At 36.9% G+C, this 250,375-nt stretch overlaps 9 protein-coding genes across 13 annotated transcripts; 7 read left to right on the forward strand and 2 right to left on the reverse strand.

Annotated features, from left to right (window-relative positions):
* Positions 1-7,703: 7,703 nt before the first annotated feature.
* Positions 7,704-18,723, forward strand: LOC120416056 (steroidogenic acute regulatory protein-like). The gene is given in 12 exon segments (XM_039577718.1): positions 7,704-8,016; positions 12,763-13,017; positions 13,078-13,394; positions 13,484-13,537; positions 13,610-13,742; positions 13,803-13,951; positions 16,785-16,937; positions 16,997-17,101; positions 17,157-17,767; positions 17,829-17,914; positions 17,917-17,952; positions 18,018-18,723. Coding segments are annotated over 11 exon segments (2,067 nt in total). The 5' UTR covers positions 7,704-8,016; positions 12,763-12,848; the 3' UTR covers positions 18,272-18,723.
* A 3,599-nt stretch (positions 18,724-22,322) lies between these two features.
* LOC120416049 (SIFamide-related peptide) lies at positions 22,323-22,990 on the reverse strand. Its single transcript, XM_039577710.2, has 2 exons — positions 22,673-22,990; positions 22,323-22,615 (listed from the first exon to the last, which is right to left on the reverse strand). Exons 1-2 carry the CDS (start codon positions 22,809-22,811, stop codon positions 22,527-22,529), a joined length of 228 nt encoding a protein of 75 aa, XP_039433644.1. The 5' UTR covers positions 22,812-22,990; the 3' UTR covers positions 22,323-22,526.
* Positions 22,991-28,274: 5,284 nt separating this feature from the next.
* Positions 28,275-51,300, forward strand: LOC120416048 (protein I'm not dead yet-like). Its single transcript, XM_039577709.2, has 9 exons — positions 28,275-28,634; positions 43,528-43,660; positions 43,724-44,237; positions 44,294-44,379; positions 44,446-44,694; positions 44,756-44,962; positions 45,023-45,120; positions 49,868-50,148; positions 50,208-51,300. The coding sequence occupies exons 2-9, from the start codon at positions 43,620-43,622 to the stop codon at positions 50,481-50,483; spliced, it is 1,752 nt and encodes a 583-aa protein (XP_039433643.1). The 5' UTR covers positions 28,275-28,634; positions 43,528-43,619; the 3' UTR covers positions 50,484-51,300.
* Positions 51,301-64,060: 12,760 nt separating this feature from the next.
* On the forward strand, positions 64,061-69,173 carry LOC120416052 (protein I'm not dead yet-like). Its single transcript, XM_039577712.2, has 9 exons — positions 64,061-64,293; positions 64,357-64,879; positions 64,959-65,029; positions 65,093-65,160; positions 65,224-65,404; positions 67,919-68,116; positions 68,173-68,270; positions 68,496-68,776; positions 68,835-69,173. Exons 1-9 carry the CDS (start codon positions 64,247-64,249, stop codon positions 69,114-69,116), a joined length of 1,749 nt encoding a protein of 582 aa, XP_039433646.1. The 5' UTR covers positions 64,061-64,246; the 3' UTR covers positions 69,117-69,173.
* A 1,427-nt stretch (positions 69,174-70,600) lies between these two features.
* On the forward strand, positions 70,601-72,534 carry LOC120416063 (uncharacterized). Its single transcript, XM_039577729.2, has 8 exons — positions 70,601-70,877; positions 70,947-71,193; positions 71,258-71,399; positions 71,472-71,554; positions 71,610-71,807; positions 71,865-72,039; positions 72,098-72,183; positions 72,243-72,534. Exons 1-8 carry the CDS (start codon positions 70,752-70,754, stop codon positions 72,458-72,460), a joined length of 1,275 nt encoding a protein of 424 aa, XP_039433663.1. The 5' UTR covers positions 70,601-70,751; the 3' UTR covers positions 72,461-72,534.
* Positions 72,535-73,699: 1,165 nt separating this feature from the next.
* On the reverse strand, positions 73,700-75,781 carry LOC120416041 (uncharacterized). The gene has a single exon (XM_039577697.1). The coding sequence runs from the start codon at positions 75,779-75,781 to the stop codon at positions 73,700-73,702; it is 2,082 nt and encodes a 693-aa protein (XP_039433631.1).
* Positions 75,782-80,786: 5,005 nt separating this feature from the next.
* LOC120416066 (testis-expressed protein 9) lies at positions 80,787-87,947 on the forward strand. Its single transcript, XM_039577732.2, has 4 exons — positions 80,787-81,626; positions 81,690-81,900; positions 87,235-87,402; positions 87,547-87,947. Exons 1-4 carry the CDS (start codon positions 81,085-81,087, stop codon positions 87,772-87,774), a joined length of 1,149 nt encoding a protein of 382 aa, XP_039433666.1. The 5' UTR covers positions 80,787-81,084; the 3' UTR covers positions 87,775-87,947.
* A 6,198-nt stretch (positions 87,948-94,145) lies between these two features.
* On the forward strand, positions 94,146-213,468 carry LOC120416047 (cuticlin-4). 5 transcript variants are annotated; one of them, XM_039577705.2, is made up of 8 exons: positions 94,146-94,203; positions 94,598-94,833; positions 129,642-129,705; positions 157,608-157,653; positions 167,214-167,446; positions 211,129-211,749; positions 211,804-211,983; positions 212,043-213,468. In XM_039577705.2, the coding sequence occupies exons 3-8, from the start codon at positions 129,664-129,666 to the stop codon at positions 212,238-212,240; spliced, it is 1,320 nt and encodes a 439-aa protein (XP_039433639.1). In that variant the 5' UTR covers positions 94,146-94,203; positions 94,598-94,833; positions 129,642-129,663; the 3' UTR covers positions 212,241-213,468. The 5 variants fall into 5 exon arrangements, with proteins under 5 accessions (XP_039433639.1, XP_039433642.1, XP_039433640.1 ...); XM_039577708.2 differs by having other exon boundaries at positions 94,161-94,275; XM_039577706.2 differs by having other exon boundaries at positions 94,170-94,300.
* Positions 213,469-217,766: 4,298 nt separating this feature from the next.
* On the forward strand, positions 217,767-220,127 carry LOC120416051 (nucleolar GTP-binding protein 1). Its single transcript, XM_039577711.2, has 4 exons — positions 217,767-217,926; positions 218,016-218,290; positions 218,353-219,832; positions 219,897-220,127. The coding sequence occupies exons 1-4, from the start codon at positions 217,879-217,881 to the stop codon at positions 220,050-220,052; spliced, it is 1,959 nt and encodes a 652-aa protein (XP_039433645.1). The 5' UTR covers positions 217,767-217,878; the 3' UTR covers positions 220,053-220,127.
* Positions 220,128-250,375: the final 30,248 nt, after the last annotated feature.

Consider the following 250,375-nt stretch of genomic DNA (forward strand, 5'->3'; position numbering starts at 1 on the left):
GCAAGAGAACACGTTTTGGGGGTGAGATTTCCCGCTGGATGTATGGGGCTTGGTGTGTTATTATTGCTCGATGAAAGTAAAAATTGCGTTCATCTTTGGGATAACAATGTAATTATTTTTTGGTTAGTTGCACTAAATCCTGGAGCTATTAAATAATGTGATCCAATAAATTTTTTGGAACAAAAATTCAATATATTGATCTTCTTATTATTACCAAAACCCATCAAGGTTTCTATAAAATATGATTTTGGCCGCAATTTTGCCAACAATAAGATTATATTGCAAATAACATTTTGATAGGAAACAATAACAATGTGATTTCCATTTGATAAATATAAACCAACACTTCGAACTTTTTGAACTTTAGGACCATAAATCAAAGAAAAGATGGTAAATTTCCGAAAAAAAAAAACTAAAAGTTTCCAGATTTTTTCATGAAATTAATCATTTTTTTCCAATGTATGGTCTCAAAATTCACGAAGCTTTAAATGTTCGTTCATTTTACCATAATTTTTGCACTTTGTGATATCTTAAACATTTTTCAAGACGTACTTACATTATGTAGGAAAATTGATTTGAAAATTTTAGTTACTATTTTTCAAGAAAAAAACCACAATTATTACGAAAATTAATTTCCTAGAGCTTAGAATGAAAGTAATATCTTAAATTACTGCTGTTTCAGTATCTGCTTGAAACATTTTTTGTCATAAATCTTTTTAATTATAGAATAAAACAAAGGATGAGATCTTTCGCTTCCAGACACGTCATATTTTATAGGCATTAGTCAGAAGAAACATTTTTCCTTGCTGCAGGGTCTAGTTCAGTGGAGCGATGTTAAAAACGGTTGTTCTAAACAAAAAACGCAATAAAAAATCCCATATCAGTAAGCTGAACTAACAAAGGAGAAACCCCGCAAACGGTAGAGAGGGAAACGCCTCCAACTTCAAATCTTCCAAGAACATGGAATGCCCCGAAGGAAAACGGAATATTTCAAGATTTGCCATCCAGAAATCACATTCAAAATCTCAGAAAAAAATATCACGCAGTGGCACCAGAAGCGGCCTGCTACCAGCTTCATTTTTGAGACTTTTCTTTTTCATTTCTTGGGATCTTGGCGTTTTGGCGTCATTTTGGCAGCTTTTGGGCAGCGGTACCGCCCGCTTCTGGAAAAAAAACCGAGTCCGCACACAGAAAAGAAGAAAATCAGAGGCAAAACTTTCGACCCCAAATTCGGCGAACAGAATTGCCCCCGAGTGGCATCAGCAATGATTTAAATCTGATTGTTCCACCGACAGCTTTTGCTTCTGTGAGAAAACTGCATCCTGGCCGGCGTGGAATAACCTTGGACTGTGATGGTGGATGTCCTTTATTAGACCTAATGGTTTGCACTGATGGCATCAAGTATTTTGATTTTTTTTTCTCTATATGGGAACATAAAAATGAATTGAAAACTGAATTATGTGAATCTTACACAGTTAATACTTTCAACTTTGTGTCCAGTTCCAAAAAATATCCATACAAATTCAGTAAATTTCCTGGGTTGACGGGTTTTTCAATCTTTTCGAAATTATCACTTTATCTTCTTTGGTGCTTCACTTAACCATCATAAAATATTCCATTTTATTCGGAACAAAAGAAGCTTTTGTAATAGACTTATATTTTTTGTGGAATCTCAGAAAGTTTGGTAAAACATATCGGAAGAGGTTGATGGTTCCATGTTTCCGAAGATTATCGGAGGAGTGTTGCTTACAAAGTTAAACGCCTTTTTAATTTTTGTTTTTGATGAACTATTTTAAAGAATGAAACGGAATAAGTTCACCCTCTACTGCCCATTTTTTTCGAAAATGCTTATTTTTCCCGTATTCAGGAGGCCATTTTGAGCAACTTTAATTCTACAAAAAACTTTACATATCTTGTTTAATGTTTTTCTGGTTTGCATTTATCTTGTTTAGTTTATTTATGTTTTTGGAAATATTGGTCCTATTCTACTACCTCCAATCATTAAATTTTACCTTTCTAATTTTTTCATGATTTACAGTCACTTTTTTGATTATGTTTCACATTTCTGCTCTAGAATGGCACCATTATCTTTTAAATTGTGAAAAAATGCGTAGAGGCATAGTCTGGGACACTGAAAAAATACTGCATACTTCTTTTTACTTAAAATATAGGAAATGGTAGTTTTAAACACAGCCAAACTTGACCCAAAAAAATGACATTTTAAAATATTGGCAGAGTCACATAAAACAAGTCAAATTTCCGACCCTTAAATTTTATAAAATTTTAAGAGTTCTTCTTTCCAATGCTTTTTTAAGATCAAAAATTTGGTAAAAAATGGATTTTTAGCGATTGTTTAGATCGAAGCCCGTCTAGAGGGTTAAAAGCTGCAGGTGCGTGAGATTTAGAAGAAAAAATTGTTTTTCTGTTCGAAATCGTTGTTTGGTGATATTAGTGCAAATAAGAAAACCATCAAAACAGAGCGAACTCAGATAAGGAAAAACGATAGTAGAATACTAAACCTCCAGTTACGGTACTATAACTGCCCGTCCTCAATTTTGATATCATTTTTAATATTTCAGCAAGGTATCAAGGTAAATTATTATATGACAAATGATATTTTTTTAAATATTGTGAACCAGGCCTGCCCAACGTACGGCCCGCGGGCCGGATCCGGCCCGTGAAGCTATTTCATCCGGCCCGCGACGGCATTTCAAAATAGTTCCATCAATGGCCCTTAAGGCAGTTAATGAAATATTCGATAAATAAATTAAGAGTCAAGATTTTAAAAAAATACTTGTGATCAAATTTTCACATAATTTCACAAAAATTGAATTGAGAAAATTTAGCTGTTATTTTATGCTTTAGCAATGTTTTAGTTCAAATTCAAACATTCTTTATGTTTGAATTTAATTTTTACCATTTTATCATATTGATGTTTTCAGAATCAAAAATTAAACTGAAAACTAGGAAAAGAAAAAATAATTCACAATTTCGTTAAATTGAGAAATAAACGATTACAAACTTGGATTGTTGTACAGAATAATTCTTATATTGAATTTCTTACAATTTTGAATATTTTTACTTCAAATTTTAGTTTTTCTGTTCTGCGCCATTTTATTCAAATTGATTTTTATTTAAAATGAGTTAGAAAAAAATGATGAGTTTTTAGAAAACTTTTAAGTAACAGAAATATTGCCAAGAATAAGCTTAAAAAGCAAAATATATGTATAAATCACGAAGTTCGCTGCAAATATTTATGAAATATTAAAAAAATCTCAAAATAGCAAAACAAAATTCAATTGTTTGAATAAATTTTAAGAATAACTTTTTAAATTTTGTGTGTGTTTCAAATCATTTTATAATATTTTGTTAGATATTTGCATAAATGTGCACAATACCACAAAAAGTGTTTTTTGAAGATTTGAATCCAAATTTCGTTTAAATAAATTCTATTTATTATGAAATTTTAATTTTTAAAGGTATCTTTGTTTTTCTTTGTTGTAATCCAGTAATCCATCCATTTTCAACGTTTATCAAACATTAGTTCCGGCCCGCTACTGCTTCAGAAAAATCAGATCTGGCCCGCAGGGCCAAACGATTGGGCACCCCTGTTGTAAACGAAAAGTTATTACACTTCACTCACCCTACACAACACCAATGCAAACATAAATCTGAGCGTTTGGTACGGTGTGTCCACGCATCCGTCTTGCCCTGTAGATTCAGTGAAAAGTGATCCGTTCTCTGCGGTTTTTAAATCAAGACTGGCATTCTAAATGGGCGTTATATTCAATGTTTGGCCCTTTTAAAATGTTAGTCTTGATTTCAAAATATTTTTTTCAAAAAGATCGAAAAATTTCACGAATGTTTCATGATTTTACATTGAAAATTGAACCATTAGTTGCTGCGATATCGACATTAGAAAATGGTGGGCTGTTTGGGTGAGACTTTGAAAACTTCAATTTTGCTGTTTCTATTTATTTAAGCCGCTGTATCTCAGCAACCAGAGGTCAGATCTTCAATGTCTCTTAGACAATTTTATAACAAATTTTCAGAAATTTAAAAAAAATTAAAAATGTTAAAAAAACCTGCTAAAATGAAATTTTCCGTGGCTATGTCTTGAAAACAGAGCCTTTTATCAAAAAATCTGTTAAGTACTTTTCGATTGGAAATTCAATTTTACATTAATTTTTTTATTGCATGAAATTTCGTTTTTTTCCAAGACATACTATTTTTTCAAAAGTTCATAACTCGGCAGCAGATTTATTGACCATGTTTCTCTATAGCTCAAAAGTTGCGGATTTTTGTCCCCTAAAACATATACAAAAATCTCGAAAATATAAAAATACGTTTTTTGGGAAATTGAGTTTTTGAGAAAAAAAAATTGATTAAAAATCTGCAATTTTTTTCCGTGTACCTTTTTTCTCTCAATAGTCCTCAACAATACCAACAACATTGCCTAAGACACCAAATTGATCAGAAAATTCACTCAAAAGTTACAGCTGTTTGAATATTTACGTACCATTTTTGTATGGATAGCAGCCAAAATTGTATGGAGACTTGCATAGGTGAATCAATGACACAAAAAAGCTTCTTTGGTTATAGGGAAGGTCCCCACAAAGTTTGAGCCAAATAAAAAAAACCATTTCCAGTTTTGGTAGAGAATAGGTCAGCTGTAAAAAAATTTAGAACATTTCATTTTAAGGGAAATTTAATGTAATTTTTGAATCTGCATATTTAAAACAAAATGTCTTATTTTAAAATTTCTTGTTTTTTCTAACTTTTCAGGGTTATTTTTGAGAGTGTAATAATGTTCTACAAAGTTGTAGAATTGCCCCAATTTAAAACATTGTATTTAATGTATTTTAGCGTTAACAAATTTGCCACTTTTATATTTTTTTCCAGTTTTAGTTATGGAAGCACAGATTCAGGTTGAAAATCACTAATCCTACCAATGATGTCCAGTACCAACAAAGGCCACCCTACCTTCTGCCATGCTTTGCCCACATACGCAAATCAGAATCCTGCCACTAACAACACTCGTCCAAAAAAAGTTGCGCGCAAACAGTAGCGTCGTTTATAATGGCGAGACTAATTGCATCTTTTCATTGCAACGATTGCATCTTGTCTGCATGCTGCCGTGGCACACAGGGACTACACATTTCCAAAGGCTTGACAACTGCCTGGCCAGCAGCAGGGCAAGCAACAAGTGGTCAGCAAACATACAACAAAAAAATATAACAACAGCAGCTACCAAATTTGAATTTTTTCGAAAGGATGCTCCCAGGTCCTCGGGTGGGAAGGTCGTCGTCGTCGTACCTGAATTTACAAACCACGCACCTTCCTCGAGGGGAAATGTTTGAACGGGGCGTGTAGACATTGCTGCCTGCTGCTGCTGACTTCTAAGTTTCTGTTCTGTTGTCGTTGTCGGTGGAGATCAGGTGAGAGCCCAGAAGACAGGTTGCGTTTCTTAGATCGCGAAGTTTGGCCAACTGATAATTATAAATTTGAAATTATAATCATTTTCGAATCAGGTACGGCCTTCGATGTGCAAACTAAAAAGACCACATAAAGTTTGTTTGCTGATACGCGCGCATTGATAGTTTGTTGAACTTGATGCTTTTGCAAGGAATCTTTTTTTATTGGGAGTTCCAGTATGTAGAATTAACTATTCGAAATCTTTTAACTTAAAAGAATAATCTTATAATATTTAAAATTTTCCATATTTTTTATAGGTAACATGATTTTAAGATTGCATAAGAGCTATTCTCTGAGACTTATTTTATTTGGTCGAAATTTTGTGCGTATTTTTCTTATGACCAAAGAGTCATCCAATTTTACTTTTACTAACGTTATTTTGATGAACTAAAATTTTTTTTGTGTGATTTTTCATTCGGAAGCTGTATCTCAGCAAACCAGTCCAATCTTTAGTATCTTCGATATTTTTTTTATTAATCTTCTTGAAAAAAAAGATAAAAATTTTCTTATCAACAAAATATCGATTTTTAAGAAGATTATGCTTGAATACGACAAATAAAATAAAATTATTTACTGTTTTTTTCTATGCGTGAATAACTCGATCCAGCTATCATGCTCAAATTTCATAAATTTTATGGCAAACCAGTCAATAAGCATGCTATAATTTTATTGCGTGTGCTACATGTCAGTTTTCGCAACGAACGTTTTAACTTAGCATGCTATAATACTACTACCAAAGCAGCAAACGCATGGCGAGTGGTCAAACCATAAAATAAGGAATCGTTCACATATTACGTTGCTCACTCGGAGAACTTGACAAAATATAATACAAATTGTGGTTTTCTTGACTTAAATTTCAAGAGAAGCAGGAGTTTGAATATGGCAAGGGTTACATTACGTAATTTTTGAATGGTCCTTCCATTATTTTTTCTCCATCTCACCACAAACAGTGATGCTAGTTTGATCAATTTTATTCTTTGCAACATAAAATGATAAAGTTTTTTTTGTATTCACAAACAGAGTGTGATTAAAACAATTTAATTTAAATGTATTTCGGCAATTTCAAAAGGGAAATCCGTAAATTTTTCAAAATATGATCCCTCATTAACTTTAATTTTCTACACGTTTGCTTGAAATTTAAAGTTTTGCAATTGTTATTGAAATTAAGATGTATTTTAAATCTTAGACCAAAGATTTACTGAAATCAAACTGTATAATTATCAAATCATAAGTTTTGTTCAAAATTTACACCAGCCTTAAATACAAAAAAAATATATATTAATTGAAATTACAAACCAGAATTTCACAATTTCAATGAAAAAAAACCATTGGAAAATGCTTTACACACCCGAACAGTTGAGATGCAATCATTAGATTTAAAAAAAATGGAAAATCTGATGAAAAAAAATGTTTTGCGAAAAAAAAAAACTAAAGTGAAAATTGAACAAAATTCAAAAGATTTTTGAAATAATCCTAACATGCTGAGAATGATTCCAAACGCAGGGAATGCATTTTCAATTGATATCAGTTGATTGCACTTAAATTTCCATTTAAAATTAGAACTTTTTGAAAACGTATTTTTTTGGGACAGTTAATTTATTCTTTTTTTATATTTATCTGTTTCATACCATTTAAAAAGAATAAAAATTATAAATTAAATGATATGTTTGAACCACAGAGCAACTCTGTGAACCGTGTTGCCAGAATATTACATATTTCCATTACCTTCTGTTATAATCACCACAGCCGTTTCTGTTTTCGCTTCAAACTAAAACATTCTCGTGCTTCTGTCAGCTTGAGCCAACTGTCATAGTCTGGCAAAATAAAGAAAATTGTTTTGGCGTATCACTGAACGTTGTTAGCAAATAACTTGCCCAAAGCCGTGCGAAACAATCGAGTGAAAGAGTGAAATTCGATTCATGCCTTGCGGGAACCATTGGTCGCTACTTGAAGATGCTCTGAGTGTTGACAAATCCGGTTAGTTTCAAGATATTGTCGATTGAATGTGTAACTTTCGCCACAGACGGATAGTGCAATTACTGGTGACACATTGCAACAACAACAGCAACTACAATCAGGGTGCGGAACGAAAACCAAGCCTTGGAAGGTTCCTCCTTATCCGTAACATAACAAAGACGAAGAAAGGAAGCAAGTTGAAGTAAAAAAAAAGTCAAGTTATCAATCGTTAGAGGAAGATCAAAATGAAAACAGTCTGCCTGCAGGTCGTGAAGTGTTGCTTTTACTTGATTTTGCTGTTGATTTTTATACTGTTTAGTTTTGCATCGCGCGTTCTGTTCGTATGAAGTGTGGCGTCCCGGTGATCCAAGGGGAAGGACACTTCGGCCACGCCGAGGTCCGCCACTGGAACGGAGCGGAACCTTTCGAAATTACTAACCTAGTTCAATTTCCGACGTCATCAGTTTCATTTCTGCCATAAGTCACCATCAAGCAATTAGAAAGGTTTTGTGACCTCGGAAATGAATCCTCTGCTATAAGTTGTATCGAAATATGCACCGGGGAACAATCCATAGGACGATTCTGGTAATATTTGACCCGATTACGTTCACCCGCACAATTTTCGTCTGTTCTAGTCTGCTATGTTCGATGTCTTTTGCGTAGCTTATCCTATTAGTCATTCGTGTTTTTGTTTAGAAAACGGAAATAAGGGCACATTCAGCTTGCGTATAACGAGTGTAAATAGATTGTTTTAAGTGCTTTGTAAACATAACGTTAAGAAACCTTGTTATTCACGTTTATTTAAAAGCCAGCTTAGGCCAATATAAGTATTATTCTAAGTTATATCATTTTGTTCAAGTTCAAAAAAGTTATTTCATTGAAGTTTGTGTGCATTTTGTGCAATTGAAAACATTATAACACTCATACAAGAGCTGAAAATTTAAACTTTTCAGCAGCTGTTTCGAAAAGCAATATTTTTTGACACTCATTGGCAGCTTAATGATCGTCACCACAATTCAATGTTTTGAAAAGTTCATTAATACACCCATTTGAACTCTGAAAAGTTTAACATACAGATTTGAAGCATAGCAGTTTCATCCCGATCAGACGGAAATAGCCTGGGAATAACATTTTTAGATATTTGAAAATACCCAATAACATTTTATGTTATTTATAACAGGATTTGTTATTCGTCGTTATAATTTTTTTTTTGTTATTAGGTTGTCACATTTTTAATTATTCTTCGAACATATTTTTGTAATTATTTTTTGTTATTTTAAAATCTAATCCGTTCACCCAAATAACAATTGAAGTTATTCTTCCATAACAAAAAATGTTATTCCCAAGTTGTTTTGGCTTTCAACCAGTATCAGACCAATAACAAATTTTGTTATGATTACATAAACTGTTATTGTATTCTTATTCACAAATGGACTTGTTAAGAAGATTCCATAAAATTTTCTGTTATGTAAACAGTATTTCGTCAGCTGTGTGCTATCTTGTGACATAGACCATTTTGGTCGAACATGAGTTAATGATGACGTTTTGCTATACTTAACAAACACTACAAGATGATTTAACCCGATTTCGGAAACTCGTTTCTGTTTCCCGGATATCGCAATACACACTTGTGACATAGACCAATTTATCATCAAAATGATCGTGCACACTTGTGACACGTCATACATGTTGTTGGAAAATGTGGAAATTTTTTCTGGCTTTTCACAAATTTATATTGATACACATTTTCTGAAGGTAATGCAATCTTTTGTTTTTGAAAATATACTGATTTAGTCGGTTAAACTATTGATTTAAGCCTATTTTAGTTTGTATGATAATTCTGTGCACACTTGTGACACGTAGTACAATTATACTTTCGAAACAAACTTGTGACACGTGCTTTTCAGATTTTTGTTTACAGAATTTACTGTATCTTTTAATTGGTGTAACCAAATTAGTTGAAACTTGGAGCGTTTGTTAAGCGATAGTTTATGAACCGATTGCTTCAAAAGGTTTGGCTCTACCATTCATAGTTTTGAAAATATTTATCATCAAACTTTAAAAATCGATTTTCTCGAAAAGTGCTAAATGGTCGTTGTCACAAGATAGCACACAGCTGACGATTTTTTATTGAAATGGCATGAATTATGTTATTACCGTCTGCCGAGTTCGAGTTCGAGTTCTGCAACCCTATTTTAGTCGAATTTGAATAATTGATTGCTCGTTAAAAAAGAAAATGCATTTTGTTGGGGTACCACCCTATTCGCCTCCAACGTCAAGCTGTCATCGCGACAGCATCAACATCCGCGTGTGTGATCGCCACTCACTGCACGCGCGCCGGCTGAAGCAGACTTGTTTATTTGAGTAGTTAGTTCTGTATAATTAGTGTAATAAAACTATATTCTTTGTTACGTGAAACATTGTTGTTACTCACTCCCGGCATCGTAACAATTGGCGACGAGGATTGTGGCCGGTTCCTCGCGGAATTCGCCGCGATTCTCGCAGAAGAAACTTCCGCGCTCGGGTGAGGTTATGTTCGCCATGGAGGATTCGCTGTTCGAAACAGATCCGGTGGACGAGTGGACCATGCACCAGCTTCGTCAAATCCTGGATCAGCAACGAAACCTCATGGAGAAACTGAACGTTCCGCCGCTGCCCGTTGTCCAGCTGGTGGCACAAGAGGACGTTCCCGACACCTGTGCACACGTGGACTTTTCTGGCGAGGGCTCGTTCGGTGCGAAGAAAGCGAAGGAGATCCGGCAACCACGAAGGCACGCGGCCGTGCTTCCAGCCGAGGAGAAGCAAAATTCATCCATCTCAGCAATCATTCAGCCGGTTGCCACCAAAACCCTCGATCATCACAAGCTGCCCCCATCGGAGACCATCTTCAACAAGATGGCGGAGCGCAGCAGCACCACCCTGCCAGCCATCGGTCCGCAGCAGCCACCAATCATCACCACAACACACACCCCGGATAACACATCAGCACCGGAGGATCAGCAGCAGTTGGTGAACAACACGGTCGGCACTCTCAGCGGCACAAGGCACACCGATGACATCTTGGTTGGTGATCAATCGAAGGTTTGTCACGCAGCAGTAGTCCGTCCTGGAAGACACATCACAACGGGTATCGTCAAGCATTTCCCGTGGGTATCGCCCGCCAAGCCTGGCACGCGATCCATCCCAGTGCTCTTCCGCCAGTTCAACAAGGACGTTCATCCAGGTCGACCTACCGTCAGGTCCGACCGCAGCGGTTCCAGCTCAAACGGACCCGCGGAGTGTTTTGCGCTCACAGGCCAGCGATCACTCAAAACAACAACAACAGGGGGAGAGGCCCTCCGGGCGACTTTCACAACAATTCAACGATCGTCGTTACTCATCAACCAGAACAACAAGCAGCACAACACCAGAGCAAGGACTTCCAACACAGTTTATCTGCTCGTTGCCTGGCCATGGGACCCTGGTGGAAAGCTGCTACGTGTGTCTCCGGTGTGGCCACCAAACACAAACATACCTCCACCGTCTCTCGCGGGGAGTTCAAGAATTGGCCATCAAAAACAGCATCGTTTTCCAGCCCACTGTAGGTTTCGGTGTGCACTCAGTTGTACGAAGTCCACAGCAGCAGCAGGATTGCCGGAGAAAACAGAGGACGTGTGGACGTATTAAGGTGTGGAATTCTCAACTGTAACAACGCTTTCGACTTCAGGTGTGGAGTGGTGAAGCGCTTCTGCGAGGGTCGACAAGGATGGTTACCGAGGATGGCGCTGGTCCGCTACGGTCCGAACTTCTTCTAAAAAGGGGGAGGTGTTGGGGTACCACCCTATTCGCCTCCAACGTCAAGCTGTCATCGCGACAGCATCAACATCCGCGTGTGTGATCGCCACTCAGTGCACGCGCGCCGGCTGAAGCAGACTTGTTTATTTGAGTAGTTAGTTCTGTATAATTAGTGTAATAAAACTATATTCTTTGTTACGTGAAACATTGTTGTTACTCACTCCCGGCATCGTAACACATTTTTTCAATGCTTCGCTACCACCATATTGGCCGCCATCTTGGATTTAAAAATTTTAAATCAATTTAGCGTAGTTTAGTAGAGAGCCTATATGGAGAGGCGAAATGTCACTCTTAGGGTTCCAATCGAACTGTCAAATCGGGGTTCCAATCGAGCAACAAGATCGTGCAAGAACAAGGTTGGAATTAATTTAAAATAGTTTTGGCAAAAAAATGAGACTTATAACAATTACAAGTATTGTAAAACTGTTGTTGATAATAATCTGGTAGTTTTTGTTATGTTTGTAATTGTTCGGTATAAGAAAAGTGCCAGCTCGAAAGAAAAACTACAAGTTTTTCAACCTTAAATTTGAATGACTTTGGGTGAATGACTTTGGAAGTTTGAAATACCCGTATATTGAATTCCAATTGGAATATTAGTGAACACTTATAATGCTTATCTTGAAAGAACCTGAATATCCTGAGAAAATATAAAAATATAGCTCAAATCAGTTTTTCAAATGAACCAATGTCTACTTTTTTTTATAACGGGTAACATCTTCAAGAGTTTGGAAGAGTACTTGAAGAGAGTTTTATCCTACCACGGTCCAAACTTTTATGCTGTAGCTATCTTGAAGAGCTCTTGTAGAACTCCTGGAAAAAATGTTACTTGGGTCGTTATTGTTGTGTCAATAGATTTAAAGGAAATATTTTTAAATTAGAGCAAAATATATTCAATACTAACCACTATTACTAACTTTCTCTGCCTCAACCGTAAAAAGATAAAGTTTTAGAGTTGATTCATAAATGATGTAATTGTAATCCCAACACCTGGAGTGAATGGTTATTGTATTAAAAAAGGCAGTAGTTATCAGAGCACATATTGTATCCCAATTCACCCAGTTGATGTTTCCTCTATGTTCATTCTTTGTAAACCACACATCCTCAGCACATCAACATTCTCATAATCTTCAAACTTTGCTCGTTAATCGTTTAGCCTAGAAATTCGCAATCACTGCCAGTCTCGGCGAACCCAACACTCATTAGGGGAACTATACCCTTTGTCAGCCTATTTCTATTATCGGCCTATCAGCACTTTGATCATGAATTACAGCTTTCATAAAGTGTTTTTGACTGTTCCAAAGTAATAAATAGTTCAAATAAAAGTGAGCAAGCAACTCTCCATTGTTGAAACATCTCAAAATGTTGATTTAATAGCAGAAACGGTAAAAGTGATGAGAATTGGTCGAACGGCTTAGTGTGATTAAAATGGGTATATTTCCCCTATTTGCCGTTATCAATTTATTACTTTTACTTTTTTTCCCACCGAAAACAAAACAGACTCCACATAATTCTGCGTTTGAGCGTTTCACCACCACCAACTCCTTCCTCCCCGGAGGAAGAAGTGACCCCGCTTCTTCACCACAATGATGACCGATGACGATGACATCAGGTCAGCTGTACACTCGATGTACGCCCAAGCCCAGCACCAGCAGCAACAGCAGTATCAACAGTTCCAGTCGCAGCAGTTTGCCGGCTTTCCGGGCATTTCGGCTCCATCGTCGCTGCACAGCTTCGGCCCTGGACCGTCCGGATGTAAGTTTCTTGAGGGGTGTGACTTGATGATGATTTAATTCGGTTTTGATTTGTTTTCAGTGCCCCGTTCGCAGTCCCACATGGTGAACCTGCTGAGCGAGGACTTCATTGCCGGATACATGGACGAGGGTCGCATGTCGGTGGTTCGACGGTTCTTCTGCCTGTTCGTGACCTTCGATGTGGTGTTTATCTCGCTGCTGTGGATCATCTGCGTGATGATCACCGGTGACAACATCCGGCACGCCCTCGAGACGCAGGTGCTGCACTACACGATCGAAAAGTCGCTGTTCGATGTGGTCGTCATCGCGTTGATGCGGTTTATATTTTTAATCTTGTTCTACGGGCTGTGCCACTTGAATCACTGGATCGTTATCGCTGTGAGTAGATATTTTGCTACTGTTTCTAATATGTTTTTTGTTAGGATTGTCTATATTACATCACATCAACTATATTCTCTTTTCGGCAGCTTTCAACCACCGGGTCGTGCGCCTTTCTAATCTACAAAGTTTTTGCATACAGTGTAAGCATTTTTTTGACTTGATAAGCCACAGTCCAGAAGTTGACTAATTGAAATCCGATTCTTCTTTCACAGTGGACAGAAACGCCCCAACCTGTTTTCGAAGTGCTGCTAGTCGTAGTCTCGTTCGTTCTAGCCTGGGGCGAAGCTTGGTTCTTGGACTGCCGGGTGATCCCTCAGGAACGGTACGCCCGGAACTATTACGTTGGTAAGAGCATTTGATACACATTTGGTTCAATTATTTAAATCTAAAAACTGCTCATTTTAGCCCTCACAAACCCAGCAGCTGAAGTTCGAAGCCCCTTGCTGGCACCCTTCCTGAATTCAGCCCTATCAACCGGTCGAACGGAAAGCGTTGGCAACTTCTACTCACCGTACGACTCGATCCACAACAGCGAAGACGAGGAGGACGAACAGGTGAATATGTTGCGGGTCAAGTTGTGGAACCACCGTAGAAAGAACTACGCCACCTTCACCAAACCGGTGACCGTTGGTTGGTTGAATGTCTTCCGGAGAGGACCAGATCCGGAGGGAACATGAACAGAGTTATTATGTGGTCTTCTAATAAAGTTGCGCCCGGCAGCAAACTAAACCGATGCTGATGATGTTTGGCTTTCTGCACGCACAACCGCACGGCAATCATTCATTGGTGGCTAATTAGCTTTATCATGCACGCTGGGCTTCCACTAATTGATTGCTCATCAATAGTCATGTGGTTTATTCAATCAAAAGCAGTCGATCTTTGATCTGCTGTGCTAAGATGTCAGATTAGAAGAGCGATCTAGCTATCGCTCTGTCAGTAGTCAAAGTGAGTTCAGTTGAAATAGGCTTAAGTTGCAGCAAAACTTGAATTAAAAATGAGGAATTTGATACTGAAACTGTTGTTCAGAAGTGCCAAGAAGGAACCCGATACAATCAAGGAGCCACCTTATTGCAGTTTTCTTGGAGACATCGTTTTTCTTTCAACGGTGATTTTGCATTTTTTTTTTCATCTTTTCTAAAAACGCATGCAGAATTTCCTTCACAGTTTTCTCCAGGATATTTTAAAAATATTGAATGAATCTTGAAAATGTTTTAAAGGGATGCATGAGCCATAGGGTGAAAATTGAAGTTTGTATGGGAAAAACCGCAGAAAAGTATGGTGAAAAGCCAAAATTTCAATATTGAAACAAAAGGTGGCGTTAAATGTGTCGAATCCATGTCAAGTAATTAAAAATCTATGACAAAATACTTTGTCAAAGACGGCAAAAGGATCCGAGTTAGCCCTGACGGGTTAATACCGATTTAAAGAAGACGTTTTTGTATGAACAGATTTTTTTCACCAACTTTAACGATAAAAAAACGACCTTAACCGATTTCGCTCAAAATTTTCACATTTTCCAAACTTTGGAGAGAAACCATTCGGCTTTGTCTAATTATTTTTGAAAAATTTAAAGTGCACGTGTTTCTGAGGACTCCAAACTTCATGCCTCCCCTCGAGCTGATCCTGCGCAGTCATTTTGTTAAATTTTTGTTGTCAGTGTTATAAATGTGTAAACTTAAACTTTCATTAGGAGTTATTTCACTGTTATTAAGTTCTTCTCGGTTTAGTTATCAAAAAGCCGTAAGAGCCACCGTGACCTCTTAAACTAGTTTTCGTTTTTCTCCAAATTGAAACAAAATTTCATGTATTTTTAGTTTGGGTCACTTATTAATTATTAAATACACCAATTCGATAAAGTTTTTTGAATATAAAGACTCTGCTGATTTGTTTTTGTTTGTAAAATAGAATTTGCGATCAAAAACACTTGAATAAACTTTACGATCTCTAACAACAATAAGGCAATTTTTGTAAAAAAAAGTTTTTTTTTTAAATACTATCATCAGAAGTGACATTGGGTCTGGGGGGTGAAAACCGAAAACCGTCAAAATGATTTTTTATTTATGTATTTTTTAAACTTAAAAAAATTACAATTTTTTCAAAACAACATAACTTTCCTGAAATAAAAACTTCTGCCATGCACAATTGCTACAAAATTTTCATCTTTTTAAAAACACCAAAAGAGTAAAAATTATAAAAGTATTGAACGAATTGAAGTAATTTTTCCTACAAATACCTATTTGAAATATTTTATGATACCAGGGTAATTCTCCGCCAACTAACACAGCAGTTGCCCCGACCCCTCTTCGATTTGCGTGAAACTTTGTCATAAGGGGTAACTTTTGTCCCTGATCACGAATCCGAGGTCCATTTTTTGATATCTCGTGACGGAAAAATTGGTACCAAAAAGTTTAAAAAAAAACAAATGTTTACTTACTCTTGAATTTCATGAATTCCCGGGTAATTTCCAAATGCAAACGGGAAATATTTTTTAACAGGAAATCCCGGGATTTTTTTCCTGGGACGGGAAATTGGCTGCTTTCTTTAGTTGAAAAGATCTAATCAATCTACAACAATCCCTTCTGAAGATACAGATTTTTTACTATTTCCATAGCACTTTTTACATTTGTATGGAGAAATGATCCAAATAAAAAAAATAGAAGAATCCGACACAAATATTTTAGACAGGAAAAGGTCTTTGGTCCCGAGACCACTATTTTTCATTAAAACATATCTAATAACCATTCCAAGATAGCTGGTTCAGTTTAAATGGCGCGAAATTATGATTGAAAAAAAAGTGTTTTTGGTGAAAACCAACGAATATGACCATTTTCAAGGACCACCCTAACACGGCGTAGGGCCAAACAAAAAATATGGATCTTATTATTTTTTTACCTGAAAAATATGAGCCCTATCGAACAGCTTTGTTTTCGAATAAAGCTGTTTTAGCAACCCGTTTGCATAATCGACATATTTTAAATTTTTTGCAACCATCATTCGATATTTATTCACAATTCCACTATATTTCTGCGGATACTGTTTCAAAGTTAATACAGAAAATTAACTATTGAAAATAGCAAATTAATCTGTATTTGGAAGTTTTGAATTATCTAAAAGAATGATGTTGACTCTAAAGATTTCTTCACCCTTTCTCGTCTTCCGGTATACATAAGCGATCAACGCTGCGTTCTTCCAGACATTAGTCCATTTGCCTTTCAAATATTTTGAATTCCAAATCCACATTGCCTGGATCTTTCAACGACCGGTTGGGAGTTTCACTTTCGTTTCAGCTCTGGCATGTTGCACACCGTACCGGCTTACAGAATGGGAACAAAATCTCGAATTTGCTAAGTTTAATTTTTCATAAAACTTTTTCAATCTTGCTTGCAGGACGATGAATTCAAGCGGATGGGCATCGAGTGCGTTCGCAAGGCGTACGTTCTGCTGGAGTCCACGGACTGGAAGCTGGAGAAGGTCACATCCAAGGGCGATACGATCCAAAGCTGTACCAAGGATAAGGTTGGCAAGATCTACAAGCTGACGGTAGGGTTCAGTAATGGGTGAAATCGAACGTTAGATGAATAATTTGTTGATTTTTTTAGGGAAAAATTCACTACCCAGCAAAGAAGCTTCTCCAGGAGTTGTACTACAAAATTGAAGAAGTTCCCAGGTGGAATCCCACCTTGCTGGAGTCGAAAATTATTCGAGTGAGTTTGCAAATCAATTTTTATTTCTTCATTTTAAAACTGAAATTTTTTGCAGAAAATCGACAGCCACACGGACATTTCGTACCAGGCCACCATCGGCGGCGGTGGTGGCGTGGTCAAGTGTCGTGATTTCGTGAATCTTCGCTGCTGGCAGCTGTGCCGCGAGGGCCGCGTGATAGAAGGAGTCGATCTGCACCCGACGGATCTTCAGGCACCGGCGTTGCCTCCGGTCACGGAGGAAATGCCCGATGACGATGATGGGGACAGCGATGACGATGAGTGCATCTTGGCGGCCAAAGCTTCGCCTCAAATTACCAAATCGTTAAGTGAGTTTAAGCTAGGAGGTAGTAGCGTTAGTAGCAACGAGCAAAACACAAAGACGGCGTTTTCGACACTGAGCAAAAGCCTTGGGGCGCAGGATTTTGGTGCTGGAGGAGCCAACTCCGACCCGGAGGATGTGTTCTCGGACGCACTGACGGAACATCAAGCTGGCGGCAAGCAGCCGGCTCAGGTAGAGCAGGAGAAGAAACAAAAGTCTGAAGCTAAAGTTAGGGTTCGCAAGCCAAGGGCTGAAGAGTGTGAGGTGCAAAAGGGTGGGAACGTATACGTTAGTGCCGCGATCAGTATCGAGTATCCCGGAGCGCCGGTGACGACGAAGTACATAAGGTCAGTTCGGGTTAAATCAATTATTGTAGAATCTAATTATTGAACATTGCTATAATTACAGAGGGGAGAACAAAGTGTCCTGCTGGGCCATGCGTGAGATAGAGAACCAAAAAGACTACTGCATCTTCGAGTGGCTGCTCTGTTTAGACCTGAAAGGTTATATTCCACGCTATGTGCTAGATACTGTGAGTAGAAATGTTCAGCACTTTAGCAAACCATTTTACTTACTATCCCGTCTCAACCCCACCAGGCCTACACAACCCTAATGCAAGAATACATGACCCATCTCCGCAACTACGTGGTGGAACTCCGCAAACAAGGAAAAGTGCCTGCAACCAACAAATCTTTATCGTCTACGTCTACGTCAGCTGCATCTGCATCGACTGCAGCCCAGTACTCCACCGATTCTGCCAGCGGATCAAAATTTTCCTAGTTTGTTTGTTTTCTAATTTTAACCATAAGTTAGTCAATTGTTCATCACAAAGCGCAGTATATTTATTTTGATACGTTTCTGGTCGAGCCTTCGTCTATTTTAGAATCCCAGCCCAATCAAAAATTCGATTTAATTCCGAATCGCTTATCTTCCAGAGATTCTGTAACTTTTTCGTTGTGTTTTCTACATGGTACTGATTGTTGGAAAGGCTTACTAAAACTGAGGAAAAGATCCAGAATAGGGAGGAAAACAATCTGCACTGATTTGCCTTCGTAACCAATCACATGGTTCTAACTAGTGATAGAGAAAACTTTAGCGAAACTAAGCTGTTTTGTTACAAATACTAAGTCTGCAAAAATAGGTTGAACCTTGGATAAGTTAATCTTTGTATGAAAAAGAAAAAAATCGCTCCGACCAGTGTGGAACCGTAGCTCGTGTATGACAACATTCGCAATCAAGTGTTTTTTTTTACTCGTGTCGTATTTTGTATATTGTGATATAAATGAATTTAGTCTACTCTAAACAAATGTGTTTCATTACTAAATTTGAGAAAATTGCATCCCTGTTTTAGTTCCAACCATGAAAAAAATTGGATGGTCTTATTCGAATACTAGTCGGGGTCAAGAGGAGCAAATGTAAATCGATATCAATTCGATTACAAAATCTCTTCTCATGATTTAAGGTTATTTTTTTTGTTTTTATAATCGAATTGTATACCTTAATCTAAATATGGGTCTTCCGTGTCAACTGCAGTTTAAATCCCAAGTTTGGTGCCAATTGGACCATCTCTCTTTCATTGGCATCGCCATCTTTTTCAACGATTTTCTAAAATGCTTTTTTCTTTTACACGTAACTTTTCAGCCATAAGACCAAAAGACTTTCTTTTGGTTGCATTTTTAAGGAAATTTTCCAAGAAATTCATTAAAAATGAAATTTCAACCCTCAAATGCTTTCCATTGTTTTTTTTTTTCAGAGCAGATTATGGTTTGGACCGTGAATTTCACTCATTCTTTATATACAGCAATTCCCCACGAAAACAGCATGAAAAAAACAAAAGTGCTCGGATCGGGCTCAAATTTTTTTTTGGGGGTTCCCTGGCTGAAATAATTAGACCCGTATTTTTTTGTTTGGCCATTAGGGTGACCTACGCCGTGTTAGGGTGGTCTGAAAAATGGCAATTTTCGTCAATTTTCGCAAAAACCACTTTTTTCGAAAAATCATAACTCCTTACCATTTTAACCGATTTCAATTGTCTTATACGCAAATGAAAGGTGATAAGTTGGGCTTTCAAAGAAAAATAGTAAGAAGTTTCAAAAATCTAGGCTAACATATGAAAAGAGCGTTTGAAACTTTAAAATGCCGCTTTGACGGTGTCTGGACCAAAGAGCCTATGGCTGGAAATATTTTTATCGGATTCCCCGGACATTTTTACATAACATAATACAAAATTGGAGGAGTTCATGAACAGGATTCTGAGATATGATTTTTTGAAAATAAAATCCGTGTTTTTTGACGCGCCGCGCGCAAAAACCGGAGAATGACGAAATTGGCAAAAAATCAACATTTTTCACTAAAACTGCGATAACTTCAAAATTTCAGCGATGACCTATACATGTCTGGGTACCAAAAGTTGCGTCTCTTAATTACAAAAATGTTGGTACCCAAACATCTATAGGTCAATTGAAATCGGTTAAAATGGCGAGGAGTTATGATTTTTCGAAAAAAGTGGTTTTTGCGAAAATTCGACGAAAATGGCCATATTTCAGACCACCCTAACACGGCGTAGGTCACCCTAATGGCCAAACAAAAAAAATATGGGTCTTATTATTTCGGCCAGGGAACCCCCAAAAAATTTTTGAGCCCGATCCGAGCACTTTTGTTTTTTTTTTTCATGTTGTTTTCGTGGGGAATTGCTGTATATCTATATATTTTATTGTATCACCATGGTGTTTCCCGGACAATTTTACAAAAGAATCAATGCATCTCTCAAACTAACCAACCATTGCCGTGAAACAGCCTTAAAGGTAAAAAGTTGGATTTGCTATGCAAAATGATTTTCTGCCTTGATATTATTGCATCTTTTTAAATTTAATTAAATAAACTATCATAAAATGCTTCAAACATGATAATATTTACCATACAACCATATGGTTTGCAAATATCTGATAAAGTATGAAACAGCATTTCTTATTGAAATTTCATAAATTTGAAATGTCAAATGAAAAAAATAATGTTACAGAGCAGTTCTCTACAAAATCGGTCTTTTTTTTATGGCAGCTGTCCATACAAAAATGATGCATGAAAATTCAAAAATCTGTATCTTTCCAAGGAATTTTTGATCGATTTGGTGTCTTGGGCAAAGTTGTAGGTATGGATAAGGACTTCACTGAGAAAAAATGACATACGGTAAAACAAATTTGGTGATTTTTATTTTTTTCCAGGTTGTGCAAAAAATCTTTGACCGATTTTTCTACTTCATTTTTCGATGTAAAATCAAATTTTCAATCAAAAAGTACTTCAGTGAAATTTTTAAAAAAGTGCATTGTTTATTATAGCAATTTTTAGGTAACATTTTTTTTTAAACTAGTGCACATGTTTGCTGACTTTTTGAAAAAATATTGATGAAAAGCGTAATATTGAAAGTTTTGCCCTTTTGAAATGTTTCGAATTTTGAAAATATTGTTTTCGAAATGATCGGAAAATTTCACGAATGTTTCATATTTTAACATTGTAAATCGGACCATTAGTTTCTGAGATATCGACGTTAGAAAATTGTGGGTTGGTGGTTGCATGGCAATATCTCAGCCACTAAAGGTCGTATCAACAAAGTTCAGAAAAGGAAAATATAGAGAATTTTCTCAGCTTTTCAAAAATATTTGATTTTACATCGAAAAATGAAGCTGAAAAAATTTTGCGACCAATTTTCGGATTTTTTGAAAAAATCAATATTGATTCAAAAATTCATAACTCGGTCAAAGATTTTTTACACAACCTGGAAATTTCTGAAAAGTTGAGATTGTATGTCCCATTAAACACATAAAAAAAATAAAAACAGTGTTTTTTTTGCAAATCAAGTTTTAGTGACAAAAAGTTAAATTAAAAATCACCAAATTTGTTTTACCGTGTATCATTTTTCTCAGTGTAGTCCTTATCCATACTTACAACTTTGCCCAAGACATCAAATCGATCATGAAGGAATTTTCAAAAGATACAGATTTTGGAATTTTCACATATCATTTTTGTATGGACTGCTGCCAAATTTGTATGGAAATTTATATGAACAAACTAATGATGCAAAATGGCTTCTTTGGACATACCGAAGGCACCAAAAAAGTTTCAGCCGGATTAATAATTACAAAAAAATCGAATTACCGAAATCTGAGAGAATTGCTCACAACGTCATATTTTAAAAAGTTGATGAGTGATAGAAAAAACTTTCATTACACGATTCCTGCACCAAAATATAAGAGAGTAAAGCAACCGTTACTTTATCGTGTGTATTCGCGTTCTTTATTTCTTTCATTCATTCCTACTAAACACATTTCTAATCTGTCAGACAACCGCAATGAATGAACGCGAGAGGGGAATTTCGGAACGGACCACGTTACGTTGGACTGCGCTGGTGCAGTTAAATTTGGGACCGGTATTTTACGATGCTGAGAATAACAGGACGAAAAAAGGGGAATGATATTTGGGTAAATTATCTTCAGCTTTGATTACGCTGAGAATTGAGAGCTTGACATTATTCCAGTATCGACAAATTTGAAAAAAATAAATAAATATTTATTATAAGTGGTTTAATTAAACACACTTTATCACGTCAGTGGCATTCGTGTCGCACATATTTAATGATAAATTATATTCCATAAACTTATACAAATTTAACATAAAAACGATAAAAATAAACATTGTGTCATTAACAAATGAGATTCATTTGGATTTGAAAAACTTACACCTCATACGTGATTCAAGTTTGATTTTTAAAAAATACGTGAAGTTTTATTTAATAATAATGAAAATGGATTATTTTGATTTCAAGGAGCTTGTAAAGGAGTTGTGATATGTTATCCAAGGTATATAAACATTTTTTTTCTATGTTTACCTCGGGGCTATTGAGGTGACGAATTTGCGGTAGCTTTTTTATTTTTCTGCAGAGAACAATTTACAAATTCCACTTCCAAAGGTTAGTTTTTTTTGTTCACGACTGCTTTCAGTCACACTGTGTACACTGGTTTACACTAAGAGGGCTACATTACAAACAAATACAAAGTTTTTTTTTCACATGGTTATTGGGGGGTGTTCAGTCAGCTGTTTGATTCCGATGGATTACTTCTGTTCCTGGGCAAACCAGGACTGGCAAGCTTCCGCCGCAATTTCACACATGGCCGACAGCACCTTGGCATTTCCCTCGTATTCTGTTGGAGGGATTCAGAAACGATTAGAATTTGAACTGAATTGAAGATGGTTCTTACCAATGGAGTTTCCGTTGCGCTTGCCGAAGATGCTTCCGTTGAAGGGGGGCTTGCGGTATCCGGCCTCGGTGGTGGTGCTGATGGCCAGGACGATCAGCAGAACCAGCACGAGGGATCCAATCAGCTTGATGCAGGCCATTTCTAGACTTTGGTTTGGTTTGTTGAAGGACTGTGAAAGGATAGCTGAATGCTTACTGAGAAAGCTGAGAAGCTGAACTGATGCTGAGTGGATGTTTCGGACCGGGTTTTATACTAAACGACGGACTTCCTTTGGGTTCACAGCCAGGATGTCTAAGGACTCGGAACCCGTAATCAAAGCCGACATTGCGAGTCCCCACGCTATTACCGGCAAATCCCAAAACAATCCACCCGCGCTCACCCAAAAGACTGGCCGGAGCGCGTGCAATTAGCACGGCCGGGATTGGAGATTTATTTAATTAATTATCACGTTTGTGTCGAAGAATTGGAGCTGCGTGAAATATGCGGGTTGCAAACCCGGTTTTGTCTGTAAAGATATGGTGATGGTGGTGGGTTAGTTCAAAATTTAAAAGCAAATGTCCTAAATAAATATGGACTTCAAGGTCAAAAGACGTCACGAATATTAAAGGTCATGAACTTGAATAATTAGGGGGGAAACAATAAGACGTTTACACGTACACAATGCAACAAATTAATAATCAATGTTGATATGAAAGTGACGGATTACAAGTTACTAAACATTATGACTATGCGATCTTTCCCTGTTTGCGACAAAATAGCACACCCACGACTTAATGTTAAACTTCCTTACTTCTGATGTCGATTCGTCAATTTTCCAAAAAATGTATGTTATGGAAATCGGTTTTAATGGTCAATGTTCTAGCTCAATAATTATAATTAATTACGATACCATTAAGGATCCAAACATGGAGTGCTATTCCAAACTGAAAGCGAAAATATGTTTAAATGCCATTTAAAACTTTTAATCTTTTCGGTACCAAATAATATGTCAGCAAATATCGAGGCAATGTCAATGCTGCAAAATCATGTATCTTGCACTATCAAATTACACTGCTGTCCAATATCTAAAACACCACTATTATAAATCATGTGCTGTTCTGCCGCACCAGTTCCACTTCCAACAGAAACGTAATAATCACCAAGTGCCAATGAATCAAACTGACGCTTTTTTTTCTAACCTTTCCCAACACCACCACGTGGTGTGGCGTGGTGCGTTCCGTGGTGTGCCTGGAAGACAAGTCAATAATTGACGAAGATCAATGTCACGCGACGCGGCCTCCACTCTGAAGGCTGAAGGTAGAACGCTGGTAAAGGACACACATAACCAACGGTTGCGGCAATTCCCACAAGTATTCATTCAGCTCACCTGGAGAACTCCAGGAATAAATGTACTAAGTTCAGTTTGATAGTGACTTTCTACCGGCAAGGACATTTATCATTCGTGGTTCGACTTTCATTTTCACTTTTTCCAATACATAATGAAACCAATCAATATTACTTTCCTTCTGACATTCTGTGGGATGGCAAACACTGGCGTGACACGCTGCCGGAATAGCTAGATTACTATCTTGTCCTTCCGCTCCGGCAGTTGTTCCTCAAGCCGCAGCTCATCAGTCCCAAGCTGAAGCAGAAAGTAGACCAAATATATGAAATTATCATTAGCGCTGCATGCAACTCGTTTCCTGGCGGCTTGATTAATGTAAGCTCGGAGAAAACTATCGCTGGAAATAGTGTGTCCAGTAGTCATCGGCTGGGACAGCCAGTGACAGTTGAGCGGAATCATCCTCGCTGGAATAGTGTTCAAGAGTGCATCCCGGGCAAATTGACGTTAAAGTTTTGCGCGTGAAACGACGATTTGTTACAGCAACTTGCATCGCCAGCAGCAGGCCTCTTTGAGTGCAGTTAACGGATAGTACAATTTATAAGGTTCAATTGACTCTGGTTCATCAGAGACAAACGGCTTTTATCACTTCATCACTCCAGTGAGTCCGAGGGAGCAAGTGCCGGTGAATGTGTCGCAGTATTGTTTGATTAATGGTGATTGAAAAACTGTTGGAAGTGAAGCCGCAGTGAAAGAATTTCCCTAGAACGGGTGAGCGTTCATAATCGGCTACATTGGTTAATAAACTTTGAAAAATAATCATAATTCGTTGCAAAAGACTTTTCAGCAATTCTTCCTCCAATTTCAATAAAATTTCAATATTTTTTGTCTGTCTGAATCAGATGTTATGCACTCAGATTTGTCACCAAATTTCATAACTTCAAATCCCTAGGTGGTTTATAGGAGCAAGATAAGTTTGAGGCTCAGTCCTTCAAAAATGGTGCGTTCTAATTTTTGAATTAATTTTGGAATGGAATGCCTATATTTTTGATATCTTTACAGTTTTTCACTAAATTCAAATTAGCATTCTACTAAAAACGCTCAACCAAACCACACTTGAACTTAACCTTAATTTTCAAAAATTACTGTACAGATTGGTCAAAGGGCCACTTTATTGATCATTCGAAATGGGCCCACGGGCCACAAAAAATCACCTCGTGGGCCTCATTTGGCCATACTTTGGTCACCCCTGAGCTATGCAGAAGTAAACTCGTGGTTTTCCAATTAGCAAATACAATTTAGATTTTTGACTTCTCACGAATTTTTGTATACCAGTTTTAACATCATGTTTGGCTTTTGCTTTAAAATGAATCTGAATTTATGAAAACAAAGACGATTTGGAACGTAAATTTAACTAACACACTCAATGCAATAACGGTAATTTCTTGTAAATACAGTACCTAAAAAATTGCACGATTTATTTTGCTACCCGCATTCAGGTAGACTTAACTACATTACCTACCAGACTTTCATGAAAGACTTAGATTTTTGTTTGGAAAGCCCTGTTGAGAAATTCTATAACATACCGTAAATAAATATCCTGCGTTAGTTTTTAGAAGGTCCTTAGAGCCAGTTGTAAACAGAACCGTTTTTTATCAGTTCTCGTTGAATTTATGAATCATCAAATTTACAAAAAATGCTTCATATTATTAATCTGCACGTCCCATACATGTTCTTCACTGAAAAACAGTGGAAACAGAAATAATTATAATTGTCGGAGGTCTCGATGGCTCATACGAGGTGTTGGAAACTAATCAGAGATTTGTTTTTTTGTCTGTTTTTAGAGGCTTTTCTATTACCAAAGAAAACATTTTACATCATTGGTTCATACACATAAGTCTTAACACAATTTAGGAAGCAGTTCAAATAACAACTTGGAAAAGGATTTTCTGATCGATTTGGTGTCTGTTGTCAGTTGCAGGTGAAAAAAACAAAAAAAAAATCTAAAATAATCCTTTTAAGTTTCATCTTTTAAGCTAATAAAAAGTATTGTTCGAACTACTCAAAAGTACACAACGGCCTAAAACGCCATTGAAAAGAACAGTTTTAGCATGATGAAAGTTTATTTCTGGTGAAAATTGTCCATGGATTTTTGGTATTGTAACCGAGAAAATTCTTTTCTATTTTCATTAATACTTCTGTTTGGCTTAAAAAAAACTGGATCCCTGTTATAATGTTTGAGTGTAGCTATTGTTTTTGAATTGTTTAATTTATTTCCTTCGATTTGCCAAATACATCGGTTCACATCGGTTAGAAATTCCTGCTCAAGATACAGATTTACTTATATTTGCATACAGTTTTTGTATGTCCAGCTACTCAAATGAAAACTTGTGTGGATGAAATGGCTATTCAAACTTATAAAAACATTGAACCCATTTGAAAATCCTACATCAAAACCCAAAACTTTATTTAAAATATGCTCGCAATGTGAAATTCAAGTAAAGAGTGTTCATTTGTGCAATACACACTGAAACCTTTTTTTGATTGGAAAACGAGCCACACAGCAAAAAATAATGTAAATTTGGAAGCTGTAATTTTGGAAGGTTGAATATTACCTCTTTTATGATGTAATTTTACCTCAATTTTGACTGAAAAAGTGACATTACACCAGAAAAGTGGTAAAATTTCGCATTTCCAGAGGGAAAATTACAGCTTTTTTTCTGACATAAAAGATGTACCCCTTCCCAGATGTAATATTACCATGATTTTTTTTCTGTGCACGCCAATCGATTCGCAGTTTGAAAATTTAGGTTTTGAACACTTTTTGCATGTTAGGCGAAACTTTGATCCAATTTGGAGATCGAAAATATTGATTCTTGCCTTTTTTGATCGTATCAACAGGCCCAGTGGCCCACTCAACTTGCGCTTGATCAGAAAATATTGATTTTAAGTGTTGTGTACACAGAAAAAAAATTGTGGTAATATTACATCTAGGAAGGGGTACATATTTTATGTCATAAAAAAGGTGTAATTTTACCTCTGGAAATGTGTAATTTTACCACTTTTCTGGTGTAGTGTCACTTTTTCAGTCTAAAATGAGGTAAAATTACATCATTAAAGAGGACATATGCATCCTTCCAAAATTACAGCTTCCAAATTTACATTATTTTTTTCTGTGTATGTTTGAGGTGGAATGACATCGACCTTCGTCAAATCTGTTTAGTGACATTTGGTCCTGCCCGCGCTCGTGGCACCCTCATATTTTTCTTCGATTGTTGAAAAACCTCATTTTGTGTTTTTTCCTGAAAAAAAAACTTTCCTGAAAAAAAAAAAAAACAAAAAGTAAACTATTCGGTAAACAAATTTGAAGATTTTCTACATAATAATTAATGAGGATTTCAAAAAATCTCAAAAAAGACGGGCCACGGATTTTTTTACTGTGAATGTATACTTCTATATAATGAATTTAAACATAGTATTCATAAAATTGATAATTTTCCGTAATCAAAAGTCGTATTTAAAACGACCAAAGGTTCAATTTTTTTATTACAAAATTCCAACGATATTTTTTTAAAGAGCCCTTTTCTCCATTGAAAATATTATGTATTTCATTCAACGGCCTAACAGTGGATACCCGACTAAAATGATGTGACAAAACTCAAATTTGATGTTAAAAGTAAAAATTTTTGTTTGTTGATTCGATTATCCGAAGTTTCTTACAAAGCTTCGGATAATCTAAACTTCGGATAATTGATTCTCAAAAGAATTGTAAATAAATAGTTAAAATAAGTAGTAGAATAAGCCTAAAATATTTTTTTAATAAAAAATGACGTTTTGTGTAATGTGAAGTTAAAATAAGGATTTCGATTTTCAAGGTGAAAATCCGGGGAAAATGATTATTTTTCCGTGAAAATCCCGGAAAAATAAGATAATCACCAATTTTTGCGAAGACTTTTAAAAGAAACCAACTAATCAACCTTCTTCTCTCCTATCCCAAAATGCGCTCAAACGCTCAAATGTATTAGTAACGCCACAGCACGCCTCTCTTGCTCTCTGGCTCTCAGCTGCGGTGCGGTGTGTGCCCTACCGTAAGCCGGCCGCATGTTTTTCTTATCACATTGCGCCACACTGACAGCGAGTTGCGCGCTCCTACTCCGTGGGAGAGAGCGCAAAGCAAGTACAAAGAGATTGTGCAGTTGCTGCCCATGTGTTTTTCCTCCTGTACCTCTCGTACGCGCGTGTGTGTTCTAGAGGTTTGCAGCTCAGCACAAAAAAGAGCTAGTGGCGTGCTGCGGCTGCTAAGGAAGTGTCGTCGTTCCGATTCCCGATCCATTCCTCCTCGAAGTTCGCTCACCTAGTGCGAGGAGAGTTCAAAATTTGAATTTTCATACGCGGTTCAGTCCGGGTTCGATTACGGCGGCGAACAGACGCGCGCGACTTAGGCTCGAAAAATTTGCACTCCTCCACCTGGGAGTGCATGCGCGACTAAACACAGGCAGTGACTAAAAGTGCAGCGGATGCAGTTTATTCAGCAAAACAAAAAAAGCGAAAGTCTACGTTGGGTGTGATTGAGAAAATAATTGTGCTGGTTAGCAGAGTGACCTGCCCCCAATTCGTGGTGGATTACAGCTCGATCGACTAGTGAGTGTGACTTAATTTTAGTAGGTCGGTTTGGGTTCAGAATGTTTTGGTTTGGGGGGTTAACCCTCTTTTTGGTGGAAGTGAGCAAATCCAGTGTGCACTGTTGTATAACACCATATAGTTCAAACTCTCCATGGGCGACAATGTCTGCGACAAAGTTGTTAATGAGTTTGAATGTTTGATCAAGTGATTAAACAGAACCTGTGAGACTAGGTGGTGGATAGTGCATCGTGATGAAAGGAAAATATGCCAAGATCAATTAGCAATACCACGCAGAGTAAAGTTTACCCAACCTCTCGAACGCTTAGACGATTGGAACAGATGAGACCGAAGTAAAAATAAGTTAAAACCAGTAGAAAGTTTAAAAATAACTCCATCCGACATCGTACGGTCGGATGTCTGTAGTAAGCAAAGCCCCGCTGCTCAATGAATACAGAGATTTGAGTCTCGCTTGTTGTTGACCTACTGACTTTGGGCAAGAATAGTTTCGATTTTTGTTTGAAAGATCCCCAACAGATCACGCCACCGAGCTTCTAAAGCAATGTCAGAATGTCACTCGAATGAAATTTAATATCCCGCTTACGTAACGTTCCGAGTAATCACCAGAACCTGGTTCACGGGACGCTCAACCAGAACAAGAAACAGGATAGTGTTGTGTTCAAACAGAACACTTCACTTCAAGTCAACGCCTGCATCGTACGATTCATCAAGCAACGCAAATTGCTGAATCGGTCATCAATTTGCGCGAGCAGCACAAGAACACCTCCTCGATTGGTGTTCAAGACTCCCAGAATGCCATGAAAAAATCATGAACACTACTCGACAAAGTTGGTTCGATTGATAAAGTCCAAACATCGAAGTTTATATCAGAAAAAAATGATCTTAGAATAAACAGTATTCTATGTAATACACAAAATTAACATAAGTGACTGTTATAATTTGTGGATTTCATTAACCTAAATTTTGAACGCAATTCAATTACTAAGTTAAACCCCTTTAGAATCACTAAACATAGCAACATCGCAGTTGTTTTGTCGAGCAGTATTATTGGTTGATAGCGTGACATTAATTTCGTGGGGATCGTGTCGTCGATAAGAGACCTTTGGTCACCTTTTGGTTTTATGGCTTGGCGCACTGATTATGCTGTGTCGAATTTGGCTAGAATGTTTCTTTTTCAGTTGGCGACAAGAACAGTGATTGCTGCCTGTCTGTACGCGATTTTACGCAGTAAAAAAACATGAATGTTAGTTTACATGATTTTTTCAGTAAACGCTGACCTAGAACTAATCATTAAAACAAATATCAATAATATTCGATTTTTTAAGTTATTGATTCAACTCATTAAACAAAAAAAAAAACAATATATAATTTACTGTGCAGTTATGATGCAGATTGCGATGTGCAACGGGCTGGGACAATGCACATTCTGGGCGATGTTGCACAGTTCTGCTCCATGCAGTGAATCGTGGAACGTGCCCAGTTGTCGATGCTTCGTTCGATGTAAACGAATGGTATTTTTCCATTCTTTCGGTTTTCTGGCTCAGAATAAAGAAGAGAGATGCAGTTTTGCAATTGCATGCTAAAGTCTCGCGCCATTTTACCGTTTGGTAGTTGCTTCATGATGATGATGATGAAGAGGAATGTTATGAATTCGCATAATTGTACTGAACTATATACAAGGGGAAGGAAACATCATGCAGAGATCATATTTTTGTTGTTAATTGAACAGTGTACACAGACAAAAAGAAGAGCAATGTTTACAAAAATCAATCATTTCAATACAGTCGACTCTCTGGTTGTCAATATCCAAGGGACCGTCGAGGAAGAGAATCATCAGTTTACAGAACGATGCAAAATGAAGACTCGATTGAAAATATTTTTTTCTTGATACCCAGAGAATCATGGCAACGTCCATCAAACAAAAACAAACTAATGTCAAACACCCTTCAAAGCTTCGTTTCGTCAAGAAAAATGTCTATGCAAGCCATGAGAAAGTGAATTTATTGACAACCGGAAGAGATTTTTAAAGCAAACAGAATCCAAGGGACCGTCGAGGAAGAGATCCTTCAAGCAAGGGAAAATATCGAGGAATGAAGATTATTGAAGTATGCAGATTAAAGGGACTAAAGAATTCATCGATAGATGGAGAATTATTGATATCGAGAAGATCGACAGCCAGAGAGTCGACTGTATAACCATTTAAAATGTTTGCCATTTGAACTACGAAAAGACAATTGAATCATTCGAAACTTCAAATTCACTTTCAAGTATGCAATTCCTCACTGAGTTAAGACTGTTAAAATAAGCTTTTCGCAAAAAGCTCATAGACCCACCAATATGCATACATATCGATTCTGAATCGAAAAATTAACAAATGTTTGTCATGTATACTTTTTGGAAGCTGAATCTCTCTCATCTGTATGATTACTATGTCTGAAATCTATCTTCCAAACCTATCGTTGGATAGACAATTGATAGATCTTTCAAACGAGTTCAAAACATTGAAGATCTGGTGGCTCTGTCTTATGTTATGTGGACTTAAGTGATGTTTATGTACTTAGTTAAATCGGAATCTCAGTGACTTGACGATTTACTTGATGCTATACAAAAACCAAGTTTAATGTCATTTTTCGGATTTTTTGTATGAACCTATTTTGGTTAGGAATGAGGAAAGCAGGTGAAGGTGGGGCAAAACGAAAAATTTGTACAAATTTGATATTTCCAGTATGAGGAATTGTTGCTAGCAATGCAATTAGTTGATTGTACTTCCACGTAAGCGCCAATACGACGTAAACGCCACAGGACATAAAATTGAATGAAGTTTTTTCAAAACCTTTGTTTTCTTATAACATTTGGAAAGCTCAAAATATGGCTAAGAGTTTCTTTTTATGTTATTTATATCTGAAAGATTTTTTTTCTACTAGATAAGTAGTAGGATCTAACAAAAATGAATTTTTGGCGGGCATTCAAGGGTTTGTTCCGGTGGGCGTATTGAGCTCCAATCCAAAATATGAGCTTGATTGGACGTAACAGGAGCTGGCGCTTTGCATTTGAATTTTAAATGGGATTGAACCCATAAAAAAAGATTTTTTCAAAAATGTCACTTTTTGAGGCTTTTTGGCCACTGAAGCGTTTATTTTCAACATCATTGGCATGTAGGCTAGATCCTTGCGCATCTTTTGGTATATATAACATTGAAATTTGGAGCATCCTGGAGCTCGGTACAGACCTTCAAAGTTTAGCATGTTTTTTTTTCGAAAAATTGACCTCTGCAAAATGAAATAACTTCTAGGGCGACGCATATCTTTTTTGAAGAGGCCGATTTTTCGAAAAAATGCCAAAAACTTAGCTGTAAAATGTGCTGAAAACAATAATTTTCAAATCGATTTTTTTAAACTCCTTTTAAGAAAGTCATTGTCAAGATCAAAAATAAGATGATTATTAAAATATCTTACTGATTTTTACGTTTTTAATGGGTCTTAATGAGCGTTTTCTTAGCTTGTTACACTGCCTATAATTGAAAATTGGGCTATTATGCCAAATCAACTATTCCGAGCAAAACGCGTTTTAGTTACATAAGTGCCCAATTTCCAAATATGAGCTGTAACTGTCATTTGGGGAAAATAAAAAATGTTTAAGAGTTTGAAATTTTCTGTTTTCAATGATAGCATTCTCTTTGAGACATCACTTTAGCGCAAAATTAATTATTTTGTCAAAATTGATAAAAATTTTCCCATAGTTTCAGAGGACTTTGTTAAAACACTTTAATACCAAAAGAATATCACAATGTTGTGACCATTGACAAATTGTGTAATTTTGGAATATCAAAACAATACCTTTAATTGGTATGACGCCAAGTTTTGCTCTGATACCAAAGAAAGGTATTGTTACGCATTTTCCTTGTTATTTACCCATGCCTGGAAGAGGCCATTTAAAGGATTTTTGCTTAGAAAATCGTGATTAAGCCGTAAAACCGATCATGTTTGTACAGCGTTTTCATGACTTTGGCCATTCCTCAAAAATCAACTATTCAAATTTGATCTGCAGCCATCCAACATTTTCATATGATTATAAATCGGGAAATCTATAAGTTTACGACGTATAAGGTACTCTTGTAATCAATTTGTGGATGTAATTATGTCATACTTCCTTCATTGCATCATGTCAGAATGATTCTTCAATTTTGCTTTATCTGATGTCACCTACTCTACTCTAATAAATAAGATTGGGCAAAATGTACTTTAGTTTTTATTAAGGATTTGTTTTATAAATCATTTCATATTTTAGCAAAATGTAAATCATTCACTGACAATAGTGTTATTTTTTAAACGAATACATAATCTAACACTTATCACTTTTTTATTGTCACGATTTGCTGAATGAAATAATTACATCTTCATTGCTTTCGTCTAGCCAAAGCCAGACGTCACAGTTGGGCGAATCATCTACCCTGCTTGCAATTATCTCTCCACCTTACATCAGCGAACCCAATTTTACTCCGACAGCTGATTTCAGCGTTCATGACCTAGCGATACGCGAGAAAAGGCACAAATAATCAGGAGCTGTGAGAAGTGTTGCTTTATTGGCCGTTTTCAAATAATTCAAAATATTTTTTGTTTGCTTAAAACAATGTGACATTTCTTTAGATAATTTGAGTCGAAAAGTCCAAAAAGATACCATCTTCTCTAAATTTGGACAATGATTTCATGCGCTGCGTACGTGTGCCATGCTTGGCAGGTTCACTTTCTGCCTTTCGCCAAACCAGCGTGTGGCTACGTGATCAACGTCAGGCCAAGAACTTGACAGTGAGCGTCTGGGGGCCGTCGTTTGCTTCCTCTGTCGTCATGACATTTCGGCCATGTGACTTTCTTCGTGGCGATTTGTTTTTAATTATGATTCTTTGTTTTTTAATTTCAAGATTTTTATATATCAAATAGCACATTAAATTTATTCAGCTTAGCTTGAAACATGCCAAAGTTTTTTTGTCTTGTTGACGCTAATTCAATAATAAAATTATCATTTTATTACGATTTTAGCTTAAGTTCTGGTACAATCCTCGATGGATATTGGAAACAATTTATTTCTTTTTTCTATCACATAGTCATTACGATGAACTCATTGTTCAGATCATGAAGGAGCACTTCCTAGATTTCAGATTCATTAGGTATCACTTATAACCTATTCAAAGAAGTGAAAGTCTCTATTGCTTCCAGGTGACCTTCAATTAACAACCCTCGATAAAATTATAATTCAGTGCTTAGATACTAAACTGCGTTCCTTTAACGCACAATTTATTAGCCACATTACCCAGCGCACACGCCGTTGTAAACCACCCTGATACCCATCGCAAATTACATGCACTCGACGCGGGGGTGACTTTATTACCTAGATGCTGCTGCTACCTCTACTACCCGTTGATCCAGTCGATTATAAAAAGCTTTAGCTTAATTGCAGCTTGTGGCGGCGGCACCCACCGTCCAATAACGCGCCCGAGCTTTGCAAACTTAATTCTAGTGCAAATTTGCATACGGTGATAATCGTCATCTCCACATCGTACTCAACTTTGTACAAGGAGGCGACTTCCCTAATCTAAACAAAGAAAGGTTGTGGGATGAGGACAACAACAACAAAAGTTCTCACAATTGTTATCTACGGGTGATGCCGAAAAAAAAACAAAATGTTTTTACGTCTTTTGAAATCTGATCTCAGGAATGTTATGAGAGAACAGTAAGCAAAAGTACACCCTATCACGAGGCTTCCAACATTATCGCCGATTAGAGTTGCTGATAAGAAGAGTTCCTACTTTGAGGGTGTTACGTGGCGTAGCTATGTAGGTCACGACTAAATATAATCCAACGGTGGACTAACCAAAAAAAGTTTGGCATTTTATGGAATTTGTGGCTCATTCCCTACTAAACTTTATATTTGCTTGGAAATAGATGTTCTGGTGAGAATAAAATCTTGTCACTTAAAAAATATCATGCCAATGGTCACAACACTGGTTAAGAGCGTATCCCAGATCATATATCTTCCCAACTCCAAGCGAAACCTATTTGGGGATACCGTGGAGATTTTCCCTTATCCCCTTAAAAAAGTGGAGAATCACGAATCGGCCGCCAATGGACGACTGTCATGGTGGTAAAAATCTGGTTCAGGTGGAATTGGTTACTGTTATCAATTCCTAGGCAACTTGGGCATAGATCATCATCACACTACAAGTCGAAATCCAGTCTGCCATTTTGGATTGAATTTTCTCATTTTTGATTTGTCAAACTAAATTCTAAGAATACCATAATCTGGGGTGAATCGGGACTACAGTCTGAATAGGGACAGCAGTTTTTAGAGCACTTAAAGCTTTTAAATTTGGAAATGGATGTATACATTTTGTTGGCCTGAGTCTGTTCTAACCAAAACCAACCAGAAAAATCAAAATATTGTGCTCCAACATGGTTAAAACTGCTGTCCCAATTCGCCACATGTGTCCCGATTGACCCCAGTTTACGGCATTAGACAAAAAAAATCACATCACTGACAGAAGTTTTCCTGCCGGCCACTGAAATAACTTTTTACGAGACAATACCTGCCGGCTTTGACAAATCGTCGCCATCGTGCTAACTTGTCGTACGTGCATTTTGGGCCAAATTGAGTTAAGAACGCCATTTTGTGCAGCTCACAATGCCTCACCTTTTGACCTTCACAGATCCTCAAAATTCGATTTCAATCCTGAGATATTCAACAAAAACCGAAAAAACTCCGTGCATTTTTGTCACTTTACATACGAAGGTAGTTTCAATCTTGTCGTGCTATCTTGTCACTCCATAAAAATTGATGTAAGTGCGACAAAAGGCCAAAGGGATTTCAGACCAGGAAAGTCAGGATGCGTTTGTCGCACGTACAAGCTAGACTAGTAAACATTTGTAATTATAACTCGGGACTCCAGCAACCAACTTCAACCAAACTTTGGGACAATGCACAGAATGGTGAGCCAAACAAAACGTATTTGTTATTGTTTACATTGCGTGCTCTCGTTTTTGAATATTCAAGGTCAAGCATTAAAACGCGTTTTTCTCGGAACGTCAAAATGGCGGGTGCGACAAGATAGCACGACGACGTCGAAATGAAAGCGTAACGAACATTCGCACGTGATCAAACCAACGACTATGCGGTATCTCAGTGAGAGCCAACCCACGCAACGGAACTCACGCAGCGGGTGAAGAATTTCAGTTTGAACAAAAACTTCCAAAAATATCCACCCAATCATCCGCAGCTGACTTCCGGCAAGGTCGCGCAGCGACGGCAATGACCAAAATTAGATCAGTTTACGTGAACTTGAAGTAAATCTTCGCACCAGGTGAAGATCGTCATCATCGTTCCAGCCGCGGTGTAGTTGCAATTAATTTCATCAGACAATCACTGCTCACAGGTCACGAGTGCAGGTGTGTCTAACTGAACGTCTTGTTAGGAAGTTTCACCATCTTACATCAGACTCGGACGGACGAGTCGGCGGGCTGGGCACGCGCTCCCAAGACTTGGCGACTGACGCACTCAGCTGAGACGACGGCGGCCGGCTCGCGTAGAGGCCGGCTACATGTGTAGCGGGATTCCTTGGCGTTGCTACGTAGTTGCTCTAATTGCAGCTCGCCGCGGCTTAAAGATGAACGATGAACCTGAAGTTGAGATTCAAATCCCGCACCTTGACGTCAGAGGGAGGCGTGGGTGGGGTTTGGTTTATTTTTAACGACGCTCGTGTCACCTTAACGATTATCGACTTCAATGAGTATTGGATACCAAATATTGATTGAACCTCCAGAGATTACTTACTTTGTATTTCAGAGATTCGGTTGAAAGTGTTTAGAAATGGTTGAAATAAGATTAGGTTTGCAATACTTCCTGCTTTTACCTAATTACACGACATTGTTGCATATCTTTACTGAACCATACAATTAGGCCGTAATCAATTACAAGCAAAACACATCAGCTATCATTAGTCTTGAATTCAGATTTCCACCTACAAGTCAATTTGTATGCACTAATTGTAGTCCTACTGATCCAGAACCGGTCCAAAACCGCTGCCAGACTTCCAAGAATGTGTGAAACAGGTTATCTTAAACATGTGATTGCTCCCCAAGCTGTGAGATTCCAATAACAAAAATAAAAATGCAATGCATTCGCCGAGAAGTGATTTGATTATAATTTTGATTAAACGAGTTTACAGTCAAATAACTAAGTCTTCACATTCGTAATACTGACAAAAGTTCAGTTAAAGACCGCAATGCCGCACAAGCGATAAGAACCTGACAGCGCACAAACAACTCAGTTTCGTTCGGGTTGATAACGCGCAGTCTAATGTTGAGTTGTAAGTGACGTTTCATGTGATTCCGGGCGTCGTTGTTTGGAATAACATCAAATGACGCGTCTGCCGCAGGAATCACATGGCAGCACCCCCCGATTGAGAGGCAGGCCAATTTCCGCTGACTCTGACTAGCGCAGAAACCTAGTAGGCGTCTTCCACAAATGACGTAGTATTGTTAATCATCCTAAGCCCAAGTACCATTTTCCCAAACAATATCCAATAATTTTGTATGGATCGTCACACAACCCCAGACTTTCCTCGCCCCTGAAATGCTACGTCATTTTGGAATGGCAACTAGAGGAAAAGCACATATCTTCGTTCATTCAATAAGCAAACCCTGCAATCGCTGATACTCTTCAACATTCGGTCAAAGTTGGAAATACATGCTTGTCCATCGACGAATCAAAACAAATCTCTTCGTGAAAGGAGGCACGTTCCGCGGTTTGTTGTTAAGGCTCGGTTTGTTGCTTTGTCTACTGGTTCTTGTTCGCAGTCCCTCAATATTGTAGTATCTGGCAACTCGATAGATCAATCGATAACTAGTTGGATAGCAACAGCTCAATATTTTAGCAAGTTTGATTCCTTTGGGTGGTTCCAAGAAAGAAATATTAGGGAACAAATCGAAGAAAATATTTTCCCAGCTTACGACCCAATCTTGGCATTGAACCTTAAACCGCTAATAATGAGTTGTTAAAAATATTTGTACATCAATCTTTGTTGCGCAAATTGATGTTTACATCAAAACAAAGTAAAAATAATATTCAATTTTATATGCCACGCACCTCATGCCTTCCAGACAGTTTTGAAAATTAAATTGAATCTTTTGTATTGAGTAAAGCTTGTTAGGTGCAAAATAATCGGAACACGGAATAATCCAATTCTAGAATAACCTTTGTTAGAATATGCAATAAATGTCCCTTATTTTACTAAGAGTTTCGTCTTTCAATTACAAAAAAAAGTACATAAAAATACACGAGCGGTTATCTACGACTTCGTAATTTTTTTTCACGATTTTTTAATAATCATTTTTTTTATATTGATAAAACTTTGTCCCTGTCCATGTCCATCCCTAAGGTCAAAATAAGTAATTTTGCATCATTAGTTTTTTGTTCATACAAGTCTCCATACAATGGTCATACAAAATGGTTAAGTAAATGATTAAGATTTTCTGAACGATTTTGGTATCTTCGGCAAAGTTTAGGTTATGTTATGCGGAATTTTTCGAAAAAAGGCTGACGGAAGAATACAATTTTTGCCTTCCTCACGTTACTGAGGAAAGGCTATAAAATCACTCGAAAAATGAACTTCTCAATTAGACCTCCTAGACCCACCTTCATGTATACCTATCGACTCAGAATCAAATTCTGAGCAAATGTCTGTGTGTGTGGTGGGATGTTGATCAAAAAATTGTCACTCGATTATCTCGACATTGGCTGAACCGATTTTGTCCGTTTTGGCGTCATTCGATCCGTCTTAGGGTCCCATAAGTCGCTATTAAAAATGATAAAGTTGAGTTAAGTACTTCAAAAGTTATGCTTAAAAAACGAGTTTAACAAAAGTCCGGAAGATTGTTAAAAGGGTGGTTTTTGTAAGAAAACTTGTCATTCTATATATTTTTAGAAAGGTATTAAAAAGACCTTTCCAACGCGTCCAAGACATTGAAGATCTGACAAATATATCAAAAGTTTTAAGCACTTAAGTGTTATTTATACGCTTTTTGGAGGCCGGATCTCAGATATGTTGATGAAAACGTTGTCCGGAACTCTCATGCGACATATTGTTGGATAGGTATTCAAAAGAGCTTCCCAATGCGTCTAAAACATTGAAGATCTGACAACCCTATCGAAAGTTATAAGCACTTAAGTGTTATTTACGCACTTTTTCTAGGCCGGATCTAAGATATTTTGACGAAAATGCTGTTCGGATCTCTTATGCGACCAATCGTTGGATAGGTATTCAAACGACCTTTCCAACGCGTCCAAAACATTGAAGATCTGACAACCCTATCAAAAGCTATAAGCACTTCAGAGTTACTTATGCACTTTTTGGAGGCCGGATCTCAGATATTTTGATGGAAACGTTGTCCGGATCTCTCATGCGACCTATCGCAGGATGGGATTCAAAAGACCTTTCTAACGCGTCCAAAACATTGAAGATCTGACAACCCTATCAAAAGTTATAAGCACTTAAGTGTTATTTACGCACTTTTTGCATTTGGGATAGCACCCTTTAAATGTGAGGAAGGCGCCAACCACCTAAAGGTGGATTAAGTATCGTTTTTATTTAAATTTTATTACTTAAAGTTGAATTCCCAAAAAGATTTTTTTGATTTTCAAAATTTTGTGATATGTTTGGAGACTAAAAAAGAGAAAATTGAAAATATGGACAAAATAATAATTAAAAAAAAAATTAAAGCAAAATCATACTTGCAATAAAAACAGATTTTTTTTTGATAAAATGTACCACAGTATTTGAATGTACCGTTTTCAAGTTATATAATTTTTAGACAAAAATTTTCGATTTCTTCTGAGGGTGCTTTTCTTCAAAACATATTTTTTAAATTCAAAAAACCTAAGTAGGGATAACATACCATTTCTAATCAAACACCTATCTTCGTCATATGGAGAGTTTGATGCCCGATTGAAGATCCAAAAATACTATTTAGGCTATGAACTTACCAGCAAGAGCACCGCCTCGAGTAACCACGCAAATGTATGCCATTTACTGGCCAAATTTAATGCACTTTTTATCATAATTTCTGTTTTGCGAGACCATTTCTCATCATTTTGTTGGCACATCCACACGCAAGATGAGAGCCTAACTGCTTAAAGAAAGTCGCCATCAGTATCTTTTCACTTGCCCTAACGTTTTTAAAGCGCTTAAGATATGAAACTGCTTCCAACTACCGGCAACATGTTCTTTTGCACATTGGTTAGGCACTCACTTGAAAAATAATTCCGAAACATGTAAATAATTAACAAGCGCCATAAAAAAACAAACGCACCAAGTCTTTTGACGTTTGAATTTTGACGACCCATTCCAATCGAAGGCTGTAGAAAACCGAGCGAGAAGCAAAGGCAAATACAGAGCAAAGGGTGGCCATCAACACCAGGGCTGCGGAGTCGGGTCATATTTCAAACGACTCCGACTCCGACTCCGACTCCGGCTTTCTCAGATTAGCTGACTCCGACTCCGACTCCGGCTCCGGCTTTGAACAAATGGTTGGCTCCGACTCCGACTCCGACTCCGGCCTACCAACTCTAGCCGACTCCGACTCCGACTCCGACTCCGACTCCAGCTTTCAACAAATGGTTGGCTCCGACTCCGACTCCACATATTTTAAATGTTTCAAAAGTTAGTCAACTATTATTGGTTAATTATTTTTAAAACATTGATAAATAGGATTTTTTAAATTCTCTCTAAGCGTCATGTTTTTGTCAAGAAAAATAAGTAAAGTAAAAGTAAAGTAAAGCAAATAAACGGAAAAAAAGTTTCTAGGTTACAAGTTTTATACGTTATGGAAACAGAAATCAAAAAATATCTTCAGTTTTAGAGGCATTTTGAGAAGAACAGTTTTGTAAGTAAATTTGGATTTATTTGCTTAACCTCAAATTTGAAAATATTTTTTTTCAAAGCTAATAAATTTAAATATTAAATTGTTATTTTTGAATGAATAACTAAAAAAAAATCTGGTTTTAATGATCTATTGAACATTAAAATTTAATTTGCTGACTTTTAGGCTGATATTTGTAAGAAGCACAGTGACAGGCACCTTGTTTTTTAAATGGCAATTTTAAACGAAACACTTTTTTGTTTTTTTAAGAGGTACATAGACATCACGCCATGGCTGAAGGAGATTATTATTGCAAATCAATGTATCTAAACAATTTATTCGTGGAAAGGACGCTTAAGATGTCCTTTTCAAATATCTGTGACATGGAAAATATTTTAATCTGGAATTTTTAATTTATTTTAATTATAAAATGTTATATACTTTAAAAAGGAGGTGCACGATACTTCGTGAATCTTCATCTAAAACGAAGCTTTATCGATGATCTTTCGCCTCCATCAAAATATATGAAAAAACTTAAAACAAAATAAAAAACAAATATCCACAAGTAAAATATTTTCAAGGTCACAAATATTTAATTTTTTTATGGTACGTTGATTTGCAATGATTATCACTTTCCGTCATATTGGCGTGAGACATACAGTATGGGAAAATTTGAGATTTGTTCAACGATAATTTGCAACGATATCAAAATAGTTTACCTAAAATCAACATCAACATCAACAATCAATGATTATTTCAAATTTGTTGCAACTTCTTTTGACATTTTTTGTTAGTTTCAATTATTTTAAATGCAACACTTTGATTTCTTGTACTCAGTTATAAACAGTTATAATGCGCATGTTGAGTTTCAAGTAAGAGATTGTTATAATCGTTGATTATTTGTTACAAAAGTTAAACTGTCAGTGGCTCTTTTTCGATCTGCAAAAACAGTGATTACTATTTATAATCTTTTTATGTACCTCGTAATTTTTTCCTAAAAAATGATTTAACTTAAAACCTCTAAGACATTCGCTATCGGGGTAAAAGATGACTTTGTGTGTACTTTTTTCAGAAATAACTGGATGAAATTTGGTCAAATTTGAATTGAAAGGGTACATAATTGTAGTCTGACTACATAACCAATATTTTTTTATTATTTTTTGAATTATGATACTACATACTTGGGTAAGAGGTTATCATTTAGTGATTATAGTGTAATAACCCAATTAGAGTTTTTCAATCACAATAAAAATTCAAAATATAAGTTGTTTTGTAAATTAAGCTGTTATATAGGAAATACTGAACAATAAAAAAAACATATTTTTTCTTGAATCTAAGATAACTCCGGCTCCGACTCCGACTCCAGCTGTTCGAGTTTTGACGACTCCGACTCCGACTCCAGGTCCCCAAAAAGACCCGACTCCACCGACTCCGGCTCCGACTCCGACTCCGACTCCACAGCCCTGATCAACACAACCAGCAGCGCCAGTTGGAGTGAGCCAGTGATGCCGGGAAACTTTCTCTATAAATGCTACTTTTTGTGAGTGTTCACTTAAAAAACAAGCCAATTGGTGGCACTAAGCAGACCCAAAAGAGCGCTGGAAGAAAAAAGAACTAAGCTTAAAATAGCAAAATGGGCGTGGCCCAATGCATTCACGTCTGATTAGAATACATTTGGGAAATATATTTTGTATATGTTTGTAAAAGGATAGAATAACTTTAAGTAATTTTCAAGGAACACTTCAGATTATCCACCATCATTCAAACACGACCGCTTATTAGGCTTAAAATAAGTATATTTCCGCTATGTTTGGGTTTAAAAAAATGAAAGAAAAGCATTTTGTATTTTTTTTTTTTTGAAAACCTGAGAAGAATTCAAATAATTTTATTTCTGGAACTTTGAAAATCGGGCGAACAGTTCTGTGGTATCCTTATAAAGAATTGATCTGATTTTCAATTTTCAAATAGAAAGGTTTCGCGAAATTTTCTGATCTGTTATGTTGTTTTTTAGAAACTCCATCCCAAATTTGACCCCATCCGAGCACTATTGTGCTTCTTTCATATGGAGCTGCTGTATACAGACAGTGCTACAGAATTTGCAATCCTTGGAAATTCCTGTTGACTATTTAATCAGTGTTTCAAAAATGGTTTGAAATGTTTTCATTGAAACAAAAAAATGGCAGGACTTTTTTTATAAGGACTCCAAAGTGGGAGCAGGAAATATTGAATGTATCGTTTAGTTCTAAAATCTCTTAAATAACAGGCCAGAATATAACAAATAAATTTCACTTAGCAAATCTTGAGTTTTATGTGAAAAGGTCCTACAAACATATGGAATCCCGTTGCTTGAAAAAACTCTGGAAATTAAATATTATTATTATTTTTTTGACAAAATCATTAAATTATCTATAGGCAAAACAAATTTCATGGACATTGATATCCAAGTATGCCAACTTCAGCGTTTCCTGGACTAGTTTGTTGTCATTTTTGAACAACTACTTTTCATTCGAAATGACCCACTAGCTCTATTTATCACACGTGTTACATTCCGCCTTATCAGACTTACATGGCTTTCCGGCTCTCTAGTGCTTTCTTAAGTTTATTTCTGCCTCAAGTATAGAATCAATCACAAAGTTCCAAGAACTCCTTCGTAAGTGGCGCTATCAGTACAGAACTGATTCAACAAGTTCGATATTGCCTTCCTTGATGCCTGGTTCACGCTCAAAGGTCAAGCTGCGTACACCCTGTAGATAGATCGATTCTTAGCCAGCTTAGTGATACTCACGTTACCCAACCCGGCCGGCAGGTTCAGCCTTCGTTATCAACCTTGTCATCGTCAACCCACCAACCTTATCGCACTTCTTCCAACCCAAAACCCCTGCTGGGCTCTGTTATCGCCGCCGATAACTGCAACCACACGTATCACGTTGCGTTCAATTTTTGCCCTCCGAACCTGCTCACGACAGTTTGCTTTCTCACTTTTCCAGGACCGGATTCGTGATCGGATTGTCGGATGAGCCAACCGGACCGCAGCAGCCGGCAGAGTTGTTAGTTCCGGTGTAAGGTGTATGACGATAGGATGACGTCCAAAACTAACGGCGTCGAAGATGCGGTCGCTCGGTGAGTCTTTTTGGAGTGAGTTTGTGGTCAGTTGAGCTGATTTTGGGCGTTGTATTGTTTCAGGGAAGCGATCGCGGCCCCTCGGGTGGGTTGTTGCCGGCGAATAGCCAAGTTTATGGTAGTGTACTGGAGGGCGTTGGTGGTGTTCTTCGGTCCGTTCATAGCGGCCGGAGTGTTCACTCTGGACACAACGCCGGCCTACCGGTGTATGTTCGTAGTGCTGATCATGTCGATGTACTGGGTTACGGAGGCAATCCCCCTCCCGGTAACCTCCATGCTACCCATGGTCCTGTTCCCACTGCTGGGAATTTTGGACACCGACCGAACTTGTATGATGTACATGAAGGAAACGATGCTGATGTTCATCGGCGGTATCATCATCGCGCTGGCCGTCGAGTTCTGCAACCTGCACAAACGGGTAGCCCTGAAGGTTATCTCGCTGATCGGGTGCAGCCAGCGGAGGTTGAACTTTGGTCTGATCACCGTGACGATGTTCGTGTCGATGTGGATCTCGAACACGGCCGCCGTAGCCATGATGTGTCCGATTATGCAGGCCGTCCTGGAGGAGCTGGAATCGGTGAGTTGGGTTAGTGGGGTGGACAGTTCAGACTCTGACCTGGGATATCTTTTCAGCAAGGTCTGTGCACAATGTACGAGCGAAGGAAGAAAACTGGAGAAGAGGAAGGCATGCTGGGCAACGATAAGGAGGCATCTGACGAGTGAGTCGATCACGGTTTTAGATGGGTAATTCAAAATTAATTATAAACAATTCAATTCTCAAACAGACCTCTGAAGCCCTCAAAAACGACTATCTGCTACTTTGTGGGAGCTGCCTACGCGTCAACCCTGGGCGGTTGCGGAACCATCGTTGGATCTGGCACCAACTTGACCTTCAAGGGTATCTACGAGAGCCGTTTCCCCACCGCTCCGGGCATCGATTTCCCCAAATTTATGTTCTACAACGTGCCCGGTATGTTGATCTACACCTTCCTGACGTGGGTCTACCTGCAGTGGCTGTACATGGGCTTGTTCCGGTAGGTTTAAGGTCTCAAATTCCAGACCTCAAGCTCTAACAAGCTTTCATGCAACTTTCAGACCAAACAGCCCCGAAGCCAAGGCCGCTGAAATTGGACCGGAAGGTGAGGCTGTGGCGCGTCGCGTCATCGAAACCCGCTACAAGGAACTCGGCCCGATGACGTCCCACGAGAAGAGTGTGGCGTTCATTTTCGTCGTTGCCGTCGTGCTGTTCTTCACCCGCGAACCGGGCTTCATCACCGGCTGGGCCGATCTGCTGCCGGCAGTGTAAGATTGCTCAAATTCCTACAAAAATTCTAGAAATTTCAAACTGTTTATTATTTTTAGTAAAATTAAGGACGCCACCCCAGCGATGTTCTGCGTGATTCTGCTGTTCATGATTCCGGCCAACTGGCGATGCTTTAAATTCCTGAAGCCGAATCCCGGTAAGTTGTGCGAAGTTATCAAACAGGACGGACCAAAACAATGCCAGTGGTCGTAAACGTGATAACCTTTCCCGCCGGCCAATGTCCGGGGAGCCCAAAAATATCAGTAGTTCAATGGTGTTAAGCTCTTGTTTCACGCTTATCGCGCTGCTGCCGTTTTGGGACACACACTTTGTTTGTCAAACGAATTTGGGATGATTTTTGAGTTTAAGTTCATAGCGAAAGAATGTGATAAGCAAATACCGGTTAGCTTTGGTAAGCATGAGTTTTTTAAATGTATTTTGGGAATATGGTTTATTTAAACAGATAATATTTCCAAAAAGAAACATCTCGTGGCATTCCAAAGATATACGTTTGTCTTTGTTTTCAATATTTAAGAAAAAATTAAAACTCATTCCGAATATTATTTTTTGAATGTATTTTTTTTTTTTGATATACTAGTCAATTTCAAACCCCTTACGATTTTTCAGCTAATTCAATCGTCCTACTATTTTTACAATTAATTGTTTAGAAATGTGCCTTCAGGGCAGGTCTGCCCAATTTCCGTCCCGTGGGCAAGATCCAGCCCGCAAAACCATTTTATCAGACCCAAGGCAGCTCTTGAAAATTTGAGATCTAATTTAATCAAAATTTAATTAAAAACTTTTTTTAACAATGATTTATTTTTTTAAAGCTTTAATTAACCAACTTGCATTTGCATACGCGTACTTTGTACATACTTTGTGAGGTTTACTTTGATAGGTTAAATTCTGTGCTATTGTATATTTATGCAGTCTAGATTCGATTATCCGAAGTTTGGTTATCCAAAGGTTTGTATGGGAATTCTGACAATCGTATCACGAACAAAAAATGTTTTTAAAATCAAGTTCGACCCATTTTTTTCAAATTAGAATAGTTTATTAGTTTATTGCATATTAAATTATAACATGTTTATTTTTTGCCTTTCTTACTAAAGAAAGGTATAGGGTTTGCTTTTGGCTCCGACGCCAATTCAAGCTTCGTTCCCAAATCATTTCTCGAGAAATATTCATTCGAAAAATCTGCAAAAAATCATGGACGATCGATTTTCGACGCCCGATCGATTGACAATGACAGAATTGGTCTACCTCCAATATCCGAATTTTGGCGCTTGATTTACTGTAGAGCACGCGTGACGTCCGTGTGTGGTAAAAAAGTGCTCAATTTTGTGGTAGGGGGTTTCTCAGAGCCCACATTATGGATTTGAGCTCTCTTGGGCGCATTTGAAAGGGGATGTGCTGAACCTGAACCAGTTCCATACCAAATTTGAATTTATCCATTTTTTATGGGGACTCGGAGTGTGTTTTCACCAAATCAGGCGGTTTTCAAATGAAAATTCGGTCGAAAATTGAAGTATTGAAATCGTTTATTTGTCCAAAAAATTGCATTTTCCCAGCCCTACATCCTCCCAAATTTTCATCCATGTCGGTAATGTGGTTCTTGATTTACAGCTTGTGGACTAATTCACTGTGAGGGGGAAAAACCCCTAAAAAAGGTAAAAACCAATTTTCACCAAATGCCAAAACTATTCCTTTGGCATTTTATCTAATTTTTTTTCTCCACATCATAATCTAGACCATACTCGATGTTCTGCAACAAATTTGACCTCATTCGGATTTACCGTTCAGATTTTAGAAAATTTCCATTTTTGCCTTTCTTACTAAAGAAAGGTATAGGGTTTGCTTTTGGCTCCGACGCCAATTCAAGCTTCGTTCCCAAATCATTTCTCGAGAAATATTCATTCGAAAAATCTGCAAAAAATCATGGACGATCGATTTTCGTCGCCTCGTCGACAAGTTGTCAAGTTGAGCTTCACATGCAGACGCGAGCAATGCTGGCGCGTGATGCTGGCGCGTATAGAGTTTTGATACTAGATTACCCCCTTTTAGTGCAAGTTGCTTTATCGATTGCTCGTTCATCACACATCGCCTATCATTATTTTCTATGCTTAGCTTCAGTGAACGCAAACTTGACGCAAGCAGCTATCTGTTCTGAAGCCTCATGCTCATTCTTTTGCCTTTCTTTTTTGTTTTGCTCATTCTCTGATCGAACTCTGAGCGAACGAATTTCTGGGAAATGTCTGAGCTTCCCATGTGCCAGTGACAACGCACATCGCGGGTTTGGTTTTCTAGCTTCGGTACTAGCCTTTTTGTGTATTAGTATTTTTGTTCATCGTACCAGCGCACCAAGGTGGTTTATTCGGTACACAGAAAAAAATTGTGTAAATTTGGAAGCTTTAATTTTGGAAGGTTGAATATTACTCCTTTTATGATGTAATTTTACCTCAATTAAGATTGAAAAAGTGACATTACACCAGAAAAGTGATAAAAATACACATTTTCAGAGGTAAAATTACACATTTTTTCTGACATAAAAGATGTACCCCTTCCCAGATGTAATATTACCATGATTTTTTTTTCTGTGTACGTTTGCGTTTGTCGTAGTGAAGTCCCACCGAGCGCTCAGTCGATGTATGCTTCCCAATCCCAAAAACGCCTAAATGCTTGCTTATTGAAAGCTCACAATTTTGCCTAACGCCTAAATGACAGTTTAGTGAATTACAGTAGGCGTTTCAAAGCTTTCAAGAACATTTATGCGGCTTTACCGTTACATCGTTGTTTACAACACGGCAAATTCTCGGGTGTTGAAACACTTTCTGCCAGTCATTTTGTAACCACTTTAACGCATTGGAGCAAGACGGAATTATTTTGTTTTCTCGTTAATTTTAAATATTTTGAAAAGTGCAAAAAAACACTCAGAGAATACGAACAATTTAGCGATATGCAGAAAACATTACGAACATCGCAAATTGTGAGCTAATTCTCTGCCTCAAAAATAATTTGTTCTGATTTTAAAAATCGAAAATGCTTGTGTGCGAGCACAGCTTACAACCGGCCATGGCAAATGGGGCAAAAACCAGCGCTTTATAAGTTATGTGAAAAAATAAGGTTGAGTTTAGAATTGTATTATGAATGGACCATTCATTCTTTATTTTGCTATTTCTTTGAAAAAAAAAAATCAACTGCCGTTAACTTCCTTTTGTAAGAAAGGCTCTATCTCACCCCAGGTGGGATTAAATCGGGTTTTTTTAATACTAAATTACCGCCCGATTGGATTTTACAATTTTAATCATTTTAGCGTAGTTCAATTCGAAGAAAGATACACGCCACTTCCATGATATTTTTAAATTTTTATGTTTAAATGTTAAATTATAAGATGATGTCACAATGTATTTTTCGTTAATTTTTTTAAGGAAATAGCCTCAGATGTTACAAAAAGAATCACGAAAAATGCAGGAAAAAGGTTTTTTGGTGGTTTTGACAATTTCTTTATGACATTATGATTATGATATATGACATATGATTTTTCAGTCTCGTAAATATTTTAACAGGAAAGCTCGTCCAATTTCCTACTAGTTTGTCTTTGCTGAAATTGCTAAATAGTAAAAAAAAATCCAGAATAAATTTTAGGAAGAAAATCTAGCTTGACAAAAGGTTTAAATAATATAAGCGTATTCCTCATTTGAAAATAGTGAACATTGCAAATAATTTGAAAAAAAAAAACGATTAGGAATATCTCAAGAAATCAAAGAGCAAATATATTTTTATCAAACACATCCATTTAAAAAAAAAAAATCAGTGACAAAGTTTTTAAATATGTATCGATTTTTCTACATTGTTTAAATTTTTAATTTACTTGAAAACATTTTAAAATATTTTGTAAAATATTGTAATCCTAATTCCGCCCCGCAAAAAGTTTTTTTCTTCAAAAAAAAACATAATCTAAACTATGCTTCTATAAAAGTTCTGATTTAAAAACAGCAAGGAGCATGCTTTATTTAAATTTTGTTTTTTTATAGTTATGTTGGAGAATATAAAACCTTAAAAATATTTGCAACTCCAAAAAAAGATTTTAAATGCTTTTTTTTAAAGTATACTGATATCATGGAATTGGAAATTGGAAAGTACAACTACAATAAATTTTTATGTAAATAAAAAAAAATCAAATAAATCTAGTTTTAGATTCATTTTTTTCTTTCATAAAATGAAAATATAAAAATCTTACTGGCAACACTTGTTTAGCAGTATGAAATACAAGTTATTTTTTGATTTTTATCAAACATTATTTTGGGCCCACTAATTCTTAAAAAAAATCTGATTTGGTCCGCAGGGTCAATAGTCAATAGTCAATAGGTCACTTTTTATTAGGGATTATCCGAAGTAAAAGTTTTAGAAGGCCTTCAGATAATTGATTTGGATTGTACAGTGAAGGTGGGTTTGGGAGGTCTAAATGATATGTATTTTTCCAGTGGTTGTTTAGCTATTCCTTAGTGAGGAAAGGAAAAAGATATCAAAATCAAAAAAACAACCAAATTTTGCGTCATTAGTGGTTAACAATGGCAAAGTTATAGTTAAAATAATCAGTTTCATACAATATTTTCACGATGATTTTGAAAAAAACTAATAAATATGGATTCTTTGTGATGATTTCTCCAAATTGGGCTGTAGAGGGTTAAGACTCAATTTAGCATGCTATAAAAATAACTTGACTTGCTTGCATTATTGTAGTTTACTATAATAAGCTTTAGATTCATTAAGCTTTGGTTTGTTTTATAGCACAAGCCTTGATATTTATTATAGCATACTAAGGGTGCGTTTAGTGAAAAATTGGATGATAGTTCAAGATTGAATTTATATTTAATGTTTACCCTTTTTTATTTTCTCCCCAGGCCGTCTCCCCACCGAAGCCACCCCCGGTCTGATCACGTGGAAGTTCATCCAGCAGAAGGTCCCGTGGAGTTTGATCTTCCTGCTCGGCGGAGGCTTTGCGCTGGCCGAAGGTGGCCGCGTCTCCGGGATGTCCACGCTGCTGGGTCAGTCGCTGTCCGGCCTGAAGACGCTGCCCCCGCTGCTGTTGCTGTTCGTGGTTTGTCTCACGGCGCAAACGCTGACCGAGTTCACCTCCAACGTGGCCATCTGTAACATCATGTTGCCCGTGCTAGCCGAAATGGTAAGAAGACTGCGATTGAATGAAGAGTTCGCCTTTAACGATTTTATTTTATTATGCAGGCCATCGCGATCGAGATTCATCCGCTGTACCTGATGCTGCCGGCGGCACTTTCCTGCAGTATGGCCTTCCACATGCCGGTGGGAACGCCTCCGAACGCCATCGTGGCTGGAGTGGGAAACATTGCCATCAAGGATATGGCCGTGGCCGGTATTGGGCCAACGATCTTTACCTTGCTGGTGGTCTGGGGCAGCTTCCCCACGTGGGGTGTCATCGTGTATCCCGAGCTGAGCACGTTCCCCGATTGGGCTCGGCCAACGAATGTGACGGTGAATTAGGGACGGAATTAGAAGCTAGGCATTATATTGGGCCGTGAAAGTTGTTGTCAAGGAAGACAAAATGGGGTTGGAACCAAAATTTGTGCCAAAAAGTCGGTCTTGTAAGAGCGTTAATTTCGGTTAATTAGTTAGTAAATCTAATAAAAGAAAGGCTCAACGATTGTTGGATTGAGATATCAAAACGCATAGATACGTGAAATTTGATCCAGCAAAAATATTTGTTAGCAATCAATTGTTGGCAGCATAGCGATGGGAATAAATTAATTGATCACAACGAATAGAGTGAGTGAAATTTGCACAAAACAAAACTGGTTTCAGCTTCCAGCTGATTTATGTTGCAACGTTACACATTTCTTCGAAACAATCAACAGGCACTGACAATATCTAGAATAGACGGAAAGGCATTTGATCAACTGTATTTGGAAAAAAGCTTTACCATGCGATATATTGCACGATGCATTATGAACAAATAGTAATATATTTTGATACACCATAACTTTTACACCCGTCGATTACTTAACAGAGTGAATGCAGCAAACTTGATAGAAGAGAACACCGTAATGATGCGAAACTCGTCTTCCAGCGACTTAGAATGTACTCAGACCAGGGCGCATAGAAAAGGATGTGTCGAAAGTATATGAATTGCAAATTACCGAACCAGAACTACTTTGTGAATAGCAAAAGCAGCAGTAACAGCACAAACACGTTGCTCTATGTAAACTTAAAACGATTTAGATGACATTTGATTGTATAAATGTAGCTGTAGAAATTGAATATTTTTATTTTAAAAATAAAGAAAATTTTAACTGAATAAGAATGTATTATTTTTCTACAATACTATTACATGAATCCATGCAGTCCTTCAAAAACAGCTTTTTTAATAACTTTTTAAACGTGGTGGGAGATTTTTCTTATAAAAGTTGTGCTTTCCAAAAAAATACCTTTTTCTGTAAAATAAGGGTTCAAAGACCCTTAAATATTTTTTTGGATTTTATTTTTCTCGACAATGACCAAAGTCAAGGGAAAAGCCATGTTTTCAACATTTGGAGCATTTTTTTGGGTCATACCTAAACTCAACAACTCAAAATAAAGAAAACGAAAAAAATGTTGTTCGATTACCTGAAGATTAAAACAATTTTCCCCTTTCTTGTAATGTTATGAAAATCATTATTAATCAATGATTATCAACCAGAAAGTCAATGATCACTTCACTGCCCATAATTGAAAATTCGGCTATTATGCCAAATCAAGTATTCCGAGAAAAACGCGTTTTAGTGTTTGTCACAAAATCTCTGTCAAGGCAATTTCCCATAAGAGTGGCATATTAGCCGTTTGGTTTTTCGCATCGGCAGCCAAGTCTAAACACTATTTCAGTAAAATTCAAGTTCCAGAAGATGCGTTGGAACATCCTCCACTTGGTGCTAATATCTCGTTTTTGCCAAAAGTGGATATTAGCCGTTTTTTCAATGGTGGGCAGTTCACAAAATTATGTAACTTTTGAAACACGTTCGATTTAGATCGAAAAATCCTTTGAGGCCTTACAGAATCGTACATCCAGCTTATCGTCGCTGTTGTGCTATCTTGTCGCACTTGCATTATGGGCCAAATTGAGATAAAAATGCCATTTTATGTAGCACTCAATGCTCTCAATGATCCCCAAAATTCGATTTCAATCCTGAGAATAACCGAAAAAACTCCGTGCATTGTTGTCCCTTTTCATATGAAAAAAGATTCAACTTTGTCGTGCTATCTTGACACAACTGGCCAAAGGGATTTCAAGTCAGAACGCGTATTGCGTATGACACACGTACAAGTGCGACTACCGTAAACATTCAGTGTCTTGCGAACCTTCGTGGTGAACGGACACTAGAGCTGCGGTATTTTTTACTACCTAAGCTCAGAGTTATTTCAAAACAAAATTCACAGTCTTTTTAAAGACTACCTGAGTTATTTTCCAAAATTCTAAACAGTCTTTTCAAGACTAACACCACCTGAAATTTTGTTGTATTTTACAAACGAAGCCATCTTTTTAAGAGAACTTTGCTTGCAAAATGCGTCAAAACAAAGGTAAACGCAAATCTTCTGAAGATTTGATCGTTACGTCGGTAAAGCGTTTGAACGCTAAACCGGCTAACGGAAACAGAAAAAGAAAACAGCCTCTTCTGAGGTCTGATTCTGATTCTGAATGTGAGGTCAATCCTCCAATTCCATTGACAAACAGTTTCGGTGTTTTATCCGAAACTGATGACAAGGAACCTTCTCCTCGTACTGAGCCTTCTGCCGTCGAGAAACGAGTAAAGGCTCCGCCAATTGTAGTGACTTCCGTCTCCGATTTGGCCAGCTTTCGAACGCAACTGAAGAATTGCAAGGAAACTTGCAATTTGAAGGTTTCGTTCCAGCTTGGTCGAAGAGGAGAATGTCGCTTGTTGACGGAATCTTTACAAGATCACCAAACTTTTGTTGGTTATTTGAAAAACCACAAACACAATTTCTACACGTATGAGACCAAGAATGCTCGGCCATTCAAGGCGGTCTTGAAAGGTCTCTCCAACGACTTGTCGGTGGATGAGATCAAAAACGAACTTAAGGTGTTGCTTGGCTTTGCCCCATCCCAAGTAATACCAATGAAGAAAAAATCAAACGGGAATATTTCTCGCTTTGGTTTGACTTCACAATTTTATCTGATTCATTTCAACAGAAATGAAATCAACAATTTGAAACTTTTGGACAAAGTTCAGTTTTTGTTCCATGTACGGGTAAAGTGGGAGCATTTTAAGAAACATGGCGGTAATGGCCAGAATCTGACCCAGTGCCGGCGTTGCCAGGCATTCGGTCACGGTACTGATCATTGCGCCATGGTTCCAAAATGCATGGTTTGCGGGGATTCTTCTCACGACAAGGACAATTGTCCCGTGAAAGAAGTCACCCAATTTAAATGTGCAAATTGTGGTGGAAATCACAAATCAAATTTCTGGGATTGCCCCATCAGAAAAAAGGTTTTGGATTCTCGTGCTAAGCATCAGCCGAAATCCAAACCGAAATTTTCTCAAAGTCAGGTTGTACCTGCATCTTTAAATCAAACGTTCGTGCTGTCTCACTCGAACAATGCTAGAAATACCCCTACCGTGGAAAAGTTAGGTAACAACAATGGCATTTCTTATGCTAACGTCGTTTCGGGTTCATCCACGAATTTTAAATCCTCTACCAATCTTTCTGAAATTGGGCAGGTACCTCAAATCTCATTTGAAAATTTTTCTGCTGGCAACGCTTTGGGATCTTCTGATCTCGGCGATGTTACGTTTGAAAAAATGACTTTTTTGCAAAACTCACTGTTTGGTTTGATTCAAACAATGAGTAATGCTACATCCATGATGGAAGCAATCCAGATTGGATTAAAATTTGCGAATGATGTTGTTCTTACCCTGAAGTTTAATCATGGATCTAAGTAATTCCATCAATATTATGAATTTTAATGCTCGCTCTTTAAAAGCGAAAGAAAATGAATTTTTCAACTTTTTACGAGTTCATAACGTGCATGTTGCTGTTATAACCGAAACATTTTTAAAAACTGGCACTTATTTGAAAAGTGATCCAGATTATAAAGTTATAACTAATAACCGAATGAATCGAAATGGCGGTGGAGTTGCAATAGTTATCCACCGTAGTATGACTTATAGCACGTTACGTGACTTTAAGTTAAAAGTTATTGAAAGTTTGGGCATTGAACTTGAAACTTCTTTTGGGAAAATTATGATTGCAGCTGCATATTTGCCTTTTCAATGCACTGGGGAAAATAAAAATTATTTCAAAGGGGATTTGAATAAACTTACTCGGCATAGATCTCGATTTTTGATCATCGGTGATTTTAATGCCAAACACCAATCTTGGAATAATTCAAAAGTAAATTCCAATGGTAAAATTTTATTCAGAGATTGCACTTCTGGTCTTTATTCGGTTTTATACCCGAATGGGCCAACTTGCTTTTCTTCTGTTAGAAATCCATCAACAATTGATTTGGTGTTGACAAATCAAAGTCAGTATTGTGGTCCTTTAGTGACTCATGCTGATTTTGATTCTGATCATCTTCCAGTAACTTTTTCACTTTCTCATGAAGCAGTTACCAGACCCAATAGTTCTGTGTTTAATTACCACAAAGCTAATTGGGACAGGTATCAGCATCATATTGAGAATAATTTAAATCATGATTTTGTTTTAGAAACCAAAGCTGATATTGATTCAGCCTTGGAATCTTTAACTAATGCAATTTTGGATGCTAGGAATATTGCTATTCCTAAAGTCCAAGTCAAATTTGATTCTCCCATTATTGATGACGATCTTCAGCTTCTGATTCGTCTGAAAAATGTTCGCCGAAGACAGTATCAACGTTCTCGTGATCCTGCACTGAAGCGAATTCAAAAAGATTTGCAAAAGGTTATTGACCAAAGATTCACTCTCCTGCGAAATGAAAAGTTCGCAAGAGATGTCGAACAAATTAAACCTTATTCCAAACCTTTTTGGAAACTTTCAAAGGTTCTTAAGAAACCTCAAAAACCCATCCCTTCTTTAAAAGATGGTGATAATATTCTATTAACTAATGGGGAAAAAGCTCAAAAACTTGCTCAGCAGTTTGAGAGTGCTCATAATTTCAACTTGAATGTTTTGAGTCCTATTGAAAATCAAATTTCAATAGAATTTCAGAATATTGTTGAACAAGAATTTTCATCAGATGAAGTTTTTAATACGGATCTGAATGAAATAAAATCTATTATCAAAAAATTTAAAAATATGAAAGCCCCTGGTGAGGATGGCATTTTTTACATTTTAATTAAAAAATTACCAGAAGTAACTTTAAGTTGCTTGTTCAAAATTTTCAACAAATGTTTTGATTTGGCATATTTTCCCAGTAGTTGGAAAAATGCCAAAGTAATTCCGATTTTGAAACCGGATAAAAATCCTGCTGAAGCCTCAAGCTATCGGCCCATTAGTTTGCTTTCATCTATTAGTAAATTATTCGAAAGAATAATTCTTAATAGAATGATGACGCACATTAATGAAAATTCAATTTTCGCTGATGAGCAGTTTGGATTTCGCCTTGGGCATTCAACTACTCATCAGTTGTTGAGAGTTTCAAATTTAATTCGAAGCAACAAATCTGAGGGCTATTCTACTGGCGCTGCTCTTCTAGACATAGAAAAAGCATTTGACAGTGTTTGGCATAAAGGTTTGATTGCAAAATTGAAAAGGTTTAATTTTCCGATTTATATCGTGAAAATTATTCAAAATTATTTGACGGATCGTACTCTGCAGGTATGTTATCAGAATAGCAAATCTGATCAACTACCTGTACGTGCTGGCGTCCCTCAAGGAAGCATTTTGGGTCCAATTTTATACAATATTTTTACTTCTGACTTGCCTGATTTGCCCCCAGGATGTCAGAAATCACTTTTTGCTGATGACACAAGCATCTCCGCCAAAGGCAGAAGCCTTCGTGTCATCACAAGAAGATTACAAAAAAGCTTGGATATTTTCAATTCTTATTTGAAAGAATGGAAAATTACTCCAAATGCTGCAAAAACTCAACTTATTATTTTCCCTCACAAACCAAGGGCTGATTTTCTTAAACCAAAAAGTCATCACATTATAAAGATGAATGAGGTAAATTTAAAGTGGGAGGATCAAGTGAAATATCTTGGACTTGGTTTTGACAAAAACCTTACTTACAAGGATCACATTGAAAGTATCCAGGTTAAATGTAACAAATATATTAAATGTTTGTATCCACTTATAAACAGGAATTCTAGACTTTGTCTCAAGAATAAACTGTTAATTTATAAACAAATTTTCAGACCTGCCATGCTTTATGCTGTGCCGATCTGGACAAGCTGTTGCTTAACCAGGAAGAAAAAACTTCAGAGGATTCAGAACAAAATTCTGAAAATGATTCTGAAACTTCCTCCCTGGTTCAGCACCAGTGAACTTCATCAATTAGCCGAAGTTGACACTTTGGATGTTATGTCCAATAAGATAATTGATGCATTTCGACAAAAATCATTGCAGTCTTCAGCTGCATTGATCCGCTCTTTATATAGTTTATAAGTTAGTTTTAAGGTATCCCTTTTCCCTTTTGTACATGTAGGACCTCCTACATTTGAAATCACTGAATAGCGAAAGCTACAATATTTCATGAATAAATGAAAGTTGCTAGTATTTAAAATTGAGGTGAAAAGTCATCATTTGTGATTGGACACTCAATAATATTTTGACTGAATGAATGTACATGGAAAAGAAATTTGAATAAATATAAATTAAAAAAAAAAAAAAAAAAAAAAAAAAAAAAAAAAAAAAAAAAAAAAAAAAAATACCGTAAACATTTGTAATTATAACTCGGGACTCCGGCAACCAAATTCAACCAAACTTCGAGACAATGCGCAGAATGGTCAACCAAACAAAGTTTGTTCCCGAGCAGACGGATATAACTTGGGAAGGTCAGTTTTTGATATTGTGAGAAGATCGAAATATGTTATTGGGATGATCGGATTAGTTGTTAAAATAACAAAAATCAATAACAAAGATTTGTTCGAAGAATAACTAAAACTGTTATTATGTTGTTATTGCAATAACAAACCAATAACACAGAAGGAATCATGAAGGAATAACAAGATTCGTTATTTTGTGCGGAGAGGTCGAGCAGCATAAAAAATGTTATTGAACTGGTATGACTCCATAACAAAAAAGTTATTGTTTTGGTTTATTTGTAATTTGCAAATAAACCTGCAGTTGCCATAACTACCATACTAGTCAGGGCTGCAGAGTCGGGTACCTCCAAGCGACTTTGAATCCATACTTTAAAGACAACTCCGACTCTGGATGCAGGATATGACGTCAACGACGACTTCAGCTCTCTAAAAATACCCGACTTCACAGATTCCGACTCCAAGTAAAAGTTGCTGAAAATTTGCTGAATCTGATGCAGTCTCCGAGGTCTCACTCCAGCTCGAACTTCAACGTCAGCTCCGACTTCCTGGCTCTGTGAAAATAATAACAGTTTTTGTTATTCACACTTCAAAAATTCTCAATAAATAAATCAATTCCGTTAGGAAAAATAATAAAATTAAAAAAAATGGACTCTCAAAAGTTAATTTTATCGGATTAATTTTAGCTTGAAACCCCATTTCATGGTGAAATAAATGACCCCGATGAAATTGGTCAAAATTATTTCATATTTCTAGCCAATTTTAGTAAAATCCCTTAGGGGGTATATCAAATAATTAAAAAAAATCAACTTTCAAAATTTCTACTTTTTAGAATAATTTTAGCTTAAGGACCCCATTTCATGGCCAAAATAACGACCCTGACGAAATTGGTCAAAATTATTTCATAGTTCTAGCCAATTTTAGTAAAATCCCTTAGGGGGTATATCAAATAATTAAAAAAACCAACTTTCAAAATTTCAACTTTTCAGAATAATTTAAGCTTAAGGACCCCATTTCATGGCCAAAGTAATGATCCCGACGAAATTGGTCAAAATTATCCCATAGTTCTAACCATTTTAAACAAAGTCCTTTAGGGGGTATATCAAATAATTAAAAAAAATCAACTTTCAAATTTTCAACTTTTCAGAATAATTTAAGCTTAAGGAACCCATTTCATGGCCAAAATAATGATCCCAACGAAATTGGTCAAAATTATCCCATAGTTCTAACCATTTTTAACAAAGTCCTTTAGGGGGTATATCAAATAATTATAAAAATCAACTTTCAAAATTTCAACTTTTTAGAATAATTTTAGCTTAAGGACCCCATTTCATAGCCAAAATAATGACCCCGACGAAATTGGTCAAAATGATCCCATAGTTCTAACCATTTTAAACAAAGTCCCTTAGGGGGTATATCAAATAATTAAAAAAATCAACTTTCAAAATTTTAACTTTTCAGTATAATTTTAGCTTAAGGACCCTATTTCATGGCCAAAATAATGACCCTGACAAAATTGGTCAAAATTATCCCATAGTTCTAGCCAATTTTAGCAAAGTCCCTTAGGGGGTATATCAAATAATTAAAAAAAATCAACTTTCAAAATTTCTACTTTTTAGAATAATTTTAGCTTAAGGACCCCATTTCATGGCCAAAATAACGACCCTGACGAAATTGGTCAAAATTATTTCATAGTTCTAGCCAATTTTAGTAAAATCCCTTAGGGGGTATATCAAATAATTAAAAAAACCAACTTTCAAAATTTCAACTTTTCAGAATAATTTAAGCTTAAGGACCCCATTTCATGGCCAAAGTAATGATCCCGACGAAATTGGTCAAAATTATCCCATAGTTCTAGCCAATTTTAGCAAAATCCCTTAGGGGGTATATCAAATAATTTAAAAAATCAACATCCATAATTTTAACTTATTAGAATAATTTTAGCTTACGAACCCCATTTCATGGCCAAAATAATGACCCCGACGAAATTAGACAAAATTATCCCTAAGATTTAAACATATTTAACAAAAAAAATAACAGATTGTGTTATGGACACTTAGAAACTTTTCCATTTGTGCGATTTATGGTAATTTTATTTCTAAGTCAGTATACCGAACGAATAACAAATTTTGTTATTAGGAGAGTTTTTGAAATATATAACATTTCGTCTTATTAGCGTGTTATTAAACATTTTCAATATAATTTCACTTCAATACCAAATTTTGTTATTTTATCAGAAACTGTTATTACTTTTTCTTCTTGAAGTTGAACTTCAGGATTAAATAATAATACTTTTTGTTATTTTAACAGGATTTGTTATTGAAATATTATTAATTTTGTTATTACCGTCTGCCCGGGATGATTATCAACCAGAAAGTCAATGATCGCTTTCGATTTAGATCGAAAAATCCTTTGGGCCTTAAAGAATCGTTCATCCGGCATATCGTCGCTGTTGTGCTATCTTGTCGCACTTGCATTATGGGCCAAATTGAGATAAAAATGCCATTTTATGTAGCACTCAATGCTCTCGAAAACGAAACGAAACTATTGGCACTACGCCCCCCGGGGCATAGCCTTCCTCTAACGTGGGATTTCTGCTCCAGCGCCTCTGACGAGACAGGAGAAACCGGGACCGACGTTTTACTTCACCATCCGATAGAAGCTCAGTGGATAAGGCGGGAATCGAACCCGCGTCTCATAGCATCATCGGGATCGGCAGCCGAAGCCGCTACCCCTGCGCCACGAGACGCCACGAATGCTCTCAATGATCCCCAAAATTCGATTTCAATCCTGAGAATAACCGAAAAAACTCCGTGCATTGTTGTCCCTTTTCATATGAAAAAAGATTCAACCTTGTCTATCTTGACACAACTGGCCAAAGGGATTTCAAGTCAGAACGCGTATTGCGTATGACACACGTGCAAGTACGACTACCGTAAACATTTGTAATTATAAACCGGGACTCCGGCAACCAAATTCAACCAAACTTCGAGACAATGCGCAGAATGGTCAACCAAACAAAGTTTGTTTGTTATTGTTTACATTGCGTGCTCTATTTTTTGTTTAAAAAGTGCGACAACCATAGCACCACTGCGTCAATATGCTGATTCATTTTGGTGCTAAAAATCGTAAAAATTGGACTTAATACAAATCATTTTAGACTAATCATTGATATTTTTTTCATGATTGACGGCTTCACCTTATATCATTTCTATTTTTTTTTCTTTGTGGCAACTTCTGATAAACGAGTATACAATACTTAACATTAACAAAGTTTAAGTTATTCTGAACTGATCCAGCTTCAAAGTCCATAGCGAACGGATTATTCAATTGCGTCACAACCATTGTTGACAACGGAGATTAGTCAGTATAGTCTGACAGTCAGCATCATGTCACAGAATGGCCTATCTCCAGATGTGTGTCACGAGTTTTGAAGGTGTCAACAAAAATAAAATGGGTTGCCGGGATGAAAACAACAACAACAATGTAAATAAATTGTTGTGAATGAATAAATGTTTCTAGAGTTTTTTGTTATATCTGGACTTTTTTTCTACAAATTTTTACTCCTTTTGGCCTATCTACAATCACTTTACTTAGAAAATTGTGGAAATGAATCTGTTTGAAAAATTTCAAAATCTACCGTAAGTTGACGTTTCTATATCGAAGGCTAACAAACAATTGCATATCAACGTATATCAACCCAGCGAGTTTTCTAAGTTGAATGTAGATGACAGCCGTAAGTTGCGTATTTTTCTAATTAACTTATCTATTTTACTTCACTTAACAATTCCAAGCTAAGTGATTGTAGATAGGCCATAAACCTAATGTATCTTAAAATGTATATAATTTTATGATACAATCATTGAAGTTTAGTCATATCTTTTCAAATCGTCGTCAAAATAAATCACAACCTTTAGGATACTATTTTAAACATTCCTAAAATATTGTCAGAGAAGCAAAATTTATAGCATTGAACGACGAAGGGATCAACTCAAAGCGCAAATATATCTTTCTCGAGATTGTTTATATATTTCTATTATCATACAAATCTCAATATTTGCAGGGCCTTTAAAACCTATTATAATTTTTATATCTTCTTCTGAAAAATAGAATAGAAACACAAGTAATATTTTCTGATGTTGATCAGATTTTTACTGTCTTCAATGTTCAATGTTACAGAAAAAATAGTGTTTAACATTAATTTCACATTTCCTTCAATAACTTCGAATTATACCTTTCTTACCTGTTATTCAAATCAGCGCAGAACCATTACTTTTCAAGAATAATGGCCTCATTACAGTAAATCATCCCATCACTTTCACCACAGCTGCGAGAGCACTTCTGTAATAGCCGTTATAGATTCAACAATGCCAAGCCTCCACTTATTCTAAACGGTAGGTAAGTTTAGCTCTCATTGTGATTCACTTGTTGTGATTTCCCTTCGACAGACGAACTTATGACAATATTGCAGTGGTTGGTTCAAAAACTCCTGTGAATCTGTCTCACACTGAGAAAATTGCAGACTTATACAAAAGTACGTAAGTAATGTAGTTAAATTTGAATAACTTTTTATCAAGAATGCATTACAATGTATGAGTTATTTAAATTATTAAATTATCATCAGACTAACAACTGCATCAATAAACATACGAGGTTTTTTTATTTGTGCACTAGTCTTATGAAATTTTTGCACATTTCTTGCATTATCTATTCAAACAGTAAGATGGCCATTATAATGTATTATAGTGCATCTAAGAATGCACAAAAGCTTAGTGCATGAGAAACCATTAGGTAATGTCTATAAAATCTTGCCTGTGGAAGTTCCCCAAGGAAATAAAGTGACCTCATCTTCTCGCATAAATTTCTGTTCTACAAATAGAACCTCCTCACTTGCCAGATCACAAATCACAATATCACAAAAACAATTACCATTAACCGCTAACCTCTGAAAAAGTGGCATTATCACCCAAGTCCATGGTCTTAACGGATGGACACTTCGTCCACTCCGTCCAGCTCTGAGCTCAAGGCTATTTATGGTGACGACGTATTAAACACTTGACATTCAATTGCCTGTCCTAATCAGGTCATTGGCAGGCTTGCAATTAACCTATTGAGAAGTGAAGGATTGTTTACTCCCGTTTGAGAATAACTGTTTCAAGACGCTGGATCGGAAGGTTCTTCCGGTTCACGAAACGAAACAAAAAACTCTGTTACAGCTCGCGAAGCACCGACTCAGAACAATCGAGCGATCAAAATCTATCAAAACGAATTAGTTATCGCGTCAAGTCTCCAAATCAAGGATATCGCTAGCGACAAGTTCAACGGAACTTCCTCCGCTGCCGTAGCTGAGCTGCTACAGAGTAGTCGGAGGAGCTGAGGTGTGATGATTGACTTTGCGCAACAATCACGTCCAGCCGTAATCGAGAGTTTAACGACTCGTCAGTCGACAGTTTGTACCGGCGGCACGGTGGTTTAACTGATCGCACAGTGTAATAAATTTGAAAATTTAAGTTTAATTTAAAGTTCAAATTGAAATTATCATTTTTTGATCAAGCTTAAATTTGACTGAGCCGATAAAATCGGACAACACCCTCCTTTTTGTCACAATCCCAAAGTTTCGCTTTGTTCGTAAAAAAAATGTTTGAAAAAAAAACACTATTTTCAAATAACTCATATCTCTGGAACCCCAAATCGTACTTAGTCGAACCAGAACTAATTTTAAAGAAAATGACATTTTTACATGTAAAAGTTTTACAATCAATTTTGTACGCCTTGCGGATCCAGAGATATCGCAGTTTGGAGGTTCTGAACATTTTTTTTGAGACGAAATGTATAAGGGAAAATTCTCATTAAAAAAAAAAGATCGATTTCGTAGAGAAGTGCTCTTTCATTGAAATCGGAGAGGGTCGGGAACAAAAGTCCCAGAAAAATTCCTGATTTGAGTTGGAATTGCTCTAAGTCAAATATTCATGTATTTTGTCAATAAATTGTTTAAAACAAAACAATGTTGAAAAGTATTACTTTTCCAAACAAGTGCTGAAAAGTAGATTTTTTCATCATTTATTTTGAAAAGTGTTGCTATTCGATGCTGTCATATCTGGTACAGAAAAGTAGGCTATTTCGTCTTTCAAAAATGACAGGGAAAGTAAGTAGTTTCACGACGTCGTGAAGAAGCTTTGAAGAGAATTTTATCCTACCGCGGTCCAAACTGCTATGCTGTAGCTATCTTGAAGAGCTCTTGTAGAACTCTTGGAAAAAATGTTACTTTGGGACGGATTTACAAAAAAAATACATTATAAAATTATTTTTTGCTAAATAATTTCAATAATTATGTACCTCGCCAAAATTTTGTTTTATACATTCAAAAGTTTGATTTTTTTTTGTAGCCTTAACGGTTTCATTGAGTGCTAGGTTTAAGTCATCGCTCCTAACTCTATCCAATATCGATGCCGCCAAGATACTTGTCGTACGTCACTTTTTGACGTTACGAGAAAAGCGCGATTTGATGTTTGACCTTGGATAAATAATAAAATAGAGCACGCAACGTAAACAATAACAAACACTTTTTGTTTGGTTGACTATTATGTGCATTGTTCCGAAGTTTGGTTGAATTTGGTTATCGGAGTTCCTACATATAATTACAAATGTTTACGGTAGTCGGGCTGGTACGTGTGTCAGTCGCGTTCTGGCCTGAAGTCCCTTTGGCCCGTTGACGCACTTACATCAATTTCAGGCTGTGTCAAGATAGCACGACAAGATTGAAACTTCTTTCATATGAAAAGTGACAAAAAAGCACGGAGTTTTTACGGTTTTTATTGAAAATCTCAGGATTGAAATCAAGTTTTTGGGATCTGTGAAGGTCAAAAAGTAAGGCATTGTGAGCTGCACATAATGGCGTTCTTAATTCAATTTGGCCCAAAATCGACGTACGACAAGTTAGCCCGAGAGCGACGAATTGAGATGAATTGAGTTGTGTAAGGGGATGGATTTTTTTTTGTTGCACCATTTAGTAACGAACTAGAGATTTTTCTACAATAGAATTTTACTCCTAATCCAGTGTGGCGATACTCGTTGGTGGTTTCAGCTGACCAACTGCGTTCAGTCAATCAATGGGTGGCACGCGTCGTTGTCTCGTAGTGATGGGGATTTGTGTTCTATCCGTTCTCCCCTCGGCCAGTGAGTGGACGTATCACTCGGTGGCAAGACGTCGATCAGTGCAGATCTAAGCAGCACCGGAAGAATATATACACTGTGTTCAGAAAAAGTGTCTCACGTACTTATTCAGGGGGGATGAAAGCTGACAATGGAGCGAAAGGAGTTGCGATGACTGATTTTGGGCAAGTGAGCGAGTGTTTGAATCTGTGGCAATAGTGTTCTAATTCGGGTTAATTTGTGAACAGAACATCTGAGGTCCCGGCTGAGGAGGGCGAGTTGGGATGTTCCGGCCGGATGCGACAGTTTGTGAAGGTGTACTGGAAGTCGCTGTTTGTACTGCTGGTTCCAACTCTAACCGCCCTGATCTTCCTGGTCGACACCTCGCCGGCCTTTCGATGTTTGTACGTGGTGATTGTGATGTCCTTCCTATGGGTTACCGAGGCCCTGCCCTTACCCATCACTTCAATGCTACCGATAGTGCTGTTTCCGCTGATGGGAATCCTCAGCACAGGCCAGACCTGTATGGTTTACATGAAAGAACCGGCCATTATGTTCATCGGGGGGATCGTTCTGGCGCTGGCCATCGAGTACTGCAACTTGCACAAACGGGTCGCACTCAAAGTGATTGCACTGATTGGATGCAGCCAACGGCGGTTGCACTTTGGGTTGATCGTTGTCACCATGTTTATGTCGATGTGGATCTCGAACACGGCCGCCGTGGCCATGATGTGCCCCATCGTGCAGGCCGTGCTGCAGGAACTGGAATCGGTGAGCGAACTCTTCACGCGAGATGTGAACCGCCTTGAAGATCGGTGTGTTTTGAAAATGTCTCGTCTCTCGTTCGCAGCAAGGACTCTGCCAGATGTACGAAAGTACCGGTTCCGTTGAAGGTGCCGACGACGGAAAGCAGAAGGAAGAGTATACCAACACAGTGTGCGAATCTGCGACGCAGATTTAACATCCGAATTCTTTCGTTCACAGAAAGAGGAAACCTTCGCGAACAACATTGTGCTACTTCTTGGGGACGGCTTATGCGTCGAGCATTGGAGGTGATGCACGCGAATTCTTGATAAACCTTGAACATCAACTAACGTAACAACTTATTTTGTCAGGATGTGGCACCATCGTGGGGTCGGGGACGAATCTCACCTTCAAGGGAATCTACGAGAGCCGGTTCCGGAACGCGCCCGGAATAGACTTTCCCGACTTTATGTTCTTCAACGTGCCGCTGATGGTGGTGAACATGCTGCTCGTCTGGGTGTACCTGCAGTGGCACTTTATGGGATTGTTTAGGTAAGAATTGACTTTTTTATTTTTGTTGTATACTTTATTAATGTGTTAAAATGTCTCTGGTATAAAAAGTTTATTTTAAATATTATCTGGACATTAAAAAAAATTAAAAAAAAACAACGTAATCAACTGTTAGCAAATCATTTATATTTACTGAAAACAAAAAAAGAACTTATTTTGTAAATGCTCAGATAATGTTGACCATAGTATATTATATAATTCTCAGTCTAAATTTACATCCCGGAACTTTTTTTAAATTTCAGACCAGAAATTTTACCTAAAACCAGATAAAAAATATTGTGCTGATTTCTTTTAAAAATTAAAATGTAGATAGGAGACAAATTGAAGACAAATAAGGCGTCATCCATAAAGTTCGTACGCTCTTATGGGGGAAGGGGGGTTGGGAGACTTCGACGTCACGCTTGGTTTTTTTTATGAATGCATAATATTAATTCCAATTGTGTACAATTGAATGAGATGATTTCATTTCATTTTTTTTACTAATTTTTATTTAGAAGTATCACATTAAAATTGATTATACATATACAGCAATTCCCCACAAAACAGCATGAAAAAAAACAAAAGTCCTCGGATCGGGCTCAAAATTTGTCTGGGGGTTCCCTGGCCGAAATAATTAGACCCGTATTTTTTGTTTGGCCATTAGGGTGACCTACGCCGTGTTAGGGTGGTCTGAAAAATTGCCATTTTCGTCGATTTTCACAAAAACCACTTTTTTCAAAAAATCATATCTCCGCGTCATTTCATCCGATTTTAGCTGTCTTAGACGCAAAAGAAAGGCGATAAGTTGGTCTTTCAAAGAAAAATAATAAAAAGTTTCAAAAATCTAGCCTAACATTCGAAAAGGGCGTATGAAACATTAAAATGCCGGTTTGACGGTGTCTGGACCAAATAGCCTATGTCTGGAATTATTTTTATCGGATTCCCCGGACATTTTTACATAATATACTAAAAAATGGGAGGAGTTCATTAACAGGATTCCGAGATATGTTTTTTTGAAAATAAAATCCGTGTTTTTCGACGCGCCGCGCAAGAACCGGAAGAACCGGAAAATGACGAAATCGGCAAAAAATCAACTTTTTTCACTAAAACTGCGATAACTTTAAAATTTTAGCGATGACCTATACATGTCTGGGTACATGTCTATAGGTCATCGCTGAAATTTTAAAGTTATCGCAGTTTTAGTGAAAAAAGTTGATTTTTTGCAAATTTCGTCATTCGGTTTTTGCGCGCAGCTCGTCAAAAATACGGATTTTATTTTCAAAAAATCATATCTCGGAATCCTGTTAATGAACTCCTCCCATTTTTTAGTATGTTATGTAAAAATGTCCGGGGAATCCAATAAAAATATTTCCAGACATACGCTCTTGGTCCAGACACCGTCAAAACGGCATTTTAAAGTTTCATGCGCCCTTTTCATATGTTAGGCTAGATTTTTGAAACAACTTCTTACTATTTTTCTTTGAAAGGCCGACTTATCACCTTTCATTTGCGTATAAGACAATTGAAATCGGTTAAAATGGCGAGGAGTTATGATTTTCGAAAAAAGTGGTTTTTGCGAAAATCGACGAAAATGGCAATTGTTCAGACCACCCTAACACGACGTAGGTCACCCTAATGGCCAAACAAAAAAATACGGGTCTAATTATTTCGGCCAGGGAATTCCCAGACAAATTTTGAGCCCGATCCAAGGACTTTTGTTTTTTCCATGCTGTTTTCGTGGGGAATTGCTGTATAGTCACAATTTTATTTTTTATTCAGATAGAATTTTATTTTTTTGCGGATTCTGACTAGAAACAAATGTATTGGAAGCAACTGAATTGAAAAAAAAAATCCAAAATTATGAGTGTTTAAACTTTAACGAAATAAATTTAAAATAAGTGCTATAAAAAAAATCACATCGATACACAAAACACGTGTGACGTGCTTTTTGAGGGGGGGCGGGGGGTTTGACATTGCGTGACAAAGTGTAACATAGGGGGGAGGGGGCGTTATTTTTGGCCGATTTTTGCGTGACATACTTTATGGATGACGCCTAATTCAATAGTTACACTCCCCTCTCCATTAAAAAGTTTTTGCAAAAAATCAGGAGGCAATAACTGTACGCACTACAAAAATCGTCAAAAATCTTTTTTTTATATAAAATTATAAAAAATTTACTTGTTGGGAGTTTGACTAGTCAAATATAATACAAAAATAACTGCATATATATTATATTTATATATTATATTTTAACTGGTCAAAAACAGTCAAACAAGAATAAAACAAGCTGATGAGCATGCCTTTACTTAGGCAAACTTTATGGTTCATTGTTCTTTTTCCATTTCAATTACTACGATTGCGCGTACGACTGAAAGATGTTTGGTTGTTGTTTGCGGACTACGATTTATCATATGTAAAGACTGAGACTTGACCCAAGAACAGAACTGACTCAACAATGGCAGTTAGAGTGTCCATTTGGTGAGGTTTTCAACCAACTATTAATTCTCACAATTTCAGCCGCCAGTCCAAGGAATCGAAAATTGGCGCCGAAAGCGAAGCCATCGCCCGCCGCGTCATCGAGTCCCGCTACAAGGACATGGGCCCGATGACTTCACACGAGATCAGCGTGGCGATCCTGTTCGTCCTGTCGATCGTGCTGTTCTTCACCCGCAGTCCGGGCTTCATCCCTGGCTGGGTTGACCTGTTCCCGGGGGCGTGAGTTCCGATGATGTGCTTGGGGAAAATGTAAGCTGATTTTTCCATCTTTTCAGCAAAATCAAGGATGCAACCCCAGCCATCTTCATCGTGGTCGCACTGTTCGTAATACCAGCTGATTGGCAATGGCTCAACTACTTCAGGAGGAAATCGGGTTAGTAGGTCAAAGTCTCCATACGCCAGCTACTAGTTTGTGGTAATCTAAACTGCGTTGATTAGATTGGGTGCATCGTTCACGGTTAGTTAGCCTTGTTGTGCGTAGATATAATACTTTTTCAAGATCAGTTTTTGGTTGTAAGGGCTCACCGAATCTACATTTCCCGACATGTGGTAATACGTTTAACAAACAAAAATTCTTACGACAAATTCTATATTTTAGGTCCACTGCCCAAACAACCTTCATCCGCACTTATCACGTGGAAGTTCGTGAACCAGAAGGTTCACTGGAGTCTCATCTTCCTACTCGGTGGTGGCTTTGCCCTCGCCGAAGCAGGTCACGTTTCGGGCATGTCCGCACTGCTTGGACAATCCCTATCCGGGCTACAAAGTCTACCTCCGCTGGTACTGCTGCTCGTGGTTTGTCTAGCTGCCCAACTGCTCACCGAGTTCACCTCGAATGTTGCCATTTGCAACATTATACTCCCAGTGCTCGCTGAAATGGTTAGTACCTTTATCAACATCTTCAACGATTTTGAACACAAAATAACATTCGTTTCAGGCCATCGTGATCCGGACCCATCCACTCTACCTCATGCTGCCAGCGGCCATGTCCTGCAGCTACGCCTTTCACATGCCAGTGGGAACGCCCCCGAACGCGATTGTGGCCGGAGTGGGTCGAATTGCGATCAAGGATATGGCGGTGGCGGGTATTGGGCCCACGGTGATTACACTGCTCGTAATGTGGCTCGGATTTCCCACGTGGGGTGCGATCGTGTATCCGGAGGTGAACAGCTTCCCGGACTGGGCCATAGAGGGTGCGGTCAATGCTTCGGCGCATTGAGATTTTGGCGATGCTTAAGTTGTTACGAGTAAATACATATTTTTTGTTAAGTTAAAATTTGGAGATTGATTTTAATTTGTGTGTTTTTATACAAATGTTTCTATGTAAATGTTGAATCTTCATTTTTTTTTGTTCAAACACTTGGGATGCACGTTCGATATCTGTAAAAAATAATCCATTCCTTCCCTACGAATTTGACAATCATTCAAAAATGCTGTTAAAAATCATGATCTGTGCTTAAATGTTCACATTATATAAAAGATCAAAGCTGCTGTCCTATGTTCGAGTACCTAGAAATTCTTGAACTATTTTGAATACTTTGTGCTACGTTTAGTTTGCATTTTTAATCAAATTAAAAACCTTTAAAAAATTATCATGTTTTGAATTTTGAAACAGAAATCAGTATGATGCAAAGCATTCGAATACCAAATCATATCCTGAGAAAGAATTTATGATTATATTTTATGTTTTGGGCTACAAAATGCAATTTTACGCTATATTTATGAATTTCAATTTCGACGCGACACAAAATTTGACAAAATTTTACCACACACGAACATCACTCGATCTCTACGGAATTTATTTTCTCAAAATTCGAGGGTTGAAGATAGACGAGTTCTGTCCAGTTGAATCGATAGAGCGTCAAAAATCGATGCAGTGTGATGATCTTTTAGCGATTTTCCGATTAAAATTCATGCTGAATCGTCAAATTTACGAACATGAAAATGACGTCCAGCCATATAGTAAAACCTATACCATTCTTTAGTAAGAAAGGCAAAAAATAGAAATATAGCAGAATTTTTGTTTGACGTCTTATTTTTACCCTTTTTTTAAATTTATTTTTTGGTTTTATACAGAATTATATAACCGTGGTGTAGGGGTAAGCGTGATTGCCTCTCACCCAGTCGGCCTGGGTTCGATCCCAGAAGGTCCCGGTGGCAAATTTTGAGACGAGATTAGTCTGATCACGCCTTCCGTCGGACGGGAAGTAAATGTTGGCCCCGGACTAACCTAAAAAAAAGGTTAGGTCGTTAGCTCAGTCCAGGTGTAGGAGTCGTCTCCCTGGGTCCTGTCCTGGTGGAGTCGCTGGTAGGCAGTTGGACTAACAATCCAAAGGTCGTCAGTGCGAATCCCGTGGTGGATGGAAGCTAAGGATTAAAAAGAGGTTTGCAATTGCCTCAACAATCAAGCCTTCGGACACCTAGTTTCGAGTAGGAATCTCGCAATCGAGAACGCCAAGACAATGCTGTAGAGCGAATAATTTGATTTGAATGTTTGACCTTGAATAAACAAAAATAAAAGCACGCAATGTAAACAATAACAAACACGTTTTGTTTGGTTGACCATTCTGGCGACAAAATGTCGTTTTTTCAAGTTTAGATTATTTTTCCAACACAGCGCAAGACCCACCCTACCCATTGAAGAAAGTCTATCATTCTTATCGGTATGTTACCACGTCGCAGCGCTGATAACAACAGTCGTTACCTGTCGTTAATTGCCACAATTAGGGAGAGTGAAAATGATTTATTAGCTCATTGGTCTCGACTGCCACAAGTCGAGAACCGGTTTGTTTCCCCGTCACAGATCACGTCGAGTAAATTCAATTAATTGCACAAACATCCTCATCATCCCGGAATGGCGCTGCAAATTCGGCAACTCACTGCAAATATTGGCTGGATGCTGTTTTTGCTGAAATTTTCACGAGTGTTTGGCCAGTTGGGGATTCCTAACAATTTAATATGCACGGACGATTTCTGCGACGTAAGTACAGGGCAATTAGGGTGCAGCCCCCTCGTAGATAAGCAGTTAAACTTGTTGATTGTTTGCTAGAATTACCGCGAAGCCAACGAGTGCGAAGGATTACGAACGTCTTGCAAGGTCCAGAACGCCACCCACAATGGGATCGCGTTGCCATCGATGACACCGTGCTCGTGTTGCCAGATCTGCATCGATAACGTGAAGCTCGGGGAGGACTGCAGCGTTGGCGGGCTTGGTTCGCCCGTTCCGACGGGGATCTGCGGCCCGGGGCTGTACTGCATGGTGGTTGAAGGCGAAGAACATCCAACGTGTCAGCCTAGTGAGTGGGCGGGGTGAGTGTGGGTGGATTTGGTTCATGTTTATAGTCTTGTTTTGGTTTGTAGTGCACGCGTCTAGCCAGTGTTACAAGGAGCAGAAAATATTCGACGAGAAGCGCCAGAACGGAACTATCGGACACCTGGAACAAAGGCCGGCCTGTGACGCGGACGGTAACTTTGAGCCGGTTGTTTGCATTCCCGGACAAACGTGAGTATAGTGATGACTATATCAACTGATGGCTTTGAATGACGACAATGTTATTAAAAACTTTTGTTATAGTTGCTATTGTGTGGATGAAAATGGAAAAAGAATTTTTGGAGAAGACATTCACACGGCCAACATTCAAATTTCAATGAGATGTGGTAAAGTTTAAAATTTTAAATCAAAGTAGAACAACTTTAAATCTAATCTTCGTAGAATGTTCACGGTTGGCTGCCAAGGCCCAGAAGCTGCTCAACTCGAGATATCCGATATTCACGTCGCGATGCGATGCCAAGGGATCGTTCGATCAGCTGCAGTGCGTGGATGACATTTGCACGTGCGTCGACATGCACTCCGGGCAGCCAACGTCGGACAAGAAAAATATCACCCGTGGGTTGGCGGGACTTGCGTGCTGTAAGTGAGGGGGATCGGAATGCTTGCTGAAGTTTACATTAATTGTTTGTTTTGCAGATAATAAATACAACCACGAGAACACAACTTACCTACGTGACTGTGAATATGTCAAATTATCGCAGTTACGTGACATTCACGACTATGAACTACTGGGCTATAATGTTTTGGAGTTTGAAACGGACATCTGTCAACCCGATGGATGGTACAATCGAATTCAGTCAAATATTACTCAGTAAGTAATGATCAAAATAAGTCTCCCACGTGTAAACTGAATTGTTACCAAATTTCAGCAAATATTGCGTGTTCAAAAATGGGACCATAATCGAACCTTATGTAGTGTCGAAAGGTTCTGAGTTTGCCACCAAAATGAACTGCAGTAAGTTATATCCACTTAGAAATATTTATATTTAAAGTGACCTCACACTTACCCACCAGAGTGTGCCCGAGCGCGAACGCTGCTGATGGAGAAGACCACGTTGGAGGTGCCGGAATGCTGCCCCAATGGGAGCTACAAACCGCTGGTCTGCCGAAGGGGCCAGTGCTACTGCGTTGACGAGGACGGCAAGCAGATGGGAGTCGAGCGGCCCGCCAAGAACAAACAGGAGCTGGAGTGTTTTGACGCGGAAGATGTTTGCAAAAATATTTTGCGGTGATGATGGTTGAGCAAACATTTTATCCCGAAACATTGCTTTTTTAAGTATACTGAAGAACCAATTGACAAAAACGATGGAATTTTAGTTTTTTTTTAGTGCAGTTGCAATTTTCACATTTTTTATTTGGTTATTTTTCAAATTTTATTCAGTTTTTTTTATTTTTCTTATTCTTGCTATTGCTTAAGAAAATGAAATGATTGTTCCAAAATGGTTCCTAATGAAACACATAGCCTAAAGGATTTCAATAATTATGTTATTTTCTGCAAAAGAACATATTTTTTTCGATTATTTAAAACCGCATTGAATTGAATTGTAATCATTAATTTGTATGAAAATTTGCCAATTGCCTATCAAGTAAGCCATATACAGTATGCCAAAAAGTTTGTACACCCCTCGGGTACTATACACATTTTGTAATGGAACATGCAATTGAAAGTTTGACAAAAACCTAGTTAAACGTTTTGTTCAGAAATTCATGCCGAACATTATTTCACAAAGAGCTCATTAATAGTGTTACGAAGGGGTCGTCAAAACGCGGAATATCGGTGGCTAACGAACACTTCTTCGATAGAAGAGTCGAGAATAAAAAAAAAACGCGTGAGGCTGGTTTGAACTCTATATTTCAACTTAACTTGTGAGTGGCGATCACCACGAACTTGACCTTGTCGCAAAGTAGGTAGCCAAACTCTCTCGTGATCGGGCTCGCTGGCCGAGCGTTGTGATAATGTGATAGTGTGCTAATACTAATGTAACCGAATTCAAATTCTCTCTTATCTATTCGGGCTTCGTGTTTGGGCACTAGCGTGTCCCAACATGCCGGCCCCCGTTGAAAGGGTCAGCTTTCAACCAATACACGCGATCGCACCCTTCTGCCTCGTCGCAGAAGGCCAAGGTCAACTTTGTTGATGTTGTCCACAGCAGCTCTGCTTCGACTATCGACCGCTCTCCTCTCCTTACAAATTGCTGCTCCTGGTGACGTCACGGGAGTTCTCGGTTGATGCTTGGAGTTCTCGGTTGATGCTTGGTGATCGTCCACGTTGGGCGCGCTCATGGTTGTGGGTTGGAGTCGCCATCGATGAGCCAAAAACATGCCGGGGGACGAAAAATTCATGAGCTTTTTGCAAATTCAATATTAAAACAACTTACAGGGGTCGGAGGCCCGTAGGCCTCCCGGTGCGCAATGCCGTAGCGTTGCGATGGAAGGCTCAGTCCTTTGAGCTTAATTACGAATGACGACGATTATCGGGCAGCGCCTCCCTGTCCGATTGGGTCGAAATAACTGCTGGACACGCCACGACGCATAGCTACGTGGTGTCGCATGTCAGCGGCAGTGATCCACCTTGATGATTCGAGTTGTGTATTTTGCTGATGATAAGACACATGGGCAAGCTTCGGAGCCCTTTCCGGTCGGCCTGAACGGATTTTTCCTGATGCAACCCAACCGAAAACGGTGTTCTGAAGGATCGGCTTCTCAGATCCCAGTTTGATGAATCCATCAAGCAGTAGGTCGAAGTAGAGTTCCATGCCGATAAGTAGATCTACTGATCTGGGTTCAGCAAGCCTTGGGTCTGCTAAGTTGACGTTAGTTGGTAGTTTCCACGAAGAGGTGTCGATAATTCTAGATGGAAGATCTTGGGTGATCTTCTCCAGAATGTGGAAGGTTTGTACAGCCCTGAAGTTCGTGTTCGTGTAAGATCCCAGTGCAATGTGAACAGCGTGAGACGAAATGACGGTTGAGTTACCGACTCCACCAATCGGCTGGTGGCACGGGTAGCGGCGCAGCTTTAATTTCTGGACTAGATCTTCAGAAATCAGGTTTAATTGCGATGCTGGATCTAGGAGGGCTCGAGCCGACTGGTGTTGGGATCGAGAATTTAGCACCTTGACGATAGCCGTCTGCAGCAGCACAGTGGCAGGAAACTTCCGAGCTCCGACAACGTTGGTGGACACGAGGCTAGTGGCTAGTGGATGCTGGGACTCAGGCGGTGGCGGTGATGACGAGTAAGGTTGTGGGTAGGACTGGTGGGGCGAATTCGAGCGAGAATTTGCTGGGCTGGTTGGAGTGGACGATCGTTCGTTCGAAGATAGGTGGAGCATAGTGTGATGCATGCGGTGACATCCTTCGACCCTGCATGTACCGGAGGGACATTTACGCACCATGTGTTCTGGAGATAAGCAGTTTAGGCAGAGATTCCTCGTCCTCACCAAGTCAAGGCGTTGCGAAACTGACAAGCCTTGAAAGTAGTCACATTTGAAAGGCGAGTGGGATGGCTGCGAACAAAACGGACACAAGCTGGTCGCTGGACTAGTGACAGCGTAGGTGGTCTTTGGGGTCAGCGATCGGTGTTCGTGTTTGTGAGACTCCGATTTCGACGATGGCAATGACTGCAGGACGGAAAGTTGACCACGCAGGAACGCCATCAGGTCATTGTATTCCGGAACTTCAGTGGAACGATAGTGTGACTCCCACTGCTTCAATGTAGAATGATCAAGTCGACAGCATACCATGTGACCCAGAACCGCGCCCCAACCGTCCGTTGAGATGTCCAACTTCTTTATCATGTTCAGGTTACGCTCAAAGCCGTCGACTAGCTGCGCCAGGCACTCGTAACATTCCTTGCGCATCGGCTCGATCGCAAAGAGAGCATCCATGTACGCCTTAAAAATAAGCTTCTTGTTTTCAAACAACTCTTCCAGTGCCTGCCAGGCGATAGGATAGTTAGCAGCACTAACATCGATGTTGTCAATCCTCTCCCTCGCCTTCGGCGTCATCGATCCTATCAAATACATGAATTTGTCGAAAGGCGACAGCTCGACGTTAGAGTGAATCAGTGATTTGAATGAATCACGAAATGTGATCCATTCCAAGATCGAACCATCAAACATGGGAAGTGTGACGTCAGGAAGCTTGACTCGCGAGCGCCCAGGTGAGACAGGGTCGACGTTCGCTTGGGGGACTATGGTTTGTTTCTGGATCTCGTTGACCAGAAAGCTATACACAAGAACGTAGTCCAGTTCGAATTTCTTGCGTATAAGTCGATTGCTTTCTTCAGAAGCATCCTTGTCGGCTTCCTCTGTAGCTTGCGCAGCTGCATCATCGGTCTTCTTCGTCGCCTTGTCCGTATCATCGTCCAGCGACAGTTCGATGGCAAGACGGTTAGCATGGAATTTGTCATCAAGACCGTCGATTCGCTGCTTCCATCCCGCTAGTTGTCCACTATGCTGAGCCTCTTTGTAGGCCTCCACAAACTGCTTGGCGTTGGTAAGTGTGTCCAGATAAAACCGCTCTTGGTGGAACAACGCACGTAATCCAGGAGCCATGTCCCAAAGCGACCAGCAGTGCTCAACCAAGCCCAAAAAAATGCGGAAATTCCAACCACGCTGCACACACTACCAACCAGCCCGAGATTTGCAGTATTGACGATCGCACGCAAAGACCAATCCAGTTAAACCACCACAACACACATGTCGTACTCACGTGTGCAACGATGACCTTTGATCCAGTCCAGGCCCTTTGTCCTCCTCGCACAATACAGCCCAAGCCACGCCGTGCCACGCGGTGACCTCGCGGTGCTTGATGCGGTAGATCGAAGAAATTCGGCAGGCAATCAGCAGCAATTTTTGTAGCACTTATCACTGTTTATCGAGCATAGGGCACAAGTTTCTTCAGCGCATGGTTTGCCGCGACAGTACAGTCAGCGCAATATTATTTTTTTCACTTTTCACCCACTACACACGCGGCGTGGTGTTCGAGAGCCACACAATCCGAAAAGTCCACTTTTGACGCCAGCGACAAGTTCAGCGAGAAATGTCCGCGATTGTCCGTGATAAATCGCGCACATCCGGCAATCGAAGGACCAAATGTTACGAAGTGGGTAAAAAATAAAAAAAAATCAAGAAAATATCAAAATTTCAATAGAAATAGAAGTCTAATCAACTGAGAACTATCCCAAATGCCTTTTTCTGCATTGATGATCATATTTAACATGTTTGAACTCGTTTAAAAATATTTTGAACATTTATGAAATTACAATGTACAGCACCGCAAAAACTTTTTTTTCTCGCAAATATAAAATTTTTGTCAGTATTTAGAAATTTTGGAAATCAATGATTGCAAAACAACTGGACAGGTGTATGAAGCATTTTAAAACACTTTTTTCATTCAAATGTTGAAACCGTGGCCAGGAATTTCAATTATTACCTTTTTTTATTTTTTTGCCTCTCCCCCCTCGACTATGATCAGAGTCGAGGGACATAAACTTCAAAAAATATTTGCAACGGCCTAAATACGGCCTAAATAAAAAAACGATCAAAAAAATGTGTAAACCTATTGAAATATAAACGAAAATAAAGTTATTTGGTGATAAATCAACATTACTAACTACAAACAATTATCCTTGACAAATTTAGAACTGAACTATTGTATAAAGTTTACTAATCACTTAGTATGGAAGTTTAGTTTTATCGTAAAATCAATTGAAAACTTAACTCAATTAAAAAGTGCTAAAGAGTTCGATATAGAAATCATTTTAGTGCTGAAAAATTCAACATTTCAGCACTTGTATTAAAAAGTAATATTTTTCGACTCTGTTTAGTTTCTGAAATGATTTACCACACGGACGCCTATCTGAAGCGGGAAAACAAATGTTTCTCTGCAAAATCACTTTCATGAGTATTTTTCAGAATTTCAAACATTGTTGTATTTAACCCTCTACAACACTACCCAACCTCTATTCGGGCTTCGATCTTAAACTCGCCAAAAATCATTTTTTAAACTAATTTTTGATATTAAAAAAGCATTAGAAAGAAGATTTCATCAATTTTTAGAAAAAATTAGGGCTGGAAGTTTAACAATCACATAGACTTTGCCAACCTTAAAAAAAATTTTTTTTTTGTGGTGAAAGTTTTTGCAGAAATAATTGTACAGCAATGTTTGTAATATTTCATACTATGCATCTAGCAGAAAACGTGAAAAATAACCCAAAAATCAAAAAGTGGCTATAAAATCATTGAAAAAAAACTATAAAAAGGCAAAAGATAATGATAATAGGTCGTAGAATTAGACCAAAACTTTCAAATAAAAATATACACTTAACATCATAAATGCAAAAAAAAATACTAAAAATGAAACAAGAAAAATTATACATAAGAGAAGTAAAGTTTTTCGTAGAACAAAAGTTGCTCAAAATAACTATAATGAAAATACGGAAAAAATAAAAAAATGGCCTGTAGTGGGGGGTTACTTCATGCATAATTTCAATTTTCTAAGTGTATTTACATTTTTGAATTTCTCAACTCAATGTGAACAATTCAATGAAACCATCTTAAAATTTTATTACTTCTCGGAGAAATCTAGACTTTTTTCATTACATCAACCCAAAAAAAAGTTCTCCGATCGGGCTCAAAATTTTTCTGGAGATTCCTTGGTCAAAATTACTAGAAAAAAACACTTTTTTCAAAAAATCATAACTTAAATGAGATCCGTAAAAAAACAAGTACACACATGAAAAAATGAAATGAAACTTTTAAATTCCGTTTTGATGGTATCTGGACCAGCTTATGTCTGAAAATATATTTATCGATTTCCTTGAACAATTTTACGTAATATACTCAAAAAACGGAAGGTATTCATTAAAAGGTATCTGAGATATGATATTTTTTCTCCTCTTGGTACTCAAACATGTATAGGACATCACTGAAATTTTAGAGCTAGCGCAGTTTTAGTGAAATAAGTAGATTTTTTTTGTTTTGCCATGTTCTCGTTTTGGCGCGCAGAGCATCGATTTTCAAGAAAATTGCCCGAGAAATCCGATTGAAAATATTACTGCAATTCCGTTGTGAATCTACTCACGTTTCCTGTCATTCTTGAACGACGAAATAGCTTACTTTTCTGTACCTTAAATAACATTATCGAATAGTAACACTTTTCTAAATAAATGCTGAAAAGTTCTTTTTTTCAGCACTGAAAAAAGCACTTTTTTTATCGATTTATTGACAAAATGCATGAACATTTGACTTATAATTTCACTCAATGGGTGTTTTATCCAACTTGGTGAACCTCGTTGGACAAATATACGACTCGTGCTGAAAAAATCCTCTTTTTGCAACTTTTTGCATAAACTACTATTTCAGACACGGTCAAAACGCCATTATAAGTTTTCATACGACTTTTAAATTTTTTGGCTGGTTTTTTCGGATCTCAAATTATTTTTCCTCGAAAGGCAAACTAATCACCTTTGATTTGCGTTCAAGACAGCTAAACTGCCCCTGATCGCATAAATGTCCCATATGCACTTTCATCGAATTTGATTTATTGATGCAGATTGGTTCAAAATCGTCTGCTCTTTCAAACAAGCCTATAACATCCTGTACTTTGTTCTAGAAATAAGGACCCGGGCAGACGGTAATAACAAAATTAATAATATTTCAATAACAAATCCTGTTAAAATAACAGAAAATGTTATTATTTTATCATGAACTTCAACTTCAAGAAGAAAAAATAATAACAGTTTCTGATAAAATAACAAGATTCGGTATTGAAGTGATATTATATTAAAAATGTTTAATAACACGCTAATAAGAGGAAATGTTATACATTTCAAAAACTCTCCTAATAACAAGATTTGTTATTCGTTTGGTATTCTGACTTAGAATAATATTATCATAAATCGCACAAATGGAAAAGTTTCTAAGTGTCAATAACACAATCTGTTATTAGTTTTTCTTTTGTTAAATATGTTTAGATCTTTGGGATAATTTTGACCAATTTTGTCGGGGTCATTATTTTGGCCATAAAATGGAGTCCTTAAGCTTAAATGATTCCAAAAAGTTGATATTTTGAAAGTTGATTTTTTTAATTATTTAATATACCACCTAAGGGACTTTGCTAAAATTGACTATAAATTTGGAATAATTTTGACCATTTTCGTCAGGGTCATTATTTTTGCCATGAAATGGGGTCCTTAAGCTAAAATTATTCTAAAAAGTTAAAATTTTGAAAGTTGATTTTTTTTTAATTATTTGATATACCCCCTATGGGACTTTGCTAAAATTGGCTAGAACTATGGGATAACTTTGACCAATTTTGTCGGGGTCATTATTTTGGCCATAAAATGGAGTCCTTAAGCTTAAATGATTCCAAAAAGTTGATATTTTGAAAGTTGATTTTTTAATTATTTAATATACCACCTAAGGGACTTTGCTAAAATTGACTATAAATTTGGAATCATTTTGACCAACTTTATCGAGGTCATTTGAAATTTATTCGATAAAATTACCCTTTGAAATATTTTTTTTCAATTTTATTATATTCCGTGAGGGAATTGATTTATTTATTTTGAAATGTGAATAACAAAAACTGTTATTATTTTCACAGAGCCAGGAAGTCGGATCTGACGTTGAAGTTCGAGCTGAAGTGAGACCTCGGAGATGGCATCGGATTCAGCTAGTTTGCAACAACTTTTACTTGGAGACGGAATCTGTAATGTCGGGTATTTTTGGAGAGCTGAAGTCGGCGTATCCTGCTTCCAGAGTCGGAGTTGTCTACAAAGTATGGATTCAAAGTCGCTTGGAGGTACCCCGCAGCCTTGAATAGTACAGATAGTGGCAACTGCAGGTTTATTTGCAAATTACAAATAAACCAAAACAATAACTTTTTTTGTTATGGAGACATACCAGTTCAATAACATTTTTTGTTATTATGCTGCTCCACCTCTCCGCACAAAATAACAAATCTTGTTATTCCTTCATGATTCCTTCTGCGTTATTGATTTGTTATTGCAATAACAACATAATAACAGTTTAAGTTATTCTTCGAACAAATCTTTGTTATTGATTTTTGTTATTTTAACAACTAATCCGATCATCCCAATAACATATTCCGATCTTCTCACAATATCAAAAACTGACCTTCCTAAGTTATTTCCGTCTGCTCGGGGAGGAAATCCAGTTTTTTCGCGTTTATGGCCAGTTCACCCTTATGGCAAAAAAAAAAAAATACTGATACCGGAAAATGTTGAGCCAGACCGGAGAACAAAATTTAATTTAGCTTACTTTTTCAAAAGGTCATATGTACATAGGAAACCCATGGCGCATTGGTTGTTTTGAAAAAGTAATCTGTGAACGTAGAGTGTATCTTTTTGACACCTTATGTCAAAACATTTCTGAAAGTACTATTTAAAAAACATAAACTGGCCAAATACGTAATGATAGAAAATGATGAAACAAAAAAACAAAATAAGGCTTCAATTGATCAAGAAATAATTCATCAACCAACAGTTAAAAAAATAAAACAACGCTAAAACAAAAAACAAAAAACAAATTCTTAAAATTTCATAAAGCATAAACGTGAAGCATTATCGTTGTTAACTTTAAAAATAAGTCCAATCATACTTTTCATCACACTACACCCTAAACAAAACATAACTTTTTATGTAAACTCAAGCCACACAGGTTACCATGCGTACCAATTATGTTTGCGCACAGCATTGGGCAGCATAAAACATTGAACCACACGCCGCACCATTGCCAAAGGGTTCGCCACCCTAAGCAAACAAATTTCATTCCCCGTCGAGCTATTGAACCCTGAAGTAGCCCTGCCGCAGCCGAAGTTGAAGGTGACAAAAATGGATGCCGTCCTGTTGGAGCGCGAGCGGGTTCTGTTCCGGCTGAACGAGGAGATCAACGCCAAATCCCGCGGGCTGTTTGAGCTGAACGAGAACGCCACCTGGATGACCACCAAGAGGCGCATGAAGAACAACATCCGCAAGCTGGCCAACCCCCAGCAGCAGGTCGACGACTCCGGGAGCAACTCTGGCGATAGCAGCAACAACAAGGAAAACGATTGCGACCAGCTGACCACGGCTACGGCAGCGTCCGACACGGAAACGGAGTTCAACGAGCTGTCCCAGTGTACCACCAACGAGGACACCAAGTCCCTGCTGGAATCGGAAAAGGAGACGTCCATTTCGACGGTCGATACCAAGGTTGATTTGCAGCTCGTGAAACCGGGCGGTGAAAAAAAGATCAACAACAAAGCCGTTGCCAAGCAGGCCGGCGGCGGCGGCGGCGGTTCCAACCCGGGGGCCAAGAACGTGAACAAGAACATGGCCGATGTGGTGCCGAAGGTGCTGGAAAAGAAGAACATCAGCTCGGAGGGGTTGATAAAGTGTGTAACGATTTGTTGGTAGTGCGTTATTTGGTGGAAATTCAAATCATGTAATTTTTGTAGATTTTTAAAGTCCAAAGTAGCCATCATTCAGACGGAGCTGGAGACGGTTCAGAAGCAAAACGAAGCTAATGTTAAGGATTTGAACTTGGCACTGGATCGGTTGAAACAGTTGGAAAGCTTCAAGGAGCAGTTGCTAACCAAGAATGCAGCACTAGAGCGTACGGTTAAAAAGTTTGAGGAACGCAACTTGGAACTGGATAAAATGGTGAAGGTAAACTAAAAAAATGAAAATTAGTACAGTATCTTAAAAATATGGCCAAATTTTTTTCAATTTAAGTTTTAAAACAAGAGCATGACTTACCAACTCATCCCCTAACCTAAAGTGGACCCTCTGAAGGTGTTTTGATGGAAAATTCAATCACACATTCAATCACAATTTTAAGCAGATATGATTTTTTCAGCACGAGGCTTACATTTATCCAACGAGGCTCACCGAGTTGGATAAATACAAAGAGTGCTGTAAAAAATTAAGTTTTGCTTCGAGTTACCTCCAACATTTTTTGCAACTCTATAAATCACACTTTTATTGGAATTATAAGTGAAATGTTTCATGAATTGCTCATTATTATTATTGGTTTATAAAAAACACTGTGCCACTGCAGTGGAGAATTTTTCATGCAAAATAAAATAATGCAAATAATAAATGCAAAATAAAATAAAAAAATGTTGAAAAGTATTATTTTTCTATAAAGTTCTGAAAATTTCAACTTTTTAGCCCTTATTTTCAAAGTTTGACTATTCGATGTTGTTTTTTTTGGGTTCCGAAAAGTAGGCATTTTTGTCGTTCAAGAATATCAGGAAAAGTTAGAATTTTCGCGACAGAATTAAAACATTTGTTTCAATCCTCATTTGAATATATGCGCAATTTCGTACAGTATGTAAAAAAAAGTATTTACACCCCTTGGGCACTATGCACATTTTGTGATGAAACATGTAAACAATTTAAAATTTTACAGAGACCTAGTACTACGTTTAGTTAAACATTTTGTTTACTTTTTGCTCAGGTATTTAAAAACGTGGCTTTCATAGAAAACCTAGATGTCTGGGTATCAAAAGATCGGAAATTTTATGCCCTTTCCGATGCCACATAGCTTGACTTGTGAATTGTGGACCGGTTCGGATGCCGGTGGATTTTCCGACGACGTAATTCCGGGTTGGTACGAAATTCCAACGAAAAATCTATTCTATCGTTACAAAGACCACCCACTCCAAAATGTTCATTTAGCAATTCTATGGTTTAGTTGAATTAAAAGTTTGCAAAATTAAGTTCAGATAAATTTTATGTAGAATTTCCAGAGTTCCATAAAATTTTATACTAGGTAAAATAACTTTATAACTTTTACTTTATATTCAATCCCTATTATTTTTTTATTCAGTCAAGGATGCCTATTTGGAGTTGAGAGACTGGATTTATGGTGATTTGTCAACAAATAACTTTATTTATGTTAATGTTTCGAAAGGTGTACAAACTTTTTTGCACCTTTTTGATTTTTGTAATAGTATTTGTAATATAACTTTTTATATAAATCATATTTTCATGAGCTTTTTGTAACAAAAGGTTTGGCATGAGTTTTTGAACAAAACGAAGAACTAGGTCTCTATAAAATTTTAAATTGTTTACATGTTTCATCACAAAATGTGCATAGTGCCCAAGGGGTGTAAATACTTTGTTTACATACTGTATGTTAAATAGCGACTTTCTCAAAAATCTGTTTATTTGAATTCATTACACACGATGAACCCAATATGATTTTTTTTACTCTAATAAAATAATAATAAATTTTAAATTTCTTTTATTTTTCTATCTAATTTTATTTTATTTCACCAAACTATTATGATCACTACAATTATTTTAATGATTATATTCACCAGCAAAGGTGTTATCAAATTGCGAATTAAGAACTGCGGAAATACAAATAATATTATTATTATTATTCCGGGGTGACACTGGTAGGATATAAATTAATTTTTCAAATATTATTTAAACGATGAGTGTTTTCTCATGATTATATTTTTGAAAGATGTGCTAGGCTAGGACAACAATGTCCACGTACGTTTTTTTAAAGTTATTTTTGATGAAAAGTTAGTGAAAGAGCACCAACATATGCTTCTGTGACATTTTCTGCAGCAAATCCAATGTTGCAGATTTTGAGATATATTTTTCCTTTGGGTGTAGTTATGGAGCGGCCGTGGCTGAATGGTTGCGGTGTTCGCTTTGTAAGCGAATGGTTCTGGGTTCGATTCCCATCTGCTCCCATCGAGAAAGTTAAGGACCTAGAAATACTAGAAATGCTGAATATGAACGAAAAATCTAAGTCGCTGGAGGCGGGGTTCGAACCCCCGTCCTTTGGATTGGTAAGCAAAAATGCTAACCACTAGGCCATGGCGACTTGGTGAGCCTAGACTGAAATTAGGAATACTGTTACAACCAACCCGCAACACCTTTCGAGGTGTATCCTAGGGTTCTACCTCTCCTACTAACATTGAGTCCAAAACCTCCCTACAAACATCTATACCACTAAGGTGACGTAGGGGTCCTTGCGCACTTTAGATAGGTGTTTACTAACGATCCTTCCAGTCCTTGAGGATAGCTTGGACCCGGCCTGGACCCCCTTATGCCCTGGGTTGTATTACACACTCATCAAAAGATGAAGACATGGTATCTCCCGTGTTGGATTATTGTTCCGGATGAGGGTCTAACACAACCACACCAAACAGTGGGATAAGCGTTGTGGAGCCTTCCGGTGGTGGGGCGTCCTCCAAATGCTAATGCTAATGCTAATATTTTTCCTTTGGGTGTAGTCATTGTGTTTTTTACAACTATCGGCATCAAAGTTAGCAAATTTAATTGTTTACGTCAAATTGAACATTAGTTGGATAAAATGTATAACTAAGTTAATTAGCGTTTAACAAGATTTATAATATTTTCCCTATTTGACTAAAACTCATTTTTTTTAAATATTCAGTTTTGTCGCCATCAATCGATTCTAAAGCATGATTAAAAAATTCCAAACTTACTTCGAAAGTTGGACTAATAAAAATGCAATTAAATCTGACGATATTTTTTATTTCTGAAAATTTAGAAAAACTAATTTTAACTATTCTTAGTGTAAAATTGACGAAAGAATCCGATAATTCAGGCCTTTTTTCAATATGAACTTATTTTTACCTAGAAAATTATGCGGCTTTTATAGTATTTAAATAAACGTATCTATCATGTTTTTCAAATTATAGTTGAAACATTTCAAAATTGGTTTGTAACTACTTCTTGAGGTACTTTATACACTTTTTCCTTTCAATTCAGCTTCTAACAAATTAAATTTTTATTTTGCGCAAAATTCTTCGACCTTCAACTTATTCATATATCAATGTTATAAATGATCTTTACATTTTTAAATTAAAAAAATATTAATAAAAAAACTCTTTCCCTGAATTTTGAAAAAAAAAAATGATGGAAAAACGATTCTTATGACCATACGAAAATTACAGTTTGGAAATTTTGATTTTTGGGTCATATATGACCCATCAGGCCTGAAAGGGTTAAAAGGGTAACACAGACTATCAGAAATTTTTACTTTTATTTTTTTGAGGTATTAAAAAGCAGTTTTATTAGAAAGTCAAAATTCTGTTCAGATTGGTTCAATTCAGAAACAAGGAATGTCCATCATTTTTTTTTTCCTTTTTACAAAACTTGCAAGCAATTTGTGAATAAAAATCATTAAGGAAAATAAAAACAGACAGAAAGGCTGTTCTTTTCATAAATTTTGGATTAAGTGTATAAATTGGTTTCGATTGAGTAATAAAACGTGAGAAACGGCCCCGACCCTAATCAACTGTAAATGTGTCATCCACCATTAGCCGACCCTCCGAATCGGCCCCCAGGCCAAAAACGGTTTCGCACTTCCGCTCCCGCGGTCATCGGAATCACCTCTCCAAGGCCCTCCAATACCTATCGCACAATTTTACAGTATGTCAAAAAAGTATTTACACCCCTTGGGCACTATGCACATTTTGTGATGAAACATGTAAAAAAATTAAAGTTTGACAAGAACCTAGTACTACGTTTTGTTCAGAAACTCATGCCAAACATTTTGCTACAAAAAGCTCATGAAAAGATTATTTCTATAAAAAGTTATATAACAAATACTATTACGAAAATAAAAAAGGTGCAAAAAAAGTTTGTACACCTTTCGAAAAATTAACATAAATAATGTTATTTGTTGACAAATCACCATAAATCCTGTCTCCCAACTCCAAATAGGCATCCTTGACTGATTAAAAAAAATAATTTGGATTGAATATAAAGTTTACTTACTACTTAGTATAAAAGTTTATATAACTCTGGAAATTCTATATAAAACTTATCTAAACTTGATTTTGCAAACTTTTAATTCAAATAAATGTCAATATATTACCATAAAATTGCTAAATAAACATTTTGGAGAGGGTATAACACCGTTTTGGGGGTATTGGTATCGATAGAATAGATTTTTCGTTGGAATTTCGTACCAACCCGGAATTACGTCGTAGGAAAATCCGCCGGCATCCGAACCGGTCCACGATTCACAAGTCAACCTATGTGGAATCGGAAAGGGCATAAAATTTCCGATCTTTTGATACCCATACATCCAGGTTTTCTATAAAACCCACGTTTTTAAATACCTGGGCAAAAAGTAAGTTTGATCCACGAGAACAAAAATTACGAAATTCCATACATTTTTGGCAGGTTGCTCAAACGAAACCATAACAACGTTTTTGCTTAGGTATTTAAAAACGTGGATTTTATAGAAAACCTGGATGTATGGGTATCAAAAGATCGGAAATTTTATGCCCTTTCTGATGCCACATAGGTTGACTTGTGAATTGTGGACCGGTTCAGATGCCGGCGGATTTTCCGACTACGTAATTCTGGGTTTGTACGTAATTCCAACGAAAAATCTATTCTGTCGATACAAATACCCCCAAAACGATGTTATACCCACTCCAAAATGTTTATTTAGCAAGTCTATGGTAATATATTGACATTTATTGGAATTAAAAGTTTGCAAAATTAAGTTTAGATAAGTTTTATATAGAATTTCCAGAGTTATATAAACTTTTATACTAAGTAGTTAGTAAACTTTATATTCAATCCAAATTATTTTTTTAATCAGTCAAGGATGCCTATTTGGAGTTGGGAGACAGGATTTATGGTGATTTGTCAACAAATAACATTATTTATGTTAATTTTTCGAAAGGTGTACAAACTTTTTTTGCACCTTTTTTATTTTCGTAATAGTATTTGTTATATAACTTTTTATAGAAATCATCTTTTCATGAGCTTTTTGTAGCAAAACGTTTGGCATGAGTTTCTGAACAAAACGTTGTACTAGGTTCCTGTCAAACTTTAATTTTTTTACATGTTTCATCACAAAATGTGCATATTGCCCAAGGGGTGTAAATACTTTTTTGACATACTGTATGTTTGCAAAATTAACAACCACCCAACTGACCCACTTTCGTCTGTTCTCCACACTTTTATTGACACACACATTCACTCGTACAGGAAAGGGAAGTCCAAATAACAAACGGCGCTAAAGAGTTGTCAGCGGCGCGGACCGAAATTCGCTGCGTGACCCAGAACAACCAGAACCTGGAGAAGCGTCTGTTCAAGCTGCAGGAAGACGTTGACGGGCTCAAAGTGAAGCTGACGATCGCGAATGACGCCGAGAAGGTTTGCTCTGCTTTTGTTTTTCAGATTGCATTGGTGCATTCGTTTGAAGGCTAGTTTGTATTTGAAACTTCAAGTTGAAACTAGCCAAACGATCAAATCTCTGACGTAGGTCTCTTATCTCTCCCTTCTTCCATGACGAATCAGGAGACGCGTGACGCTGCACGTCAGGAGCGGTTGACTTACGAAAAGCAAATTAAGCAATTAAGAAAACAAAGAGGCGAAGTGCTGGCCGATTACAAGAAGCTGCTGCTGGTGGTGGACCAGATGAAGAAGCAAAACATCCACGCCGACCAGACGCGCCTCATCAGCGACTTTGAGCGGGACTACTTCAAACACCTGGACGATGCCTCGACGTCTTCGCTGTCCCAATGAGGTTTCGTCTTCAGATTTGTAGCGTTTCTAGACTTGTTCATCGTAAACTTAGACTGAACTAGAGTGTAGACTATTTTTGATAGCAGTACAGTTTTTGGGAACTAATCCCACCGTAAAATGTGCAACAATAAAGTAATCTTTTTCTTAACATTCCTCTCCAAAAAAAAGTCCACATTCAATTCACCTTGATCCAAGAAAAAGTAACCCATCACACAGGCCAGACAAATAACCTCCGTCACGAAGAATGCACCTTCCTTCAATTTCCTGGTAATTCAACCAACGACAACCGCCGAGTGTCATGCTAATGTACCATGCCCGATACACCACCGACGGTCGTCTGCTGACTTCATAATGTTCCGTCACCTCAGCACCACCACCACCTGTTCACCAATGCCCTTCCCGAGTCATCACCGAGCATGAAACGCGTATCGTGTACCTGCTTGCCTTTTTTACCTCGACATTCGTTCTACACGTATTTTTTCTCGCTGTTTTTATTGTGTATTTGTTTGTCTATGCCGTTCGGTTTTGTTCCGTACCGCGCGCGATCGCGATCGTCAATGTTGTTCCTCGTCATCGTCATCATCGGGCGTCATTATCGGGTGGAAGTGAATGCATTTCTATAGCCGATGATGACTTTTGCCTTGCTCGGCGATCGCTCGGCCCTACACTCACACCAACACTAGTGCGAGCGATCGTGCCGATCTGCGTAGGATGGTGACCGTGTGTGATGGTGGTGGTCTTGGGCGCCATGTTGGATTGACCTCTACCGATGATATTGGTGTTGTGTTGGTTTGACGGCGCACTAACACAACGAGAGATCAAATCCATCAAAACAAAGTAAGTGATGCTTCTGAGACTAATAAATATTTAAAAGGCAAACGAAAAATGATTTTGATTTTGATCACATGAAAAAATATCAGTAACTTTAGAACAGGGGTGACCAAAGTATGGCCCGCGGGCCAAACGTGGCCCGCGGGGTGATATTTTGTGGCCCGCGGACCCATTTTGGATGATCATATAAAATGGCCCGTGACTACTTTTAAAGTGATTTTAAATTAAGGTTTATTTTAAACTTTTATATGCGAATCTTTTTTTATTTTTTGTTGATATAAAAATACTTATGATGTATCAATATTTTGATCCCCACTTTAGGATACAAATAAACAGTTCAAAACATTTAGTATTTAAAAAAATATCACACGATTGAATCGTCAAAACTTTCATCAAACATTTTTGGAAATATTTAAAAAACGTTCAAGTTTGACTTAGGTAAAATTCTGTAATAGTTGCAAAAATATATGTTTTCTTTATTAATTTACAAATCATAATGACCCTTTTTACTTGATCGGAGGATCAAGATTGTTGCAAATATGTTACAAAGCTTTCGTCGACCTCCCCCATTATTAAAAAATTGACTCGAAAAACCAGAAGCAAAAACATATTTTCAAAAAACTTCAAATCTTAAAAAAAATAAGTGTAATCAGCTGAAATTAATTAAATATGCATTCCTTTGCATTTAGAATCTTTAAAGCATGTTTGGGTTTATTAAAAATAATTTGAAATTTAATGTATTTTCGATGAAATAAATTTTGACATTCTGGCTCTCAACGATTTTTTATTAGCCACACTTAACTTATAGATAAAATTAGGCCTTTAAATGAATAGGTAGTTGAATCGTAATGTCACCATTTTAGAAATATAAAAACATTTTTTATTTTTTTTGTTGAAAACACAAGTTCATTCAGCTAAAAACTTTTTTTTTCAAATACCTGAAACAATAAAATTAACAATACCGTTATTTTGAGGTTTCTATTATTTTGAATTGACATTTTTTGAAATCTTTTAAATTAAAATAACGATATTTATTTTTTTAATAACCTTTTTTGTAAATTTGGCCCGCAAGCTCATTTGAGCTTCAAATTTGGCTCGGCCTCCAAAAACTTTGAGCACCCCTGCTTTAGAAGTAATAAATACAATCTAAATCCCAATTTACACTGATATCTCAATCTCTTTGCTTTAATATTGCGCTGCATTTTTTATAAAAAAATCTCTCATAAAACTTTCTTCAACTTCAACGATTAAAATTCCTCATGATAATAAATATCTAATCAAATTATTTTCTTTCCATCTTTCGCATATTTCTCCCATTAATCATTCCATATGTCACCCCGAGCAAAGCAACAAGGCAGCAGAGAACCCCGCAATGTTTCCGCTAACGATCCTTCTATTCAAATGTAATAAAATAAAAACAGCAGACCCATTCAACAGCGAACTCACACAGCGTAATGAAGTTCCGATCGGCGCGAAACGATGATGATCGTCGTAGGTTGAATCGCGTATCACATGCTTACTAATACTCGCGTAGGTTGGTTAAGGGGTTATCTGCAATGATTGTATTATTTTTTTTTTATTTTTTAAACTTTATTTTATTTTTTTGATATTTTGAACGCATCAAAAAAGTTAAGCACCGATTCTTGACGGAAGTACAACAAATTTAAGCTTGTTTAATGTATTTCATCAATTTTTATTTTAGGCCGATGCAAATATTTTAGTCCCTCAGTTCTGGCCGGGGTCGAGGAAGGGGAGGGGGGGGGGGGAATAAAAATAATAATATAACAAGCCATATTCTCAAAGATTAAATGAAAAAATATATTTAAAATGCATTTTACACTAGTACAGCTGTTAGCTATATATTAGCGAAAAATAAACTTTTTGCAGTGAGTACCGCAAATCGGTAGTAGAAAATAATAATTTGCTTTTACCTTCATGTAAAAGCATTTCTTGTGATCATTCTATTGATGTGTTTACGTTTACGTTGAAATTTTTACGTTTTATACTTAGTTTTCAAAAAAACATTGACCCTTGAAACCCAATAATTCGCATCACTTTTTTGTTACGGATGTAAACAAACATTGGTTCTCTTTCGGAATACATTTTTTTTTAAATGACCTCACACACTGAAACCAATGAAATTCATGCTTAGTTATGATTTATGAATGGTCTGATAACATTTTTTGTGAAAATATCAGTTAAATTCAGGTGTTTCACAATTGTGGAAGGCACAATAACATCCAACAATTATGGTACTGGCAATTTTAAGACAGTGTTATGCTGCTCTGAATAAAATAGTCTTGAAATACAGGTTTTTGTTCTATAAGTACTACTTTTACTTGTAAAATAACAAGAAAATGTCCAAATAAAAGTCCTAAAAATAGAAGGGTCGCCAGAAATGATGCATTTGGCATGGTTTTGACATAATATCACAAAAGTGTTCCCAATGTGTGGGATGACTGTACTGTATATTGATAATTTTCATTAATTCAAAAAGATTTTTGAATAGACCCACATGGATAGAAATCCAGTAAACGAATCCGGTAACTCTGTGTTGTCAAATTCTAGAACATGGAAATGTTTCCAGAATTCCAACATTTTTCTTGGTTTTGCTGCAAGTATTTATAATATTAATAACATTGTTGTTCAAAATCATATTTTGTCTAATTCAACAACACAGTGCTACCGGATTTTCATACATGATTTCTATCCGTGCAAACATACTTAAAATTATTCTACATGCAGGGGAATGCATCTAAACCTGATTTAACCTGATTGCACTTGAATTGCCACTAAAAATTCGAAGCTTTTTAAGAGAAATAAAATGTTCTTTCCTGATTTATCAAGCTTTTGGTTTTTGAAAATATTTGTACCAGCTTTATATTATGCCCATAACACTAACTAAAAAAATAACAAAAATGACTGCGCAGGCTCCACTCGAGTGGAAGCATGTACTTTGGGGTTCCCAGAACACGTACACTTAGAATTTTTCTAAAATATTAAGAAAGGGTCGAATGGTTTTTCCCCAAAATGTGTATGGAGAATTAGGGTGGTTCATCGATCATACAAATTAAAATTGCATGCAATATTTTCACGTAAAAATTGCAATTTTTACGCGTACCATAATTCAAAACACACAAAATTTCAGGAAAATTTCACACACCCACACTATTTATACATCATAAATTGACTGCTCTACATTTTTGAAGCATATTTTTACTCTATTAAAAATAATCCTGCAAACTTACAAAAAAAAACAAAAATTTTAACAAAGAAATAAATTGTTTTGGTAATTGCAAATTAGAAAAAAAAAACATTTAATTTCCCATAAAATGACATGTGCTTGAAACAGGTGAGTGATGTTAAACGGCACATTTTTAAAATATTTTTGCGTTTTTTCGATGAAGAATACGTTTTATCCGATTCTGAATGGAAAGTGGGGCAAGTGTAACAAGCTAAGGAAATGCTCATTAAACCCCTTTAAAAACGTAAAAAATCTGTTAGATTGTTTAATAGTCATTGTATTCCAGATCTTGACTAAGACTTTGATAGAACAAGTTTCTAAAGAATCCAGTTTTTTTACTGTAGCCAAATCAGATTAGAATGTATTTAAAAAGTTTTTTTCGTTTTTAAATGAAATATTTTTTACTAGAAATTTGATCGTTTCTACGAAAAAATAAACTACTTGGATGATAAATAGTAAATTTTCATAATATCAGTATCAAATTATTGTAAAACACGTCTTTTTTCGCATGTTCAGAAAATAAAAGGGATCGTACTTCTTCTCCGTAACGAGATACCGAGAAAATGGAGCACGGATTCATGATCAGGGACAAAATCACCCCTTAGGAAAAATTTTAACGCAAATCAAAGAAATGTCGTGGCAACTGCTGTGTTAGTTGGCGGAAAATTACTCTTTTACTTTTTAATGTTATTCAGGATAAATTTTGTTACGATTTTGTTAATTCGTCAACTGTGTGCTATCTTGTGACATTGACCATTTTGGTCGAAAATGAGTTAATAATGACGTTTTGCTATACTTAACAAACACTACAAGATGCTTTAACCCGATTTAGGAAACTCGCTTCCGTTTCCCGGATATCGCAATACACACTTGTGACACGTCATACATGGTGTTGGAAAATGTGGAAATTTTGTCTTGTTTTTCACAAATTTATGTTGATACACATTTTCTGAAGGCAATGCAATCTTTTGTTTTTTTTTTTGAAAATATACTGGTTAAGTCGGTTAAACTATTGATTTAAGTCTATTTTAGTTTGTATGGAATTTCTGTGCACACTTGTGACACGTAGTACAATTCTTGACTTTTTTTTTATTAGGTCCTATAAACATATGAAAGACAATAGCTTATAGGACCTTTAAAAAAACTCTGGAATTTTACTTTCGAAACAAAATTGTGACACGTGCTTTTAAGATTTTTGATTACATAATTTACTGTATCTTTTAACTGGTGTAACTAAATTAGTTGAAACTTGGAGCGTTTGTTGAGCGATAGTATACGAACCGATTGCTTCAAAAAGTTTGGCTCTACCATTCATATTTTTGAAAATATTTATCATCAAACTTAAAAAATCGATTTTCTCGAAAAGTACTAAATGGTCGTTAACACAAGATAGCACACAGCTGACGAAATGTTAATATCATGCTTTTCTGCTTACATAACAAGGTTTTTTGTTAAATTTCGATTTAAAAAAATGTTAAATGTCACGGAACTTGACGAAAATTACCTAATTTCACGAATTTCACACAGTCCATAAAATCGTGAAAACTATTATAATTATTCATCTCGGCAAAAAAAAAAAAAAAATCAAAATCAAATTATTCGCTCTACAGCATTGCCTTGGCGTTCTCGATAGCGAGATTCCTACTCGAAACTAAGTGTTCGAAGGCTTGATTGTTGAGGCAATTGCAAACCTCTTTTTACACCTTAGCTTCCATCCACCCCGGGATTCGAACTGACGACCTTTGGATTGTGAGTCCAACTGCCTACCAGCAACTCCACCGAGACAGGACCCAGGGAGACGACTCCTGCACCTGGAATGAGCTAACGACCTAACCTTTTTAGGTTAGTCCGGGGCCAACATTTACTTCCCGTCCGACGGAAGGCGTGATCAGACAAATCTCGTCTCGAAAAATGCCACCGGGACCTTCTGGGATCAAACCCAGGCCGACTGGGTGAGAGGCAACCACGCTTACCCCTACACCACGGGTCTCGGCAAAAATTTGCTGATAAATGTTCGAGTCATGCAGAAATAATCTTTATTTTGCAATTCGATGCATCAGATAGCATATTTACACCCTCAGAGCTATTCGTAGCCCCTTCAACCCTTTTGCTCCACCACACAAAGACGGCAAACCTGTTCGCTCCAACACCGCCGCCGCACACACTAAAGCCGAATGGTGCTTGTAGCGGTGAGGAAGCGGGGTGGCCCGCGCAACCGAACACAAACACAAACGTCCAACCGCGACGAAAGATTCCAAGGTATTCCTGTCTGCGGACGAGTTGAAGTCACTGCTGCCTCAGTACGTTTCGCGCTTCGGTCTGACTCGCGTGTGGTTTGCTCGGGTGATTTTGCTGTGAGTGTTGCCTACGAAGGAGGCTGCGGCGATCTCTGGCGATATTCTCCTCTGGGCTCTTCTCTTTTGCGAGTGTGTTTCTCTTGTGCATGAAGAGGTTCTTTTGAGTTTTTTCGCGTTTGTTTGCTCTGTGTTTCACAGTGTTGCGATTTCTGGGTCCGTTTTGCTTCATTTAGTTATCTGTTGAGAGGGAGAGAAAGAGCCTGCCAGAGAGTGAATACGCAAACAAAAAAGAATTTGCTTCGGAATTCCTGGGGCTTTCTGAAAAACAAGTCCATTTGGCTCTGGATTTCGGGTGTGAAATTGGCCGGAATGTGGCTGTGTTGCTGGAGCACCAAGACGGGCTCTGATATCTAAATTAAAGCATTTTGTTCTTGGTTTTACTGTTTTTCAGCGAGAAGAAAGAATGAAAATTGGCAGTGTGAAGTGAAATCTCGATCTTATCAATAGAAAAATTGATACCTTGAAAGTGCCTAGTGATTCGCAAAGTGTGACCCCGGGATCCAAATCGGATCAAAGTTGGTGATAAATCACCGACGAAAACCCTTCGAAACGCAAGGATTACCTGCGCCGTCCGGACGTCGAACGACCCTCGGATTGCGCAACCCCGAGTTCAAAACCTGCCTGAAAGTAAGTGTTGCTGTTGCTGGGAGACCTGTAATTTTTGCAACAACCCTGTTGCTGTTGTTGAGGCTGCTGCTATCGTCAACGACCAATAAAAAGTAAACGCCATTCGGCGGCAAGCTCTCTTGGTGCAAGAAAAATTGCACTCCTTTTTGTTGCAGTGTTGTAGTAAGCTGTTATTCATGTTCTCCTTCGCGAAGCAACCTCTCGAGCGACCTGCCGGCGAGCTCTTGGAGAGTAAAAGGGTGTTTACGATGATATATGGTTTTTGAAAGATAGCTCATGTAAAATTAATATTTAGCCCGAAAAAATTGAAAGTTGTAGCAAAACAAAAAATACTTTGCGAACATGACTCAAATGATACTTTTCTAATTATTTTAGTTCTATCAATTTTGTTTCGGTTTCACAGCGCATTCCGATTCATCGCTATAAATTCATAAATTTTCAAAAAGTAGCAGATGCCAATTTTATAATTAAATTATTTTTAATTAAAAATATGTTTCCCTTCTTTGCACTTATTTTGCCTTTAGATATAAATAGATGAATTCAATAGATAATATATTGATTTAAGTTTATTTCTTGCGGAATGGCACAAAATTTTCACCATGTTTTGAGTTTCAAAGTTTGAACTAAAGCTATTATTATATTTTCTGATATTTATGAAAGTATTAGTCCTTCTTATTTTCACTGTTGTCAAAAATCAGAGGACTAAGGGTGAATGGTTTAAAACTGATCAAAAATCATTTTGAATCGCTTATTTTTTATTTTCTTTCAAAAATAATGATTTTAAGTTTCATATCAAAAACTAGATTTTTTCAAAGACGCGATTACCAATAAAAATAAATAAAAATTGTAATAAATTTTGAAACAAATAAATAATGTCCACAGATCGAAAAATTACAACATGCTTGATAAAAATATTGATTAAATGTTTGTGAAGTTTTATAATAAATAAAAACATAACAATTAAAAACATATTATACTTCCCGCAAATTTCCTAAACTTTATTCTAGATTTATCAAGGATAATTGCAAAACACAAAATGTAAAAAAGGTGTTCCCTGAAATATAAAAACATTTTTTGTTGTCGAAACTTCAAATTTATTGGAAATAATCAAAAATGATTGAAAATCATAAAATTGCTTTTCAAAAAGTATCATTCGAATGCTCATTTTTTCTAATATAAGGGGCTATTCAGCTGCAACTAGGCTCAACATCTTATAAAATATCATGATTCAATATTTTGAAACTTATTTAAATGATTCTAAAAGTTACACTGTTTTCATAATTCCCAATCCTAGATTTTTGTTATTTTTCTTTGCGTTAAGCGTGATTAACTTTTTATTAAATATGTTTTTTTTTTTTGGATTTTGAGTTCATAGAATTATTTGTTCTGTCAGAAACTGATTCAAATCATTCAACAATTTCACAACATTTTTTTATAGAACAACCCAACTCTTGCCGTGCACACCCCCCTTCGGCGTCTCAACTCTGTTTCAGCTCAGACAGCTCCGTGGCTGGTGGGGGCCGCTCTTTCAACTCACGCTGTTTTATGGTTGTTTTTATGCACCACCGCGCTCGATCTTTGATCTGGACGAATGACAACCGCGACTGCAGCTTTGTGAACGTACTAGTGTACTGGTACTTACAAGAACACTCTTGCACGGCGCTGAAACAAGCACACTCACACACTGATGAAGGACCTTAAAGCTCCACATCATGGCTAGTAATAAGTCAGACTTGAACTTTTTTATATGGTCTGCTACCGAACTGGACCGGTTTTGTGGTGTAAATGGAAGTGCATGGGGGTACGAAAAAAAAAGTTATAATTTCTGGTGGTAATCAAATTACAGGCTAAGGGGCTTCCCAAGAAGGAAAATCGACCATTAGTTGGTATTCGAAAAGAACAAGAAGAATGAAGCGATTAACGCCTCTCGCTGAAGGTTAGGAGCGTGTTTTGATTCAAATTCAGACTTGGTTCAAAGTCAGCTCCGACGAACTCTGGTACCTGGCGTGGCGTCTTCTGCGTCCAGCGGTCAGCGATCTCACCCTCGCAGGATGAGGCAACCTTGGAAGAGGATCAGCGTAATAATTGAATTAGTACGCCTTCACGCCTTCACGCTTCGGGTGGGTTAAAATGGAATCACATTGTGTTGGATTGAGCTTTGTGGGGAGAAGAGTCTGGCGATTTCTATTATGAAGACCATCGCTAATAATAGTAGAAGAATTGGATACTACCTTCTATTATGGATAGAGCTATAAAAAATGAATGAATTGCCTATCGAATTGCTGTTCAATTGAAAAGTGTATAAATATCCCACAATGAATCTATGAAGCTTTTCAATTAAACTAATTTACTGCTGAGCAATGAAAGTTTCATCATTAGTATTTCCATACAATACATGCATTAAAATTTTGCGGGCTGTTAAAAAAATGTGTATGTAAATATAAAAATCTGTAATAAGAAATTTTCAATTTAGGATTTTGTGATCGGTTTGATTGTTTTGCAAAGGTGTAGGTTATAATAAGGATTTTCCAGGAAAAAAGTACACGGAAAAAATATGTCACGGTTGTTCTTATTTTTTTTAACCTCTTGATGACGAATTACCAAAACACTTATTTTTCGATTTTTTTGTTGACTACTTAAAAATGCATATTTTGTGCAAGAGCTTAGAATGGTGCAAAGAATAAAAAAATTGATTTCTTGAAAAAAAAATCGAAATTATTGTCAAACTAGATTTCATAAATAGTTTTCAGTTGCTAAATCAAATTTGAAATCGAAAGCCACTTTACACATTTTATGATAAAGTTCATCGTTTTCAATTAATAGGCATTAATAAAAAAAATAATTTGTTTGCAATTTAAATATCATTTATGAAGGCAAACACATTGTTTAAAGCTGAGCAAATTAAAAAAAATAGTTTGTTGATTCGACTGAAAATTAAAATTTTGCTTTCAAAAGTTTTCCTCAAACCACAATATCTTGAAAACTATTGGTTAAATTTTTAATTTATGAATTAAACTTTTAAGAAATTTTCTGGTATTGGAAAATGAAGCCCAATATTTGAAAATTAAAAAAAAAGTTTTTTTGCGAACATACAAAAAATTTTACAAAGCGTTTTTTAACAATGCTTATCTAACATTTTCTTGAAACTGCGGACAACTTATTTTAAGCTTAAATAAAACATCAAATGTATTAAACAGAGCCAAATTCAAAACGTATACCGTTCCTTTGTATGAAAGGCAAAAAATCAAAAAATATTTATTTATTTTTTCAAAAAATCATGTGTTTGATAGTATTTTTTGCACCACTATAAACTCTAGCGCAAAAGATATTTTTTTAACGGTGAACCTCGTTGGATAAATGTAGGGTAGCGTAGTCATCAATGAGACACTTTTGGTTTTCAACTTTCAATGATTTTTGTATTTTTATCATCTGCATTTTTTAATGAGCTTTTTGTTACATTTTCTTTCAATTAAAGTGTTCTAGCATTGATCAAAATATGAGATCAATCTGATGTCTACAGCCAGAGGTATTCAACTGTCTCATTGTAGACGCACTTGGCAGGAACAATGAGACAGGTGGGGAACAATGAGACACTCTATAAAAATCAAAACTTTTCGAGCTAAACATCATGTTTTTGTGATGTATCATTGCAGGTGACTTGGCTTGAACATTTTAAAGCAATTTTGCCAACTTGAAACTTTAATTAACAAAAGTTATACTAAAAAGTATCTAAATGTTGTAAAATCCATATATTCATACCAAATAACTTTATACTTTTGGTTAAATGAAGTTTAAACTCAATAAATTCATGTTTTGAAAGATTTCCAAAGATTTTGAAAAGTTTAATGAAGAAAAATCAAAGTGTCTCATTGTTACCCATGGACTGAAAAGAGTGGGGAACAATGAGACAGCCCTGGATTCTGGGTATATTCTTAATTTTGGTCAACACTGATGAAAGGACATTGTAGCCCAACTCATTCCCTATGAATAGTCGAAAGAAATCTGAAGAAAAAATAGTTTTTGTGTTATTGGCAGCCTATGAGCGAAAATGTAATTTTTGTCCATAATTTACTTTTACACTCCAGAATCAAACATTTATGAATAACTTTGCAAGGGAGCGTCCATAACCAAAGCCACTATTATGACAGACGTGTATCAAGTAGACACACCTTTCCCCCAAATATGAGCCTGATTGGTTGAAACTACGACTTGTGAGAGCCATTTTATCATTGTTCCCCGTGTCTCATTGATGACAAGTCTACCCTACGACTCGTGTTGAAAAAATCTTCTTTTTGCAACTTGTTACATAAACTACTATTTGAACATTGTCCTCGAATATATATTTTTTTTATTTTGATGAAATTTCTTATAAGCGGCAACGACTAAAAGTTTCAATTAACTGTTATTTGCTAAAAATAACTTTTCCTTTAATTAAAAAAACATATTGGCATTGAAATAAAATTATATATTTTTTTTATTTGCACCATGTACTTCTTTTGATTTTTAGCATTGCTTTTCGTTTCATTTTTATTTTAAATTGACTTCAATTCAGTCAAATCTTTAAGTATGTTGATGATACTTTCAGGATAACAATCAAATTTATATAAACTTGCAAAATCAATCAATTTCACTTAAATGAAATTCCATTTTATACTACTTGTTACTGTTGTTTATTTATTTTTTGTTCCTTGCTGAAAAGTGTCAAATTTGCTTTAATCACCTGAATTACTACTTCCTGAAAGATGCGCAAACCTCTCCAGGTCATATCGCTCATTTCCCGCCACATCTAGGTCACACGGAAACAGCTAAACGCGACACGAAATTCCCCAATGATTGCCATCCATCACCCTAATCGCTCTTAAACTGTCACAGCCCCATAACCCATCATCCCAGAAAGCCACACCGGATCATCTCTTCCTCCCTTCAACCGCAGCCAGCGGCACCGGAAACCAATTCTTCACAAACTTGACATCGGAAACCTACTTTCTGTTCGCAGAACGCCATTCCCCGCATACTTAAGCCCGAACCCAACCAAACCAAACAGCCCAAAGCCACAACAGCAACACTTTGGTCTTGTCTTGGCTGGCTGGCTGGCAGATCACATCAAAGGGAAAGAAAGTCAGCAAAAAAAAAGCTGGAGCGCGTAACCTCATTTCCACCTGTGCTGTTTGCTGCTGGTGGCCTTTTTTCCTCGTATTTCATTTCTTTCACCACCCGCCTCCTCGCCCCCACAGGTGGTAGGTAGGTTTTCCCCCCAGCAGAGCAAGAAATGGGGCTTTTCTCTTCCCCTCTTTGATGGCTGTTGTTTGGCTGGCGCGATTCACGGTAGTTGGCCCCGCCGATTGGGTGACTTATTAGAGCTTAGCTGGAGATCTGGGACTCCGCGATGGGAAGATTGCGGACCCAAACAGCCCAAATAGTTTACGTCGACTCCAGCTGTTTCGGCGGGGAGGAAGTAACACAACACTGATAGGTTGTTGCTTGTTGAGCTTTGAAACGTGGAGTTAACCGTTTTAAAAATGGAAATTTTGCTTTGGGCATGATTTTCAAAAAGTATATACAATACAGCAATACACATTCAATACAAAAGATAAATCTCATTTTTTTCAAATGACCCAAAATTGGTCAGGAATTTCCATCCCCAATAAACTAGGGTTGATTGCCTGCTCAGTCTGGGCAAAGTGAAACGCTGTTGATGCTGTGTCCGACGTTTTGGCGCAGATTGGTGCCTTCTCCAGGGGGGCACTGTTAATTAATGATGTAATGTTAGAAACAAATAGTTGAGGACTTGTAACAGAAATTAAATTACTTAAATAGTATTTTTTTTATTTGTTCTTAAGAGCGATCCTAGTCACTTTGTGCAACGGTCACAGTTATGTCAAAACGGCATTTTCAGTTTCTTATTACCTTTATAAATGTTAAGCTAACATTTGTGGACCTCACACTATTTTTCCTTGAAAGCCCATCAAATATCATTACGTCCAAGAAAGCTAAAAAAGTCAAAACGACGAGAAGCTATGATTTTTTTTGGCAATAATATATTTCATTAACCGTTTTTCAGAACCATGTTCACATCCCTTAGACCACTGTAATGGTCAAATTTAATAAATACTAGCATAACTATTCGGAGTTAATACCCTTCTGACTAATGCACAGTAGGGTGCCCAGAATATGGAACTTTTTCTCAAAACCTCGCTCCACAAGCTGATTATTGTTCCTTGAGCTATTTTAGGACTCTGGGCCAAATATGAGCAAAATCAGTAAACATTTACCCATTGATACTCGAAGGTGAAGTTTGTATGGGAAAAATCTATAAAATGTATGGAAAATCCAACTTTCTTACGGTTTGGTCTGCAGGGTGCGCTACTTCTATCCAAATATTCCCAAAAGTGAGATTCTCATTGCAAATTTTATGCTCTACAACTTTGTAGAACATACCAAAGTTGTAAAACTCGTTCCTAAAATGTTATTAGCGATTTAAAAAAGTCATTTTTGTATGAAAAACTGTTTTTTCACCAACTTTAGGCTCGGGTATCAATGGGTTAATCTCAACCAAATTCGCTCAAAATTTGCACTGATCCCTAAAATAGCCCAATAAACCGTTTTCCGCTTGTGGAGCAGGGAGTCATTTTTTCTGGGCACCCTAATGCACAGTGATCCGAAATCGTAATCTAGCGTGACAAAATTGATAGCGGCCACACGTTTGGATTTAGAGCTTTGGTGTCTTGGGGACAAATGATCAGGGTCAATAGGAGCACCTTTTGGTATGGTGGACATTGGGGGGGTCAAAATTTTAAGGTGGTTCAAAATTTTTATTTTGGCGGGATGACGAGATAGCGCTACGGTGTCTTTAAAAAAGTTGTAGGAAACACCATTTTGAGCAACTTTACTGAAAAACACAAAGCTCTATCTTCAAACGGGAAGTTTCTAGAGCAATTTTTGTAATTAAGGTTGAGGTGTTAATGAAAAAGCGAGTTTTTTAAGTTTTTTAAGCTTATCAAAACACACATTTATCTTTCAAGAGAGCGAAAATTGGACCTTCTAAACAAAAGTTAAAGCCAAAATACGACGAAAAAGACGACATTTTTAAACGTGAATAACTTGAAAAGATGGTAAAGTTTGACCTCGCTCTTAGAAGCATCTGAAAGTACACATTCTAGGGTACATTTGCTGAAAATATCTCGAAGGTCTTTTTTGTTTAACTCATTTAATCTCAATTTGAAAATGAGCATTTTTAAATCGTGGGCCATTTTAAAATTATGAGTTTTATAAAAAAAAAAATAATAATTCGATACCATTCGATTCAAAAACCAAAAATTGATCACAAAATAACATTCTTATAAATTTTTAAGACCAGTCTTATCTTCAAATGAAAGTAGCAAATTAAATGCGATTCTTGTATGTTTTTTTTTTTCAAGCTAAAACACTTCGGAGAATTAAACAATATTTTGTTTTAACTTTTAAATCTCCACTAAGCGACTTCGATACTCCTTGTGTCACAACAGTTTGCATTTTTCTTCAAGATAAAATGAATTTTTGAAATCTTTTAAAACTAGCTTCAAAAATTACTCATGCATCCACCATTATAACAATGACTTACATTTAAAAACGTCACTCAATCCACCCTTAGGTGGTTCGCGCCTTCCTCACATTTAAAGGGTGCTATCCAAAATGCAAAAAGTGCGTAAATAACACTTAAGTGCTTATAACTTTTGATAGAGTTATCAGATCTTCAATGTTTTGGAAGCGTTGGAAAGCTCCTTTGAATACCTGTCCAACGATAGGTCGCATGAGAAATCCGGACAACGTTTTCATCAAGATATCTGAGATCCGGCCTCCAAAAAGCGTATAAATAACACTTAAGTGCTTATAACTTTTGATAGATTTGTCAGATCTTCAATGTCTTGGACGCGTTGAAAAGGTCTTTTAAATACCTTTCTGAAAATGTATAGCGTGACGGGTTTTCTTACAAAAACCACCCTTTTTACAATCTTCCGGACTTTTGTTAATATCGTTATTTAGCATAACTTTTGAAGTACTTAACTAATCTGCATAATTTTTAATAGCGACTTATGGGACTTCGAGACGGATAGAATAACGCCAAAACGGACAAAATCGGTTCAGCCAATGTCGAGATAATCGAGTGACAATTTTTTGATCAACATCCCACCACACAAACAGACATTTGCTCAGAATTCGATTCTGAGTCGATAGGTATACATGAAGGTGGGTCTAGGACGTCAAATTAAGAAGTTTAATTTCCAAGTGGTTTTATAGCCTTTCCTCAGTAAGATGAGGAAGGCAAAAAGGGTAAATATTCAATGTTATTCCCATTCTAAAATGTTACTGTTGGTTCAAAAAATTTAAAAATGAGTCTGAAAATGTCACAAAAGTCTCATATTTTAACACTGAAAATAGGACCATTAGTTTCTGACTTATTTTTACTAGAAAAAAAAGGTTTTAAAGCCAAATCGACTTTAAAACCATCTATTTTCTGGTTTGTTTTTCTTTTATTCGCTCTTTTTCAGTAATCAGAGGTTCAATATTCAATGTCTCTTAGGCAACTGTATTGGAAGTTTTCTCAACTGTAGAGTACTTTTCGATTTTAAATAGAATTTTACATTTAAAAGTGAAGTCACATTTCCTTAAAGAAATTTCTAATCTTCCAAAAACATTTTTTTTGTAAAATTCAGCATTTTTTGTCCATACTTTTCTATGGCTAAAAAGATGCGACTTTTTATGTCCAGTACACAAAAATTTAATAAATTTTTTGAAATAAAGTTAATTCAAAATCGGTATTTTTTTCAGCATACCATTTTTTCTAAATTGTAATTATCAATACCTATAATTTTACCGAAGACACCAAACCGATTAGAGAATACCTTCCAAAGTTACAGATTTTCGAATACATACGTACCATTTTTGTATGGATACTTGAGCAATTCTCTACGAAAGAGGTCTTTTTTTGATTTTTAATTTTTGTATTTTTTTACCCGGCTGAAACTTTTTGAGTGCCTTCGGTATGCCTCAAGATGCCATTTTGCATCATTAGTTTGCCCATATAATTTTTCATACAATTTTGGCAGCTGTTCATGCAAAAATGATATATGAAAAATCAGAAATCTGTATCTTCTGAAGGATTTTTTGATCGATTTGGTGATTTCGGAAAATTTTTAGGTATGGATAAGAACTACACGAGGTAAATTTTTTTTTTTTTGGTTATTTCAACACTATTTTTATTTTTTTCTCATATATTTTAGGTGACATCAAATGCCAACTGTTCAGAAAATTCTAGAATGTGCAATAATTCTTTGACCGAGTTATGAATTTTTGAATCAATACTGATTTTTGCAAAAAATCGAAATATTGTTCGCAAACATTTTTGAACTAAATTTTTCGCTGTGAAATCGAATTTGCAATCAAAAAATAGTTTTGTGAAATTTTGATAGAGTGCACCGTTTTCAAGTTACAGTCAGTTTAAGGTAACATTTAAAAAAATAGTTATTCATTTTGTTAGTGCCCATGTTTCACGAAAAAAAAATCAATTCGCGAAATCGTGAATTAAATTCACGAATGCGAGAACCACGAAGGAAAATGTTAACGTCTATAGTGAAAATGCACCATACTCATGAATAAATTCCTTCGTGGTTCTCACATTCGTGAACTTAATTCACGATTACGAGAATTGATTTTTTTTCAGTGTTGCTAACTTTTGAAAAAAAAAAAATGCTTTGGAAAGCTATGAAAATTTTCTATATTTCGATTTTTTGAACTTTGTTGATTCGAGAGAGTTTCATCGTCGGAACATCCGGGACCGTGGTGTAGGGGTAAGCGTGATTGCCTCTCACCCAGTCGGCCTGGGTTCGATCCCAGACGGTCCCGGTGGCATTTTTCGAGACGAGATTTGTCTGATCACGCCTTCCGTCGGAAGGGAAGTAAATGTTGGTCCCGGACTAACCTAAAAAAGGTTAGGTCGTTAGCTCAGTCCAGGTGTAGGAGTCGTCTCCCTGGGTCCTGCCTCGGTGGAGTCGCTGGTAGGCAGTTGGACTAACAATCCAAAGGTCGTCAGTTCGAATCCCGGGGTGGATGGAAGCTAAGGTGTAAAAAGAGGTTTGCAATTGCCTCAACAATCAAGCCTTCGAACACCTAGTTTCGAGTAGGAATCTCGCAATCGAGAACGCCAAGGCAATGCTGTAGAGCGAATAATTTGATTTTGATTTTTTTTTTTTTGATACGACCCTGAGTTTCTGAATTATTGCCATGCAAAGAATTAAAAAAAAACAACGTTTTCTTAGTCTCACCCTAACAACCCACCATTTTCTTATTTCGATATGTCAGCAACTTATGGTTCGGTTTTCAATGTTAAAATATAAAACACTCGTGTAATTGTCCGATCGTATTGAAAATAATATTTTATTTTCTTAAAATCAAAACTAACATTTAAAAAGGGCGTAATATTCAAGGTTAGACCCTTTTGAAATGCTAGTCTTGATTTATAAAATATATTATTCGAAAAGATCAGAAAATTTCAAGAGTGACCATTAGTTGCTTGGAGATCGACATTGAAAATGGTAAGTTGTTAGAGTGAGACTTAGAAAACATCGATTTTCCTATTTTAAATTTTTGCATGGCAATATCTTAGCAACCACGGGTCGTATCAACAAAGTTAAATATAGAGAATTTTCTAAGCTTTAAAAAAAATTACTCTGAAAATAAAGCAATTAGGTTCACTCCTTCTCTACTAAAAGTCACAGTTATTCCATTAAATGCATCACTTCCGCTGCGGTTAAAATTTTGCCAACCTGTCTTCAGCACTGTTCTCGCCCATCCAATTCCGCACAGATTAGCCGGTAAACCGTTGTCCGCGGATTAATCCCCTCCCACACCCCCGCGATTGCACCTGACGCTCGTCGTTAAATTATGTTGTGGAAACTTTCATCCCACCGCCCACCTTCACCCAATTCTCCAGTTTCTGGCCTTGGACGCCGTAACCATCCCAAATTCGACTATTAAACCTCGCCCCAACTATCGTTGATGCTGTTTCGTTTCCAGAACCAGATAAAGATCCGCAATAAACGGAACAGTTACAAAGAAGAAAGCAGACGAAAGGCGTTCTTCGTGGCCGCTTCAGAAGTTGGTTGTTTCGGTACGTGGAGAAGAGAAGGCCCCCGGAATCAACCGGTTTGGCGCGCATAAGCACCGCAATGCATTCTCACAGGGTTTTTTTTTTTTTTTTTTTTTTTTTTTCGTTAGTGTCTTGCGAACCTTCGTGGTGAACGGACACTAGAGCTGCGGTATTTTTTACTACCTAAGCTCAGAGTTATTTCAAAACAAAATTCACAGTCTTTTTAAAGACTACCTGAGTTATTTTCCAAAATTCTAAACAGTCTTTTCAAGACTAACCCCACCTGAAATTTTGTTGTATTTTACAAACGAAGCCATCTTTTTAAGAGAACTTTGCTTGCAAAATGCGTCAAAACAAAGGTAAACGCAAATCTTCTGAAGATTTGGTCGTTACGTCGGTGAAGCGTTTGAACGCTAAACCGGCTAACGGAAACAGAAAAAGAAAACAGCCTCTTCTGAGGTCTGATTCTGATTCTGAATGTGAGGTCAATCCTCCAATTCCATTGACAAACAGTTTCGGTGTTTTATCCGAAACTGATGACAAGGAACCTTCTCCTCGTACTGAGCCTTCTGCCGTCGAGAAACGAGTAAAGGCTCCGCCAATTGTAGTGACTTCCGTCTCCGATTTGGCCAGCTTTCGAACGCAACTGAAGAATTGCAAGGAAACTTGCAATTTGAAAGTTTCGTTCCAGCTTGGTCGAAGAGGAGAATGTCGCTTGTTGACGGAATCTTTACAAGATCACCAAACTTTTGTTGGTTATTTGAAAAACCACAAACACAATTTCTACACGTATGAGACCAAGAATGCTCGGCCATTCAAGGCGGTCTTGAAAGGTCTCTCCAACGACTTGTCGGTGGATGAGATCAAAAACGAACTTAAGGTGTTGCTTGGCTTTGCCCCATCCCAAGTAATACCAATGAAGAAAAAATCAAACGGGAATATTTCTCGCTTTGGTTTGACTTCACAATTTTATCTGATTCATTTCAACAGAAATGAAATCAACAATTTGAAACTTTTGGACAAAGTACAGTTTTTGTTCCATGTACGGGTAAAGTGGGAGCATTTTAAGAAACATGGCGGTAATGGCCAGAATCTGACCCAGTGCCGGCGTTGCCAGGCATTCGGTCACGGTACTGATCATTGCGCCATGGTTCCAAAATGCATGGTTTGCGGGGATTCTTCTCACGACAAGGACAATTGTCCCGTGAAAGAAGTCACCCAATTTAAATGTGCAAATTGTGGTGGAAATCACAAATCAAATTTCTGGGATTGCCCCATCAGAAAAAAAGTTTTGGATTCTCGTGCTAAGCATCAGCCGAAATCCAAACCGAAATTTTCTCAAAGTCAGGTTGTACCTGCATCTTTAAATCAAACGTTCGTGCTGTCTCACTCGAACAATTCTAGAAATACCCCTACCGTGGAAAAGTTAGGTAACAACAATGGCATTTCTTATGCTAACGTCGTTTCGGGTTCATCCACGAATTTTAAATCCTCTACCAATCTTTCTGAAATTGGGCAGGTACCTCAAATCTCATTTGAAAATGTTTCTGCTGGCAACGCTTTGGGATCTTCTGATCTCGGCGATGTTACGTTTGAAAAAATGACTTTTTTGCAAAACTCACTGTTTGGTTTGATTCAAACAATGAGTAATGCTACATCCATGATGGAAGCTATCCAGATTGGATTAAAATTTGCGAATGATGTTGTTCTTACCCTGAAGTTTAATCATGGATCTAAGTAATTCCATCAATATTATGAATTTTAATGCTCGCTCTTTAAAAGCGAAAGAAAATGAATTTTTCAACTTTTTACGAGTTCATAACGTGCATGTTGCTGTTATAACCGAAACATTTTTAAAAACTGGCACTTATTTGAAAAGTGATCCAGATTATAAAGTTATAACTAATAACCGAATGAATCGAAATGGCGGTGGAGTTGCAATAGTTATCCACCATAGTATGACTTATAGCACTTTACGTGACTTTAAGTTAAAAGTTATTGAAAGTTTGGGCATTGAACTTGAAACTTCTTTTGGGAAAATTATGATTGCAGCTGCATATTTGCCATTCCAATGCACTGGGGAAAATAAAAATTATTTCAAAGGGGATTTGAATAAACTTACTCGGCATAGATCTCGATTTTTGATCATCGGTGATTTTAATGCCAAACACCAATCTTGGAATAATTCAAAAGTAAATTCCAACGGTAAAATTCTATTCAGAGATTGCACTTCTGGTCTTTATTCGGTTTTATACCCGAATGGGCCAACTTGCTTTTCTTCTGTTAGAAATCCATCAACAATTGATTTGGTGTTGACAAATCAAAGTCAGTATTGTGGTCCTTTAGTGACTCATGCTGATTTTGATTCTGATCATCTTCCAGAAACTTTTTCACTTTCTCATGAAGCAGTTACCAGACCCAATAGTTCTGTGTTTAATTACCACAAAGCTAATTGGGACAGGTATCAGCATCATATTGAGAATAATTTAAATCATGATTTTGTTTTAGAAACCAAAGCTGATATTGATTCAGCCTTGGAATCTTTAACTAATGCAATTTTGGATGCTAGGAATATTGCTATTCCTAAAGTCCAAGTCAAATTTGATTCTCCCATTATTGATGACGATCTTCAGCTTCTGATTCGTCTGAAAAATGTTCGCCGAAGACAGTATCAACGTTCTCGTGATCCTGCACTGAAGCGAATTCAAAAAGATTTGCAAAAGGTTATTGACCACAGATTCACTCTCCTGCGAAATGAAAAGTTCGCAAGAGATGTCGAACAAATTAAACCTTATTCCAAACCTTTTTGGAAACTTTCAAAGGTTCTTAAGAAACCTCAAAAACCCATCCCTTCTTTAAAAGATGGTGATAATATTCTATTAACTAATGGGGAAAAAGCTCAAAAACTTGCTCAGCAGTTTGAGAGTGCTCATAATTTCAACTTGAATGTTTTGAGTCCTATTGAAAATCAAATTTCAATAGAATTTCAGAATATTGTTGAACAAGAATTTTCATCAGATGAAGTTTTTAATACGGATCTGAATGAAATAAAATCTATTATCAAAAAATTTAAAAATATGAAAGCCCCTGGTGAGGATGGCATTTTTTACATTTTAATTAAAAAATTACCAGAAGTAACTTTAAGTTGCTTGTTCAAAATTTTCAACAAATGTTTTGATTTGGCATATTTTCCCAGTAGTTGGAAAAATGCCAAAGTAATTCCGATTTTGAAACCGGATAAAAATCCTGCTGAAGCCTCAAGCTATCGGCCCATTAGTTTGCTTTCATCTATTAGTAAATTATTCGAAAGAATAATTCTTAATAGAATGATGACGCACATTAATGAAAATTCAATTTTCGCTGATGAGCAGTTTGGATTTCGCCTTGGGCATTCAACTACTCATCAGTTGTTGAGAGTTTCAAATTTAATTCGAAGCAACAAATCTGAGGGCTATTCTACTGGCGCTGCTCTTCTAGACATAGAAAAAGCATTTGACAGTGTTTGGCATAAAGGTTTGATTGCGAAATTGAAAAGGTTTAATTTTCCGATTTATATCGTGAAAATTATTCAAAATTATTTGACGGATCGTACTCTGCAGGTATGTTATCAGAATAGCAAATCTGATCAACTACCTGTACGTGCTGGCGTCCCTCAAGGAAGCATTTTGGGTCCAATTTTATACAATATTTTTACTTCTGACTTGCCTGATTTGCCCCCAGGAATCACTTTTTGCTGATGACACAAGCATCTCCGCCAAAGGTACCAAAAAGTCATCACATTATAAAGATGAATGAGGTAAATTTAAAGTGGGAGGATCAAGTGAAATATCTTGGACTTGGTTTTGACAAAAACCTTACTTACAAGGATCACATTGAAAGTATCCAGGTTAAATGTAACAAATATATTAAATGTTTGTATCCACTTATAAACAGGAATTCTAGACTTTGTCTCAAGAATAAACTGTTAATTTATAAACAAATTTTCAGACCTGCCATGCTTTATGCTGTGCCGATCTGGACAAGCTGTTGCTTAACCAGGAAGAAAAAACTTCAGAGGATTCAGAACAAAATTCTGAAAATGATTCTGAAACTTCCTCCCTGGTTCAGCACCAGTGAACTTCATCAATTAGCCGAAGTTGACACTTTGGATGTTATGTCCAATAAGATAATTGATGCATTTCGACAAAAATCATTGCAGTCTTCAGCTGCATTGATCCGCTCTTTATATAGTTTATAAGTTAGTTTTAAGGTATCCCTTTTTCCCTTTTGTACATGTAGGACCTCCTACATTTGAAATCACTGAATAGCGAAAGCTACAATATTTCATGAATAAATGAAAGTTGCTAGTATTTAAAATTGAGGTGAAAAGTCATCGTTTGTGATTGGACACTCAATAATATTTTAACTGAATGAAAAAAAAAAAAAAAAAAAAAAAAAAAAAAAAAAAAAAAAAAAAAAAAAAAAAAAAAGGGTTTTTTTTCGGAAAAAACAGCAAAAATCCCATGATCAACCGACCTAGGTGAAGGTGGAGTCACAGATAAGGAGACAATTTTGATGATTTCAAACAAATTTTATTTGAAAACATTTTATTGAGTCTTCAATTATTTTCGGATCAACTAACTTTGCAAGAAAGATTTGATATGTTTTGAAATGATCTTCAGATCAAAGTCTAGTTATCTGTGAAGTTTCGCGAAGGTGGCTGCCAGTTTGCCCAGCTGATTCGAGAGAGTTTCATCGTCGGAAACCGATAGACCGTATTTACCCACAATTTACACACAATTAGTAGCAGCGCCGGGCCGGTTCTCTGCGATGAACTAGATTTCCTGTGGTTTCCCAAGCCGGGAGTTGGGTGTGGTGTAGTGGGTGGCGGCTGCGAAGCAATCTTCTAGCGAGATTGGGAATGTCGGATGAAGAATGGGCTGCGAAACTGGGCCAACTTCTAACCGTTTGTGTGTTGGAGGGTTGTGCCGGCTGTGTCAAGATTGGTGGACCTGATTGGGCGGATTTTATTTTTGTCAAGCCACCTTCATCAAGGCATGACAAGGTTGGGAATATGTTTTGGTGGTGATTTAAAGTGAGTCGTTCTCTTAGATATTTATGTCTTACTGAAAGCAATTTCTTTAATTTCACAATACGATTAGAATCGAATCTCGAAATGTGATTTTTCGTTGCAACAACAATGATTTTAAAATTTACTACACAGAAAAAAATTGTAATTTTCATCAGGAAATGGTGACAGATTTTGTATCAATAAAAATGTGTAATCTTACAACAGATAATGATAAATTTTCATCCGTTTCTGGTTAATATTCATCAGGTTCACATTTTTACACATTTTTTCTGTTATATTACTCAAAATAGAGTTAGAGGGGCAACGATGATTTTACAATTTATTACACAGAAAAAAATGGTAATTTTCATCAGGAAATGGTGACAGATTTTGTGTCAATAAAAATGTGTAATATTACAACAGATAATGATAAATTTTCATCCGTTTCTGGTTAATATTCATCAGGTTCATATTTTACACATTTTTTCTGTTATATTACTCAAAATAGAGTTAGAGGGGCAGTATAGGGGAAAGTGGGGCAAGTGTAACAAGCTAAGGAAATGCTCGTTATAACCGAATAAAAAAGTTAAGAAATCTGTCGGATTTCATTATAATCATCTTATTTTGGTGTTGACTAAGACTTTGATTGATTTTTTTTAAATCCTGTTTTTTATGTAAAAAATGATTTTAAAATTATTTATTTTCTGTACGTTCTACCCAACTAGTGGGGCAAGACGATCAACCCGTTGGGGTAAGAGGAACAATGAATGAAAAAACATGTTAATTTGCTAACAATTGAACTGTTATCACTTAAATACATCAGTTTCGAATGTTTTGGAACGTTTCTTTTAATTTAAGATTAAAATAATAATATTTTACTAAAAAATTTATCGTTTTTACGAAAAAAATATTACCTAGATGATAAATAGTAAAATTTCATAAAAACACTTAATTTTATATGGACATTTTTTTAAACAATTGTTTATCAGTTTTCATGTATTCATTTCCCAATCAAATATGTTGTTGCTGCAATTCGTATTTTTTTCCATACTTAAAATCCATATGGTATAATCGCCTTACCTGAACAAGATTTCTAAAATGCTATCAACAAAAATAACCAAAAGTTAAATCATTCTTTATAATAGGTCAAGTCATTGTAAGGGACACTACTGATCTAGGAAAAATAGCATTTTGATAAAATGATCCTTAATACAAATCCTAAGCCTTATTTTGTACTTTCCAAATATTATATGTAAACAAAGGTTTTGAAAAAAACTTGTAAAAATTACGGCCATACGAGCGAATGTTCCTCTTGCCCCATATGGTCGTCTTGCCCCTTCTTCCCCTACATTCAGGTTCATAATATGAATTATTCAAACACAAATTATTCTTTGCTAAATATTCAAATAATTAATTTTGGCAATTTCTCTTACTACATACTCGGTCGTTAAATTTGTTAACACTTCTATAGTGCCGGGACTCGTGGTGAAGGGTTAAGCGTGGTTGTCTCTCACCCAGTCGGCCTGGGTTCGATCCCAGAAGGTCCCGGTGCTGATAAACTTTTGATTTCATTTGCATTTGAAAGACTTTTTGGTCGTTTTTTTTGTGGCTCGTGCAATGCTTGAAAGTGGAGACTTTTTCAAAATAAATAAACAAATCAGATACCGTCATCTGGGGTGAATCGGGACTATAGTCTGAATAGGGACAGCAGTGTTTAGAGCACTTAAAGCTTTTAAATTTGGAAATGGATGTACACATCTTGTTGGTCTGAGTCTGTTCTATCCGAAACCAACCAGAAAAATCAAAATATTATGCTCTAACATGGTTGAAACTGCTGTCCCAATTCGCCCCAGTTGACGCTACTTCCATTTACGGCACAATTTTTTTCCAGGAAAAAATCTTTGCAATGTGGCAGTTTATGAACAAAAACAAATCCCCGAAAAAAATACTTTCGAAGGGCACGAAGGCACAGAATTGAGTTTGAGTGGTTCAAACATTTAAAAACTGGTCAAAATGGTGAAAACACCACTCTTTCAAAAACTTTTTTTTTATCTCTACAACTCTGTAAAACATTTGTACAGTCTTAAGAGTAACACTGCAAAATAAAAAAAAAGAATTTGAAAATGTTTGTTCAAAATGGAAAAATACCTTTAAATATTTTTTCCCCGATAAATGGAATCGATTTTGAAACTATTTTAAAACATTTTTGATTTTGACTAAACTGATGGCTTCTGGCGTAAAATTTGACATAAAAGTCCCTTTGACACCTAATTTCAATCTCTTCACAGTTTTGAGCCTGAAATCACTGAAACTCGTGTCTCAGTAAAAATCCTGAAAAATGTCACGATATCGAAAAATGAACCTTGGGGATGATAAGGGAGCAAAGTTTCGAGGAAATTGATGAGAAGTTGGCCAGCAACATCATCTGCTGATATTTCAAAAAAAAAAAAAAAAAAGTTTCTCTGGATAGAAAATATTTTTTGAATTGATTTTTTTTACACTGGACTTTTTTTTGTTTTTTTTTTTTTTTCGTTGGTAAATAAATCTATTCAATAAAAGGTGGAGGTCTAATAATTCAAAAATATTTCATTCAAATACTTCCTATTCCTGACATTCATCAAACCCTACACATCGTACGTTTCCACGGCAAAACCCGCAATCTCACTCCCACATAACCTCATCAATTAAAGATCATTGAAAAATGATCAATTCACGGTACGCCGCGCGCCGCAGCAGTGTAACCTCATTAGCAGGCAACCTTCAAAATTAAATAAAAAGCATTCCAGTCATGATATAACAAACGGACACACAGTTTGCTCCCTCGTAACTGCCACGTTGAGACTGCTGGAATGATGTCATCGTAACTTGAGTCGCGCCCGTTTCACGTGGGAGTACTCGACGATGACTCGTTCTGACTAACTACCACATTGACACTGTCCCCATGTCCGCCCCCAACATTTGAATGAAGCACTTCCGTCACACGCAAACACCCACTTCCCCGCGTTGATGTCCAAGACTTTGCGTTCTACACGTAGCGAACTCCTCAAAAGGTGGCAGGTTGTTCAACTGGGCAACGATTTTTTGCCTCTGTCGGCTTCTGGATCCGTTTGATGAGAGAGCTCGCGGGGAAAACATCATCAGAATAACTGTGCTCTCTTTGGAGTTGCTGAATGAATAAGATTGGATGGACGCGACGCGAGAGGGTGAAGAAATTACGATTTGCTAATTAAGGTGGATGGCAATTTCGTTACATTCGGAACCGCTAGGCCGCGCGCCGCTGACGATCTGGGTTCAATTAGACGGGGTTTGCTAAGAGCTGCAGCAGAAGCAGCAAAAAGCAAACTTATTCCAGGAAAATGAGGAAGCTGGAAGTAGCGTTGTAAAAGTGAGGGTGTTTGTTTCACCTGCTTTTGAAGAGAAATTGAGCATTTCCTGAGATTTGTTTTTTTACTTAATTCGATTGAATATAACAGCTGCTAAGTACTAACAAAAGATTTAAATAATAAATCGTTGCCCCACCTTCTCGAATGCTCATTTAAAGAAGTCTCAACCACCCAGAGCAATCGCCCCAAACTTAATTGGACAAAGCTGCAAAACAAAATTACCGTTTAATCCCCCCTCGTAACTTTTCAGCAACGAGTCACCACCCAAGAGATTTACGGCGAGTCGCAGAATTAATATTTCAATGTCAATCTCGGAGACCGCAGCAACTGCTGTACCCAAGCGACGAACCCACCCAGGAAAAGAAGCCCACAGCTCTTCACAGAACGGCTGGGACAATACCTTCCAAGTAGATGATCTCTGCGGGCTTACGGTGCTGCTTTGTGTTGTGCACCCTGAAGTTAATTACGGAGCAGCGGCAGCTGCTGTGGGGTCTCCAAAAATAATGAGCTAGCAGTTTTTCGACCGGCGTAAAGTGAACGAACCGACATCATGCGAGGAAGATGCCACACGCAAACTCGACTCGACACTTGATCTACCAGATCTTACCCTACAGCGTGGACTCTACTCCGTGAGGTGTTTCTGTCATTTTAGGAAAAAACGCTCTTCAAGTTGTTTCGTGAGCATACACTACACAAAATCTTGAGCTTGTTGAGGAGCGACTTCCAGGTTGGCAAAACTCAAAGTGAGCAATACCGACTTGGAATTGACGGCACGGAGTTCCACAGCTTGCCGACTTGTAGAAGATGCGGTGGTCGAGATGATAAACTGCAGCTCGCGATACACGCGAAAACGTTTTGCAGCTTCAGACCCCCTGAGCTGTTTGTTTCGTACAAACACTCTGGACCGACCGACAGCGCCGAGATGGTGAGATGATGATGGAATCCTCCCCATCTCGGTGGGTCGTTATTTCTGGCTCGGTGACGCCAGTTAAGCTCTTCTTCTGCTTCATCCAGCAACAAACTTCCAAAGTACCCTATGGAGAGGCTAATTATTACCGCTGTTGTTGTTGTTGCAGTTTGCAACGGCAATCGGCTTGAGACAGCAGCCATGCCTGAATGATCAGCAGCCCAGGTTGCATAATTGAAGATGGATGGCACGGAAGTTGGTGCGGCTCAGACGGGGTGCGCGCGATTTCCAGTTAGTGTGTGCAACTAGATAATGATATTCATCTGCGGAAGAAAAGCCCGCCCGTCGTGTGGTTTCGTGAGAATGATGTGGTATTCTGATGGGATGTTGTGAAGAATGCTGCTCGTTGGGGTGGGTTGGGAGGAGAATCTCGTTTTCCAAGCCAGTGATTTGTTTTAACACTTTATCACAATAGTTTTACCCTCCCCCGCCTCTAGGCGGGCTTCGATCTTAAAGTTTACCGAAAGTCAATTTTTCCATCAACTTTTGATGTTTAAAAAGCATTGCATAGAAGAACTCATTAAAATTGTGAAAATTTTAAGGTTGAAATTTCACTTCTAGAGTTTTATTTAAAAAGGTTCTATAAACATATGAAACCCAATAAATTATAGGACTTTTCCAAAAAAAAAAAAATCTAGGCTTGTTTTTTGTGACTTTGACAATGGAGTAGTGCGGTGCCTGTGTGGACGCGCAGTCCTGTTTTTTCGTGTTATTTTCCGTCTCTTTTGTGTCGCTGTTCGAGTGCATGGGGTGATTGGTCATTATAATTAAATAATGGCATCAGTAGTGCGGTGCCTGTGTGGACGCGCAGTCCTGTTTTTTCGTGTTATTTTCCGTCTCTTTTGTGTCGCTATTTGTGTACATGGGGTGATTGGATTTCTTCCTCTTCTTTTTTCATTTATTTTTTGTTCGCGCGTTCGTTGGCCGATGAACTTTATTTTTGTTCTCTTTATATAGTTTTCGATAGAAACGATCCGATTTTTGTTTTTTGAGACAAGCAAGTCGTATTGCTGGATTAAGTCCTTTCCATATCATCGAGGATCGGAAGGCACGTCGACGGATATGTTTTAAGGCTAATGATATAAAATAATTTTAATGAATGAAGCCCTTCCTACATCACCGTTGATCGGAAGGCACGCCGACGGAGAATTTCTGGAGAATCGCGGTCGAATTAATACTATATTTAAATCCCTAGATAGGTATCTTTCCGCAGCCGGCTGCCTAAGATTTTTAAAATTTCAACCGATAAACAAATTGCTCATGGTCGCATCACCTACCACAGTGAATCCTGACCTCATACCCATCTTACTAACCCCTCAAAACTCATGTGATACTTTGTCGGAGACGCAGTCGATTTGGCGGTCCCATCACTCAAGTATCGGCTAACATTCCCATCCACTTCCCCGTGTCTTACCACTGGTCGTGGCCGGCGTCGGTATTGATCAGCACGATAGGGACCTTTGAAAATTGCGAAGGGGTGATGATTGGTTCCTACTTTTCATCTGTGGTCCACGGAGCAATGTTTGGGGGTCCTGGTCAATAACGAAGTAGCAGCTACGGGTAGACACCAATGCTATGCTATGCTATGCTTGTTTTTTGTGACTTTGACAATGTTTTCAAATATGTTTTCAGTTACATTTCCTATATGTTTTGTAAAAATAAATATCCAGTAATTTTTGTAATGTCCCAGACTATGCTTTTCGCATTTTGCTATTTTTAAATTACAACGGTATCGTTTCAGAGCAAAAAATGTGAAAACAAGCAAAAAATAAAAAAAAAAAACATGAAGCATTTAAAATGGCGAAAGGTACTGTAGAATGTGGTAGAATGAGCCAAATACTATCAGAAACAAACATAAACTAAACAAGATAAATGAAAAATAAAAAAAAATAAAAGAAGAAAAACATAAAACAAGAACAGTAAAGTTTTGCGTAGAACAAAAGATTATTAAAATGAACTTCTGAACACGGGAAAAATTTAAATATTCGAACAAAAATTGGGCAGAAGAGGATTAATTCTCTACAGTCCATCGACCTATTTTGAGGTTTAGTTTTATTATCTCCAACTCACGATTATACTGAATGTTCAATTGTATCCACCATCAATTTGATTTTTGTAAAGCTAATTTTGTGTTTTTCTTTTTGCAATAGGGTGCAGTAACTATTTTTTCAATAATTTTAAGACCATTATTTGCAGTATATTTCAGGATAACTTTGGGAAAACGATTGTGAGAGTCATACGGAAATAATATGATAGTTTATAAATTTGAGGCCTATTCCGTAAATTTATGCGGAGATGCTCAGAATTTTAATTTTTTTTTATCAAAAAGGCCATTGCAAATATTTTTCAAAGTTTTTAACCTCCCTTCCCCTTCGAAATAAGTTCGATAAAACAAGAAGCAACAACAATTTTTTTTCGTAAAACTGGAAAAAATCAATGGAAATAGGAGTCTAATCAACTCAAAACAAACTAAAATGCATTTTTCGGCATTGATAATTAAATTTAGCTTGTTTGGGATCGCTTAAAAATCTTTTGAACTTTTATGAAGTAACAATGATCAGCTTCGCAAAAACTTTTTTCTCGCTGGAAATAAATTTTCGTCAATGCTTAGAAATTCAGGAAACTTATGGTTTCAAAACAACTGGACTGGTGTATAATGCATTTTAAAACACTTTTTTCAAATTTTGAATCTGTGGCCTGTTATTTCATTTTTTGATCTTTTTTATTATTTTTTAATGAAAATTGAAATTATGAGCTATGGTTTCAACATTTTTATGAAAAAAAAGTGTCTTAAAGTTCATTATACACCTGTCCAGTTGTTTTGCAATTATTAGTTTCCAAAATGAGCAGTTCTCTAGGATTTCGGTCATTCGATTTTTTTTGTATTTTTTAATCCGACTGAAACTTTTTTGGTGCCTTCGGTATGCCCAAAGAAGCCATTTTGCATCATTAGTTTGTCCATATAATTTTCCATACAAATTCGGCAGCTGTCCATACAAAAATGATGTATGAAAATTCAAAAATCTGTATCTTTTGAAGGAATTTTTTGATCGATTTGGTGTCTTCGGCAAAGTTGTAGGTATGGATACGGACTACACTGGAAAAAAATAATACACGGTAAAAAAAATTTGGTGATTTTTTTATTTAACTTTTTATCACTAAAACTTGATTTACAAAAAAAAACTATTTTTAATTTTTTTTATTTTTTGATATGTTTTAGAAGGCATAAAATGCCAACTTTTCAGAAATTTCCAGGTTGTGCAAAAAATCACTGACCGAGTTATGAATTTTTTAATCAATACTGATTTTTTCAAAAAATCGAAATTTTGGTCGTAAAAATTTTTCAACTTCATTTTTCGATGTAAAATCAAATTTGCAATCAAAAAGTACTTTACTGAAATTTTGATAAAGTGCACCATTTTCAAGTTATAGCCATATTTAAGTGACTTTTTTGAAAATAGTCGCAGTTTTTCATTTTTTTAAATTAGTGCACATGTTTGCCCAGTTTTGAAAAAAATATTTTTGAAAAGCTGAGAAAATTCTCTATATTTTGCTTATTTGGACTTTGTTGATACGACCTTTAGTTGCTGAGATATTGCAATGCAAAGGTTTAAAAACAGGAAAATTGATGTTTTCTAAGTTTCACCCAAACAACCCACCATTTTCTATCGTCAATATCTCAGCAACTAATGGTCCGATTTTCAATGTTAATATATGAAACATTTGTGAAATTTTCCGATCTCTTCGAAAAAAATATTTTTGGAATTTTCAAATCAAGACTAACATTTCACAAAGGCCAAACATTCAATATTACGCCCTTTTAAAATGTTTGTCTTGATTTGAAAATTCCAAAAATATTTTTTTCGAAAAGATCGGAAAATTTCACAATTGTTTCATATATTAACATTGAAAATCGGACCATTAGTTGCTGAGATATTGACGATAGAAAATGGTGGGTTGTTTGGGTGAAACTTAGAAAACATCAATTTTCCTGTTTTTAAACCTTTGCATTGCAATATCTCAGCAACTAAAGGTCGTATCAACATAGTCCGAATAAGCAAAATATAGAAAATTTTCTCAGCTTTTCAAAAATATTTTTTTCAAAACTGGGCAAACATGTGCACTAATTTAAAAAAATGAAAAACTGCGACTATTTTCAAAAAAGTCACTTAAATATGGCTATAACTTGAAAACGGTGCACTTTATCAAAATTTTAGTAAAGTACTTTTTGATTGCAAATTTGATTTTACATCGAAAAATGAAGTTGAAAAATTTTTACGACCAAAATTTCGATTTTTTGAAAAAATCAGTATTGATTAAAAAATTCATAACTCGGTCAGTGATTTTTTGCACAACCTGGAAATTTCTGAAAAGTTGGCATTTTATGTCTTCTAAAACATATCAAAAAATAAAAAAAATAAAAATAGTGTTTTTTTGTAAATCAAGTTTTAGTGATAAAAAGTTAAATAAAAAAATCACCAAATTTTTTTTTACCGTGTATTATTTTTTCCAGTGTAGTCCGTATCCATACCTACAACTTTGCCGAAGACACCAAATCGATCAAAAAATTCCTTCAAAAGATACAGATTTTTGAATTTTCATACATCATTTTTGTATGGACAGCTGCCGAATTTGTATGGAAAATTATATGGACAAACTAATGATGCAAAATGGCTTCTTTGGGCATACCGAAGGCACCAAAAAAGTTTCAGCCGGATTAAAAAATACAAAAATTAAAATTGAAGAAAAAAGACCGATTTCGTAGAGAATTGCTCAAATATCTAAGTATTGACGAAAAATTTTTTTTCAGCAAAAAAACAAATTGCGGTGCATCGGAAATTTATTTTAAAAAAATCAAAACTTTTTTAACAATGCTCAAACATGCTAAATATGATTATCAATGCAGTAAAATGCATTTTGGATTGTTGATTTGATTAGGCTTCTATTTTCATGATTTTTTTTAAGTTTTTTGAAAAAAAAAATATATTTTTGCCCCCTGGTTTTTCAGACAAATTTTAAAGGGGGTGACATAAGCTTTGGAAAATATTTGCAACGCCGTTACTTTAAAAAAACATTCCAATTTCATTGGTCGTTACTACTTTTTTAAAATCATAATTTCCTTAACACAACAATATATAAACTAAATCAATGAGGCATGGTATAATTTATTGAAATGAAAATTTGATTCAAATCTCCGTTACAAAAAAAAAAACACTTTTTGAGTTGTTGAGCACCTTATTAAAATATTTAAAAAATTAAAAATGATTTTAAACACTTACAAAATTAACAAAATTCGTATTTAAAAAATATTTGCAGCGAGCTTTGTTATCAGTATAATTTATTTGCTGTAAAATAAGATTCATTTAAATCAAACTATATCTCTGAAAAGTTGTTCTGAAAAAACACATTATTATTTGATTACTTATTTATTTTAAAATCAATTTTAATAAAGTCCCTCAATTAAGAAAGGCCTCAATTTATAAACTGCATGAAATTTACATTTAGTCTTTTTGTGTATTTTTAGCCAACAATCCAAGCTTTTTCAAATATTTCATATTTTTACGAAATTGGTAATTTTGTTTTCTTGCGCCAGTTTTCAGTTGAATGATTATCTGAAACTATCGATATAGAATTCATAATGATTTAAATTAAATTCAGACATAAAGAATGTTTTAATTTGAATCAAAAAACATTTTTATAAATACAGAGTCAAAATCCAAATAATAATTAAAAAAAAGTGACCTTTTTCAAATAATATTTGTGTGATATTATTTGAAAATTGAATCTCAATCTTATTATTATTTTCAGTTTAGATACTCAATTTATTTATTGAAATTTTCATGCACAGCCTTTCGGGGCCGGTCATAGAACTATTTTGAAAAGCCGTTGCGGGCCGGATGAAAAGGCCTCACGGACTGGATGAAAAGGCCTAACGGGCCGGATCTGGCCTGCGAGCCGGACGTTGGGCAGGCCTGCTCTACACTTTTGTAGATTTACTGGGTTACTGAAAATTAAAAAAAGTACTTTAAATTTCTCTTGAAATAACATTTCCTTCGATTTTTGGCAGTAAAGTAACGACAGTGATTTTGAAACAATTTTTAACATTTTTATGAAGATTTTTTTTTCCTTATTTTGAGTATGCCATCAAATCAGACGTCCAATTTTACACAAAAATCCTTTGGCACCAAATCTCCTCACGGTTTCGAGCTACAAATTACTGGAAAATTCTGATAAATTAAAGGGATCGTACCGCCTCACCGTCACGAGATATCGAAAAATGGACCTCGAATTCGTGATGAAGATCCAAAATTAACCCTTAAAGCAAAGATTCAAGGAAATCAAAAAGGGGTTGGGGCAGTGGCTGTTTGAGTTGGCGGAGAATTACCGATTTAAAGCCCATTTGCTAAAGTGCTACTCTCTATTTCAGGGAGCTTCATAACCTTGAGAATCGTTATCCTACCGAATGGATTGTATGATTTAAAGTCAAAAATTCATTGCTGTCAGATTTTGTAAAAAAAAATAACAAGAAATATGTTTGCAATTTTGACATTTTCCCCCTGAAATTAAGGGTCTTTATTGCGTTCCTAAGAAGCAATTTTCAACCAATTAAAAAATAAATCTAAAATTAATTTTACTACCCCATTTCACATACATCACGATTTGAGTAAATCTAATCTCTGACCACGCCACGCCTAATCTCTGAGCCTACCACACCTTACCGTGAGTAGTGACTGTTTTGGGTAATAAACGACGAACTCAGTCAGAAGCTTAACCTTGGGCCGAAAATTGCCAGGATCTTAATTGAAACACGTGGTTTGTGTGATGCCGGATACGCTTGAACTTTCCAGTTTTTACTCAAACTAAAAGTATCAATTGAAAAATCTTCAAATTAAAGCAAAATACCGTTCAAATTAATCATAACTTCAATCCCTAGAATCACTCTATTTGCATTCCAAAATTCCAACTCATTTTTTTGGAGGTACCCGCCAAAGTTCGACTCCAGCGCGGCCAGCTGTTTGACTCGACTTGACTTACCTTTTGCTAGTCCGCTAAGCCGCGCGCGTTTCAAGGGAAGCTAAAAGCTCAACGCACGATTGTCATTGAACGATTCGACTTTTATGGGCATGGCTGGTTTTTTTTCTTGCTGCGAGCTGTAAGCTGTACACCAGAGGAGGTCGTTCGTTGAATGTAGCAGTGGCAAGCCATCGGGGTAAGCTGTTTTGCTGTACCAGACCTGGCGTCATAAGATTGATATATTGGAGCTGCGCGCGTACTTGAAGGGAGAGGCAAATCAAGTCAAGTCAAGAGTCGAGTCTTAATTTGTACCGCCAACGGTAGACGGGCTTCTGAATGAAGGTTTCGAGATATTTTAGGATCGAGCGTTCTGTGCACGCATCTGAGCTTGATTGAAGAAAAAGATGGAAAAAAGTGCAATCATCATCATCTTCTTCCAAATTGAAGTCTCTTCTGCCAGGGGGGAAAGAATGAGTCATAATTATAAGCATCACCGCACAGAGAATCACCCTTGCAGTAATAGTGATTAGAGCTGTCCAGGATCGATCTTAGATCATTTGCGGATGCCGAATAATGTTTGCGGAGACCGCTGAGAATCGGCACCGTCTTACATCATTCAACTTGGATGGCGAATAATTTATTCTTTGATACGAAAGACTCACAGGCATGGCATCATCATTATCGAGCTTGAGCTTGAGTTATTTATAGCTCCCACCAGGATAATATTTATCTTGAAGCTTTGCCGTCTTGATAACGATCACTGAGCTGGCTTTTGACGGTTGATTGATGGTTGGACCTCAGCTGGAGAGGAATTCACTCGGGATCGGTGGGGTGATTAATCAGCAACGGTTAATGAGGGTCTTGAGGTTAGATTTGCAAACATGCATAGTTTAAACTGTAGATGATTACTATTTATTGCAAAAAAAAAGAAAGAAAAAATTTAAACTCAGAACATGACTAGTAGAAAGAATAAAATCGCAGAGTACACTATCCCAAGAACTGTGCCACACCCAAAGCCATTCCCTAACCTCGGCAAGCAGTCCACCTACACTCAGCTAATGCCCAACTTAAGTTTCATTCTTTGGCAACTAGGTCAAAACCGGCTACCCCAGCTCTACCTTAAAAGTCTAGTCGCTCCAGTTCACATCATACATAGACTGAATCAGCCAACTTCATGCACGATACATTTCCCGCAAGATCATTTCCTAAGCATCAGTGCGTCATTTGCAAAACCATTCCACAGAAAACAAAAACTACCTGCATTGGCGTGCTTTTATTTTCTCACCCGGTTTAAGACCTTAGTACGGGTGCCGCTTGTTTCCTATTTCCCACAATTCCGCCCCAACCGGCCGAAACCTCCGAAGCTGAATTGAAAATTCCACCCCGTCAGATCCGTCGAGGAGCTCCACTTCCCAAGAGAGTCGTTATTACCTACTTACGCTGTACGCACGCCTCAACGCCCAAGATTGATACCGTTGCGATATGCGAACTCTTCGCGGCAGCAGCGAAAGTGTTCCAAACCTTGCTGCACAGCCGAAGCCGGTAGAGATCTTCACCAGTTAACGCACCAACATGCGGAAGGAAACGTTGCCGTCGATGGAAAAACAGCGATAAATGAAGCGCGCACGTACTTCCCTTTCTCCATGTTGGAAGAGGTACTCTTCAAGGGAGTTTTCCCCCCTTCGCGAAACAAGAGTTGCGAGAGAAAACATGTTGTCATCTTGAGGCAATCAGCTACTTTCCGAGAGTGTGTATCGAGCCAATCAAGTTTTGCGTGAGTGCATTGATGAGATTCGCATCTCGTTAAGTTCGCGAGATACAGCAAGCAGACCGTTGTAGGAGGCTTTCGGGGATGCAGCTTCACCGTTGAAAGGGGCAGTGAGTCAGTGTGGTGAAAGAAGCGTCAAACCTGATGCCACCCGGGAGATGGTGACAGTTATTATTTTTATAATCAAATCGAGTTTTGCGTGAACGTGCTGCATTTCGTCATTATCATGCAATTTGTCGGAGGTCGATTTTGGGCCAATTTGAGTTATTTTGTACAGCTTTCAATGCCTCACTTTTTGATCTTCACAGATTCCCTAAATTCGATTTCAATCCTGATATATTCAACAAGTACCGTAAAACAGCAATTCTCTACGGCAGGCCTGTCCAACGTCTGGCCCGTGAAGCCATTTCATCCGGCCCGCGACGGCATTTCAAAATAGTTCAATTACTGGCCCTTAAGGCTGTTAATGCAATATTCGATAAATAAATTTAAGGTCTAGATTTGAAAAAAATAAGCTTGTAATATTTTAACAAAAGTTAAATTGAGAACATATAGTTTTTTTGTATTAGCAATGTTTTTGTTTCAAATTCAAATATTCTTTATGTTTGAATTTATTTTTTATCATTTCTGCATTGATGTTTCCAGAATCAATAATTTAACTGAAAACTGGGACGAGAAAACTATAATTATTAATATTGTCAAATTGTAAAATGTACGATAAAAAAACTTGGAAACTTTAAATTTCAGTTTTTCTGTTTTGAGGCACTTTATTCAAATTGATTGATTTTTTAGTAAATGAGTAAGTAAAAAATAATGTAGCTTTAAGAAAAAAATTAAGTAAACATTTTGTAAAGAAAAAGCTAAGAAGAGTAAATTATTTATACAGGTAACAAAGCTTGCTGCAAATATATTTGAAATATCAAATATTTTGCAAATAGAGTCAAGAAATGAGCAAAAAAAAATATTTTTTCAATAAATTTCAATTATAGAAATTGTAAGAATAACTTAAAAAATATATTTTTTCCATTTTCAATTTTTATCAAACCATAGTACCACTGCTTCAACAAAATCAGCCCGCAGGGCCAAAAGGTTGGGCACCCCTGACTCTACGGTTTCCCAAATCGACTTTTCATTGTATTTTTATTTTATTTGGAAGGATCTTTTGAGCTTAGGGTTTGCGGGACGTTTTTTTTTTCGACAAGCTATAAATTAAAAAGAAACATTTTTGAACAGTATTGAAAATTCACCCGAAAAACCTTCAATAAACCGTTGTCTAGTTAAATACATATTAAGAGAGAGTTTTTTACAGCGTGTAACAGACTGGACCTCGATTTTGATGAAACTTGTAGCATTTTTTTTTTTTCTATATATAAAATGAACTTAAATATGAACCCTTTACAAAAAAGGGAAGTGTGGTAAAACGGGCACAGAAATTTAAGGTCCGAAAACATTAAAAATCTTAAAATTGCTCGAATTTTCGTAAAACTTGATGAATGTCAATTCTCTTAGTTGCACTCAAATGGTTTTTGAAGCACTTAAAAAAGTGCCATAAATATCCCAGATTGGTTTGACTTTTCTCATACCTTTAGCAAATTACTGTTGAAATAAATATTTTTAAAATGCCAATATCTTTTTGAAACAGCCTCCATCACCAAAAGAGAGTCTACCTACTATAAATCTATGAATTTATCTGTTTGGGCAAACGCAGTTTTTCTCATTGTTTTACGATTTTCTATAACAAACTTTCAACACCGTTGGCAAACAAGATGGCACTTTTTGGGCACAAGTTTGACATTTTGCGAAAATTCTCAGCAATTTTATTTTTTTGGACATTTTTAATCCAAGCTTGGGTGGCTGAGACATGGCCTTGCAAAAAATTACGAAAAATTAATTTTTCCAAGTGCTACCCATTCGGTTCAATTTTTAATCGATTATAAGATTTTTAATGCAAAAAATTAAACTCAAACTACACTCAAACATACTTTTCCTGTCATTCTTGCACGACGAAACAGCCTATTTTTCAATACAAAAAAAAAATCGAAAAGTAATACTGTTCGATACGAGGGCCAAAAAGTTATGCTTTTCAGCACTAAAATACGAGCAGAAAAGTTGAACTTTTCAGCATTTTTATCTAACAATAATTCTTTTCAGCACTTGTATCAAAAAGTGATACGTTTCATTATTGTTACATGGACATTTGATTTAAAATTCCATTCAAATGGTGTTTCTTTCGAAATGGCAAACAAAAATTTGCATGCTTTTCGTTGTCCTTGTTGGATAAATGTACAACTCCGTAGTAACAGTTCAAAAGGGCGAAACAGCGTTTGTAAACAAGCAGTCTAAATGAGTTTTTTGAATTTATCAACTCAGGCTTATGTTGTAGCGAGTTGGTGTCTTCTAGACATTTGAAGAGCTTATCAAAACACATATTTATCTTCCATGAGAGCGAAAATCGGACCTTTTAAACAAAAGTTAGAGCCAAAATACGACGAAAAAGACGCCATTTTGAAATGTGAATAACTCGAAAAGGTGGTGGAGTTTGACCTCGCTCTTAGAAGCATCTGAAAGTACACATTCTAGAGTACATTTGCTGAAAATATCTCGGAGGTCTTTTTTGTTAAACTCATTTTATCTCAATTTGAAAATGAGCATTTCTAAATCGTTTTTTGCCCATAACTTTTGATAGAATTGATTTTTCATAAACACCTCAACCTAAATTACAAAAATGGCTCTAGAAACTTCCCGTTTGAAGATAGAGCTTTGTGCCCTTCAGCAAAGTTGCTTAGAATGGTGTTACCTACAACTTTTCTCAAGACACCAAAGCGCTATCTCGTCATCCCGCCAAAATAAAAATTCTGAACCACCCTAAAATTTGGACCATCCTAATGTTCACCATACCAAAAGATGCCATTATTGACCCTGATTATTTGTCCCGAAGACACCAAAGCTCTAAATCTAAACGTGTGGCCGCTATCAATTTTGTCACGCTAGATTTCGGTTTCGGACCACTGTGCAATGTCAAACCGGTTTACGGAACTTCTTTTTTCTGAATAGTTTTAATCATGACCTACAACTTTGCTAATCACAACAAATCGATCAGAAAATCTGTTCTTCGAATATTTTCACAGCACTTTTTTAAGGACAGCCCCCAGATTTGTATGAAGACCTAAAGAAATCGATCGACAAAGATTCATCCACATAATACAAAACAAAAACACCCTGTCACACCCTTCAAATGCGACAACTTGCCAAAGGGAAATTTAGTCAGAGTGTAATCTGGCTACCTTAATTCGGTACAAAACATAGAACGGTCAGCCATAAAAAACGTGTTGGATAATGTTTACATTGCGTGCTCTAGTTTTTGTTTATTAAAGGTCAAATATTAAATCAAAATAATGTGTATGACGTGTGGCAAAAATGCAGTTCTATATTTTTAGTTGTTTATTTCAAATTTGAAAAGGTGTTTTTATTTATATAAATAAACTGATAAATTGCGTCTTTCATTCAACCCACCTCAAAATGCACATGCGACAGCAAAACTTTATGGTGACAAATTGCTCAACAACTGATTGATTGTCAATATAATAAATGTACAACTTTTCCTGCATTGTCCGCAGTGCAATTATTTTTGTCCACACACTCCATTTTCTATTTTACTAGTTCAGTGCCGTGTAGTAACACCACATTTTACAACATTTTTGCCATCGCGATTGTTCGATTTGATTGTGTTACGGTTTGACGATTCGCGAGTGTAGCTTCTTCTCATTGTTGTTTACCAAACGCTTCTCTCTATCCAAACACTGCCCCAGAGTCCAACAACAACAACAACTGTTACGGCCGGCTGATCTCACGCTCGCATATTCCAGTTCGGTCTTTACTTTTTCGATTCCAGCGCCGAAGCCGGCGACGAGTGAGAGCAAAAATTGATGGAAGGAAATAAATTGTGTTGCGTAACACCTCTACAAACGTGCAAACAATCGTCGTCGTCGTCGCGATCGTCTTTGGGTCGTTCGTTTGGCCGCGATATTGTTCGTTCGTGTTGTTGCGGATATTTGGCCGGGCTTTTGTTTTGGAAACTGTGTCGACCCGAGCGGGTGGAGATTAATGTGATTTTTAGCAGAAATTTCGCGATAAATATTTTTTTGGTTTGGGATTAGAACTAACAGTAGGGCTGGAGAGTCTGGTTTTTGGATTAAGTATGTAATTCAAGTCGATTACATTCACCTACTCGGGGTTTCCAAAGATGTGCGCGTGCGGTTTTCTTTTCCACAGTTATTTACAGTCATTTTGGCGGGACCCCAAAACGTTGGCAACCTGGGGCGAGCGGTACCGTCCGGATAGCGTTGTGTGATGTCATTTTGTATTTAAATTTCGCGCCATCTAGGCTAGATCCCATCGTGTCGTGGTGAAATGTGGGTATTTCGGCTAATGACGGAACGCAAATTAGTGTGACGCGCGATAGCATCACATCTTCACATCTTTTGCTCGGCTTGTCAAGGCGTATTGGGGGATGCGCTGCCTCGCAGGTTAGTTTTGTGTACAAAAGCACAATCTGTGTGCGCCGGCTTTTTCTTACGTAATTTGTGGGGTGGACCATCGCAAATTGAGTACCGCCACCCAGGTGATGGCGGAGGATGGACAGTCGGGTTCACACCCACCTGTTGACTTTTGGACCCCCGCGAGCGTGTGCGCAATGTTTGCGCCTGACACAGTTTTGTGCGGTTGCATCTGATTGGACTGGACACGTCGAGGTGGTAACGAAGTAAACGAAACTGTCACCTCTAGTTAACCTTCGAATGCGATTTGGGGACACAGTTAGATTGCACGAAATTTACAATTAAATTATTTGAAATTGTTTTATGATTATCATCACTTTAGTTAGAATAAAATGTTTGAATCTTTAAGCATATGCATTGCTCCTTCAACAAAGTACTTTTCAATCTTCAAATCTCAAACACTACTTCAAAGGTTGCTTCTTAATGGAAGTTTTCTAGATTTCACCTCTCAATGGTCGATGGTTTGTTTTTCGTTTTCATTTTTTGCCTGCCATCATCGGTAGATTTTGGGAAAATGAACGCCAACCTCAACTTTCAAGCAAACCACCAAAGTGATGAGCAGTTTTTACGCTTTAAACAGTTTCTGATGCTTTTTGTCGGGGCCTGTTTCGCAATGATCGCTGCCCGATCGTTTTTTTTTCTGGCTTCATTGGGCAGAGTCTCACTTTAATGGATCATTACTGGAGTTTTACATACTTAAAGAAAACGTTGCTTTCCATCGTTTAACTCACTCTCCTACGTATGTGTGACCCAGTAATTCTGCCAGCACTGCTTTCGCCGCCACTTTTCCTATCAGATTCCGACAATCGAATTACCCCCGCGGTACGATACGTCATAAATCCTTTCTTTGCCCCTCGTCAGCAGCAATAAATTAAAGAAGGCATTCTTCCGCCTTTTACAATACAACCACACCCTAATAAATCTTTTCCCTTCCTTCCTTTTCAGACTCCTCAATGAAATCAACACCATGGAACTGCAGTCGATAGTCTTTATCTTGGTGCACTTTCTGGTAAGTAACGAAACCATTAAAGGAACAGCTACATGAATGAAAAATGCAATGCTAACGGTATTTTGAAGGACTAACAGTATTTTTTTAAATTACAGTAATCTATCTTAATTTTTTTTAATTTAATTTGTAATTTAATTTGTATATGTATTTGAAACATAAGCCATGTTTACAAGAACTGATCAAACTCACAAAAATATCTTTGAAATAAGAATGAATTATCTTGAGTAAAATTCAATCATGTTAGGATATCAACAAAAAAAAATCATCCTACTTTTTGAAGATTTGCTCATATCTAAAATGTAATCCAGAAGCCAAAATAAATTATTTTGAATTTTTTCAAATATCTTTGAATTGAAAAAAATCATCAGGCTTTTTAAAAAAAACTCATGTTTGAAGAATAGAAAAACTCAAAAAAATAAAATTGAAACAAATATAACATATATTCAAAAAATATAAAGATGAAATCAAATCAAATCATGTTTGGATTAAAAAAAATCGTCCTTCTTTGTAAAAAACTGCTCATGATCAAAAGAGTGAAAAAAACTTTTAAAAATAATTCAGAAGCAACGATGAATTAATTTGAAAAAAAAGTAAAAATATTTTTGAATTTAAAAAAATCTCATCAGGCTTTTTGAAGAACTCATGTTTGAAAGAACGGCAAAACTCACTCACGGCAAAATTACTAAAAAATAAATCCTAGAGTTTATTTTGAATAGTTCCCATATAAATGTGAAACACAAAAACGTATAGGACCTTTTCAAAAAAACTCTGGAATTGATCAAGTATTTTCTCATAAGACTTTTGAAGTGTGCTTACGTTTGCAATATTGGATAACAAAATATTATACAATAAGATATTTGAGTTATTTTTGAATTTTCGTTTTTTAGGCCTTTTGTCTCACATCTGAGATTCTTTACATTATTTTAACAAATTTTAAGTTCCGAGAAATTTCCGTGAAATAAGGGGATTTGGGATTATGGTTAGTTTTGAGCTTAAAAAGTCACTGATTTTAATAATAAACAAAAAATTGTACTAAAACTAATAAATCAACCAATTTTCAAGTCACCTAAATTTAACCCGATAAAAATATAAATTAATTCATTTCAACTTTATGATACATCTTCTAACAAAAACCTTGACAAGGCCATAACGAACATTTTATATAAGAATGCACTTTTTGCTTTTTTTCCTCATTTTTCCCTAGATTCCTTTATTATGATTTTTTTTTAACCCGTATAGGCCTGGGTGAAATTGGAATCACTAAAATGGCCATAACTCAGCGAAAACTCAACCAATTTGCATGCTTCTTTATTAGTTGGACTCGTTAGAATGTCTATTTTCCGAAAATGACCCGCAGAACCCGGAAATGTTCCGGTGGCCGGAGATATTCCGGTGGGTCACTGGGTCAAACAGGGTCAAAAATGGCCATTTTTGGGTCCCGCACTATTTTGTTAATAGAAAACTTGGAAAAAAACACATTTTTCATGTAACGATCTTTGTTCTACCAACAGACAATACTGACCATGGATTTTGCACCACCGGGGATGTTCCGGATTGAGCGGGCAGGTTCCCTACCCCGGGGGAACCGGTCAAGGGACGGTCAGAAATAAAACTATTTCTATCATGGCAATATGGGTGTCAAAGTTCATCATTTTCAAAATCAAGCTCATCTATGATCCCCAAAACCATTTTTTGACCGAAATGGCCACTTTGGGGCCGGTTCCCGGTACTCCGGTGAAACTCGGAATATGGCAAATTACGGGATTATTTCTGAACAATTTTTGACTGGGCAAAATGGATGTCAAAGTTCATCATTTTCAAAATTTAGCTCATCCATGATTCCCAAAACCACTTTTGGATCGATCTGGCCACTTTGGGACCGGTTCCCGGTACTCCGGTGGAACCCGGAATATGGCAAATTACGGGATTATTTTTGAATAATTTTTGACAAGGCAATATGGATGTCAAAGTTCATCATTTTCACAATCAAGCTCATCCATGATCATCAAAACCACATTTGGATCGATCTGGCCACATTGGGACCGGTTCCCGGTACTCCGGTGAAACCCGGAATATGGCAAATTACGGGATTATTTCTGAATAATTTTTGACAGGGCAATACGGATGTCAAAGATCATAACTTTCACAATCAAGCTCAACTATGATCCCCAAAACCACTTTTGGATCGATCTGGCCACTTTGGGACCGGTTCCTGGTACTCCGGTGGAACCCGGAATATGGCAAATTACGGGATTATTTCCGAATAATTTTTGACAGGGCAATATGGATGTCAAAGTTCATAATTTTCACAATCAAGCTCAACTATGATCCCCAAAACCACTTTTGGATCGATCTGGCCACTTTGGGACCAGTTCCCGGTACTCCGGTGGAACCCGGAATAAGGCAAATTACGGGATTATTTCTGAACAATTTTTGACTGGGCAATATGGATGTCAAAGTTCATCATTTTCAAAATCAAGCTCATCCATGATCCCCAAAGCCACTTTTGGATCGATCTGGCCACTTTGGGACCGGTTCCTGGTACTCCGGTGGAACCCGGAATATGGCAAATTACGGGATTATTTCTGAATAATTTTTGACAGGGCAATATGGATGTCAAAGTTCATCATTTTCAAAATCAAGCTCATCCATGATCCCCAAAGCCACTTTTGGATCGATCTGGCCACTTTGGGACCGGTTCCTGGTACTCCGGTGGAACCCGGAATATGGAACTTTGACACCCAAATTGGTGGGTCCGAATTGTTCTGAAATAATCCCGTAATTTGCCTTATTCCGGGTTCCACCGGAGTACCGGGAACTGGTCCCAAAGTGGCCAGATCGATCCAAAAGTGGTTTTGGGGATCATAGTTGAGCTTGATTGTGAAAGTTATGATCTTTGACATCCGTATTGCTCTGTCAAAAATTATTCAGAAATAATCCCGTAATTTGCCATATTCCGGGTTCCACCGGAGTACCAGGAACCGGTCCCAAAGTGGCCAGATCGATCCAAAAGTGGCTTTGGGGATCATGGATGAGCTTGATTTTGAAAATGATGATTTTTGACATCCATATTGCCCTGTCAAAAATTATTCAGAAATAATCCCGTAATTTGCCATATTCCGGGTTCCACCGGAGTACCAGGAACCGGTCCCAAAGTGGCCAGATCGATCCAAAAGTGGCTTTGGGGATCATGGATGAGCTTGATTTTGAAAATGATGAACTTTGACATCCATATTGCCCTGTCAAAAATTATTCAGAAATAATCCCGTAATTTGCCATATTCCGGGTTCCACCGGAGTACCAGGAACCGGTCCCAAAGTGGCCAGATCGATCCAAAAGTGGCTTTGGGGATCATGGATGAGCTTGATTTTGAAAATGATAAACTTTGACATCCATATTGCCCAGTCAAAAATTGTTCAGAAATAATCCCGTAATTTGCCTTATTCCGAGTTCCACCGGAGTACCGGGAACTGGTCCCAAATTGGCCAGATCGATCCAAAAGTGGTTTTGGGGATCATAGTTGAGCTTGATTGTGAAAATGATGATTTTTGACATCCATATTGCCCTGTCAAAAATTATTCAGAAATAATCCCGTAATTTGCCATATTCCGGGTTCCACCGGAGTACCAGGAACCGGTCCCAAAGTGGCCAGATCGATCCAAAAGTGGCTTTGGGGATCATGGATGAGCTTGATTTTGAAAATGATGAACTTTGACATCCATATTGCCCTGTCAAAAATTATTCAGAAATAATCCCGTAATTTGCCATATTCCGGGTTCCACCGGAGTACCAGGAACCGGTCCCAAAGTGGCCAGATCGATCCAAAAGTGGCTTTGGGGATCATGGATGAGCTTGATTTTGAAAATGATGAACTTTGACATCCATATTGCCCTGTCAAAAATTATTCAGAAATAATCCCGTAATTTGCCATATTCCGGGCTCCACTGGAGTACCGGGAACTGGTCCCAAAGTGGCCAGATCGATCCAAAAGTGGTTTTGGGGATCATAGTTGAGCTTGATTGTGAAAGTTATGATCTTTGACATCCGTATTGCTCTGTCAAAAATTATTCAGAAATAATCCCGTAATTTGCCATATTCCGGGTTCCACCGGAGTACCAGGAACCGGTCCCAAAGTGGCCAGATCGATCCAAAAGTGGCTTTGGGGATCATGGATGAGCTTGATTTTGAAAATGATGAACTTTGACATCCATATTGCCCTGTCAAAAATTATTCAGAAATAATCCCGTAATTTGCCATATTCCGGGTTCCACCGGAGTACCAGGAACCGGTCCCAAAGTGGCCAGATCGATCCAAAAGTGGCTTTGGGGATCATGGATGAGCTTGATTTTGAAAATGATGAACTTTGACATCCATATTGCCCTGTCAAAAATTATTCAGAAATAATCCCGTAATTTGCCATATTCCGGGCTCCACCGGAGTACCGGGAACTGGTTCCAAAGTGGCCAGATCGATCCAAAAGTGGTTTTGGGGATCATAGTTGAGCTTGATTGTGAAAGTTATGATCTTTGACATCCGTATTGCCCTGTCAAAAATTATTCAGAAATAATCCCGTAATTTGCCATATTCCGGGTTTCACCGGAGTACCGGGAACCGGTCCCAATGTGGCCAGATCGATCCAAATGTGGTTTTGATGATCATGGATGAGCTTGATTGTGAAAATGATGAACTTTGACATCCATATTGCCCTGTCAAAAATTATTCGGAAATAATCCCGTAATTTGCTATATTCCGAGTTTCACCGGAGTACCGGGAACCGGTCCCAAAGTGGCCAGATCGGTCAAAAAGTGGTTTTGGGGATCATAGATGAGCTTGATTTTGAAAATGATGATTTTTGACATCCATATTGCCCTGTCAAAAATTATTCGGAAATAACCCCGTAGTTTTCCATATTCCGAGTTCCACCAGAGTACCGGGAACCGGTCCCAAAGTGGCCAGATCGGTCCAAATGTGGTTTTGGGGATCATGGATGAGCTTGATTGTGAAAGTTATGATCTTTGACATCCGTATTGCTCTGTCAAAAATTATTCAGAAATAATCCCGTAATTTGCCATATTCCGGGTTCCACCGGAGTACCAGGAACCGGTCCCAAAGTGGCCAGATCGATCCAAAAGTGGCTTTGGGGATCATGGATGAGCTTGATTTTGAAAATGATGAACTTTGACATCCATATTGCCCTGTCAAAAATTATTCAGAAATAATCCCGTAATTTGCCATATTCCGGGTTCCACCGGAGTACCAGGAACCGGTCCCAAAGTGGCCAGATCGATCCAAAAGTGGCTTTGGGGATCATGGATGAGCTTGATTTTGAAAATGATGAACTTTGACATCCATATTGCCCTGTCAAAAATTATTCAGAAATAATCCCGTAATTTGCCATATTCCGGGCTCCACCGGAGTACCGGGAACTGGTCCCAAAGTGGCCAGATCGATCCAAAAGTGGTTTTGGGGATCATAGTTGAGCTTGATTGTGAAAGTTATGATCTTTGACATCCGTATTGCCCTGTCAAAAATTATTCAGAAATAATCCCGTAATTTGCCATATTCCGGGTTTCACCGGAGTACCGGGAACCGGTCCCAATGTGGCCAGATCGATCCAAATGTGGTTTTGATGATCATGGATGAGCTTGATTGTGAAAATGATGAACTTTGACATCCATATTGCCCTGTCAAAAATTATTCGGAAATAATCCCGTAATTTGCTATATTCCGAGTTTCACCGGAGTACCGGGAACCGGTCCCAAAGTGGCCAGATCGGTCCAAAAGTGGTTTTGGGGATCATAGATGAGCTTGATTTTGAAAATGATGATTTTTGACATCCATATTGCCCTGTCAAAAATTATTCGGAAATAACCCCGTAGTTTTCCATATTCCGAGTTCCACCAGAGTACCGGGAACCGGTCCCAAAGTGGCCAGATCGGTCCAAATGTGGTTTTGGGGATCATGGATGAGCTTGATTTTGAAAATGATGAACTTTGACATCCATATTACCCTGTCAAAAATTATTCGGAAATAATCCCGTAATTTGCCTTATTCCGGGTTTCACCGGAGTACCGGGAACCGGTCCCAATGTGGCCAGATCGGTCAAAAAGTGGTTTTGGTGATCATAGATGAGCTTTGTTTTGAAAATGATCAACTTTGACATCCATATTGCCCTGTCAAAAATTATTCGGAAATAATCCCGTAATTTGCCTTATTCCGGGTTTCACCGGAGTTCCGGGAACCGGTCCCAAAGTGGCCATTTCGGTCCAAAAAAGGTTTTGGGGATCATGGATGAGCTTGATTTTGAAAATGATGAACTTTGACATCCATATTGTCCTGTCAAAAATTATTCGGAAATAATCCCGTAATTTGCCTTATTCCGAGTTTCACCGGAGTACCGGGAACCGGCCCCAAAGTGGCCATTTCGGTCCAAAAATGGTTTTGGGGATCATAGATGAGCTTGATTTTGAAAATGATGAACTTTGACACCCATATTGCCATGATAGAAATAGTTTTATTTCTGACCGTCCCTTGACCGGTTCCCCCGGGGTAGGGAACCTGCCCGCTCAATCCGGAACATCCCCGGTGGTGCAAAATCCATGGTCAGTATTGTCTGTTGGTAGAACAAAGATCGTTACATGAAAAAATGTGTTTTTTTCCAAGTTTTCTATTAACAAAATAGTGCGGGACCCAAAAATGGCCATTTTTGACCCTGTTTGACCCAGTGACCCACCGGAATATCTCCGGCCACCGGAACATTTCCGGGTTCTGCGGGTCATTTTCGGAAAATAGACATTCTAACGAGTCCAACTAATAAAGAAGCATGCAAATTGGTTGAGTTTTCGCTGAGTTATGGCCATTTTAGTGATTCCAATTTCACCCAGGCCTATACGGGTTAAATTTATTTAATTTTTTAATTAAATTTAATTTGTGGTTTTTGATAGCAAAAGAAAATTTAACTTATTTTCAATGGATTTTTTTTCACTATTACTATTACTATTACTATTACTATTACAATTATTACTAAAGTGATCGTAACTTGAAACAGTGATGCCAGATCTTCAAACTTAAAGACTCGTCTGTAAGGTATTTTGAATACCTATCAAAAAAAGGTCTGATTATTGGCCCAGAAATAGTTTTAATACAAACAAGTGAAATCCAGCTTCAAAAAAGTACATAAATGGGTCATTCCAGGTCTACTGGGTACACTTTTGGACTCGACCTTCTCCGATTTTGATTAAACTTGGAGGGAACGTTCATCTATCACCGCCTTCTTTTTTGACGATTTTCTAAAAATCTTTTTTTTTCTTTTGATCGTAACTTTTAAACTATTTGAGCAAAAGACTTTCAACAGGTTGCATTTTGTTGAAAATTGTCCAAGGAATTCAATATCAATAAAATTTCAACACTTAAATGTCCCCTAATATTATATTTTAACGTTTTATGAATAAAAACTCAGTTTTGACCAATTCCTTAAATTTTTATTTGTTTTATTTTATCACCATCGTGTTCCCGGACAATTTATCATAATAATCAATGTAAACCTCAATCTAAAATAAACTATTGGCGAGTTACTGCGATTTTAATGAAAAAAGTTTGATTGCGCAGCACTCTGTCCTATGAATTCAAATTCGAAATAAGTTTCTCACATATAAAAACCGAACTATGAAACCTGTAGAAAGACTTTTGCTCAAATAGTTCCAAAGTTGCCAAAAATTGTAAAATGGTCCAATCAGCACCAAACTTGGGATTTTTGTTAACTATCGATAGATGGACGTTCCCTCCAAGTTTTGTCAAAATCGGTGAATTTCGAATCCAAAAGTGTACCTACCCAGTGGACCTGGAATGACCCAAATACCAGTTAAATGGTCAAAACTTGAGACAGCTTTCCCAGATACTCGTTTAGAAGTTATTTCGGATAATAATCCAACGAGAAGTCAGTCTACTGATCCGGACATAGTTTTTCCTACAAATAAGTGAAATCTGGCTTCAAAAAAAGTACATAAATATCACTAAGGGAGCGTTCTTTTATTACGGAACGCAAAAAATCAGATTTTAAGACCCCCCTCCCCCCCCCCCCCTCTTATCAAAATTTCCATACAAATTTTAAAATTTTTGTATGGAGCGTAACACGTCCTCCAACCCCCCCCCCCCCCCCCCCCCCCCCAACTGCGTTACGTAATAAAAGAATGCTCCCTAAGGTCGTCATAACTAGATGTAGTGTTGCCAGATCATCAAACTTCATTTTTAGAGCAAGATTATAGCCTTACCTTACCCGTATTTTTTTCTGGATTGTGAATTAGTGTGTAAGATGCTATCCTGTTATATCTTTCGAAAAAAAAATATAATAGGGTCATGTTTAAATCATTCTGTGACGAGCTTTCAAAATCAATTTTGAATCTTGAAAAATCTACAAATAAAAAAATGTATAAAATACAAGTCGCAGAGATGCCATACCACGTTTTATTCGCAAATCACCGTTAATTTTACATCAGCTAACCTCAAAGCCATTCCGTGCCAACCGGAACGCTCGTAATGCTCATTCCTAACAACCTTTCCAAGCGCAGTCCAAATCCGCTAGCTAACAGCGCGATTGTACGCGAGCCTCCCTCCCGAAGCTAAAACCTGGTGAAAGGAGTCCCTCCTTCAGGGTCCTTCGTCGTGAACGGCTCGCAGTCCACGTCCGCAACGGCATCGAATTGATCAAACATTCAATATCCAAGTCCGCGCACCGCGGCCAGCTTACTCGGTTAGGGGTGTCAACGCCATAAACATTCATTTATGCAGCAGCAGCCCATTAAGTCATACGGATTGCGGAAACCGTGAGCAGGCTTGCTAGTTCCTCCTCCATTCACCATAGTTCGCGATAAAACTGACTGAGACCTGATCATGGTACAAGCAAAAAAATAAGTGAGAACCAGCCCGTCGTTACTAGCCGATCCGAGGTTATTGGAACTGGTTTAACTAGGTGCTGTGTGCGCCGCAATGGTCACCTGGGTCTCGTTTGGTTGGCAAACTCGACCCAGCGAGCGTATACCGTACGGTACCCCTTACAATACCCAATCAATATCTACCAGACCGGGCCAGAGGTCTGATGAAAAGTTCAACAAAACAGTCTGTGCGACCAAGCGATGACGAGAGGGGGGTGATGTAATATCAATTCACCTCCTTGAGGTACTACGGACAGTGATGCCAGCCAGGCACTACTGGATCAGAGCGGTGCTATTGAGGAAAGTGTTATGGCAGAAAGCACAACAACTGCAGATTGCTAGTGGCTGCTGCTGTTTTTGTGTAAAATGTCATCGATGGACGGACGGTTTGTTTGATTGGAACCTGTGCGTTGAGTTGAGTTTCATAACACCTGTCAATTGGCAATAAATCCATCTGTGGATCATGGGGTGTGAGTCTGGTCATATTTTCTCACGGCAGCTCTTTTTGATATGAACTAAATTCGTATCAATCGGAGGTACGGTATAAATATCAAGCAAAGGAAGAGCGATTATCTAATCGTTTATGGAGTTAATTTATTATAGCAAGGACTTTGACAATGTAGCACTATGTGATTCAGTAATATTTGATCGTTTTCATTTAAGGTGAAGCCGTTGATCATTTTTAAAGAAAATTGATCATCACTATGAAATATTCTGTATAAATTTCATTTCAACGAATATCTGCACCAAAAATGAATCAACAAGTGCCGGTTGTTGCCTTCTTGAAGCCACTGAAGGAATTTTTGCTCTAAATCAAATGTGTTTCAAAATTTTTGCCCAAGTTCGCAATCATTGATTAATGACGATTTCCAAAGGAACCAAAAGGTTACCAAAAGGAATAAGCATGTGTAGGGCACTATTCTAAACAACTTGTTGAAGGAATTTTGTCAAAATATTGAAAGCGACGCAAAATGTATAACTTTGAACGAAAAATCATGACAATGATGGAAGTCTTCACGTTAAGGGACCATCCAAAAACCCCGTGGACACCTGGGGGGGGGGGGGGTGAGGGTTGGCCGATTGTTCACGCTCCATACAAAAAAGATTTTATTTGTAAGGAAATTGTCCATGATGGGGAGAGGATTGAGATTTCAAAAAAAAGTGTCCACGTGGTTTGTGGGTGGTCCCTAAACATATTTTCAAAATTCCATACAAAGTTACAATACATTTTAAATGGGTCATTCTCTGCCAACTTACATGTAATCGGAAAAAGTTGCTCTACCCCTCATCTCTTATCGGGTTTTATTCGGTTCTTGATCAGAAATCCGAGTTCCATCTTTCATTTTTGAACATTCGAAAAAAGACGTGTTTTAATTAAGTGCAGATATGGGCATGGGTAGCAAAGGGGGTTTTATGTAACATTCGACGACTGATTTAGATGCGTACTCAAATTTGGAAAAAAAGGTTTTTTTGGAATTTTTATAAAGCCATCATCTCGGAAGTCCCCCCCCTGTTGCAAATGGAATTTACTAATTGGAAGAACTTAGAAAACAATATGACGCTCTTAAAATAACTTTTGAGTTTTGGTATTAATTCCATACAAGGGCCTGAAAAATTGTTTATAAATTAACAGTTTATTTTTTAGATAAATTCTAGAATTCCTGCTCATAAGTAGATACAAACATTTAATATATTTGTTATATATAACCTGTATACTTTCCATGTGACCCTACAAGGTTAAGGTAAAGTAAGATTTTTGTCAAAAGCAAGCCCATGATCTTTAACTTAATCCTCCCACATTAAAATTATCACGTTCTTTTTAATATTGTGATAATTTTTATGGTTTAAGCCCTTAGTTTATAAGGAAAAATAATATGTTTTGCAGCATCTGGAGTCATTTTCCATTCTTTGAAATAAAAATGGAAAATATCCAAGCTTGTTTGTAATTTTCTTGTGCTGACACGAAGGTTTCTACCTTTGGGAAGACGCTTGTATCTTTAGCAAAAACGGGTTTTTATGCAAAAGATAAAACAATTTAACTCTGAAAACTGGTTTAGTGTTTGCCACAGTAAAAAAGAATGTGTGAATTTGGAAGGTGTAATTGTGGAAGGTTCATTATTACCCCTTTTATGGTGTTATTTTATCTCAATATTGACTGAAAATTGTCATTACACCAGAAAAGTAATAAAATTACACATTTTCAGAGGTAAAATAAAACATTTTTTTTGACATAAAAGACCTTCCAAGATGTAATATTACCATGATTTTTTTAATGTTGATACGAACTTGTTCTTTTGATCAGAAGAATGAGATGAAAATATTTTGATATTGCAGAAAAAGGTATGTTTTCTAATTTCGGTTTTGTTGTTATTCCATTCTTTCAAGAATGAGCAGCTAGAAAATTTCATGAAAAAATGTCTGATCTGAAAAATATTTCAAAGGATTTTCATTCGCTTAAAATAGGGTATATGGCCCTATTTTGGACCTACTATGCAAAGCGTCAACATATTTCGCATAGTTCTCAGGAACGGTCTAACTAATTTGATTCGTTTCAGGATTGTTTTGTGCCTTAATTTATGCTTAACAAAGTGTACTATTGAAAATTTAAAATAATTTAACCATTCCATTGTAATCAGCATTTCAAGTAAAACATTTTTTGGATGCTTTTTGGACTTATTGAATGTATTTTGGAGACATCGCTGAACCTATTTTGGACCCACACTCTGATTGGTTGAAATTTTGACAACTTGAATTGCGGCGTGCGGCGTCAACACGCACACTTACAAAAACTCGGTTTGATAAACCAAAGGGCCTATCCACGATTTGAATTGGAAAATATTTATTTCAGAATTTAAATAATTATTATAAAATAATGGATTTAAATTTGAAAACGTGTTTTAATCATATTGAATGGAAACTCACGCATCTTTAGCAGGTCTCTGTCCTATTTACAATTTGCATATTCTTACGACCTAATTGTTCAAGCATTAGAACATAAAAGACAACCCGTTATTACTCGCAATAAAAACACCTTATCTTAAAATTAAATGAATGACACAGATACATAACAAGTTACAATGAAAAAAGGTTCTAAATTTTAGGCAGAGCTTATGTTCAAATATTATTAAAACATCTAGAAATTTAAAGAGAGATTATAGCTTGTAACTTGGTGTAAAACTTTCTCATCTGTCATGTTAAACTTTACAGTTGCTTGTTTGTCTTGTTAAAAGCAGATTTGAGGTTTTCAAACATTATTTTTACTTCGAACTTACCATCACTTAGGTTGCTGATATAATTTTTAAGAAAATCATTTATGTCAATACTTAGTTAATTATGTTTATAAGCTTTTTAATATGATACATTTAAATTTTAGGTAATATTGTAAAAATTCAGAACTTTGCCTGAAATTCGTTGAAACTAGTTTTGTTTATTAAATTATGGATTTATATTACATGTATAACTGAATTTAAAGAATGAATCAAAAATTTTCACATTTTAAATGAAATTTGTTTTACTGTAAATTATGAGATTTTTTTAAATTATGTTTCAAAAACAAATAATATTTAATAATATTTATATTACTTATTTTACCTTTTCCTAGTAGAAGATTGTCCGAAGAATCCGAAAATGCATTCCGTTTTACGATTCAAAATCATGTTCATTGAAAAAATCATGACACGTTGAGAAGATGAAAATAAAGCTTAAAAAGCTTTAAAAAGCTCGTCCTAAAAGCCATCACGATCTCCGACACATATTTGATTTTATTTCTGAACCAAACCAAATTTTGTTTGTTTTCCAGTAAAGAGCATCTAAAAGACGTGCAGATAATAATTCAAAGCATTTTTTATTTATAATTCGTAAATTGATCGAGAACTAATCGAAAAATTCATTTGTTACAAATAGCGCTTAGGATCTTTTTTAAACTAACTCAAGAATTTTTTAAATTTAATTCATACGGCTTTTTCAAAAACCACTCGTAAGCGATGTTGACAGCTCCTGTCACGGTGACAGCTGACGATTTAATGAACTAGACTCTTTAGGTTTTTCAATCGTTTCCTTTTCAATTCCAACAGGGTAGCCAGTTTGCATTTTTTGAAGCAAAAATTAAAAATATATGCGGCTAAATTGGTGATAATGATGTTAAGACAAAAATAAATCAACATCAGTTTAAATTTTGAGATACTTTGCAATCGGTCCTAACAATCATCTAAATCTCTAGCATCAATTTGCATTTTTATCGTTTAAAAAACATATTTTCATTGTTTCTGTTAATCATTTGCTTTTTAAAGCTTAGATTTCATTCAAATAATTACAGTAAAGAAATTCAATTCAAAATATTAAATTAAAAAATTTTAATCAATTTCAATGAAATATCGAAATAAATTGATAAAAAAAAACTGGCAACACCTTGTTATGCATGTGTTGTTGATAGCCTTGAACCGACGGCAAAGTAGCTCCAAAAACTGATCCAACGCGACTGATTTGAAAAAATATTTTGAAATGAGTTTTTTTCGATAATAGAATAGTTATTTCAATGGTTTAGTGACGGAAAACAAGAAAGAATTAAATAAACAACAGTTACATTGCTCGGAAACCGGACGAAATTGCTTGGTGTCAGTGCAAAACAGAAAAAATCATCAAGGTGTCGCGAGCCAAATCTGATAAGCAACGAGGCCGGAATTTTTGGACCTAATCGATGTGCTAGGAAAATGAAAGGAAGTTCGAATGGCGTTGGAAAAAGTGGCTGAAAAAGCGGAAATAATCAAAAATGTTAACATTTTTGGAAGAGGTAAGATACAAAACGATCCTGCCTACACTTTCTGTTGGTTGGATTCAGTGAATTCGTACTTTAAAAGCCTGAACTACCTCGATTAATAAAAATAGGTCCAAAATAGGTACTAGGTCCAAAATAGGGTCATATACCCTATTTTTCTCTTGTTTCTGTAATGTTTGCGTGTTTTTTTTTTCATTCTTTCAAACTCCTTAAAAGCATTTTCAAGCAATTGTTTGAATCCAATAATACCATTAAATTCTTTCAAATTTATTTATTCTGTTTATTTCATATTATTTCTAAAATTATTTAATGTTGTTTCACATTTATACTTTTTTAAATTATTTCATTCTTATCATTTCCCGTAATCGTGAATTGTGTTCATGAATGGGAGAACCACGATGTAATTTATTCATGAGTATGAAATGGTGCATTTGCACTATAAACGTGAATATATTCCTTCGTGGTTTACAAATTCATGAACACAATTCACGATTACGGAATTGACTTTTTTCGTGCAGCACCTCCTTTCAAAACTTATGAGAAAATTAAACTTGAACATGTCTTAAAGAATATTAAGTTGAGATTTTTTGGATTGTATGGTTCTTTCAACCATGAACATTTCTTTTATATATTATATTAGGATTTAACAAAAATAAATTTTTGGTGGGCATTCATTCGTTGTTCCAAATCCCAAATATGAGCTTGATTGGACGTTACAGGAGCTGGCGCTTTGCATATAATTTTTAAATGGGACTTAACACGTAAAAAACGTTTCAAAAATGTCCTTTAAAATTTGTAATTTATTTTTAATTTTATTTCGATTTTTCGAACAAAATTCTGGTTTGTGCCGAGCTTAAGAGTGCTCCAAACTTCAATGTTATACATACCAAAACATACGTAGGGATCTAGCCAACACGCCAGCGACGTTGAAAATAAACGCTTTAGTGGCAAAAATGCTTCAAATTTGTAATTAAAAAAAAAATCTCTTTTTTACAGGTTAAATCCCATTTAAAATTCAAATGCAATACACCAGCTCCTGTTAAGTCCAATCAAGCTCATATTAAGGATTTGGGTTCAGTATGCCCACTTGAGCAAACCCCTGTATGCCCATGACAAAGTCATTTTTGTTACATCCTAACATTATATTTTTATATTCTGGATTAATGCACTGTTAAGGATCAATTCGTTGGTCGGTAATAAAGCTGTTGTAGTTTTCAGTTGACAATGTATGGCACAAAGAGAAGGCACCAAATACCTATATTTACACTTAGAATTTTACGCCTCGGGATTCGAACCGATAACCTCTGGATTGTGAGTCCAGTGCGTGGTCCGATTGATCCACACAGACAGCCCTATACCTAAAAAAATTAAAGTGAGTGAAGTTTGACTTAATCGATTTCTTTATAATTGAATTCAATTTAAAAATGATTTAAAGACCTGCAGCTAAGTCTAAAAAAACAAATCGATCAGAAAATGCCTGCTTGATATACAGATTTCTACATGTTTTCATGTTACTTTTGTATGGACAGCCTTCAAAATTGCATGGAAACTTGGGTGGAGAAACAACTGAAACAACATGGCAAATTCAAACATAAAATTGATGGAAAAAGCAGAAATTTGTTAACAACGAAATAAAAATTCTCTTCAATTTGCCAGTGGAAGTTGTTTGCTTAACAGATGTCTGCATCAAGTAAACAACGCAATTCGAGGTGCATTATCTGTTCCTGCGATTTCCTTGAAGCGTTGTTTCGAACGTGTTGACCTCAATATCTACCATGTTCAAGGGACGATTATGATTCAATTAATTGCCTGTTCCAGACACACGCATACCACGATTAGTCATGCACCAGTTCCCAATCCTCCCGACAATGAATCGCTTCAAAACTCTTTATGCTCCCGATACCACCCTCTGCATTTTGAACCGTAATCAGCATAATCATCTTCCCACATCCCGTTGGGAACCGGTACACGGAAAGGGGAGCGGGAATCGCAAAAGGAGAAAGTGAAATTCTAATTCAACACAGCCGCGGAGGAAGATTCACTTTCAAAACCATGTCGACGAGACCACAGAGGCAAGGTTGCGTTCAACCAACATATCTCAATTACTTCCTCCATCATCATCGGCAGCAGCACCACCATCATCATCAACGCCGTTTATGGCCTAACCCTATTGTATACGCGCGCGCACGCCATGAACTTCTTCCCCTGCGCGCGCGCGTATGACCTCGATGTAGAACAGTGTTGATGATCAGCAGCACTGGGGGCAGCTTTATTGGCCCACGGGGCTTTCACTCAGCTGATGACTGCCGGCCGCACTCTCAATTGAATGGTTCTCACCCTCGATCGCTCGAGCGTTCCCGCGGACCTTTAGCTACCGAGCAAACGGCCATTAGGGGAGATTGGGTCATTTCATCGAATGATCGATTCGTCGGATAGTCGCTCAACAGAGGCTTACACAGAAAAAAATAATGTAAATTTGGAAGCTGTAATTTTGGAAGGTTGAATATTACCTCTTTTATGATGTAATTTTACCTCATTTTAGACTGAAAAAATGACATTACACCAGAAAAGTGGTAAAATTAAACATTTCCAGAGGTAAAATTACACCTTTTTTTTGACATAAAAGATGTACCCCTTCCCAGATGTAATATTACCACGATTTTTTTTTTCTGTGTAGAAGCGAGATTTAATTTTTTTTTTCGAAGAAATTACCGTTTCTTCAAACCTGCTCTCCCCTACCAGCCTCGCTGCTCATCTCGTGGCGCACCACTTTTACTCGGGTCTCACCTTGCCTTGGCATACAAATTGACGGTTCGCGCACGTGAAAAGAATAAAAGAAAAGGTGAGCATGAAATTGGCCGAGCCCACTTCCTCAACGCTCGAAATTACACCTTTGTACCCGAATGCAAACTTCCACCAAGAGTTGACTTCGCGCTCGAAGAAAGTGATGCAGTCGAGGCTCTACACTTGACCTAGATCGTGGCGCGGGGGTTTCTCCTTTTTCGGCCGGTCATGGATATGTTAATTACCTGCAGGCTCGTCGACTCGTCGCGCGGGGGGTTCCAGCTGGACCGGCTGGATAAACAAGGTCGCGCGGTTGATGGACGGTATCGCAGCATAGAAGCCAGCTTCCGCATCTGGAAGGGGAGATAAGCACCGCCACGACCGGTTGGCTCTGATGTGCTCGCGGTGAAATGGAGTGTCCGCTGAAAGTATCGCGCCGGGGAGATGCGTTTTATTGCTCATAATGTTTGACCCACTTTGGGTGATTTCTGATGTTGGGGACGATGGCGAGTGAGAGAAAGAGGCCTTAATTGGGGGTTGGAATTGGCCGGCGAAGCCGGTTCAGATCAAGATCATGGAAAGTGATACGCAATTTCGCGGCTGGTCGGGTAAATTTAGAGTGCCAACGCTTTCTCGCGGGTTTTTTGTCGTCTAATTTTCCATACGGAAATTGAAAGTGGTGGAAATTGGGAGCGCAAATTGTCAACGGTTCGACGTGTGCACCGTGGGACGCAAATTGGAAGACTTTTGTCGAAATTTTTGAAAGCTTTTTGAAAGATTTTTTTTTTTTTTTTTTTTGCTGGATGTAAAATGTTTTAATTAGCTGTAGAACTGTAAGCGGCATTATTTCAATTTACAATTAAAAAGTTCTTTGGTTTAAAAATTCGTCTTCAAATAACATTAATAAGTCAGACTATAAATCAATTTCTGATGATTTTTGATAAAGGTTATCAATCAATCAAGTTTCCCTTATATATTTTCGTCTTTGACTATAGATTTTATTTCACAAACATTATAATACTTTAAAAAATTTGCATGAAACTATTAACTCCCTGTTTTGGAATTCTGATAAGATTTAGTTGCTCCAGTTTTGATCTGAATTTAGAATGGAATTTGAATAAATTTAATTGATTAATTTTTCACATTTTAATTCTTCTTCTGGAAAGCATTCCTAAACCCAATAAAATTAATTCATCTAAAAGATGTTTTATAGGTTATGATCCGGAGAACAACTTTGTACAACATCGCAAAGCGCTAACAATTGATCCCGGTAAGCTACAGGTTAATTTTTAGAGCATATTTTGAAACATTGCCGAAAAACGTAAACTCCAAAAAACACCCAGTATCTTTTCGGGATCAATTCTTAGTCCCTTGCGATATTCTACAAAGTTGTTCTCCGGATCAAAACCTATAAAAAATCTTATGATGATTAAATTTTAATGGGTTTAGGAATAAGATGTCAAAAGTTACAATTCTCCATAGTACATTGATTTCTACTGTGCAATATAAATCGATCATTTTCAAAAATTTGAAGAGATTTTTTTTTGTTCGATTTGGTATCTTTGGCAATGTTGTATGTATTGATGGGAACTATTCAGAAGACAAAAAAATGGTACGCGTTAAAAAATCCGATTTTTAATTAACTTTTTTCTCAAAAAAAAAAGAATTTTACGAAATCCATGTTTATTTTTTTTTCTTTTTGGTTTAGGCGAAAACCGTAAATTTTGAGCCATGGAAAAGTAAGGAAAGTATGTATTTTTTGAAAAATACAAATTATCTTGAACATAATTGTTGACTTCACTTTAAAAAGTAAAATCAAATTTGGATTAAAAAGGTACTCAACAGATTTTGTGCACCGTTTTCAAGATATAACCACTTAAAGTTGAATTCAAACTGATAAATTCCAGTTTTTTAGGGGTCTATTCCTGATTTTTTTCGAAGAGTTCATAAAATTTCCAGTAACATTGCCCAAAAGAAGATTGCACCTTTGGTTGCTAAGTACAGCGAATAAAAGAAAAAGAAATAAGAAAATTGAAGTTTTCTATGTTTCATTCAAACAGCCTTTTATGATCTAGTACCAACTGAAACAAAAAAAAAGAAACATTTTTGATTTTTTTTATCTGTTCTGAAATAATTTATAAAATTATGGAATAAAGACTAACATTTCAAAATTCTTAAGTACGCAATATTACGTTCTTTTGAAAGGTTAGAGTTATTTCCAAAATTTCAAAAGTAATTTTTTCGAAAATATCTACAAAATTTCACAAATGTTTCATTTTTCAACATTGAAAATAGGGCTTTTAGTTTCAAAAATATTTTTTCTGCAAGATAAATGGCTGTTTTTATGAGACTAAAGAAATAAATTTTCTTGTTCCTTGTTTCTTGTTCTTTTACTCGCTGTATTTCAGGAACCAGAGGTCCTATCTTCAATGTCTCTTAGGCAACTTGTTTGAAATTTTCTGAACCTTTCGAAAAAAAAATGGACAGCAATCATTGAAACTATTCGAAAAAAATCTGCGTTCAAACTTTATGTGGCTATATCTAGCAAAAGGGTGAACTTTATCAAAAAATATGTAAAGGACTTTTCAACTGCACATTTCCACAAAAAAATTATAGCTCGGTGGCAACACTTTTGTCCGTATGGCTCAAAAGTTGCGGTCAGAGCTGAAAATGTCAGAATCGTCAGAATGTCAAAAAAGAATCGTGTTTTGGTCAATACAAAATCGGATTTGTAAAATCACTATTTTATAATTTTGATGAGATAAATTTATTAGAACCAATAACAAATTCTGCCTTCAAAACTGAAAGTGAATTTTCAATATTCACATCAGTCATCACCCCATGCATAAAAACTGAATAATATAAACTGTGTATTATGATTGACTTAAACATGAGTCAGATAAAAACAGATATAAATGACAACAAACAACCTTTTTAAATGTTCTTTCTCTCATTTTATGTTCATCCTAGCAAGAAAAACTTGAAAACAAGGAAATGGGCCTCGATCAGCGACTAAATCCTATTAAAAGTTGATTAAACTCATCTCCGCGCGTAATGCGATAATTCCACGCTCTTTAAGAGCATTTGCGCGCGCGTACCACCAGCAGAACCACGGCTGGCCGTCAGTCGCCCGTCCGATCATTTGCGCCTCGGGCCACAATCCGCATAGCTTAAACGCTAAGGTCCAAGCTGTTGGAGCTGGTCACAAGAGGTCCATGGGGAGGCTAGAGTAACGGCATCTAATGGCATGCGCGCATCTCGCTTAGGCTCTCTATCCCTTATTCAAGAAATATAATCAGTAGCCCATTCCAGCGGTCCTACACGTGAAGAAGACGAGAGGGCTCGTAACGATCTTCAATGGCCGCAATAACTTAGAAGCCACCCGGGGGGCGCACTCGAGTGCCAATATATATATAGGAAGCGAACCGTCTTCTAGGTCAACATGGTCAGCTGTCATCGTGTGGTGCATACGGTGACCATTAACAACAACTACGACCATGGTCAGCTAACGGCAACTCTGCGTACCCTTTCTGCAGCAGACGGTATGTGCAGTCAGTACATCCAGGAAAGAACGATGCAACAAAATCATAATAAAATATAGGAAACTGCATTGCGCCGCGGGGATGCGCCCAACGCATGACCCTCTTTCACCAATGGAAGGTTTCTCGCTTTTTTCCGCGTTAAAGTCGCGACCACCTCTGGACAAACATGGCCATGCGAGGTCATTCTTTATTGCGGGGATGCTCTGTTGACACAAATGCCATTTTCAATTCAATTTTGGAATCAACAGAACAAACCCTCCGTCAAGAGAGCACCACCCAAACGGTCCACGTTCTCCGAGTTGCCCACGAAGAATAGCACCACGAGAATTGCGGCACCGCCCAACACGGTCCGTTCTGCTGGGACACAATGGTCAACCCCTGGTCATCTAATCGAATCAGCAACGGAGGATGGCCCCCGAGAGATCGTGTGAGGGCGAGCATCGACGTCCACATATAATGGAACGTACGTGACTCAACACATTGCGGGGCTTTTAGAACCCCTTTTGCTAGCCGAAGACCCGGTTATCTTCAACACTTTTACGACGACCCTCGCGTTTGTTTGAGCGAGGGTGATTATGCAATAGTCATGTTAGCCTTAATTTGCATCTTTGGCACACGCAAGCCAGATGTGTGCTTTTAGCTTAACTGTTTAAAGAGAGATTCTGCAAATGGTTGGGACGAGCTGCGTCTTCTTGGGCTTGGCTCGGTCTACAGGCGTTATTGTTGTTGATGATTGAGCAGGAAATGGCCGTTAGAAGTTAAGGAGGGTAGAACGTTTTAGAAGCTCGGTGCAAACCTCAATTCTATTGTGCCTGGTAATTGTTAGGAAATGGACTGAGCTTTGTTGTTATTTTTTTACTCTACTGTGATGAAGACACTTAAGGGCCCTGCACACCAACTAATTACCATACTAGACAAACTGGCGAGATGTGTGTACCTTATTAAACCTTGTGCTAGTGAGACCACCTTGTGTTCTGCCAACGCTGGCGAGATCATAATTGACAGCATAACAGCATCGGATGTAGATGGAAGATTCCATTATATTGTTAGAAGAATCTTGTTTTAAACGGTATTTTGTTTTTGCTGCCATTTGAGCTGATATGTTTTGCATAAACATCATTGCAGATGCATGTTTGCGCAAAGTCAGGCTATAGTAAATGTGATTCTTGACAGACATGGTATTAAATAACTTCCGGATTGTATCGTAATAGTTTAATCATTTTTGGGTTCTCCTGTCCTTTTGAATTTGACTTTTATATTTTTATGTTTTCCAGGCCTATATCAAGTTGAAAATTCCAAATTTAAAGGCCACGTGGATTATGCATGTTCTCTAAACTATTACTCGAAACCGAGGTCGATTTAAGACTTGATTGAGCTTTTGAAAATATTTAAAAAAATTGCTGCATTTTCGATATGGAATTACAATTTTCTCTAAGGAACTAGATTCGGCATTATTTTTCACTATGCCTTAAAAGATCGAATACAAAAAAAAGTTTTATGGGAATCCTACTTTAAGTGAAAATAAAGTTGGATGAAGAAATGAGATTTTTCCAAAACCGGGAATTCCTGAATCCCGGGAATTTTTATATTAAGTACCTATCGGGAATTCCCAGCACTGAAAAAAAGTTTTGGGTTGAAATTTCAGATTTGGTTGTGGAAATAGATTAATAGTTGAATATTTAGTATTCGATAAGAATATTGAAATCATTAAAATTTGGAATCGGCATGTGTCATCATTAATTTGTTATTTTTTTTATTTTCAATTTAATTTTAGATATTGTTAAACAAAATTTCGTATATTTGTGATTTTAAATTTTAAAATATCATGTCATCTATCAAATGTAACGAATTAAAGCAGGTGTTTTTGCCTTTTTTGCATATTTTTTTGATTTTTTTCGTTGATTTCGATTAAAACAGGAACAGAACAAAACAATTCGTACCCCGATTTCCAAATTTGTTGCTCTAAATTCTACTGTACCTTTTCAGACTGCTGTCCCGATTTTCCCCAGTTGGCGGTAGTGACTTGATGATAATTTCTAAAATTTGTTTTATAAAAAACATTAAATTCTAAACATATATAAAATTTTACATTGACTTGTATAATTTTATTTTATTTTTCACAATTTCGATTACATTTTTAATCTTTTTTACACAAAAATGCAATTTTTTATCAAATAAATATTTTGAACATTACTTCCTTTTAAAGTAATTTTAATTGAAAAATGAGTAAAATTCTAACCAGATGAAAATTTTCTGATGTAAAATTACTGATTTTTGCCTTCCTCACCTTACTGAGGAAAGGCTATAAAATCACTTGGAAATTAAACTTCCTTATTTGACGTCCCAGACCCACCTTCATGTATACCTATCGACTCAGAATCGAATTCTGAGCAAATGTCTGTGTGTGTGGTGGGATGTTGATCAAAAAATTGTCACTCGATTATCTCGACATTGGCTGAACCGATTTTGTCCGTTTTTACCGTCATTCAATCCGTCTTGGGGTCCCATAAGTCGCTATTAAAAATTATGCAGTTTAGTTAAGTACTTCAAAAGTTATGCTAAAAAAACCATTTTAACAAAAGTCCGGAAGATTGTAAAAAGGGTGGTTTTTGTAAGAAAACCCGTCATGCTATACATTTTTAGAAAGGTATTTAAAAAACCTTTCCAACGCGTCTAAGACAATGAAGATCTGACAAATCTATCAAAAGTTATAAGCACTTAAGTGTTATTTATACGCTTTTTGGAAACCGGATCTCAGATATGTTGATGAAAACGTTGTCCGGACCTCTCATGCGACCTATCGTTGGATGGGTATTCAAAAGAGCATTTTAATGCGTCCAAAACATTGAAGATCTGACAACCCTATCAAAAGTTATAAGCACTTAAGTGTTATTTACGCAATTTTTGCATTTTGGATGGCACCCTTTAAATGTGAGGAAGGCACCAACCACCTGGATTTGGAGTAACGTTTTTTTACATCAAATCTGTCACCATTTCCTAATGAATATCACCATCATATTTGTACTAATGTCTTATAAAAAAATATTAATGGAAAAAATATAAATACAACTGACTTATTGAATTGGATTCACATTGGATTGAAAACGGTGGTTCATTTATAATCCAAAGCCAAACAAAGAACAAATAAACATTTTCTATTTTTTTGAAGCTATCTAAAAACTGCTGCCCTTGTTTAGATTGAAGTGTGGATTATCACCAATTAATAGTATTGAGCAAGGGTTTCCAGCAAGGCCTCAGACTGGCAAGTAATTAATAATAATTCTTTAATTACTTAGTAATTCATGGTAATTAGAGTAATTTAATGCACTTAATTGGTAATTAAAGTAATTTTTGAGTAATTAAAGTAATTGATTTTTTTTAATTGTACTTCTTCAACGAAACTATTTACTTTTTATATATATAATAGTATTTTATTAATTTCAAATAACATAATGAAACACAAAGATTAAAAAAGACTGACTCTGTATATAGAAGGCTTTAGGAGCGGCCGAGGCTGACTGGTTACGGTGTTCTCTTTCTAAGCGAATGGTCCTGGGTTCGATTCCCATCTGCTCCCAACGAGAAAGTATAGGAAATATAAATCTTGAAACACTGAACATGAACGAAAAATCAAAGTCGCCCGAGTCGGGGTTCGAACCCCCGTCCTTTGGATTGGTGAGCAAAAATGCTAACCACAAGACCATCACGGCTTGGTGAACGACGCCTGGAATTAGGAATACTGTTACTATCAAACTATATACGCGCTGGGTCCTTGTCCATTTGACAAGGGTTCGGAAGTTCTAAATAACGTTTGAACCCGATTGGTGCAAACGTTCTTCAGGGCGGGGCTTGTCGATAAAAGCTGAGGGACCTCGCGCTCGGCTAGCCAGCGTAGAAATGGGTCACCAAAGCTCGGCAGAGCTAACACCTTCCAAATGCCTATGCGAGTTATTTGTATGTATAGAATGAAGATCTAAAAATACATGGAAACAACTCAATTTGTAAGAAGCGACCGCGTGGTCCCGTTTGGTTGGTTGCACACACACACACACACACACACACACACACACACACACACACACACACACACACACACTCTGTATGTAGAAGGCCTTTTTCACCATAGTTCTCTCCTAAAACTCACTTAAAATTTATTTTCATCATGTTGTTTATCGAAACTGATTTTAATCCAGCAGAAATTTAATCCAATGTAAATGTCACATTCCACATTATCCGTATTTTCATTAACAGATTTTATTAATTTTCTTGAGAAAAAAAAAACAAGGAAAGTAATGTCAAACCAATGTTTGAAAAACATTTTAAAACTTAACGTTATTTTGATGAATTTCACAATTTTCAAGAAGCGCCGCTGCAAATATTTATCAAAGTTTATGTTTGGCTCGAAAAATCAGGGAGCCTTTTTTCAAACAACTTCTGTATTTTAAAGGCATTCGGCTTCCAATAAACTGAAAATATTAGATAAATTCATATGTATATTGCTTTTATGACAAACACGACATCAAAAAACGTAAGCCAACTTAAATAATCTTCTTTTGCAATTGATTGATAAGGGTTCGGTTGATTGAAACGTGAAACATAATGGAATTTCGAATCAGATAATGAACAGGTTAAATTGGCCATGAAACAATTATTATTGTTCATATCTAGTGTTTTTTTTATAAAAAAAGGTCCTATAAGCTATTGTGTTTTTTTTTTTATAATTATAGGACCTATTTAAAAAACCTCTTGATATCAATTGAGCTACTAAGTTTTTACCGGAAAATGGAATACTTAAATATAAATGTCAATTTTATAATAAAATAAAACAATTCCAAATTTCAAACCAATTAACTCGCTGTAGGATATCATGTAAACATCACTCAAAGTTTCAGCGCCCTCTAGTTGGGGGCATTTTTTACGTTTGATCGCCTATAGCTATTTTCAATAGAAATTATACGCAAAATTCCCAATATCCAGATTGGTACAAAAAAAAGTAAACAGCATAATTTTTGAAAGAGCTATCCAATGTGCAATTTATAAATAATTAAGTTTAGAACCATAAAAAAGAATACTTAAATTTAAAATAAATGTTTTTTTTTATCCTAGTTAAAAGTAATTCAGTAATTTATGTAATTAATCGTTTTGGACCAGTAACTTGAGCAATTAACTGGCAGACTGGCAAGTAATAATAATGAAAAACATATCAAATATAATAAAAACCTTGTAAAAACATAAATTTTATGACTGTTTCTAAAATTTACTGAGATCCCGGGATCCGGGGATTCAAAAAGATATTTTTCCCATTTCCCGTAAAATTAAAAACCTGGGTAAGTTGGATGCCCTTAGAAATGAGTTTTTGTTTCGAGCATTAATTTTTTTTCTGAGTATTTGCAATTTCTTAAAATGTTGTAGAACGATCTCAATTGTTTTAAAAATGGGAAAAGTGTTGATTTTTTAATCAAGTTTGTTTCGAAAATATATCGAATTTTTATTTTTATTTTGTTTGCGATCTAAAAATGATTTTCATTAAATTTAAGAAAGAGCACCGTTGAAAACTTCCAAACATGGTAACTGAATGTGAAGTAATATTAGCTTTATAGGGTACCTTAACACGAAAAAATAAATATTTTCCACCTCCAGAAATGTTTCTTCCACAGAGCGAAGAACCCATTTTCAATATTGTTCTTTGAAAAACAGGCGATTTGTTCCTGAGAATTTTATTTGAGAAAGTATTTTGTTATGAAAGTTCCTTTCTAGAGTTTTCTCTTTACAGGTTAAAACATAAGAAATCCTTAGCTTATGAACCTGTTTCAAAAAAAGTTTGAAATAATGAAACAACGAAAACAAAAAAGCAATGTCTTATTTTAAGAAAAATATCTAATTATACCAACTTTCTTATAAATTCCCTTTTTTATTGAAATAGGCGACAACAGTTATTCACAGCTAATTATTTCGCACTAAAGCACCAAGAATGTGTCGAAATACAGTTAAATTTTAACCAAATTCTACACCTCTTCACCATTAAAAGTACCCCCCCACTACAAGGAGGTCTTTAAACTCACACCGCTCTGGCCCGTTGGCCGTTTGCCGCCGCCATAGTTTTGGCGTTTTGGGGCGTCTGCCTATTAAACGTAAACGTTAGTCACGAGCACGAGCCCTCCTCGCCGGACTGGAGTGTAGTGGACCATTAAAGTGTGCAAAAAAAAGTGAGCTCAAATAAAATAAAATTAAAGCAAATTGCATGCGCGCCACGCCAGCTTGAGGTCCCTCTCTGGCTCTGGCTCGGGGAGTCGATGTACTCAATATTTTTAATTTGGTTCCACCGCGGTGAACGTGAAATGAATACTTAGTTACAGGGTATCGGTTACCTGTGGCATTTGGCGGCCAGTTCGTGACGGTCAGGTTAAAACTATCTCCCGCGCGGTGAATCGCTGAATCAGAGCATGCGGTTTGTGTTTGAAATGTTTGAGATTTGGTTATGATTGGGGGGGGCCTGGAGAAATCGAAATTTTGTGCTGTTGCGAACTTTTCATTTCACTTGGAAGCATTTTGAAAACAATTCGAGCTGCATTAAGGAGAGGTAAAATTAAACTAATGTTTGCCAGAAATGTTTGAATAAAAAAATTGAACTCACTTGTCAAATTTGGAATCTGTAATTGTCTAGACCATTTCACAAACAATTTATAAACAGTTCTAAAAAAATGACAATCAGTGTCAAAACAAAGTTCAAAATTAAGCCATAACTCTTTGGCGATAATTGACAACAAATTACCTTTCGACATCACCTTGAGGTGTCTAAATTTATCCCAGTTGACCAACCAACCCCAAGTCGGTCTTCGATCTTGCGGTTCGACACAGTTTCCATGCCAAAAATGGAACCTGCCCTGGCACCGCAGCAAAACCGCCACAACCTACAACCACCAGTCAGTCACGACTTTGACTTTGCGTGTGCTATCATTATTGCTAGTTTTGTCTGTCTTACACGAGTGCCAACCTACCGACGGAGTGCGTTGGCGTGATTGAACTGATCTTGCTAGTGCGGATTTCATGTGTGAAGGTAAAATTACCAATTTGTTAGGGTGGGTTGAATTTTAAATATTTTTTAAGTTCAAACAAATCGTTACATTCATTTAACCTCAACTATCTATTTTGAAACTACATATAAACTAGATACTTTTTAAGTCAATAAGAAATCGTTTCATATTTATGTGAAAAAATAACAACATAAAAAATAGGGTTTAGGGTCATAATTTCAATCCAACAATGATAAAATGTAAAACAATTTAAAAAAAATTAAACGAAAAGAAAATCTATCAAATTTTGAAGTTTTCTTCCCCCCTTTGATCCACCCTAACAACCACACCTTCAAAACAACAATCACAGCACACAATATGTTCTTTCCCGCTGCCAATTGGCCGCACTTGCCCAATACATGCATGCAATTTTGTAGGTGTTTGAATAATTATAGTTTTCATTGGCGCCAATTTGATCTGTTTAACAATCAGCCTCTCTCACCTAGGCCTGGCTCCAGCCGAATTCGGTGGGCGGTTGTTTTGAAAATTGCTGCCAAATTCACCTCTAGAAGGTCGGTTGGCCATCAACTCCCCAACTCTAATGAGCATAATCATTCACAAAACAAGTAAGGCTGATTGCTTTCGTGGAAAAAGTGCGAATTCGAAGGCGAACGAACTCCTTGGGCGATGGTCAGTTTGCGTTACTAAAGTGCATTTTTCAACTTGCCCAGCGGTCGGAATTTTTGCTCGTGGAGGCGCAAAATGCCGGAAACCATATAAGCTGCTTGCAGTTTTGTAAAACGAATGACGAGCCGTTACTAACCAGTGTTTTCTTTCTTGCTTTTTTTCTTCATTACAGACAATAGCCACTTTCACGCGATCCGCTCAGATTCCTTCCATCAAACGTAAGTACTAGTAGATATACTAATTAGTTCGACTATCGAAACAAAAAAAAGAGGGGAGGAGGTGTGTTTTTCGATTCGAACGAAGGTTTGCATCACGTACGGATTGGCGCGAAAAAAGTAATTCACCACTAGTTATTACTTTGTTTTGGGCTGACGTAACCAAGCGCAGGGTTTCGTTGAACCTTTGAGCAGTAGTGCATTGGCTTTACGAAACGATCTTAAAACTCAACATGTTCGATTTTTTTTTTCCACAGATCACCAGGTTAAAAAGTGTTCTCGACGCGATCCAGGAAGAACGGCTGAGTTAACCCGTTAGAAGCCTAAACATAATTGCCTTTTCCAATGACAAATGGCAAAACCAAACTTCCTCCGTCGTTGGCTATGCTTCACAGATTTGTATCCAGAGAACGAAGTCAACATCTCGTGTTTAGTTCTTTTTCGGAGCAGAAAGCCTACAGCTTTGGATTCCGGTTCGACATAGTTCGAAGTATCGAGCTCTCGGAATGTTTACGTTAACGAGATAGTTGCCTGTGAAAAAGGTGTTAAAACTTGAAGGTTGGATTTTTTAAATTACAATAAAAGTTAATAAACCTTAATTTTGTGAAGCAAATGCAATCAAAACCACTATTCCGTCTTCTGGAAAAAGTTTTCGAAGCATAGATTTTTTTTAAATCATTGATGTTCAATTTCGTAAAAAAAATCAAAGGCTGGGAAACTTGTCTACATATTTCATTTTTTGTACATTTAAAATCAAGCAGTTAGTTTCATACAAATAGGCTTGTAATGATAACTCATCAAAAGTGAGAGTTGGTCACAACACTATTTTTTCTCAAAAATCTGAAAATAGCGTGAAAGTTATATTTTCAATAAATTATAAATTTTCAAACACTCAAAATGTTTAAATGTGTACAGTGAACTCTCTCGTTGTCGATATTGAAGGGACCATTGAAATTTGAAGGGACTGAAAAATTTATTGACAGCTGGAGCAATATTGATATCGAGAAGATCGACAGCCAGAGAGTCCGCTGTAATTAAAATTTAATTCTTGGAAAAAGTATCTCTTAACAACATGATCTCTGACATTCAATGTCTAAGAACAAAAACTGTTTCAACCCTTCGAAGAACACCTTATATATATATTAGGGTGGGTACGTTTTTCAAAAAGTTCTCGGATCAAGTTTTAGTATGGTTCCCCTTGTAGGGCATGCCCATAGGGACTTTCATGCCAAATATCAGCTCATTTGGTTGTAAACTAGCTGCGCGCATCAGGGTTAAAGTTTACATGGGAATTACTATGGGAAATTGGAACTTTTTGTTCAAACGCTCCTACAGTAGCGTGGTTCACGGATATATGAAAAAGACAAAAGTGTTCAATTTCGTTTGCATCAACCGGAATTTTGAAGTACTATTATTTTTTACGTCAGGCAGCTACCACGTGGATGAAAAATCTGCAAAAAAATACAAATTTGCTATGCAAAGATTCAGAATTCGACTGAATAATATCAGGATTACTCGCAATGATCATTTTCTAGTTAAAAGAAAGTTTGCAATTGAATATTCCAGCCGTTTCTCACCCACGTGGTAGCTACCTGGCTATGGCGTCGCGGTGTGCATCATGCTTTCATAGCATGCTAAGGAAAATTTGATGCTTTTTCAGGGAAAACCGTTGATTCCGGAGACATCGGATTGTTTGCCGATGCGCCAGGTCTAGGGACAACGAATCCATTTCGTCACTTCTGTGCTATCTTGTGACAAACGCCATTTAGTACTTTTCGAGTAAATCGATTTTTAAAGATTAAAGTTGAATATTTTCACATCAGTTACTGATAGAATCATTCTGAATGAAGCGATCGGTTCGTACACTATCACTCAACAAACGCTCCAAGTATGAACTCATTTAGTAATACCTACTAAAAGATATAGTACAGAAAGTATACAAAAATCAGAAAAGCACGTGTAACGTAACAGAAAAGCACGGTGTAACGAATGTAAAGGTGTAACGGTGTATCCAATGTTGTGGTGTAACAATTTTATGATGTAATCAAACTACGGTGTGAAGAAATGTTACGGTGTAACGAATGTTGCGGTGTAACAATGTTACGGTGTAACAATGTTACGTTGTTACAATGTTACGGTGTAACAATGTTACGGTGTAACAATGTTACGGTGTAACAATGTTACATTGTTACAATGTTACATTGTTACAATGTTACGTTGTTACAATGTTACGGTGTAACAATGTTACGGTGTAACAATGTTACGGTGTAACAATGTTACATTGATACAATGTTACGTTGTTACAATGTTACGGTGTAACAATGTTACGGTGTAACAATGTTACGGTGTAACAATGTTACGGTGTAACAATGTTACGGTGTAACAATGTTACGGTGTAACAATGTTACGGTGTAACAATGTTACGGTGTAACAATGTTACGGTGTAACAATGTTACGGTGTAACGAATGTTGTGGTGTAACAAGTGTACGGTGTAATCATACTACGAAGTAACAAATGTTGCGGTGTAACAATGTTACGGTGTAATCATATTACGGTGTTACTATGTTACGGTGTAACCATACTGCGGTGTAACGAATATTGCGGTGTAACAATGTTACGGTGTGACCATACTACGGTGTAACGAATGTTACGGTGTAACGAATGTTACGGTGTAATGAATGTTATATTGGTGGCACACTTGTGACAACCGCCATACAAAACTCCATCAAAATATTGGTGGCACACTTGTGACAACCGCCATACAAATCGCCATCAAAATATTGGTGGCACACTTGTGACAACCGCCATACAAATCGCCATCAAAATATTGGTGGCACACTTGTGACAACCGCCATACAAATCGCCATCAAAATATTGGTGGCACACTTGTGACAACCGCCATACAAATCTCCATCAAAATATTTGTGGCACACTTGTGACAACGACCATACAAATCGCCATCAAAATATTGGTGGCACACTTGTGACAACCGTCATACAAATCGCCATCAAAATATTGGTGGCACACTTGTGACAACCGCCATACAAATCGCCATCAAAATATTGGTGGCACACTTGTGACAACCGCCATACAAATCGCCATCAAAATATTGGTGGCACACTTGTGACAACGACCATACAAATCGCCATCAAAATATTGGTGGCACACTTGTGACAACCGCCATACAAATCGCCATCAAAATATTGGTGGCACACTTGTGACAACCGCCATACAAATCGCCATCAAAATATTGGTGGCACACTTGTGACAACCGCCATACAAATCTCCATCAAAATATTTGTGGCACACTTGTGACAACGACCATACAAATCGCCATCAAAAAATTGGTGGCACACTTGTGACAACTGCCATACAAATCGCCATCAAAATATTGGTGGCACACTTGTGACAACCGCCATACAAATCGCCATCAAAATATTGGTGGCACACTTGTGACAACCGCCATACAAATCTCCATCAAAATATTTGTGGCACACTTGTGACAACGACCATACAAATCGCCATCAAAATATTGGTGGCACACTTGTGACAACCGCCATACAAATCGCCATCAAAATATTGGTGGCACACTTGTGACAACCGCCATACAAATCGCCATCAAAATATTGGTGGCACACTTGTGACAACCGCCATACAAATCTCCATCAAAATATTTGTGGCACACTTGTGACAACGACCATACAAATCGCCATCAAAATATTGGTGGCACACTTGTGACAACCGCCATACAAATCTCCATCAAAATATTTGTGGCACACTTGTGATAACCGCCATACAAATCGCCATCAAAATATTTGTGGCACACTTGTGACAACCGCCATACAAATCTCCATCAAAATATTGGTGGCACACTTGTGACAACCGCCATACAAATCGCCATCAAAATATTGGTGGCACACTTGTGACAACCGCCATACAAATCTCCATCAAAATATTTGTGGCACACTTGTGATAACCGCCATACAAATCGCCATCAAAATATTTGTGGCACACTTGTGACAACCGCCATACAAATCTCCATCAAAATATTGGTGGCACACTTGTGACAACCGCCATACAAATCGCCATCAAAATATTGGTGGCACACTTGTGACAACCGCCATACAAATCTCCATCAAAATATTTGTGGCACACTTGTGACAACCGCCATACAAATCGCCATCAAAATATTGCTGGCACACTTGTGACAACCGCCATACAAATCGCCATCAAAATATTGGTGGCACACTTGTGACAACCGCCATACAAATCGCCATCAAAATATTGGTGGCACACTTGTGACAACCGCCATACAAATCGCCATCAAAATATTGGTGGCACACTTGTGACAACCGCCATACAAATCTCCATCAAAATATTTGTGGCACACTTGTGACAACGACCATACAAATCGCCATCAAAATATTGGTGGCACACTTGTGACAACCGCCATACAAATCGCCATCAAAATATTGGTGGCACACTTGTGACAACCGCCATACAAAACTCCATCAACATTCAAATAGCCCTTTAATTAATTCGTAGGAACACACTTGTGACACGTAGTACATTTTCAATTCAAAAATGTTGTGCTCTCTTGTGATACGTGGTGTTATAAAATTAGACATAAATGTGTAGTGACATCTGTTGGTACCATACAGTTTTATAGCTTGCTTTTGCCTCTGCACGTGTCACAAGATAGCACAGAAAATTTGTTGAGAAAGTGGTCTATGTCACAAGTGTGCCCAACGATATCCCGGAAACGGAAACGAATTCCAAAAATCGGGTGATGGCATCTTGTAGCGTTTGTTAAGTTTAATGAAACGCCATCATTAACTCATTTTCGACCAAAATGGCGTTTGTCACAAGATAGCACAGAAGCGACGATTTGCTCTCTTCGGTAAATTGTTCTCCAGACCATTCCCCATAGACCTGACCATACCAGAAGTTGGCGCGTGATTTTCTCAGACCTGTAGGAGCAATTGAATAAAAAGTTCCAATTTCCCATAGTAATTCCCATGTAAACTTTAACCCTGATGCGCGCAGCCAGTTTACAACCAAATGAGCTGATATTTGGCATGAAAGTCCCTATGGGCATGCCATACTAAAACTTGATCCGAGAACATTTTGAAAAACGTACCCACCCTAATATATATACTACTACTTAGAGGGTGACGATTCTCGAGATTTTCAATTTCCCGGGAATCGAGAGTTGAATTTAACCATTTCCCGGGAATTCCCGGGACCCGGGAATTTTTTTTTCTATGGCAATAGTGGCAATAATTCAAAAGGAATTGTAATTATATTGTTTTTTTAATCAATTAAGTTACATTCAATTCATACTTATTCTATAAAACTTCAGTATCCTCTTTATCTGAGGAACTATATCTACCTTTTGATTTTTTTCTGAATCTGCAAATATAAGATCGATTCTTCCGCTTTTTAGGACTCAAAATTGTAGTTTAAAATGTTAACGAATCTTTATTCGCACTGAGTGATTTTTCAAAAGTTTCACAAGCTTGTTGCATGAACTTCTTATTAGATGTTTGTGAAGTAAAACAATAGCTAATATATAATTTCCCAGTATCGGGATATTTGCAATATGATAAACAACGACCAAAAACAACAATGTGAACTTTTTTTTTTCTTTTTATGGTCAACTGTAAATATTCATTGAAGAAATATTTACAGTTATCAGAAAAATCCGAATGTTCACAATTGGTGGACCTTAACTTTACAAAGATTGACAGAGTGTTTTTATCCAAAATATAATTGAATATTAAAGTTGACGTGAATCACAAAACAACTTATCGGCATCAAAAAAGAATTAACCTTGGTACAGCAAATTCAACTTAGGTTCTTCGAATTAAAAAAAATATATGGGGATTGCAAGATAGGATATCAAAATTGAACTTATTTTGAAAAAGCTTTTCCCTCTTAGAAACAATAAATAAAAACAATTTAAAACAACTTTTGATTTCATTTCTGGGAGTAACTGCTAAGTATGCTTCAAGAAAAATGTTGGGGTCTAATTTTTTTGGCTTCTCTCAATTATAGTTATTGAAATTTTTGATAGGTTAAATTTTAAACATTCTGAATAAAAAGATCAGAGAAGCAATGGTTTATTCAAACCTTGTACATCGAACATTGAATTTCCAATGTTCTAAGCAATTTAGAATTTTTCAAATAATTTTCTGATTAGTTTATATAATTTTGCTTGAATATTTATAAGTATAAAATTTCCCGGGAGTCTCGACCGAATTTCCCGGGAATCGAGAGGTCCAAAAATGGTCGATTTCCCGGGAAATTTTTCCCGGGAATTCCCGCTCGTCACCCTCTACTACTACTACATAAAAATAACATTCCAATTACCATTTTTTTTTTTGACTTTTTTTGTAAAAATTTAGATTTTTCAGAAAAAAAAATTCAAAAAACATGAAAAAAATTAATTGGTCAGTATAGAGATCTCCACGGTTTCTCTCACGCACACCATCAGTCTGTGTTAGTATTTGTATTTGAAGTATTGTTTTGGTTTTGAACGATTGTGATTGGCTGAATTCCAAGCAGCTGATTTTGTTTACACTTTTTTTACGCAGACATAGGCAAATCGAGTAGATCAATCGTCTGTAAAAACCAGCTGTTTACCACGTGCTCGTGGTATAACAAAGGACACAGCTGATTTTGGCAGACGAATCATTCTACTCGATTTGCCTTTGTCTGCGTGTAAATTTTGTTACAAACTAACACACTCTCGCGCGTGGATATCTCTATTCATTGGCAGTGTGGCCAATGTTTCGGAAAAATACATTATTATTAAAGACGTGGAAAATAGTCGAATAATTATTTTGGCATTATTTATGCATTTGAAAAAATCATAAACCGAACAAAACGTTCGGGCTCAAAATTTTTCTGGGGTTTTGGGTTTATTTTTTCTTAATAGGCAAACTAAAAACTTTTCATTTGCGTTCAAGACAACTAAAATCGGTTGAAATGATGCGGAGTTATGAATTTAAAAAAAATGTTTTTTTTTGGCAAAAATTGATGTAAATGGCCGATTTTTGGACCACTCTAGCACGGTGTAGGTCACCCTAACTGCCAAACAAAAAAAATATGGGTCTAATTATTTCGACTAAGGAACACCCAGAAAAAATTTGAGCCCGATCGGAGAACTTTTTTTTCGCTTTAGGCTGTTTTCAAATGGAATTTCTGTATAAACAAAGCAAGCATAATTATTCGACTTTTTTCCACGACTTATGTGTTTTCCGAAAAATTTGCAATACTGCCAATGAATATTGTCAAACTTGCTGTAGAGGTCATAAAGCTTGACCCCATCCGACAATTCTTTTTTTTTTTTTTTTGAAAATATTCCAAAATTATTATAAATTTGCTTGAGATATGCAGATTATTGGACCAATGAATGTTATCCACGTTTTTCAAAAATCAAGACCCTTTCCAAAAAATAACAAACCTGCAAAATGAATTCAGACAAACTTTCCAGAGAAAAAGTGTCAAACTCGAGCCAAATCAACTTTAGGCTTGAGCCAAAATTCTCTCTTGGTTGTGCTGTAGCTCAAACGATGGGTTTTTTTGTCATCTAAAACATATTAAAAGTAAGATTAAAAAGTAAGATGTGTTAAATGTCGAACTAAGTAAAATTGTAATTATATTTTGAATTATTATTTTTTCTAAAATTCTAAACGAAAATCCGTTCTCAAAACACAGATTTTTCAATATTAATAGCCAGTTGCCAAAAATGTAAATAAACACTTCTATGAACAAACTAACTCTGAACAATGATTTGTTTAGTCATAGAAACAGTACACACAAAGTTTCATCCAATTAAACAGTACACAGTACACACAAAGTTTCATCCAATTAAAAAATACAAAAAAAAACGTTTTTCGAAGTTCTTAGAGAATTGCTAAAAAAAAATGTACCAGAAACCGGGAGTCATTAACAGGATTTCAACTTATTTTTCACATGTTATTCGAACGGTAAGACTTGCCTCAAGATTTATAGTTTTAAAACATGTACTGGGGTTGGCCACACAATGTTCAAGTTATTTTAAATAACAGGGTGACTTTGATAGTCACCGTGTTTCATTTCTTTAAATTTCATATATTCAATTCATTACATCAATTTATCCATTGGAAACGTTTAAAGTGAATTTTGTAAAACTGTTGACTCTTTCTAAAAAAATGGATTAGTTATTGAACTTAGTTAAAAAAACAATAGAATTTTTCAAATCAAATTTGATTTGAAAAATTCTAATGTTTTTTTTAACTTAGTTCAAAAACTAATCCAATTTTTTAGAAAGAGTCGACAGTTTTACAAAATTCACTTTAAATCTTGTTCTAACGAAAATAACCCTAATTGTGAAGATGTTATTGAATTCTGTTTTGAATAACATTTAAAACTTGTAACTCAAAGACTACTTTTAACTGTGTCTAGGGTAAAATTGTACAAAGGATGCGATGATTCATTCCGTTTTCCGATTCGAACTCAATTTTATTAAGTAAATAAACATCGAGAGTTTTTAAATGGTGATATTTATCAATAGTTTCCTAATTGTAGTTAACTAACTTTCAATACAAAAACTAACTAACTTTCAAATGCAAAAAGAAAAATCTTTATCTTTTCAAAGTTTTCATGGTATTTTTGTAATTTGACCTTTTGAGAATTATTTGTAATTTGATGAAAATAATGATCGCTATTTAAAAAAATCCTTCCAAACGAGGTTAAAATTGCATTCGATCAGTAAATTTGGAAGGCATCCAAATTACAAACTCTCTTAAAGAAAGCAAATCAATTATGTGAATTTTCAATGAATTACTCCGTTAAAATTGAAGAAATAAAAATCAACGACAATGTAGCAAATTTCTCATTGGAAAAAGTCATTATACCTCCCCGTCTAAAGTGAACTTCATTTCCTACAGGAGAAAGAAATGCCTTTATGCCATACGAGCCGCCGCCAACATGGAGAAAGACCCCTAACCGGAATAACCAAAGTCCAAGTTCTAATAAGTAACGGCTACACGACTCGGAGAAATGCCGCACCGCCGACATTCTTCCTTGCAGCCGCCGGAACGTGCATGATGATGCTCGCTGGAAGTGGGGTAGAACCCACGTGCGGAGAGAAAGATTTATACGATCACGAGCTGTAGCGGACTTCGAGCACATGATGGGTAGCATAGACAAACGGATGGGAAACTTAACAACTTGCAGAACTACGGACTTTAGATTAAAAATATAGTGAGACTCAAGTCAACTTGTCTATGACCGTCCCGTCAAAGTGGCCGCCAACCTAGCAAACGATGTTGTGGGCGCTGCAAGAACTGAAGCAATTTTCAACAAAGTTCTTGCGCGACTCGTCGTCGTTTACTCCACCTTCGTTGGTTAGTTGGACGTCTCGGGATCGCATGTATGAAGCCCTCCTATAGGTTCATCGTCCCGAGCGCGGCAAGATCTGAGCCCCCGTCTAATCTGCCGGCAAAACGAAAAAGGCGTAACCGAACCTCTGATATATGTGTCTTTCTTCTCGTTTCCACCTTCCTCCCCACAGGATCTGCCACGATATTCACCAAAGAACCGACCGTGCGGATACAATGTCTGTCCGGGTCGATGCTGGTCACGATCAAGGATGCACCCGCTAACCTGAACGGCCAGTTCAGCGGGATGGTGTACCCGAAGGGTCTGGCCAAGAACTCGACCTGCCTCACCGAGTACCGGGACCAGGAGGGCCCACTGCGGTACAAGCTGCCCCTCAAGAGCTGCAACACGATGCCCATCGAGACGGTAAGTTCCGCGGCCATATGGCCAAGAAGATCCCAATGACCCTGGCCCTCAACGAAGTAACGTTGCGCAATTCCAAGCGAACCAAGAGAACAAAGTTATTTAGCACTTTTGCACGGTCCTCAACGGCGAAACCGGTTCCACCTATCGAGAGGGGGGTTCTCCATATTTTGAATGTCATAGCCGCAATGGCCAACACTTCCTTTTTCGTGCGATCTTAGTGGGTGCTCGACGAGGCAAAAACCAGAACCCGGAGATCAGAACACAACTGGTTGTACGAAACTCCGTGGGTTTTGGAACAATGTGGCTCTCGTTAATACGTCGACAATGTGCTCTCTTGACGCGTTTGTCATGTTTGTGATGCGTTTCAGGAGCTTTTTGTATGACGTGTTGCAATATTGAACGATTTTTTTCAGTTTTGGCTCAATATTTTCGAATTAACTAAACTCAAAAGTAATTTAAATTTCAGTCAAGATAGCACGATGCCAACGCGTTGCAAAGGTTGTGCGGATTTGAAGAAGTATCCGCGTATCGTTTCAAGTCCGGGGAAACCGGTTTTGACGCGTCTGCTAATCAACATTGAAAATGCCCACACACGACAAAGGGGAGGCCCTTTTTGGAGGTCAAATGGAAGGCGGCGTTGTTTACACGATGTTTCGGTCATCCATCGGTGAGTTTTATCACCTTGTTCAACGACCAGATATTGAACAAACGAGACGTTGTCATCGTCGGGGAGACCGGTATGCAAATGAAACAGATGCATCGCGTCAAGGTCGTTGCGTTGACCAATTTTATGGAAGTTTTTTTCTGATGGCCTTGAAGAACTCGAAATAATCTCTGTGATAAAAAAAAATTTGAAACAATTTAAAATTCTTGAACTTTTTATTCTTTTATTTAATGTTTTTTTTTCCTCAACTGTTTTCTTACACTACTTTCTCTTTCATTATTAATAATAATAAAGTGTGACCACTCAGATCCCATTTTCGAATTCCAGACTTTTCCAGAACCTCAATTAAACATCTCGGGTTAGTTTTCAAGAGGTTCTAAGTGCCTTTGTAAACTTAGCAACTTTTTGATTGATTCTCATTCAATTTACGAATCATCAACTTCAAAAAGGCTCCATCTGCATTTCCTGCTCTTTCCATGCTGTTTACTGAAAACCTATAAAACATTTTTTTTTTTGAGAAAAATCATAACAAAAACTAAATTTCAAAAGTTTAAGCTCAACCTTTAAAACATCGAAGCAAAAGTATCACAAAATGTTACAGTTACGCTACTATCAAAAATTTAAAAAATATCAATGAATTTAAAAAAAAATGTCTAAAGTCATTGAAAACAGTTAAAAATTGATTGTAAACTATTTAAAATACAATACTTTTTTTGCTTTTTTAATCAAATACGGCACAAACAGACATTTTTCAAAAATTAAAAATAGTTTACAATCAATTTTTTTAACTGTTCTCAATGTTGTTTTCAAAATTTTGATTTTCAGCAATATTTTTTAAGCTTTCTTATTTATTAGAGCATTATCAACGGAAGAAAATAATTTTAGAAATATAATTCAAACATGGTGAACGTTTTTTTTTTTTTCAAAAGTTTCAAAAGTTTCTTTTTGAATTTTCTGTTTTTTTTTTGTTTAGTTAGATAAATCAATGAACCACATAATAGAGTTCAGTATTTTTATGTTTTCAATGCAATCACAATGAAAAATTCAGTTTAATAAGAATTTATGCTGTAACCCTCATTCTACTCAATATTTTTAAAAAGATAAATTCTTTAAAAATAGTTATAAGGGCCTCAATATTTAGAAGCTGTTTTGCTAGCTACATTTTTTTCAAAAATTGAAAATGTTTTCTAATGTTTCTCATTCACAAACAAAAACGATTTAATTTCATTAGATCTATTTTTTTCTGTTTTCTAATTTTTAACCCATACTCACTTGTTAAAAAAAATTGAAAATCATAAATTTCAAAAATAATATTTGTAATAACTTAATGAATTAACCTTTACTTTTTAGAATATTAACTACAAAAATAACTACCGTAAAACGGGGTGACTTTGATAGGTTTTTTTTATTTTTTTTCCGCAAGAAGAGTACAATTAAAATACGTAAGGAATGGTTTAGAAACATACTGACCGTGGTAGAGAAGTGTTCTAAGTATCTCAAGAAGAACTTTTCATAAAATTTTAACAAGTTTAAATAGTTAGTTAACTATAGATGTTGATGTTGATGAAAGTCATTATTTTAAACTTCTCTAAGTGTCATGATTTTCTCAATAAACATGATTTTTAATTGGAAAACGGAATGCATTTTCGGATTCTTTGGACAATTTTCCACTAGGAGAAGGTTTAATAAATTTGTAAATAATATATAATATGTGTTTTTGAAACACCATTTTAAAAAAATCTCCAAAATTATAAGCAATTTCAGTTAAATAAATTTCATCTAAAATGTGAAAACTTGTGATTCGTGCTTCAAAGTTTGTAAAAAATGCAAAATAAATCGATAATTTTATAAACAAAACCAGTTTTAACAAATTTTAGGCGAAATTTCGACTTTTTAACAATTTTACCTTAAATTTATATGTATTTTGCTCAAAAGCTTATACACTTAGTTACCTAATATTGTTTTTTTTTTTTTTCTTAAAAACTATATCATTTACTTTAGTGATGGTACATTTAGGGTACAAATAAAGTTTGAACATCTTAAATATGATTTTAGCAAGAAAAATTATGACTATCAAAGTCACCCCGGAATTAAAATTAAGAATTTTTAACGTAACTATTTTTTTAAACATTATTGAAAAAACTTTTATTCCGAAATAGTGCATGGACTTTGTGTAGTCTACCCCAGTACATGTTTTAAAAATAACAATCTTGAGAAAAACCTTACCTGTTGCAAAATATGCTAAAAACAAATTGAAATCCTATCAAAGTCACCCCGGTTCACGGTACTTCCAAACTCAAATTGGAAAATTCTAAATATTTAAGTAATATTACAAAATGGAACAGAATAATAACTTTAAGCAAATACAAATACAAAATAATTTTAAAAATGGATGAAAATGAAAATTAGAAGCCAAGGTTTCAACGTTTCAAGTTGTTTATATTGACATTTTTTGCGAATAAAAATAAAAATACATTTAAGATTGTTTTCAGTTGATTTGACTTCTGTTTTCATTAAAATTTTGTAATTTCCTTAAAAAAATCTTTGCCCCCTGATTATTCGAACCAATTTTGAAGGGACAAAAACTATTTACATCGGCCTAATTTTGAGTAATTTAGTTCAACAACTTGCTTTATTGCTTAATAAAGGGCATAAACGCAGCCAAAGATGGCAAAAAGTGCATTATTTAAAACATTGGCCAAGTCATCTTAAACAAGACAAAAATCCATGAAAACCAAAATTATGCCAATGTTTGTCAAATAAGTATTTTCATGAGAAAGCTGCACTTCTATTATGTTTTTCAAGGATTTTAATATTTAAATAAATTTTTAACCAGTATTTATTTTGTGGCTCATAATTCAATAATTGTATTGGTCTTTTTTGATTTGCTAAAGTTTAAAGTTTTCAACCGTTTTTAAGTATTTTTAAACAAAAAATATAACATGAATATTATGATTAAGGGCTTGACGGAAGGAATTAGGTACACGGAAAAATTGACATTTTTTAAATTAGCCATTCATCACAAAAAAACTATTTTAACAAACTTTACCCACCTCGATTTATTTTTTATATGTTTAAGTGGACCAAAAAAGGCAACTTTCGAGCTGTAAAATATGATGGACATTTTGTTTTTTACCAAATTATGTTTTTTTTAATCGTGATTTTTGGAAAGCATCGAAAATTTCTCGGAAAAAAATACACAAATCATTTTTGGATGTTGAATTGAATTTGAATCAAAAAGTACTTTTAAGATTTTTTCATGAAATGCAACATTATCGAGTTAAAGCTTATTGTGAAAAATAGGTAAATACATTTTTTCTGTTCTTTTTCACGAAATTCTAGAGAACTGCTCATTACTAGTTCATAATTCACAGTTCATGTTAGGATGATCTTAAATTTAAAGCGGGTCACTAAACATAGTTTACAGAAGGCTAAGATGACACAAAACATAAACTTTTTCAAAATGTTCACAGCTAACGATCGCATTTTTCTTCACACGGGGAAATAAAATACCCATTCTAATATCTACCAATATGTCACCAAATAACACTGAAAGCATTCGGCCCTGATATTTCACCGGATGATCGTCGCCAAAGCCCCGGTACACCTCGTATCTGCGTTCCCACATAATTCCCTCTGATAGCCCCTGTATCGCTCACACATTCACTCCAAACCAGCCATCGAACTTGCCTAATCGTAAAAACGCTTAATTTATGCATAATCTGACATTTTTGGCTACCACTTTGGTGACCAAAAGCTCGCACCAACGGGATCTTTTGTGCGACTCCCATAAATGTCACTAAATGTCAGTCTATTTTGAAACCAACCTTCAATTCAAGCTGACTCTTAAAAAGGGGGGATCGTCACTTGACGTCAAAGTTCAATGTACGCAGCGCGCTGCAGTGCGCCGCTACAACATGGTTAATTTAATTGGAATAATTTGCTTCGAATTTTACTACCCACTTGTAGGAAGCCACTCCGACGACGACGGTACACAAGAAAACGCTGTCTAATGGATTTCCTGTCCGCGTCGATGGTCGCGACCTTAATGGCTTCCCTATCTCGGCGCATGTTCCATCTGGGAGCAGAAACGCAAAAAACCCATTAGTCATCTGCGGAGTACCCGCCGCGGTGGTCCCAAGAAGATTTCAATGCGTGAAGGCACGAACTCTCGTTGTCACGGTTGTCCAGGCCGGCCTCGAAAAATGTCAATAACTCCCTCCCTCGTGAATCGCTGCACGGAGGAAGTCTGCGCGCGACCTTCTGGTGCTCTCTTCAAAAGGGTTCTCTGGAAACGCTTCGCGGTGCATGACTTGCTCATTGTGCGAGACTCGACGGAAGTTGTGGACGGTTTCAAGATCGTGGTTCATAGAACCTCGGCTCCCATTGTCCATTGAGGAATTCAAACGGCTCGAAGGCACACACAAATTCTTGCGAAGGCTTCTGGCGTGAATCAGCCACGCCAAAACGGGTTGATCATCGCGCGTCAACTCGACAAAACTAGCTAAGGTGTCTTGACTGCGCGCGTGTGTAGGTTTGCAGAGGATGTGGTGATTCAACTGGTAATTTTACACATCTTTTGATGACTTCCAGCTTTTGTACGCCAGCAGCGGCCATGGTTATTAATTCTGGGCGCGTTCGATGAGGTAGTAGTTCTGCGAGAGAGAGGCCGCTAATTAATTCTGAATGAAAAAAGCCACTTTACCCTACACCATTAAACTAAAAGTTGGAATTCAACTCCATCAACCAAACCTGCTAATGGTACAAGTTCAATCGACAGAAATAGAAACGCTATGCTATGACGCTCAAGTCCCACACAGTGAACTGCTGTTACGCAAAAGACCTTGCCAGTCGTCCAGCTGCAGTATCGTAAATAAACAACCTTCATGATGATTGCGGTGCAGGGTAAAGCCGACCTGCAGCCAACCAACGCAATGACAGGTTTTGTTCCTGGTGTACGCTCGATCTAACCGCAAACAAAAACATCTGAAAACATCAGATGTGGAATGTTTGTGAGGGAGACACTACGAAAAATCATTGTCAATTTCAATTAAATTGTGTTAAAATTTCCCAGCGAAAATTTCAAAAAATTCTGGTTTTAACTACAAAGCAAAATGGCCGATGGTAAAATCACATGTAATAACATGCGCATCACCTTTGTGAAATTATACACTTAATATTACACACTGTATGTACAATTTTTGTAAACCCTTAGCCCGCTTAGACCGATCAAGAATGGCAAGGATAAACGCATATATGAGCTGGACATTTCCGCCATATAGGTTTCCGATACTGATTGGCTACATACAGTATGTAAAAAAAGTATTTACACCCCTTGGGCACTATGCACATTTTGTGATGAAACATGTAAACAATTTAATGTTGACATAAACCTAGTACTACGTTTTGTTCAGAAACTCATGCCGAAAATTTTGCTGCAAAAAGCTCATGAAAATATGTTTTCTATAAAAAGTTATATAACAAATACTATTACAAAAATAAAAAAGGTGCAAAAAAAGTTTGTACACCTTTCGAAAAATTAACATAAATAAAGTTATTTGTTGACAAATCACCATAAATCCAGTCTCCCAACTCCAAATAGGCATCCTTGACTGATTAAAAATATAATTTGGATTGAATATAAAGTTTACTAATTACTTAGTATAAAAGTTTATATAACTCTGGAAATTCTAAATAAAACTTATCTAAACTTAATTTTGCAAACTTTCAATTTAACTAAATGTCAATATATTACCATAGAATTGCTAAATAAACATTCTGGAGTGGGTATAACACCGTTTTGGGGGTCTTTGTATCGATTGAATAGATTTTTCGTTGGAATTTCGTACCAACCCGGAATTACGTCGTCGGAAAATCCGCCGGCATTCGAACCGGTCCACAATTAACAAGTCAACCTATGTGGCATCGGAAAGGGCATAAAATTTCCGATCTTTTGATACCCAGACATCTAGGTTTTCTATAAAACCCACGTTTTTAAATACCTAGGCAAAAACGTTGTTATGGTTTCGTTTGAGCAATCTGCCAAAAATGTATGGAATTTCGTAATTTTTGTTCTCGTGGATCAAACTTACTTTTTGCCCAGGTATTTAAAAACGTGGGTTTTATAGAAAACCTAGATGTATGGGTATCAAAAGATCGGAAATTTTATGCCCTTTCCGATGCCTTATAGGTTAACTTGTGAATTGTGGACCGGTTCGGATGCCGGCGGATTTTTCGACGACGTAATTCCGGGTTGGTACGAAATTCCAACGAAAAATCTATTCTAGCGATACAAAGACTCCCAAAACGGTGTTATACCCACTCCAAAATGTTTATTTAGCAATTCTATGGTAATATATTGACATTTAGTTAAATTGAAAGTTTGCAAAATAAAGTTTAGATAAGTTTTATATAGAATTTCCAGAGTTATATAAACTTTTATACTAAGTAATTAGTAAACTTTATATTCAATCCAAATTATTTTTTTAATCAGTCAAGGATGCCTATTTGGAGTTGGGAGACAGGATTTATGGTGATTTGTCAACAAATAACTTTATTTATGTTAATTTTCGAAAGGTGTACAAACTTTTTTTGCACCATTTTTATTTTCGTAATAGTATTTGTTATATAACTTTTTATAGAAAACATCTTTTCATGAGCTTTTTGCAGCAAAATTTTCGGCATGAGTTTCTGAACAAAACGTAGTACTAGGTTTATGTCAACATTAAATTTTTTACATGTTTCATCACAAAATGTGCATAGTGCCCAAGGGGTGTAAATACTTTTTTTACATACTGTATATCAGGGTGTAATAGTATATAAAATTTAATAAAATAATGTTAAATTTATTTTACACCCAGGCCCTTCCAACTTACTACTTTTTTTTTGCTGTGTAACATTATATTGAAAATATTTAATTTTCAAGATTATTGCATAAAACTGAAAACTTGAACTTTTTAAATTTTTGAGAGGTGGAAAAGTATGAAAAATGATGTTTGATACGTATTGAAAATGTACTTGAAAGTCAAATTAAATTTTAATTTGCTATCGAAAATATAAACATTTTTCCAATTCCAGTTCCAGATAAAAGTCCTGGGTGCGATGTAACATCTGCATTTTTTTTTATGAATTTTAATGTAATATTACATGCAGAAATATGTAGACTATTAAAATGGGAAATCTATTAACAGGAACAACTATGAAAATAGTAGTTTATGCAACAAGTTGCAAAAAGAGGATTTTTTCAGCACGAGTCGTACATTTATCCAACGAGGTTCACCGAGTTGGATAAATACGAAGAGTGCTGAAAAAATCAAGTTTTGCAACGAGTTCCATACAACATTTTTTGCAATTCCAAAAAACACACACTGAGTGAAATTTTATGTCAAATTTACATTTTTTTGTCAATAAATCGTTTAAATAAAAAAAATGTTGAAAAGTGTTACTTTTCGAAACAAGTGCTGAAAAGTTCAATTTTTCAGCACCCATTTGAGTGCTGAAAAGTAGAACTTTTCAGCATTTATTTTGAAAAGTGTTGATATTCGATTCTGTTATTTTTGGTACAGAAAAGTAGGCTATTTCGTCGTTCAAGAATGACAGGAAAAGTAAGTAGTTTCACGACGGAATTGCAAAAAACATGTTTGAATTCCTTAGATTTCTATTTTGCCAGATTATTGCTAAAATATAAAAAAAGCAATAAAACAACTTTTTAAAACCAATCGTGTGGAAATATTTGGGTCATTCCTTGTCAACTGAGTACACTTTTGGACTCGACCTTCACCGATTTGGACCAAACTTGGAGGGAACGTTTATCTGTCAATATGTTTTTTTTTTGTTAACACAGAAATCCCAAGTTTGGTGCTGATTGGACCATCCCTTTATTTTTGGCACCGTCCTCTTTTTTGACGATTTTCTAAAAAAACTATTTTTTCTTTTAATCACAAGTTTGCTACAACTTAAGCAATAGACTCTCTATAGGTTGCATTTTATAGAGAATTGTCCTAGGAATTCGATAAAAATAAAATTTTAACCCACTAATATTACATTTTAACGCTTTAAGCATTAAAAATCAGATTTAAACAATTCCTTATATTTTAATTTGTTTTATTTTATCACCATCGTGTTCCCTGGACAATTTCACATAATAATAATTGTAGACCTCAAACTAAAATGAACTATTGGCGAGATACAGCGATTTTACTGGAAAAAAGTATGATTTTGCGCTGCACTCTGTCCTATGAATTCAAATCCGAAATAAGTTTCTCACATATAAAAACCGAACTATGCGGGATTCATCCTTTTTTTTAAAGTACACCATGTACTTCCGAGTGCTGCACAAAACCAAACTTTTTTTCAGTAAAAGCGCTGTATCTCGCCAATAGTTCATTTTAGTTTAAGGTCTACATTAATTATTATGTAAAATTGTCCGGGGAACACGATGGTGATAAAATAAAACAAATTTAAATATAAGGAATTGACCAAAACTGAATTTTAATACTTAAAACGATAAAATAAACGTGAACGTTAAAATAATGCGAATTTGAAGGTTCAGCACCATAACTTGGGATTTCTGTTAACTATCGATAGATGAACGTTCCCTCCAAGTTTGGTCCAAATCGGGGAAGGTCGAGGTCAAAAGTGTACTCAGTTGGAATGACTCATTTAAAAAAACGAATTTTTCACACTGCGTACACAAAAATAGAGGAGGCTGTATCTCAACAACCAGCAGGCCGACTAAAACTTTCAAAAAATAAAACTGTGGAAATTTTTGTCAGCATTTTACAAAATAAAATGTGCAGTTATGTAAAAAAAGTTTTTTTTCTACGAAAAATTATTCATAAAAATGCCTGTAACCTTAAAAACATTTAATTTTAGAAAAAAAAAATCAGTTTTTATTTCAGAATAGGTTTGCGTTATTTTTTATTTGGTGGACAATATTTTCCATTTTCCAGGCCTGCCCAACGTGAAGCCATTTCATCCGGCCCGCGACGGCTTTCTAAAATATTTCTATGACCGGCCCTTTAGGCTGTTCATGAAGTATAAAATAAATTAAATTATTGTCTGAATTAAAAAAATAAGCTTGCAGAGCTAATGAGATCAAATTTTAACATATTGCAAGAACATTCTTCATGTTTGAATTTAATTCTTATAATTTTTATATTGATATTATTAAACTGAAAAAATTGTGCATGAAAACAAAAATATCCATTTCGTAAAATTGTTAAATTTATGAAAAAACTTCGATTGTTATCTTAAAATTTACAAAAAAAGACTAAATGTTATTTCTTTCAGTTTTGACTGTTTTTACTTCAATTTGAAGTTTTTTTTTATTTTCTTTTTTTTTAAATAAATAAGTAAGCAAAACTAATGTATTTTTCCAGAACAACTTTTTAGTGATAAAGTTTTTTTTTTAAAAAAAGCTTAAAAATCAAATTATTCATACTGAAAATAGATCGCTGGAAATATTTTTAAAATATTCAAAAATGTATCAAAAACTTGCAACGATTATTGAAATTTGAATGTTTTTGCCTTCCTCACGTTACTGAGGAAAGGCTATAAAATCACTCGAAAACTGAACGTCTCAATAAGACCTCCAAGACCCACCTTCATGTATACCTATCGACTCAGAATCAAATTCTGAGCAAATGTCTGTGTGTGTGGTGGGATGTTGATCACAAAATTGTCACTCGATTATCTCGACATTGGCTGAACTGATTTTGTCCGTTTTGGCGTCATTCGATCCGTCTTGGGGTCCCATAAGTCGCTATTAAAAATTATGTAGTTTAGTTAAGTACTTCAAAAGTTATGCTAAAAAACGATTTTAACAAAAGTCCGGAAGATTGTAAAAAGGGTGGTTTTGTAAGAAACCCCGTCATGCTATACATTTTCAGAAAGGTATTTAAAAGACCGTTCCAACGCGTCTAAGACATTGAAGATCTGACAAATCTATCAAAAGTTATAAGCACTTAAGTGTTATTTATACGCTTTTTGGAGGCCGGATCTCAGATATGTTGATGAAAACGTTGTCCGGATCTCTCATGCGACCTATCGTAGGATGGGTATTCAAAAGAGCTTTCCAACGCGTCCAAAAAATTGAAGATCTGACAACCCTATCAAAAGTTATAAGCACTTTAATGTTATTTACGCACTTTTTGCATTTTGGATAGCACCCTTTATATGTGAGGAAGGCGCCAACCACCTAAGGGTGGATTAAGTATCGTTTTTTTTATAAAAAAATATATCAAGGTATTTAATTGCAATCGTCAAAAACAATATCTATACAATTCTAAACAAGCAAAAATTAAAATAAGTCAAATTAACATTTTTTTTAAAAAAAGCTGAAAAATTAAATTATTCATACTGAAAACAGATCGCTGGAAATATTTTTAAAACATTGAAAAATGCATCAAAAACTCAATTTTAATGTTTTTTTTTTATATATAAAAATAAAAGGTATTTAATTGCAATCGTCAAAAACAATATTTTTACAATTTTAAACAAGCAAAAATTTAAATAAGTCAAATAAACAAATTTTTGAATGTTTTTTGTTTTTCATTTTCAAAATCAAGATATATGAATCATATTTGCAAACACTAGTTCTTTTATGTATTTGCTGTAAAAAAACTCAATCATAAGAAAATTGAAAAAAATGTGTTTACTGTTTCAACTTTTATCAAATATTAATTCCGGCCCGCCACTGCTTCAGAAAAATCAGATCCGGCCCGCAGGGCCAAAAGGTTGGGCACCCCTGTCATAGGAGATCAAAGGAGAGAAAATATTAAGCTAAGTTTAAACAATGTTTTACTGTGTTGTTCAAAATTAGCCGACTCCGTCTCTGAATCTAACTTTTGAAGAATTACACGAATGGCAATCCTGTAAGCATATCCAGTAGCTCTATTTTGTTTAGAGCGTCCAATTTCCCGTCCCGGGAAAAAAATTCCCGGGATTTCCCGAAAAAATATATTTTCCGTTTCCCGGGAAATTTGTAAATTTCCCGGGAATTCCCGAAATTTAAGCAAAAGTACACATTTTCTATACTTTTTGGAACCGTTTTTTTAGATGCTCAGAGAAAAATAAATGAAGATGATTTTGTTCAATTAAATTTATTTTATAGCTCATATACAATTATTCAGATCATCAGATACTTTGATATCTTTGATCTATCTTAAAATTTTTAAAATAGTTTTGTGCAAGAAGAATTATTTCAATTCGTTAAATACCTGGTATACAAGAAATTACAATATGTAGCAAAAGAAAAATGGAGCACTGGTGTAACAATCGGTGTTAGAAGGTTAAATATCAAAACATGTAAGACTGACTGTGGCATGATGTTAATTCCAAATATTTGAATACATTGAGTTGTTTGAAGTAAACAAACAAGAAAAGTGTGATTTTTGCTTTGCCATTTTGTCCAAGAACTGAAACCACTAATTTCTGCATGTTTTTTTTTTCAAACTTTTTGTATCAAACCACGTTCTCTTTTACTGGTCACAGAGGCAAGAAAATTATTTGAATGATTGTGGAGTATGGATTCATTTTAGGGGAAATTCTCGTAGGTTTCGCAAGTTAAACACTCGGTCCTAACTCCATCCAATTTGCTTTTTTTTTCTATTTAGACAACTAATTTTGCAAAAACTTGCTTGCTCACTTCTTATTGAGCTATTTATCACTCTATTTCAGTTGAAATCGCCTTCAATGAGTTGTAATTGAACGGCCCGAACCGAAAATAAGTTTTTCTGCAAATTCAACTGTAAATAATAAAATTTCAAATAAAAAATCAGGATATTTTTTCCTAGTCCCTTTTTTTCCTGAAAAGTCTTTATCATAACTTACAACTTAACCAAAGACAACAAATCTATCAGAAAATCTCATCTCAAGATACAAATTTTATAATATTCATGTATCCATTTTGGAAAAAAAAAATAATGATGCAAATGTCTTCTAATGCATAGACAAAGTTTAATTCAAATAAAAAAATACAAAAACATCTAGAGTTAATTGCTACAAAACAATACCGTTGGAAAAACGCAACAATGCATTATTTTTTTCACTTCCAAACAAAAAATATCATCCAATTTTCCACCGTGCCTTTGATCGCAGAGGTTCGTCGCTCGCTCCGTGATAACTTGTTTTCCTCAGTGCGATTGAATTTCTGCAATGCGGTTGATACTCGTCAATTAACGGAGAGGCCTTTGCGCTACCTTCTATCATCTCCGATGGCGTACTTCCAACGCACCACAATTTCTATGAACTCCTTCACCTTTCCATCGTGTACCAGTTTGTTGTGGGCAGATGCTCAAATTGCAATTGATACTGGATTGGACTTTTATTTATCTCGTTGAACAGGTTTGATAACTTTTGACGTGATCATTTTTTGGAAAAAATGTAACTGTTTTGTAAGAAAAAGAAATTTTATTATATGGCTTCAAAATACGACACATTACACTGCTAAAGTTGTCGACGATGACTTCACAGGTCAGCTGACCATCGCAGGTGAACGTAAACCGCTTATACTGTGCTACTCGGGGATGGCAAACGTTTTCGCGCGAGGGAAAATTTATTCAAATCACCAATTGTGTGGCGTGTGTGTGTGTGTGGTTACGAAATCGTTTCTGCGAAATCGGATGAAAATGAGGGAGCTATTTATGAAATCATTCCTTGTCGAATAAGGAAGCTGGTCAGACAGGTTTTGTTTTGTTCAAACCAATTTATCACGCAAACTACACGAAATAATTACGAGTCGGTTCGATTGACTGGCTTTTATAATTTTCTCACCCTAAATTGTGTGCCGAAAAACAATTTGAAGCCTTCAGCAAGAATCTTAAAGAGAATTAAATTGAGCATTTCGCGTGGCATCTGAGCGAGCGAATTCTGCCAATTCCGGTCATAAATAAGCTGCGTTCTGCTTGACGAGCAGCCCCAAAAACAAATCGTATCGACTTGGTTGCAATAAAAAAAGAACGACTAAGCCCGTGTCCAAACCTGTGAAGGTCAACCAAATCCACCCGAAACAAAAAGCTGGCATTTGAACAATAAAATGTTAATCAAATTCACCAACCTTGACCACCACCAGCACGCTTGGGCTTTGCCCGCGTAAGTCTTCAAAACCGGACCAACTAGCCTGAAGTCTTAGCGCTTTAAATGTCGCAGAGGCGGGTTTTTCTACTGTCTGGATCCAGCTGATTAAATTGTACTGAAATGATCGTCAGGCCAACCCACGACTCCGCAAGCGGTTCATTATCATACACAGGGTCTTCGCAGGGAAGGTCGTGGAGATGTTCCCACTCGCGCACCGCCCAGATAAACATATCAGCATCGGCGTTTTACTCAAACCGGCTGGGCAGCAGCAATGCACAAGGCTGGTCAAGGGTGATAATCAGCAATCATCACGAGTTTGTTTCGCGAAGAACTTTATGCTAAAAGCGATGTGAGTGTGCTCGCTCGGAGTACTTGTGTGCCTACCTCGTACGAATGTGGAATGTGGATGTGTTTATGAAGATGCTAATGATCGTCACGAGGTGGCGTGAATTTGCATATTTTTCCCCTTTTTATCTCTACAACAGATATTCAATAAACGTACTTCATAGGAGTATATAAAAGTACAGCTATTTACGAGCTGCAGCTGTTGGGCATCTTTGCTGACTCGTTTATATATAAGGAAGTCTTAAATTCAAATTCTAAAAAGTTTAACGCTTTATGTTTCCTCATGAAAAGTTACTGTTTGTGAACAACGTTCATGAGTTTGAGAACAAAACATCAAATCTATAAACTTTAAAGTACATTTTCATATTTTTGCCCCTGGGTGATGAATAGAGAGGATGCGATGCAAAGATATTGCCATGCAAAGGTTTAAAACCAGAAAAATTTATGTTTTCTAAGTCTCACCCAAACAACCCACCATTTTTTATTTCGAAATCTCAGCAACTAATGATCCTTTTTTCAATGTTTAAATATAAAACATTCGTAAAATTTTCCTATCTTTTCGAAAAAAAAATATTTTCAAAATTTTTAAACCAAGACTGAAATTTTAAAAGGGCGTAATATTGAGTGTTTGGCCCTTTTAAAATGTTAGTCTAATTATTTTGGCCAAGGAACCCCTAGAAAAATGTTTATCCCAATCGGTGAACTTTTTTTCGGTTTGGGATTTTTTTCAAATGAATTTGCTGTATAAATTTTTGGTTTCGAAGCATAAATCAAAAGTTTTAACATTTTATATAACATTTGTTCGAACTGTGTTTCAAAATCTCAAAAAAAAAAAACATTATTCACAAACTAATATTATCTTCTTCTAGTGGAAAATTGTTCAAATATTCCGAAAATATATTTGGTTTTCCGATTCAATCTCATTTTTATTGAGAACGTCATGACACTCAAAGAAAAAATAATGCTATTCTTCATCATTTTCTTTATCAAAGATAACTAACTTTTTAAACTTACCAAAATCATATGAAAACTTCTTCTTGAAATACTTTGAATACATCTCTACAATGGTTAGTATGATTCCATTCCATTCCGTGGGTATTGAATTTGTACTCTTCATTTTATGGAAAATTCTCAAATCCATCAAAGTCATACCGGTTTACGGTACCCGAAAACCTTCTTTTATATTTATAGATTTTTGACCAGGAAATCTGAAATTATTTTTCTAGGTCAGCAAAGGCACGTTTTGACACGTTCCTTAAATTTGTTTCTTTTTTCGCTTTATTGCTAAATTAACCTATCGTCTCATCTTCATCTTCCCTATTTTCCAAACACATTATCGCTGATTACTTCAAACAAACAATTTCCTAAAGTTATGCTAAACGTCTCTCGATAGCCCTCACTCGCCTATCCAAACATCGCCATTATCTAGCAAAACACTTCCTTCAACGCAGACCCCACACATGGGTGTCCATTACTGATTAGCGCCATCACCATTTCTCCCAACCGACCAACCAACCAAACGGCCGGCGGTGGTGGCGCTTAGCCGAAGAAGATGTTGCTTATTTTGCAAATTGCCGCAAAACATCGCGCAATCGCCGGCTCCAGGCCCGCTAACACACTTCTGGCTCAATTTTGCTGCCAATTGTAGATTTTGTTTTGTTCCAGCCATTTACTCCAATTTTCGCTTCGCTTCACTGCCTCAAATCTGCGTTCATGACATAATCGAAGTTTGCTGGAGGCTCGTCGAAGCTTCCGAAACGTATCAATCAATTAGATTCGGCTCGTGTAACCACTTATCAACTCTTGTGCAAAGGGGGGAAGGTTGTTACTTAACCTCTCTGCCTCTCTCGCTTGTGGAGCACGTATATTTTATAAGTATTTTGGGGGCTGCATAGCCCATAAACCTGCCGACGCCACGCCGGTGGAGGTTCAGCCACAGGTAGTGGTCATAAAAGCAAAATAACTGCTTCGTTGCCAGTAAGCTTCTTCAACGGTCTATAAACACCATCCCAGCGCGAGAGGTGGGGTAGGGTCCGTCGTCGATGTAAGCGAATCTTTAAATCGGCGTGGACACACCTGAGGGATTATGCAAAAAAACTGGGCCTATTCGACTAGCTGGCATTATTTATTTGTTTTATAAAAAGAGTGTAACAAAACTGACTTTCTGGCAGGCATTCAGGGGCTGGTTCCGGTGGGCGTACTGATCCCAAATCCCAAATATGAGCTTGATAGAACGTAACAGAAGCTGGTGCTCTGCCCTTCAATTTTAAATGAAATTTAACCCGTAAAAAAAGTTTTTTTTTTTTCAAAAATGTCAATTTTTGAGGCGCAATATGCGTCGCACCTCGCGACGCCCGAGACGCCATTTGATTTTGCTGGGGAAATGTCAAACTTTGAAGGCCTGTACTGAGCTCTAGAATGCTAAAAACTTTAATGTTATATATACCAAAGGATGCGCAAGGATCTAGCCTACACGCCAGTGATGATTTGGTGGCCAAAGCGCCTAAAAAATGGTCATCCTTCAAAAAAAAAATTTTTTTGGCGATTAAATCCCATTTGAAATTAAAAGGGCTGAGCGTCAGCTCCTGTTACGTACAATCAAACTCATATTTGGGAGTGAGGCTCAGTACGTCCACCGGAACCAGCCCCTGAATGCCCGCCAAAAAGTCATTTTTGTTACATCCTAATTTATACACACTACTATTTATCAAAAACAACTAATTAAATTGAGACAAACGAAGAAAAAGTTAAAAAAAATATTCTTGAAATTTAAAATATATTTTTTCACATCAACTACATCCTAGATTGCCGCTAAACACTAGGTACTGATCAATATATCGTAAAAATACTGGTTAAAATGGTTGTATGTTTTTCGGGAATTAGACTAACCCTATACAGTGCAAACTCAATTATTCGAAGGACTCGAAAAACTTTCATTTCGGATAATCGAATCTTCAGTTAATTGAATCACAAAAAAACATTTTTGTTTGTTTTTTTTATGGTTTAGCTTAAGTCCGCCCGTGTGGATCAATCGGACCGCGCACTGGACTCACAATCCAGAGGTCGCCGGTTCGAATCCCGCGGCGGGCGCTCTGAAATTCTTTGTGTAAATATGGGTATTCGGCGCCGTCGCTCCGTGCCATACTTTCATACACTTAGAAGCCCAGGGCGGCGAAGTCCTTGTAGATAAAAGGAAGACACTAGTGGTTGGTACTAGCAATGGTGGCCGGCAGCTATAAAGTCAACTTCGTTTTAGCTTAAGTAGTAGTAAGCTTAAGTTTATGGGTCATTAAACTACTCTTAAAATGATTTAGAATCTTTAAATCCATTTCCGCCAAAATGGCGGTAATAACATATCGAAAATAAAATTAAGATGCAACCAAATATCAAAATTTTACTAGAATGAGGTCGCAGAACTCAAAAGATTTTTTGTTTGGTCATGGTTCGATTATCCAAAGTCCCATACAAACCTTCGGATAATCCAACTTCTTATAAGAACATCTTTCTGCCAAAACCGGAAATGGATTTTATTTGTTTTTTTTTTTTTATTTTGCTCAAACTCTGTGGGGTCCTTCCCTTTGACCAAAGAAGCTATTTTGAGTCATTCACCCATACAAGTCTCCATACAATTTTGGGAGCTGTCCATACAAAAATGGTACGTAAATATTCAAACAGCTGTAAATTTTGAGTGAATTTTCTCATTGTTATCCGAGCATTCGTTGGTGAAGGTTGTCTGAATCAACATGACTCGTCGCGTCCCGGCGCAAAACGCCGGCAATATTGCCCTACCTGCGGCTCAAGCAGGCAAAAAAGTGGGAATTTCCAAAAGGAAGGTTGAGGCCTCAACTGATGGCCAAAAACCGGGAATTTCCAAAAGGAAGGTGCTTTTGGAAGTGACATCGAACAGCAAAAAGACGAAAAAGAGCGACGGTACTGTACCGATGGATGAGGAGGAGGAGAACTCTTCATCGCACGAGGAGCAGCTTTTGAAGAACAACAAGTTCGCTGGACTGCCTGACGAGGACCAGGTAGCGGAAGCAAAGGAGAATGAAGTGAAACAGCGAAAGGAGAAACTGCCTCCTTTTTATGTGAGGCAATCAGCAGCAACGATCGACTTTCGTGCGGGGCTTGTTGAACTCATCAAGTCTGGGAAAGTCCAAGGCAACATTCGTCTGTGTCAGGACGGATTTAAGGTGCTGGTGCAATCCAGGCAGCACTATCAACTGGTCAAGGATTACTTGACCGAAAACGAGGCGGAGTACTTTACCCATGATGTCGTCATGGATAAGCCGTACAAAATCGTCGTCAGAGGTCTGTACGACATGCCAGTGGAGGAATTAGCTGCCGAGCTAAAAGTTTTGAAACTGGATGTGTTGGCCGTGCACAAAATGAGCCGACGCAACAAAGACATCAAGTACCGTGACCAGCTCTACCTGCTGCATTTGGCTAAGGGATCGACGACGCTTCCTGAGCTGAAGGCAATCCGAGCGGTTTTCAACATTATCGTGTCGTGGGAGCGATACCGACCAGTGCATCGTGACGTCACACAATGCTTCAACTGCCTGGGCTTCGGGCACGGAGGTAAGAACTGCCACCTGAAGCGTCGTTGCGCCAAATGTGGTACTGATGCGCACATCACGTCCCAGTGCATCCAAGATTCGCTGGTGAAGTGCCTCAACTGCAACGGTGAGCATTCGTCAACCGACCGAAAGTGCCCCAAGAGAGCTGAGTTCGTGAAAATTCGGCAGCAAGCATCGACGAAGAATCAGCCTCAGCGTCGTAGAACTCCTCCAGCCCTGGTGGAGCAAAATTTTCCACCTCTTCAACCGAGACGCCAGGTCCCGAACTTGGCACCGTTACCGTTGGATCCCAGGAAGAGAGCTGAGATGAATCATCCACGGCCGGGTTCCAGCCAGGAGCCGAGACCGCCACCACCGGGCTTCAGCCAGGAGCCAAGACCAACCCAAGAACCAGCAGTTGAGGAAAATGGTAATGATCTTTACACCTCAACCGAACTCCTCAATATTTTCAAACAGATGTCCGCTGCACTGCGTGGATGCAAAACCAAGACCCAGCAGATTGAAGTGCTGACCTCGTTCGTCATCCAGTATGGATCGTAGGTCCCTCAAGCTGCTGAATTGGAACGCTTGCTCCATTAGGAGGAAGAACTTAGAGCTGGTGGATTTTCTTCGCGAGAAGGAGATCGACGTAGCTGCCATCACGGAAACTCATCTGAAGCCCGGTGAAAAAGTTTATCTGCAAAACTACAAGATCGCGACGCAGCTCGATAGGACCACCTCTGGAGGAGGAGGTGTGCTTGTCGCTGTTCATCGTGATCTCAAGCCACGCCGGCTGCCACACTTCAAGCTGGGCATCATCGAGGCCGTTGGGGTGGAAATTCCCACTTCGGTTGGCCCAGTACTCTTCATTGCTGCATACTGCCCACGTCAGGTGAATTCCAGAGATGGTTCAGCAGCAAAACTGAAGGGCGATATCCAGAAGCTGACACGGCGGAGCGCAAAGTACATCATCGCTGGTGACCTCAACGCGAAGCATGAAGTTTGGGGCAACAGCAGGAGGAATCGGAACGGAGTGATTCTGCACAACGATCTGCAAAACGGATACTACAACGTTGTGAGTCCGGATCGTCCAACGAGGGTGGCTCGGTCTGGGAATCACTCAATCATCGATTTCTTTATTACCAATATGGCTGAGAACGTGGCTCATCCTGAGGTGTTTGAAGAGTTGAGTTCTGATCACTATCCGGTGGTTGTGGAGGTTGGAGCTTCCGTTACTCCGCAGCGGCAACCAACCCGGAAAGATTACCACAACGTTGACTGGCAGCAGTTTCAGCAAGTGGTAGACAGCAACATCGACTATGATCAACACCCGGAAACTTCTGCTGATATTGATCGTTCGCTGGAGGTGATCCAGCAGGCTATCAACCAAGCAGAGGCTGCCAACGTTCGGGAGGTTCCTGTTAATTTTAAGGTAACTGATATTGACGTAGATACTAAACACTTGATTAGACTTAGGAATGTTTATAGGAGACAATATCAACGGACTGGGGACTATGACAAAAAGATTTCAGTTAACAATTTGAACAAAATCATACAAGACCGACTTGACAATATTAGAAATCAAGAATTTTCAAAACATGTAAGCCAGCTTGGGAATTATTCAAAACCATTTTGGAAACTTTCAAAAGTTCTTAAAAACAAACCAAAGCCTATTCCTCCTCTTATTGTTGAGGATTCTCCTTTGATTACATCCGAGGAAAAGGCAAATGCACTTGGGCTTCATTTTGTTAGTTCACATAATCTTGGCGCTTCCATGACCAGCCGTAAAGAAACATCAGTTGCCAATAGTATTTCAACAATCAATGACTCTACCTTTGAATTTCCTGCAGATTCCCATGTTTCTGGTGAGGAAGTCAAAGTTGCAGTTAAACAAATGAAAAATATGAAAGCTCCTGGCTTTGATAACATTTTTAATCTAGTGTTGAAAAAACAGAGTGATCAGTTCTTTCAACATCTAGCCAATATTTTCAATAAATGTTTGCAACTTGCTTACTTCCCCACCAATTGGAAGCTGGGCAAAGTCATACCAATTTTGAAGCCTCAAAAAGATCCAACATCGCCAACAAGTTATCGTCCCATTAGTCTTTTGAGTAGTCTGTCCAAACTCTTTGAGAAGGTCATCTATTCAAGGCTTTTGGATTTTACCAACGATAATAATATAATTTTGAATGAGCAGTTTGGCTTCCGAAAGGGGCATAATACTGCTCATCAGCTTACGAGAGTAACTAAAATCATCAAGCAGAACAAGCTTGAGTCTAAATCAACTGCTATGGCTTTGTTGGATGTTGAGAAGGCTTTTGACAATGTTTGGCATGATGGTTTGATACATAAACTGTATTTATACGGTTTTCCAATGTATCTTATCAAAATTATCCAGCACTATCTTTCGGAGAGATCGTTCAGGGTTTTTCTGAATGGGATTGCTTCTGGATTATTCAACATTGATGCTGGGGTTCCCCAAGGAAGTATTCTTGGCCCACTTCTGTACAATATTTTTACATCTGATTTGCCTACTCTTCCTGGTAATGGTGTGTTGTCACTTTTTGCTGATGACACTGCCGTTATTTATAAGGGTAAAATAACCAGATATTTAGTCGGCCGTCTTCAGAAGGGTCTTGACGTTCTTTCCGAATACTTTGGCGACTGGAAAATTCGCATAAATGCAGCCAAAACTCAAACCATCATTTTTCCACTTTCCAAATCGGCCCGATTTGTCCCAAAGGATGATGTTTTGATTAAAATGAATGATGTTTCAATACCCTGGTCAAAGGAAGTTGTATATTTAGGTCTCATACTTGACTCGAAACTATTGTTTCGACAGCATGTAGATAAAATATTGAACAAGTGCAGCATTCTCATCAGGTGTTTGTATCCTTTAATTAACAGAAAATCAAAGTTATCTTTGAAAAATAAGCTAGCAGTTTACAAACAAATAATTTACCCCGTTATTGAGTATGCAGTACCTGTTTGGGAGTGTTGCGCTAGAACTCATAAATTGAAGCTCCAGCGTGTCCAAAACAAGGTACTCAAAATGGTTTTGAATGTTCCTGGCTGGACTAGATCAAGTGAGGTTCATGAATTAGCAGAAGTAAAAATGTTGGATCAGAAGATTCAAGAAAAATGTTTGAAATTCAGGGAAAAATGTGCTATATCTGAATACCCCTTGATTCAAGGATTGGTTTAGTTTATGGTAAGATTAAGTTAGTTTTAGGTTAGGTTATGTTTTCTTAATTTTTTTTTCTTCATTGTACCTAGTGTTACAAAAATGATAAATCATATACTTTTAAAGTTATGAATATGAACAGTGTTTAAATCACGAAAAGCAAACTAAAGCTGAAGAGCCACAGCTGACCACTTATTATGTAAACCAAATGTAATTATTATAAGAAAGATTCAATAAAGTATATTTAATTCAAAAAAAAAAAAAAAAATTGAGTGAATTTTCTGATCAATTTGGTGTCTTGGGCAAAGTTGTAGTTATTGTAGAGGACTACTGAGGAATAAAAAATAGGAACACATAAAAAAATTGCCGATTTTTCAATGAACATTTTTTTCACAAAAACTCAATTTCCTAAAATATGTATTTTTCGATTTTTGAGATTTTTGATATGTTTTAGGGGACAAAAACCCGCAACTTTTGTGCTATAGTGAAGTATGGTAAAAAAAAAACTGCCGCCGAGTTAGGAATTTTTGTAAAAATAACTATTTTTGGAAAAAATCTACATTTCATACAAAAACAAAATTTTACCTCAATTTGTTACGTGAAATAGAATTCGAAATCGAAAAGTATTTTACAGTGTTTTGATAAAGGGCTCCATTTTCAAGATATGTCACCGAATGTTAGATTTTAACAAAATATTTGAAGTTTTTCGATTTTTAAAAATAATGACCATTAGTAAAAATGTTTTTTTTTTACATTAATACAAAGTTGACGTAGTTATTTAATCTAATCTAATCTAATCTAACCCTAGCGCAGCCAGTCTTTCGAGGGCATCCTGGAAAATGCCTTAGGTTGATTAACGCCTAGCATCCTCTTGTCATTATAAACAATTGCAGTGCCTCAATGCAATAAATAGCTTTGAAACATCACAAACGTTAAAGCGACCAGGCCAACTGCGTAAAGTTAACCGCAAAGATGATTCGTTGAAGTGGATTGAGTTTGAGCACGAGTGTTCAAACCACAGTACATTTCTGAATTTACAGGGGAGGAAGAAACGTGGGGATCCCCCGCTCACGTTCCTATTTATAAAAGCAATGAATCGTTGGGAGCACCATGCTAAGAAGTTTATCCTAGCAAAAGTGACAGGTTTTTTGCGAGTTGTTTTCCTGTTTTCTGTTTCCTTTACAACCAACTTTATTTGTACCCATTGTGATAAATGCCTTATACACAGCTGAAAGGATCCCCCAAAACTCTGTACTGCACTTATAAAACTAATGTTAGTCGATAAACTAAAGAAATAAACTGAATTGAATTGAATTGCTAAGAAGTTTTGGTGCTCCGGGACCCTCGGGGATGGAACATTGTATTTCCACAAATGCCCTGAACACTATTTACCGTGGTTATAGCGCCACAACTCAATCATAATACAAAGTTGACATAGTTATTGTCCTAAATTGCGTATAGCTTAAATAAGGATTATTTTTTTTAATAGAATATATCACTTTAAAGCAAAAATTATGCTTGTTACTCATTTTTTAAAGTATGAAATTGCAATTATGAAAAAAGCTAACCTTCAAATGATTGAAACTAAATAACATAAATATTGATACAAGCTTGAAAAAATCAGATTTTGATATCGACATTTTTTTTAAACCATAAAAACTCTGTACGAAATTACCCATTTTTTATATTAATAATATTTTATTTTTAAAGACAAACCCGAAATAATGATACAAGTATTTTTTTTTGCCGATTTTTAAAATCACTTTTTGTAACTAAAAATTGATTTACAAAAACTATTTTTTTATATTTCATATGTTTTGCCATCTTTTCATGAAATTCTGGAAAAGCAAAAAAAACCAAGCTATAAATATGTAATGAAAAAGAGATTTTCAAAAGAGATTTTCAAAAAAATCGAATATAAGGTCAAACGAATTTTGAATGACATCCACGATTTTTATTTAAAACAAAACTAACTTTTAAAAAGGCGTAATTTGAAATGCAATGTATCTTTAAGGCACATTTTTTTCAGTCACCATGCATTGTTGTAGGAATTAATGAGGACTACACCGAAATAAATTTATGCGTGGAAAAATATTGCAAATTTTAAATATCATTTTTTGCAATGATTAAAAAAAGAAAAGGCATAAATGTTTGGCCAAATCATAGATTTATGTCAAAAAAGTGATTAAAATAATTGAAAAATGATCAACAAAATTTTTGAACTTCATTTATTGATATAAAATTTGATTTGCAATCAAAAATTATTTCAGCGTGATTCGATTCTGAATTTGAATGATACTGTCTCTGGTTGCTGAGTTACCTACACAATAAAAAAACAGGAAAAAATAAATTTTCTCACTGTTGGCCAATGGCCAATTACCTTAAAATCTTGTTTTTTTTATCACCGCTATGTCGGGAACTGTTGGTCCGATTTACAAAATTAAAAAATTAAAAATTTGTGAAATTTGTTGATCTATATTATTTAGATTTTTGAAAGCAAGATTAACATTTTGAAAGGGCATATTTTTTATTGTCAAAATATTAAAATCATCAAATTTAAAATTTCATAAAATTTTTAAAATTATCCCTTAAAATCCTGTTTGAAAATTCAAATTGATTTAAAAATGGATTTTTGTCGATTTTTTAGATCCAAGTCCGTCTAGAATGAATGCGGGTAGGGTGAATGCGTCTTGGAAGGTTATTTTAACAGAATAAAAACCTTTCTCAGATAAAAGTAATCATCCATTCGGAAAAAAGGAGAATCTGATCAGCGAATCACTGCACGTTCATTACGAAACGATTTTTCGGCTCGCTCCAATCGGCAAACCTGCACCGGCCAGTCGTATCGTGGACCACCACCCCGGAGAATGGACCTCCAAGACAATCTGAAAGATCAAGCGAGGGGCAGCGGCATCGGCGACCAAATCTAGTTTTGGCCCGCAAAGCAGGTTTTTGAGGTCGTCCGCTACAACACGCAGCCGCCATCTGGTCAAGTCGCCGATCGACCTGGCACGATAAGTCGTTTTGCGGCGTTGATTTGCAGTCGAGCTGGGGGGTGCGTTCGGTTTGAAGGTAACGTCCGTACTTTTAGCACAAAATGAGGCTGAACGTGCAGGTTGCGGATTTTTCAAACGAACGCACCACAAACGTTTCGGGTTCAACTTGCTCGCTTTGCACGTTCACCCCTCTTGCCATTGTCCGGTTGGCTGATCTGCTTTGGTCGATGCGATGAGATAAAGATGAAGTAATCGGCCGGGTGAACGTCGTCGGATTGGGGATCTGCACCTCGGAATGGTAATGCCGGTCGAGGACGGGGTTTGTTTTATTCATTGCCGAGCTGTTTTGGCTTTGAAAGTCACTCCTCGCAACTCGATTAGTTGAATCGAATTTGTCCAAAGGTGGTGCTGATGATGGTGATTGATGCGTAAAGTGCTGGATTTTTATATTTCGATGATATAAGCTTATATCACATCTGGTCACGCTTTGTCAGATTGCGCAAGATGGTGTGAAAGGTGTCCAAATTTGGCAAATCGTGTTGCGTTAGGGAATCACTCATTTGATTCACTTTTGTTTTTGAATATCAGGACTGACGGCATCGCTTTTGAATTCATCACAATATTTCAGACATAACCATTCTGTCAAACCATCCAAACGCTTGTATACTCACCTTTCTCCCATCTCTTTTGACAGACCGCCTTTAAACTAGACCAAGCCGATGTTTATTTTACGACTCTTCCCATTTAATCAGACCCGCAGCCGTGGAGTCCTACTTAAATAGTAGCATCAACTAATGCCCCCTTCCCCACTGCCTCCGACTGCACAGTAAAAAATAATGTAAATTTGAAAGCTGTAATTTTAGAAGGTTAAATATTATCTCTTTTATGAAGTAATTTTACCTTAATTTAGACTGAAAAAGTGACATTACACCAGAAAAGTGGTAAAATTACACCTTTTTTTCTGACATAAAAGATGTACCCCTTCCCAGATGTAATATTACCATGATTTTTTTTTTTTTTTTGTAAAGTGGGAGCATTTTAAGAAACATGGCGGTAATGGCCAGAATCTGACCCAGTGCCGGCGTTGCCAGGCATTCGGTCACGGTACTGATCATTGCGCCATGGTTCCAAAATGCATGGTTTGCGGGGATTCTTCTCACGACAAGGACAATTGTCCCGTGAAAGAAGTCACCCAATTTAAATGTGCAAATTGTGGTGGAAATCACAAATCAAATTTCTGGGATTGCCCCATCAGAAAAAAGGTTTTGGATTCTCGTGCTAAGCATCAGCCGAAATCCAAACCGAAATTTTCTCAAAGTCAGGTTGTACCTGCATCTTTAAATCAAACGTTCGTGCTGTCTCACTCGAACAATTCTAGAAATACCCCTACCGTGGAAAAGTTAGGTAACAACAATGGCATTTCTTATGCTAACGTCGTTTCGGGTTCGGGTTCATCCACGAATTTTAAATCCTCTACCAATCTTTCTGAAATTGGGCAGGTACCTCAAAATTTTTCTGCTGGCAACGCTTTGGGATCTTCTGATCTCGGCGATGTTACGTTTGAAAAAATGACTTTTTTGCAAAACTCACTGTTTGCTTTGATTCAAACAATGAGTAATGCTACATCCATGATGGAAGCAATCCAGATTGGATTAAAATTTGCGAATGATGTTGTTCTTACCCTGAAGTTTAATCATGGATCTAAGTAATTCCATCAATATTATGAATTTTAATGCTCGCTCTTTAAAAGCGAAAGAAAATGAATTTTTCAACTTTTTACGAGTTCATAACGTGCATGTTGCTGTTATAACCGAAACATTTTTAAAAACTGGCACTTATTTGAAAAGTGATCCAGATTATAAAGTTATAACTAATAACCGAATGAATCGAAATGGCGGTGGAGTTGCAATAGTTATCCACCGTAGTATGACTTATAGCACGTTACGTGACTTTAAGTTAAAAGTTATTGAAAGTTTGGGCATTGAACTTGAAACTTCTTTTGGGAAAATTATGATTGCAGCTGCATATTTGCCTTTCCAATGCACTGGGGAAAATAAAAATTATTTCAAAGGGGATTTGAATAAACTTACTCGGCATAGATCTCGATTTTTGATCATCGGTGATTTTAATGCCAAACACCAATCTTGGAATAATTCTAAAGTAAATTCCAATGGTAAAATTCTGTTCAGAGATTGCACTTCTGGTCTTTATTCGGTTTTATACCCGAATGGGCCAACTTGCTTTTCTTCTGTTAGAAATCCATCAACAATTGATTTGGTGTTGACAAATCAAAGTCAGTATTGTGGTCCTTTAGTGACTCATGCTGATTTTGATTCTGATCATCTTCCAGTAACTTTTTCACTTTCTCATGAAGCAGTTACCAGACCCAATAGTTCTGTGTTTAATTACCACAAAGCTAATTGGGACAGGTATCAGCATCATATTGAGAATAATTTAAATCATGATTTTGTTTTAGAAACCAAAGCTGATATTGATTCAGCCTTGGAATCTTTAACTAATGCAATTTTGGATGCTAGGAATATTGCTATTCCTAAAGTCCAAGTCAAATTTGATTCTCCCATTATTGATGACGATCTTCAGCTTCTGATTCGTCTGAAAAATGTTCGCCGAAGACAGTATCAACGTTCTCGTGATCCTGCACTGAAGCGAATTCAAAAAGATTTGCAAAAGGTTATTGACCACAGATTCACTCTCCTGCGAAATGAAAAGTTCGCAAGAGATGTCGAACAAATTAAACCTTATTCCAAACCTTTTTGGAAACTTTCAAAGGTTCTTAAGAAACCTCAAAAACCCATCCCTTCTTTAAAAGATGGTGATAATATTCTATTAACTAATGGGGAAAAAGCTCAAAAACTTGCTCAGCAGTTTGAGAGTGCTCATAATTTCAACTTGAATGTTTTGAGTCCTATTGAAAATCAAATTTCAATAGAATTTCAGAATATTGTTGAACAAGAATTTTCATCAGATGAAGTTTTTAATACGGATCTGAATGAAATAAAATCTATTATCAAAAAATTTAAAAATATGAAAGCCCCTGGTGAGGATGGCATTTTTTACATTTTAATTAAAAAATCACCAGAAGCAACTTTAAGTTGCTTGGTCAAAATTTTCAACAAATGTTTTGATTTGGCATATTTTCCCAGTAGTTGGAAAAATGCCAAAGTAATTCCGATTTTGAAACCGGATAAAAATCCTGCTGAAGCCTCAAGCTATCGGCCCATTAGTATGCTTTCATCTATTAGTAAATTATTCGAAAGAATAATTCTTAATAGAATGATGACGCACATTAATGAAAATTCAATTTTCGCTGATGAGCAGTTTGGATTTCGCCTTGGGCATTCAACTACTCATCAGTTGTTGAGAGTTTCAAAATTAATTCGAAGCAACAAATCTGAGGGCTATTCTACTGGCGCTGCTCTTCTTGATATAGAAAAAGCATTTGACAGTGTTTGGCATAAAGGATTGATTGCGAAATTGAAAAGGTTTAATTTTCCGATTTATATCGTGAAAATTATTCAAAATTATTTGACGGATCGTACTCTGCAGGTATGTTATCAGAATAGCAAATCTGATCAACTACCTGTACGTGCTGGCGTCCCTCAAGGAAGCATTTTGGGTCCAATTTTATACAATATTTTTACTTCTGACTTGCCTGATTTGCCCCCAGGAATCACTTTTTGCTGATGACACAAGCATCTCCGCCAAAGGTACCAAAAAGTCATCACATTATAAAGATGAATGAGGTAAATTTAAAGTGGGAGGATCAAGTGAAATATCTTGGACTTGGTTTTGACAAAAACCTTACTTACAAGGATCACATTGAAAGTATCCAGGTTAAATGTAACAAATATATTAAATGTTTGTATCCACTTATAAACAGGAATTCTAGACTTTGTCTCAAGAATAAACTGTTAATTTATAAACAAATTTTCAGACCTGCCATGCTTTATGCTGTGCCGATCTGGACAAGCTGTTGCTTAACCAGGAAGAAAAAACTTCAGAGGATTCAGAACAAAATTCTGAAAATGATTCTGAAACTTCCTCCCTGGTTCAGCACCAGTGAACTTCATCAATTAGCCGAAGTTGACACTTTGGATGTTATGTCCAATAAGATAATTGATGCATTTCGACAAAAATCATTGCAGTCTTCAGCTGCATTGATCCGCTCTTTATATAGTTTATAAGTTAGTTTTAAGGTATCCCTTTTCCCTTTTATACATGTAGGACCTCCTACATTTGAAATCACTGAATAGCGAAAGCTACAATATTTCATGAATAAATGAAAGTTGCTAGTATTTAAAATTGAGGTGAAAAGTCATCGTTTGTGATTGGACACTCAATAATATTTTAACTGAATGAATGTACATGGAAAAGAAATTTGAATAAATATAAATTAAAAAAAAAAACATGATTTTTTTTTCTGTGTGACTGACTGCAGGCACTTTCCTCGTGCTCCACGGTCACGTGACTTCGAGCGAAGAATACGCGCCCCGGGAGAAAGGAATTCCAAGTCGAACATTCGAGCGCCGCCGTTTCGTTGGAAATAGGTCACCGGAGACACATCGTGAAAACGTTTGGTGAAGCTCCACAGAAGAAGCGAATTCACTCCCCGCGCTGGATCAATCATCTATCATTAGAGCAACTTTCTCCCGGGAGATCACCACCCCGGGAGAACCAACGCCGGGGTGACCTCGGACCGTTAGGGCCGCGCGGCGAGGATCGTGCAAGTTCGACTGTGGGTCTGTAATCTGAGTGACGGGTTGAAAGAATGTTTCGAAAATTCGAATTTCATGTTCTCAGGGTAAATAACACATTTTCATCACAAAATAGGATTACATTGAAATCTTATCAGCATAAATGTTTTCAAATTAGGCCATGTAAATATTAGTACAGTTATAAAATTCATTTTTAATTATTCCAAAAATCAAAAAAAAAACGATTTAAAGGTGAATTTGAAAATAGCCCTTTTTAGATGTTATTTCCTATTTTTAACATGATCCATACAATTTCAGCACTTTATTAAATATGCTACAAGAAATAATGATGCCATTTGCTTATGATGACTGTTCAGTATATCTATATCGAGTTTCAGAAGGTTTGACAATGTAAATTTTGATATATAGCCATTTTAATATGCTATTTCCATTTTTTTTTTCGAAATTACCAATTTAAGCTTAATAATCTAAACCCTTTAAAGAATATTTGCAAAATGACATAACAATGTCATTTGCTATTGATGACTGCTGACCATTTTTGGGCCAAGTTTCAGAAGGTTTGATGATGTAAATTCTGAGATACAGCCATTTTTAAATGTTATATCCAAATTTTTCGAAGAAATACATAAACGCAATACAATTTTTTTTTGGAATAATGATTCCAATTGCTTCTGATGACTGTTCAGTATTTCTAAATCGAGTTTCAGTAGGTTTGATAATGTAGATTCTAAGATATAGCCATTTTAATATGTTATTTCCAAAAAATTTCGAAGTAATCAATGTTAGCTTTACAATCTCAGCGTTTGAATGAATATGAAATTTGAGATAATAATGCTATTTGCTTTTGATGACTGCTGAGTATCTTTGGGCAAAGTTTCAGAAGGTTTGATAATGTCAATTCTGAGATACAACCATTTTATAATGTAATTTTCGACATTTTCGAAGAAATCAATGAAAGCTTTATAATCTCAACACTTTAAAGAATATTAGCAAATTGACATAATAATGTAATTTGCTTTTGATGACTGCTAACCATGTTTTGGCCAAGCTTCAAAAAGTTTGATGATATAAATTCTGAGATACAGCTATTTTAAAATGTTATTTCCGATTTTAAATTTATATAAAATTTGAGCATTTTAAAGAATATGCAATTAGAAATAATGATGCCATTTGCTTTTGATGACTGTTCAGTATTTCTAAATCGAGTTTCAAAATGTTTGATGCTCTAAATGTTGAGATACAGCCATTTTATAATGTTATTTCCGACTTATCGACGAAATCAAATTAAGCATTACAATTTCAAATTTTTTTTTTAAATATGCAATTTGAGATAAAGATGTCATTTGATTTTGATGACTTCTGAGTATTTTTGGGTCTAGTTTCAGAAGGTTTGTTGATGTAAATTCTGAGCTACGGCCATTCAATAATGTTATTTTCGACTTTTTCGAAGAATTCAACGAACTCTCTAAGCTTTCAACATTTTATAGAATTCACAATACTCAGTATTCAATATTTGAAACTATGCTTAATCCACAAAAAAATAATGATAAACTGATACGCGGAACTGTAAAGAATTACTTTTATCTTAATTTTTCTTATACTTTTGATACATCTTAAATATTTTTTTACTAAGAATTCGATGCTCTTTCCAACAGTCAAACCAAATCCCGTACTCGACTGTGTTTCGTTCGTTTTTCGCTTTTTATCACGATTTAACATCATCATCTCCATCACCTCACCACCACCGACGCGACCGCATTCGTGAGCTTTCTTTATATGGCACACCGGCTGCTATTGAACGGCAGAGGGAAGCCAAAGAAAGGCCATTAAATGGAAAGAAATGTGTTGAGGTTGAGCCCCTTAAAAGAAGAAGAAGGGAAAAAATCGTGCTTTATGTGTCCCCGCTAACACTTCGGAGCATTGTTATTCTCGCGAGACGATTCCCAACTTGGTGTTAGAGGATAGGGTAAGAAAGCACTTTTGGTCTCTTTATTAGACCGAAACTTACAAATTACAATTTGATCAAAAAAAGGGGTTTTTGGACATTTTTGATAACTGATTATATTAAAACGAAGTTTTGTACATTTTTTATCAAATCAATGATTATGTTTCCAAAACTGGTCCTTTTACCCTCCAAACTCAAAACATTACATTGATCAAAAGTCGTAGAAGCTTGCAGCGTATCGTGCATTGAAATCTCCCTCTCCGGCCTTTCCCTTAATTGGGACGCTGCTTGGTTGGTAGCATCGAATTATTGTTATTGTACCACCACCTTTCTTCGTGCTGTGCTGTGCTATGCCTATTTCCCAGTAGTAGTAGGCCTAGAAGCAGCGGGTAGCGGCAATAAAAATAATCGCTGACTGTTCTAAAAAAAAATGTTTGGCCCATAACACAACTTTCCCGAAAACGCATCGCACCAGAACACGGACACGGTTGTGGGGTGTTAATGAATGGATGTAGTTATTAATTCTCCCGGGAGCAAATGGATTCGATGAAAAGCTCTTGATAGGCCGGCTTAGAAGCCGTGAACGTTCGCCTAGCGGGACGTTGAGATTTGGGTTGTTTATTGGGCTCATTAATACCGGCTTGTCAATACCACGGCGCGATCGAGCGATCGCCCCTAATTATCACCTGTGTTAGAATTCTGACTTTTAAAAGCAAAGGTGAGAAATCGACAGATACCTCAAAAATCAGCAGCATTGCAAGCATGTCTAGAGCTTGAAGCTTGGAATCTTAATAGTTTAATTTTCTTATACTTCTTATTTAATTAGAAATTTGGATGAAACCAAACAGTTGATATTGAGTGAGCGCGACAAGAACTCCTTGTTTACATCTTAAAATAGGATGTTTTTTTTTAATTTACATGTTTTTCATAAATACAAATAGCTGATTTTTTATTAGTTGAGGAACATGGATTACAATACGAAATTTGAAAAACAAATGGAATTATAAGAAAAATCAGTTGTTTATGTGTCGAATTATTTAACCTTTTTTTACTTGTTTTGTCCCAATACTCTGACAAGAGTCAAAAGGAAAATTTAAAAGTAATTTTATTTGAAGCCGAACACATCATAAATACTATGTTATTGTCAAACAATTTCAAAGATTTTAACTGAAAAAACTTAGGAAAATTTGTTCAGATCACATTTTTATCAATTATTAAATAAATTCATCGATTATTAAATTTTCTAAGACCCGGAGTTAAGTGGTCCTTAACGTGAAGACTTCCATCATTGTCATGATTTTTCGTTCAAAGATATAATTTTTGCGTAGCTTTCAATATTTTGACAAAATTCCTTCAACAAGTTGTTTATAATAGTGCCCTACACATGCCGATTCCTTTTGGTAACGATTATCCCATTCCTTGTGAAGTTATGGAAATCGTCATTAATCAATGATTGCCAACTAGGACGTCAATGACTGTGCCACAAAATTATACAAATTTTGAAGCACATTTGATTTAGATCCAAAATTCTTTCAGTGGCTTCAAGAAGACAACAACCGACACATGCTGATTCCTTTTGGTGCTGAAATTCGTTAAATTGAATTTAATACAGAATATTTTATAGTGATGCTTAATTTTCTTCGAAAGTGATCAACGGCTTCACCTTAAACGCAAATAAATAAAAATAATTAAATTTGAATTGATAGAATAATGCAGATATAAGGCTTGTACAAATTTTATTTCACGTTTTTGTCCATCGGCTAAAGGTCGAGAAAGGGGTAACAAAATTTAAAAAACTATATTTCGAGCCATTTTTGTTAATTTTAAGTATCACAAAATGAATTGAAAAAAAATTTAGTCATTTTCCGATCTGTAGTGCCACAATTTATTTTTTTTTTTTTCAAAAAGTCAAATAGTGCCCTATTTGATTAAACAATAAAAATAAACGTTATTATAATTTGTTTGGCCCTTGATTTTATGAGATTTTTTTACTAAGGGGGGGGGGCAAATTAAAAAATATATAATGTCTTAAAAACACATCTTGTTATCTTTATGTATTTTTGGAATTGCAGACAATAGGTTGAATTACATAAGGTCCAAAGTGGACTAAAAATCGGAATAAAAACGGTCAAAAGAGAGAAAATGAGAAAAAAAAATTGAAGCCTGCAGCACAAAGTAATTTATTATTTTTGTATAGTTTTTGTAAGGACAAAAAGAAGCAAAAAACACATTTTTAAATAAAAAGTTTTGATTCAGGTTAACTTTTCTAGTTTCTTAATTATTTTAAACATGATAAGTTCTAGAACTTGTTTTGTGAGAAAATGACAATTTTTTACAAAGGTTTTCAATTTTAAGAAATATTGATGTAACTTATTTTTGTTTCTATTTTTGTCAAATCCTGTATTCCTGCATCAATTAGAATCCGCTTTTTTTTTTCCTTTTCCTTTTTTTCATTCTTTAAAATATGAGTTTATGATGTCTCAGTTTTTGTGAGTTATTTTTGATTCTTTGAAACAAGAACAGTTCTTTGAAATGTTTTATGAGAAAAAATCTTAACTCAAACATATTTAAAGGATATTTGTATTCCTTCAGAAAAAAAATCTGGAATTTTTGTGAGCCTTTCCAATCTTTCGTACATAAATTGTTCTTTAGATATTTTTTTATTCTTACTACCAAGTTTTTTGTTATAATTACAGTCCAGACTCGATTATCCGAAGCCTCGATTATCCGAAGTTTCGATTATTCGAAATTCGATTATCCGAAGGTTTGTATGGGACTTCGAATAATCGAATCAAGAAGAAAGAAAGAAGAAAAAAAATGATTTCGTTATTTTCTTTTTCTTGTTCAAAACATCAAATTCGAGTTCGGCGACCACATTTTAGTCAAATTTTAATGGTTGATTGCTTATTAAATAGTTAAATGCATTTTTCAATATTTTGTCACCGCCAAATTGATTAAAAAATGTAAATCACTTTAGCGTAGTTTAGGGGTTATACTTAAGCTCGACAATCAAAAATAAGACAGCGAAAAAAAATTTTTTTTTCGTGATTCGATTATCCAAAGTTTTGATTATCTGAAGTGAAATTTTTCCGAGGCCTTCGGATAGTCGAGTATGGACTGTATTCAAATCAAATTAATCTTGACATTAATTTTACGTGAGTATTTAAAACAATCGTTTATAATAACTTATTTTTTTATAATCTTGGGGGTTCTTCCAAATTATAAATATATATATTAGATAAGGTAAGGTGGAATTTCCATCTGTCAAAAAATTGTTAGCACAAAAACCGGATTTTAAATGAAGATTTAAAAAAAAATATTTTTAAAGCGTTTTCCAGGTATTTTTTCTAAAGAAATTTTAATGGTTAAAGCATATTTTTTTATTTTTCAAATTCATTTGTTTTGATTTCAGTAACAAATTAGCCAATTCATTTTCTGATTCGTAAAAAAGATCCAATTATACATAGTTCCCTGTAGTCACTTGTGGAACAGAGACATGATGCTCAATTTAAAAATCAAAATTAAAAATTATATCCAATGATGTTCGTATGGTGCTCACAATCTTTTACCCATCATTTATTTTTATTAAAAGAGTTTGAAGGTTAACGAACTTGATTTTTAATTACATTTATGTGTCAATTTCGTAGCATGAATTCTCGGAAGCATCAAGTTATAAAAGTAGTTATTTTATAGCCTGGATAGATGTTGAAACAATGTTGAGGCTTCAATGAATTTTCAACTATTCAAATTGCCAAAGAATTGAAGTAATAAATCACTTAAAATTAGGCCATCCAAAAGTTCCCAAACCCAACTCCCGTACCAAACTCCGGAAAGAGCGAGACCTTGCCATTCAGCTACTCTCCTGTGAGAAAGTTGAGTCCCAAAAGAACAACAATGCTTCATTCAGCCGCGATAAACCGCACAGAGAACGGACACCCTTTCCCCAACAATTGTTGTTTGCTAACTTTCCCGGCCACGATATGGTTCCCTAAATGGAGCTTTTTCCCGACCCCAAAGCAGAGAGGTGAGGGGAGTTACTTCCAGACACGAAACTGCACACCAAAACGGACAAGTAACCGAGATTTTGATCGCCGCGAAAACGAATGAAAGAAATGCCGTTCACTCTCCCATGATCATCATCATCGTCAGCTTCTCCGACCCGGCGATCAACCAATCATGATAATCGCGCCCGATTAAGATCACGTGGCGACTCGAAAAGCAAAAGGTTCTACCCGTTTATGTCGCGTCCAAATTTGTGGAATTTCCGTGACGGCAGCTGACACCAAGGGGCACAGTTAGTTTTGATGATTAGATTTGGGAAAAAAAGGTGGTGAACTAATTTGCGATCCGGTGTGACCACGGTCAAGCTGTGAATTGGCCCAGATTTAATGGGTCAGATTAGAGGGGAGGTTGATTGCTGTTTTTGGGACGGCCATTAGAAGTGACAGGGCGTGTAATTCGGGTGAGCAGTTTTGATGATCAGATAGAGTGATGAGAACTAGGTGATTCGATTTTTGAGCATCTTTTAGATTGAACGAAAGGAGAAAGCACTTCCTGAAATTCTATTCGAAGTAACGATGACTTTCAAGTTTTTCCCGATCACACTAAAACGTGCAACCCGATTCTTCTTTGAATTTGAATTTAAAGTGACTTTTTTCACTTTAAACCCCAATTAATCACACTCGATCAGCCTTGAATCTGGCAGAACAAATTCGGGAACAACCTTGCCCCGTCACATGGGATCAGCGTCAGCTGGTAGAGTGTTGAGAGGTGCCTTTCTCGAACTGGCCACCTCAAAGCCCTGGCGAAATTTATACGACATTAATATTGACATCCCCGACTCGGCAGAAAGCAAAGCGACGCCGTCGAAAAAACGGGATTTTGAATTGGGGGTAATTTTCTGGAACGTCAGCACTGAGACCTCGTGGCCCCCGGACTGTTGATGGCTTTCGGGCCATGGCACCGCAGAAGTCATTCCGTGACGACCTGGTGGCTAATGCCGAACGATAACATAAACTGGGAAGCGCGCTCGGGGGGCAAAACAGTGCAGAATTAAGGTAATTAGAGTGCAACTATCCAGATTGCTGGAATTCCGCATTGTCTGTCAACGCTGCGCTGGCTGGAGAAAGCGAGGCTGAAGTCTTCCAGAAGATTGGATCAGCTCCAGGAAAGAAACATGGGAGTTGGGAGCAATACGGGATCATTTGGTGATCCCGGAAGTGCTATATACCACCCATGGCGATGCAAACAATAAAAGTGATGCATAGCTTCACTGCTCTTTCCCTTACTGCTTCTGCATTACTGCTTTATTATTTTCCTCCTCCCTGCTTCACTACTTTGCTGCAATACTTTTTTGCGTCACAGCATGGCTGCATCACTGTAATACTTCTAAACTGATTGACTGCTTCACAGCATCACTGCTATACTACATTCCTTCTTCACTACTTTTCTGCTTCACTGCCTTACTGCTTTACTGATTTTCTACTTTACTTCTTTAATGATTCACTACTTTACTGATGTACTGCTTCACCATTCAGCTGTTTTACTACTACTAACTATTGCTTCACTACTTGATTACATTACTGCTACACTACTTTACTGCTTCACTAACATACTGCTACACTACTTTATTGCTTTTCTTCTTAACTGCTTCACTTCTTTACTGCTTTACACGATACTACTTTACTACTTCACTGCCTTACTGCTTCACTACTTCAATGCTATACTGCATCAGTAATGTCACTACTTCCACTACTTTACTGCTTGACTGCCATACTGCTTAACTGTTTTACTGCTACACTATTTTTTTGCTTTACTATATTACTGATTCACTACTTCACTGCTTCACTCTTTACTACTTCACCGTCTTCCTGCTTCACTACTTCAAGGCTTTACTACTTTACTACATTACTGCTTTACTTCTTTACTACTTCACTGCCTCACTATTTCACGTAATTATTACTTTACTACTTTACTACATTACTGCTTCACCTCTTTCATACTTCACTGTCATACTGCTTCACTTCTTTACTGCTTTACTACATTACTGTTTTACAACTTTACTGCCTTACTGCTTCACTACTTTAATGCTTTACTACATTACTACTTCACTGTCATAGTGCTTCACTACTTCAATGCTATGCTGCATTACTGTTTCACTACTTTACTGCTTGATTGCCATACTGCTTCACTGTTTTACTGTTTCACTATTTTATTGCTTCACTGCCTCACTGTTTCACTCTTTACTACTGCACCGCCTTCCTGCTTTACTACTTCAATGCTTTACTACTTTACTACAATACTGCTTTACTTCTTTACTGCTTCACTTTTTTTCACTTCTCTGTAATACTGCTAAACTTCTTTACTACATTACTGCTTTACAACTTTACTACTTCACTGCCTTACTACTTCACTACTTTAATGCTTTACTTCATTACTGTTTCACTGTCATAGTGCTTCTCTTTTTTACTGCTTTACTTGTAACTCCATGACTGCTTCACTACCATACTGCTTCACTGCTTCTTGACTTTACTGCTTTACTACATTACTGCTTCACTACTTTACTGCTTCACTACTTTAATGCTTTACTACATTACTGCTTCACTGCCTTGTTGCTTCACTGTCATACTGCTTCACTACTTTACACGTTACTGCTTTACTACTTCACTACTTTACTGCTTTACGCATTACTGCTTTACTGCTTAACTGCCATACTAACTTACTTTTTTACTGCTTCACTACTTTACTGCTTTACGCATTACTACTTTACTGCTTAACTGCCATACTACTTTACTTCTTTACTGCCATACTGCTTTACTTCTTTACTGCTTCACTACATTACTGCTTTACTACTGTACTGCTTCACTACTTTACTGCTTCACTACATTACTGCTTCACTGTCATACTGCTCACTACATTACTGCTCTATTGGGGTACTGTTTTTGTACTTCACTGCTTTACTGCGTCATTGCTTAATTGATGTACTTTTTCACAACATTTCTGCTCATTACTTTACTGATCACTGCTTCTTACTTAATTCCACTGCTTGCCATGTGCACTGTTTTCTCTTGATATATTCTCACTGCTTTCGCATCTGCCTAGGAGTTGAAGTCCGTAATAGAAGCGAAACCCATTTGACAAGCTTCTGCCTATAAAAACAACATTTCTTGGTAGCAATTGTAAAACTTGACCTATTTCCTGCGGGGTGTGAAAAGAAGGAAATTTAATTTGCCAAATGAGCTTCCGCACAGTCTTCAGAGGAGCATTTCTTAGCAGTGTGTGTCCCCTGAAGGGATGGTTTGAACTTTGCTCATTATTACAAATTCTGCATGACTTGCCTCTGGAGGAGGTTTTATTGTGTCTTTTCATGAAATTCTACTTGAGTTTATATTTATTTCAACAAGAAATAAGATTTTGAGGATTTGGCACAGCTTAACTTCTATGACCTCCCCCAAAAGAACTCAAGCGGAACTCTTCAAAGGTCTTCAAAATCTGGTAAAAGTAACTGTAAAACAGCGTTGACAAATGATGCTCCAAGCCACTCTAGACCCACTCAATATTCAACGATCTTCGAAGGGGGGAGGGTTCACCAACCATGTAATACAGAACACGACGACAAACCAGGCCATCTACTGCGTCGTCACGGTACACCTTCGAACCACTTCGGAGGGACAACAAAAAACTGACTCTTGAACCAGCACCACCATGCACATTATGGTAATTGATTGGGTCTTTCAGCTGCGCGGGTCTAAACGCGCGCCGATATGAAGTCTCTCTCGGGGCTTTCATCTTGGAATGGGCACAGAGAATGTTCAGCAAAAAAAATGAAAAACCGCGGCGAGACACGACACCAAAAACCTAGTTTTGCGTCCATTATGGCCGCAGCGCAGAGCTGAGCGCTCTGGTTCAAATTATGCTGCTCCACGAGGTCTCGAAAGGGTCACATGGCGTACAAGATTGGCTTTTAATTTTCTCCACTCAATCAATACCGGCGTCGACGAGGGGACGTCCAGAAATTACGTGAATTTTCACAAAAACTTTAAATCAAACTCAACTTTATGACGGATCAAAACGATTTTACCAAAGCGTAACGTAATCGCTGAATGGCCCCCCGAAAGTCGACGTACATTATGAGAGCAGACCTTAACAACAACTGGACCAGACCAGGTTTGTTGGCAAAAGGTAACCGCGCCGCCGCTGACATTTCGAACGTATGGCCCTGAGAGGTGAACGCCAGTGCAGACAGCACTGGGCGAAGGGTCTTTAGGGATTATGGTAGAAGGTATCCCGGACCGACCAGCGTGCGGTACGGGGCGTGTCCATGTTTTGACTTGGGTGTTTTGCGAAACCTTTTCCAGACTGTTAAGATGGCGACTTGGAGAGGCTGTAAATTTGCATTAAGAATATAGCTTGTGGTATTTTTAATTTTCTGGAAAACAATTATTTTATTGACTCTTGGTTAAAACAGAGAACAACTTAAAAATCACATAAAGGAAGATCCATAAAAAGCACCTCCAGAAGTCATGCATCGATAATTTTCCTATGCATAATGGTGGCAACTGAACCTTCAAATTATCCCCACAGGGGACAAGCTACACGGGAAGATGGTTTCCCCTGGAGGTTTGCGGGAACTCATTTGGTAAATTGAATTTCCACCGTTCCGCAACACACCCTCCTTAGGCGATAGGTCAAGTTTGATTCAGTTAGCAGAAGATGCTGGCACTACTCTCAAGTCCAAGTGCACACGGTTGAGCCTTCAGCGTTTAGAAAGATAGTTTTCCTCGTCATTAAACATTCATGGTGTTGGCTTGGACATTTATCGTGTCAAGAAATGAGTGGAAAATTATGTTTGAAGCAAATATTTAAATATTTAAAAATATGAAAATAATAATAACTTTTTTTTTCAATTCTTTCCAAGAAAAGGATTAACTTGCAAATAAATCTGCATAATAAAAGCTACGGAGAACATACAGTTTCCAAAAAGGTAAACAAGCGTTCATAAAATTCTAAACCACGACCAAAGAAGCCATTTTGTGTCATTGGTTCACCAAGTTCATACAAGTCTTCATACATTTTTTTCAGCTGTCCATAGAATAATAGTACGTAAATATTCGAAAATCTTGCGAAAATCTGTTTCTTTTGAAGGAATTTTCTCATCGGTTTGGTGTCTTCGACAAAGTTGTATGCCGAGCTTCCGTGGCTGTGAGGTTACGGGTTTCGCTTTGTAAGCGGAAGGTGATGGGTTCGATTCCTGTCTGGCTCGGCAAAGTCAGATCCCTTCAAAGAGTAAATCTGCTCACTGGGAATACTGACTGGTAGGGGATGGGTTTCGACTAGCGGCGTGCTGGATTTCCAATCCAGAGGTCGTGAGTACGATTCTCGTACCGGGACGATGATGATGAAGGTTGATGATGACTTTTCAGAAAAAAATGGTACACGGTTTAAAATGGCCAATTTTATTACCAACATTTTTTGTCATACTAATTCAATATCTCAAAATCCATTTTATTTTTTTTTTAATTTTCCTTCAGTTTTGAAGAAAAAAAAAGATTTTTGTTTGGATTTAAAATATTTTGAATTTTGAAGAAATTTTTATTTTTAAAAATTTTTTGGAAAAAAAGTTTCAGCAATACTTAGGTATTTAGGATACTAATGATTGCAAAACAATTGGACAGGTGTATAATGCATTTTAAACACTTTTTTCGTTGAAATGTTAAAACCATGGCTCGTAAATCCATTTTTTTACAATGATGGAAGTCTTCACGTTAACCGTAGAGACATTTTGCCGAAAGAATTTTTTTGCTAGGTATTTATTTTTGACTGAGTCTTGTTTCGCAAAATATTTGAACTGCTTTTCAAAACTCACCAAAGCCTTTTTTAGAAAAAAAAAAATATTGGTCATGAATCAAGAATGCAAAACTTCTCAGAAAAATCAAAATAATTCTAAGATATTTTCTTGTTGCAATGAATGCAAAACGGTACTTTTATTTGAATTCCTAATTATTTTGCAAAGAACTGCTGATCAATGATTAAGAATCTGCCAATTTTAAAAATAAATAAAAAGAAAATATGCAGAATTTTATTTCCTCAAAAATATTTAACTTCAATTCTGAGGAATTGCTCATGTTAAAATCAAACAAAAGCTAAAGAAATAAATGAACATTACTCTTTAAAGACGTGGAAACTGCCAAAAAAACTTGAATTTTTGAAACAATATTTTTTCAAATATTTTTCAAAGCAGCTCAAAATGGTTTTTAAGCTGCTCGTTTTAAGGGACTACTCATGCTCAATAGAATGCAAAACAATCATAAATATATCAAAACTTATCCCAAATTAACTAAAAAATTGTCATTTAAAAATACAAAAACTCAAAGAATTTGTTTTTCGAAATTTTGCATGTATTCTCACTGTTTTAGAGGTTTTTGAATGAAATACTAAAACTTTCACAAAATACCGCATTTTCTCGCAAATACATTTTTTTAATAATTCACAATATGGGCATCAAACGATTAAAAATTTTAAATGTAGTTTTTTAAATGAAAAAGCAGGAAAAATTTCGTTTCGTTTGATACCCATATTGCGAATTATAAAACATTTAGTATTTTCGAGGAAATACGATATTTTGTGAAAATTGAAGTATGGATATCGTTTGATACCCATATTTCTTCATAATTTTTTTTATTAGGTCTTTTTTGGTGCTGAGACCTGGTTACGACCGAGTCGGCTTTTGTAATTAAATTTTACTTAGATACCGTAAACTGGGGTGACTTTGATAGCCCGGGGTGACTTTGATAGGTTTTTCAAATGCCCGTCAAATTAATATCTAAACATTTTTGAGAATTTTGAGTATGTTAGCATTAAGGGATAGCTTATTATCGAACATATATGCAAAAATATATTGGTTATATTGGATGTATCAAAATTAGTGGCCAAATCAAATTTCTATCAATGTCACCCCAGGATTTCAAAGTCACCCCAGTTTACGGTACCCATATTGCGAATTATAATTTATTAGTATTTTTTGACAAAATACGGTATTTTGTAAAAATTTGAGTATTTCATTAAAAAAACAGTTAAAATACAAACAAAATTTCGAGACTTTAGAAAAAAATCTGGTTAATCGAACCAAGAAAAAAAAATGATTATCGAGTTTGAGTTTGACCCGGAAACTATGCCAAAGTGATTTAAAATTTTTAAATCCAAGATGGCGGCTAAAATGGCGGTGATGAATTATTGAAATAATGCATTTTGTTATTTAATAGGCTTATAACTATTGAAATTTGACTGACATGGGGTCGCTGAACTCGAATTTAATGTTAAATACGAGAAAATAAAAAAACACGCTTTTTTTCTTTATTTAATTATCAGAAGTCCCATACAAACCCTTGGATGATCGAATTTCGGATAATCGAAACTTCGGATAGTCGATGCTTCGGATAATCGAGTCTGGACTGTATTTTGAGCATTTACAAATAACACCGACCAGCCGCAGCTTGATTTTTGAGTTTTATGCAACAAAGACAGCCTAATTCTCCATACAAACATTGGTGAAAAATTGTCCAATCCAAAAACAGAATTGCATAAATTGAAATTTTACGGATTTGCTTGTGTTTGCTTCGTCAAGAACAACAACCGAATTTCTCCGAATCGTTGATTCATCACACCTCTCTCAATCCTCGAAATTGTGTCAATAGCCCCCTCTCAACCAATCAGTTATCCAAACACTGATTCAAAACCTAACGGTTTCGCGTGAACCTTTTGAACAGCAATTAATAAGCTTTGGAGCATTTTTTTTTCGCCAACCCATCAATCACTCTTAAACGGTTCTAAATTCTACACCGCGACCAGAAGCATCCAACATTTCGTTCGTTCTTTGCGGATTCTTTTGGACATGCCCTCGATGACTTGCGCACTCTACGCGATCATTTGCGCCCCAAGGTTGTTGACTTTCCTTTTTTTCGACTGCAGAAAAAACGCCAACGTCATTGGTCTAATTTGAATATATTGAATTTTGAGATAAGTCTTTGCTGGTTCTCTTTTGAAGAGTAATTATGATCATTAGAGTGAGGTTTTGTTCAACGTCAAGATTCTAATTGCAACGGTTAGCTTCAGGGGGTTCTTCTTATCTTGAAATCGAACCTCTTTACTAAACTCTATTCTCTCTCTCAATTCCGCAGGACGACGGTGGGATCGAGTTCTTCAACACGATCGTGTTGCAGCCCCATCTGAAGTTGGTCACCGACCTGGGCCGTGGCTACCACGTGCGTTGCCGGTACAAGAGCCGTGAGGCCGCCATGAAGCCGGGCCACAAGTCCCGTGGCAAAGCGGACGACAGTCGACCCCTGGCCCTGACCAGTGCCGAGGGTGGAACCGGAGATCGGCGCGACTATGGCCGCTCGCTGGACAAGGACACCCAGCTGGACGAGGTGGCGGAGAACGAAAACGACGTCAAGCCGATGCCCGGCTGTCACATGAAGATCTTCACCGGCGAAAAGCTGGCCGAAAACGTCAAGATCGGTGACCCGCTAACGCTCGTGATCAACATCGACAAACAGGCGCTGTACGGACTGCACGTGACGGATTGTCTGGTGCGGGATGGGCTCGGTTGGGGCGAGCAGAAGCTGATCAACGACGAGGGTTGCCCGCTGGACAGCGAGATTTTGGGCCCGTTCGAGTACACCGAGGATCGGGCGAAGGCCACGGTGACCTTCCCGGCGCACAAGTTCCCGTACACCACGTCGGTGTACTATCAGTGTAATGTGCGGCTGTGCGCGCTCGATGATCCCGACTGCCACAAGGTAGGTTACTTTTGGTTTTGATCAGAGGGATTTGTTTCAACCTTCCATTTTCAGACCCCAACTTGCGTTGGCCGCAGCAAACCGCGGGAGAAGCGACAGGCTGCCTCGACGACGTCCGCCTCAACGACGGACGACGAAGGTCTCCCCGCGACGATCGAGGTCTTCTCCGGGCTGTACGTCAACGAGAACGCCGAGGTGATCAACGACGACGGCGACTCGGTGTTCAAGGAGAAGGTGAGTGCTTGGAGCAAATTTGCAAATGCTCAAAATTGAGTAATATTTACTCTTTTCAGACCCCGGACGACGCCATCTGCGTGTCCCAGCGGAGCTTCGCCGTTGCCATAGCGATCGCCGGCCTCTGCCTGATGCTGGCCGTGGTCCTCGCCGTGATGTGCATCGTCGCGCGGCGCTCCGGCAAGACAGTGTCCAACTCGGGCAGCTCGATCTACAGCGGGCCGTACACGAACACTGCCTTCTCGCACAGCAGCTAAAACGGCTGAATCGGGAATTTTTAATGCGAGTGTGAGCGAGTGAGCTGTGAGCGTTAGTGTGAGCGTGAGGCGTGAGTGTCGTCGAGTGACTTCTGTGATTCTTCCCTTGAAAGAAAGATAAAAAAATGGTGGAAAGAGAGATAAAACTATTACTAACACCGCGAACACTAACTAATTTTAGTAACAAAAGGGTCTTTTAGAGGAATCGAACCGCGAAATTTCATAGGGTAATCGTGCCAACTAGTGAATATAGGTACTTTTTTAAACTAGAGCCTCACTTTATTGGTAGAAAACTGCAAGACATCTACGAGAGTATTATATAACCCAAGTTTGGAGTGAAACTTTAACCAGTTCGTCAAAATCAAACCTTAGAGCTACTTTAAAAACCGCTTCAATTCCAGAATATCACCAGGACAATGACTTATTTAAAGTTTCCCCGCCCTCTCCCAACCTCTCAGTCATAAATTGTCCGCTGATATCGCAGAGGATGGATCCTCTAGCCCAGGATCAACGCGTTCGCTCGCGGCATGATTTGGAGAAATCTAACCCCTTAGATTGTATTTCTTCTCCTCATGTCCCCCTCCGAGCAACCTGTACCGACCTCTGTCCTAACCTTTAAGTTAAACACTATCCCTTAAACTGTTGGTTCCTTTGTGCGCCATGCTCTAATCCAATTGTTACTTTTTGCACACAAGCACACGCTGTCCAAACTAAGTCAGGTGTCGGGTAACTTCTACTATATGCCAACAACATGGTTTTCTATTCAGGTCTGTCCGAACTACGCGTTTCGTCTAAATAATGTTAAGCAAAAGTCTTTAAACTAAAAAGAAGAAGAAAAAAAGAAGAGAGTGTATTTTAAAAAATATATATGTAAGAGCGACGAAGAGAGAGCAGAACTCGCAGGATTTAGATCTGTACGTGTTAGGAAACTGGGATATGATAAAACATTTTAAAAAAGGCTCAAAGTAACAAAACGCGCACTGCTTAATGGTTTAAAGTATAAGAAAATGTTTTCTTGTATCGCAGTTTAGCGAAAAACTAAGTGAATGTGCATGGGATACAAATAAGTTATATTCTAGAAAGATACGAGTCTTTACAACGACAATGCGAAATGCAAACGAAACTGAAAACGCAAACCCCCTAACAGCGGCACTGTATTTGAAACATTGGAGTATCTGTGTAAACGAGGGAGAACCGAACGAATTTAAATAAAATTTGGAAAATGTAAGCGAGTGTTTTAATTGACAAAATATCACATTTCAACAGAGTTCTCACCAACCTAACCCGAGCAGGGGTAAAAAACACGGAAATACCAAATTTTGGTATTACTTGGGCAAATAACAGCGACCAAAATGTGCCCTTGGTTGCCCAGTAATAGATGGTAAAATACCATGAAATCATACCAAAATCTTGTATGTGTAAGGGCACAACAATACCAAACCATGTTATTCCAAGGGTAAAATAATACCTCAAAATAAAACCATTTCAATACCAAGTTGAGGTTTTCTGGATTTTGAAAATACCAAAACCAAAATACCAAAACTTGGTATTGCCATGGTTTTATTTTTAGGTATTCCCGCGCCCTTGGAAAATCATATTTTGGTATTTCTGTGGTCTTTCACATACATGATTTTGGTATGATTTCATGGTATTTTACCATCTATTACTGGGCAACCAAGATCACATTATGGTCGCTGGTATTTGAACAAGTAATACCAAAATTTGGTATTTTCATACCATTTTAGTGCAGCAGTTGCAGTTAGTGAAAAAACGGAAATTATTCATATGCAACAGCCAAATCTACTCACCTGATGATTCCATGTTGTTATTAGTGATATTCTTCACCACACCGAATGCATTTGTCATTGATGAACGGCTTGTGCTTGAAGTTCTTGAAGCTTCTGAAAAATAACAAGATTGAAAAATAAGTATTATTAAAATGAAACTGAATTGAAATTCGCCAAAATTCATTAATCTGTCGATTGACTCGTTTTTCAAAGTATTTGGTTATCCCGACTTAAAGATATTTCAACGTTTTTGAAAAAGTATTAGTGGGTATATCACACTAGTTTTTAAAATCATCTTTAACATTTAGGGGTTTCAAGTCATTTTAGCCCAAAATTAATTAACTCGTAAAATTTTTTTAACAAATTTCCCATAGTTTCAGAAAAAATTGATGAAACCTTTCAATATTCAAATAATACCAAAATGTGCCATCCTGATTTAGAAAATTTTCCACAATTTCAAGTCATTTCTGTAGGGGGTATATCAAAAATGTTTAAAATCAAGTTTGAAATTTCCGGTTTTGAATGAAAGCATTCGCTTTGAGACATCATTTTAGCGCAAAATTAATTATTTTGTCAAAATTGGTCAAAATTTTCCCATAGTTTCAGAGGAATTTGATAAAACACTTAAATACCAAAATAATACCAAAATGTGGTGTTCGATCATTGACAAATTCTGCAATTTTGCAATATCAAAACAATACCTTAAATTGGTATGATACCACATTTTGCTCTTGCATAATCCTTAAGACAAATTTTAAAGGGTCCAGGAATACCAAAATTTAGTATTGATACCAGAGAAAGGTATTATTACGCATTTCCCTTGTTATTTACCCATGCTCGGGAATTGCGATATACTGCAAGACTAAACGTCCCGTAAGCGAGGATCTGAATGTTGAGATATAAAAAACTTGTAATAAAATTTGGAAAGCCCATTTTTAAGAACCATTTTTTTGTTATTCTTGTCCGAAATAAACTAAATTTGCAATAAAAGACAGTTGTAAACCAATCCTAGCAATTTTTTATTTATCAAAAAAAAAAACTATAAAAACAGTGCAAAAAGAAATATGAATCACCCTATCCTCACCAAGGACGCAAACCTTATTTTGAAAGTTGGAACGCTCGCCATCAGATGGCAGCATTGGTTTTGTTATGTCAAGGTGCCCCCCGTTTCAAGGCAGGGATGCCAAAAATGAGCATGCAGATTTTAAGGTAGTTGAAAAAAGACAATATTGTGGTAAAATATCAGATCGCGAAAAATAATACAGAGCGGATTCGTCAATTCGAATTATTGTACGATCAGTTCCTTGCTGGACTCGGTCGTTGGAAACGACCGTCGGCTCAACGACCGACGAAATAGGCAGTCGCATGATGACGGCATCGAGTCAGAATTAGGGGTGATCATGTGGTTAAAAATGAAACTTTTTTCAAGAAAAATATGTTTTTTTCGACTGAATAAAAAAATTGCGAGCATGTTCAAACAATTATTTCTGATGTCGGAGAAGTGATTTAAAATCGAACTTTCAATCCATAATTTTTCTACAAGTTGAACTTTGTCACTCCAAATGGGAAGAAGAATTTAAGTTAATTAAACTAATAGCCTTCAAAGCTGAAAATATTTGTATTACCCTTTTAGTTCTTAAACTTTAATAATCAAAAAAAAATTCCTTCAGAATTGAAGTCTAATATCATTATTGAATATAAAGTTAAATATAAAATTTGATTAAAAAGAATTATTCTTACAGTATGTAAAAAAAGTATTTACACCCCTTGGGCACTATGCACATTTTGTGATGAAACATGTAAAAAAAAAAGTTTGACAGGAACCTAGTACTACGTTTTGTTCAGAAACTCATGCCAAACATTTTGCTTCAAAAAGCTCATGAAAAGATGATTTCTATAAAAAGTTATATAACAAATACTATTACGAAAATAAAAAAGGTGCAAAAAAAGTTTGTACACCTTTCGAAAAATTAACATAAATAATGTTATTTGTTGACAAATCACCATAAATCCAGTCTCCCAACTCCAAATAGGCATCCTTGACTGATTAAAAAATTAATTTGGATTGAATATAAAGTTTACTAACTACTTAGTATAAAAGTTTATATAACTATGGAAATTCTATATAAAACTTATCTAAACTTAATTTTGCAAACTTTTAATTCACCCAACCTAGATGTATGGGTATCAAAAGATCGGAAATTTTATGCCCTTTCCGATTCCACATAGGTTGACTTGTGAATCGTGGACCGGTTCGGATGCCGGCGGATTTTCCGACGACGTAATTCCGGGTTGGTACGAAATTCCAACGAAAAATCTATTCTATCGATACAAATACCCCCAAAACGATGTTATACCCACTCCAAAATGTTTATTTAGCAATTCTATGGTAATATATTGACATTTAGTTGAATTAAAATTTTGCAAAATTAAGTTTAGATAAGTTTTATAAATAATTTCCAGAGTTATATAAACTTTTATACTAAGTAGTTAGTAAACTTTATATTCAATCCGAATTATTTTTTTAATCAATCAAGGATGCCTATTTGGAGTTGGGAGACTGGATTTATGGTGATTTGTCAACAAATAACATTATTTATGTTATTTTTTCGAAAGGTGTACAAACTTTTTTTGCACCTTTTTGATTTTTGTAATAGTATTTGTTATAAAACTTTTATTTAAATCATCTTTTCATGAGCTTTTTGAAGCAAAATGTTTGGCATGAGTTTCTGAACAAAACGTAGTACTTGGTTCCTGTCAAACTTTATTTTTTTACATGTTTCATCACAAAATGTGCATAGTGACCAAGGGGTGTAAATACTTTTTTTACATACTGTATGTATAAATTTACAATTTATCGCCTAAACTTCAGCCATTTAATCACGACAATGACTATTTTCTACAAATCATAAAGATATTGGAACATTATATCGACGACCGTTTCCAATGACCTTGAGATAATGCCAGAATATCCAGCTACCAACTAAATCCACAATAAAACCTCTGCTGAACAATTCTCTATAAAAAACGGAAATGGATTTAAATTATATTTTTTTTGATTTTTCTCAAACTTTGTTAGAACCTATGACCAAAGAAGCTATTTTGTGTCATACATACAAGTCTCAATACAATTTTGGCAGCTGTCCATACAAAAATGGTACGTTGATATTCGAAAATCTGAATTTTTTAAATGATTTTTCTGATCGTCAAAGTTGTAGATATAGTGCAGACTCGATTATCCGAAAGCCTCGGAAAAAAAATCACTCTGGATAATCGAAACTTCGGATTTCGGATTTTTTTTTCGTTGTCTCATTTTTGAACGTCGATGGCCCTTTAACTATTTTAAAGTGTGTATCTCGGGGATGAAATAATGAAAAAATGCATTTCGTTTTAATAATAAACTTTTCAATTTGACAGAACACGAATCGCTTAAAAAAGAAAATAAAAAAAGAGTTTTTTTTTCTGTTTATTCTATCAGAAATGTTATACCGTACGAGCAGGATTCTGGCAGAACCCAGCTCTGCTAGAATATTTCGTGACTGAAAAGAGCTTTAGTACCCTGTTGATTTTTCTGTATTGTATACTTTTAATCTCGATTGCAGATCTTTTACCCATCTCCAAGACAGACTTTTTCGCTTAAACCGATTTCTCTGGCAGCTCTGCCAACTTTTACCTCCGTGACTTTGACATCTCTTTTCCTCGCATGTTTTTGTTGACGCACGAAACGTCAAACGCGAGCACACACGTTCTTTTCACTCGCGGCCGTCACCTCGTGGTAGTGCTGCCCAGGCCGTTGCTCGACGGTTTTTCTCGTTTTCCCGGTGGACCAACGTTCCGGAACCGCCGCCAAGATGAGTTTGTACAACTTTAAGAAGATTATGGTGGTGCCGCCGGCAAAGGTGAGTTGGAAGCGGTGCTATTTTGGGTGCGGGAGGGGGATTTGTTTTGATTCGGTGAACCTAACCTAAATGTTCCGATTTCTTTTTAGGCCTTCATCGATATTATGCTGTCGAAGACCCAGCGGAAGACGCCGACTGTGGTTCACAAGCACTACAAGATCAGCCGGATCCGGGGCTTTTACATGCGCAAGGTCAAGTTCACCCAGCAGAACTTCCACGACCGGCTGTCGCAGATCATCCAGGACTTTCCGAAGCTGGACGATGTGCACCCGTTCTACGCGGATTTGATGAACGTGCTGTACGATAAGGACCATTACAAGCTGGCGCTGGGGCAGCTGAACACGGCGAGGCATTTGATTGATACGTGAGTGTTTTGAGGTGTTTTTTGGGTTTGTTATTGTTTTTAATGTTTTGTTTTTGTTTTAGGGTGGCAAAGGATTACGTTCGGCTGTTGAAGTTTGGTGACTCGCTGTATCGGTGCAAGCAGCTGAAGAAGGCCGCGCTGGGTCGGATGGCCACGATCATGAAGCGTCAGGCGTCGAATTTGACCTACCTGGAGCAGGTCCGGCAGCATTTGTCGCGTTTGCCGTCGATCGATCCGTACACCCGGACCATCATCATCTGCGGCTTCCCGAACGTGGGCAAGTCTAGCTTTATCAACAAGGTCACACGCGCGGACGTTGAGGTGCAACCGTATGCGTTCACGACGAAGAGTTTGTACGTTGGCCACATGGACTACAAATATCTGCGGTGGCAGGTGATTGACACGCCCGGTATTTTGGATCATCCGTTGGAGGAGAGGAACGTGATTGAGATGCAGGCCATCACGGCGATGGCTCACTTGCGGGCGTGCATTCTGTACTTTATGGACATTTCCGAGCAGTGCGGCCACTCGATCGAGGAACAGGCCAAGCTTTTTGACAGCATCAAGCCGCTGTTTGCCAACAAGCCGCTGGCGTTGGTGCTGAACAAAACGGACATTCTCACGCTGGATGAGCTGGACGCGGACAAGCGAAAGATCATCGACGATCTGGTCGACGATCCGGAGGAGATCCCGATCATGCAAATGTCCACGGTCACCGAGAAGGGTGTGATTGAGGTCAAAACAGAAGCTTGCGAGCGTTTGCTCGGATATCGCGTTGATCAGAAGCTGAAGTCCAAGAAGATCGAGGGCGTGCTGAATAGGCTACACGTTGCTATGCCGGAGAAGCGTGACGAAAAAGACAGACCGGCGTGCATTCCGGAAGCGGTGCTGGCCGCCCGCGCCGCCAACGCGGACAAACTCGCCCGTCGCCAGCGCAAGCTCGAGAAGGAAATCGAACAGGAAATGGGCGACGAATACACGCTGGATCTGCAGAAGAACTACGCCGACATCGCCGAGGAAGAACGCCACGACGTCATTCCCGAGTTCCTCAACGGAGTCAACATCGCCGACTACATCGACGCGGACATCTTCGAAAAGCTGGAAGAGCTCGAGCGCGAGGAAGGTCTCCGGCTCGAGTCCGGCTTCTACGATCCGCCGCCGCTCAACCTGGACGAAACTCTGCTCGAGATTCGCGAAATGGCCAAACAGATCCGCCTCAAGCGCTTCCTGCTCAAGGACTCCAAAAAGATGACCGTCAAGAGTGGCCGGCCGGTCATGCCCCGCCACAAGCAGGCCGTCGTGCGCGACCGCAAGGTCGACAACCTGCGCAAAACGATGGAAAACCTCGGCGTCGACATGTCCGGCACCGAGCAGGCCAACTTCACCAAGAACCAGGTCGACATCCGGCGAAGCCTCGTCCCGGCCGTCGGAGGACCAAAAACACCGAAGAAGGACCGCGAATCGCTGGCCATCTGCAAAGCCACCGGCAAACCCCTCAAGCGGAAGACCCCCGGCATCGAGCTCGGCATCAAGGACGTCATGGTAAGTCCCTCCCCCCTTCAAAATAGTTCCAAATCCGCAACTAACAATTTTGTTCAACTTCCAGCTCAAATCGAAGGCCCGCGTCATGGCGAAGCACGACATCGCGAAGAAGGTCACGAAGATGGCGCGCAAGGGCGAGGCCGACCGGCACATACCGGACCTCAAGCCGAAGCATCTGTTTGCGGGCAAGCGCGGCACGGGCAAGACCGACCGGCGTTAAGGCGTCTTCTAGCGTTAATTTTAAGGAAGTATTTGGCGGATGGAGCAACACAGTTTTTTTTATTTGCCTCAAAAATGTTAGCAAAAGAGATAACATTAAAACATTTATATTCGCTAACCCAAAAAAAAAAAATGCGTTATTCCTTCTAAAAGCTTCGAAATCAATTTAATTTTTGGTCAAAACAAACCAACAAATTTCAATCAGCCACGACCAGCAGAAACTACTGAACTAGATTCGCGAGCGCAAAACGAAAATTGATCGTTTGAATTCTGGCGGGATCAAACGGCGGGGTCAAAATACGTCGTAGCCAGTTCGAAACGTGACTCGGGGTTTGGCCTTGAAACTGCGCGAAAGATTGTTATGAAACAGTTAGTTGTGACATAACTGATAGTGAATCAAACGCGTTCTGGCGAGCTGAATGAGCGATAAGCATCCGCACACGGTCGAGATCTGATGATGGTGAGATCGACGAGTGATGGAAATCGCGAAGCTGCGATGGATTCAAGTTCAATGTCAGCCTAGAAAGGGGCGCAATTGGATGATAGTTCTTTTAGCTTGTGCAATTTAAAGAGAAAGTTGTGAAATGTTTTAGGCGCCATGCACAAATGACGTAGCATTTTGTATATGAACACAACACATTGCCATAGGCTTTAAGTGAGACATAGTGCTATTTGAAATGTTAGGAAACTTGTGTCTAGAGTATGGGTTTTCTGATCAATTTTTTCAGGGCTCGTGCATAAACCACGTGGCCTTTTTAGAAGGTAGCAAGGGGAGGTCTGGCGAAAATCACGCTCCATACAAAAGTTGAAATTTTGTATGGAGAAAAAGCCTCGCAGGGGGGAGGGCGTTGGAAATTCGTTGCCACGTGCAAGTATGGAATAATCGCAAAAAAAAAAAAACATTTTCGCTTGCGAGCTTTCTTCACTCGCGAAAGCGAGAGAAGGCAATTCACGCCAAAGAATATTGCTCCCGAACTTCTCCAAGAAAATCTTTCTGTTGATGATTTTTTTGTGAATTTCCTTGTCAGCACCACTTGAAATTATTTATTTCGCTTTGTTTACACACATTGTCCATCTACAAAACGTGACAGGTCATTTTTTTACTTGACACTTGCATGTGAAAAAGATGTTCCGCCGAATAATCAAGATGATGATTTTTTTAGCTTCCTTTTTTCAGATCTTTCGTGCGCTAGAGAAGAGAGCTATGTTCGCTTCGATTTTTTTTTCTCTTGATGAACGTTCAACGATTTTCTTTTGACAGACAGTCTGTGCATAAAATATAATTTAAATGACAAAAAAGTAAAAACCGTAAAACAAAAATTACAAGTCAATTCTAAACATCAATGATTTTCAATCAATAGTTTTCAAAAAATGTAACAAGTGAGGGAAAAAAATGGCAAAAAAATACCTAGATACTTTTTTTTTGGTAAACACAAACTTGCTTTAAATTAATCTCATTGCATAGGAACGCATTTTAAATTGATTTCAGTTTATTGTTATTGATATTTTGATGTTAAAAAAATGTTGCCCTTGATTTTTGGAACCAATTTTAAAGAAATTTACAAAAACTTTGATAAATATTTACAACAACTTAGGCCGTTGCAAATATTTTTCAATGTTTATATCGCCCCCGTTGAAACCTTGGCTTATAATTTCAATTTTTATTTTATTTTTTTTTTGCCCCCCCTCCCTCGACTTTGGTCAGAGCCGAGGGACATAAACTTCGAAAAATATTTGCAACGGCCTTAAAGTGAAAACAAATATTCAATAAAATTTATTTGACGTGAACAATCTTTCAATTTGAAATTCGTTATGGCCTTTCTACAATCACTTAACATCAAGGGTCGAAAACGATTAATTCACTCGCGACCACGAATTGAAATCGACATCTTTTTTAAATTCAACCAACTGAAACATTTTGATAACATATTTTGCATATCCGGGATCGATCAAAAGTTTTTTTTTTTAATTTCAATGTACAGCACCGCAAAAATGCGTTTTCGACAAAAAAATAAACAAATATCTTCAGAACTTGGATATTTTGAAAACTAATGATTGCAAAACAACTGAGCAGGTGTTAATTGCATTTTAAAACACTTTTTTCATTCAAATGTTAATATACTGTCGTTCTACGCATAATTGTCCCATGTTCAAAAAAGTGCAACTGAGAAAAACGCGATTGAAATTTTTCGACCGATTTCTGTGTTTCTACGCATAATTGTCCCGTGGGTTCCTATTCGCCCCTGTTAGCAGTTTATCATCCTTATTTGTGATTCTCCTGCTATACTACAGATAAACAAGACATAATCCTTAGTAAAACTAATGATTCTGTGTAAGAAAATACTTGGTGGGACAATTATGCGTAGAAGTTTAACGATGGGACAAACAGACTTGGTGTTGTTTTTAATGAGTTTCCGAACAAAGTACCAGATTTTATGTGTTTTTCTTTAAGTACACATCAAACTAAACTTTAAAATGTCATAAAGTCAAAATCATCCAAAACTGACATGGGACAATTATGCGTAGAACGGCAGTACAGTCCCGACTCGATTATCCGAAGCCTCGATTATCTGAAGTTTCGATCTTATTTTTTTTATTTTCTTACTTTTAACTTCAAACTCGAGTTTGAGAATCCATTTCAGTAATTTTTGAATGGTGGATTGCCTATTAAATTAAAAATAATACATTTTTTCAATATTTCATCACCATTATTTTGGTCGCCATCTTGGATTTAAAAATTCTAAATAACTTTAGAGTAGTTTAGGAGCCATACTAAAGCTCAGCAAACAAAAATAAGCCAACGATGATTCTATTATCTGAAGTAACTTTTTACCAAGGACTTTGGACAATCGGGTCTGGACTGTACCACTTTGGCCAGAGTCGAGAGCCTTTCGTCTAGGATATTCAAGAACAATCAAAATCTAACGTAATCTATTCGTTTCGTTAGGAGACGGTGATTTTAGCGGATTACGGAATGGATATCGCCATTTTGTGTGATGATTGTCTAAGCCCAAGTTGCCTAGGAATCGATAATTGGGAATAGAACCAATTCCACCTGAACCAGATTCTCACCACCATGACAGCCGTCCATTGCCGGCCGCTCCGCTGCGCGCCGGGGCCTGGAAAGGGATTTGGAAAACGGAATATGTTGATGCTCCACTTTTTCAAGAGGACAAGGGAAAATCTCTACGGTGTATGCAAGTAAGTTTCACTTTGAGTTGAACGGTTTTTGGGAAGATATAAGGTCTAAGCAAGCGTTGCGAACAAAGCTTAAACCAGGGGTGCCCAACCTTTTAGCCCTGCGGGCCAGGTCTGATTTTACTGAAGCAGTGGCGGGCCGGAATTATTATTTGATAAAAGTTGAAAAGTAAACACATTTTTTTTCAATTTTCATATGATTGGGTTCTTTAAAAGCAAATACATAAAAGAACTAGTGTTGCGAATATGATTCATACATCTTGATTTTAAAAATGAAAAACAGAGATTACATTCAAAATTGTGTTTATTTGACTTATTTTAATTTTTGTTTGTTTAAAATTGTATAGATATTGTTTTTGACGATTGCAATCAAATATCACATCCGAATCGTTGCAATTTTTGAAGTTTTTGAAACATTTTTTAATATTTTAAAAATATTTCCAGCGATCTATTTTCAGTATGAATAATTTGATTTTTAAACTTTTTGAAAAAACTTTTTTTAGTTGTTCTGGAAAAATACCTAAGTTTTGCTTGCTTATTTATTAAAAAAAAAGAAAATAGAAAAAAAAACTTCAAATTGAAGCAGTTGAAACTGAAAGAAATAACATTTAGTCTCTTTTTGTAAATTTTAAGACAACAATCCAAGTTTTTTCATAAATTTCACAATTTTACGAAATGGATTATTTTGTTTTCCTGCACAATTTAAAAGTTAGTTGAAAAATATCAATATAAAAATTATAAGAATTAAATTCAAACATGAAGAATGTTCTTATAATATGTTAAAATTTGATCTCCAGCTTAATTTTTCAATTCATGCAATAATTTTATTTATTTAATACTTCATGAACAGCCTTAAGGGCCGGTCATAGAAATATTTTAAAAAGCCGTCGCGGGCCGGATGAAATGGCTTCACGGGCCGGATCCGGCCCGCGGGCCGGACGTTGGGCAGGCCTGGCTTAAACTAATCGAGGCTTAAACTAATCGTAAGAGCCTAACAATAATTACAACACACAAATTAATTACTAAACCGCGCCCGTTTCAATACACTCAATCCAATCAATACACCTCTGGTGGTTGGTCACTTTTTCGTTTGACACTTTTTAGTTTGTACCCCGTTGGTTGGTCAAAGTCAAACTAAAAAGTGACGAACTGTCACTTTTTATACGGCGCTCACGCACACTATCCAAAAAAAAAACGTTTAGTAGTGTGTGTGAACTCCGTGTAAAAGGGGTGTCAAACTAAAACGTGACCCCGTTCGTTTGACAACAGTTGGTGTCAAACCATCGGGGTTTAAGTGTAGAGAATTTTTTTTATGAAATCGGCCGATTTCGACCATTTTAATTTTTTGTTTTTTGATTTGGCTCAATGCTTTCCTATGACCAAAGAAGTCATGTGTCATTGGTTCACCCATACAAGTCTACATACAATTTTGGCAGCTGTCCATACGAAAATGGTACCTAAACATTCGAAAATCTGTACCTTGTGAATGAATTTTCTTATCAATTTGATGTCTTCGGCAAATAGATATACGGAAAACATTTTGATTTTCTAATTAACTTTTTTTTCACAAAAACTCAATTTCCCAAAATACATATTTTTTTATTTTCGAGATTTTTTATATGTTTTAGGGGACTAAAACCCGCAACTTTTGAGCCATACAGAAGTATGGTAATATAATCTGTCGCTGAATTATGAATTTCAGAACAAATAGTGATTTTTGGAATAAATCTATATTTTATACATAATTTTTTTTACCATTTTTTATGTAAAATTGAATTTGCAATCAAATAGCACTTTCAAGATAAAGCCATCAAATGTTTGATTTCAGCAAAATATTTGCAATTTTTAGATTTAACAAAAGTGACTATAAGTGACCATTTCCGTAAATATTTTCTTTCGAAAAGTTCAGAAAGTTTGCTATAAAATTCTCTAAAAGACATTGAAGATTTTACTTCTAGTTACTGAGAAAAATAAATAGGAAAATAGAAGTTTTGTTAAGTCCCACCAAAACAACCCACCATTTTCTAATTTCGATATCTCAGCATCTAATGGTCCGATTGTCAATGTAAAAATATGAAACATTCGTGAAATTTTTCGATCTTTTCGAAAACAATATTTTGATTTTTTTTCAAAAGGGCCAAACATTCATATTGAGTTCAAGTGTTGCTCAATGCTGGCCAAGAACTAATATTCAGCTGGATCTTGAAAAAGACGGAGAATGCTAATTAAATAGTTCCTCAGACACTAAAACCCTCATTCCAAAATTGTCAAGTTGTCAAATGATGTGCTATCGATCAAAGTGAGCCATCAGGTGAAAATTTGACGAAAGAGGCCCTTTGGAAAATACAACATCGACACCTTCACTTAATCTACTTATATCGCAGGTTTCAGACATTTTGGTTCAGCAGATGTTTTTTTTTTGTGGTCAGAAAATGTAAAAAAGTGAAGATTCTCCATTAAAACAAGACTCAAATCTCATACAAACTTAAATGCTACAGAGCTTTGATGAATCCTGAACCAAATTAGCTGAAAATGTCAGGGGAGCTTCTGTAGACATAGAACATTGATTTTATCAATAATGCAACGGTCTAGATGACATATCTGGAGTTTTTTTTTGAAAAGGTCCAATAAACCAAATTTCCAGTTTTTGCTTTTTGAGTGTTTTTAGAACCGCCTTGAGTCAGGGGTCTTGAAAAACACCCAGAAAGCAAAAACTGAAAATTTAGTTTATTGGTCCTTTAAAAAAAAAACTCCAGATTTTTACATTTTCAAGGAGCCGTGAACCACACTAGCTGGACATACTGTACCATCTATTGTTAATTATAAAACTTTATCTAAATAAAATAAAATAAAATAAATAATAATAATAAAAGTGCTAATAACTTATTACAGTAAATCGTCTAATTATAAGAAAACCAGATGCCCAAGATCCATCTTCTTTCTAAGCATTCCGCTATCAATGTGGTGAACTAACGCCCTTTTAATTTATCGTGAATAATTAAATATTTTAGCAACATTGTGGCGATTGCGATGCTTCTTCTCTCTGCTTTTTTCGATTGAAACAGTAGCATAAATTCCCACCGAAATTCTAAGTGAGATGGTGGAATCAAAGGGTTGCCCCCTCGATTCACGATTTCCATCAGGTGTGAAAAAGCGTCAAAAGCATTCCCGATGCGAGATAAGCGCGAGGTGGTCCTGCAACCATTAAAACATGCACCGATAATTCGATTGCAGTCGCGTGATAGCACGTTTCGTTGATTCGATGCACTTGGGGGTTGGTGGTGCAACAGTTAAGTTTGAGCTCCTGGGGATAAACGTGAAAATTGGGTGTTAAATTGTGGAAATTGAAGAGGTTGGCGAAATTGATTAAAGAATGTTTGAATTTAAGTTGCGATTTATGAATCGTTGCAAGACATTTTAAAAAAATAGTTTAAATTTACTTTTTAAATATAATCTACAACATTTTACGATTTAACGAACCGCACCCAATTAAAATTTGTCACGAGTACATGATGCAGTTGAAAAATAAAAATAAATACAGACAGAGTGCTCGGCCAAGGGCTTTTAATTTCGCAACGACTGAGCTAATTCATTTTAATTAAATGCAAGCAAATAGCATCCGTTGAACAAATACGCGATAAGCAGATCAAAAGGGGGTTTGCTCCACTTTAACTCTTTAAGAGTTAATGATTTCCAAAGTAACTTTAAATTCAACAAAGTATTTAAAATGCATACGTTCATGAGAACTTTAAAAAACATTAAATACTTTAAAGCCAATAGAAATGGCAAATGCATCAGTAAACTATTCAGGTTAATCACCTGTCATGAACAAAAGCGACTCAAAAAATGGCACATTTCACAGTCGAGTAATCGTGGAAAAGTTTATGCTAACATGCCAATCCACTCGGGCCAAGTGATTTATGACCCACACGTGATTCCATATGAGCGAAACATCAAGACAAGAAAAAAACGTAACAAGTTCATAAAAGCCCTCCCACCACCACCAAACCAATCGATTCGTCAGGGCAATTTCGAATTCGACTAAACAAAAAGGAAAGAAATTTATTGAATTTTGGTTCTATCAATGTCGTATCGCATCACTTTGTACATGTGTTTTCCGCGGAAAGAGGGGATTTATTCATTGCATGAGACTGAGCACTCCTTTCTTCGCGAAACTTTCCCCATTTCAATAAGGACTTATGTTTCGAATGTATGTTTGCAGCGAAAACAGTGATCGTTGGGTTATTGGTTAGGTCAAATTTGGGAGCTAAAGTTGCGGAACAATGTTTGTAAAGAAAACGAGTTAAATGAATTTAAGTGGCGCTAACATAAACATTCACAAAAAATCTTCGACTGATTGATTTTCTTCGAGAAGTTCGGGAGCGATTTTCTTTTACATGTTTCACCTCCTCTCTCTTTTGCGGGTGAAAAAAGTTCGCAAGCGAAAAAAAAAACTTGCAGTTCTGGAGTTCCAATAAACCAAATTTCCAGTTTTTTGCTTTCTGGGTGTTTTTGAAACCGCCTTGAGTCAGGGGTATTGAAAAACACCCAAAAAGCAAAAAGTAAAAATTTGGTTTATTGGACCTTTAAAAAAAACTCCAGAATTATTCCATCCCTGCCCATAGGGTTAAAATTTCCTTAGGGAGTCATATTGAGCAACTTTTGTTCTACGAAAAACATTTCTTTTCTTTTTATGTTTATCTTGTTTTATTTTTTTAATTTCATTTCTACCACCTCCTGTCATAACATTTTCAATTTTTCAATTCGGTTTTATTGGAGAATAATCAAGATACAATAAGTTCTTTTGAGGTACATAACAGAGTTTTGGAGTTCCTTACAGCTGTGTGTTACATCATAATCCATTTTGGAACAGTTATTGCTTGTAAATAAAGGTGTCACCAAGAGTAAGAAAAAAATAAAAAAAAAAACTTACAAAAATTGCAAGGGAAAGGGGATAGAAATAGAAAAAGCTTAAAATTAGATCACAGTTTTTTATCCTTTATAGATATGCTTGATCATCAGCTACCCAAGGGCCAGGAATTGCTCCGCCTTGTTACGGCAGGTCCGAAACCGCGTCATCATCTCCCCTGCGAGAGCAAAGAACTCTGGCAGGGTAAAGAGATCTTCTCCGGTAACTTCTTGCTGGGCCACTGCCGGCACTGCCGGCAGCGACCACGCTGGCGAACGATCGCCCCCATCCAGGAGGGAACGCTGAGTTGTCCGCTGGAACCGTACGATGACCAGCTGCCGGCACGGTTTCGCTCGTACTTCGCTGAGGAGGGTGGGACGCTGCTGCTTTCTTCTTCCTCTTTTCCTGCTCCTCGAGGTAGTTTTTCCGTGCGCTGCATCCACGGTAGTTGCTGGTATGGTTACCTCCGCAGTTGGCGCACTTGATGCGCGCCTTCGTTTGCTCTGCCTTGTCCCCCAAGTCCGCTTTGCACGGCAGTGCACACGCCTCAGAGAGGTGTGATTCACCGCACTTCACACAGCGGGGCGGGAGGTTGCAGTTCCGCGAGCCGTGGCCGAATTTCTGGCAACGGTGGCATTGTGCTGCGTCCGACGGGTTCTTTGAGTAGAACCGCCAGTTTACCCAAAACCCGTCCAACGCCTTAGTTCGCCGCAGGTCTTGAATTTTGACGGTGCCGCGGTCGAAGTACAACAGGTACAGTGTGTGTGTACCTGTGACTGTAGTCTTCCGCGAGAGCACTTTTATGTCACGCGGCGTTATTCCAGCACCCGAGAGGTCCTTCTTGAGGTCGGAGATCGGGCGGTCTTGGTACCCCTGCAAAACGACCTTAACGGCAGTCTTCTGCACGGGGTCGAATGTGTAAAACTTGAAGTTTTGACGCTTCAATTTCTCCACAACCAGGTCGAAGTTCTTTTCGTCAAAAGTGTAAACTTGCACTGACGACTTACCGATTTTCAGACAATATCCGAGGCCTTCCAGCAACTCGTCAACATCGTCCGCCAACGTGTCCAAAACAAAAATTGGAGGTGGTCTACGTTCCTTTGGAGAATTGTTCTTTTTTGGCGTCGACACTTTCTTCCGTGCACGCCCGTCATCGTCGTCGTCGTCGGTAGTGCTGCTACCGTCGGTGTTGTTGTTTTCTTCGTCGTCGCTCAGCATCTGGAACTCGTTCCTGATGGGGATGTTGGCGGATGTTGATGTGCCACTGGTCGTGGCACCGGAAGTACCGGAACGGGTTCGCACTGGTGATCTCGGAACGTATCCGGGATGTAGATACTTTTTGTCGATTCCATCTGCGCTCACGCTCCCCTGCGCGATGGCGGCCGACACGGCGTTTGTTTGTTTACCTTTTTGCACACGGCCGGTAGACGAACTTCGCGGGTTTTTCGAGGCCGCACTCGAACTGCCACGGCCACGGCCGGCCTTTGGCATGCTGGAGAAGCAAACTCGCGGGTAATCACAATCAACTACGGCGAAAAATTTCGAAAAAACGATAGAGCACAGAGCACTTGACTGCTGCTTGCTCTCGTGCGTACACGGAGGTGTGTGAATAATAATACAGTCGACTCTCTGGCTGTCGATCTTCTCGATATCAGTATTGCTCCATCTATCGATGAATTCTTCAGTCCCTTCAAACTGCATACTTCGATTGGCTTTATTCCTCGATGTTTTCCCTTGCTTGAAGGATCTCTTCCTCGACGGTCCCTTGGATTCTGTTTGCTTTAAAAATCTCTTCCGGTTGTCAATAATTTCACTTTCTCATGGCTTGCATAGACATTTTTCTTGGCGAAACGAAGCTTTGAAGGGTATTTGACATTAGTTTGTTTTTGTTTGATGGACGTTGTCATGATTCTCTCCCATAGCTGGGTATCAAGAAAAAATATTTTTAATCGAGTCTTCATTTTGCATCGTTCTGTAATCTGATGATTCTCTTCCTCGACGGTCCCTTGGATATTGACAACCAGAGAGTCGATTGTAATAACATTTTGCATTTCAAATTTTTCATGTTTTTACAGTCACTTTATTTTTTTATTTTTTAGCTTGTTTTTTACATTATCTGCAATAGAATGACACCATTATCATTTAAATTGTAAAAAAATGCGTAGAGGCATAGTCAAAAATTACTGCATACTTTTTTTTTTTATATGTTTTAGAGGACATCAAATGCCAACCTTCAGAAATTTCCAGGTTGTGCAAAAAATCTTTCACCGAGTTATGAATTTTTGAATCAATTCATTTTTCATGTAAACTCAAATTTGCAATCAAAAAGTACTGTAGTGAAATTTTAATAAGAGACACCGTTTTCAAGTAAAGACCATTTTTAAGTAACTTTTTTGAAAATAGTCGCAGTTTTTCATTTTTTTAAATTAGTGCACATGTTTGCACACTTTTGAAAAAAATATTTTTGAAAAGCTGCGAAAATTCTCTATATTTTGCTTTTTTGAACTTTGTTGATACGACCCTTAGTTGCTGAGATATTGGCATGCTAAGGTTTTAAACATGAAAATTGATGTTTTCTAAGTCTCATCCAAAAAAACCCAACATTTTCTAACGTCGATATATCAGCAACTAATGGTTCGATTTACAATGTTAAAATACGAAACATTCGTGAAATTTTCCGATCTTTTCGAAAAAAAATATTTTCATTTTTTTTAAATCAAGACTAACATTTTTTAACGCATTTTTAGAATGTTAGTCTTAGTTTAAAATTTTTGAAAATACTTAAGTGCGTCAAACGCGTTCTGACCTAAAATCCCTTTGGCCAGTTGTCGAACTTACATCAATTTTCAGGGAGTGACATGGTAGTGACAAGATTGAAACTACTTTCAAAACTATTTTAACTTTCAAAAATGCACGGAGTTTTTTTGCATTTCGTTGAAAATCTCAGTATTGAAATCGAATTTTGGGGATCTGTTAAGGTCAAAATGTGAGGCATTGTGAGCTGCATAAAATGGCGTTCTTAACTCAATTTGGCCCAAAATGCACGTAAGCCAAGTTAGAACGACGGCGACAATATGACCGATTCTTCGGCTCCTTTTCAAAAAAATTCCAAGTTTTTTTTAGCGTTTTGGCTGTTGTGGCAAAATAAAAGAAGAAACCCCCCAATGTTATTAGATATTTGGAAAGATAATTGATTTTCCTACAAAGAAATATCATGCAGAATGAATAATATAGTACCTGTGCTTCCCCTGAAATAAAAATGTAGCGTGACGGGACAACATCGTAAAACTGGACTTTTAAAAGGCACACTACAAAAATCGCTACAGTTTTGCCAGTTTGATTTTTAAAAACTTTTGCTCTTCTACACATTATCACAAATTAAAAAACGAATCTTTTGCTCCTTGAACTGAAAGAATTGGATAAAATTTGAGTTTTTGCCAGCCATTTCTTTTCGTGACGGGACAACGAAAGGAGCAGATTTATGAAAAAACTCCTCTCCCGTACAATGGCTTGCAGATCACTTTTGGTCAATTTTCTTGGCTTTTAAGGTAAGAAAACGCATTTAAAGCACATTGCAATTATTGCATCATAATAAAAATGATTTTTTTCATATTAAAAATCATATTGAAAATTGAAAAATGTGACATTTTTGTGTAGCTTCGCTAAGAATCGGTCATATGATGATTTGATCTATCATCAATAAAATTTCATACAAAAATTTCCTGAGTTTTTCTTAAACATGAGCAGTGCGATAAACTTTTTTATGAAAAGGAAAAATATATTTAAAATTTAATAACTAAGCACAATTGATTTGTTTTTTTTTTTTCAAAAAACTATAAGTGTTTTAAAACAAAATAAACAGAATAAGATTTTAAAACATTTTTTTTGTATTTAAACATGCTTTGTGACAAGCGGTTTATTGAAGATGTTTTGAATAGAAACCGATTTTTTTTGTATAATTTACAATGCCAATTTCAAAACAAAAATTCAGTAACTGTTCTTTTCAACAAAATATTTTTATATTTTGTAAAGGCCGATACAAATATTCTCTAAGTTTCAAAAAAAGAAGTTCAGTAATTTGTTTAAAAAAAATAAGCAGTATGGGAAAAAAGAATTGCGAAAAAACTTTTAAAAATATTTACAAAAGCCCGTGAGCGAAGAAAATCAAAATTATTTTCAGTTTTTTATATTTCTCAAGTGTGGCCCTCCCTGGATCATTTTTTTTTTAAAGAGAGTAAAATTTAATTTCACCTTTCTCGTCTCTAAAGAAAATCGTAGTTCAAAATAAATTTCTGTGATTTTTAACATTTCCTTATTTTATAAGTTATTTTGTTTTTCAAGCAAATGATGAAATTGGGTTTAATAAAAACAAACCCAGACCCGTGGTGTAGGGGTAAACGTGGTTGCCTCTCACCCAGTCGGCCTGGGTTCGATCCCAGAAGGTCCCGGTGGCATTTTTCGAGACGAGATTTGTCTGAATCACGCCTTCCGTAGGAGGGAAGTGAATGTTGGCTCCGGTCTAACCTAGAGGTTTGGTCGTTAGCTCAGTCCAGGTGTAGGAGTCGTCTCCTTGGGCTTTGTCTTGGGGGAGTCGCTGCTAGGCAGTTGGACTAACAATCCAAAGGTCGTCAGTTCGTTGTCAGTTCAGTTGTCAAATTGTCAAATTGTCAAATTGTCAAATTGCAGTGTTAGGGTGGTCCAATGACAATTTTCGTCGATTTTCGCAAAAAACCACACTAAAAAAACATAACATCGCAGAATTTAAACGATTTCATAAGTTGAACTTTAAAGGAAAAAACAGTCTGAAGATTCAAAAGTTTAGCCCAACATTTGAAAAAGCCTTTTGAAAACTTTAAATGCCTTTTTGGCGGTTTCTGGAACAAAGTGCTTACAAATGGGAGTAGTTCATTTGCAAGATTTGAGATATGTTTTTTTTTAAATAACACTGTGTTTTTCTGTAAGCACAAAAACCTTAAAAAACGTCTACAATGACTAAAAAACAATTAAAAATTTCTGCACTGAGATTTGATTGAGGGATCACTGTTCGTCATCTTTTCTGCTGAAATATTTGCGATCCGTTTCAAATCAAAATAGCTATCCTAGAGCGGAACCATAAAAGTACCGATTCCGATGATGCGTCTCCCATGCGATTCACGGGAAACACCGAGTACAAGGCACATTTCGGCTTTTGCGCCCGCCGGCAGCAGCAAGTTTGATGTAATGATGGTCGAGGTTTACATCCCAGTGGCGGGGGATTTGGGATTGGGTGGGCGATTCCAAATGAGGAATGACTCCCGCTCATTGGAATGACATTTCAATTAAAATGACTACTCAATCGAAATGAACCGAAATTGGTGGAACGCGACACCGGGACGAATGCGAATTTTGCGAGGAAACGCTCCCGGGATAAACCATATTGTCAAATTGTGCTTTTGATTTGGAATACGTTTCGCGGCTTGAGTAAGATTTATGACTTTGATGTTGGCGGTTTCCAGGCCTGGCTCTTTGGAATATGTACACGGATGAAAGGAAACCAACTTTGAATTCGATTTCATATCGGATGGAAGTTGATTTAAGCAGTTTATTTGCTTGGGTTTTGGGCATTTCTCGGTTGTGATATATTTTGAACTATTTAATTCCTCAACCCCCTTTTTAAATATGAGAATAGGCTAGAATCATCTAACGAAACACCTTATTGGTGATAGGTACCATAATGTAGTCAATGGAAGTGCTTTCCACCTGGAAAATCTCAAACACCTAATATTGAATTCTTCTCCAGTTCATCCACATAATATTAAATGATAGCTTTGGATTATTTCATCCCTTATTATAGAGGTTCTCATTTTATCCTTATTTTTGAAATAAAATTTACATACCTTGCAATAATAATTTTGAATTGTTACAATGTTATGATCAAAAATTTTCTTTTTTTGTAAAAATTTTTGTCAAACATTTTTTTTAAGAATCTCTGCCACGTGTGAACCCTATTCCAGTAAAGTTACGACCGTTCCAGCCATCCCAGCCATAAAAGCCCAAGCTGACCCACCGTATCTTATTCGATCGCATTTTCATTTTATTTTAAGAACTCGGGCATCTTGAATTGAGAGCAAATCAAATCTTTTTTACATTTCGTTTGCAGACGCAGACAGTCCAGTCTTCATTTTTATTATAATCTAGAGAAACTGAATTTTGTGTCTCATATGCTGCCTTCGTTCCATCTGTCTGACTGGGAAAAGTCAAACGACGAAAAGTGCAACATAAAAAAACAAAAGCAGCAAATTCCCTAAGCTCCCAAAGTTTGATAAAAAAAGCTCAGCCGACATAACTTAGTTAGATGTGGCCAGTTTTGGCTTATCCCCGTCGACTAGTACATAATGTGGATTATTTGTGATATGCCGATAAATAAGGTTGTTTAGGGCTCAGAAGCGAAATCCGGATTTTGCTAATATGATGTGGTTGAATAAATTTTAGCGACAGGTGGTTTATGAAACTCGACTGCACTGGATTTGGTCAATGAAGTGCTCGTGCGTTCAGAAATAATCTATAAATTAAATTATTGGATGAAACTAGCTGATATTAATTTGATTTCCGAAAAAAAACCTCACTGTTTCGGGCCAACTTAGACTTCTGGAGCAACATTTGAAATTATTTGGCAAAATCCAAGACAACACGTAACTATTAAACAAAACTCGTAGTGTTGGAAGGTAGCTGGAGACGTCAGCTATTTTTTAACACTTCGAGTTTTGTGAAAAAGTTTAAATTAGCTTGAGAATTATCAAAAAAGTTCAAACTGTTAAAATGCTTATCCACCCTTTTCTTGTGATGCTCCAGACATTATTGAATTTCAATCTGTTTTTGAAATCATTTTTTAAGGCATCAATTTATACTCCCCAGTAAACAAAATCCGTGTTATACGATCCAGATAATTTACTTTTATTTGAACGTGCAATTGAAACCAACCACCCATGGGAATGGGAGCAATTTTCAAGTGACGAATAGTTTTCCACTTCGCTAAATGTGGCACTATAGCGCATCGAATGCACGCCCGTTTCGGCAGATAAAATTGCCAGCACTTATAGTTTGCTGGATTTCAGAGTTGCAATGCGACACCCCCAGCTAAATCTTTTTTGCAATATTTGAGGTTGGTTTGTTGTGCTATTAGGGTGTCCTGGCTGAATGTTGATAATTTTAAGAATTTTTATAATTTTAAAATAAATCATGATTTGACAACTTGCAACACGTTTCAACATATTTTTTCATATTCAGCGATTTCATGGCGAAATTGGACAATACAAAAAAATGTGAAGCTCCAAAATTTTGCCTTGCGTTAGAATATGTCTTAAGAAATGTGGTTTGTGGATGGTCCCTTTTCAATGTCTTGGATATCTTTTCCTTTGAGATTTTCTTATGAGCGAAAATCAGCTGGCTTATTAAAAAAAAAAACAAATTTTTCGAACGACTTTACGGTTAGGATCACACTAGAGAGCAGATAAAAAATAAACATTGTATTGAAATAATACGTATTTCAATACAACGAAAACTTGAAAACAAACCGAAAAAATTATATTTTTAAAGTCTGACCCAAACAACTCCCCATTTTACTATGCCAATATCTCAGCAACTAATTCAAGCAAAACAATGTAAATGGTCCAAAGCCGAAGTGTAAACAAAGAGTCTGTCCTGTTCGTTCTTTATGTAAACATCCACTGGCGTAAGCAGGACAGCCTGCTTGTTTACACTTCAGCTTTGGCTCGTTTGCATTGTTTGGCTAGAATTTACAAATTCTAAATGCTCATCAAAAACGTTACTTAATCCACCCTTAGGTGGTTGATGCCTTGCTCACTAATGCTATCAAAAGGGCCGAGTTTTCAGTGTTCTATCAATTGGATACATTATTCATACCATCAGATTGGTTAGTCAGATCTCCATAATTCAGGGCACTTAAAGTGCTTATAACTTTTGATAGGGTTGTCAGATCTTCAATCTTTTGAACTCGTTGCACAGGTCTTTTGATCACCTATCCATCGACAGGTCGCATGATAGATCCGGACAACGTTTTCATCGAAATATATGAGATCCGGTCTCTAAAAAGTTCATAAATAACACTTAAGTGCTTATAACTTTTGATAGGGTATTCATATCTTCAAACTTTTGAACTCGTTGGAAAGGTTTTTTGATCACCTATCCATCGACAGGTCGCATGATAGATCCGGACAACGTTTTCATCGAAATATATGAGATCCCGCCTCTAAAAAGTTCATAAATAACACTTACCAGACTTGTCAGATCTTCAAACTTTTGAACTCGTTGAATACCTTTCTAAAAATGTATAACATGACAAGGTTTCTTACAAAAACCACCCTTTTTACAATCTTCCGGACTATTGTTAGAATCATTTTTTTAGCATAACTTTTGAAGTACTTTACTAAACTTTATAATTTTCAATAGCGACTTATGGTACCCCAAGACGGATCGAATGAGACCAATACGGTTCAAATCGGTTCAGCCAGTGCCGAGATAATCCAGTGTAAATTTTTATGATCAACATCCCACCACACGCACATACATTTGCTCAGAATGGGATTCTGAGTCGATAAGTATACATGAAGGTGGGTCTAGGAGGTCAAATTAAGAATTTCGTTTTTCGAGTGATTTTATAGCCTTTCCTCAGTAAGGTGAGGAAGGCAAAAATACATTTGTGAAATTTTTGATATTTAGAAAAAAATATTTTGACAATCAAGACTAACAATTCTAAAGAGACAAATATTCAAAAATGTTGAGCATGAGCATGAGAGACCACCCATGGTTGTCCTTCTCCGTTGCTGAACAGGACCATAATATCCCATCAGCACAACCGGTCACACGCTTCAACGATCAAATGATGTTTCCCTTATCAACAGCATGCATGAATGCGCTGAAAAGATAAAACACCACGATCATCATAACTAGAGCCGGTGCGAATAGGAAACAGTCGTTGGCCACCAACGGCGCCCGCCATGTCAGTTTGTAGATCTCGAGGGAATGGGACGGGAATGTTAGTTAGCACAGGCTGCTACCAAGGGTGGGTTCTATACGATATCCACACCCCCGCGTGTGCCGGAAAACTACTTCTACTTGGGATTTTGTTAGTGGGTAAGGGTAATGGCCAGGATTCAACATAGAGGATGATGATGCGACCCAATAATCAATAAATTTTGTTTAATGGTGTGATGTATTATGCATTCTCAAGGCAAACAGTCGGAGTATGCGAATGAGACTATTCCCGGTTATTTGGTGTTGAGTTTAGCATAAATGATTTAATCTTAGACAGCCGGCTGTGGAAAGATAAAACCAACTAAAATGCGAAAACGCGAAACCGCCCGGATCGAAATACACACACAATCGGGGGGACAACAAAGACGGAAACGGCAACGAAAATCCTGCGTGAGGACCGCGACGCACACCGTGCAAATTCTCCAACGCAACTGTCAAACATCCCGAAACCGCCCGGATCGAAATACACACACAATCGGGGGGACAACAAAGACGGAAACGGCAACGAAAATCCTGCGTGAGGACCGCGACGCACACCGTGCAAATTCTCCAACGCAACTCAGACAAATATTCAAAAATGTTGAGTCCAATAATAAATTACAAATAAATCAATTTCCAAAAATCAGGGAAATTTGCTCACAAGTAGAATTCGATCGAATAATTTGTACAATTGGGGCAAAATCAACTTGCAACAACAAGTTAAAACAAATGACTATTTTCCCGTTTGACCCCCCGGTAATTTTGCCTTCCTCACTGAGGGAAGACTATAATCCTGCTCTAAAAATAAACATTTCATTAAAAGCTCGAAGACCCACCTTCATGTATACATATCGACTCAGAATCGAAAACTGAACAAATATCTGTATGTGTGTGTATGTATGAACCGATTTTGACCAAACTAGTTGCAATCTACTTGGTATAGGGTCCCATACATCGCTATTGAATTGTTTGAGTTATGTATAAAAATGTGTTTTCACATACATCCGGATCTCAATTAAATGTATGCAAACGATATCCGGATCCATCATCTGACCCATCGTTGATTAGGTCATTGAGAAACCTTTCCAATGAGTCCACATCATTGAAGATCTGGCTACCCTGTCTCATGTTATGACCACTTAAGTGCCGGATCTCAATTGTATGTATGCAAACGATGTCTGGATCCATCATCCAATCCATCATTGGTTAGGTCATCGAGAGACCTTTCAAACGAGCTTATAACATTGAAGATTTGGCAACCCTGTCTCGAGTTATGACCACTTAAGTGATATTTATGTACTTTTTGAAGCCGGATCTCAATTAAATGTATGCAAACGATATCCGGATCCATCATCTGACCCATCGCTGGTTAGGTAATTGAGAACCCTTTCCAACGAGTCCACAACATTGAAGATCTGGCAACCCTGTCTCGAGTTATGACCACTTAAGTGATATTTATATACCTTTTTCGAAGCCGGATTTCGATTAAATGTATCCAAACGATGTCCGGATCCATCATCCGATCCATCGTTGGTAAGGTAATCGAAAACCCTTTTCAATGAGTCCACAACATTGATAATCTGGCAACCCTGTCTCGAGCTATGACCACTCAAGTTATATCAGTGTACTTATTTTTCTGGATCTAAAAAAAAATAGCTGAAATATGTGTCCAAATCACTCGTATTACCCATTGCTGGTAAAAAGTGAGGAAGGCATCAATCACATAGGTGGATTAAGTTAGTTTTTTTTTAAAGAATTCAATTTATTTGATATGACAATTTTGCACAATTCGTACTTTCGTGGAAATTCCAGAGGATTCAGAATATCGATGGCCGTGTGCTCTTTTGTTCTATCTGGATAAGAATCCCAACAAGCTTAGTACAAATCTGGAGCAACACGAGAAAAGGGCGGATAAGCATTTTGACAGCTAGAACTATTTTGGCAATTCCGAGCCAAAAGGAAACTTTTTCACAAAACAAGATTTGTTAAACAATAGCTGGCCTTCCCAGCTACCTTCTAACGCTGCGGGGTTTGTTGAATGGTTACCGTGGGTTACCTGTTGTCTTGGAATTTGCAAAATAGTTCTAGCTGTCAAAATGCTTATGCGCCCTTGTTGGGGAGCCGGAGTAAAAACCTAGCCTTCGACAGCTCTGGTGGCCCCCAGCATCGACCGGATCGGATTGGGCTGGCTGTTCTGGTCCTGGTTCGTTGGGTAGTCCTCGCGTGTGGTCCTCCGAAGTGTTTCTCGGCAATTTCACAAATAAAACACGCAAATACAAATCAAACACAGAATTTTAAATTAACCACATTTTATTACACAGAATACAATTAGAAAGGACTACATTTATTTAAAATAACGCTAACACACGAAAATTGCCTTATGGGCGCAGAATCGACCGTTTCGATCTGCAGGTACGAGGGTTCTAAATCTTAAAAACTAAAAATCGCAGCAGGTCAGCTGCTCCCGTCGTTCGTTGAGGCAGGTCAGGTCATCAACCCGGCCCGGCGGTCATCGACCCCGGAAAAGTGCATCCTGCTGTTGGTGTTGGTCCTATCAGCGATCACGATCGTCCATCTCGCGAGAGGATCACCGCGATCACCAATACCGCGATCAGCTGCTGTAGGTCGCGTGCAGCCGTGATAAGAGTGGTCACTCGCGTTGGATGGTCACAGTTGACCCGACAGTGGTGACCCGACAGTAGATGCAGGGTTGTTAATCGTGACCACTCCAACAGCCCTTTTCAAATGTTGCTCCAGAAATTGAGTCCACAAAATGCCGAATTTGATGGCCAACTTTTCAAAATTGTTGATTTGATTTGTTGATTCATCAAAAAGTTAATACCGTATGTTTATTTTTCATGATAATCTCTAATATGGGAGTATGGGTATTGGAGGCCGATGCAAAAAAGGTATTGAGGTTTTAAAAATTTATATTTAAACACCCAAACGGCGGTCGCATGATTGTGATGCATGGCGGCATGAAAGTATATCAGAATCTGTATAAAAACTGTCCTCATGCATTTTTTGCGATATAGGGGTATGACATTTTTGCCCGTTACCGACAATTATCGACATTGCCGACGGCTTTTTGGTTGTATTTCACAAAAAAAAAAACATAACAGAACGAGGATTTGATTTGAGTTTTTGATCCGACACGCTACCACCGCGCCATGGAACCTTGATGAAATGTGAGTGGAAGAGCACCAACATATTCTTCTCTCTGGAGTGTTGCTCGGGGACGGGCCAGCATTATATGTGTTGGTGAGAACTGCAAATCGCTGAAATTTTTACACGCGGGCAAAAATGATCTACGGGCTTGCTGCAAAAAATGTCATAAAATGTGACGTTTTCTGCAGCAAATCCACTGTTGCGGATTTTGAGATATATTTTTCCTTTGGGTGTGGGAGTATGGGTATTGAAGGCCGATGCAAAAAACCCTTTCCTTTCAATTGAAAAAAAAAAATGCAACTAAATTAAAGTTTATCAAGTTTTACGAGAAGTCGGGCAATTTTATGATTTTTAATGTTTTTTGGACCTCAAACTTCAATGTATATTTTACCCCACTTTCCTTTTTTGTAGAGGGCTCATGTTTGGCATGTATTCATCGCATAAATCAAAACGCTGACAAATACAAACAAACGCTGAAAGTTTCATTTAAATCGGCGCACCTCTATACGACCTCTAGAACGATTCGAAAAAATCTACAAAAACTACCTTTGAATTTCTAAGCACAGAAGTAATACACAAAAACAATTTCAATAATATCTTAACATAAATTTACACAATCGAAAGAGATTTCAAGAAATGGTTTATTTTTATTTTCGTCGAGTCACTCTAGTGCTCAATCTACCTCCAACTATGAGAATGCGATGATGCCACCTCCCAAAATATTTTCCAAAATAAAAACTTTCACACCGCACCGGAAGTGACGGCGGCGCCAGGAGTGACACGTTTGGTGGTGGGTCACACCCCGGACGGTCACGGGGACGAATTATAAATTACGCATGAAACTATTAACGAGCGTTAAATTCGGGGAAAATTTATGGCTCTCGCCACGAGCCGGCCACGTTATGCGGTCAGTTAAATTTTGTGAGCTGAATGTCGCATATTATAAACTAACGTGGTGATGGTGCTTTTTGGGGGTTGAATTTTTAATAATAATCGCTCTACTTTTAGGATTTGATAAAGGGTGAATTTCACACGGCAGAGCATGGGAGATGAGGGTCTATTGCAGATAATTGAATCAAATGTCCTAAATAAATTTAATTTGGCGCTGACAGAGAGCTTATATTGCACAATTTCAGCATGTTGCGCAATATGCTGGCTAGGGCATTTGTCAGAGCTCAGCAGAGTGCAGCTTAATTAAATAAATGAAATTGTTGATAAGACCGCATCCAACCCATACATTTCCCACCGGCCAAGTGCAAAAATGTTAATGAAACGCGCATGCAATAACTTTCAAAATGCAGCTCGTTGCAACTAATGTTCGAAATAAATATAATAAGGGTGGTCTCACCTTGATAAAGCGAAAACAAGAAATTTGCATTTAATAAAACCGGAACGCTATCATTTAAAATGTTGTTAATTACATTTTTCCATTTCGCGTCTCAACTGTTGCGACAATTCAATTTTAAAAACGTTAAACCAAACCATATCACCCCCTCAACAAAAGTTGCTGGTTTCGAGCAGGACGCCATAAATATTGGGTTTTTGGTCCCAAAATGCAAAAATTTCCGGCAATAAATAAAATTAATACACTGATTAATTGAGGCTCGTAAATTTGGGATGTGATGGCGGGAGGGCTGTGAGTGGAGAAGTAACTAGCTTATCAATTTGAAATGAGTGATTGTTGCATTTTTATTGGGTGCAATTAAGCACATTAAGCGAATTAAGACACGTGCAGGTGTTTTTTTTTGGGAGCAATTAAATTTAATCGAGTTCGTTAATTCGATAAGACAACGCTGCAAAGGGGCGAAATCGATAAACGTTATTCCGTTGATGAATTCAGAATCTTGGTTTTTTCTTTAATTTGAAGCAAACGTTGGTTGATGGTTTTACAGGAATTCTTGTTTTCAAGCCGTTCGTAATTGGTATGAAAATATGTTTATTCAGGTGACTGCAAACTCTGACACTTCACAAAAAAGTGGCTTTTTCCAAAACATTATTATTGAGCAATTCTCTCAGATTTTGGTCATTCGTTTTTATTTGTAATTTTTTGATCCGGCTGAAACTTTTATGGTGCTTTAGGTATACCCAAAGAAGTAATTTTGCATCATTAGTTTGTCCATATAATTTTTCATACAAAAATAATATATGAAAATTCAAAAATCTATATCTTTTGAAGGATGAGAACTACACTTAATTTCACTTTTTGTCGCTAAATCATTCAATATTACGCCCTTTTGAAATGTTAGTCTTGATTGAAATTTTTTGAAAATATTGTTTTCAAAAAGATCGGAAAATTTCACGAATGTTTCATATTTTAACATTGTAAATCGAACCATAAGTTGTTGGGATATCGACGTTAGAAAATGGTGGGTTGTTGGGATGAGACTTAGAAAACATCAATTTTTCTGTTACTAAACCTTTGCATGGCAATATCTCAGCAACTAAGGATCGTATCAACAAAGTTCAAAAAAGCAAAATATAGAGATTTTTTTTTAAGTTTTTCAAACATATTTTTTTCAAAAGTGGGCAAGCATGTGCACTAAAATTTCACTTAAGTACTTTTTGATTGCAAATTTGATTTTACATCGAAAAATGAAGTTGAACAATTCTTTCGACCAATATTTCCATTTTTTGAAAAATCACTATTGATTCAAAAATTCATAACTCGGTCAAAGAATTTTTGCACATCCTGGAAATTTCTGAAAAGTTGGCATTTGATTTTCCCTAAAACATATATTTAAAAATAAAAATAGTTTTTTTTTGCAAATCAAGTTTTAGTGACAAAAAGTGAAATTAAAATCCCAATTTTTTTACCGTATATCATTTTTTTCACTTACAACATTGCCAAAGACACCAAGTCGATCAAAAAAATCCATCAAAAGATAAAGATTTTTGAATTTTCATACATAATTTTTGTATGGACAGTTGCCAAATTTGTATGGAAAATTATATGGACAAAAAAATGATGCAAAATGTCTTGTTTGGGCATACCAAAAGCATCATAAAAATTTCAGCCGGATTAAAAAATACAAATATTAAAAAAATTAAAAAATAGACCGATTTTGTAGGGAATTGCTCTATTGTAGATGCAAAAAGTACATGACGCATTTTTTTTGCTTTCGGTATGCCCAAAGATGCCATTTTGCATCAAATTCCCCATAAAATGACATGTCCCAATTGTTTTTACAGTCGAGTAACGAAAAAATGGCAGAATTTTTGAAACTATTTTTGTTTTTTTTTCATGAAAAATACACTTTTATCAGAATGCTTTGTACGCCATCTAATCGGACGTGTGAGTTGGCGGTAAATTACACAAATAAATATGAATATTGTAAAATATAAATGTTAGTAGAAAAGTTCTCTGTCTCTTGGAACTATAATCAAAAAAGAAAATGAAAAGAATGCAGATAACGACGTCGTCGAGTGTTATTTTAAATTGCTTTTGAGACAAGGAAACTTAAAAGCAAAAAAGTTTTTTTTTAAGATTTGTAAATAATGGCTTCACAAAAATGTCACGTTTTTGTTAAAATTGCTAAAATCCTAACTTCCAAAAAAAAGAGCAAAACATTAAATGATGTTTGTTACAATTGTTGTAAAATACCTATACTGCCAGTTTTTTTTTTATTTGGCATACATTTGATTTTTAAATCAAAAATAAGAATCACTGACATTACAAAAAAAATGCTAATCAACCTTTTTTCATTTTGTTCTCCTCATGTTTATGAGTTGTAGTCAGACTAAAGTATGATATCCCCTTCTGTAAAAACTTTGCATTGACCTAATTTGAAATCCTCTGAAACCCACTTCAATTAAGTTCAAATTTAATTCCCCTCCCATCGAAATCAAACCAACCAACTTCATTACACAATACACATTCGAATGTTCCTGCCCCCGTTTTAATCCGTTCTCCCGTGATTGCACATTGCAATATTCATAAAATCAAAAATCGATAATCGACTGAAAATTATCGAAAAGAGGTACTTAGGGGCGAATCACTACCATCCTCAGAACGAGCGCACTGAAAAAAGGGGGCAAAAATCTCCACCGTTGGAATGTTTCCTCCTTGCGGATGATTCCGAACTTCGAACTAATCTAGTGGAAAACGGGTTTCTCCCCCGATTCTGGTGCCCAACACTCGTTGCTGGTTTCTGAGGTTGCACTTCGTCCCGTTCTGTAAAATTGATAACATTAGGTTCGGTGTAAAAAAGAAGAAACACACTCTGGGGCAGAATATTTTTCTTTCATTTCTCCTTCTTATCGGCTCGGTTTCCATGAATCGAGTCGGTATTGCGGAAATACAATTTTGAACAATTAAGTTTTCCTTCGAACTTTAAAAAAAGTCTGATTATAAACGCTCACTTTTTTTTCCAAATAAGAATTTCGATTGATTTGATATATTTCTAAATGTAACAATTCTTTTTTAAAGTATCATTTTTCCGAATCATTTTTAAAGTTCCAGCGCCCTGCTGCTCAAGCTGCGGAGATTCCCAGGCTATCGCATTCCGCTGCTGGCGTGGCACGGTCATTGAAAATGTATGAGACAACCGCCCTCCAATCTATCCCGCAGATATTTTCCCGGGAAATCGGCAACCGCAGCGCGCGCGCCATCGTGGAAAACGTTGCCCTCCCCCTCTTTTCCTCCAAATCCCGGCAAGGGATGGTATTTTAAGTTCATCTGACAGTGAGGAGAAACGAGGACGACAACGTCAACAACGTGAAAGCATGTGATACAATGATAATAACGATAATAAAATAAAAGTAATAATCCGCAGTGACTCCCCCTCTGGTTGGGGTTTTGCTCCTCATCCTTGTGGGTGGTGGTGTCAGCTGCGAGCGTTTGATCTTTAGCTGCAAAAAACAAATGTAACCATGGTCTTGTAGGTTTGTCTGTTGACAATTGTTGGGCGGATCAACATATTGACTCACATGTTAAATGAATTCATCACTTTAAGTTGTTTCGTACTAGTATCTCGGATGTTTTATTTTTAAATTGGACTTCATAAGTGTTTTTTGAGGCGGACTGCATTATTAAATTAAGCTATCATTTTTTATCAGTGTATATAACAATGCCTGTATTAATAATGAGTTTTCCGCCAACAATCCAGAAGAAATCATGCAAATGAGTATAATAACATCAATGAAAAGAAAAGCATGTTTATGGCTAGTAGCAGAAATAATATTTTTGCCTTCCTCACCCTTCTCAGGAAAGGCTATAAAATCACTCGAAAAACAAAATTCCTACTTTCATTTTTTAAAGGGTTAAAATGGATGAAAATAAACGTTTTTATGCATGTTTCTATTGTAAAATTGTCTCAGGAACACGAATATGACAAAATTTTCACCAGAAAATTGGATCTAAGGGGTCCCCCGAGCAAAAATTTACAACTAAAAAATTCACTAAAAGTAAAAGTGTCTATTTAATATGTTAAACTGCCTTACCTAAAGCGTTCTCAGTCCCAGATGGTAGTCTCAGATGTCCCCTACAAGCTGCAGGTCGAACCGAGTTGATATCTGGATGGAACACTTTTTTATTTGAGTTTGAAAATTATGCTATTTTTTCACTAAAATGCCAATAACTCCCTTTAGAATTAACCAATTGGGATGCTTCTCCCTGCATTTTGTTGCATTTTTTAAGCCCTTTCAGATGCATTTTGAATTTTGAAATTTAATTGAATTTTGCCAAAGTTACAGCCTTTTTAAGATTTTTGACGTATTTGAACCTTCAAACTTTGTGTCCCGATTTGCCCCACTTCCCGTTGACCTAGAGTGCTCATATTTTGGCCAGATGCTAGTTTTATATGTAAAAACAACCCCTGAAAATTTCAGGCAGATTGGTGAGGTCCAAACGACGTCCCATACAAAGGGGTATGCCCTGTTCGTGGACTCGCTCTTAAGTACTTCCAAAGTTATGCTAAAATAAACGATTCTAACAAAAGTCCGGAAGATTGTAAAAATGGTAAGAAACCCCGTTGTTGCGTATAAACGCAGAGTGGCGTGCCCCTCGGACACTGCTGCTGAACTTCTGTGAATCGTTCTTTGTGTGTGCTTACGATGACCTGGTGCCCGTGCTACTGCTCAAAGTAGAATTAGAAATAAACAACTGTTTGAAGCGAGCGGTAGTGCGGGCGCACCGAAGTCGTAAGCATATTGTGTATTTGTGAAATTATCTGTAATTAATAAATAAATAATTTTAGTTTGTAACGTGCGCAAATTTGGAGTTTTCTTCACTTCGCCGTTCACGAAACCGGTGCCCGGATCTGCCTGTCAATCGCCGTTCGCAACACCCGTCATAATATACATTGTTGGAAAGGTATTTGAAAGACCTTTCCAACGAATTCAAAAGTTTGAAGTTCAGACAACCCTATCAAAAGTTATGTGCACTTAAGTGTTATTTATGCACTTTTTAGAGGCCGGATCTCATATATTTCAAAGAAAACGTTGTTCGGATCTATCATGCGACCTGTCGATGGATAGATGATCAAAAGACCTTTCCAACGAGTTCAAAAGTTCAAAGATCTGACAACCCTATCAAAAGTTATGTGCACTTAAGTGTTATTTATGCAATTTTTAGAGGCCGAATCTTATACATTTCGATGAAAACGTTGTCCGGATCTACCATGCGACCTACTGTTGGATAGGTAATCAAAAGACCTTTCCAACGAGTTCAATAGATTGCAGATCTGACAACCCTATCAAAAGTTATAAGCACATAAGTGCCCTGAATTATGAAGATCAGACTACCCAATCTGATGGTATGAATAATGAATCAAGTTGATAGAACACTGAAAGGTCCGCCCTTTTGTATCTATTTTGGATAGCATTACCCTCTGAATGTGAGGAAGGCACCAACCACCTAAGGGTGGATTGAGTAATGTTTTTTTCAATTAAAACTTTTTTTCCATAGATTATTAATTTATTAAATAAAACTTGATAAAATTTGTGCAAATCTTAAAAAGAGAAATATAACACCTGTCCAAATGTTTTGCAATATTTTTTTTTCGAGAAAACAATGTTTTTGCGGTTCTTTACGGAACATCAATTTCCTTATAAAACAAATCTTTTTTGTATGGAGCGTGAACCTGCGCTGCTGAAACACTTTTTTCATTAGTACCTCCCTTAACATCAATCATTTAAAACTCGTAAAACATCTGAATTCGAAAGTAACAATGTTTAATTCTTGATTTTTTAAGTGCATATGTTCTTGGTTCTATCTTTACACAGCCAGCTGTCTAAGATTAATCCATTTTAAATTTAACAATGTTGTTAAACGGGAAATGTTTCATCCACAGCATCCGATTTCTTGCCTTGAGAATAATATGTAATACCTCGATGCCTCTGTGCTCTGATGTACTAACTGACTTTTGGACAAAAATGAGTTAATGATGCCATCTTTTAGCTAATTAAATTCCCTACAAAACGCTTCTAAGAGATCTGAAAAATTCGTTTCCTACGCGGAGATATCGCCCTGCAACCATTTGTACTAACTGACATTTTCGAACGCATCATGGATGTGCTCTTTTATTTTTCATCATGGCTTGACCTTTTGAAAACACGCAAATCCATAAAAATACGATTACACTATAATATTATGGTAAATTGCCATGTGTCCTTACTAGTTTGAGCAATATTATGGAGCACTATTTTGGAAGGCAATTAGCACAAGTGTGCACATTTGGATACGTGAAGAAGTTGTAAGTTAGAAGAAGTGTGTCAAATAATTATTTAGTGGCAGAGTTTTTTTTAATTGGATGACCCCTGAGTTAAGCTAAGTGTGACATTGGTAGGTGGATGTTGGGTTTAGAACCACTGCGACCATAGGGTTGATCTATTGCGGTTAGGTGGATGTTATTGTTACGTAGTTTTTGGATTGGACGACCCCTGCAGTTGTTTTAAGTGTGCACAACGACTTAAAAATGTTTTAAATTGGATTTTTGGGTTAAACTAAGTGTAAGATTAATTAGTGGATGTTATTGTTACGTAGTTTTTTTTAATGGACGACCACTGCAGTTGTGCTAAGTGTGCACAACTACTTGCGGGGTTTTAGAATTAGATATTTGAGTTAGGCTAAGTGTGATAATGGTGAGTGGATGTTGTTGTTACGTAGTTTTTTTGATTGGACGACCCCTGCAGTTGTTCTAAGTGTGCATAACGACTTAAAAATGATTTAAATTGGATATTTGGGTTAGGCTAAGTGTGAGATTAATAAGTGGACGTTATTGTTACGTAGTTTTTTTTAATGGATGACCCTTGCAGTTGTGCTAAGTGTGCATAACTACTTGGGGGGTTTTGAATTGGATATTTGAGTGTGTTATTGGTGAATGGATGATGTTGTTATGTTTTTTTTGATTGGACGACCCCTGCAGATGTGCTAAGTGTGCACAAAGACTTAAAAAATGTTTTAATTGCGGTGTATTACGGTGTAACGAATGTCACGGTGTAAAGAATGCTACGATGCAACGAATGTTGCGGTGTAACAAAGTTACGGTGTAACCATACTACGGTGTAACCATACTGCGGTGTAATGAATGTTACGGTGTAACGAATGATGCGGTGTAATCATACTACGGTGTAATGAATGTTACGATGTAACGAATGATGCGGTGTAATCATACTACGGTGTAACGAATGTTACGGTGTAACGAATGTTACGGTGTAACGAATGTTACGGTGTAACGAATGTTACGGTGTAACGAATGATGCGGTGTAGTCATACTACGGTGTAACGAATGTTACGATGTAACGAATGATGCGGTGTAATCATACTACGGTGTAACGAATGTTACGGTGTAACGAATGTTACGGTGTAACGAATGTTACGGTGTAACGAATGTTACGGTGTAACGAATGTTACGGTGTAACGAATGTTACGGTGTAACGAATGTTACGGTGTAACGAATGTTACGGTGTAACGAATGTTACGGTGTAACGAATGTTACGGTGTAACGAATGATGCGGTGTAATCATACTACGGTGTAACGAATGTTACGATGTAACGAATGATGCGGTGTAATCATACTACGGTGTAACGAATGTTACGGTGTAACGAATGTTACGGTGTAACGAATGTTACGGTGTAACGAATGTTACGGTGTAACGAATGTTACGGTGTAACGAATGTTACGGTGTAACGAATGTTACGGTGTAACGAATGTTACGGTGTAACGAATGTTACGGCGTAACGAATGTTACGGTGTAACGAATGTTACGGTGTAACGAATGTTACGGTGTAACGAATGTTACGGTGTAACGAATGTTACGGTGTAACGAATGTTACGGTGTAACGAATGTTACGTAAACGAATGTTACGGTGTAACGAAAGTTACGGTGTAACGAATGTTACGGTGTAACGAATGTTGCGGTGTAACGAATGTCACGGTGTAACAATGTCACGGACCAATAGGTGAACCTCGCCTAACCGGTTCATTTGGGAACTTTTGTTGTGCACACTTAGCACAACTGCAGGGATCGTCCTATCAAAAAAAAATACGTAACAACATCATCCACTAAACAATGTCACACTTAGCCTAACCCAAATATTCAATTCAAACACCCTCCAAGTAGCTGTGCACACTTAGGACAATTGCAGGGGTCGTCCAAACCAAAAAAAAAACACGTAACAACATCATTCACGTAGTTGTGCACGCTTAGCACAACTGTAGGGGTCGTCCATGTTCAAAGACTAAGTATTGATTTTTTTTTGATCACTTTTGTTCTATTCGATACAAACTAAGAATTCATTGCAAGAGACACACTTGTTCTAACTGCAATCTACCATAACAGTTCTATGGTTTGTGTCCTGGATATCTTGCATTTCTAAAAAGGTCGTATGACATGAGGGAAATAAAATAAACTAGCTCAAAGTTTTTACATAATCATTTTCTTCTGTTTGTAAAAGTAGGTTTTCGTCATAGTTGGTCTTTTTGAAGCTATTTCATGGATTATCATACTTATATTTATGAATCCTCACACTTCACTAAGTTTTTCTTAATAAAATTCATGTTTTAACGGTAGTTGCTCTCAAAAACTGCAATTTTCAC

The sequence above is a fragment of the Culex pipiens genome, chromosome 3 (assembly GCF_016801865.2).
Source record: "Culex pipiens pallens isolate TS chromosome 3, TS_CPP_V2, whole genome shotgun sequence".
Lineage (NCBI taxonomy): Eukaryota > Metazoa > Arthropoda > Insecta > Diptera > Culicidae > Culex > Culex pipiens.

Excerpts from the sequence above, each read along its gene's own strand:
- LOC120416063 (XM_039577729.2), top strand. The coding sequence starts at position 70,752 with ATGGCGCTGCAAATTCGGCAACTCACTGCAAATATTGGCTGGATGCTG. Across the intron at positions 70,878-70,946 it reads GCACGGACGATTTCTGCGAC|AATTACCGCGAAGCCAACGA; the intron begins GTAAGTACAGGG and ends ATTGTTTGCTAG. Across the intron at positions 72,184-72,242 it reads TGCCACCAAAATGAACTGCA|AGTGTGCCCGAGCGCGAACG; the intron begins GTAAGTTATATC and ends CTTACCCACCAG.
- LOC120416051 (XM_039577711.2), top strand. The coding sequence starts at position 217,879 with ATGAGTTTGTACAACTTTAAGAAGATTATGGTGGTGCCGCCGGCAAAG. Across the intron at positions 217,927-218,015 it reads TGGTGGTGCCGCCGGCAAAG|GCCTTCATCGATATTATGCT; the intron begins GTGAGTTGGAAG and ends ATTTCTTTTTAG. Across the intron at positions 218,291-218,352 it reads GCGAGGCATTTGATTGATAC|GGTGGCAAAGGATTACGTTC; the intron begins GTGAGTGTTTTG and ends TTTTTGTTTTAG.
- LOC120416047 (XM_039577705.2), top strand. The coding sequence starts at position 129,664 with ATGGAACTGCAGTCGATAGTCTTTATCTTGGTGCACTTTCTG. Across the intron at positions 129,706-157,607 it reads TTATCTTGGTGCACTTTCTG|ACAATAGCCACTTTCACGCG; the intron begins GTAAGTAACGAA and ends TCTTCATTACAG. Across the intron at positions 211,984-212,042 it reads ACTCGGTGTTCAAGGAGAAG|ACCCCGGACGACGCCATCTG; the intron begins GTGAGTGCTTGG and ends TACTCTTTTCAG.
- LOC120416041 (XM_039577697.1), bottom strand. The coding sequence starts at position 75,781 with ATGGCTCCTGGATTACGTGCGTTGTTCCACCAAGAGCGGTTTTATCTG.
- LOC120416052 (XM_039577712.2), top strand. The coding sequence starts at position 64,247 with ATGAAAGCTGACAATGGAGCGAAAGGAGTTGCGATGACTGATTTTGG. Across the intron at positions 65,405-67,918 it reads CACTTTATGGGATTGTTTAG|CCGCCAGTCCAAGGAATCGA; the intron begins GTAAGAATTGAC and ends TCACAATTTCAG. Across the intron at positions 68,271-68,495 it reads CTACTTCAGGAGGAAATCGG|GTCCACTGCCCAAACAACCT; the intron begins GTTAGTAGGTCA and ends TCTATATTTTAG.
- LOC120416066 (XM_039577732.2), top strand. The coding sequence starts at position 81,085 with ATGGATGCCGTCCTGTTGGAGCGCGAGCGGGTTCTGTTCCGGCTGAAC. Across the intron at positions 81,627-81,689 it reads AGCTCGGAGGGGTTGATAAA|ATTTTTAAAGTCCAAAGTAG; the intron begins GTGTGTAACGAT and ends TAATTTTTGTAG. Across the intron at positions 87,403-87,546 it reads TCGCGAATGACGCCGAGAAG|GAGACGCGTGACGCTGCACG; the intron begins GTTTGCTCTGCT and ends ATGACGAATCAG.
- LOC120416048 (XM_039577709.2), top strand. The coding sequence starts at position 43,620 with ATGACGTCCAAAACTAACGGCGTCGAAGATGCGGTCGCTCG. Across the intron at positions 44,238-44,293 it reads TCCTGGAGGAGCTGGAATCG|CAAGGTCTGTGCACAATGTA; the intron begins GTGAGTTGGGTT and ends ATATCTTTTCAG. Across the intron at positions 44,380-44,445 it reads GATAAGGAGGCATCTGACGA|ACCTCTGAAGCCCTCAAAAA; the intron begins GTGAGTCGATCA and ends ATTCTCAAACAG.
- LOC120416049 (XM_039577710.2), bottom strand. The coding sequence starts at position 22,811 with ATGGCCTGCATCAAGCTGATTGGATCCCTCGTGCTGGTTCTGCTGATC. Across the intron at positions 22,616-22,672 it reads GCGCAACGGAAACTCCATTG|AATACGAGGGAAATGCCAAG; the intron begins GTAAGAACCATC and ends TCCCTCCAACAG.